General features: G+C 43.0%; 3 protein-coding genes, 1 long non-coding RNA gene and 1 pseudogene across 19 annotated transcripts in view; 2 read left to right on the top strand and 3 right to left on the bottom strand.

The window, feature by feature from the left end:
- Window positions 1–1,110: 1,110 nt before the first annotated feature.
- On the bottom strand, window positions 1,111–17,530 carry LOC139566298 (N-acetyllactosaminide beta-1,3-N-acetylglucosaminyltransferase 4-like). Its single transcript, XM_071387383.1, has 2 exons — window positions 17,250–17,530; window positions 1,111–9,828 (listed from the first exon to the last, which is right to left on the bottom strand). The coding sequence occupies exon 2, from the start codon at window positions 9,822–9,824 to the stop codon at window positions 8,745–8,747; it is 1,080 nt and encodes a 359-aa protein (XP_071243484.1). The 5' UTR covers window positions 9,825–9,828; window positions 17,250–17,530; the 3' UTR covers window positions 1,111–8,744.
- Window positions 17,531–28,902: 11,372 nt separating this feature from the next.
- Window positions 28,903–111,014, bottom strand: LOC139566467 (muscleblind-like protein 2a). Of its 15 annotated transcripts, none has more exons than XR_011673110.1 (11): window positions 110,737–111,014; window positions 94,252–95,134; window positions 50,889–51,056; window positions 50,563–50,769; window positions 49,268–49,516; window positions 45,525–45,578; window positions 44,865–45,024; window positions 42,798–42,833; window positions 41,797–41,891; window positions 34,684–34,760; window positions 28,903–33,206 (listed from the first exon to the last, which is right to left on the bottom strand). XR_011673110.1 is itself a non-coding variant. In XM_071387671.1 (10 exons), the coding sequence occupies exons 2-10, from the start codon at window positions 94,423–94,425 to the stop codon at window positions 33,192–33,194; spliced, it is 1,158 nt and encodes a 385-aa protein (XP_071243772.1). In that variant the 5' UTR covers window positions 94,426–95,134; window positions 110,737–111,009; the 3' UTR covers window positions 28,903–33,191. The 15 variants fall into 15 exon arrangements, 6 of the variants coding, with proteins under 6 accessions (XP_071243772.1, XP_071243771.1, XP_071243774.1 ...); XR_011673112.1 differs by having other exon boundaries at window positions 50,563–50,766; window positions 110,737–111,009; XR_011673111.1 differs by lacking the exon at window positions 110,737–111,014 and adding an exon at window positions 106,773–107,078.
- A 34,587-nt stretch (window positions 111,015–145,601) lies between these two features.
- Window positions 145,602–166,405, bottom strand: LOC139566236 (zona pellucida sperm-binding protein 3-like; annotated as a pseudogene).
- An 11,171-nt stretch (window positions 166,406–177,576) lies between these two features.
- LOC139566367 (uncharacterized) lies at window positions 177,577–179,878 on the top strand. Its single transcript, XR_011673092.1, has 3 exons — window positions 177,577–177,726; window positions 178,422–178,505; window positions 179,143–179,878. It is a non-coding gene; the product is annotated as an uncharacterized lncRNA (long non-coding RNA).
- Window positions 179,879–189,747: 9,869 nt separating this feature from the next.
- Window positions 189,748–243,793, top strand: part of LOC139566287 (partitioning defective 3 homolog B-like) — a 184,292-nt gene continuing 130,246 nt past the window's right edge. For both annotated transcript variants that reach the window (XM_071387365.1, XM_071387364.1), the window contains exons 1-3: window positions 189,748–190,188; window positions 207,284–207,388; window positions 228,717–228,903. In XM_071387365.1, the coding sequence (XP_071243466.1) occupies window positions 190,072–190,188; window positions 207,284–207,388; window positions 228,717–228,903 (409 nt within the window). In that variant the 5' untranslated portion in view covers window positions 189,748–190,071. The remainder of the gene's footprint in view (window positions 190,189–207,283; window positions 207,389–228,716; window positions 228,904–243,793) is intronic.

The raw sequence follows: 243,793 nt of genomic DNA, 5'->3' as shown, positions 1-243,793 counted from the left end.
GTAGCCGGCTAGTGATGGCTATTTAACAGTCTGATGGCCTTGAGATAGAAGCTGTTAGTCTCTTAGTCCCAGCTTTGATGCGCCTGTACTGACCTCGCCTTCCGGATGATAGCCGTGGCTCAGGTGGTTGATGTCCTTGATTATCTTTTTGGCCTTCCTGTGACATCGGGTGCTGTAGGTGTCCTGGAGGGCAGGCAGTGTTCCCCAGGTGATGCGTTGGGCAGACCACACCACCCTCTGAAGAGCTCAGCGGTTTCAGGCCGTGCAGCTGCCGTACCAGGTGGTGATACAGCCCAACAGGATGCTCTCAATTGTGCATCTGTAAAATTTTGTGAGGGTCTTAGGGGCCATGCCCAATTTCTTCAGCCTCCTGAGGTTGAAGAGACACTGTTGCACCTTCTTCATCACACTGTCTGTGTGGGTGGACCATTTCAGATTCTCAGTGATGTGTACACTGAGGAACTTGAAGCCTTTCACCTTCTCCACTGCGGTCCCGTTGATGTGGATAGGGGGGTGCTCCCTCTGCTGTTTCCTGTCTACGATCAGCTCCTTCATTTTGTTGACGTTGAGTGAAAGGTTATTTTCCTGGCACCACTCCGCCAGCTTTTTACTACGAAGCTATTTTTGTATATTTTTGATAATTTCAATTGAAAACAATCACAGTAAGGTACTTATTTTTTTACCCATAAATGGTTTGAGATAATTGTGATAGAAATGGTTGCGTTGGACCTTTAATGATATATCCCCATTGATTCTTGAAGAAAATAACTGCAGTTGGGATGAAACACAAATACCAGATTGTGGCTTTCCCAATCCTGTAGCCTTATGGTGGCTAAGCTAACATACAGTACTTATGTAACGGATGTGAAATGGCTAGCTAGTTAGCGGGTACGCGCTACTAGCATTTCAATCAGTTACGTCACTTGCTCTGAGACTTAAGTAGGGTTTCCCCTTGCTCTGCAAGGGCCGTGGCCTTTGTGGAGCGATGGGTAACGATGCTTCGTGGGCGACCGTTGTTGATGTGTGCAGAGGGTCCCTGGTTCGCGCCCGTGTCGGGGCGAGGGGACGGTTTAAAGTTATACTGTTACATTGATGCTGTTGACCCGGATCACTGGTTGCTGCGGAAAAGGAGGAGGTTGAAAGGGGGGTGAGTGTAACGGATGTGAAATGGCTAGCTAGTTAGCGGGTACGCGCTACTAGCATTTCAATCAGTTACGTCACTTGCTCTGAGACTTAAGTAGGGTTTCCCCTTGCTCTGCAAGGGCCGTGGCCTTTGTGGAGCGATGGGTAACGATGCTTCGTGGGCGACCGTTGTTGATGTGTGCAGAGGGTCCCTGGTTCGCGCCCGTGTCGGGGCGAGGGGACGTACTAAAGTTATACTGTTACACTTAGATAGATGTTCCTTTGGAGTACTGAGGGAGAACTAGGGAAAATAAGAACAAAATGGATGTGGAGTCCCAAGAGATGCCGTGATGACGGACTTCCCACACTGTGCTGCTGCTGGGCTGTGTGTGTGTCTGCACATGCGGGGTAGGGAGGTATTCTGGTTATAACTTATAAAAACTAAACACAACACAACAAAAGGCCACATATAGTTTTTGACAACAAAAATAAATAGGGAAAATCAGTGAATTCAACATGAACCATAACAGTAACTTGAACTAAATAATGTTCCTTCCTGGAACTTTAAAGCTCTATGGCAAACCGGGGAATGAGGCCTAAGAAATGGGTCTACATTGTCAAAAGCAGGCTATTCGTGATACTTTTCAAATTGAGTCCCAGTACTTCTAAAACATAGCTACAAGTATTGGTTTGTATTCCATTTCATAGCCTATGTTTATGTTCTCTAAATCATGGTGACCAATACCCATTTTTATGTCTTTTTAGAAAAATTTATCCAGATAGACTTACAGTATTGAGTGCATACATTTTCATACTGGTCCCCCATGGGAATCAAACCCACAACCCTGGTGTTGCAAGCTTCATGCTCTACCAACTGAGCCATGCAGGACTTGTGGGCACCAAACATTTTGCTACGGTATGCCTAATGGACACCACCACCACCACCACGTTGAGCCAGGACGTGGGTTAAACGTCAGAACTTCAGTCACACGTCCCTCCTTAGAAGTGTAGTTTGAGACCACACCCCATTGCACAAATGACTACACTTAACAGCACGTGATGTTGTCCCTCTCTTGCTATTAAACACAGCATCAGTGGAGCGTGAAACCCATCTGAAGTGCTTTGAAAACACAGCCTCTAGGTCGATCGACTCATTATCCTTCACATTCATGCGAGGAAACCGTCAAGATCAAGTTGGAGCACACCCAGGTTGGATTTCCGAAACAACAATATACACGATGCAGTCATTTATTTGGTTATTTTGTGGGGTGCTGTAGCAAGAGTTGAAGGTACTGTAACGGCTTTCGTCGGTGGAAGAAGGAGAGGACCAAAGCGCAGCGTGTTTAGTGTTCATCTTAATTTAATGATAATCAAAAAACTGAACACTACAAATGACAAAACAACAAAAGTGAAAACCGAAACAGTTCTATCTGGTGCAGACACACAAAGAATGAAAACAACCACCCCCAAAACCCAACCCAAAACAGGCTACCTAAATATGGTTCCCAATCAGAGACAACACAAAACACCTGCCTCTGATTGAGAACCATATCAGGCCAAATACAGAAATAGGAAAACATAGAAATACAAACATAGACTGCCCACCTCAACTCACGCCCTGACCATACTAAATAAAGACAAAACAAAGGAAATAAAGGTCAGAACGTGACAGGTACACACACACATATACTGTACATACATACACACACAGAGCCCAAATTACCTCACTCTTGGATCCCCCCTAGTTCCGAGGATTCCGCTGCTAGGAGTCAAACGTGGCTTTAGGTTATGTGCCTTCTCACTAATGGAGACCTGATGTTTCCTTGGCTTCCAAATCACACACAATCCCGAGTTGTGGTGAGTGAGGATATAGTGCACTTCTGCTCGCTGGCTCAGCGATAATGGGGTTTTTGAGGCAGTAAAAGTACTGTAAAGCCACTTTCTGGAGTTAGCTAATGGGAGTAGAGTGAAGTTTCCCCTAGACGCTGATCTTGGTTCAGTTTAGCATTTTCCCCACTAATGGTTAAGGTTAGGTCTGTGGGAGGGGAAGCTGATCCTAGATCTGTATCCAGGGGACATTTTACCATGGAGGAGTACTATGCATCTTAGTAATGACAGGCTGGAAAATAGAGGCTAAACCAAGCCGAGCTGTACTGGGATGGCCAGTAAAGTATGGTTCACTTTGGGTCGGCCCTATAGTGTGAATCAGGCATCTGATTTGCATTTGCCACTTCATCGTCTCACTTGTTCCAACTAACACTACTAACAGAGTGAAACTTTGAGTAGGGGACTTTCGTTTTTCTTGATCATGTGATCTGAGCAGGGCAAGTTATTGCCAATACCTAGGACCTGGAGTTTTTCCTGGGCTTTTCTCTAAACCATCGTGTCTAACATCTCTGGTTACAAATACAGTACTTCCTAAATTAGTTGCCAGGGAGGAGGGAAACTGCTATTCTGGACCAGGTCTACATTGGTATGGAGATGACCTACAGAGCCTTCAGAAAGTATTCACACCCTTTGACTTTTTCCACATTTTGTTGTGTTACAGGCTAAATTTAAAATTTAGATTTTGTGTCACTGTTCTACACAGACAATATCCCATAATGTCAAAGTGAAATTTAGTTTTTAGAATTCTTTACAAACTAATAAAAAATGAAAAGCTCAAATGTCTTGAGTCAATAAGTATTTAACCCCTTTGTTATGACAAGACCAAATAAGTTCAGATGTAAAGATAATACGTTTTCCAGATGCCTCGCAAAGAAGGACACCGATTGGTAGATGGGTTAAAAAAGGAATAAATACAGACACTGAATATCCCTTTGAGCATGGTGAAGTTATTAATTAGGCTTTGAATGGTGTATCAATACACCCAGTCACTACAAAGATACAGGGAAGGAAACCGCACAGAGATTTTACCATGAGGCCAATGATGATTTTAAAATGGTTACAGAGCTTAATGGCTGTGATAGTAGAAAACTGAGAATGGAACAACATCCTTGTAGTTACTCCATAATACTAACTGAAATGACAGAGTGAAAAGAAGGAAGCCTGTACAGAATAAACATTTTCAAAAACATGCATCCTGTTTGCAACCAGGCACTAAAGTAAAAAAATGTGGCAAAGAAATGTACTTTTTGTCCTTAATAAAAGCATTAAGTTTGGGGCAAATCCAAACACATCACTGAGTAACACACTTCATACTTTCGAGCATGGTGGTGGCTGCATCATAGTATGGGTATGCTTGTCATAGGCAAAATCCTAGAGGAAAACCTGGTTCAGTCTGCTTTCCAACAGATACTGGGAGTTGAATTCACCTTCCAGCAGGACAATAACCTAAAACATAAAGCCAAATCTAAACTGGAGTTGCTTACCAAGAGGAAATTGAATGTTCCCGAGTGGCCTAGTTACAGTTTTGTCTTAAAACTGCTTGAAAACCTCTGGCAAGACTTAAAAATGACTGTCTAGCAATGATCAACCAACAACTTCACAGAGCTTGAAGAATGTTAAAAGGAATAATGTGCAAATATTGTACAATCCAGGTGTGCAAAGCTCTTAGACTTACCCCAAAAGACTCACCGCTGTACCAAAGGTGATTCTAACATGTATTGACTACCCGTTTTGTTTTCACCCTTTCTTTCAGATCAGGTTCCCAGAATGTTAAGGCAGATGCACTGTCCCGGCTGTATGACAGAGGAGCGGCCCATCCTACCCCCATACTCCCTGCCTGGTGGCACCGGTAGTATGGGAGCTGGACGCGGACATTGAGCGGGCGTTACGTGCAGAGCCCGCTCCCCTCCAGTGTCCCGCTGGGCATCTGTACGTTCCGTCTGCTGTCCATGACCGGTTGATCTATTGGGCCCACACGTCACCCTCCTCTGGTCATCCAGGCATCGGTCAGATGGTGCGCTGTCTGAGTGGGAAGTACTGGTGGCCCACCTTAGCAAAGGACGTGAGGGTTTATGTTTCCTCCTGCTCGGTGTGCGCCCAGTTTAAGGCTCCTAGGCACCTGCCCAGAGGTAAGCTACACCCCTTACCCGTTCCACAATAGCCTTGGTCGCATCTGTTGGTCGATTTCCTCACCGTCTTCCTCCCTCACAGGGTAACACCACGATCCTGGTTGTTGTGGACCGTTTTTCCAAGTCCTGCCGTCTCCTCCCTCTGCCCGGTCTCCCTACGGCCCTACAGACTGCGGAGGCCTTGTTTACACATGTCTTCCGGCACTACGGGGTGCCTGAGGATATAGTGTCTGATCGAGGTCCCCAGTTCACTTCGAGGGTCTGGAAGGCGTTCATGGAACGTCTGGGGGTCTCGATCAGCCTAACCTCGGGTTTTCACCCCGAGAGTATGTATTCAAAGAGATGCTGGGTCCCGGTGGAGGACGTTTTGGACCCTTCTATGCTGCGGAAGTTCCACGGTCTTCGTCCGGATCGCCCTGCACCTCACCCTCCGGGTCGTCCCCGAGGCCAGTGTCGGTGCGCTGCTGGAGCCGCGTGTCAAGGGGGGGGTACTGTCATGACTTCCGCTGAAGTCGGTCCCTCTTCTTGTCTGGGCGGCGTTCGGCGGTCGACGTCACCAGTCTTCTAGCCATCGCCGCTCCACCTTTCATTTTCCATTTGTTTTGTCTTGTTTTCCCGCACACCTGGTTCACATTCCCTCATCAGACTAAATGTATATTACCCTCTGTTTCCCCCATGTCTGTGTGTGGAATTGTTCTTTGTGTAACGACCTGGGTGTCGGGGGGTGCGAAGTCAGACGCAGGAACAGCAGAGCTTCAATATGTTGAGTCTTTAATGCCCAACTGGCAAACAAAATGTCCAACACGGACGTACTGGGTGTCATACACAACGGTCCAACGACACGAGAAACAAACCCAGTCCACAATAATAATATACACTCCCGAAATCCAAAAGCTACAATAGAACAATCCCGCACAAAGAAGCGTACGGGCTGGCTGACTAATAAAGCCACACTAATTACCAACTAACTGAACACAGGTGATACAAATAAACACATAAGGAGGGGGAGGAAAAAGAGTCAGTGGCAGCTAGTAGGCCGGTGACAACGAGGGAAGGAGAGCCTGCCTCGGTTGAAGTCGTGACACTTTGTGTAGGGTGTTACGCTACAGGCTGGCTTGCGCTAGGTTTCTTTCAAACCTAGGTTTGTTTGTTTTGTTTAATCCGGTTCATGTTACCGTGGTTGTGCTTTGTGCTAACTCGCCTGTGCCTTTGGGCCAGGGTGTATATTAAAGTTCTCCTGTTATCACCCATCTCTGCTCTCCTGCGCCTGACTTCCCGGCAACCAGTCACTCACCCCGTTACACAAGCATGTCGTAAAGAAAGCAAGTTTGCATTCCTTCTAAGTAACTCTATCAAGAAAAATAAATGGATACATACTGTACATACACAGCTGACTATCAAAGCCATCTTATTAACAGGGAGATTCTGGGAGAAACAGGAAGATTCCACTGATGACGAGTGGAAGGTGTGGCTGGGAAGAGAAGAATCTGGGCTTTTGTGATGAGCTTCACTTCTCATGCACACACACCAACGGTATACTCACTTCTCCTCAATAGGGTCTTGCTCCAACAGATACACAAAATGGCATCGAACATCTCATTCCAAAATCATGGAACTGCTCGGCCTCCGACAGCAAGGCACTACAGAGGGTAGTGCATACGGCCCAGTACATTACTGGGACGAAGCTTCCTGCCATCCAGGACCTCAAATCAAATACAATTTATTGGTCACATACACGTGTTTAGCAGATGTTTCCGGAGACACCTGAAACCCCACCTCTTTAAGGAATACCTAGGATAGGATAAAGTAATCCTTCTAACCCCCCCCCCTTAAAAGAGTTAGATGCACTATTGTAAAGTGGTTGTTCCACTGGATATCATAAGGTGAATGCACCAATTTGTAAGTCGCTCTGGATAAGAGCGTCTGCTAAATGACTTAAATGTAAATGTAATGTTATTGCAGGTGACGCGAAATCTAGGTCAAAAAGGCTTCTTAACAGCTTGCACCCTCAAGCCATAAGACTCTTGAACAGCTAATCAAATGGCTACCCGGACTATTTGCATTGTCCCCACCCCCCATTTTTACGCTACTGCTACTCTCTGTTTATTATCCATGCATAGTCACTTTACCTCTACCTACATGTACATATTACCTCAACTAACCGGTGCCCCCCGCACATTGACTCTGTACCGGAACCCCATGTACACAGTTCTACATTTAAGCATGGATGCTTTCTTGCATCAATTGTCCCTTCATCATCGTGGCATGGGCTGCTTGTGCTCTGTCTTACATGCTCTGCTTGCTAGCGTTCTTTTTTTTTGTTGCCTTTCAACGTTTGCATCATTAAATGACCATATAAAATATTGGAAACAGAGGGTATGATGCTTATGAGTTTCTGTACATAACTTTTTGAATGTCAAATATCTGTAACAAAAATAGAAAATACATAAATTAAAAAATAAGGCATTTCTGGATTTCTTTTGTTGGTATTATTATGTGTTTCAAAACATGTGCAGGAGCTCATGTGAAATGAACCTTTTAAACACATTTCAAATTACAGTATGTGCACATGCTAGCAAATAAATTAGGTGGGTAGCTAGCTAAGTGTGTCATTGTAGCAAAGTAATTATAAGCAACAAATCAGAACTCTTAAATATTTTGTTCATTTTTGTTCTTTTATCTATACAATAGGCTATCATTGATTTTGGCCCAATAGGCCTGACATATTACCTCTTTCACGGAGTTTTCCGTTTTGATATGGTTATTTTGCCTAAAAACCTTTGGGCCTGCCAATAGAAAAAAACAAAAAAACAACTCTGCACCCCTGCCCAGCCTGGCCAGTGACCTGAAGGCATAGCTGCGGGAAGATGTTGAGAGGTCCTGCTTGGAGAGAAGAAAAAAAGTATCCCTGCGCAGCAGTCCTAATATAGGAGTAGTAAAGGTCCAGTGAACTACTTTTGTGAAAAAAAATGACAAAAAAATATTTTCTGTATTGTTATTTTTTTCACAAAGTAGTGCGCTGGGCCTTTACTACTCCTGTATTTGTTTTTTCAGGGGGCGCTGCAGTACCCTCAGCACCTCTATTTCCCGTGGCTATTCCCAAAGGGTGTTTAGCATCCCAGTGGCTCTAAAAGTGCATAGATAGACGTTATTCTCCACTGCTGGCCTGCACTCCAGGCACCATCTCATGATGCTGAAGCCACAGACTCTGGCCAAACCTGTATTTGTTCTCGAGTTCAGTCCTGCTTTAATGTTTCCCATCAATACCTCTGTAACCCACTATACCAGTTTTTAAAGTTTCTATCTCCTTTCCAACCTTACATAATCCTAGAAACATTCTACAAAGTCCTCATCAGAAGTATCAAATGGCACTATATGCATCTCAGTATTCTTAAATGGATCTTACACTGTCTGTGCTGATCTGAACTTACAGGATAAGGGAAGCCAAATGTCAGAATACTTTCAAATTCAAATATAAGTATGGGTAAAGGAAAGTATGCTATTTTAGACCATTCATAAGGATAATTTATCTATGAAAGGAATTCTCAATTTACAGTAGCGAGACAGATAAGCACAGCATGATATACACACACGATGCCTGATGTCTCACGTCCTTGATGTAAAGCATTGCAGCTTTGGGTCCCGCTGTAGAGACCACATTGTCCACATCTCTGTGGGATTCAGTTTGTGCACCACCATGAGCTCCCTGTAAATGCAGGGGTTGAAGTGTGTCACCCCCTGTTCGAGCCCAAAGGTCTTAAAGCCAGAGTGGTGCGTCAGCGTGATGTTCATCTTCTGTAGGCACAAGCCCACAAAGACATCATCAATGGGGAACAGGTCAATGCTGGACGCTGCCACTTCCAGACTCAGCACAGTCTGATTTGACATCAGGTAGCCCCCACCCCCAGCGTATAGAGGATACGGCTTGTCGGGGTACATCTCCACTGGTATGAAATATTTACTTTGTTTGTCCCGGACTGGATAGCCAGACATGATGTTCCCAGCATACAGTTGCTCAGAGGGCTTGTTGTCCATAACATATTCCACCAGATTGCTGGTGTGAACAAAAACATCATCGTCCCCTTTGAACACATAGTGTGCCCAGCGGCACTCCAGGCTGAACCATTTGAGGAAGTGGACCTCCTTTAGGGTCAGGTTGAAAAAACTGTCGTCAAAATCCCACTGCAGGATGTCCCCAAACTCTCTGCTCTCCCACTCCAGTACCTGCTGCAGCGGGTAACCCTGTATTGTGTCTGAAGACTTACCTACTAGGAACAATAGTTTCACCTTTTTACCCTGAACATATCCCTTCTTCCCCCATGTGTTCCGAAGTGCAGACCTGCGATCAACCTGGATGGCTGTGGACTTAACTGCCAGCAGGAGAAAGAGGTCTTTCTGACAGGGTATAGGAGACAGCAGGCGGGAGAATGTCCTGCAGTGTTTGTACATGAGGAAGTTACGGTGGGTAGGTGGGATAGAGGATGAAATGTTGTTCACGGTGTCATTCAGGGAGCACTTGAAAACATCCACAGTGGACTGTGACTGTGGTGGCGGGCCAGAGGGAGAAGTGTTCCAGTGCCTGTCTGTGTGGTTCATGCGCAATAGTCTGAGGACGCCAATCAACAACGCAGTCCCAATGACAAGGGACCATCTACAGCGGCGTTGGATTCTGAAGAGGATCCTCATTGTTCTGAAAAACAATTGCAAGCACACCACTTTTTAGCCACAAGGAGACAGAATTGGAACTGGTATATGAAGTAGGCCTAAAATAGGGTACAAGTGGCACAGTTTATTTAGTCTCATACCAAAAGTATGTATGTCACACATTGCTGTGCCTACGACAAGGAGAGGCATATACCTCAGAGGCTTTCTCAAGCACAGAATAATACACCTACAGTTGAAGTCGGAAGTTGACGTACACCTTAGCCAAATACATTTAAACTCCGTTTTTCACAATTCTTAACATTTAATCCTAGTAACAATTCCCTGTCTTAAAGTCAGTTAGAATCCCGGCTTTATTTTAAGAATGTGAAATGTCAGAATAATAGAATGATTTTGTTCAGTTTTTATTTCTTTCATCACATTCTCAGTGGGGCAGAAGTTTACATACACTCAATTAGTATTTGGTAGCATTGCCTTTGAACTGTTTAACTTGGGTCAAACGTTTCAGGTAGCCTTCCACAAGCTTCCCACAATAAGTTGGGTGAATTTTGGCCCATTCCTCCTGACAGAGCTGGTGTAACTGAGTCAGGTTTGTAGGCCTCCTTGCTCGCACACGCTTTTTCAGTTCTGCCCTAAAATTTTCTATGGGATTGAGGTCAGGGCTTTGTGATGTCCACACCAATACCTTGACTTTGTTGTCCTGAAGCTATTTTGCCAAAACTTTGGAAGTATTCTAGGGGTCATTGTCCATTTGGAAGATCCATTTGCGACCAAGCTTTAACTTCCTGACTGATGTCTTGAGATGTTGCTTCAATATATACACATAATTTTCCTACCTCATTATGCCATCTATTTTGTGAAGTGCACCAGTCCCTCCTGCAGCAAAGCAACCCCACAACATGATGCTGCCATCTTCACAGTTGGGATGGTGTTCTTCGGCATGCAAGCCTCCCCCTTTTTCCTCCAAACATAACGATGGTCATTATGGCCAAACAGTTCTATTTTTGTTTCATCAGACCAGAGGACATTTTTCCAAAAAGTACGATCTTTGTCCCCATGTGCATTTGCAAACCGTAGTCTGGCTTTTTTATGGCGGTTTTGGAGCAGTGGCTTCTTCCTTGCTGAGCAGCCTTTCAGGTTATGTCGATATAGGTCTCGTTTTACTGTGGATATAGATACTTTTGTACCTGTTTCCTCCAGCATCTTCACAAGGTCCTTTGCTGTTGTTCTGGGATTGATTTGCACTTTTCGCACCAAAGTACATTCATCTCTAGGGGACAGAACGCGTCTCCTTCCTGAGCGGTTTGACGGCTGCGTGATCCCATGGTGTTTATACTTGCATAGTATTGTTTGTACAGATAAACGTGGTACCTTCAGGTGTTTGGAAATTGCTCCCAAGTATGAACTTGTGGAGGTCTACAATTTTTTTTCTGAAGTCTTGGCTGATTTCTTTTGATTTCCCCATGATGTCAAGCAAAGAGGCACTGAGTTTGAAGGTAGGCCTTGAAATACATCCACAGGTACACCTCCAATTGACTCAAATTATGTAAATTAGCCTATCAGAAGCTTCTAAAGCCATGACATCATCTTTTTTAGAATTTTCCATGCTCTTTAAAAGGCACTGTCAATTTAGTGTATGTACATTTCTGACCCAGTGGAATTGTGATACACTGAATTATAAGTGAAATAATAGGTCTGTAAACAATTGTTGGAAAAAAGACTTGTGTCATGCACAAAGTAGATGTCCTAACCGACTTGCCAACACTATAGTTTGTTGACAAGAAATTTGTGGAGTTGTTGGAAAAACGAGTTTTAATGACACCAAATAAGTTTATGTAAACTTCCGACTTCAACTGTATATGTGGACAATATACAGGCCCTAGGGCAGCGAGGACATTTGTGTGACTTGACCTTCTCAAACAGTATTTGATTACCCCTGCCCTATGCATGCTTAACAACCCAGCTAACAATTCTAGGGAGAAATTTTGTAACGTTACGCATAACGTTCCCCTGATGTTTGAGTGTCCAGTTTTCTGCTAGTTTTGGGAACATTCTGTTATTTATCAAAAACCTCCTGAGAACCTATTTTGCATGTCCTGGGTAAGTTCTGTTTGACATTAAGAGAATGGTCTATTGGAAATAGTCCTTGCACGTCACAGAAACATTCCTTTGAAAATGATAGGTTATAACTTAGTGAGACTCTTAAGGGACCGTTCTCTAAAGTTGTGGGAATGTTTGTTTTTGGGGAGCTGGTTTCTACATGTCATCTAGGCCTAGTTATTTCTACTAGTCTGTCTTGATTCCTTATCAAACAACAAAATATAATGCATGATTTAATAAATTGATAACAATTAATCCTATGAGCTCGAGCAATTTGGTTTCTTCTCATTTGTATTATACAACGAGTGTGTCTAATCCTGGATGCCGATTGGTTAATACCGCATTCCGGGCAGTTGTCCATCCTGGTTGCAGTCTCCGTTCAGCAATCACATTCCACTCCTTGCCACTCCTGTCTTTGACAAATGACAGGAGTGGCAAGGAGTGGAATGTTAGCTAACCACCCAAGTGGGTGTGCCGCAGCCCTCACAGTTGCCACCCATGACTACACACCTGCCCAGTCATGTGAAATCCCTAAATTAGAGCCTAAGGAATTTATTTCAATTGACTGATTTCTTATATGAACTGGAATTCAGTAAAATCTTTAAAATTGTAGCATATTGCGTTTATATTTTTGTTCAGTATATTTCACGACTACCACCGGCTATGATGGCAAAATGCCTATTTGCTGTCCCATCTAAAAAGTCACTGCGTATCCCTATCCCTGTCCCATCCCCTTGCTTTTGGCTAGCATTTGGTTTGACCCACTGTCATCACAACCAATGTCACTGCTACACAGAAAATATACAAATAGTCAGTGACAATAATTTGGCCCAGGTGGTGACCTTCTTTCCCAATCGGGGTTCTGCTGAGGTCCTGCTCCTAGTCTGCTTTCTGACAGATACAGCATCACCTTTGTGTGTGTGTGTGTTCTCTGTGAAATGATTTGTCTTCACAAGGTCCTTTGCTGTTGTTCTGGGATTGATTTGTACTTTTCACACCAAAGTACATTCATCTCTAGGGGACAGAACGCGTCTCCTTCCTAAGCGGTTTGACGGCTGCGTGATCCCATGGTGTTTATACTTGCATACTATTGTTTGTACAGATAAACGTGGTACTTTCAGGTGTTTGGAAATTGCTCCCAAGGATGAACTTGTGGAGGTCTACAATTTTTTTCTGAAGTCTTGGCTGATTTCTTTTGATTTCCCCATGATGTCAAGCAAAGAGGCACTGAGTTTGAAGGTAGGCCTTGAAATACATCCACAGGTACACCTCCAATTGACTCAAATTATGTCAATTAGCCTATCAGAAGCTTCTAAAGCCATGACATCATTTTCTAGAATTTTCCAAGCTCTTTAAAGGCACTGTCAACTTAAGTGTATGTACATTTCTGACCCAGTAGACTTGTGATCGTGCATTATAAGTGAAATATGTCTGTAAACAATTGTTGGAAAAAAGACTTGTGTCATGCACAAAGTAGATGTCCTAACCGACTTGCCAAAACTATAGTTTGTTAACAAGAAAGTGTGGAGTGGTTGAAAAACACGTTTTAATGACTCCAACCTAAGTGTATGTAAACTTCCAACTTCAACTGTAAGTGATTATAAATGTATTAACTTGTGACCTACCTCTCACTTTGGGCCCACTTTGGGTCCCAACCCACAGTTTAAGAAACTCTGCTTTACCTCCCTAAGTGTGCACTAATAGCACACCTCATCATTGACTTTAAAGCATTGGATTGAGTTATATATTTTTTTCATTCTGGTTTGTATTTAAAACCCAGCAATAGCATATGATTTCAGATTTTCTGGTCAAAGAGCACTGAACACATTTTATCAGTCATACCTTTCTTTATAATAACATAAGTTGAATATCAATGCCCAATGCTAAATTTTTGGGAAAGATACAATGCCCGTAAGAACCCTGATAATAGTACTTATCTAATTAAGAACTCTTTGTTTGTTTTACAGGTTGTGGAGAGGGTTGCAGTGGAGGTTGTAGAGGAGTGAGCCTTTGACTCCCCTGTACCATAGATGGTGTCCAAACAATTGGGTAATCCGGTGTGTGTGTATGCCAATCAGATTGCAGATTTCTCTGAACCCGTTTGAAAAAATGAATTGTTGAAATTATAAATGTGTTAATTGTTTATATTTAATTGTGTAATCCTGTGTGTGTGTGTGTGTGTGCACATCTAAATAAAATGGTCAATATATTTTGTTTAATTCATGCATTTATGAGAAAGTTAAGAAAACCATCTATGGGAACATTTATTGAGTTCCTTACTTTGTAATCTTCAGAGAACATTCCCAGAATGTTCCAAAATCTGTAACCTTCAGAGAGCGTTCCTAACTTTGTAACATTCCACGAACGTTCCCTACTACCTTCAATACAGCCAAAGGAGAACGTTCAAAGAATGTTAAGAAAACCATCCATTTGAACCTTCAGGGAAGATTGGTGCAATGATCAGGGAACATTCCCACAACCTTAAGAACCAAAATATTACTGTATAGAGCAAGTTTTCAAGGTGTTTGTGGAGGCTGGGCGTTGTGGTAATTCGGCCATTCTATGGCTCTGGTGGAATTTTATATACAGCATGCCGAGTGCGGGCGCGATCACGGATCTGGTGGCATTTCAGAGAAGCACCAGATCCATGCTTTCTTTGGCGGGGTGGATTGTGGATTTTTCTCAATGGGAAAGTTACAACAAAAAATGCTTAGGATCACACCAAAACAGTCGTTAAGCGGGCACGACAAAACCTATTCCCACTCAGGAGACTGAAAAGATTTGGCATGGGTCCTCAGATCCTCAAAAGGTTCTACAGCTGCACCATCGAGAGCATCCTGACTGGTTGCATCACTGCCTGGTATGACAAATGCTTGGCTTCTGACCGCAAGGCACAACAGAGGGTAGTGCGAATGGCCCAGTACATCACTGGGGCCAAGCTTCCTGCCATCCAGGATCTCTATACCAGGCGGTGTCGGAGGAAGGCCCTAAAAATTGTCAAAGACTCCAGCCACCCTAGTCATAGACTGTTCTCTCTGCTACCGCACGGCAAGCGGTACCGGAGCGCCAAGTCTAGGTCCAAGAGGCTTCTAAACAACTTCTACCCCCAAACCATAAGACTCCTGAACATCTGGTCAAATGGCTACCCAGACTATTTGCATTGCTGCCCCCCCACATGTACATACTACCTCAACTGGCCACATTGACTGTACTGGCACCCCCCCGTATATATTGTTATTTTTTGCTGCCGCCCTTTAATTACTTGTTACTTTTAGCTCTTATCCATATATATTTTTTAACTGCACTGTTGGTTAGGGGCTTGTAAGTAAACATTTCACTGTAAGGTTGTATTCGGCGCATGTGACTAACATTTGATTTGATTTGATCAATGTTGTCACAGTTACTTCTTGTTGAAAGAGACTTGTCCCGAAGCCAATCCTGCATTGTCTTGGCTGTCTGCTTAGGGTCGTTGTCCTGTTGGAAGGTGAACCAACACCACATTCTGAGGTCCAGAGTGCTCTGGAGCAGGTTTTCATCAAGGATCTCTCTGTACTTTGCTCTGTTCATCTTTGCCTCGATCCTGACTAGTCTACCAGTCCCTGCCGCTGGGGGAAAAAAAGACAGCATGATGCTGCCATCACCATGCTTCACCGTAGGGATGGTGCCAGGTTTCCTCCAGATGTGACGCTTGGCATTCAGGCCAAAGAGTTCCAACCTTGGTTTCATCACTTAGCTTTTCTTTCTAAAACAAGGCCATTTCAATTTTTTTGTCCATTAAAATACCATCAAATTGATCAAAAATACAGTGTCGACATTGTTAATGTTGTAAATGACTATTGTAGCTGGAAACGTCAGATTTATGGAATATCTACATAGGCGTACAGAGGCCCATGATCATTAGAAAACTATTTTGCAATTATGTTAGCACAGCTGAAAACTGTTGTCCTGATTAAAGAACCAATTAAACTGGCCTTCTTTAGACTAGTTGAGTATCTGGAGCTTAAGCATTTGTGGGTTCGATTACATTCTCAAACAAAGCACTTTCTTCTGAAACTTGTCAGTCTATTCTTGTTCTGTGTAATTAAGGCTATTCCATGCGAGAAATTGCCAAGAAACTGAAGATCTCGTACAAAGCTGTGTACTACTCCCTTCACAGAACAGCACAAATTGTCCCTAACCAGAATAGAAAGAGGAGTGGGAGGCCCCGGTGCACAACTGAGCAAGAGGACAAGTACATTAGAGTGTCTAGTTTGAGAAACTGACGCCTCACAAGTCCTCAACTGGCAGCTTCATTAAATAGTACCCGCAAAACACCAGTCTCAACATCAATAGTGAAGAGGCGACTCTGGGATGCTGGCCTTCTAGGCAGAGTTGCAAAGAAAAAAACATATCTCAGACTGGCCAATAAAAATAAAAGATTAAGATGGGCAAAAGAACACAGACTCTGGACAGAGGAACTCTGCCTAGAAGGCCAGCATCCCAGATGATAAACAGGAGAGTTTGAGTGATGAAAGTTGAACAGAGGATCTCAATCTCTAAGCAAGAAACACTTAGGCAAACATTTAAAAAAAACTGTTACATGGAACCTAAACCGCCATCGTGCATTAATGTATTTTGTCCCCCCACAAACGCGATCACGACACGCAGGTTAAAATATCAAAACAAACTCTGAACCAATTACATTCATTTGGAGACTGGCCGTAAAGCATTAAACATTTATGGCAATTTAGCTAGCTAGCTTGCACTTGCTGTCACCTGTTCACACACATGTAAGTCATTATCACACACTATTTAGTTCACTTCTTTGCACCCCATCATTGTGAGGTATCGTTTGTTTTGTGACACGTCTATTCGGGGTTTCCCCGTAATTTACTCCTCCCGTGTATATTAGTTTTTGCCTGCCTCGCTAACGACGCCGTTTGCCTATTCCCTGCCTGTACTTTAGCCAATAGGATTTCCTGTTATCAACCTATCGCCTGATCTCCCGGAGGACGTTACTAGCCTTGTCCCTGCCTGTACTGTTGCTTTTTTGGACCCCTGTGTATGACCTTATGCCTGCCCCTGGACCCATCTACCGACCTCCTCCTGTGGTCCTTTCCAATAAACACCTGCTGCGCCCTGCGCTTGAAACCAGCTCTCTGTCTCCCATCGTGTTCATTACAGCATCGTGCATAAGAACAGCCCATGGCCAATATACTGTACAATGACTATATGCCACACCACCTCGTGCCTTATTGCTTAAATATACAGCACCAACTACATAAATATCTATTAGGGTCCATTATCTGCTAACTAACTATTCTTAACCATTTACATTTTTTTCTTCAAAACAACATGGTTTTCACTTACTTGTTATTAAAAGAAGAAGCAGTTGGACAATCAAAAACGTTTGTGCGAATTGAAGTGTGTGTCAAACATCCATAGCAAAGTCCAACAGGATGCGCAAGCAATGTTTGTACATCTGTCGCTAAAACGCTCAATTTATAATTTGCTTGATACCGTTATGTATGATAGGCCTAATATACCCGCGTTTTTAAGAAGTTATGCTATTCGTCTAGAGAATCGTTTGGAATTTACTTAACTATACTATATTCAATGGTTACCAAAGTTCCAGTTGCCTACAGTCCGGAAAGGGAAGTTGCCTTTATAGTCACGTTTAGCAGACCAGAAGGGCGTGCCTTGTACTTTGACATTAATAAGGCACTCTACCACCCTTACATAATCTTTTTAGTGTGCTTGCTGAAGACAAGACACTAGATGTCTTACATACTTTTTATTAGTGTGCTTGCAGAAGGAAAAAACTATAGATTTCTTACATACTGTACTCATTATTATTTATTTCCTTCAGCTCACTTTAAGATACTAACACAAAACCAACTTTCATTTATTTTTTGGGTTGTGTTTCAGATTATTTTGTGCCAAGTAGAAAATAATGGTTTGCTTTGCTTTATCATGGCCAGGTCGCAGTTGTAATTGAGAACTTGTTCTCAACTGGCCTACCTGGTTAAATAAATGTGAAAAAAAGGTATATAATGTAGTTTGTAAATAATCTAGTTTGAGAAACAGACGCCTCACAAGTCTCAACTGGCAGCTTCATTAAATTGTACCCGCAAAACACCAATCTCAACGTCAACAGTGAAGAGGTGACTCTTCAAAAAAATCTCCTCTGCAGTTAGTTTTGCATACTAAATTTTGCATAGTTCGTTCTATCGGTTCGGTTGCCAGAGACACAAGCAACCCAGTTGTTCAGTCTTTTTGTTCTGTATCTAAATGTTTCATTGACATACTGGCTGGCAACATTCGTATCACACATCCATAACAATGAGCTAATGAGGCACGATTTCGCGTGGTATAGAAAATTTGTTCTCTTTTCAGGACACTGTTGTTCAGAGGAGCTAGCCAACAACACAGCTAACACAACCACTTCAAACTGAAGCTGGAAAGACTGCAAACTAGCTGCACTTTGTTTCGTTGACATTTCTTTGTATATCCATAAAAATTATGCCAGCTGATTCATGATTTCAACTGGCTGAGAAACGCTGCCTGTCTGTCTCGTCCCGACACGTTCACCTGTCTGTCGCGTCCCGATTTACGACACGTTCATTACTATGGGACAGCTTGAGATCAAATGTGAATATTGAAACAATGTTGCAAATGTAGTAGAGACAGAGAGACAGGTTTATACAAATCTCCACTGTTGAAAACGAAATGGTAGTCTAAAAGAAATGTGAGATAATGTCGAGCTTTTTTTCGTGGAAATCAGGTTTATAAATTGCCTGGCTGGGCTGATGAGACAGTGGATTGTGCAGTCAGATGGAACAGAGTAAATGGGCATTTTAATGTCATAGATTTAGCAGGTGGTAACTTGTGGAATAGACACCAGCTGGAATGCGGTTTTAACCAATCAGCATTAGATCCACCCATTGTATAAGACTGATTATGCCACACAGCTCACTCAACCCACTGAAGTAACCATAACAACCCCACACACATTAAACATTTCAATAGCGGCCCCACTTATCCTAGCCAACTTCCTCGATTACCTGACTATAGGCCTACCTATCCAGTGGTGATTTTAGCATGTAAATCTTGGTGGGGCAAACTCAACATATATATTTTTTTAGATGCATGTCAGCAAAGCCACTTCACAACACCAAACAATACATTAATTGCACTCTAAAAGGTGACAAGCGGTGCCCACAAACTGTTAGAGCTTTCTTTCCTGCCTAGAAGGCCAGCACTGGCAGCTTCATTAAATAGTACCCGCAAAAACAGTCTCAACGTCAAAAGTGAAGAGGCAACTCCAACTATTTAATGAAGCTGCCAGTTGAGGACTTGTGAGGCGTCGGTTTCTCAAACTAGACACACTAATGTACTTGTCCTCTTGCTCAGTTGTGCACCGGGGCCTCCCACTCCTCTTTCTATTCTGGTTAGAGACAATTTGTGCTGTTCTGTGAAGGGAGTAGTACACAGCTTTGTACAAGATCTTCAGTTTCTTGGCAATTTCTCACATGGAATAGCCTTAATTTCTCAGAACAAGAATAGACTGACGAGTTTCAGAAGTGCTTTGTTTGAGCCTGTAATCAAACCCACAAATGCTGATGCTCCATATACTCAACTAGCCTAAAAAAGGCCAGTTTAATTGGTTCTTTAATCAGACCAACAGTTTTCAGTTGTGCTAACATAATTGCAAAATAGTTTTCTAATGATCAATTAGGCTTTTAAAATGATAAACATGGATTAGCTAACACAATGTGCCATTGGAACACAGGAGTGATGGTTGCTGATAATGGGCCTCTGTACGCCTATGTAGATATTCCATAAAAAGAATCAGCCATTTCCATCTACTTTGTGCATGACACAAGTAACTTTTCCAACAATTGTTTACAGATTATTTCACTGTATCACAATTCCAGTGCATCAGAAGTTTACATACACTAAGTTGACCGTGCCTTTAAACAGCTTGGAAAATTCCAGAAAATGATGTCATGGCTTTAGAAGCTTCTGATAGGCTAATTTACATCATTTGAGTCAATTGGAGGTGTACCTGTGGATGTATTTCAAGGCCTACCTTCAAACTCAGTGCCTCTTTGCTTGACATCATGGGAAAATCAAAAGAAATCAGCTAAGACCTCAGAAAAAAATTGTAGACCTCCACAAGTCTGGTTCATCCTTGGGAGAAATTTCCAAACGCCTGAAGGTACCACGTTTATCTGTACAGACAATAGTACGCAAGTATAAACACCATGGGACCACGCAGCCGTCATACCGCTCAGGAAGAGAAGACGCGTTCTGTCCCCTAGAGATGAACGTACTTTGGTGCGAAAAGTGAAAATCAATCCCTGAATAACAGCAAAGGACCTTGTGAAGATGGAGGAAACAGGTACAAAAGTATCTATATCCACAATAAAACGAGTCCTATATCAACATAACCCGAAAGGCCATTCAGCAAGGAAGAAGCCGCTGCTCCAAAACCGCCATAAAAAAAGCCAGACTACGGTTTGCAACTGCACATGGGGACAAAGACCGTACTTCTTGGATAAATGTCCTCTGGTCTGATTAATCAAAAATAGAACTGCTTGGCCATAATGACCATCGTTATGTTTGGAGGAAAAAGGGGGACGCTTGCAAGCCGAAGAACACCATCCCAACCGTGAAGCACGGGGGTGGCAGCATCATGTTGTGGGGGTGCTTTGCTGCAGGAGGGACTGGTGTATTTCACAAAATAGATGGCATCATGAGGTAGGAAAATTATGTGGATATATTGAAGCAACATCTCAAGACATCAGTCAGGAAGTTAAAGCTTGGTCACAAATGGGTCTTCCAAATGGACAATGACCCCAAGCATACTTCCAAAGTTGAGGCAAAATGGCTTCAGGACAACAAGGTCAAGGTATTGGAATGGACATCACAAAGCCCTGACTTCAATCCCATAGAAAGATTTGTGGGCAGAACTGAAAAAGCGTGTGCGAGCAAAGAGGCCTATAAACCTGACTCAGTTACACCAGCTCTGTCAGGAGGAATGGGTCAAAATTCACCCAACTTATTGTGGGAAGCTTGTGGAAGGCTACCCAAAATGTTTGACCCAAGTTAAACAATTTCAAGGCAATGCTACCAAATACTAATTGAGTGTATGTAAACTTCTGAACCACTGGAAATGTGATGAAAGAAATAAAAGCTGAAATAAATCATTTTTTATTCAGACATTTCACATTCTTAAAATAAAAAGTGGTGATCCTAACCCTAATTTCTACTAGGATGAAATGTCATTGAATTGTGAAAAACTGAGTTGAAATGTATTTGGCTAAGCTGTATGTACATTTCTTACTTCAACTGATATATATATATATATATACACATATTTTTACAAAAGATGTGGGGCCCAGTATGACGAGTCACCACTGAATCTATCTACTGTACAACAGTAACTTTTACTACTGCAGTGTAGGGGAGAACCTAGACGAAAGTAACATGGGCAAAAGTAACACGCCTATTTTCATCACGTTCCTAATGTGGAAGACAAACTCCCTGCAAAAGAAACCAGACCAGTCTGACCATGTTTCGCTGAATTATTAACCAAAAGGGATTCGGAGGAGTGTACAGTGCCGTGAAAAAGCCCCCTTTTCTGATATTCTCGACTTGTGCATATATCTTTTTATCAGATCTTCAACCAAAACCTAATATTAGATAAAGTAGTGAAGAAATAACACAACAATTACATATTTATTTCATAAGCAAAGTTATACAACACCCAATGCCCCTGTGTGAAAAAGTAGTTGCCCGCATACACTCAATAACTGGTCGTTGTAACGGCAGCCTTCCCTCTCTTCAAGAGAAGAGGAGGTGTAGCAGGGATCGGACCAAGACGCAGCGTAGTTGGTGCTCAACATATTTAATAATGATAAACAGTGAACACTTAACAATTACAAAAATAACAAAATGTGGCAAACCGATACAGTCCTAGCTGGTGCAGAGAAAACACAGAGACAGGAAACAACCACCCACAAAATCCCAACACAGAACAAGCCACCTATATATGATTCCCAATCAGAGACAACACACAACACCTGCCTCTGATTGGGAACCATATTAGGCCAAACATAGAAACAGACAAACTAGACACATAACATAGAATGCCCACCCAGCTCACGTCCTGACCAACACTAAAACAAGCAAAACACACAAGAACTATGGTCAGAACGTGACAGTACCCCCCTCCTGAGGTGCGGACTCCGAACGCACCCCCTAAAACTCTAGGGGAGGGTCTGGGTGGGCATCTGTCCGCGGTGGCGGCTCCGGCGCTGGACGAGGACACCACTCCACCATTGTCTTTGTCCCCCTCCTTAGTGTCCTTTGAGTGGCGGACCCTCGTCGCCGACCTTGTCCTAGGAACCCTCACAAAGGGCCCCATCAGACTGAGGAGACAGCTCCGAACCGAGAGGTAGCTTAGGACAGAGAGGTAGCTCAGGACAGAGAGGTAGCTCCGGACAGAGAGGTAGCTCCGGACTGAATGGCAGCTCCGGACTGAATGGCAGCTCCGGACTGGAGGGCAGCTCATGACTGGAGGGCAGCTCATGACTGGAGGGCAGCTCATGACTGGAGGGCAGCTCTGGCGGCTCCTGACTGGCTGGCGGCTCTGGCGGCTCCTGACTGGCTGGCGGCTCTGGCGGCTCCTGACTGGCTGGCGGCTCTGGCGGCTCCTGACTGGCTGGCGGCTCTGGCGGCTCCTGACTGGCTGGCGGCTCTGGCGGCTCCTGACTGGCTGGCGGCTCCTGACTGACGGACGGCTCTAGCGGCTCCTGACTGACGGACGGCTCTAATGGCTCGGGACAGACGGACGGCTCTAATGGCTCGGGACAGACGGGCGGCTCTAATGGCTCGGGACAGACGGCGGGCTCTAATAGCTCGGGACAGACGGGCGGCTCTAATGGCTCGGGACAGACGGGCGGCTCTGACGGCTCGGGACAGACGGGCGGCTCAGATGGCGCTGGGCAGACGGATGGCTCAGATGGCGCTGGGCAGACGGATGGCTCAGATGGCGCTGGGCAGACGGACGGCTCAGATGGCGCTGGGCAGACGGACGGCTCAGATGGCGCTGGGCAGACGGACGGCTCAGATGGCGCTGGGCAGGCAGGCAGCCCAGATGGCGCTGGGTAGGCAGGCAGCTCAGACGGCGCTGGGCAGGGAGGCAGCTCAGACGGCGCTGGGCAGGCAGGCAGCTCAGACGGCGCTGGGCAGGCAGGCAGTTCAGACCTGCTGAGGCGCACAGTAGGCCTGGTGCGTGTTGCCGGAACTGGTGGTACCGGTTTGTAGACATGCACCTCAAGGCTAGTGCGGGGAGCAGGAACAGGGCACACTGGACTCTTGAGGCGCACTATACACCTGGTGCGTGGTACCGGCACTGGTGGTACCGGGCTGAGGGCACGCACCTCAGGGCGAGTGCGGGGAGAAGGAACAGTGCGTACAGGGCTCTGGATACGCACAGTAAGCTTGGTGCGTGGTGCCGGAACTGGTGGTACCGGGCTGGAGACACGCACCACAGGGAGAGTGTGTGGAGGAGGAACAGAGTTCTGGAGACGCACAGGAAGCCTGGTGCGTGGTGTTGGCACCGATGGTACTGGGCTGAGGGCACGCACCTCAAGGCGAGTGCGGGGTGCTGGAACTGGAGGCCTGGTACGTGGCGCCGGCACCGGAGAGCTGGTGCATGGGGCTGCCACAGGAGAGCTGGTGCGCTGAGCTGGCACAGGACGTGCAGGGCTAGGAAGGCGCACAGGAGGCCTGGTGCGTGAGGCTGGCACAGTCTTCACCAGACGGCTAGCCCGCACCTCAGGACGAGTATGGAGAGCTGACTCAGGTGACATCAAATCCCCGACATGTTCCGTCGGGCGGATGTCGTGCCTCATGCACCAAACCAGCAAATCCCTCATTTCTCTCTCCTCCAATTTCCCCATTAGATCCTTCACAGTCTCTACTTCGCTCACCTCCAATACCGCCCTCACTGGCTCTGGTTCCATCCTTGGCTCCTTACGGTAAGCAGGGGGAGTTGGCTCAAGTCTCCTACTTGACCCAGCTACACACCCCTTTAGCCCCCCCCCCCCCCCCCCCCAATACATTTTTGGGGGAGCCTCTCGGGCTTCCAGCCGCTCTGCCTTGCTAGCGCCTCATAATGCCGCCTCTCTGCTTTTGCTGCCTCCAGCTCTGCTTTGGGGCGGCGACATTCCTCTGGCTGTGCCCAGGGTCCTTTACCGTCCAGCTCATCCTCCCATGTCCACTCCTGAACTCGCTGCTGCTGTCGCTGCTGCCCGTTGCTACGCTGCTTGGTCCGAGATTGGTGGGTGGTTCTGTAACGGCAGCCTTCCCTCTCTTCAAGAGAAGAGGAGGTGTAGCAGGGATCGGACCAAGACGCAGCGTAGTTGGTGCTCAACATATTTAATAATGATAAAAAGTGAACACTTAACAATTACAAAAATAACAAAATGTGGCAAACCGATACAGTCCTAGCTGGTGCAGAGAAAACACAGAGACAGGAAACAACCACCCACAAAATCCCAACACAAAACAAGCCACCTATATATGATTCCCAATCAGAGACAACACACAACACCTGCCTCTGATTGGGAACCATATTAGGCCAAACATAGAAACAGACAAACTAGACACACAACATAGAATGCCCATCCAGCTCACGTCCTGACCAACACTAAAACAAGCAAAACACACAAGAACTTTGGTCAGAACGTGACAGTCGTGCCACCTTTAGCTGCAATGACTGCAACCAAACACTTCCTGTAGTTGTTGATCAGTAACATTGCCGTGGGTGATTTTTGGCACACTCTTCAACGCTGAACTGCTTTAACTCTGAGACATTTGTGGGTTTTTGAGCATGAATTGTTCTCTTCAGGTATTCCCATAACATCTCAAAATCGGGTTTAGTCTGGACTTTGACTAGGCCATTCCAAAACGTTACATTTGTTGCTTTTCAGCCATTCTGATGTAGACTTGCTTGTGTGTTTTGGGTCATTGTCTTGCTGCATGAACCAGCTATGCTTCAGCTCACAGACGGATGGCCTGGAATTCTCCTGTAGAATTCTGTGCGAAAGTAAACTGATGACCTTGAATAAAATAAAATAAAATGTTTCAGCACAGGCCATTGTCTCCTCTAGTTCATATTGCTTTTATAATGTTAGCAAAATATCAACAAGTGACTGAATGTTTGAAAATTATATATGATATTAGAATTATGCATTAATCAATTGACTTGGAGGATCATCTTCTCACATAAGCTTTTATCAACACATTAGTGGTTAAAAATATAAATCTTTATGATTCTAGTGGTCAATTTCCTTATGTCAAAATATTGTGGTTGCGCAACATTGCAATGTTGACGCATGGTTCTTTCAGTAATTATTAATTATTCAAATAATAATATCAAATAATATCAATAAAATGAATAATCAATAATTATTCAAATTGACACACATGAAACTATGTCGAATAGTACATTTGTTTAAAGTAACGAGCATTACAAACCAGAAACATGAAGATAAGACAGATATTGTGCACTTCTCACCAGCTGTTACTTCAATCCCAAGGCTGTGTTACTCCCACCCCGCTGGCAGGTACAAAAGTAACATTACGGTTGTTCTGTTCTCGGTATATTTAATAGAAATTAAATTACAGTTGATAAATGGTAGAGGACATATGCAAGTTGTTTGCCATAACATATGGCGTCTCTAGCGATCTGAGTAATTCGTTAAAAAAAATAAAAAAAAATGTTACTTTCTGCCCGGTTAAATATAAATCTGCTTACACAAAATATATTTCTGTATACATGAGTTTTCATAGCACAATATATGTTATACTGTAACAGAGACAGAGTTTATTCATCAAAGAAAAAACAGTGTGCTTATGACGGTTGTTATAGACTGTTTGCAAAGACAAAGGATAAAAAGATATTGCGATATACCTTGCTCATCAAATGATATTGGTTCCTACTACTAGCTGCACAGTAATACAAACAAAAGTGTCAGATTACAGTACTGTTCTTACTTGATTATCACAACGTTTTACACCAGTATAATGGATATATAGTACACATTGTGAAATTGGTTATTCGATCTCTATACCTAGACTCGAATGTTCTCTTGCCTGGAGCTGTGAAACTGGTTATGTGACCTTTATACATGGTCTAGAATGTTCTTTTACCTGGAACTAGTCATATGCGATCTCCATACTTGTTATAGATATTTTTTTGAGACGAAAGTAACACACACCTATTTAGGTGAGGTGCTGGCTAGCGGAGTTGAACACTTGAAAAATTAAAGGAGCCGCACACTCTAGGAGCTCAGATGCAATAATTTAATAACATAATATCCAACGTTTCGACAGACACGCGGTCTTCATCAGGGTATAATGACAAACACTGCAGGGTGACTAGTTTATATAGTATCAAAGGACACACAGGTGTCTGTAATCATCAGTGTTGCCAACTAATTTTCAGGGTAAGTTGCTAGAGGCAGGTTGATTTGTTGCTAAAAGTTGCTAAATCACGTGCTGGCCTGCTGCTGCCTGTGCACGAGCTGAGCGCCTGATGCTGCTGACGTCACTCACAATGCACTTTGCAGCCAGGCAAGTGTGTTGTGACTTGAGTGTGACAGAGAAAATCGTGTGTGTCATTTTGAGGGAAAATGCGTGCATTTTAGCGTTTGGGTCACTTTTCAAAAGTTGCTAAAAGTTCCCTTTTTTTAAGTAGCTAAATTTGTTGCCAGGGTAGTCTGAAAAGTGTCTAAATCTAGCAACAAAATTGCTAAATTGGCATCACTGGTAATCATGGCCTGATATCATTGGTTAATTGTTAGATATAAAAATGATGTGGGTTTAACAAAGCACGAATTAAAAGTACGAATCTCGGAGCATCGTAGCACCATTAGGTACAAAAACTCGACTTATCCAGTTGCGGCCCACTTTTTGGAAGCAAACAACTCGATTTCGTCCCTACGTTATGTCGGCTTTGAACATGTCACCGGGTGACCTCGACAATTTATTGTTAAAACGAGAGGCTGCCTGGATCTTTAATTTAAAAGACCCTTGCTCCCTTCGGTCTCAACGTAGACTTTGATATGAAGCCATTATTGTGATTTTGCTATTGTAAATGTTTGTAGGCCTTTGTAGCCAAATTGTATCTGTGATCATATGCTATCCATTCATGTTTTTGGTATATTATTTTTTACATCTGAGAATTAACCAATGATATCAGGCCACACTCGGCCATGATTACAGACACCTGTGTGTGTCCCTTTGACACTATATAAACTAGTCACCCTGCAGTGTTTGTCATTATACCCTGATGAAGACAGCTTGTCTGTCAAAACGTTGGATATTAGGTTACTCAATTATTGCATCTGAGCTAGAGTGTGCGGCTCTCCTTACATTTTTTCTAGATGGTGTTCATACCTGGCGCAGGTAAGGTGAAATTGTAATGTCAGAACTATACCTATCATGTAGTGAGAAGGCACTACAAAATGTAAAAAGCAACATTTGTTTTTGTCCATACAATCTACCTCAGCTGCTCAAACAATTCTGTATCCACCTAAGTGTCATAGCATGAGTTTTGTTCTACCTCCAAAAGCTTCAAAACACACTAGCAAAGCTTTGCATTCCCACCAACAGACCCAAACCAACAATGCCCATACACACTTCCATGTTGGATCCTCCACTGTTCTTGAACCATTTATGCTACAAACCCCAAATCAATGTTGACATGTGCAGACGGACGTCCATTCATTTCAATGGCGGAAGAACTGCCACAGAACTGTCAGAAGGTTCAAACTAAAGCGATTAACACAAAACCAACTTCCAAATGTACAGACTGACCCAATTTAGATTGCCTAAGAAAATATTTTTGAAAGCATGTATACTTTTTGTATTACAACAATATTAAATGAGCTCCCAATGCATTAATGATAAAAAATAATTCTAAACCCATCTCCTCTTTCACTATTTAAGCTATCAACACCAAACCAACGTTGAGACGTTCAGACTGACCCAACTTAGATTGTCTACATTCCGATTTTGTATCATATTTATACTTTTTGAATTATAACAATTTTTTAAATTGGCATAAAATGAACATGGATTTGAACCACAAGGTTTGAATGAGAACCACAGGAATACAGTGGCAGTTATTTAAAATGGTCCTGCTCCTTGGTCAATTAAGCAACAAGACAAACTTTAGAACTTTAAACTATAAATGAACAATATATATATATATTAGGGAGTTTTTCCTGGCCACTGTGCTTTCGCTTCTGCTGCATTGGTTCCTCTTTGCGGTCTAGACCGTGTAACTGTAAAACTTTATGCAAACTGCTTATGTAAAAAGGGCTTCATGAAATGGACAAAAAAAATTGAATCTTGTCGTGCATTCTGAAATGTTTTTTTTCTTTGTTCCTCGTATCTATTGATCTGCAACATGCATGTTGTAGCACAGGGATCATCAACTACATTCAGCTGCGGGACAATTTTTTCCTGAGCGAATGGTCAGGGGGCTGGAACATAATTACAAATCATTTGTAGACTGCAAATTGACCGCAAGAAAACAAAACAGATATATTTGACTAAAACAGTAATTTCAAACCTTACATGTGTGGGGGATACTTTGGAAAAGATTTCCAAATTGTAAATCACTTGGAGCTGATTTGTGTAATTTTTATAGTCTTATGTCCAACAATAAAATATTAAAAATAAATAAAATGTTTTACTTAGAAAACGTTGGGCCACAATATCAGCCGCGGGCCAAATTCGGCCCATGGGCCGCCAGTTGGGGAACCCTGTTGTAGCATGTCTGTCATTCACCATGTCCATAAGAGCATTATTCATTTTTACATTTTGGCCATTAGCATACACTTGTCCAGAGCGACATACAGTTAGGGCATTCAACTAAGGTAGGTAAGACAAGCGCATATCGCAGTCATTATTCACATAAATAAGGTAATTTCAACAAACGTCCTTTCCATTTTTTCTTTATTTCAATAGATTTTACACTATCTTGCTGGAACCAAAACATTTGACTATAGTAACATAAAATAGCACAAACTATACGCACAAAGAAAACAGAAAAATGGTTACATCAAAACTAAAAATCCAATGAGGGTCTTGTCTTTTACTCTTTATATATATTTTTTTGCAAAGTAGATGGGATACTGCATTTCTGATGGCAAAGCAGTCTCAATTCATTACCTGGGTAATATTCAATAGTGCACACTGTAGCGAAACATTTTGCAATGTTAAACGAAAACAAGCGTTTCTTATTGGACAAGTTCAGTTAGTCCCTTCCGTTTCGGCACGTTTGCTTCCTAGTGAATACGACCCTGGCGGCAGTCCTTTTAGGGACCATTCAGCATCGCATGTTGGCCACAGCCCTCATCGTCAAGCTCTCTACAAGGACATAATAGGGCCCTGTTCCAATACTTTAACAAAAGCATCGTTCCTTCCCACTTCCTTGAAGAAATACCTAATCTGACATGGCCGGATTGGGGAAAGCTATGTGATAGAACTGTTGCTTACACCTACCAAATAGTGTTAGATCAGAAAGTAAGGAAGGGTGTGTTATTAAAGTATTCAAACGGGGCTTAGAACACAAGACTGCTTTCTGTACAGCAGTCAATCCTTTTGGCCTCACCTTTTAAAAATGCAAAAAAGTAAAAACTTCAAACAATTTAATTTATGTATATAAATAAAAATTGTTTTAAGTTTACATTTTAGCATTATATATATATATATATAAACAAAAAAGTCTGTTCAGCAGAGACCAGTTTACAGCCTTTAAAAGTTTATTTTTAATAGCTCTGGAACATAAAACCTTAAGCACGATGGACTAACGACAAGGCAAAGTGTTTGGATAAGCCGTGTCTGCTCAGCTGACCCAAGTGCTTATATCTTTTTCTCTTATCATCAGTCAGTCAATGTCAACACATTTCATTTAAATAAATTACATTTCTCAGCACAATTCCATTCTCTTGGGCACAACCATGACCCCATTTGAGGACAACTTGGAATTGTGTCTCATGTGCAGACTATTTTTTGTGTTTTTCGGTATAACTAGAAACATTCAGTAGGTTATCGTTTATTAATAAAAACTTATTTTTTTCATGCAAGATGTTCAAAGGTTATTTCTGTGATACGAACTGGTAGTGACTATTATACAGAATTACTGTATTACTGGTGTATAGTAACTTTGCCATACCTAATGACATTTTCATCGGTAATAATGAAATGTTTTATTTTACCGGAAGAAGTGCAATCCTTAACTGATGATAAACAATTTAACAAACTACATTCCTAAATACTTTTCCATTGGTGTGCATGAAACCAGTGGTCCTTTCTCAGGGGAAAAGTTGTACATCATAACTATTCAATTAATAGATCATTTGTTATAATTTCATCCTAAATATCATTGGTAACTTTGTCTATTACATGTTAAGTGTTAAAGTTACACCTTTACAGAGGCTGCTAAGGAAAATTGTCATAATCACGACAAATAAGAAATGTTGAAATCTGCTTTACAATCTAGTGATGTGTGCAGTGTTCTAGAAAAAAAAGTAAACTTAACGATTAGATAATTTACAAAAATACAGAACTTTAGTAATTGCAACTTTATGTTGCCACAGCAACAACTTAATATTGTTATGAAATACTAGTGAAAAGTACATATTTTTAAAATTATTTTTTGGGTAAAATGTCACCTATACAATTAACATTCTTATTTTCTTTTCTCTTTTTTTGTTGAACAATATAAGCAATTCTAAAGCCTTGCTCATTACTGTAATGTGATGAACTGTGTTGATGACAAGGCAAGGGAGATCCAGTAGCATTCTATTGGTGGCTTTTTAAGACTCCACCCCCTTGCTCCTGATCTGCATCTCATTGGCTGACTAGAGACCAGACCTTGTAGGGACGCACAGCTCAATAAATTACATTCATTTCAAAATAGAATAGGTTACATCATTCTGACTCTTTTGACAAAACAATAAAATACGATAAATTACCCAAAAAATATCTTCGATCACCTTCCACACCAAAAATTACATTAAAACTGTAACTTTTTAGAAGAAAATCTCAGTGAAAGTGAACAAAAAGAAAGAAAGAATAATTCTAAGACCAGTGCCATATTATTTTTTAACCAAAGGTGTCTCGTTGTGGATTGTCTGTGTCGATCAAGCGCCATGAAAATGTCATGATTCTGATCTTTTTTGTTGAACACACATATACACAAGGTAAATAATTGGTTGTGTAGTATCAAGAAATGTGATTGAGTCAAAATACATACGTCTCATAAAACATATTAGGTAATAACGTGGAGGTTGGTTTAAACAATGCTAGTACACTATTAACTATATCATGGCATACAATAACAGATTGTTCTGGTGACACACATACCATGATGCTTAACATCATAAAACAAATTGAAATAAACGTGAATACATTGCTGCTACAACCATGAATATAAATTCTCAAAGTATGAGACACGTTACATACATCACACACACGTCACAATTTCCTGTATTCTCAATCACTTTTTCCAATGTAAACTACTAAAAACCTATGGTAAGAACAAAATATTACATCATGAAATATTTATCAAACATTCTACCAAGCTATCTTGGTTAGTTTATATATTTTCTTTTCAGAAAGTTACTTTTTGTCGTGTTAAATATTTGTTTACAATAACACTAGGGTACTGCTTTAACCATGGCATCTGCATGAAAAGTGAATAGTCTTTTCTCTAAATAGGTCAACATACTTTTGGGAACTTTGCTTGAACCATCCTTTTGTATATTCTTGTTTTTTCTTTGACAAAGTATGTTTCTCCAGATGCTTGTTGTTTTAAAGTTAAAGGATTTTTAGGCACTTCTACAGTTTTTCTCAAATAGAAACAGGATTCTCGGTGATAGCAGGGTGACGACTGACAGTCACAGATAGCCCTCCAGTCAAAAACTTAAAGTCATCTCACGACAATGACTAGCATCTTCGAATGCACCTTTTTTTTGTTGAGTCGTAGCACTTGTTTCACCCCTAGCCGATCTCACCCTTATCCCTCCTTCTAGCCCCACCCCTAACTCCCCCAAAGGCCTTGTCCCTGTGGTCTTGACTTTGGGGCCGCTGGTGGACTTAGTCTGTCTGTTCCAGTCTGCTGGCAGATGTCCATGGCTTGGCCCATCAGGCTGAGGCTCCCTCCCGCCACATGCTTTCAGCCACCCGCAAGCTTTCGTTAAGCCCTTGGCACACAAACCGGAGCCATATAGGCTAGTAGCACTCCCTGATGCCAGTATAACTCTCCCCAACACCGACCCATCTGAGGCTCCCACCCAACCAACCACATACACAAATACACCCACAAGCCAATGTCAGCACCCATCCAAAAGTAAAACTGAAAATTTAACAAAGGAGAAGAAATTGAAATTCTAGGTTATTTTATCCCCCAGACGTGCATAAAAACGAGGCCCGACTGCACGTTTTGGCCACGAAGCTGTTCCACGTCTGTTTCCTTGCAGATCGCTTCTGTCCGTCAATCTGTCAGTCGCGATGACATTCGTTTGGCAAGCCGTTGGTTTTCCAGAGATTAAATGTTGGCAAGTGGTTCATATGGAGCGCATACCACACCGTTTTAAAGGGGTGATGGGGGGTGGGGGAGCACGTTCAAATCATCATTAAGAGGACAGTCATTGAGTAAACATAAGCATATAGTCTGCCCTAACATTTGTCTTTTTAAAAATAATTAAAACAAACAAAAAGTAAAACAATCCCTTCTAGCTTGGTCTGGAGCGCCAGTTGCAACCAGGGGCTTCTCTGTGACTCTCCTGTTTAAAACAATTAAGCACTTTTGACAATAAGCACTAGTTCTCTTATAGTGCAAATAAGGTGTTTTCAAAGGGTGAACATTTGTGCAGATCGAGGTTCCGTTTTGAAAACAAAATATAAAAGACCCATATTACTTTAACAGAGAAAACAATAGTTAAAATGAACTCATCACCATCTCTCCACTAAGTGTATGTAGTTCAGTACATATAATTTTTTTGTCATAATTTTCATGGCAATAGTTTCCTAGCAATACATATACATATTTTTGTTGTGTGTATCTTCTTACACCAGCACTCAAGTCTTATGGTTAATTGGTAGTATTACACTCTTAGCATGCAGGTTGCTGTAGTGGAAGGGGAAGGTAGTATGTACAGAAGAAGGGCTGTTTTGGGCTTTGTAGGGCAGCTTCTTGACACTCCATTTCCATCCTGACAGTTACTTCAGGATAATCTGCGGGAGAGGTGAAGAAAAAGAAAAATGGAAAACAAAAACATCAGTTCATTGTCTAAACCTTTTCAAATGATTGGCTCCATCTCATTTAATCTTTCCGTGATTCCTCACATCTGATCCCCTCACCTTCTTCTCAACCATATTGGAGGAGAAGATCCAAGTTCCCTCTGACCTTCTCCAATGCCTTTTGAGAAAGAGGCGAGAAGAGAGGATGCAAGGAATCCAGGAAAGATTGCACAAGAGCCAGATTGTCGTTGTAGGGTGGCTAAAAAAAACAATCCCTAACATACACTAGATGACAAAGTATGTGGACACCTGCTAGTCGAGCATCTCATTCCAAAACATGGGCATTAATATGGAGTTGGTCCCTCTCCCTTTGACGTCAGGTACGGCGTGCAGGCCAGTCAAGTTCTTCCACACCGATCTTGACAAATCATTTCTGTATGGACCTCACTTTGTGCACAGGGGCATTGTCATGCTGAAACAGGAAAGGGCCTTTCCCAAACTGTCACCACAAAGTTGGAAGCACAGAATCGTCTAGAATGTCATTGTATGCTGTAGCGTTAAGATCTCCCTTCACTAGAACTAAGGGGCCCGAACCATGAAAAACTGCCCCAGACCATTATTCCTCCTCCACCAAAACTTACAGTTGGCACTATGCATTCGGAAGGTAGCATTCTCCAGGCATCCACCAAACCCAGATTTTTCCGTCAGACTGGCAGATGGTGAAGCGTGATTCATTACTCCAGAGAACGCGTTTCCACTTCTCCACAGTCCAATGGCGGCGAGCGTTACACCACTCCAGCTGACACTTGGCATTGTGCATGGTGATCTTAGGCATGTGTGCGGCTGCTCGGCCATGGAAACCCATTTCATGAAGCTCCAGACTAACAGTTATTGTGCTGACATTGCTTCCAGAGGCAGTTTGGAACTTGGTAGTGACGGTTGCAACCGAGGAGAGACGATTTTTACAAGCTACACGCTTGAGCACTCGGCAATGCCGCTCTGTGAGCTTGTGAAGCCAACCACTTCACGGCGGAGCCGTTGCTGCTCCAAGACGTTCCACTTCACAATAACAGCACTTACAATTGATCGGGGCAACTCTAGCAGGGCAGAAATTTGACAAACTGACTTGTTGGAAAGGTGGCATCCTATGAAAGTCACTGAGCTCTTCAGTAAGGCCATTCTAATGCCAATGTTTGTCTGTGGAGATTACATTGCTATGTGCTCGATGTTATACAGTTGTCAGCAACGGGTGTGGCGGAAGTAGCCAAATCCACTAATTTGAAGTGGTGTGCACATACTTTTGTATATATAGTGTATGTGTATGCAATGTAGATCCTGCAAGCTCATAATAAGGCATTTGAATGACGAGTGGAGTCATTTGACTTATGAGCAAAAAAAATTATAAAACAAAACAAAAAGCTGAATGTTATATTGATGTTGTGTGATGTCCCGTTGGCTCCTAGTCGCTTACCGCTGGTTACCCAGACAGAGGCCCTCTCCAAACCCCTTGCCTCTACCCCCCTAGGCACTTCCGTAGATCCAAGAATACTAGATGGGTGTAAGTAATAGAGAAAAAGGTTGAGCTACAATCTATCCAATTCTTAAAAATATACAAAATAGATCAATTGTTTAGGTGGTAGGGTCTAGGGGTCGTTTTTGTACAGGACCACAGAGAGCAAATCATTGGCTTATCATGGCGGTGAAAGGCCTCAGTTAGAAAGCAGACAGACAGTAGATGAGCTGGCGGATGCATAGAGGACCACCATGATGCGCTGTACCAGCTACGGCATTGAAATAACGGCATTTCCCTTTTAGTCATGATGGACAGAAAAAAGGAAATGACAGGTCAGGGGTGGATGCCTGGCCCACCATAAAAGAAAAGCCAACACCAGATGATGTTGTGTGTGACACTTGATTGTTTTTTGTGCCTATGATGGCACTTTACAGAAATCCTTATTACAGACAGCAGCCCCAAAGGGGATATTGTACAATCATCCTGCAAATATGTGAACCAATGTCTACGCTAATTACTTTTTCTAACCAATGTGACAAAACCCACAACTGTATCTTGGTGGATTTCCCAATTCAGCCAGAAGAGGGAGCCCCCACATACGTGTCAGGGCAGTGAGAGGTTTGACCTGCAGGTACTTATGATCAAGACTACTGTCTGTGGGGCTAACGCCAATTAGTCGACATGTCGATTGTTTGGTAGTTAGGCTGTTGGTCGACCAAGATTGTTTTAGTCGAGCAGTAACAAATTATATATATATATATATATATATATATATATATATATATATATATATATATATATATATATATATATATATATACACACACACACATACACATTTGTGCCCCCTCTGAACTATTCCATTGTGGAGGCCTAGACTTTAAAACAATTTATGCTTGATCCAAAAATGTGGTCGGAGGCTTCATATGGAGGGTGTGACGCAACTGCGGAGCCTCCAGATGCATCCACAGGCCAAACTGAGCTCTGCGTCGCATCGCCATGCGCCTCCCAAATTTTGTAACAATGCGGAGGGCTCTGCATAGCTCCGCATTGACATGATTGGTTGATGGTAGGTGGGGGCGGTACATCCTGCAGAAAACAAAACTCACTTCCTTGACAACAGCTCTGCAATGCTCCGTGAAGTGCAAGAAGTATGAATGCCCTGACTTCTGCTGAGGCTGTATCAACGTAAATGCTGCATCAACGTAAATGCTGCATGGCCAAGGCCAATGCAGATGTCGGATTGACCATGCGCCCAGATGCACAATGCACTTCTCTCTCCAGAATGCGCACTCTCCCGCCAATTTGTGCACATTCATTATTTCATAACTTGATTGTGTGAATTGTTTCCATTTGATTATTAGTGTATAACAATTCTCCATTACATACAGTACCAGTCAAAAAGTTTGGATACACCTACTAATTCAAGGGCTAATACCTACTAATATTTTTTGTATTTTCTACATTGTAGAATAATAGTGAAGACAAACTATGAAATAACATATGGAATCATGTAGTAACGCAAAAAAGTGTTTAACAAACCAAAATATATTTTATATTTGAGATTCTTCAAAGTAGCCACCCTTGGGCTTTGATTACAGCTTTGCACACTATTGGCATTCTCTCAACCAGGTTCATGAGGTAGTCACCTGGAATGCATTTCAATTAGCAGGTGTGCCTTGTTAAGTCAATTTGTGGAATGTCTTTCCTTCTTAATGCGTTTGAGCCAATCAGTTGTTTTGTGACAAGGTAGGGGTGGGTATACAGAAGATATCTCTATTTGGTAAAAGACCAAGTCCATATTATGGCAAAAACAGCTCAAATAAGCAAAGAGAAACAACAGTCCATCATAGCGCTTGAAGGTCAATCAATGCGGAAAATTTCAAGATCTTTGAAAGTTTCTTCAAGCGCTATGATGAAACTGGCTCCCATGAGGACCGCCAAAGGAAAGGAAGACTCAGAGTTACCTCTGCTGCAGAGGACAAGTTCATTAAAAGTTACCAGCCTCAGAAATTGCAGCCCAAATAAATGCTTTACAGAATTCAAGTAACAGACACATCTCAACATCAACTGTTCAGAGGATACCGTGAATCAGGCCTTCATGGTGAAATTGCTGCAAAGAAACCACTACTAAAGGACACCAATAAGAAGAAATGACTTGCTTTGGCCAAGAAACTTGAGGAATGGACATTAGACTAGTAGAAATCTGTCCTTTGGTCTGATGAGTCCAAATTTGAGATTTTTGGTTCCAACCGCCGTGTCTTTGTGAAACGTAGAGTAGGTGAATGGATGATTTTTGCATGTATGGTTCCCACCGTGAAGCTCGGAGGAAGATGTGTGATGGTATGCAGGTGCTTTGCTGGTGACACTGACTGTGGTTTACTTCTGCATCGATACGCCATCCCATCTGGTTTGGGCTTAGTGGGACTATCATTTGTTTTTCAATAGGACAATGACCCAACACACCTCTAGGCTGTGTAAGGGCTATTCTACCAAGAAGGAGAGTGATGGAGTGCTGCATCAGATGACCTGGCCTCCACAATCACCTGACCTCAACCCAATTGAGCTGGTTTGAGATGAGTTGGCCCGCAGAGTGAAGGAAAAGCAGTCAACAAGTGCTCAGCATATGTGGGAACTCCTTCAAGACTGTTGGAAAAGCTTTCCAGGTGAAGCTGGTTGAGAGAATGCCAAGAGCGTGCAAAGCTTTGATATGTTTAACACTTTTTTTGGTTGCTACATGATTCCATATGTGTTATATAGTTTTGATAAATGTAGAAAATAGTACAAATAAAGAAAAGCCCTTGCATGAGTAGGTGTGTCCAAACTTTTGGCTGGTACTGTATATCACCAGTAGTACATTTACCGTTAATTCTTATCATTTCTTATCTACAAAGTTTGTTACTTTGGTTATGGTAATTTCTGTTAATGCATTCAATATCATTATTCCAGTCTTTCCGTTTTCATTGTCAGAGTGGACACAGAGTGCACAACCTATGCTACACTTGTAAGAAACATGTTTAGGTTTATTTGATTCCATTTACCAGTCTTTTTTTCAATCAAATTATTGTCTTTTGTTTGGACCGCTCCTGTCAACGTTGAGTAAGGACGCGCACACATAGAAGTAGGCCTATAGGACAACTGGCCTGCATGCAAATGTAGGCATATACATGTGCCCATTTGGGGATCTGATAGTATTTCTGATTGGCTTAACGCACCACCACTAATGACCTGTGGAGCTTCTCAAAGTAATGTGTTCTTCAGCTCAAACAGCAAGCAAACAAAGTCTGTTTTTACATCCATTGAGAATTACAATAGTTCCTCAATGCATTTGAAAAATCTTCCCTGCTCTCTCCCTTTCGATTATCACCCAGCGTGAAAGGGAAAAATTGCATGCTCTGATTCAGTGGAAACGTCATAAAATAGGTCTACCTGATTACTGCTTATCAGTGCTGGAGTTGGACGGAAATAAGTTCCAGGTACTCATTTTGTGTGCTGGTACTGTTTATATTTAGGAGCTCCACAATACCTTTTAGCTAATATTCTATAAGAGGAACAGGACCTCTAGCAGTAGAACATTAGAGGTGTCGGTACTCAGCTCCGGTGAGCTCCTGCCCAAGTCAAGCACTGCTTCTTATCCCTTGCGCAAATAGCCTACAGCTGTGTCTGTCCCGAGCTCACTGGCGTGGGAAACTGAGGGCCCAGAATATTTTATACAGTTAGCTAGCGCCAGCTTCAGCTGGACCCAAGTTAATAGTTGCTACAATGTTTCAAGTTAGTTGCAGTTAGGCCATGTGTAGCCAATGTGATTCATAGGATATTTATTTTGATCAGGATATTTTCTACCTGCAGGCTGCAATAGTTTTATTTGTTGGCTTTATGTAGGCTATTTTTACATAGTTGGAAATGGCAATATAAGTTACTTTTTAGGTTTGAATCATTTTCAATTAGATTGAATTTTGATTAACCACATGACTTTGACAGTGACTGTTTCACGAAAATGTGCATATGAATGATTTTCTTTTGTCGGGGACAGCCCTAATTGTCTGTATTTCAAGATGACCTTTAAAAGCTAAAAACAGACTACGTCAATGAACGGTTAAAAGCATCGGGTAGCATATTAAATCGCTACATGTTGAATCAGCACCGTTCGTCGACACCCAGCAGGCCAATATCAGTTACGGTGTGTTCTGTCCTTTAAAAGGTCCAATGCAGCCGTTTTAATCTCAATATCAAATCATTTCTGGGTAACAATTAAGTACCTTACTGTGATTGTTAATAAAATAAAATAAATAGCACAGAGCAGTCTTGGAGAGGTCTGAGTGGGGATGGGAAAACAAATTAGCTGTTAATGGCAGAGAGGTTTGGAACTCTCTTCCTTATTGGTCTATTAACATCTACTGCTAGGTGAGGTTACCTGGCAGGCCAAAACTCCATCCCACCAAAACATGCTGAAATTTCAGCTAAAAGAGCATTATCATCATCTTCGCAATTTCACAGTATTATTCCAACCTCATAGTGTGGAAATATATAGAAAACACAGGAAAATCACATTGACTGCACTGGGCCTTAAAAAGAGGGTCCACTTCACCTATGTCAAACACGCTACGCAGTTCCAAAACAAACTATTAAAAATCTTACTGTGAAAACACAATGTATATTATAGGGAATAGGGTGTCATTTGGAACGCCCTATGGAGATGGGTGTGTGTTTCTAAGGTACCGTAATCATTAAAAATCCTTAAGGGCAAAGTCATATTTCTCCCTGGTTATGGTCCAAAAACAGAACAATATCAAGGAAATTGCTAGTCATGAATGATAAATAGCAAGTAGGACTGCTTATTGAGTTTTGAGGAAAAGGGTGGAGAGACCTATCCGTAATAGTAGACCTACAATAATAAAACATCATAGGCAGCAATAATAAGTCATGTGCCAGTAATAATATTAGCGTGGTTGGTCATACAGACTAGATGCTGGGAGGAGAATCAGTATAGAGAGAATATTTTTTAGAATATCAATTGAAATTCTAGAGTCTTAATTAAAGGCATCTAACATGTTAAAGTTTCAGTGCCTTCAGAAAGTATTCACACCCCTGAACATTTTCCACATTTTGTTATCACAGCCTAAATTAAAAATGTATTAAATTGCGATTTTTGGTCACTGGCCTACACACAATACCCTCTGTCAATGTGGAATTGTGTTTTTCTGTATTTTTTTCAAATAAAAAATGAAAAGCTGAAATGTCTTGAGTCAATAAGTATTCAACCCCTTTGTTATGGCATGCCTACATAAGTTCAGGAGTAAAACATGTGTCTAACAAGTCACATAATAAGTTGCACTCTGTGTGCAATAATAGTGTTTAATAATGACTTCCTCATCTCTGCTTCAGTCCTTGAGTGGCCCGCCAAAGCCCAGACTTGAAGATTGCTGTTCAACGTCACTCCCCAACAAACTTAAGAGACCTTGAAAAAAATCTGCACAGAAGAATGGGAGAAAAACCCCAAATCCAGATGTGCATAATTGGTACATACCCAAAAGATGACTCAAAGCTGTAATCGCCGCCAAAGGTGCTTCTACAAAGTACTGACGCAGGGGTGTGAATACTTATGTAAAGGAGATATCTGTATTACATTTTCAAAAAGATTGCAAAAAAAAAAAAAAAAAAATCATCCATTTTGAATTCAGGCTGTAACAACAAAATGTGGAATAAGTCAAGGGGTATGAAAACTTTCTGAAGGCACTGTATGATGTGTAAGAGTACATTTCTGGTTCATTTTTCTGACCAAATAAAGCCTGGGATTGAATATATAATGATGTGAAACCAACAGAAAACCAACTATCACTTTCTACACTGAGAATCTCTCAATATAAACCAATTTGAGGGAACAGAGTGAAATAATGAAGATTCACCGGCAACCGGAAGTCTTGATGATCATGGATCGACGTCATCCGTCCAATACATTTCTGGGAAAGCTCACTGACCACTGAGATGTAAATCAAATCTCATCAAGCCTGTAACGTGGCCACCGCTCAAGGCCTTGCTAAGTGGGGTTAATGGGAGACTGATTGTTTGCTGCGGGCACTCCACCTGGCAGTGCACTGTAATTGTCAGGTTTAAACGGGGTTGTGTGTGTGTGTGCACGTCACCCGACTTACGCACCCAACTGCAACTTCCCGGCCCCTGCTGACACAGAGCCATGTGTCTAGCTAGTACCTGTGCTTATCTGGAGCCATTTTAGGCCTTTCCGGAGGCATCGTCCTGTCTCCTGTAACACTAATATAGCAGAGATGGCCACCCTGGATCGACAGTTTCCTCAAGGCTTTTGTCCTCACCCATCACCGCCAAGCCGTTGAGGTAGTCAGAGAGTGAAGCTGCGTTTGCTGACAGGAGCCAACATGGTGGATGGAGATGGAGTGGCTAGGCTTTTTTTTAGGTGGAAAAAAAGTGTATGTGCGTGCGTGTGTCATGAAACATACAGATGATGTTTCTAACGCAGGTGAAGAGGGAAACTTGACATCAAAGTAAAGTGGATGAAAAACAACATGCATGCAAAACAAAAACTAGGATCTAATGCAACACAAGACAACTATTACTTGCAAATGTGAGAGCTCTGAATAAGTGCTTCACTGGGTCATTGTGTGACACGCCCAATAAATGACTAAACATATACTTGTACAAAACAACAGTGCAGCAGTCCCCTGAAATAAAAGCCAACACATTCTGACACCTGTGGCAGACATTGAAATATACCACAGTAGCAGACTAGACTAGAGCATGAATGAGTTTCCCTGTTGGGACAATAAAGTTTAAATTTAATTGAAGGATGTTGAGGTTGGGCTCAGCCATAGAGTTAGATAGAGGGCACACTTGGACCAAAGCCGGTTTTAACATAGGCAGCACCATTGAGGGCTTTCGCCATTTTGAAGTAGTCAACTCTTCTGCAGTCATAGAAGTAAAATAAGAAATTGACTACTTTAATTGAAATGATAGTAGATCAGCTCTATGGACTACGGTCTTCAAGCACTTATTTAGAGCTCTGGGACTGTATGAAAGAAAGCTTTAAAATGAGCAAACCTGATTGGCTGGCGCTGCTGCTGCGTAGGGGACACTTGTGGCAGGAGTTGTTGTTGCAGAGATAGTAGCAGGCGTAGCACTGTACATCATGGGTACTTTTTCAGGAAGGGGGGGACCATGGAAGCAATGAACAGGTAGGCAGTGTGGTAACCATGGCAACGAGTGTTGATTGTTTGGTTGTTGTTGTTGTTTTTGGGCATGACGCATATTACAGAGAGGGGCGAGCCATCGTTAGGTTAGCCCAGCGGAAGGCGTGCACATCACAATGCAAAAGCGAGAGGAAGCATGGGGGAGAAAAAAATGAGAGAGAAAAACCTGAATTACAATCAAGGAAATTTGGCCCGACAATCAGTTGTTCCCAGAGGACTGAGTGAGATATGATGAGTGGTATTATAAGATTGAGATTAACTAGAAAACAATTAGAGCCCCATCAAGATCGAGAGCTTTTCTACCAATTGTGTTCACCCTCTTTCTATTTGTCTCTGGGATCAACACAGCACAGTAAACAATATCTACTTTTCAACAAACAATTCATTTGGAATGCATTTTTTTATATATACTAATAATGTTAAGAATAACACTTCACATTTCATAATTAGGTTATAAGACAGTAAGTAGCTAAGTAACAATCATCTCTTACCGGGGAGTTCAAATTGACATGTAGGACTTTGCAGCACTTTGTGGCGCTTTTCAGTAAAAACAATCAATCATGCACTTTAGCCCAATGTTCTACAACCGTGCCTCTCACTGTGTCACAACATCCATGAACTTTGTGTCACCTGTAAGCGCTTACATATCCCGACCTGTTCCCGCTCTCCCCCCAATTTAAAGAGGCTCCATGGTGAAGATTCCCCTAGGTACAGATCTAGGATCAGCTTCTCCTCCCCCAATCCTAACCTTAAACATTAGTGGGGACCCAAGATCAAAGTCTAGGGGTAAATTCACCCTAAACCTTTAAAAGAATATGTGAGAGAATTAAAAAGGGAAAGGAAGGAACCTACCAAGGCTGCTAGCAGGAGTCATGCACAAGACTGACCCTGTGTGATCATGCAGTGGAAGAGAGTGAACAGAGGGTTAATAAGGGAAGGAGAAAAACATGTTAGAGAAGAAAGACAGAGATTTTGGTGGTAGCCTGGTCCCAAATCGGTTTGTACTCTATGACATGCCATTGACCATAGGAGCCGGCAAGAGAGCACAAACAGATCTGGGACCAGGCTAAAGATTTTGGTAGCTAGCTATATAAACAACATGCCTTTTAAACAAATTTCACAAGCCTGCAATTGGTATAACTGGACTGTGCAGTTTGACTCCATTTGTAGTCTTATGCTACACATCTAGGCTGTATCACTGCCGGCCGTGATTGGGCGGCGCACAATTGGCCCAGCGTCGTACAGGTTTGGCCGTCATTGTAAATAAGAATTTGTTCTTAACTGACTTGCCTAGTTAAATAAAGGTCAAAAAAATATATATATGTCTGGTCTGTAAATAAATCAATCATGAAAAAATATGTTCTGGAGGGGGTGGGAAGGTAAGGTCACACATACTACAAATGAAACCTTTTCAGTGTCAGAGGTTAGCCTCAGATTGCAGATGTGTGTGCCATCTTGCCAACTCCTATGGTCTCTGTCACAGCAGACACATGGTGTGACAATGGCAATAGGAGCTGGCAAGACAGCACACACATTTCTGGGATCAGGCTAGTGAAGGTTAAGGGCTGGATGCTTGGACCATGCAGTGAGAACGAATCAGACCTGAGTTCAAATAGTATGTCTTCTTTCAAATGACTTTATGCGTTGGATCTGGAGTGCCAGATGGGCAGGGTTTGCACTTTTGGTTCAATAAAGCACAGCTAGAGTTTTCATAGAGAAACCGATATTAATTGAACTCATGTGTGGTGTGTACACAGCATTCTGAACAAGCTTCCTACACTAGGAAAGGAAGGGTGTAAAAGCCATGGAGGATAATAACACTTTAACCATATCTATATGTACATACTACCTCAATCAGCCTGAATAACCGGTGTCTGTATGTAGCCTCCCTACTTTTATAGCCTCGCTACTGTATATAGCCTCACTACTGTATATAGCCTCGCTACTGTTTTTCACTGTCTTTTTACTGTTGTTTTTATTTCTTTACTTACCTATTGTTCACTTAATACCTTTTTTGCACTATTGGTTAGAGCCTGTAAGTAAGCATTTCACTGTAAGGTCTACCTGTTGTATTCGGCGCACGTGACAAATAAACTTTGAACACTAAAGAAAGGAGTAGGTAGGGACGGATAGGGGGTTAGGGAAGGTAGTCTCATCCACAAGAGGCTTAAAGGGATTGTTTGGGATTTTGGCAATGAACACCTGTATCTACTTCTCCAGAGTCAGATGAACTCGTGGATGCCATGTGTATGTCTCTGCGTCCACTACGAAGGAAGTTAGAGGTAGTTTTGCGAGCCAATTGTAACTGGCATTAGCGCAAAGACTGGAAGTCTGCCGTTTTATAAGTAGGCCTTAAAATGCAAGGTGTACTTAATATAATCATACAGCAATATATCCCATCATCAGCCACAAAAGACCGCTTTTACCGCTGTGATCAAAGGATATCCATGCCTTTACCTTGTCCTGGCACCTGGCTGCAATTACACATTTATATGAGAAGCGAGCATACCGTGGCTGCATTCCGAATGGCATCCTATCACCTATATAGTGCACTGCACTATTTTGAACAGGGCCCATATCAACTTGATTTCCACTTGAGGAAAAGCGCTTGATCACTCTGTTCGTTTAAAGAGAGACTGGCCTCAAACTTTTGGAGAAGAAATGGGGAATATCTTATTTCCTCACAAGCTCACCTGGTGAAACCTTTTAAGGGTTATATACTTGAATTTTGCCCTTTGATGCTTTTATGGGGAAACGGAAAGTTGGGGAAGCTCTATCCAGTGTGTGTCTACATGCTACATGGGTGTGCATCTGTGTACAAGAGTGTGTACAAACGTGTGTGTGTGTACATAAATGTGTATAGGTGTGTGTGTGTGTGTGTGTGTCTGAACATGTGTTGCGGGCGGGTGTACCCCCTACCTGTGGGAAAGCCACAGAAAGCCGTCTGCTGCTGCAGCTGTGCGTTGGCCAAGGCCTGCTGGTAGTGCAACATACTGGGGTGAAAGAGCGAGCTGGCCCCGTTGCTCTTCTCAAGTGCTGGTCTCTTTGGTAGGGGCTGCAGGCAGCCGTGGGGGAAAGCCTGTACGGGAGGGACGAGGAGACGTTAGATACAACGAGGCGGAGGCCTCAAAAATGACTACATTCACATGACTATTCTCTATACTATAACACGAGAAACCACACTGCTGCTCGGGGTCTTTTGTGGCTACTAGCTACAAAACAGCACAAAGTTACGACAGAGAAGTCACAATGGCAACTTAGGTTTAAATAACCACATGGGGACAATGAAGGAACTACACACGATATCTAGCAAGGCAATTATAAAACAATGATTTACAGTACAGTAACAAACAAATTGATACTTGGGAATTAACATTCTCATTGTTGTTATACGATCAATCAATGTAAAGCATACTAAAAGAATAACTACAAGAATCATATTGGTGGATATTAATTGCATAATACAAATACAAATACTTGGGCATTTAAAACAGCAAAAAGCCAAATTAAAATTATTGTGAGTTGCTACAGTACATTAAAGAAGCTACATGCAAAGCAAAAGGTGAAAGGTCAAAGTACCAGTTCTACAGTTGCCTCGAGGGGTCGCTTCATTGCTTTGGCAGTCGACTGAGTCTTTAAATAGCAGGCAGCGAGCACATGATGGCAGTGGGCCAATGGGAGTCAAGCGTATTAACATACAGGTAACAGCAAGCAGAGGTGCGTCATGGGGGACAGCATTGCATTGTGGATAGGTGAGAAGGAAAAACAAAACAAAATAATCTGAATGCAGTATACCACGTACGAAACAATAGGCATGCACATAAACAAAAAATTGTTTGTTTGTTTAAAGAAACATATCGCTAAAGTTCTGAATTAGTACGAAAGCAAAAAAAGCATCTACTATACCTTTGGTTAAAAAGTTTAAGAAATACAAAGATTTTCAAATGAAGTAAACAAACTATTTGGATAGCAGTTATTAGTTCTGTAAAGCTAGCTACTTCTTTACAAGTAAATCAGCTATCTAATCAATCTATCAAAATATCTTGGGGTATTATTGATATAAACACAATCGACATTCAGTTGGACCAAATCCTAACTTGAGATCTGTGCGCATAAGTCAACATTTTTCATAAATCTCCCTTTGACATCGTGACTTACGTGAAAGTTTGAGTTATGTTCGCAGATCTAAAAAAGGTAGGATTCGGCCTCTTCTGTAAACACACGTGTACACTATCTGCTGTATGGAATATTGTTGGCTCTGTTTTTGGTGCTTTGGTGTGACTGGCCACCATGACAGAATAGGATGTGAGCGCAACATACATTTTTCACCAAAAAACCCTAGTCTTTGCTCTAGCCCTTACTATTGTGTTCATAGAGCTGAAAGGACTGGATAGGTGAAAGCAAACATATTAGAGGGCTAGGATGGAATCCATCACCGTCGCTTAAACCTACCCTGTCCTTTTAGATCTGGGAAAAGAAAAACAAGATAATGGGCTAAGGGAATGGGCTACTAGGGACTAGATGTTCTCAGCAAGTGAGAGTTTCTGCTCAATGGACAATGGGGAATCAAAAGTATTGTTGATTGGACAATGAAGGACCACATGTCTTGTTGATTGGAATTATTAGCTTTTACAACAAAAGCAGTGCAATTTGGAACCAATGCACATTTTATGGAGGCCATTATGACCAATGGTTTGATAGAAGATGCCCTATGGCAGACAGTGGTAGAAAGGACAATGTTTTGGCAGCTGGTCGGTCACATCCATTTCAGTCATCATCTGATTTAGGTGGTAAAAGCAAAACTACTATTTTTCTTCCCATAACTGCACTAATACATGAGTGAACCCTAACTTATTAGTTAGTGTGTGGTTCATGGGCAACGTTGGAGAGGTGAAAGTCAAAATGTGAATTGTAACTGTCTGTTTTTAGGAAAGTCATCACAGAATGTGGAGCTCTGTTTATTCTACATTCCTCTCGGTTTCTACAGTAAAAGAAAAATAGATATTTGCTCAACGCAATAACATTTAAAGAAGATTTTAAAAAATGACGTCTGTTTGTTTGCAAGCCTTCTGAATGAAACCAAATCGATGACATTGCACAAAGGAAACATCGATGGGACAACCAAGGCACTTATGATTACTAGACCATGCACAAGCCTTTCCTTTACGTGTAGGATAATACTAAGATTTTTCGGTAACACTTTACATTAAGGTACCTTTTATAAAGGTATTAGGTATTTTATAAAGTGTTACCATCATTCCAAATGAATACACCTCAGATTCGGTGTTAGATTCAGACTGAAATGTTATGGTTAATGGAAGCAAAGATGGCAGCATTCAACTTGGGACACGACAGGCTATGAAGACAAAATGGAGCAAAATGAAATCAAATGACACCTCAGTGTAACTGCATAGCGTAAAACTCAACCACCTCCACCTGTTGTTTATAATCTTATGTACTATAAACTTGGTTCTGTCTGGGGCATATTTCCAGATGACCAAATCTTTGGGGAATGTAAACTCATGATACATGTATTGTTGGTACAGTTCCGGGCACTAAAAAGTTACACAATGCATGAGCAACATGGCACTCTGACTACTTTTGATAGTTTGTCACAACAAACTGTACTATGGTACAACGTTTCAGTGCCTGTAACTGTATCTAACTTAGGACAAGAGTCTGGTCGAGAGGTTATTCCTCTCGGTTTCCGGAACCATATGCTTCCCCCTTCGGCAGGGATTCGGTTTTTGCTCCTGCTCCTATCCTGTCATAAAAATGATAAATATAGTTCTCCTTTATAAAAAACTAAAACAGTATCTAACTTACTGTACCTTGTGTCAATACATTGTAATGGCTTTATAGTGCATGATACATTTATTGAGAGAATTGCAGTGGGGAAATGCTCCCACAGAGCTGACTAAAAAGCTCTCTGTCCTCCGGTAAACCATAAACCCTGTCGCCCTGATATTTTATCTCAGGTCACACCAGCTTAAGGAAACAGAGCGCGAGTTGTCAAACTCATAATCATGGCTTCAGCACTGGATGACGTGTGTTTTCCTATTGTTTATGTCCTTTTTCTTTTAAACCACAACTGTGCTCGAGTCATCTTCTCACCTAGTATCAGTGGAGGTGCGGTTGGCTTTTTAGAGCAAGCAGCGATGGACGAGCAAGCTGATGAGACGAAAAGCATGCTGGACGATGCCATGGAATCAGACAGCAGCGTGAGAGCAGTGACAGCACAGTGTGAGTGACAGCGGGCAAGACAGAGCCAAGTTCACCCATTCAACAGCGACTGACTCGGACCAATGTGGACACGAAGTATAGAGAGAGGGAAGGGAGGGTCACAGCCAAGTGAAAGTCCTATTGCCAAAACCTGCTCCTGCCTGCCTGTCTCTCTGCCTGCCTTAGTGAAGGGTCCAATAATGAGGGAGTGGACCAATGGCCTCGCATTCTCATCCATCTCTCTTGATTCAATTTGTGCTAATCTGCAGAGATCTACATTTATCATTGAGAGGAGGGCGGGCATTGTCTTTGTATGTATGATCAAGGGTGAAAAAAAAAGCTCCTAGCCTGAAGCTAATAATAATCCGCGTCCCAAATGGCACTCTAATCCCTATATAGTGCACTACTTTTGAACAGAGGGCTCTGGTCAAAATTAGTGCACTATATAGGGAATAGAATCCATCTGGGATGGGCCCTGGTCAAAATTAGTGCACTCTATAGGGAATAGGGTACCATTTGGGACGCAGACATAGACTGTTGTGGTCGTGTTATACATTCGCTTTACCTTCTCCAAAGCCTGATAACTATAGAGCCTATACAATGACCTGAGTGTGGGTTGAGTGGGCACATTTCCGTGAATTGTATAGAAGCGTCCATAATAGTATTCTAGGAAGGTGGTATATCAACTGTATGGAAAAATAAAGCAGTGCTCCACATTTTATGTACTTGTGTTCTTTTGTAGATGTGTAAAGTAGAATTTTTAAGATTTAAGTTTGTGTACTTTACCAAACTAATCGTCTATAGTTGATTACATATTATAAACATTAGAAATGATATTTTTTGATCTGGCCCTGTGTCAAGTGTGCTGTCTGACCTTGCTGGGGCTACAAAAGTCTTGTAACTTTCCCCAAAAGTCCCAGGTTTTCCAGAAATTACGGTTCAAGGATTCCCTCCTGATTTCAGGAATATTTCAACCAGGATTTCAGAAAACCAGGGAATTTGGAAAAGTTAGCAGATTTTTGCCACCCTACTCTAGTGCGTGTGCTGTGAGGTGCTCACTACTCTACACTACAGGCTGTGAGGGGGGCGGAGGGTCTCACCATGGCGGCGGCTTGTGCGGCCACGGCTGTCTGGTTGGCCTGGTGCTGCGCAGCCTTGATCTTGGCCTGCAGGTGGGCCGGCGGGTGGAAGTACTTGCACTTCTCCCGGGAGCAGCGGGACTTGATGTAGTCCATGCACACGGTCACCGTGTTGTCGCTGGTGTCAATCATAGGGCTGTCGCTGGGGTGAGCGAAGCGGCAGTCCGTCTCGCCACGCGCGCAGTTGCCCCGCTGGAACTCCCGGCACACCTGGGAAGGACGGTGGGGTGCACACGGACAGACAGACAGACAGACAGACAGACAGACAGACAGACAGACACACACACAAATATTGGCTCAATATATCATACAATATAATACACATACCAATAACATAACAACAACTTATCATTGGGTTTATAACTATGGACTGAATGAACAGATTGAGGTGTTTATCTATTCAGAGCCTGGGCGTAGTCAATCACAGGGGGCTTCACTCACAGCCTGGGATGTAAAACAACACCGCACACTCACTAAGTGTGGGGAGAACACGCACGCACATGTGCACGCAAACACACACTCAAACACACACACACACACACGCAAAGACACACAAAGCACGGAGAGAACACACACAGCCCCTCCACAAACACGCGCAGAAGGCGGTAAACAGTCTCACTTAGCGTGGGGAGTGTCCCCATTCCTCAGTGGAACACGGCCTCTCATTAGCAACCACATGGCTCTGTTGCTAAGTGACGGTACTTTGAGATAAACACACACAATACACCTACACTCCGAGGCCTGTCTGTGTTTGCCATCCTTCCAAGGCTATTCTTTGTTTTCATTACGACACAATGGCCTGGGTGCTTTGTTGTTGTATAAACAAAACCCCCATTGAAATAACCTCATCTATCTTAAGTAGATTTAAACAACGGTGAGGTCTAGAATTCTGTTGGCCAGCGCTCAAGTTCTTAAAGTCATCTATTCTTTCAAAGTCAAGGTGTGTGGAAAGGGAGTATGTAAAATATAAATTATCTCTCTCTGATGGGTGAGGTTAGGACTAGGTAAAATAAGATCTGTGTTAAAAGGGGTAACTTATACCTCAACCTAGGTGGGTAAGGATGATGTCGTGAGATAATAATTATGGAGAGGCTTTCCCAACACCTCGTAGGGCAAACTCTCTTGATTCCTTGTATCGTGACTGCCCAGAGGCCGGCTCTCCTAACTCCTGGTATTGTAATTGGTTAGTTGGTGATGTCTCCTAACTGCTAATATACTAGGACTTCTGGTAATGTTATTGGTTAGTGGTGGTGTACCTCCAGCTTGTCCGTGCGTAGCAGCTTCTGGTTGGAGGAGGAGCTCTGCATGGAGCAGGGAGGGCTGCCGGGAACGATGATACTCTGGGTGCTGGGCTGGAGCATCTCGGTGGGCATCATGCCCATGCTGTGGGTCATGTGGGTCAGGTAGGGTGCGTAGCTCAGACCCGGGCTGGAGCCCAGGCCCTGGCTAATAGGAAACGACTGCTACCGAGAAATAGGGGGTGAGGTGGGGGGGAAGAGGGGAGACAGAGAGGGATATAAATGTTAAAGAGGTGAGAGAGAGAGAGAGAGAGAGAGAAATAAACAAGTAGTCCATTACTCACCATGGTAGGCTGCATGGTCGTGCCAGGGAACATGAAAGGCATCTGTTGAGCCAACATGGCTGCTGCCGTCTTCTGTTGTATGAGGTTGTTGCGGCCGTTGATCTCCAGCTGAGTCTTGAGGTGGGCCGGGGGGTGGAGGTATTTGCAGTTCTCTCGCGTGCATCGGCCCTGAAAAAAAATACAAAAATACATTAACACAAGTTAAAGAAAGACCTTGTTAAAGACCTAGATTATGAATAAACCCTAAAGACAGGTCAGAGGTTAGGCATATGCAGACAGACTTCAACACATTGAATACTGAGGGGCAACATTGACATTCACAGCTGATGTTTTTGCAGCGGCTAAATGGGGATCCTCATATCAAACATATGGGGAGTTGTGTTTAGTGGGGTTGCGCGTAGCTAGCTCAGAGGTCTGAGCTCATTAGCTAGCTAACTAGCGGCTTCAATAAAGGATCTTTAAAACCTTACAATGTGTAGCTTTGGCTTCAACGTGTGTTAGCAAGATAATGACGCCAAAGATAGAACAAGGCACCAGATATTTCACTGGATGTAAAAAATCTGAAGCATCCGGTATCTATCTTCTGCTGTTGAAATGCCTCACCTCCACACCACCAGGCAGTAAGGGGAGAGCAGTGACCTAATTAGCCGAGCGCCAGCTCCCCGGTCATGGGTTCATGCTGAAATAGGACAACGTCCCTACCAGTCTACTGACAAACCAGCATACAGCCAGCCACTCTCCATGCACACACTGCCTAGCTAGCTCTGACCTAGAGCTGCGTTTACTACTGCAGCATGGCACGTGCTCCCTCAGATTTGTCCTGTTTTAACATTTTTCAGATGTTAAATGAATTACTAAACTTCATTTAAGCCCACATTGTATCATAATTTTGTATACAAATATCTATCAGCGGTATTTTGAGGAAGGTGCCCACTGACTGGACAAGGCAAAGAGTACCCCCCCACAACCCATTTTCCCTAGTACTGTAAGTGGTTACTTCCAAGGTGCACGGAGTAAAAGGATGCCTTGGGAGAACGCTAGACACTCAATGGAAAAAGAGATAGGGTGTAGTGACACACACACATACAGCATTTGTCCATTCATTCCTTTGTAAATAAAACATAAATGTTTTGTTGTAATACTAGCCACCAAGCAATTTTATGAAGTTGGCTTTAGCTAGCTAGATAAGTTCCCCAATCTCCCAACTTCATAACTAGCTACCAAGCCATTTCAGGCTATCAATCAAGTTAGAAAAGCTACTCTAACTATCTTAGCTGGCATGTCTGCTGGAAAAGTTGTGAGACCTTAGAAATGCAAGCAATTACTAAATGTACTGAAAAAGACAAACATTCCTTTTAATCTTTTACCCAAATTTTTGTTTCTAAATAACCACCAGTCAGGAGGATACAGACAGCTCAACAGGTATGCTTACATAACCTACACAGAAAAATATACATATTTTTTTTACATAGAATTAGGCATAATGATTATGGCTCTAGAATGAGCGAAAAAGCTATTCCAGGTGTTTGAAAAATTCAAAATTCTTCAACTTCACGAAAGGAGTACCACCCCCCTCCATCCTCGCATACTTTGTGCCCCTTCTAAAATAATGGGAACATGATGCCTCTGCTTTTAGCCAAGGCAACATGTCAGAAAAGATGAAGTGGACCGTATTTTTGATGACCAAATATTTTTCTTCACATCACATGTCCACTATATGTGTGAAGGTATGCCTTACTTATGTAAGACACTAGCTGTAGCTAGATATAATATGACTATAAGTACTAAATCCATCATACAATCATCTCTAAGACAAGTCTGGGGCAAAGTAGGCTACACTGTTAACAACAAACACTGATAGATAACTATCATCATGAGACTAATACAGAGTTATGTTTTGATTCGGTGGATAAAAAAGAATAGGCCTGATATAAAAGGAATGCAATCATGCACCATCCTTCAAACAACTCCTAAATTTCAGGATATGATCATCATTTTCCCTAGTGGAGGGGCAGAGGTCTTGGTTTAGTGTGGTGGAAGTCAAGTCGCCAGTCAGATGGGGTGCCACAGGGCTGCACTCTACGCCCCCTTCAGTTTCTCCACTGGCGCATAATAGTGCTATCGATATCCCTCCTCCGCTTTACTCCATCCACAGCCAAAGAGTAATGTTATTGCTGCGCCTCGCAGCCAAGAGCCTGAGAGGTGTGAAAACCAATCAAAGCCTCTTTCACTGACGCAGCTCTGGGCAGACCGACTCCATGGCGACTGCTGGGAGGGGAAGAGTGATGGGGGATGCGGTGCTGCGGTGCTGCTGAGGTTGAGCTTTGGATGCCTTCCCTGTGACTGTGAGGATGGCCTGAAGGGCATTAGATTGTCAGGGGTCAAAGCACTATCGCATGAGTAGGGCCGTGACCGCCTGTACCAAACCCCAGAACCTAGTTATAGCCTATTTTCTGTGGTCAGGAAAAACTCTGAAAATCCTGCTTGGTTAGAAATAAGCCACATGACAACAATGCTTTCTTTGTGCCATTTTTCTGCCAGTGTCGTGATTGATTCAATGCATTTGGTGCCAGTTTTGAGCATCATTACTCGCCATTTGAGCGAGGAGTTAAGCAGCCATAAAACACACTTTGGGAGAGCGTTTCATTTGACACATTAGGAACTTATCAAATGTAGGGGGTTATATTCATAAGTGTGGGGCACAGCTGTCCATATGCTCCTCCTACATGACTTTACTTCTGCTTAGCATTGAAGGAGCGGTGTAAATTTTAATAAGCGATATTAAATGATAATCACAGGGTCCTTTTCAGTCACGTACTAATTAACTTACAGCCCACCGGCTCTCGAAGTCACAGCGATGCTGGCTAGAACACTTATGCAGTAGGTACACGTGAGATGACGCAAGCAGGGTCGGTCTGTTCAGAGGGAGTCGCGCCACTGACTCTGCAGATAAGAGACGACTAGAGGAGCGTTTCTGGCTGGCTCCCTTCCCTGAGCAGAGCTGCCGGAAAGCGCCCCGGAGCATTCCTCATGTAACAATGACAGTGCTAAAAAGCTGCCCGTCTCAGATGATAAAACACTGAGCGAGAGACCGTCATTAGAGCTCGAGTCAGATGTTATCTTGCCCGGGGGGGTGGGGGAATAGAGAGAGGCCCAGTTGTCTTAACCACCCACATCCACGGAGCAAGAATCTATTCATCCTCACCATCGCCTCGGAGCACGCATTTATGAAAAGGGGCTTTTGAAACCTGAGGCACATGATTACCCCATTAAATAAGCCCATTTCAGACGCTACATCGTTCAGCTGTAATGACACAGTGGAACCCTTCTGCTAGCTGGGTCTGTTTCAAAATGTCAGCACAAAGTCAAGGATCTAATCATCTAGCTAACTTGTGATACTAGGCCTAATAATATAAGAGGGTTACGAAGATAATTATCTCTTAGGGGTTTGAAAAGCGATGACAATGAGGCAGGGAGTATAATAATACTAAATGCTTTATTTGGGTGAGTTTTTTTTCCCCTCGCCTGAGATGCCTCGTTTAACTGCCAAAAATAAAATGAAACCATCTAGTGTTCAGAGAAATAACAACACAATGTCAAATACAAGTAGCCTAGTCAAATAATTAACATCCAATCACATTAACCATTACTCTCTCGCGGGAATTCCACTAACGGTCCGTATGTAGCCAAACATAACTGCAGCTCATTCCGTTTGCTCGAAAATTGATAAATGCTTAAAAAAAAGTAAGGCCCGCATCCATAGATACACATACCAGCTCTACTGGTAGTATTGCTACTACCAGCAGTACTACACCTGCACCTGTCGACGACACAAGCTGTTCTGCTTCCACGAGCACATCCAATACTAGCATCAGTAATTCTACATTTGTTGTTAGCCCAGCTAGCATGGACACTGACAGTTGTGAATCTGATGCAGCTGAAGAGCTACTGCCCCCTTACCCGGGAAAGCACCGAACCGCAGACAGGGACGTTGGACCATCGAAGAGGAGCAAATATGATGAGAACTACATTGATTTGGGTTCACTTATACTGGGCGTGCAAAAGTACTCACACACAACTCGATGAAACAACATTTGAGAGTGCGCTGACCCTGGTGCTAGAGGAGGTACGCAGCTGGAGGTTGAATGTGAAGGGGTACGGGACTATAAAAAGTTTGGGAACAACTGCTCTAGAGAGACTAAACCATCCTTTTTCTACCCAGTTAGAGGTCGCCCTTCCCTACCCAACAAAGTTTCTATGAACAGTCCATGTACATTATCAGTGGTTCCCAAACTTTTTATAGTCCGGTACCCCCAAGCATTCAACCTCCAGCTGCGTACTCTCTCTAGCACCAGGGTCAGCACACTCTCAAAATGTTGTTTTTTACCATCATTATAAGCCTGCCACACACACACTTTACAATAAATTTACTAAACATAAGAATGGGAGTGAGTTGTCGTCACAACCCGGCTCGTGGGAAGTCACAAAAAGCTCTTATAGAACCAGGGCACAAATAATAATATAATAATAAATCATTTTGGTCTCTATTTAACCATCTTACATCTAAAACCTTATTTGTTCATTGAAAAATGTGAATAATTCACCCCAGGTTAATGAGAAGGGTGTGCTTGAAAGGATGCACATAACTCTGCAACGTTGGGTTGTATTGGAGAGTCTCAGTCTTAAATAATTTCCCCACACAGTCTGTGGCTATATTTCGTTTTCATGCTCGTGACGGCCTAGAATCCACTCTCACATAGGTACGTGGTTGCAAAGGGCATCAGTGTCTTGACTAGAGGTCGACCGATTAATCGGAATGGCCGATTAATTAGGGCCGATTTCAAGTTTTCATAACAATCGGAAATTGTATTTTTGGACACCGATTTGGCAAAAGAATCTTCTTCTTTTTTTTTTACACCTTTATTTAACTAGGCAAGTCAGTTAAGAACACATTCTTATTTTCAATGACGGCATAGGTACGGTGGGTTAACTGCCTTGTTCAGGGACACGACGACAGATTTTTACCTTGTCAGCTCAGGGATTCAATCTTGCAACCTTACGGTTAAACTAGTCCAACGCTCTAACCACCTGCTTTACATTGCACTCCACGAGGATCCTGCCTGTTACGCGAATGCAGTAAGAAGCCAAGGTAAGTTGCTAGCTAACATTAAACTTATCTTATAAAAAACAATCAATCAATCATAATCACTAGTTAACTACACATGGTTGATGATATTACTAGTTTATCGAGCGTGTCCTGCGTTGCATATAATCGATGCAGTGCGCATTCGCGAAAAAGGACCATCGTTGCTCCAACGTGTACCTTTCTTAAAATCAATACACAAGTATATACACTGCTCAAAAAAATAAAGGGAACACTTAAACAACACAATGTAACTCCAAGTCAATCACACTTCTGTGAAATCAAACTGTCCACTTAGGAAGCAACACTGATTGACAATAAATTTCACATGCTGTTGTGCAAATGGAATAGACAAAAGGTGGAAATTATAGGCAATTAGCAAGACACCCCCAATAAAGGAGTGCTTCTGCAGGTGGTGACCACAGACCACTTCTCAGTTCCTATGCTTCCTGGCTGATGTTTTGGTCACTTTTGAATGCTGGCGGTGCTTTCACTCTAGTGGTAGCATGAGACGAAGTCTACAACCCACACAAGTGGCTCAGGTAGTGCAGCTCATCCAGGATGGCACATCAATGCGAGCTGTGGCAAGAAAGTTTGCTGTGTCTGTCAGCGTAGTGTCCAGAGCATGGAGGCGCTACCAGGAGACAGGCCAGTACATCAGGAGACGTGGAGGAGGCCGTAGGAGGGCAACAACCCAGCAGCAGGACCGCTACCTCCGCCTTTGTGCAAGGAGGAGCAGGTGGAGCACTGCCAGAGCCCTGCAAAATGACCTCCAGCAGGCCACAAATGTGCATGTGTCTGCTCAAACGGTCAGAAACAGACTCCATGAGGGTGGTATGAGGGCCCGACGTCCACAGGTGGGGGTTGTGCTTACAGCCCAACACCGTGCAGGACGTTTGGCATTTGCCAGAGAACACCAAGATTGGCAAATTTGCCACTGGCGCCCTGTGCTCTTCACAGATGAAAGCAGGTTCACACACACATGTGACAGACGTGACAGAGTCTGGAGACGCCGTGGAGAACGTTCTGCTGCCTGCAACATCCTCCAGCATGACCGGTTTGGCAGTGGGTCAGTCATGGTGTGGGGTGGCATTTCTTTGGGGGGCCGCACAGCCCTCCATGTGCTCGCCAGAGGTAGCCTGACTGCCATTAGGTACCGAGATGAGATCCTCAGACCCCTTGTGAGACCATATGCTGGTGCGGTTGGCCCTGGGTTCCTCCTAATGCAAGACAATGCTAGACCTCATGTGGCTGGAGTGTGTCAGCAGTTCCTGCAAGAGGAAGGCATTGATGCTATGGACTGGCCCGCCCGTTCCCCAGACCTGAATCCAATTGAGCACATCTGGGACATCATGTCTCGCTCCATCCACCAACGCCACGTTGCACCACAGACTGTCCAGGAGTTGGCGGATGCTTTAGTCCAGGTCTGGGAGGAGATCCCTCAGGAGACCATCCGCCACCTCATCAGGAGCATGCCCAGGCGTTGTAGGGAGGTCATACAGGCACGTGGAGGCCACACACACTACTGAGCCTCATTTTGACTTGTTTTAAGGACATTACATCAAAGTTGGATCAGCCTGTAGTGTGGTTTTCCACTTTAATTTTGAGTGTGACTCCAAATCCAGACCTCCATGGGTTGATAAATTTGATTTCCATTGATCATTTTTGTGTGATTTTGTTGACAGCACATTCAACTATGTAAAGAAAAAAGTATTTAATAAGAATATTTCATTCATTCAGATCTAGGATGTGTTCTTTTATTGTTCCCTTTATTTTTTTGAGCAGTGTATTTTGAAACCTGCATATTTAGTTAATATTGCCTGCTAACATGAATTTCTTTGTGTCACTTCTCTTGCAACAGAGTCAGGGTATATGCAGCAGTTTGGGACGCCTGGCTCTTTGAGAACTGTGTGAAGACTATTTCTTCCTAACAAAGACAGCCAACTTCACCAAACGGGGGATGATTTAACAAAAGTGCATTTGCGAAAAAAGCACAATCGTTGCACGACTGTAGCTAACCATAAACATCAATGCCTTTCTTAAAATCAATACACAGAAGTATATATTTTTAAACCTGCATATTTAGCTAAAAGAAATCCAGGTTAGCAGGCAATATCAACCAGGTGAAATTGTGTCACTTCTCTTACTTACATTGCACGCAGAGTCAGTGTATATGCAACAGTTTGGGCCGCCTAATTTGCCAGAATTTTACGTAATTATGACATAACATTGAAGGTTGTGCAATGTAACAGGAATATTTAGACTTATGGATGCCACCATTTAGATAAAATACTGAACGGTTGCGTATTTCACTGAAAAAATAAACGTTTTGTTTTCGAGATGATAGTTTCCAGATTCGACCATATTAATGACCTATTTCTGTGTGTTATTATGTTATAATTAAGTCTATGATTTGATAGAGCAGTCTGACTGAGCAATGGTAGGCACCAGCAGGCTCATAAGCATTCATTCAAACAGCACTTGCCAGCAGCTCTTCGTTTCTGACTTCAAGCCTATCAACTCCCGAGATTAGGCTGGTGTAATCGATGTGAAATGGCTAGCTAGTTAGCGGGGTGTGCGCTAATAGCGTTTCAAATGTCACTCGCTCTGAGTCTTGGAGTAGTTGTTCCCCTTGCTCTGCAAGGGCCGTGGCTTTTGTGGAGCGATGGGTAACGCTGCTTCGAGGGTGGCTGTTGGCGATGTGTTCCTGGTTCGAGCCCAGGTAGGGGCGAGGAGAGGGATGGAAGCTATACTGTTACACTGGCAATACTAAAGTGCCTATAAGAACATCCAATAGTCAAAGGTATATGAAATACAAATCGTATAGAGATAAATAGTCCTATAATTCCTATAATAACTACAACCTAAAACTTCTTACTAGGGAATATTGAAGACTCATGTTAAAAGGAACCACCAGCTTTCATATGTTCTCATGTTCTGAGCAAGGAACTTAAACGTTAGCTTTCTTACATGGCACATATTGTACTTTTACTTTCTTCTCCAACACTTTGTTTTTGCATTATTTAAACCAAATTGAACATGTTTCATTATTTATTTGAGGCTAAATTGATTTTATTGTTGTGTTAAAATAAGTGTTCATTCATTATTGTTGTAATTGTCATTATTACAAATACCTATTTTTTTTATTTATTTTTTTTATTTAAAAATCGTCCGATTCATTGGTATTGGCTTTTTTTTGGTCCTCCAATAATTGGTATCGGCGTTGAAAAATCATAATCGGTCGACCTCGATTTGTTGCAATTTCGATGAGGATCTCTTGTTCAGATATCGGTAAGTGGACTGGAGGCAGGGCATGAAAGGGATAACGAATCTAGTTGTTTGTGTCAAACGTTTCGTGAAAGTACCTGCGTAATTGCGCACCCAACTCACTCAGGAACTTCGCTATAAGACATTTGACATTGTCCGTAAGCTTAAATTCATTTGCACACAAAAAAATCATACAATGATGGAAAGACCTGTGTTGTCCTTGTTAGTGCAGATAGAGAAGAGCTCCAACTTCTTAACCTTTTCTCAATCTAGGGGGTGCTGTTTCCACTTTGGAAAATATCGTCTCCAAATTAAACTGCCTCATACTCAATTCTTGCTCGTACAATATGCATATTATTATTACTATTGGATAGAAAACAATCTCTAGTTTCGAAAACCGTTTGAATTATGTCTGTGGGTGAACCAGAACTCTTTCTGCAGCGAAATCCATGACAGGAACTGCGAAGGTCTGAAAACGAGGCTCTGTTCTCAGATCAGTTTAAAGCTCTGTATGTATCCTATGGGTCGACATGAACTGCACCCGCCTTCCCCTGGATGTCAGTAACCAATGAGAAGTGGAATGGAGTGTCTACGTAGTTCTCAGAGCTTATAAAAGGCCAAGGAACGAAGTGAGCTCTCTTTTCGTCGTTCGTCATTGCGCAAAGCAAGACCTCAAGATGGCATTTTGAAACGCTCAGTTATCGGCCTTAGCTATATCCGTCTGTAATTTAATTCGATATAGGTGTTAGAAACATCATAACAAAGTTATTTTAAACCGAGTTATATCAGTTTATGCGAGTATATTGCTATTTTCGGAATTTCCTTAGTATTGCGTTTTGGGGATTTGGGCATGTTGTGGCCACATAGCTATTTTTAGCTGCTAATTCCGAAGTTGAAGACAACGTTTTACAACCAAGCAACGATTCTTTTGGACAAAGGACACCTTGCCCAAGATTCTGATGGAAGCTCGTCCAAAAGTAAGAGCTATTTATGATGTTATTCCGTATTTATGTGGAAAAATGTAAACGCATTTGTCCGCCATTATTGCGGCACTAGTCTGGCTGTAACGCACACTGTATGTCTAGTAACGTTAATTTTAAAAATCTAACTCAGCGGTTGCATTAATAACTAATGCATCTTTCATTTGCTGTCCAACCTTTTTAGTCAATCTAATCGATAAATAATCGTAAACTTAGGTGCCTTTCCAAGATGGCGCCGGCCAGAATGCATGACCTGTTGCCACTGATCACATTGTATAGCCACGATTTGTGCTGCTAAATATGCACATTTTCGAAAAAAAACTATATTCATTGTGTAATATGATGTTACAGGACTGTCATCTGACGAAGTATATCAAGGTTAGTCAAAAATTATATATCTTTTGCTGTATTGTTACGATCGCTAACCTGTGCTGCTGGTAAATTGCTTGTGTTTCTGGCTATTGTGCTAAGCTAATATAATGCTATATTGTGTTTTCGCTGTAAAACACTTAAAAAATCAGACATATTGGCTGGATTCACAAGATGTTGGGCTTTCATTTGCTGTACGCTGTGTATTTTTCAGAAATGTTTTAAGATGAGTAATTAGGTATTTGACGTTGGTCTCTGTAATTATTCTGGCAGCTTCGGCACTATTTCAGATTGCAGCTGCAATGTAGAACTGTGATTTATACCTGAAATATGCACATTTTTCTAAAAAAACATATGCTATACAATAAATATGTTATCAGACTGTCATCTTATGAAGTTGTTTCTTGGTTAGTGGCTATTTATATCTTTATTTGGTCGAATTAGTGATGGCTACTGATGGAGTAAAAAACTGGTGGAGTAAAAAAAGTGGTGTCTTTTGCTAACGTGGTTAGCTAATAGATTTACATATTGTGTCTTCCCTGTAAAACATTTTAAAAATCAGAAATGATGGCTGGATTCACAAGATGTGTATCTTTCATCTGGTGTCTCGGACTTGTGATTTAATTATATTTAGATGCTAGTATTTACTTGTGACGCTATGCTAGGCTATGCTAGTCAGCTTTTTTACTGTGGGGGGTGCTCCCGGATCCGGGTTTGGGAGGAATTAGAGGTTAATCATAGCCTCAATTTTGTCCCGCACTTTGAATATAGTTGAGGAGAGTCCCTGTAATCCTAGATGCAGATCATTCAGGCGAGAAAAAACATCACCCAGATAGGCCAGTCGTGTGAGAAACTCATCATGCAAGCAGTCAGACAAGTGAAAATTATGGTCAGTAAAGAAAACTTTAAGCTAGTCTCTCAATTCAAAAAAACGTGTCAATACTTTGCCCCTTGATAACCAGCGCACTTATGTATGTTGTAAAAGCGTTACATGGTCGCTGCCCATATCATTGCATAGTGCAGAAAATACACGAGAGTTCAGGGGCCTTGCTTTAACAAAGTTAACCATTTTCACTGTAGTGTCCAAAACATCTTTCAAGCTGTCAGGCATTCCCTTGGCAGAAGGAGCCTCTCGGTGGATGCTGCAGTGTACCCAAGTGGCGTCGGGAGCAACTGCTTGCACGCGCGTTACCACTCCATTGTCTCTTCATGTCATGGCTTTTGCACCATCAGTACAGGTACCAGCACACCTTGACCACCGAAATCCATTTGATGTCACAAAGCTGTCCAGTACTTTAAAAATATCCTCTCCTGTTGTCCTGGTTTCCAGAAGAGGATGTCTTCCTTAATTGACCTCCCATAAACGTAACGGACATATACCAGGAGCTGTGCCAGGCCCGCCACGTCTGTTGACTCGTCCAGCTGTAACGCATAGAATTCCCTGGCTTGTATGCGAAGCAGTAATTGTTTCAAAACATCTCCTGCCATGTCACTGATGCGTCGTGAAACAGTGTTGTTTGATGAAGACATAGTCTGTATAGTTTTTTTGGCCTTTTCCCCCAGCATTGTCCCAGCCATATCCACGGCAGCAGGAAGAATTAAGTCCTCCACAATAGTATGGGGCTTGCCTGTCCTAGCCACTCGGTAGCTCACCATACAGTGGGGAGAACAAGTATTTGATACACTGCCAATTTTGCAGGTTTTCCTACTTACAAAGCATGTAGAGGTCTGTAATTTTTATCATAGGTACACTTCAACTGTGAGAAACGGAATCTAAAACAAAAATCCAGAAAATCACATTGTATGATTTTTAAGTAAATAATTTGCATTTTATTGCATGACATAAGTATTTGATCACCTACCAACCAGTAAGAATTCCGGCTCTCACAGACCTGTTAGTTTTTCTTTAACAAGCCCTCCTGTTCTCCACTCATTACCTGTATTAACTGCACCTGTTTGAACTCGTTACCTGTATAAAAGACACCTGTCCACACACTCAATCAAACAGACTCCAACCTCTCCACAATGGCCAAGACCAGAGAGCTGTGTAAGGACATCAGGGATAAATTGTAGACCTGCACAAGGCTGGGATGGGCTACAAGACAATAGGCAAGCAGCTTGGTGAGAAGGCAACAACTGTTGGCGCAATTATTAGAAAATGGAAGAAGTTCAAGATGACGGTCAATCACCCTCTGTCTGGGGCTCCATGCAAGATCTCACCTCATGGGGCATCAATGATCATGAGGAAGGTGAGGGATCAGTCCAGAACTACACGGCAGGACCTGGTCAATGACCTGAAGAGAGCTGGGACCACAGTCTCAAAGAAAACCATTAGTAACACACTACGCCGTCATGGATTAAAATCCTGCAGCGCACGCAAGGTCCCCCTGCTCAAGCCAGCGCATGTCCAGGCCCGTCTGAAGTTTGCCATTGACCATCTGGATGATCCAGAGGAGGAATGGCAGAAGGTCATGTGGTCTGATGAGACATAAATAGAGCTTTTTGGTCTAAACTCCACTCGCCGTGTTTGGAGGAAGAAGAAGGGTGAGTACAACCCCAAGAACACCATCCCAACCGTGAAGCATGGAGGTGGAAACATCATTCTTTGGGAATGCTTTTCTGCAAAGGGGACAGGACGACTGCACCGTATTGAGGGGAGGATGGATGGGGCCATGTATAGCGAGATCTTGGCCAACAACCTCCTTCTCTCAGTAAGAGCATTGAAGATGCGTCGTGGCTGGGTCTTCCAGCATGACAACGACCCGAAACACACAGCCAGGGCAACTAAGGAGTGGCTCCGTAAGAAGCATCTCAAGGTCCTGGTGTGGCCTAGCCAGTCTCCAGACCTGAACCCAATAGAAAATCTTTGGAGGGAGCTGAAAGTCCGTATTGCCCAGCGACAGCCCCGAAACCTGAAGGATCTGGAGAAGGTCTGTATGGAGGAGTGAGCCAAAATCCTTGCTGCAGTGTGTGCAAACCTGGTCAAGAACTACAGGAAACGTATGATCTCTGTAATTGCAAACAAAGGTTTCTGTACCAAATATTAAGTTCTGCTTTTCTGATGTATCAAATACTTATGTCATGCAATAAAATGCAAATTATTTACTTAAAAATCATACAATGTGATTTTCTGGATTTTTGTTTTAGATTCCGTCTCTCACAGTTGAAATGTACCTATGATTCAAATTACAGACCTCTACATGCTTTGTAAGTAGGAAAACCTGCAAAATCGTTAGTGTATCAAATACTTGTTCTCCCCACTGTATAAGGCGCTTCTAGCCCCTTCTTATTAATAGTATCTGTTGCTTTTATACATGTCTTACTACTCGAAAGTCGTCTTAATTCTCGCTCCAAAAATTTCCGTGGCTTATTTTTCAAATTGGCATGTTCTGTTTCTAAATGTCTGCGCAAGAGTGAACGTTTCATCGAGTTGTGAGATAGTACTTTTGCACATATAACACACTGTGGCTGAGACGACTACTCCCAATACAAGTGAACCACAAATCATCCTATTTGCGCCTCTTCGACGGTCCAACGTCCCTGTCTGTTGTTCGGTGCTTTCCTGGGTAAGGGGGCAGTAGCTCTTCGGTTGCATCAGATTCACAACTGTCAGTGTCCATGCTAGCTGGGCTAACAACAAATGTAGAATTAGTGATGCTAGCAGAAGGAATTCCTGCGAGAGTGTACTGGTTAACGTGATTGGATGTTAATTATTTGACTAGGCTACCTGTATTTGACATTGTGTTATTATTTCGCTGAACACTATATGGTTCCATTTTATTTTTGGCAGTGAAACGAGGCTACTCAGGCGAGAGAGAAAACCTCACGCAAATGTATAGCCAGATTTATCCCAGGGGGACAGAGATGAACGCCTGTTATTTCATGAACAGATTAGGATTATGCTCACTTAACCAATTTAGGCATGTCCCCTTGGAGGCTAACTAATTACACCTAATAATTGCCCATGCATACCACCTTGCATCCCACTGCTGGCTTGCTTCTGAAGCTAAGCAGGGTTGGTCCTGGTCGGTCCCTAGATGGGAGACCAGATGCTGCTGGAAGTGGTGTTGGAGGGCCAGTAGGAACCACTCTTTCCTCAGGTCAAAAAAAATATCCCAATGCCACAGGGCAGTGATTGGGGACGCTGCCCTGTGTAGGGTGCTGTCTTTCGGATGGGACATTAAACGGGTGTCCTGACTCTCTGTGGTCACTAAAGATCCCATGGCACTTATCGTAAGAGTAGGGGTATTAACCCCGGGTGTCCTGGCTAAATTCCCAAGCTGTCCCTCATACCATCACGGTCACCTAATCATCCCCAGCTTACAATTGGCTCATTCATCCCCTTCCTCTCCCCTGTAACTATTCCCCAGGTCATTGCTGTAAATGAGAATGTGTTCCCAGTCAACTTACGTGGTAAAATAACGATAAAATAAATGTGAATCCAAAGTCTTTAACACTGAGAAATTATGGTTTTGCATGTTGTGATCGAATCATGGCACTTTTCCCTTCTCGTCATATTGGGGTAGTCAAATGGAGCCAGAGTTGTTTCCCTCAAGAATCTCAATAATAAGCTAGCCTAGTTAGTCTCTTCCCACAGCTGCTGTGAGTTTGGGGCAAGCAAGACTACTACTATACTGCTGTTGCTTTAGCATTGTGCTACATTACCAGAAACAGAATGACACTGCTGTCCTCGACAAGGCCTTGGTGAGGAAGGAAAAACATGTACCTAAAGGCAACACTGTGGCTGCCTGCTGCTGTATTGGCATGCCCCCCCCCCAGCCCCCATCCCTGCCTAGAAAAAAACCTCAGACCCTCCCACCTTCTCAATCAGCTGTGCCCTGAATCGAGACAGAGATGACTGCGTGTCTGTGGGTGGCACAGCACAGAGGGCCACTTTACCAGCGGCAGCAGAATGGCGCTTCAGTTGAGGCCTCCGCCAACGACTGGCCATTTGCATTTTCCTTTCAATGGGGCTCTATTCTGCCTCGCCCGAGACAGAGGTTCACCGTCTCTCCAGCCGACAGAGGTGCAAAAAAAAAAAAAAAAAAGAAAGAAAAGCAAAACCCTAATTCAGGGAAGGCTGGGTGGCCTTCCTTGTATCACTATATGTTTTATTACATTTTGTATCTTATATTTAACTCGGCATTGTTGGAAAATGACCTATAAGTAAGCATTTCACTTTTAGTCTACCCTTGTTGTCTTAGAAGCATGTGACAAATTAAATTAAATGACATTACATCTATATGGCTTCGGGGGAGACAGGCGATGTTAGTGAATGAGAGGGGGCTTTAGTTATGGAGGGAAGTGGTGGGGTTCTGTCGCTCTCTCTGTGCGACTAGGGTCAGATACAAGCTACTCATTTACCCTCAGGAGAAAGGTGCTGTACAGGGTTCGCATAGCTGAAACCCACATTATGACATTATCACCATCCTGACAGCCGGGATCGATGGCCATTGGGAGAAGAGTGACAGACGAGAAGGCCATTAAGACCTAATGCCATTTCAATCAAGGAAGAAGAGTGACAGAGAAAAAAGAAAATGAGGCACTGGTGAGACATAGTGGAACGCCACGGGCTAGGAATCTCGCTGTACGTTAGTTAATGTGCTAAACATTATTTATTCACGACTTTGCGTTTCCAGACATTTACATTTAAGTCATTTAGCAGACGCTCTTATCCAGAGCGACTTACAAATTGGTGCATTCACCTTATGATATCCAGTGGAACAACCACTTTACAATAGTGCATCTAACTCTTTTAAGGGGGGGGGGGTTAGAAGGATTACTTTATCCTATCCTAGGTATTCCTTAAAGAGGTGGGGTTTCAGGTGTCTCCGGAAGGTGGTGATTGACTCCGCTGACCTGGCGTCGTGAGGGAGTTTGTTCCACCATTGGGGTGCCAGAGCAGCGAACAGTTTTGACTGGGCTGAGCGGGAACTGTACTTCCTCAGAGGTAGGGAGGCGAGCAGGCCAGAGGTGGATGAACGCAGTGCCCTTGTTTGGGTGTAGGGCCTGATCAGAGCCTGAAGGTACGGAGGTGCCGTTCCCCTCACAGCTCCGTAGGCAAGCACCATGGTCTTGTAGCGGATGCGAGCTTCAACTGGAAGCCAGTGGAGAGAGCGGAGGAGCGGGGTTACGTGAGAGAACTTGGGAAAGTTGAACACCAGACGGGCTGCGGCGTTCTGGATGAGTTGTAGGGGTTTAATGGCACAGGCAGGGAGCCCAGCCAACAGCGAGTTGCAGTAATCCAGACGGGAGATGACAAGTGCCTGGATTAGGACCTGCGCCGCTTCCTGCGTGAGGCAGGGTCGTACTCTGCGAATGTTGTAGAGCATGAACCTACAGGAACGGGTCACCGCCTTGATGTTAGTTGAGAACGACAGGGTGTTGTCCAGGATCACGCCAAGGTTCTTAGCACTCTGGGAGGAGGACACAATGGAGTTGTCAACCGTGATGGCGAGATCATGGAACGGGCAGTCCTTCCCCGGGAGGAAGAGCAGCTCCGTCTTGCCGAGGTTCAGCTTGAGGTGGTGATCCGTCATCCACACTGATATGTCTGCCAGACATGCAGAGATGCGATTCACCACCTGGTTATCAGAGGGGGGAAAGGAGAAGATTAATTGTGTGTCGTCTGCATAGCAATGATAGGAGAGACCATGTGAGGATATGACAGAGCCAAGTGACTTGGTGTATAGCGAGAATAGGAGAGGGCCTAGAACAGAGCCCTGGGGGACACCAGTGGTGAGAGCACGTGGTGCGGAGACAGATTCTCGCCACGCCACCTGGTAGGAGCGACCTGTCAGGTAGGACGCAATCCAAGCGTGGACCTTGCCGGAGATGCCCAGCTCGGAGAGGGTGGAGAGGAGGATCTGATGGTTCACAGTATCAAAGGCAGCCGATAGGTCTAGAAGGATGAGAGCAGAGGAGAGAGAGTTAGCTTTAGCAGTGCGGAGCGCCTCCGTGACACAGAGAAGAGCAGTCTCAGTTGAATGACTAGTCTTGAAACCTGACTGATTTGGATCAAGAAGGTCATTCTGAGAGAGATAGCAGGAGAGCTGGCCAAGGACGGCACGTTCAAGAGTTTTGGAGAGAAAAGAAAGAAGGGATACTGGTCTGTAGTTATTGACATCGGAGGGATCGAGTGTAGGTTTTTTCAGAAGGGGTGCAACTCTCGCTCTCTTGAAGACGGAAGGGACGTAGCCAGCGGTCAAGGATGAGTTGATGAGCGAGGTGAGGTAAGGGAGAAGGTCTCCGGAAATGGTCTGGAGAAGAGAGGAGGGGATAGGGTCAAGCGGGCAGGTTGTTGGGCGGCCGGCCGTCACAAGACGCGAGATTTCATCTGGAGAGAGAGGGGAGAAAGAGGTCAAAGCACAGGGTAGGGCAGTGTGAGCAGAACCAGCGGTGTCGTTTGACTTAGCAAACGAGGATCGGATGTCGTCGACCTTCTTTTCAAAATGGTTGACGAAGTCATCCGCAGAGAGGGAGGAGGGACATCCAGAGACATCCACCACAACACCTGAGATGACTGCACCTCCGGAGAAGCTCTGACAACACAAAGTCCTTTCTCTTTATCCTTTAGTTCTTCTCCCCGGCGACGAGGGGAGGGCTTTGATCGCTGTGAGAATTGACACTAATTTCTATGACAAGAAGCCAGGAATATCTGTAATCCCCTTACACCATATCAGAGGGGCTCGTGTCTCCACTGCCCTGACCGGGTGGCCTCTTCTCTTCGTCAGTCTCTCTCTCTGCGCCTCTCCCTCTGTCCGTCTTCCTCTCCCTAGGTCTCGCTTTCCATCTCTCGTTCTCTCTCTGGGTATTAATGGCTGCTGGCATGTCAACCTTATTCCCAGTCAAGTGTGACATTTTAGCGAAACCTTCTGCAATGAGAGAGAACCCAACAGGATGGGCACTTACAGAACAAGTTAAGGCCCAGAAAAAGCAGGTCCCGACACCGCTCTGGAAGAAAGCGGAATGGTTCTCGTTGCTGGATGCACACAGACAGGAGGTCCCTTCATCCTCCTTATGGGTAGTAGTGTCCCTTTCCGGTGCCCTATTCCACTTAGGCCCACTGTAACAGGTTCACCTTAGCCATGAATACTACTCGAGGTGCCATGACATCCGTAAGCAGTGCTGGCCACCCTAGCTCAAGTTGAGGCATTCGACTCCATGCACACAGGTCTTCTAAAAGGAAATAAGCACTAATTGAAATGCTGTACTTCCATACTGAAATTATATCCTATGGCTTTTAATCTTGACATTTGAGAAGATGAACTATACCCATTAGCGTTTCCTTTAACTTAAGAGTTTCTTACACCATAGAAATAGTCAAAAGTACAATCGAAGAAAGAACGGTAGATATATCTGTAACAAACCTTGCCCATTTTGTGTCGGCCTACATGTCTGGCGAGTCTCATCATAAGGCTATTATCAACACAAATGAGAGTCACCATTAACAAAAATTAATTAGGGAACAAAGGACTTTGTTTTTGCTTTTTGTCTCACACACACACGTCTCCCGATGCATTTACCCGCTACCTACTAAATTCCAGTGTTGGCTCGACGGTAATTACATATGCCTTTGTTTCAACACCCGTAATCCTAGAGATGCGCAAGTGGTGCTACCGCTGACACGCCTGAGATTACCACAGGAGTGTGGCAAAGACCCTCCTAAGCCTCCTGGCTTTCCACTGCAGAAGAGAGAAGAGCGAGAAGGAAGGAGGGAGAGTGAGTGAGAAAGATAGGTGGTGATAATTCCCCCCCTCCTGTTTTCTCAGACGCAGACACACACACTGTCATCTGTGTAGGGACGATCCTCAGCAGGGGTCCCTCTACCACAGGCCCACACACAAAACACACACACACACTCCCAAAAACACATCTCCATCTGGGGAGAGAGCGTTGTAGAAAAACGTGGCAGGCAGTACTGTGTGTGCATCAGAAATAGAACACTAACTCATTCAAATTCTTTGACTGTAACATCAATGAGAGTGTATTCAGAGTGAGGTGCTGCCTGGAACATTGAGCACGCACACGGTTTTTGTGAAAGACGGGGAAAGAAAACAGCTTGAAAATAGCAGGGTGGCTCTTAATACAATGAGGAACCTTGAGATACAGCAGAAATATACACACTTAGTCTTTCTGACTAAAAGCAAGTCTAACTTCTGCGCTTGTTGACAGAGGACTGTCTGACAATATATTGTTGTGGACCAGTTATGAGGGAGCGTCCTGACCTAAGAGCGAGGGCAAGTTGTGTGCATGTATGTTACAGAGTTCTGTGTGTGTTCTGCTTGCCAGTCAACATAGAGAGTTAGGGTGTGTGTGTGTGGTGTGTGGTGTGGTGGTGTGTGGTGTGTGGTGTGTGTGTGTGTGTGTGTGTGTGTGTGTGTGTGTCTTCACTGCTCTTACTGCAGGTGCCTCCCAGGTCTATGCTGTAGCCCAGTAGGCTGGGCTGGTAATCCAGTGAGCCGTGCCTGCTCCAGTTAATCTGATCATCTGTGACCTGCTGAGACATGAAACCCACCCTGTTGAGCTGCACTAATCTGACGACACACATACACACAGGCGTGCATACACGTACCATCCCAATCTCTGTGTTGACAGGCCGAGGTACAGGACCGAGGCAATATGTCTTACAACTAAGCCTAACTGTCATGAACACTCAGTCCATTTCAGACACTTGCATACCAGTTGTAGATTGGCCTATTCGTCACTGACACCTTCTAGGAGGAAAAGGATTGTAGAATAAGTACTGGCCAACGTCAAGCTGCAATTAGAGCAAAATAGCCATTTCATGAGAGAAAATATACAACAATTGCTAGCCAATCTAAAAATTAATCTACAGTGCAGTCGGAAAGTATTTAGACCCCTTGACTTATTCCACATTTTCTTACTTTACAGCCTTATTCTAAAATCACTCCACACACAATACCCCATAATGTCAAATCAAAAACACATTTGACATTTTTGCAAATGTATAAAATAAAATAAAATCTAATAAATGAAATCTTACATTTACATAAGTATTCAGACCCTTTACTCAGTACTTTGTTGAAGCACCTTTAGCAGCGATTACAAGCCTCGAGTCTTCTTTGGTATGACGCTACAAGCTTGGCACACCTGTATTTGGGGAGTTCCTCCCATTCTTCTTTGCAGTTCCTCTCAAGCTCTGCCAGGTTGGATGGGGAGCGTCGCTGCACAGCTATTTTCAGGTCTCTACAGAGATGTTAGATCGGGTTCAAGTCCGGGCTCAGGCTGGGTCACTCAAGGACATTCAGAGACTTGTCCCGAAGCCACTCCTGCGTTGTCTTGGCTGTGTGCTTAGGGTCTTTGTCCTGTTGGAAGGTGAACAAACCTGCACCACAGTCTGAGGTCCTGAGCGCCCTGGAGCAGGTTATCAAGGATGTCTGTGCTTTGCTCCGTTCATCTTTCCCTCGATCCTGACTAGTCCACCAATGCCCACACAGGGGAACTCTGGAGCTCTGTCAGAGTGACTATCGGGTTCTTGGTCACCTCCCTGACCAAGGCCTTTCTCCCCCGATTGCTCAGTTTTGCCGGGTGGCCAGCTCTAGGAAGAACGTTGGTGGTTCCAAACTTCTTTCATTTAAAAATGGAGGACACTGTGTTCTTGGTGACCTTCAATGCTGCAGACATTTTCCCAGATCTGTGCCCCGACACAATCCTGTCTCGGAGCTCTACGGACAATTGCTACGACACCATGGCTTGGTTTTTGCTCTGACATTCACTGTCAACTGTGGGACCTTAAAAAGACAGGTGTGTGCCTTTCCAAATCATGTTCAATCAATTGAATTTACCACAGGTGGACTCCAATCAAGTTGTAGAAACATCTCAAGGATGATCAATGGAAACATGATACACCTGAGCTCAATTTCAAGTCTCATAGCAAAGGGTTTGAATACATATACCTTATTAACATAACTGATTATTTTTAATAAATGTGCAAACATTTCTAAAAACCGCTTTGTCATTATGGGGTATTGTGTGTAGATTGATTAAATACATGTTTTGCTCATCAATTTTAGAATAAGGCTGTAACTTAAAATGTGGGAAAAGTCAAGGGATCTGAATACTTTCTGAATGCACTGTATACTGTTGTTTAGAAACACAAACACCCCGCTCCCCATGGGATTCAGTTCCACTTGCCGATGACAAGCATACCCATAACATGATGCAGCAACCACCATTCTTGAAAATATGAAGAGTGGTACTCCGTGATGTGTTGTCTTGGATTTGCCCAAAACATAACGCTTTGTATTCAGGACATAAAGTTAATTTCTTTGCCACATTTTTTGCAATTTTACTTTAGTGCCTTATTACAAACAGGGTGCATGTTTTGGAATATTTGTATTCTGTACAGGCTAACTTCTATTCACTCATTTAGGTTAGTATTGTGGAGTATCTACAATGTTGATCCATCCTCAGTTTCCTCCCATCACAGCCATTAAACTCTAACTGTTTTAAAGTCACCATTGGCCTCATGGTGAAATCCCTGAGGGGTTTTCTTCCTCTTCGGGCACTGAGTTAGGAAGGACTCCTGTATCTTTGTAGTGACTGGGTGTATTGATAAGTGTAATTAATAACTGCACCATGCTCAAAGGGATATTCAATGTCTGCTTTAAAAAAGTTTACCAATCTACCAATGGGTGCTCTTCTTTGCGAGGCATTGGTCTTTGTGGTTGAATTTGAAATTCACTGCTCAACAGTGGGACCTGACAGATAATTGTGTGTGTGTGGGGTACAGAGATGAGGTAGTCATTCAAAAAGCATGTTAAAAACTATTATTATAGTCCATGGAATTTATGTGACTTGTTAAGCAAATTCTCTCCTGAACTTATTTAAGCTTGCAATAACAAAGGGGTTGAATACTTATAGAATCAAGATATTTGCGCTTTTTAATTAATTTGTAAAAAAAAAAAAAGAAGAAAAAAAAGGTTTTAACCTAATTCCACTTTGACATTATGGGGAATTGTGTGTGGGCCAGTGACATAAAATCTCAATTTAATCAATTCAGGCTTTAACACAAAATGTGGAAAAAGTCAAGTGGTATGAATACTTTCTGAAGGCACTGCAACTATCACGTTAGATGCCTTTAATCAAGACTCTAGAATTTCAATTGATATTCTAGAAAACACCAGTTACACAAGGGAGCCTCAGCAGGTACTCCTCACACTCAAACCATAAAAACCACTAACTTTGCACTGACACTTTTTTAAATTCTTTCGAATATGGAATTTGTTTAAAAAAATGTTTATGTTTTGAGTACATGCTTAACTCCATAGCCAGGTTATTTTTTTCTCTTACGCACCAGCCACCATTCACCCAAGCCTGAGCCCTCACACTCCTTTTCAAGATTCATACATAAAACGGTACATCTTCTTTTCTCCAATCCTCATACATAAAACGGTACATCTTCTTTTCTCCAATCCTCTGAGGCTATTGATAGTTTGTCGGGTGTCGAGTGTTTCACAGTGATGTAAATCCATAGCCCAGACCAAGGGGGATAATGAGATGGAGGGGGTAGAGGGAGGGATGAGGTGGAGGGAGAGCAGGAGCCGATCAAGTCATCAAAGCCCCTTTCCAACACACTCAGCAAATGGATGAGCAGATGCGTCCCAAATGGCATATCATTCCCTATTTAGTGTACTACTTACCCATAGGGCTCCGGTCAATAGCAGTGCCATAGGGTGCCATTTGGGACAGAGACCAGGACATCTGTAATATGGGAGACATGGCTGACACAGGCCAGTGTGTCCAAGGTTACAGTGTTGGGTTGTGTTATGGGCCTTTTCTATTCATTCACAATTCATTGAAGGAGAATGCTGTATTAGTGAATCACTCTCAGACTACGAAATGGCGCTTATAAACAAGACATCAGTCATCCGTATGCGTTGAAATGGAACCATATTCCAGCCTCAGGTCAAAAGTAGTGCAGGTAGGGTACCATTTGGACACAGACACCCTGATGAAGGATGTCATCCGGTAATGTAAAGAAAGAAGCATTTTTCCCCCATCAATGTCAACTGCCCTTCAAGAGTGGCTTAGTATATTCTCGCATAACCTTAATTCATGCACGTTGGTTAGGCACCTTCTCCTCTACTGTGCATTTCCGTCATCTTTCTATAATATGCCACTTTTTACCCAAAGCGACTTGCATTACAGTGAGTGCATCTTTATTAAGTTTATGTGGTCCCTAAGGAAACTGAACACACAACCTTGGCATTGCTAGCATCACACTTTTCACCAACTGAGCCACACAGGAGTAAGAGAGCGATTGGGGAGACACCTTGTGCGAGCATGACAACCAAGCGAGGACAGAATGCATACAAAATGTTTTCTGGTTGGGATAGCGTTTCCCCTGGTGACAGATTTCCCCCTGTAGGGCTGAACTCAAGAGCCTCTGAGGGCTTAGAGACGCAGTGGCAGCTCCTCGCCAGGGCCGTGTTCATAAGGCAGCAAAAAAACATGACAGACTGAAACAGGGAGGGACTACCTGGACTTGTACAATGAGAAATTCTCATTTTTGTTCTCCTTTGCAAAGCGTTTTAAAATGATGCATGCCCTAATGAACATGACCCAGAGGTAGGTAGCTTGCTAGGTAGGTACTGTATGTAGGCTCTCTGGTGATGTGGGCCTTCTGGCTCTAAATATAAGCCTAAGGTTGCCCTGCGCTACAGGAAGTGAAGTAGAGCCCAAGAGTGATGACTCACACAAGCCACTCAAGCTAGCACACCTTTTATTTCTACCTTCAGCGTACACACACGCCAGAATCACCAAGCAAAACACCCCTGTATCGGGAATAGAGGGAGAGTGGGGCAGAGCGAGAGAGAGCACCACACCCTCTGTAGAACAACATAGGGGTGAATAGAGGAGGCATGGGGCAGACAGAGAGAGTTTGTGTTTCTATGAGTATTCATAAAGTGGATGGCTGCAAACTTTCTACTTTTAAACTCGGACAAAACAGAGATGCTTGTTCTAGGTCCCAAGAAACAAAGAGATCTTCTGTTGTATCTGACAATTAATCTTGATGGTTGTAAAGTCGTCACAAATAAAACTGAAGGACCTCGGCGTTACTCTGGACCCTGATCTCTCTTTTGACGAACATATCAAGACTGTTTCAATGACAGCTTTTTTCCATCTACGTAACATTGCAAAAATCAGAAACTTTCTGTCCAAAAATGATGCAGAAAAATTTATCCATGCTTTGTTACTTCTAGGTTAGACTACTGCAATGCTCTACTTTCCGGCTACCCGGATAAAGCACTAAATAAACTTCAGTTAGTGCTAAATACGGCTGCTAGAATCCTGACTAGAACCCAAAAAATGTATCATATTACTCCAGTGCTAGCCTCCCTACACTGGCTTCCTGTTAAGGCAAGGGCGGATTTCAAGGTTTTACTGCTAACCTACAAAGCATTACATGGGCTTGCTCCTACCTATCTTTCCGATTTGGTCCTGCCGTACATACCTACACTTACGCTACGGCCACAAGACGCAGGCCTTATAATTGTCTCTAGAATTTCTAAGCAAACAGCTGGAGGCAGGGCTTTCTCCTATAGAGCTCCATTTTTATGGAATGGTCTACCTACCCATGTGAGAGACACAGACTCGGTCTCAACCTTTAAGTCTTTACTGAAGACTCATCTCTTCAGTGGGTCATATGATTGAGTGTAGTCTGGCCCAGGAGTGTGAAGGTGAACGGAAAGGCTCTGGAGCAACGAACCGCCCTTGCTGTCTCTGCCTGGCCGGTTCCCCTCTCTCCAATGGGATTCTCTGCCTCTAACCCTATTACAGGGGCTGAGTCACTGGCTTACTGGTGCTCTTTCATGCCGTCCCTAGGAGGGGTGCGTCACTTGAGTGGGTTGAGTCACTGACGTGATCTTCCTGTCTGGGTTGGCGCCCCCCCCTGGGTTGTGCCGTGGCGGAGATCTTTGTGGGCTATACTCGGCCTTGTCTCAGGATGGTAAGTTGGTGGTTGAAGATATCCCTCTAGTGGTGTGGGTGCTGTGCTTTGGCAAAGTGAGTGGGGTTATATCCTTCCTGTTTGGCCCTGTCCGGGGGTATCATCGGATGGGGCCACAGTGTCTCCTGACCCCTCCTGTCTCAGCCTCCAGTATTTATACTGCAGTAGTTTGTCGGGGGGCTAGGGTCAGTTTGTTATATCTTGAGTACTTCTCATGTCTTATCCGGTGTCCTGTGTGAATTTAAGTATGCTCTCTCTAATTCTCTCTTTCTTTCGGAGGACCTGAGTCCTAGGACCATGCCTCAGGACTACCTGGCATGATGACTCCTTGCAGTCCCCAGTCCACCTGGCCGTGCTGCTGCTCCAGTTTCAACTGTTCTGCCTGCGGCTATGGAACCCTGACCTGTTCACCGGACGTGCTACCTGTCCCAGACCTGCTGTTTTCAACTCTCTAGAGACAGCAGGAGCGGTAGAGATACTCTTAGTGATCGGCTATGAAAAGCCAACTGACATTTACTCTTGAGGTGCTGACTTGCTGCACCCTCAACAACTACTGTGATTATTATTATTTGACCATGCTGGTCATTTATGAACATTTGAACATCTTGGCCATGTTCTGTTATAATCTCCACCCGGCACAGCCAGAAGAGGACTGGCCACCCCTCATAGCCTGGTTCCTCTCTAGGTTTCTTCCTAGGTTTTGGCCTTTCTAGTGAGTTTTTCCTAGCCACCGTGCTTCTACACCTGCATTGCTTGCTGTTTGGGGTTTTAGGCTGGGTTTCTGTACAGCACTTTGAGATATCAGCTGATGTAAGAAGGGCTATATAAATACATTTGATTTGATGAAGCCTGTCAAACAACAGAGACAATACATTTGTCTCATCTCATAATTTGTTAATGAATGTAAACGTTGAATTGCATTGGTCTTTATTAAACAATGACAAATGGAAGTACTTTAGAATCCCTGCGTCACCGGAAGAACACATTCTCACTCCTTCCGCTCCATCCCTCCACCCTCTCACTCCTACCTCTCCCCCACCTATTTTTTTCCTCCCGCCCTTGATCCCGCATACCTCTCCCTGACTTCCTCCCTCACTCCTTAAATCTACCTCTCCCTCCCTCCTAGGATAGTTATAATAGACTAGGATAGTTATAATGGACTATAATGGACTGCAACAATATATGCGCTGCCAATTTGTGTGTCCCCCACAACCACCAGTACTCCCATCCATCTTTCCCTCCCTCTGTACACCCTTCTCTCCCTCCATGGGGTCATCTGAGTCTGGGGAAGTGTGTAGGCGTCCCAAATGGTACCCTATTCCCTATATAGAGCACTACTTTTGACTAGAACCCATGGTGCTCTGGTCAAAAGTAGTGCACTATAAAAGGAATAGGGTGCCTTTGGGATACAGTCAGTTTGTAGGCCCTGGCCCTGTGTGCGCTGCCAATTAGTGTCCCCCACCTGTCGCCACGGGTCAGTGGCACAGGCATCTGCTGGGTGTGAAATTGCCCATCTCAATTTCATCCCTGAACTCTGCATTATCCCCCCCCCCACCCGTGCCCCTACCACCAGCAGGATCTCTAGACCTTTACCACATGACCATACACTGGAGGGGGGAGGGGGGCATACTGCTGGAGTATATGGTGCACTGGGTCATATCATTAGTACAAACCAGTGCAACATTTTGCAATGAAAACAAGTGTTTCTTATTGGACAAGTTCAGGTAGTCCCTCCCCATTTTAGTCTGTTTGGTTTTCTAGTAAATACAACCCTGGAGTGTGTAGAGCACTGGAGAACATGGAAAACACTGCCGTTGACTGAAAGGCTTCTCAACCTCACATGTTGAACCAAATCACTATAATAACGACTGGTCTAATCTAGTATTTGTACTTGGCAGTTATGTAATTACGAGGTACTTTGTTCATGTCAAATCATTAGGCACCCTTTCTGCAGTTGGAATGGTAATCAATCTGGCCTCTGTAATCATTGGATCATTTTCCACAATTGAAACGCATGTGCACAGTGCAGACATTGAGAGATGAACTTTATGTGACAGGATAGCAAGGCAACAGTAAACATGTCATTCCCCACGAATGATGCAGCCCGCCCCCCCCCCCCGGGCCAATTGAGATAGCGTGTGACCAACACATTTCCGTTAATTACTATAGCTCCCGCCTTGGGCCAATCAGTGTAATTTGCAAGACGCATCATTCACCCAAGTTTCGTCAAAATTGGGCCAGAGCCGTTTGAGATATCGCGTGTGACGAACGTACGGATGAGGACAGATCCCCTCCCCGATTTCATCGTGGGGGATTATTATGAAATGTGACCTAACGGTTTACATGTTCAGTGATTGGAACCGTTGTAAAGCATTCCCTGACGGCTACATTTGTGTCCCCCAAATGGCACCCTATTCCCTAAATATTGTGCACTACTTCCTATTGCCCACCACTGCAACCCACGGTCAGTACTATAACAGTAAGCTGGGGTATATTCATTAGCTCTGCAACGTAAAACATGTTTCTTATTGGACAAATTTGGGTAGGTCCCATCCCATTTGCTTCCAAGTGAATACACCCTGGTCAGTCATCTTAAGGGGAAATTTCATATCTATGCATTCGGATAGGATATAGGCTCTGAATTGCATTCCAATGAATTTAAAAGTATAGTCAAGTTAAGCCTACAGGCAGTATATGGACCTTAGAAATGGCTCCGTTGGACCTTTCAATCTCAAAATCCTTTTAGGCTAACAATTAAGTATCTCACTGTGATTGTTTTCAATTAAAATGGTCAAAAATAATTTCTGTAGCATCTTAGCAAAGAGCAATTTCTCAAGAAATACATTTGCTAGGACTGTCGGAGAGGAAATCTGGAAAATAGCCATTATTAGCAAAGAGGTTTGGAACTCTTTCTTATTGGTCTATTGACTAATTTAGCGCTTGGTAATGTCACTGGGCTATGGAACGCTGTTTGGGTCTTTGCGTGTCAAAAAATATACATGTCAAATAACAGATTATTTGTAGAATGTTGTGTTTGACCGCAACATGGGGTAGCTAGCTAGCTTTAGCTTGGTAACGTTACCTAGCTAGCACCAATACAACCAGCCTGAAAACAATGACCAGTAGAAACTGCAGTCATTTTCATTATTCTTAGCAATGATTTAGGAATCCTTGTGAGTAAGTATTAGCTAGGTAGCCACTTGTTGTTCACCTATTGAAATTGAACTTCAGTTCATGAAAATAAATAGCTAGCCAGCTACTAAACCCTATTGCCCAAAGCTAACGTTATAACCAGCCAGCTAGCTTCATGAGGCTTGACAGGACCGGGTTGTGTTGTGAAGCTAGCCACAATAAGGATTAGGCACAATATTTTTTAGAACATTCGGTTGGCCTTTAAAATAAAAGTACCACTTTGAAAATGATGCAGAAGGTTACAATTGGTGGAATGATGCCATATTTAGGCTAGATAATGTTAAACAAGGTTGGAATGTGAAGCAATGAAATGGGGTATCCATCTACTCAATACCAAAGATATTTTACGCAAATATTAGCATTGTAGCTCTTATCGCGGGACTGTGACTGTGAAATCACATCCCCAGTCAGCCTATTATTGTGTGTATTGACATTCATATTACACTGTACAGCTTTACCTAAGGATTGGGGATCAATGAAATGGGATATCAGTCTACTCAATACCAAAGATATTTTTTCCCAACGTCCTCCTCAGAGTTATCAGACTCCAAAACATCTACGCAGTATTGTTTCTCCTCTGGAATAGTATTCAATACACACAGGTTGACAACAAATGTGGCTCAATTCACAGTTGTTTCAGAGTCCCACAATAAAAGCTACGACGCTTATGTTCTCTGGGTGTCACTGAGTAGACTGATACCCCATGTCATTGATCCACAATCCATAGGTAAGGCTGTACAGTGAAATAAGCCCCCAATGCAATTCTAAAGTCCAATACATCAAGTGTGATTTCAACAGATTTTTGTCAAATTAACAAATGATTGCCTTTTGTTGATTTTATATAAACATGCCAACCTCGTTTAGCATGATCTATACAATTATGGCATAATTCTACTATTTGTATTCATTTGCATCACTGTCAATGACAGACTTGTATTTTGAAGGTAAACTACAAAGTCCACTATTGTGGGTAATCCTTATTGTGGCTAACTTCACATAGATGGGTTATTTTAGATATTGACACCTAGCTAGCTACTGAAACAAATGTCGTTTTTCTATGTTTTTGGGGAAGAACATTGTCGGCATCCATGAGCTAGCTAGTTTTTTTTATGACCAGCACAGTAGGTGGGCAAGACAAGTTTACTAGCACCATAGCATACGTATCGATGAATCGTTGTGCCATATGAAATACGAGTGATAGTGTAATCAATGTGTAATAACTACGTAAAACATGTAACAGGTTATCTTATAATGTGACGTGCAGTCATATTCAGGTCCTGATTGGTAAACAAGCTTATTTGACACAACAAAGTGTTATTTGACGTGTATATATTTTGACACGCAAAGACCCAAACGGCGTTCCAAACAGGTCAGGCCAAAACTCCATCCCACCAAAACAGGCTGAAATTTCAGGTGGTCTTTTCAATTAGCTCTTACACTAAAAGGGCATTATAATAATTTGCACAGTATTATTCCAAACTCATAGTGTGGAAATACAGTATATAAAACACAGGGAAATCAATTTATTGACTGCACTGGAACTTTAAGGCTACTTCACCTGACTAAAACAAAAGAGTGCTTCACTTCAAGGCTTAAATCACTCCAAGATGGCCGCCACTTTTCCCCCAGATTCCCAGAAAGTGAAAGAAGAAATCAGAGTCTCTTATCCATACAGACAAGTCATTCACTGCGCTAGAGATAAGTAATCTACTTAGGTCTCTTCCCAGTCTATCATATCAGGCTGTCTGTCAGCACAGCTTTAGACTGCATTCCAAATAGCTGGGTTTTTCAACTCCACTATATGTACAGTTCCTTCAGAAAGTATTCACACCCCTTGACTTTTTATACATTTTGTTGTGTTACAAGGTGGGATTAAAATGGAATTGTAAATTTTTTGTCAACGATCTACACAAAATACTATGTAATGTCAAAGTGGAAGAAAAATTGACATATGTAAAAAAAAATATATATAAAATATAAAACACTAATATATATTCATTACGTAAGTACTCAACCGCCTGAGTAAATACATGTTACAATCCCTTTTGGCAGTGATTACAGCTGTGAGTCTCTAGCTAAGTCTCTAAGAGCTTTCCACACCTGGATTGTAAAATATTTCTCACTTTTTTTTCTTCAAGCTCTGTCAAGTTGGTTGTTGATCATTGCTAGACAGCCATTTTCAAGGATTGCCATAGATTTTCAAGATGCTTTAAGTCAAAACTGTAACTAGGCCACTCAGGAACATTCCATGTCGTCTTGGTAAGCAACTCCAGTGTATATTTGGCCTTGTGTTTTAGGTTATTATCCTACTGAATTGGTGAATTTGTCTCCCAGTGTCTGTTGGAAAGCACACTGAACCAGGATTTCCTCTAGGATTTTGCCTGTGCTTAGCTCTATTCGTTTAAAAAAAAATCCTAAACATCCTAGTCCTTGTTGATGACAAGCGTACCCATAACATGATGCAGCCACCACTATGCTTGAAAATATGGAGAGTGGTACTCAGTGATGTGTTGTGTTGGATTTGCCCCAAACATAATGCATTGTATTCAGGACAAAGTGAAATTCTTTGCCAAATATTTTGTTGTTTTACTTTAGTGCCTTATTGCAAACAGGATGCATATTTTGGAATATTTATATTCTATACAGGAGTCATTCTTTTCACTCTCTTATTTAGGTTAGGTTACTTCACCATTCCCAAAGGGATATTCAACGTCTGCTTTTACATACCTAGCAATAGGTGCCCTTATTTGTGAGGCATTGGAAAAACTCCCTGGTCTCTGCGGTTGAATCGGTGTTTGAAATTCCCTGCTCAACTGAGGGACCTTACAGATAATTGTATGTGTGGGGTACGGAGAAGAGAGTCATTCAAAAATCATTTTAAAAACACTAGTATTGCACAGAGAGTCCACGCAACTTGTGACTTGTTAAGCAAACATTTTTAATAAAATTTGTAAAACACTCTAAAAACATAATTCCACTTTGACATTATGGGGTATTGTGTGTAGGCCAGTGATACAAAAATCTAAACGTAATCCATTTTAAATTCAGTCTGTAAAACAACATTTGGAAAAAGTCAAGGGGTGTGAATGGGCGGAAAGACTGGGCGGAATGTACCTCCGACTACATCAAGTCCCTGTCAGTCGATACGAGGAAACAGTCAGTGGTTGTATTTGACGAAAGTTTAATTTAAAGTATGTATTTCAGCAAACAATGAAAGGCACGCAGCAACAGAGGACAAACAGGTACAGAGTAAGGGTTTAAGAATTTACATTTTTACTCGTGTCGACAGACAGCGACTCGATGTAGTCGGTGGTTCAATCTGCCCACAGTCGTCTCCGCTCAACTCCATTGCTGTGATGTACATCGTAGAGTTGAGAACTTGGCTACTTCCCAAATGGTCAAAAGTAATGCACAAAATAGAGAATAGGGTGCCAATTGGGATGGAGCCCTAGTCTCCTCTGGTAAACCTCAAAGACCTCATAGCAGCTCTTACATCACATGGCTTTCAGTTGATAGCTTGTCTCCTAAAGATGAGTCATACTGGTATGTCCACTAAGTCTACATTCGTACACTAAGTCTCTCAAGGACTCTTGGGATATAGGCCTACTATATAAAGCCATGATTGAACATAGTGTTTTGTCAAAATCAAAAAGAGGCTTAGGTGGTGGGCGTGGCAGGGGGTGAGGCAATGGGCGCGGTCGACTTGTTAGTGTGGCTGAATTGTCAAGAAAATTCTACACATGAAAGAACATGTTGCCGTTTCAAAGAAATTCCTGCAATTCTATGTATTTTGCCATGGCTAATGCTGTGTTATTTTCCTCAAACATAACTCCATAGTGCTAAATTCATTGTTTTTGGAATTTTCTATTCTCCCTGACTGAATAATATATAGGTCCATTATCTTTTCTACATACTTTGTGTTTTTAGTTTACACTAAAAGCGTTTCTCCCGCCGGGAAAGTTGCTTTTTTTAAACAGAAAAAGGTGGTGGAAAATTGTGTTCTATTAGGACAGTACACATATTTTCCATTTTTGGGGGGTGACCATTAGTTAAGCACTGCTAGTTAAGCAGGAAAATGAGGCTTTTGCAGCCTAAATGTAGGATACTTTACGTATGAGCCGGGCTACGGGACACACAAGTGTTTTACATCAATCCTAGACAATAGTGCAGATCTAGCGGCCACTATTGGCTGCCTAGGCTAGCTCCATCCCAAATGGCACCCATTCTGCATTGCCCTAAAGCTTACCAGTCAAATTAGTTGGTGGTGGTTGTGCCTCACATTACATTTTTTTAAGGCCAATTAAAAGGAGGCCTGTGGCTCATTAAAGGGGCTCCGTCCTCTCTGAAAACAGCTGTGGCTGCCTGTCTCCTAGCTGCTCCCAGAGTGGTTACATTCTGTATCACCAGATCCCAAGGCTCACAAAACACAACGAGGAAAAACAAAGTACCTAGGTGGAGTGTAGGTCATTGTACAAATAGAAGTAATTTAGACCCCCCCAAAAAAAATTATACTATTTATTTAGCCTAATTTTAAAGATGTGTAATAAAGAGCACATATTCAACTTCATAACTAATACATTTTCCCAACAAGAGGTTAAATAAATAAAATACTATAAAAAGAGACAGGGTTGACTAACTGGGTTGACGATTATCTTAAAATCAGCCATTACTCCCCTTGTGACAGGGGGATGGAAGCTTGTTGTGTGCAACATCAAGGGGAAATTGAATGCAAGCTTAAAGATGCACTCTCAAACTTTTGTATAATTTCAGCCAGTATTTTTGAAAGTGGTGCTTACAAGCCAAGTGGTCCACGTTTGTTTGTGTACAAAAAAAAAAGTTCCTTGGTCGCATACAAAGATTTACAGATGATCTCACAGGTGCAGCGAAAAGCTTGTTTCTATCCCGAAGCCACTCCCTGCGTTGTCTTGGCCGTGTGCTAAGGGTTGTTGTCCTGTTGGAAGGTGAACCTTTGCCCCAGTCTGAGGTCCTGAGCGTTCTGGAGCAGGTTTTCATCAAGGATCTCTCTGTACTTTGCTCCATTCCTCTTTCCTGCAATCCTGACAAGTCTCCCAGTCCATGCATCTAAAAAAGATGCTGCCACCACCACCTTCACCGTAGGGATGGTGCTAGGTTTCCTCCAGACGTGACGCTTGGCATTCAGGCCAGAGTTCAATCTTGATTTCATCAGACCAGAGAATCTTCCAAGCGGACTGTCATGTGCCCTTTACTGAGGAGTGGCTTCCGTCTGCCCACTCTACCATAAAGGCCTGATTGGTGGAGTGCTGCAGAGTTGGGCGAATCTTCCAGAAGGACAACCATCTCCACAGAGGAACTCTGTGACTATCGGGTTCTTGGTCACCTCCCTAACCAAAGCCCTTCTCTCCGATTGCTCAGTTTGGCCGGGGGGCCAGCTCTAGGAGGTTCCAAACTTCTTCCATTTAAGAATGATGGAGGCCACTGTGTTCTTGGGGACCTTCAACACTGCAGACATTCTTTGGTACCCTTCCCCAGATCTGTGCCTCGACAATTCTGTCTCAGCGCTTCGACCTCATGGCTTGATTTTACTCTGACATCCACTGTCAACTGTGGGACCTTATATAGACAGGTGTGTGCCTTTCCAAATCATGTCCAATCATGATTTGACCGGTCCTGGGAGCCATCATTACGCACACCTGACATCAATCATTACGTGCACCCGCACATCATTATGATAGTCACCTGGACTCCATTACCTTCCTGATTACTTCCCTTATAAAATCGGTCACTCCCTTTGGTTCTTTCCTCAGTCAGTATTGTTCCTGTGTTTATCCGTAGACACCACTGTTAAGTCTTGTTTCATGTTTGTTGTTTTATTAAACATTGCACCTGCTTCTCGACTCTGTCTCCATTACATATAGCTTGGAAAACAAATAAATGTGACTGGATGACAACAGATTACAACATTGTGTTTTGTTTCCTTGTCGTCCCAGCCATAACAAAAAAGGCACAATTCAAATGTGCATTAGGCTCCATTTCAGACCAATAAGTAATGACAATGGCTACGTCCCAAATGGCACCCTGTTACCTACATAGTGCTTTACTTTAGACCAGAACCCAATGAGCCCTGGTCAAAAGTAGTTTACTCCATAGGGAATATGGTGCCACGTAGGAAGCAGACAATGGCACAAAGGCCATGCGTGTAGTGAGCTTCCGGCCTGCCTGCCTTGCACTCACTAGATCTCCCCTTGGTCTGCTGCAGTGCCTGCTTACCACAGCCCACAGTGGATGGATGGTGCAATTAACAAGTGTGAGGGATACATTCTGCAGAAGAAATTATTCAAGGAGAAAGCATTTCTCAGAGAGCATCTTGTTTTAACAAAGGAGAGAGAGAGAGAATGATTTAGAGCCAGTGAGGTAGGACTTGGTGAAGCCTCTGTCCTACAGACAGATTTTTTAATGCTCTCAGTCTCCCATTATTGGCTTGCTTGTAATACTGGGTCACTAACACCCTATGCTGAATCTTTGGATGAGATCATGTGGGGGAAGAAATCAATAGAAAATGGCTACGCTTTAGTTCCCAATAACAGACTAAAGCAGCCAATGCTTCAACGGCCTAGACCAGTTTTGCAGAGGTCAGAGCTGGGGCTGTGCCAGTGGTCTGACCTATTCTCACAGTGTAATTTATGTTTAGGAAGTTCATTCCAGGACTGTGGTTTCCAGCCCACAGAGACCGTCACTGGTCCCGCACTGCGCTATACTGCACTGTGGAGACTAGCAGGCCATAGCAGGCAGGCGCGCACACACACGTGGGTCAGAGCAGTGGCCCATTTAAGAGGGAAACACTGGCCTCATATCCGCTGCAGCAACCGTCTGCGACAGCTAGACCTTCGCCTCGTCCTATCAACTGTCTGACTGTCGGTCTGGGGTCACAAGACGGTAGCAGGGAAGAGTGACGTCACAGGGACCAAATGAAGTCTGGAGTGTTTACGGTGTGGAGGGGGTGCCGAGAGGCCGCTTTTAAGAGGGGGCTGCTGCCTGCTGGGATCATCAAAGCCTCGTCTCCACCGGTAGCACTAGTCGTACCGTTAAAGCTCAGGTCAGCAGCTAGCGCTTTTTTGTTGCTGTGAATGACCCCGGGGGATCACTAGCTTCACTATGCTTTGCTGCCTGCTGCGCGGCATACATTCCCCCGTCCATGCATGTTTGCTCTGGCGAGGGTGTGGCCCAGTCTAGGGGATTAGTCTAGGGGAAGTCCCCCCAACCCCCCACTCCCTAAAAAGTTTGCTAACTTATATCCACCTGAGAAGTCAAGGCGAAGTGAAGCATTCCTTCCTCGAACACAAACGTAGCAAATAGGCGAGGTAGGATTTTGATCTAAATTCTAAAACAAGATTTTAAAAGTGTGTTAAGCTCTATCCATGTTTCCTCTGCACAGATTATGTACTGAAGCATGAGGGAGCGGCTGCTGCACAGAGCTCAAAGATGTCAGGGGAAGTTTTTGGTTGAATTTTTGTCAAAATCTTTGACAATTGGTTTAAATCCAGCACCAGGCTTCCTGCCTGACTATACACGCTGTGTGCACCGTAGGCCTTCCAGCCAGTGCACTCTCATACCTCCTCTTCCCCGCAAATCCATTTGTTTACAAACACTACCATTTTCACATTTCATAAGGATTAAGATGTCCTTACAAAAGGAGAGAAAACAAGGGCATGTTCACACCGAGGGGCTATGTCTGTGTCCGAAATGGCACCCTATATAGTGCACTATGTAGTCAATAGGGTGCCATTTGAGACTCAACCAATGTTTATTTGACAAGAGGAAAACACAAAAAATGAAACAATTACTACTAGTGTAGCTAACCGCTTCTGTTTGAAAACTCTGAAATCTGATAGGCTGAGGCAGCGTTGGAAAACAGGTTGGTTGTAAACACTCAAGTCGGGCGTGGTGATCCCCGAGAAGTAGCGCTGATGCTGAAGATAACAGGCATGGAGGCGAGGGAGGAATAATCCAACACCTCACAACAGCATTCTGCTGGCGCTGTAAGAATCAAGCGCAGTTTTGACTGTTAAATCCCAATGAATAAGATTATATGGATAGGGGGGGACCTGATCCTAGATCAGTCAGCATCCATACTGTGAGACACTTATTCAATTTGTCCCCTCATTTTCATTCTTGACTTCTCCACATTTTGTTGTGTTACATTCAAAATGGATTAAACCCCAAAATTCTCATCCATCTATACGCAATACCCCACAACGACAAGGTGAAAACATGGTTTTTAGAAATGTTAGCAAATGTATTCAAAATGACATACAGAAATCTAATTTACATAAGTTCACACCACTGAGTCAATACTTTGTAGAAGCATCTTTGGCAGCAAGTCTTTCTGGGTAAGCCTTGAAGAGCTTTCCAAACCTGGATTGTACAACATTTGCCCATTATTCTATTCAAAATTCTTCAAGCACTGTGAAAGTTGTTGTTGATCACTGCTAGAGAACCATTTTCAGGTCTTGCCATATAGTTTCATGGAGATTTAAGTGAAAACTGTAACTTGGCCACTCAGGAACATTCACTATATTCTTGGTAAGCAACTCCAGTGTAGATTTGGCCTTGTGTTTAAGGTTATTGTCTTGCTGAATTCACCTCCCAGTGTCTGGTGGGAAGCAGACTAAACCAGGTTTTCCTCTAGGGTTTTGCCTGTGCTTGGCTCCATTCCATTTATTTTTTATCCTGAAAATCTCCCCAGTCCTTAATGATTACAAGCATAACCATAACATGATGTAGCCACCACTATACTTGAAAATATGGAGAGTGGTACTCTAATCTGTTGTAGATTAGAGTACCACCATTAGAGTACCAGTACCAGAACAAAGTGTTAGAACACCAAACACGTTGTATTCAGGACAAAAAGTGAATTGCTTTGCCACATTTTTTTGCAGTATTGCATACAGGATGCAGGTTTTGGAATATTTTTTTTTCTGTCCAGGCTTCCTTCTTTTCACTCTGTCAATTCAGTTAGTATTGTGAACTACAGTAACTGTTGTTGATCCATCCTCAGTTTCCTCCTATCACAGCCATTAAATTCTAACTGCTTTTAAGTCACCATTGGTCATATGGTGAAATCCCTGAGCGGTTTCCTTCCTCTCCGGCAACTGAGTTAGGAAGGACGTCTGTATCTTTGTAGTGACTGGGTGTATTGACACACCATCCAAAGTGTAATTAATTACTTCACCATGCTTAAACCTCCCTGGTCTTTGTGGTTGAATCTGTGAAATTCACTGCTCGATTGAGGGGTACAGAGGTAGTCATTCCAAAAAAAAAATATATATGTTAAACACCATTATTGCACAGAGAGTGAGTCCATGCAACTTATGTGACTTGCCATAACAAAAGGGATTGAATACCTATAGACTCAAGACATTTCAGCTATTACATTTTTTATTAAAATTAGCAAAAATGTCTAAAAACATAATTCCACTTTGACATTATGGGCTATTGTGAGTAGGCAAAAAAAAATCAATTTAATCTATTTTAAATTCAGGCCGTCACACAACAAAGTGTGGAAAAAGTCAAGGGGTGGGAATACTTTCTGAAGGCACTATGTCAACGAAGACTTCCAATCTTCCAATGAAACAATTGAGTCTAGTCATAGGCAGTTGATTGAAGAACAAACATTCATTTCCATAATGAGTGAGAAGAGCCCTGGAATCCATGTCTATGCCCAAAACTTTCACTGCAGACGTGTCTAGGGGTGTAACAGTACACGTATTCGTACCAAATCGTTCGGAACGGGGAACGCGGTTCGGTCCGCACCGTGAACCCGAATTAATACATTAAAAACAATATATACACAAAATAAAAACACTTGGCATATAGGCTATGCCTACGCTGTGTTGTGTGCCTTGAGTAAATCTGAGCTGAAAAAACCATTTCTGCCTATCCCATTAACACAACTAGAGCCGTTGTAATCAAAATTCTTATCTTAAATTGCCGCATTTCAAACTGTCCTTTTTTTATGCGCAGCTGGGAACTAGTTCTGTATGATGGCGAGTGGTGGGGTCGATAAACCAGGAGGATTCCATCAATGTTTGAATCTCCAGTTTGGGAAAATTTTGGCACCCCAGTAGATTACAACGGCGAGGGACAAAAATAGTATATTGCTACTGCTCAACAAGAATGGCCTACGCAGCTGCCAAAACCTCAAACATGTTGACACATTTACACTGAAATCACCCCAGTATTCCTACCACCGGAGCAAGACAAACTCCCAAAAAAACACCACAACTGCATCTCCCCACTGCATTCAAGCAGTGGATTCTGACCGGGACAAAGAAGTTATGAGTGTTAGGTATGTTTATAGCCACGGATAAGCACCCATTCTCGGTGGTTGAGAATAGGGAATTTCAGCACCTCGTAAATGTGCTCAAGCCACCTTACAAACTTCGCCCTCTCACATCCATTTCAGTAAAAAGGTAGTAGCCTACCCACCTCTATAAGGAAGCTAAAGCCGAAGTTCAATGAATTGGCCAATGCACCCTGTATTGCGCTTACCACAGATGGATGGACCTCCGGGTCTTAACAGTGAAAGTCCATCACATTACCCCAGAGTGGGAAATTTAAATTACTGAGCTACAGACACAACCCCTTTATGAGTCACAAGAGCGCATATTATAGCATAGGCCTATACAATGTCTGAGCCACATATTGATTTCACACACATATTGCACTTTATATTCATGTTGTTGAGTAATCGTGCGTTTTCATTTAAGAATATCCAAAATGTTGCTATTCCTGACGGTGCTCCCATCAGGCATTATCTGACTCATGATCATATATGGAATCAGGAATACCAACACTTTGTATTTCCTTAAATAAACTCAAATTAACTACAGTAACGGTTGGCATTTCATTTTCCCGCTGTACCGAAACATGACCCCAAAACCAAAACTGCAATATTTACCGAAAAGGTGGGTTTGGTAAACTGTTATACCCCTAGACGTGTCAGTAACAGGTGGCACTCAACAACAGGCTATTCACTCACAGCCATTACGACACAATCACATGACTCATATTTACTCACAACTCACATGACTGGTATTTATGTTGTTTTCATAGAGATACCTTCTGTCCTTTGTTGCTGTCCCCCAACCCCTCCTCCTTCACGGTCATGGTTCCCTTGGTTAGCATCTTGGACAGAAGTCTAACTGTTGTCAGGTTAGTTCAAAGCAAACCAGTAGCCTGTCACAAAGCGTGATAAAGGAGTAAGTGAGCCAGCTTAGGCCAATTCTGAAATCAAAACCGGATAACCGTTGTCACGAAGGTGGCTCACCTTTTAGCCAGGTAAATTGCTATGGCAACACATGCTTCAGCTCTAACCTTCTCTGGGGCAGGCTCACTCCAATTTATCCTGAATGTGTCTGTTAGCTCAAACCAAAACCTAGTTTTAAAACCCCAAAATATTTGAAGGGATAGTTTTGCCTACAGTAATGATAACATATTGCGCTGGACACACAAAGTGTCTATGCGACACAGAACTTCTGTCCAACGGGAGAGAAAAGCACCAGAAAGGACGCACGCAATCCACGAGACAGTACGAAATGCTGAGACCAGCAAGACAAATTCACGGCGGAACGGTGAATGTAACAAACGATGCCCGTGACAGAATTAATTTATCTTGCACTTCTTGTTAATGCAAAGCACACAGAGGGAGAATGCAAAGCCTGCTGTTCAACCTGCCTCTGCAGGTCAAACCTGCCAGTGTTTATCTGGGCTCTGCTGCCAGTGGCCTGACTGGCCTCTCTCACTGCTCTGTCCCCGCCCCATGGACCCTCTTGGTCGGGTGACTGCTGTGCCTCCGGCGGATCTGCGAGGAGGCCTGGCTGTTCTGTTATGCAGCAGAGTGCCTCTACCTCACCTCTCTCTGAGGTTGCGCCTTTGAATGGATACCTTCAGATCTCCCCGTGTCACGCCTCGCACTACAGACAGGCTAGATAAACTTGTCACAGATGGGGTGGCTGAGGAGGATCCAAGCAGGCATATATTCCAGATATAATAGGAGAGAGCTCGGACTCTGACATTGGCCTGGCGGTGATGTCTCAACTGGCTCCCGAGGCACGTGAGGATATGCCTCGGAGGGACAGGTCAACAGAACAGGTCTCCCAAGATAACCACCAGAATAACACTGAGCCTACGAGGGTTAGGAGGACACACCGTTTCAACATAGAGCGTAGCCTTGCAGTTTGTTCCTTCATATCTGACTCTGTGGCATCTCAGTATCTGTTTTACACTTCACATGAACAATAACACCGCATTTAAAATGTCAGTGACAAATCAAACGTTTCGATGCAGTTTGCATCTCGAACAGAACGTAGGCGAACACCCGGAGAACGGACGTCAGGTCCTTACGCCGCACGATTACAAATCGATCCCAATTGTAGTCAGCTGTAAACCCATTAAGCTGTTGCGGGGGTTTGACGGAGCCGGGCAGCTGTAATAGACCGCCAGTCAATTGGCCGATTGCTCTGCAGTAACTCAAAGGGGCTTTACAAATAACAAGGGGGTTGCCAAGAAAACAGCTGATGGCCCCATAAACGCAACGCCATTTTCAACAGCGAGTTGCCTCTAAATGACGTAGAGCTGCCAAGACTCATGTAGTTATAGAGTGGTTACTGGGTTAAGTTCTGAACTGAAGCATCCAGAATTCCACACATGCCAAGGAGGTGGTGATCATTACAGATGATGACATTCACAATTTGCAAATGAAACGTATATAGTATTTTGGCCCTAAATCTTGCTGGACAGAGATGTATCATGTAGAATGCGCATTGATCGTAATTCACACTTTTACAGGGTCAGCGACAGTGGGAACAGCACCAGAAAAATAGCAGACCCCCAGTGAGTTCTCAGTATTGGTATCATGTAAAAAGCGCATCTCACTCGTGTGTGAAAGTCAATCCTCTGCCTTTGACCCAAAGCATGACCTTGAAGACCGTGCTATAAACACTGCGTAACCTTCTGGTTGGTGTCCCTTTAAAATTGCTGCAATAGCTCACACGTTCATCTAAAAAGCAAAGGCATTGTGACGTATGACTATTGTTCGGCAAGATACCTGCTCCAGTTTCTCTGGTCATTCATCATTGTCACTGGGTAGGTTTCCAAGGTTTAATCGCAGCTACTGCTAGTACCGTCTTAAATATAAGGGAGCCTGCACTCCCCCATCCACACTGCAGTAGTTCACTGTGTAATGTTACGTAAGGGGACCTGCTTTTAATACGAGGTTCTTAGCAGGTTTTTGTCCGGTTCTTTCATCTTGAAAGTTCAGGATTTTATCTGCATTTTATTTTTTATTGATTCACTGTTGAATTATTGGACTACGAGGCAGCATGATTCCAGTATCGGCCTAGGTCTTTTCAATGTCTGAAACAAAAATGTTTACACAGTGCAGAAAAAATAAATAATGGATAAATAAATATAAAGCATAAATCCTTGAATGTGCCAGGTAACACTATCTGGATAGTCACAAGTAGATGGTTAGCAGTTTTTCAATAAGTGTCAACAACATTTCAACTAACTATCCACCAACCCTAACCCTAAACTTAACCCTTAAGCTAGACCTAACCCTTACTCGAAACCAAACCCTAACCCTTAAGTAACCGTTGCAAGCATTTGCTTATCTACAGATAGTGTGTTGATCGTATGACTATCTGTACATCATCTATATGGGACTATCCAAATAAAGTGTGACCATGCACCATACTCTTGTAGTTTTATGCTATTACAACAACTGCTTGCATAAGCTAAATAAAGAAAAACATTCACCTTATTCAACATGTCGTTTTATGTGTAACAGCTGACACAGTCTAGAAATAGAACCATCGGACACCTCTACACCGATCAGACGTTGGTCACTAGTATAAAGGATGGACGTGGAATGGTAACATAGCTAAAAGTATTAAAAACCCACCCACAACTGGCGGCAGAGATCACGACACAAGACCTCGGACACGTCGCTCTATAGGTCAAGCTTGTCTGACTCTCGCGTTGCGTGGAGAACTGACACACACACACTCTCTAATTCGTGTGCCTCCTACCATCGGAACAGCAAAATGTTTTTTTAAACAAATCAGGTGTACTTACATGATACTGTGGTATGAATGATCTATAGCGCATGCAGTTTACACATTACCTGCTTGAGTCCCCTCATATCACAAAATTGTTACGTAATAGGCCAAGCTAATTTGCTTCGATTGAATAGATATGCTACCTTAACTGGCTGAGCCTTCTTCAACAGGCTCTTTTAAACTTACTATAACTAGGGAGTTGTTTAACAATGATTAGGCCTACAGCAAGACATATCTACTCAAACCAGGGCAAAAGCGAAGCCATTATGAAACAAAACCTGGTTGTAGTGAACTTAAAGGGTCTTCACTCTGTAGTGCCCAATTTAAATATACAGTAAATCTGTCCCAATTTAATGAGCAAAGGATTTGGAGAGCAATACCACAGAAGCCCTTAGAATAGTGGAGTCAAACGCCATCACCATAAGGGCCATATTGAAAAAACCACAAATTCGTAGGCCAGACAGCCCGTTTGTATTTAGATTGTTTTTTGCATATAACTGCGACCCAAACTGGCCATTCTTTTACTTGAAAAAGTATGCCCCTTTATATAATGTCCATTAAAAACGTACATAGGATGCTGTATTGAGCGTTTTAACATTAAACAAAAGATACATCATATTTGTCCAGCCTCTGCTGCTATGCTTGCAGAGGTGCATAATATGCTACAACCCTAAAAGTATTGCAAAACTGCAAATAACAGAAACGTACCTAGGTTGTCAATTTTTCGCGCTGCATGGATCACAGGTAGTTGAAAACAGCTGTATGTTACTGTAATAGGCCTACATGTTTATCCTTTGCATGGTGTTTTCTTGCAGATTTAGTTTTTTGTTTATTCTTTGTCAAGCTTTAAAAACTGAAGCCAGACTGCAACATTTTAGTAGCCTAGGACTGTGGCATGTGTCCATGCACTTTCCCTCCCCTGCCCACTTTGAGAGCATATCAAACAGTTGACTCATCATACTCACATGTGAATCCTTTATCTAATAACTTTTTGACAACCAATATGACATTGTCTGTAGTACAACAATGACCCGGTTCCTACAACATGCTTAAAATCGGTCAGTACCCTTAAGGAGAACAGTTGGGGATGCTGCAAATGTTTAGTGATGATATGATACAGCACACTGGCGGGCTCATGGTTGGGTGTGTGTGTGTGGGTCTCTGGGAGGAGGTGTGTGTGTGGGTCTGGGAAGAGGAGTGTGTGGCAATGTACTGCCTTTGGTGCACAGAATGGGCCAGATAGAAATGTGTCACGGGCCGGATCCTGCCGGCAGGCCTTGTTTGACACATGTGCCTTAGAATAAATACTTCCCCTTTATCTCTGCTCTGCACTCCTTACCTTTAGTGAGTCAAAGCAGGCAATCACCCTTCCGTTCTCCACCTGGCAGCTTTTGGGTGGGTGCGCAAATTTGCATTCCTCATCACTCCGCGAACATGTCCCCCTCTGGAACTGCCGGCACACCTCCAGCGTCAGCCATTTTGTGTCTCGCATCGAAGCAATATTTAAAGCCATAGCAATGCCGGGGTGGGGTAAAGCTAGCCACTTGTTTAAGGAGAGGCTATACTCTAATGGCTCTTCAGTGTGCTAGAAAAACAACTAAAAGTGTAGCAAAAAAAAGTGTGGGGATCAGTGAAAGTCGTTTGCCCTTGCGGACTTCAGAGCAGCAGAGTTGATGGATTTGCAACCCGGATGTGGTCGCTGCTTGGGAGATGGCGGCTATCAGAGAAGCTGTCAATCAAAAGACGTTGCTCGTCAATCAGTTAGTCCCAGGTGCAGGCCACTGACAGGGCAACGGGGGCATGCTCAGAGGCAGGCTGGACTGACGGACCGTCTGAATGTGGTGGTAGTGGGAAGGAAGGGGTGGCGGGGGAAGAGAATTGAAACTGGTGCTATTTCGAGGGCGATGGCACTGCTTGGGCGAGAATATTAAGTGGGTGTAGATGTTGGGCTGGGTATTGACTAAACTTGCCCGAATGAGTCAGTCAGCACTCTGTGTTTTGGCAGAGTGGCCAGACAGTTCCCCCAACCTCTGCAGTTAAATCTTTCTTCTTGGGTTTCTCTAGTGCAGCGACGGAGCCTGAAAAAGATGAGTTGGTAGGGCAGGGGCTGAGGTTGAGCTATCTTCTGTCACAGCGAGGGAGGGAATGTTGCCAGCTCGGTGGAGGAGACGTGCAGGCAGGCAGCTCAAGTAAGAATGTCGAAGGCACTTTCTGTCAACGATCTGTGGTGTGAGAGAGAGAGAGAGGTTATTTTCAGAGGAGTAGCTAAACAACTGCCTGAAGCATTAATGCAACGGTCTGTTTTTTTATTTAAAGCTAAAACGCTTCATAAAATAAACTGGAAACGTATTGCTGGGGACAGCATTATTTCCCCAAAACTCCTTTCAAGAAGAGTGAACAATCAATTAGAAAACTCTAGAAGAATAAATAAAATAGCAATAAATCCACTGTTCACAAGATGAAGCTGTGAATGTGCTTTAACAATACAGACCCATTGGCAAAAAAATTCTGAGATTATCTGCCATTGTAATACTTGGGTGGGCCGCTAAAAATGTTTTTATTTCATTACATTTTTGGGATGGAAAAACGCTGTCAGTGTAAACTTGAACGACTAAACCATACAAAGTAGGCTATGTAGAAATTATAAAAAAATGCAATAAATTTAGCAATATTATACATTTTGTTATTAGACACAAGCAAAATAACACAGCATTAGCCATGGCAAAATGCATAGAATTGCAGGAAACTAGCTTTAAAATCACCCAAAAATATATTTCAACTCGATGGAGAAATTTGTAGAACTGCAGAAAATTTCCTTAAAAAAGCCAAAAAAACAACATTTCTATACACCGCCAAGATGAGGAACTCAAAGATCTCAAAATAATTTTGTGCTCAGACTGGCCGATCACACTCATTGCCATGACATGCCCACCACCTAAGCCCATTTTTGATCTATAAAAAAAACCCTGGTATTGATGCAATAACAAGATTATAATTAAGTTTGTTTCGGTGGAAACAATATCATTCTAATCCATTATCAGGAATTGCGTCAAACCCTCCAAATCGAAACCAGCTTAAGCTATAAGAAAAATGTTATTATCTCAATTTCATGGCCTATTCTGTCCTGTTCTAACTTTAACACCAGTTGTTAGTGCTCTAGCAGACTTTACCAGCGGTGGAAAAAGTACCCAATTGTGATACTTGATTAAAAGTTACCTTGTAGAAAATGACTCAAGTAAAAGTCACCCAGAAAAATACTGCTTGAGTAAAAGTCTAAAAGTATTTGGTTTTAAATATACTTAAGTATCGAAAGTAAAGCTAATTGCAAAAATATCCCTAAGTATCAAAAGTTAAAGTATAAATAACTTCAAATTGCTTATAGTAAGAAAATCAGAATTTTATTGTTTTTTTTTTAAATTACGGATAGCTGGGGGCACACTATAACACGCAGACATAATTTACAAATTTAGCATTTGTGTTTAGTGAGTGAATTGGAAACCCTTTCCTGTCCTGCTAAGCATTGAAAATGTAACCAGTACTTTTGGGTGTCAGGGAAAATGTTTTCTTTAGAAATGTAGTGAAGATAAAGAAAAAGTAGTCAAAAATATATATAGTAAAGTAAAGCACAGATACCTAAAAAAAAAAAAAACGACTTAAGTAGTACTTTTTACATAAGTACTTTACACCACTGGACTTGACCCCCAAAACTGAAGTTTGTGCTCTAGAAATGTAGGGCCTAAGCAAAACATTGAGAAATGGTATAGCAGTGTTTAGCCACATAATAACCAGGAGAATAATATGACTGTCAAAAACGCATCGATATAGAGACGTCTGGCACCCTGTTTTTAGTGGCATGTGTGTGTGTGTGTGTGTGTGTGTGTGTGTGTGTGTGTGTGTGTGTGTGTGAGTGTGTGTGTGCGCGCGCCCTTGTTTGTGTGTGGGGCTAGGTAGGAGGAGGCTGGCTTGAAGTGTCGTGTAAGCCAACAGAGGGCGGTTGCGAGGTTATTCAGCTGCCACTTGGTCTGAGTTCCCAATCATTACTTTATGTCATTGTGCGCCAACTCGCCCGGCGCAGCCCTCAGGCGTGTTGAATACAAAGCAGAGCAGAGAATGGCAACGACCCCTGTGCAATGAGACAGCAAGAGTGCAGTAAGCCAAGCCAGTGCGGGACAGGAGGGATAAAGCCCCCGGGGTCCACCCACCCTGTCGAGTAATGCCGTGACGAGAGCCGCCAGCTAATAGAAAACATGCAGCGCTGCATTATTCCGGGAAGCCATCCAACAGGCAAAGCGAGAGAGACCAAGACAGATGCATGTGCCAGACACGATTACGCCACTGCCCGGGTACCTAGAGCGCCTCAACACCCACCAGGCAGGGCCAGTCAAATTAGACGGCGGATCATTGATGTGGCCAGTGGATTTTCAATTCAGAGAGAGAATATAGGTCTCGCGGCTCTCGCTCTGCATCTGTTTTCAGGCACTGTCCTCCGTCTACTGGGGTTGTGTGTGTGTGTGGGCGGGGGGGGGTGACTCGCTTGATCAACAAAAAAAAAGGGGACATAGCCTAGCCTTTAGCTTGCTTTTTGAACCCATTACAAACCGACTACCGCGCAGGGAGCCTGTTACCCTTGGAACATCTGGTTATATTTTCTGGTGATAACTGGGAGAAGGAAGTGGGGGTGGGGCAGGCGAACGAGGGAGGGTTGTAAAAACCTGCAGCTGCTGTTTAGAATTCCCTTCACTGTTTCATATCCCACAGATCCCTCCATTCAAAAGGCATGGGGCAAAATAAGTACAACAACCCTAGCATAGTGAGCATACTGCACTCCACAATGAACAAGAGACATTGGTCAGACTCCATACAAACAAATAGACCTATGTGCAAATCATAGTCAAAACTTTGAGGGAGTAGCTTTAGTGGTCATGAAAGAAAGCGAGTCCAGACAGTAAAAGCCATGGCAGCAGCCTACTGTAAGATAGACCACCCATCTTTGATGATCGCTTGGTTCGATATCATGGGCAGTTGTCACATTCAGGTCTGCTTCAATATAAAGTTAGAATAAAAACAAATCAAGAAAAAACATCACATTTCCATATCTATGACTTTCTATGACTATAACCATGCAACAAGCTGCTGGTGCCAAGTTAAAGTGGGCCTAACCATCATCAGCCATGATGCTCCATTTCTGGACCTGGAAACCAACATATAGGCATACTTCACGGGCTAATTTACAATATTATAGTCACATTCTCATGAAATAATGTTTAGAAATGAATGGTAAATAATGTAGTGTGTCATTTTGGGGTCACTTTTATAAAATAGAATGTTTCTAAACACTTCTACATTAATGTGGATGCTACCATGATTACAGATAATCATTATTCACGATTCAGTCAGGATTAAGTCAGACACACAAATATCGCACCCCCACAAAAAATGCTAACCTCGCCTGTTATTCTAATGGCGAGAGGTTAGCATATCTTGGGGTATGATATTTGTGCATCTGTTACTTTCTCATCTAGTTTAGAAACATATTCTATTCTTATTTACACTAAAGGTGACTACAAAATCACTCCAATATTTACCATTCATTTCTATTAGACACAAAATAAATCTATAACAACCAAAACAAACAGCAAACGCATCCAACCAATTGGTAGAGTCACAAGCTTGATGTAGTCATTGCGTGCTAGGAACATGGGACCAAATACTACAATTTTACTACTTTAATACACACAGATTAATTTCTCCCAATACTTTTGGTCCCCTTAAAAAAAAAAAAAAAATTTAAATCGGGAGATAATGTGCAAGAAGTGCTGTATTTACTAAACTTTTCACTCGATATGGATGAAAATTACATGCTGACCACACAAGCATTGCAAAATAAATTGACACATACAGTACATGTTATTCAATCATTGCACCCGCCAACCGGCGTCTGCGCTTCCAATCACTAAAATAGAAGTCAGTTCTATTTGTGACACTGAACGGGTTCAAGTCCTGCCTCTCCCATCTCATTGGTTTATAGAAGCAGATACCCACGTGCCAACTCATTGGTCATACCCACATGGGTGATTGAAAGATGAACTAAGGTCGGTTGTGGTAATTCACCTTATTTTGAAAGTTAGTTGCCAATCGCTATATAAAGACCAAAGAAGAAAAAGCCTGGAAGGAGGAGAGAAGACTAGAAACTATTTTGTGTATGGATTAATTGTCAGAGTAGAGGACCTTGTGCATTTCAGGTAAAATAACAACGTGTACAGCTCCATTTTAATGGAATGGTCTGCCTACCCATGTGAAAGACACAGACTCGGTCTCAACCTTTAAGTCTTTATTGAAGATCTCTTCAGTAGGTCCTATGACTGAGTGTAGTCTGGCCCAGGAGTGTGAAGGTGAACGGAAAGGCACTGGAGCAACGAACCGCCCTTGCTGTCTCTGCCTGGCCGGTTCCCCTTTCTCCACTGGGACTCTCTGTCTCTAACCCTATTACAGGGGCTAAGTCACTGGCTTACTGGTGCTCTTCCATGCCGTCCCTAGGAGGGGTGCGTCACTTGAGTGGGTTGAGTCACTGACATGATCTTCCTGTCTGGGTTGGCGCCCCCCCCTTGGGTTGTGCCGTGGCGGAGATCTTTGTGGGCTATACTCTGCCTTGTCTCAGGATGATAAGTTGGTGATTGAAGATATCCCTCTAGTGGTCTGGGGGCTGTGCTTTGGCAAAGTGGGTGGGGTTATATCCTGCCTGTTTGGCCCTGTCCGGGGGTATCGTCGGATGGGGCATTGGTGTCTCCCGACCCCTCCCGTCTCAGCCTCCAGTATTTATGCTGCAGTAGTTTGTGTCAGGGGGCTAGGGTCAGTTTGTTATATCTGGAGTATTTCTCCTGTCTTATCCGGTGTCCTGTGTAAATTTAAGTATGCTCTCTCTAATTCTCTCTCTTGGAGGACCTGAGCCCTAGGACCATGCCTCAGGACTACCTGGCCTGATGACTTCTTACTGTCCCCAGTCCACCTGGCCGTGCTGCTGCTCCAGTTTCAACTGTTCTGCCTGCGGCTATGGAACCCTGACCTGTTCACCGGACGTGCTACCTGTCCCAGACCTGCTGTTTTCAAGTCTCTAGAGACAGCAGGAGCGGTAGAGATACTCTTAATGATCGGCTATGAAAAGCCAACTGACATTTACTCCTGAGGTGCTGACCTGTTGCACACTCGACAACCACTGTGATTATTATTTGACCCTGCTGGTCATCTATGATCATCTTGGCCACGTTCTGTTATAATCTCCACCTGGCACAGCCAGTAGAGGACTGGCCACCCCTCATAGCCTGGTTCCTCTCTAGGTTTCTTCCTAGGTTCTGGCCTTTCTAGGGAGTTTTTCCTAGCCACCGTGCTTCTACACCTGCATTGCTTGCTGTTTGGGGTTTTAGGCTGGGTTTCTATACAGCACTTTGTGACATCAGCTGATGTAAGAAGGGCTTTATAAATACATTTGATTGATTGATTGATTATATCCCAGGACAAATTAGCTAGAAACTGCAAGCTAGCTAAATTTCCATAAATGTTTAATGCTTTGACCGGTCTCCAAATTATATAATTGGTTCAGAGTTTGTTTTGATATTTCAACCTGATAAATTCAGGGCAGCAATATTACAGAGAGCAGTAGCAACATATTTGCAGTTCTACATGATTAAAGTTATATCTTTAGAAAAATCTGTCTCATTTTATAGGCAAGACGCTACACCGCAGAACAATCTGAAACTCATCTATAGGCTCACTCATTAGCTCAGTCAATCATGGCTAGTGGGAAGGTTCCTGACTTTTTCTTTGGCTAAACCAACTAGGCTCTTAATTTAAAAACTTTTTTCGTATTTATAGATGGCATAAAAGTTTGTTATTAAAGGCACATGAAAGTTCACATGTTCGGGGAAGACATTCCTGCCAAAAAACGTGTTTTGATTAAAAAATATATTTTTTACGTTCAAACGGCTCTCCTGTGAAGTCGTGACTTGAGACATACGCCTAGTTTCCGGAATCGGGTTACATATCGGCCCAACCCTAGTGTGTGTGATAAAACACCATCATGTCATCTCTGAAATTGGCCCACTTTAGAACCATACTGCAAATATGAAATGAGATGCATTCTCTCTCTGACACCAAGCCTGCAGTCTCAAAGGCAGGATTTAATTCCACAGCATCTCTCCGGGGACAAGTGAGTCGCTATGAAAGAACCAGGTAAGAACCATGTCAGATGTGACCTTTCACTATTAATACCTTTTTATTTTTAGAATCATCTGCCCGAAAAAAGAAAAACAGATGGTCTCATTTTATTAGGGGTGCAAGACGGTTAAAGGATACTGTTCCTGGCAGCTAAATGACTTAGGCTCACTTGGGTTTGTTTTACTGGTTGGTAAAGAGCCAAATATATGTGTTACATTGTAATATACTATACCACTGTATAATTCAAAATTAAATAGGCCTTAAGGGAAAATTCTGGATTTTGGCAACAAAGCCCTTTATCTACTTCCCAAGAGTAAGATGTACTTGCGGATACCATTTGTATGTCTCTGCATGCAGTTTGAAGGACGTTGCTAACTAGCATTAGCGCAATTGCTAACTAGTCTATGGTATCTGCTAGAATGCTAGTAGATACAGTACCATACATAGACTTTGAGTCATTATGTTAACACTAGTTAGCATTGGCTCGTGAAATTACCTTTAAATTCCTTCCTACTGGATGTAGAGACATTTTCTTGTGTTTTTAATTCACGGATAGCCATGGGCACACTCAGATATCATTTACAAAACGAAGCATCTGTGTTTAGTGAGTCAGCTACATCAGAGGCAGTAGGGATGACCAGGGATGTTCTCTTGATAAGTGGATGAAATTGACAATTTCCTGTCCTGCTAAGGAGCATTCAAAATGTAACGAGTACTTTTGGTCGTCAGGGAAAATGTATGGCGTAAAAAGTACATTATTTTCTTTAGGAATGGAGTGAAGTAAAAGTTGTCAAAAATATAAATAGTAAAGTGCAGATACCCACATGTAATACGGCGCAGGGTGAATTGATGATGCTGATCTTGGGTCAGTTTAGCATTTTCCCAACGCATGCTTAAAGTTAGGATTGTGTAATGCAGTACTGCATTTTATATTTTTTTTCTACGTTTAATTGGCTCAGAAAACATTTTTTGCTCCTAAATCATGACACAGGCTGAATCATCATCATCGTTTAGAAGCCAAGTATTTCTCAGTTTCCCGGCATCAGCAATTCCCACAAAACGATGTGTTATTTGAATAACTGTCTGGGTTACAGTGTAAGCTGGGGCAAAGTTGCAAAATGCTCTAAAGCTTTTATTGTAATGGAATTTTGCTAAAAGATTAAAACAAAATTGCAACACAGTGTCTTCTTCCAATTGTGTTATGACCCCATATCAGGGTGAGATAGATAAGAAAAGCAGAAAGGCATTTATAATATCAGATTACCAGTGTAACATCTTATTGGCCTACTCTAACGCTCTTCCTTCCTGGTTCAGAAAATACAAAGAACACAGCTAAGATACCTGGTAGCCTACATATCATGAAGAATGGCCTGAAAAATCAGGTTACTTGCGCGAGAGAGAGCTCATACAGCCATATGATATAGCTTAGCCCTAGCATATTACTGAGCCCCGTGTTTGTACTGTATACTGTACATTGGCTACATATACAGTGCCTTAAGAAATCTCACAGCCCTTGACTTTTTCAGCCTGAATTTAAAATAGATGAAAATGTTAATTTTTAGTCACTATGCCTACACACACACACACACACCCCATAATGTCAAAGTGGGACTTGGTTTTTCAAAATGTATACAAATTAATTAAAATGAAAAGTTTAAATGTCTTGAGTCAATAAGTATACTACCCCTTTGTTATGGAAAGCCTAAATAAGTTCAGGTGGAAGAATTAGCTTAACATTGCATGGACTCACTGTCTGCAATAATAGAGTTTACAATAATTTTTTAATGAATACCTCATCTCTGTACTCCACACATACAGATAATTGTAAGGTCACTCAGTTGAGCAGTGCATTTCAAACAGATTCAACCACAAAGACCAAGGAGGTTTTCGAATGCCTTGCAAATGTAACCTTCATTTAACTTGGCAAGTCAGTTAAGACCAAATTCTTATTTACAGTAACGGCCTACCCCAGCCAAACCATGACGACGCTGGGCCAATTGTGCGCCGCCCTATGGGACTCCCAATCCCGGCTGGATGTGATTAAGCCTGCAAAGAAGAACACCCATTGGCAGATGTGTAAAGAATAAAAAAATGTAAAAGCAGACATTGAGTATCCCTTTGAGCATGGTGAAGTTATAAATTACACTTTGGATGGTGTATCAATACACCCAGTCACTACAAAGATAGAGGCGTCCTTCCTAACTCAGTGGCCAGAGAGAAAGGAAACCGCTCAGGATTTAATCATGAGGCTAATGGTGACTTTAAAACAGTTAGAGTTTAATAGCTGTGATAGGAGAAAAATGAGGATGGAGCAACATTTTAGCTACTCCACAAAACTAACCTAAATGGCAGGGTGAAAAGAAGGAAACCTGGACAGAATAATAACCTGTTTGCAACAAGGCACTAAAGTAATGCTGTAATTAGATATTTATTTATTTAATTTTCAATAAATGTGCAAACATTTCTAAAAACATGTTTTTACTGTCATTATGGGGTAAAAGACAACAATTTTGAATTCAGGCTAACACAACAAAAAGTGGAATAATTCAAGGGGTATGAATACTTTGAGGCAAGCCTAGCAGACACACCTCCAGGAAAGAGTGCTGATGAGGACAGATGGTGCGCAGATAGGTAGGGCCATGCGACACCCTTGTTGTGACCTGCACAGATTAGTCCTATATGCCCCCGCCCAGCTCTCTCTTGGTGCTTCCAGGACAGATTGATGTGTGCAGTGCTCAACAGTCAAGCTTTTTTGGGCTTTCTACTACAAAATAAAAAAGGACATATGCAACAAAACCAAAAAATATCCCACTTGGTACACTGAAATGACAGGCAACCTTTAAAAACTGTAGTTAATCAATATGTCGCTTGAAAAGAGGCAGGCAAAAGCCATGCCATCCAGTAAAAATGCAATGTTTTACCAAAGAGCAGCTAGCCTAACCAGCCAGGAAAGGAGACCTAAGAGCAGGCCAAAGATTTGTGGGGACTGGGGAACGGTCCATGTACGACAAGACCTTGATGGATTACAGTTACTAAGGCCAGCTGGCCAAGCATTATCTTGGTCATCTCCAAATTTGAATGAGAGCAGGCCAGTGCAGGGTTCTCTCAAGTGAAAGTCATTAGCTTGACCTCTGAATACCACCCATGTATCCTATCAGCTGTGTTAGTCTCTCCTGGATGTTGTCAACCTGAGAGAAAGGCCAAGTCTACACTTTACATAGTTTTCCAGACTACAAACGATCTTATTAAAGCACCAGCTAGGTGTTAAACAGCAGGTCTATAACAACCAAGCAAATGAATACCTGCTCTTTTGAATTTATTACAATGCAGACATGGCAATCCACCATACATTTGCATATGGCCAAGAGGAACACAAGTAGGCCACATTTTCCATGGCAGCAAAGAGTGCGAGTGTGCTTCAGTGTAATGAAAGTGAAAATGTCCATCGATTGGTTGTGGAAAAACAAGAGTAATAGTGTTAGTGTTTTATGACCAGGCTAGTTAAAAAAAAGATTTCTCTCGTGTTTACCATCCTAATAATAATGGTTCTAAAGAGCATATTTGATGACGGTATTTTGTTCTGAATATTCCATTTGGTCAACTGCCGTATCGTGCAATCCATTTGCTGAAAATTCCACCATAAAAATATCGCCAAGGCTACTTATTTGATCTACAGATTTCTCGTTAAACTCACAAATTAAAAGTGCATTCACATCACAAGGGAACGTATTTAAATAAGCTTAACTTGTATATCACAATTTCCTGCAAGTCTACACAAATGTCTTAACAATGCATATTTTCGAAGCCCAACTCATAGGCCTGCTATTCAAGTATTAGGCTAGGATAAAATGGGTGGAAATTAAAGTATGCCATCCTGCAAATTGATATTGGCATTAGCTCCTGGAGCTTCAAATTATCAAATGTCATTAGCGTAAGGAGAAATGAGTGACACTAGCTAAGCAGAGGTTAGTGGACTAAGCTAAGCAGGGCAACTGGGAAGAGGCAAAGCAGAGAACATTTAACAAAGTCAGCAGAAATATGTGCCTCATATCCTAATTGCCTTAACTAAAACTCGGTGACCGCAATGGTCATCTCATGCCACTGACACAGGGAACTGGCCTATAGGATATTTAACCAATCCCCTGCCCCGATTAGGCCATCTACAGCTCAATATAGATCTGATAGCCAACGAGAGGGCTGTATGTGAAGTGTATGTAGCCTGTAACAGACAGGAGACCCATTTGCTGTGAGCGTCATGGACTTTCCTGACTCAAGTACATAAAGATGTAGGTGCAACTGTACATTCACACAAAAGTTACTCAGGAAGAAATGTTGGGAAACTATTATATCAGCCAACTTCAGATAATCCTCTCATAACCCGTCTGTCTTTTAAAAATGGAGCATTTAGCTAGCATTTAGACTTTTCAGTAGTTCTGGAAGAGAAAACAACTCGACTGTCAAGCTATGACTCATGACCAACTGGCAGGCGAATTCTCAAATTACTTCCAATGTGGCCTGTTCATTTTAAAGCAGATGTGTCCTTTCACTGAAAAGCCATGCTAACATGAGGACCACATGATTCAGCTTTCTTTTCACAGCACACACACAAAATCAGTGCTTGGCCATTAAGAGATCATTTTCAAGGTAACGTCCCTAAAAGCTCCCAAACCTTTAAAAAGGCATGGCTAATTACCTTTCTGTGTCAGCAGTGACAACTCACGTGTGAATCAATTTAGGGAGGGAGTTGCTTGGGCTTGCAGCCCTGGCCTTGCAGGCCTTGCTAATAAAGAGCCATTGCATGTCTGTGACGTTACTGTTTTTTGTTGTTTATTTTTCTAACAGGAAGGGCTGAACGGTCTTCCATTTCAGAAAACACCCACTTCCTCCTCCACTTCCCCCCGTGACTGCCAACTGTTAGACAGATGCCGTTCTAGTGTTTTCCTGCTTGTTTCCAGGCCACACCGGTCAACATGTACAGCTCCCTCCCATACTAGCACACTACAGAGCAGTGGATAAAGAGCTTACTGTGGAGTGTGGCTGTGGACCTCCTATGTGATAATAAAATACGTGGGACCTCCTTAAAATAGTAAGAAGCCCAAGCAAGTCTAATTAGGGAGCCAGCCCTCGACTCTGTGTTTAATGTCCACCTCCAGAACAATAGAAAAATATTTTAGCTACGCCTATGAATTAACTGCATTGAAAGTGAAACTCTTTTTATATGGCAAACAATATCCTGGCATAAAAGTAACGTTTGAAACAGCCTATGGAGCAGACTACAAATAAATCTGACAATTCTTTCCACGTGCTCTGAACTTCATGGAGAGAGAAGTCTGCATAATTTTTCTGCATCATGAAGGGAAGGGAGAGACACTGTCTGTCTGTGGTAGTTCCCCTCGTCATCAACAAGTCCCAATACAAGCATGAGAAACTCAAGCGGCTGTAACCCGCAAAGTGCTTGTCAGACCATATCAGCGGGCTCCCCTCACTCTCACGCATTTGTGCTCCCCCTCTTTCCCTCTCTGTAGCTCCCTCTCCCACACAGACACACTCTCTCTTTCTTTCCTCCCTACCCACCCACCCAGGATGGTATGCACCATACTGCAGCAAACTACTTTTTAAAAAAATAGATCAGAGAGACGTTCTTCCCACCTCGTTTTTTGCTGAGTCCCGAATAGCTCTGTCGTGCCTCTCTCTTTAGGCCACAGCATAGATAGAGACACCAGGTGCAGCTGCTATGCCTCGGAGTAGTTCCCCTGCTTCAGCGTCTGGAGCTAATGACCACGTGAACTGTTGTCATTCCCTGCGAGGAGCTGCCGAGTGCTGCAGCAGCCAGAGTCCCATGCCTAGACAGGGATTTTTTTTCTCTTTCTCTCTCAGCCACGGAGGGGAGCGGAGCAGGCAGACAGGAAGCAGAGCAGTGTCTGCTCAACTATCTGGCTGAAACACTTCCAGCCATCCCCCACAGCCAGCCCCTTCCTGCCTGCCTGCCCAACCGCCTCCAGCCAGGTCCGCCCACTCACGGCTCGGCCCAATAGGAAAAGGGATATCAGGTCATAGCGCTTTTCTGGTTGGCTCGCAGGGTACTGACTGGCAGGCAGGACAACCCAATGACACAGACACTGCTGGATCTTAAAGGTATTTCCCCAATTTCATGACCAGCTCAACTGTTAAAAGCCACCCATCCCCCTTTTGGGCATTCCACGAAGGACACAACATCTAGGCTACTAGGCAACCAACATGAAAACTGCACATCCTCCTCTGTATCACTATAGGCAAAACAAAAACAGAGTTTATATAATAAAGCTAAATACCTGTATGTAACCTACTTATAAAGTAGTTGTCTATTTTAAAGAGAGACGGGGCGTATTGTTTTTTTTTGTTTGTTTTTTTACACCTGTCTGATGTGAAAGGATCTGATGTAGAGCATAAGCTCTCCCCACCTGCACTGTGACATGACATAAGCTTTGCAGCATCCCCTCAGGAAAGAGAACATTGTCTCTCCTCTTCTCCCCACCCCACCCTGGTGACGACACACACAGCAGCCTATTTAGTATCACGTGAGACCTGGTGGATGGAGCGGCGGCAGCACAGAACTGATGAGTCAGAGCCCCGGCTTCATGATTGTTCGATTCCAATACAACAGCTGTATTCTCTCCCTTTCTCTATCCAACTCTCCCTCTTTGTATCTCACTCACCCTCTCCCTATCTGCGTTGAGCTCCCACTCCCATACATGGACTGAAGATTATGTGGTAGCCTGAGTGCTTTATCAACAACATCAATGAGGCTAGACATGCTCTTTCCAGTCCACTGCCAAATAAACCTGATAACCCTCAAGGCTAGCTCGGACAATAACACATAGTGCTCTAAAAAAAAGAGGAACAGATGTTTTTTTCCCACCACCCAAATCGGTGGTGTGGTGTTAATCTATCCTCTTAAACAAAGTGAATTGTGTATCCTACCTCAGCAGTTGACAGACTAAAACAATTATGTTAGCGTCATCCACCAACGTCATCTTTGCATGCGACCCACCCATAGACCGTAATAGGGGACCCAACTTACAGGGTCGTATTCATTAGTGCGCATCGTAGCAAAAGGTTTTGAAAATGTAAAGAAGCGTTTCTTATTGGACAAATTCAGGTAGGTTCCTCCCGTTTCAGCCTGTTTGTTTCCGTTTGGTTTTAGTGAATAGTGATATAGAATCAGTTGGTGCACCACTCTCATCCCTATGCTGAGAGAAGATGGGGGGGGGGGGGGGGGCTGGAAGTGACAGTTTGCAAACTGTCACGATACAGCTATGCTTGACAACACTAGAAGGTGCTTCAGACAGAGGTGGAGAGGAGATGACTGCAGGAAAACATAGCCTAGGAGCCTACTGGGGAGCAAGTGTTCCTAAACGAAGTCCAATATTCTACCTAATTCAAATCACGTTGTAACAATGGGATACTAGCCATAAAGAAGGTAATGTTGCAGGAATAGATTTCCAACAGAAAAACAAAGGCCTTGCGGACAAACAAGTCAGGTTACTTCCTTCTCACCATGGTATCCACTCCCTAACCCCTGTCCTGGTTCACCCTTGTGCCCAACTGTGATATTAAATAACAGGCCATTAACTCCACAAGTGACTTTCCAATGAGTAGGCTAAAGAAACAAAAACAACCAACACAGAGATATACAAAGGTATTTTTTGATAAAACAGGTTTAAAATTTGGGGGAACATTTTTTGCCCTTGTTTTAAAGTAATTTATAAGAGAATTTCATGAACTTTATAGTGCATTTTAGCACGAAAACATTGTTAGGCTAAATTCTTACCCCGTTTTCATATAGTAATATTATTATTTTTAAATTGCACTGTTGAGGAAGCTTGCAAGCATTTAATTGCACCATTTACACTGCATCCTGTGCATATGACAAACATTGATTTGAATTTGAATTGTATAGCCTATGGCTAAAAGAGGCAAGCACACCAATCGTCCACATAAAATAAAGGGTGTGGTATCTCTCCATTTCCAAGATTTGAATAAAGAAAATTATGGAAACCAGTGGAAGCTCAATGATGGGATGCTGCCTTCCTGTTGTTGGCTGTAATTAAATAGCAAGAGGCAGAGTTGTGTTTCACTTTGAAACCCCTGGATGAAGGACTTTCTGCGGACCAATGAATACATGACTGAGTAAAATGTACAGAACACTATACAATAGAGTGAAATGAGATAGCTGCATTCGAATGTAGGGTAAACCTAAGTAACATCGTTCAGATGACTGACAATACAAAGAGGCTCCATCTTGTTGAATTGTTCATTTGCCCCTGCTATGTTGCAGAGCTTCAAGTCTCAATCAGCAGTGGGTTTCCATGGCTACCTAAGATGGACAAAACAGATACACGGATAGACCTATATATCCTCTGTGAATCTCATCAACAGTTCTTTGCAATGCATATTCATTTCAGGATCTCTTTTTGTAAGACACACAATAACCTGCTATTTGAAGGCTAGGCTATACCATTAACTACAGATTTCTAAAGTCCATTGCCTAGCAATTCTCCAGGACACTGAGCAAAATAACATTTGTTAACCCGATTTTTTTATTTTATAACAAAATATCGGGCCTCGGCTATTGCATTATTTTGAAATCTGAAATCTAGTCTGAAATCTGTATTCTGCTCTGCAAACATGAACATCAGAACAAGGAATAAAACAATTATGAGTCACACATGCATACCCTAACTGTTTATTGAGCCTTACTAAATAAATCATCCTAGATCAGCATCAATCAATCAATCAAGCATAGCCTATTGAACTTCACTCACACTGTACAAGAAAACTGGGTGAGTGAGTGAGTTTTTGTATATCTAAGTCATAAAATATATATGTCAAAGTTATATAACCTACATTATGTTTACTTAACCTACAAAATGATGCATGTACTGTTACTGAGGCTGATTATGTCTGCAACACACTGTCATTTTGCACCTGAAAGAGCCATCTAGGAGATGTTCAACCTATCCTAGTAATGAATAGATTACATTTCTCTCCCGCTTTAAATTGGACCAAGATGTGGCCATGGAATTTAATTGATGTAACTAGCTCGTTTGCATCGGCTTTGGTATGGCAACATTGGCTAGCCTAAACCAACTATAGTTAGCTAGGTACAACGACTATCTAGTCAATAACAACATAAATAACATTAGTGACACTGACAGCCACCTGAAGCTTTGACAGCTCAATAACATGTTCGCGTGCCGTGAAAACAGTTCTAGCCAATAGTTGGAAGCTATCTCGTAGGGGCAATTTAGTGCTAGGTGACAACATTGGCTAACTGAAGCAATATTTTCAACAAAATCTGTCAACTCACTTTGAAAGCCTACGAGATGCTAGCTAGCTAACGTTAGCTAGCATTCTTGTTGGGAGTAGCTGCGGCAAAACGAACTAACGTTAGCTCGCGCCAGTAATAACAGAGCTAGTAATCTATCTATGTTGGCAACCACATTCACAAAGCCAAGCACAAGGTGGCGAGGTAAACAAACAGGCTAGTTAACAGGTAACTAAACAAAATCGTAACAACCCAAGTAAGAATTTAGCTAGCTAGCTATTCTATGCTAGCTGGCTACCTGCTCACCTGTCGCATCCAGCTGTACTGGCCACCGCGCGCAGTCAAGAGACGTTCATCGGACCACGCGGAACTACTCCCAGGAAAGGTAAAATAATATTGAATATCAAGTTGCAAACATTCTAGTCGGAAAATAAAAACAGAAACTCGGTAAAGGCAGAAATTACTTTTTCTCACCACTAACTACTTTACAGTAAGGCTATCGTGTTGCACAAGCAACAAGCTCTTTTGCAGTTCTGTCACAGACAGAAGGGGTAACCCAGACACGTCACGGGGGCTATAAAGATGAAGCATCCGTTTAGAACGTTTTCTTTCCACCCCCAATATGGTAGTGAGAGGAAGTCTAGTGGCAGTAGGAGAGGATGGAACTCGGTGAAATTGGTCTGACGTTCTTCTAATTTTCTCATCGATTAAATGTCTGATCTCAATGTATTTTTCTGTTTCCAAAACTATAATCTGTTACGAACACAGTGCACTAAGTTTTATAGACTTGACGCTTTTCCAACGTGTTAAATTGCGTTGTTTGTAAGGAGTGCAAGGTCGAATTGAGTTTCTGCACACGCGCACTTTACAGAGGAGGCGTTCCCTAACGGAAATATGCAAATATATGCTACAACGCGCGAATGGGATCTCGCTAGCTCGTGCTTGTTCTGCCCCCTATGCTTCATTTGCTCCCGCTGTAAACGACACAGATGAAGTATCTTATATTAGTTATAAATATCTTTGGTTCAGGGATGGTAAAGAAGGATGCACTTGACTACAGAGGGGTAGTGGTATTATTATGCATTGCACGTATTAGCACTCAATTTAGTTTGCAGTAATTCTAAATTTCACAATTATTAATGTCAATTGAATTTGTTGTCCAACAAATTGAAATAGATTATGTTTAGATAAATATCACCATCATCCTACCAATAGCTGTACTTGGTATGGTCCAAAATGAACGTCAGCAGCACAGGGAAGGGCAAGGGGTCCGCTTGTTGCCTAGGAAACAACTGTGAATCTCCCGGGACAAAATATGTAGCTAGCGACTGTGGCTACAGATTTTAATAAACAGGAAGCTCTTCCAGTGCCACTGGTATTGATATTCAGGATTTTTGCAAGTCATTTAATATTCATCATTTCGTAATGTAGTGTGGTTAATCGACACTGAGCTCAACATTGATAAATCAAAAAATGAAAATCACAGCCCATCTTCTTTGCAAAACTATAGGTGTTGATTAGTTATTAAAAAGATATTGGTTATCATAGAACTTTTATTTTTTCATAATTGTTTTAATTTCTGTACAGTTTATTGACTGAGATTTTATTTCTCTGCATTGAGTATTTTATATTACACACACAGCCTACACACAAACACACACAATCACAAACACACACAAGTTAAAGTCCTTTACTTGCCATTTGCTGGTATTAAGTAATGCATACATTGGAATTTTTTGTTGGTGCTCTCTTGCATATAGGACAGTATGTACTAATTCAGTAAAAATATCATAAAAAGAACATCCATTTAAAAAGTGCTAAGTGGTAAGATCATTAAAAACTGTCCAGTCATGTGCTAAAGTGCTACAAATAGGATGAAACAGCTCAGGTTGTTTGGTTTAACCACATAATTAGGAATTAGAATACTAGAATGGAAAGAACCATGTTATGATGGTAATAAAGGTCAGCCATTTTTGTCAGGGGGTTGGTCAACCATGGTTTGCCAGTGCTGTGATATTGTGCAAAATAATGAATTTGAAGGATTTATCTGCATTGTATGGTTGTTAGCTAGCCAGACAGTTTAAGAGGAATTACTTCATAAATGTTTCAAATTAACTTCCAATATGGCAACATTCCATACAAACAATGCAATCAATCCACAGCCAAACACTGGCTGAACTCAGTTGATGATAGGATTTAAACGCAGGTTGTAAATGCAACAAGAAAACAAAAATGTAGACATTTATGGTCTGTTTACATATATTTTAGACGCTATTTATACAGAAAATATGTATTAAACCCGTCTAAACTGTATTTATAATTATATTACAATATTTTAGGTTGACAAATATTCTATTACACAATTTCTGATCTATCACATACCTTACTTTTATTTTCCTGCTAAGTAAAATCGGGATTATGCCTATACTGTCATTCATTCAGACTGGTCTGGATTTCTCCCTGACCAATATTGCTGCCATTTTAACTGCATTCTGGTACTGCGTTCTGGGGTTTATGACATAGCCCTTAAGATCTCTATGGGTTTAACACAAACACACACACACACACATCTATGTGTCACAGTAAGGTTTTGACCCGTAAGGCCTCATTAAAAATGGACACCTCTGTCACCTTCATAGAGTAGCTCCTCTTCCCTCAGTCAGCGTATTCCTCATGCTCAAATGCTCTGCAGAAGCACCCACTTGTTATGATATTTTGCAATATTGCCAAAGCTGGATTTAGCATCCATCTGCTACACAAACACTTCTGCCCTCAGCAAGTAGCACAAGTCAGGGAGGACCATGTCAAAAATATTAATGGAATGAGCAGGGCATGGATTTGGCTCCTCTGAGTCCTGCCCATGCTATGCCTAGCCTATTGAGTGAATGAACAATGAGCCAGCTAGCGCTAGCATGCACTGTGCTCAAGGCCAAAGGGCCAGCATAGTGAAATGTGTGTGAATGCTAACCTAGCACAGATGAAGGGGGAACATTGACTCATCTTTAGGGATTGTCAAGGGCATGCTGTACAACTGTATAGTAAAGGCATGCTTTTTATGGTTAAGTAAATAGAATGAATTATATGGGCAAAACACTGAATATTCGTAAATTTAAGAAGGTTTTGAGAAAGAGTCATAAGCTGCTTATCAGGCCTGCGCTATTGCTTGGCAGACATCTTGTATTGTCCTGAACATCTTGTCAAAGTTATCTTTGTTATGTTGTTGTCAGTTTGGATTAATTGGCGATACATCGCTATTCGGTTATCAAGCATATCTTAGATAATTAGGCACCACAGCAAGTGACCATAGCAAGTGACCGTCTCTACCATTTAAGTAAGCCTAATTCACAAATGGTACCTCGTTATTTATCAGTTTGTCATTGAAATTTCCTTAGCAAACAGAGCAAGTCAGTGACTGTGTCCCAAATGGCACCATATTGCCTATAGTGCAATACTTTTGCATGGCACCCTATGGGCCCTGGTCAAACGTAGTGCACAAAGGGAAAAGGGTGCCATTTGGGACATACACAGTACACGTACACAAAGTCTTTTACAGTAGTGCTAGCGTTTGAGGGTACTAGAGTAAGATGTAGTTTGATTTTGCTGACCTCTCCCTTTTAGGAAAAAGGGTGCTCACTTAGGATAACCCTTTTTTGTTCCAGTTAGAACCCTTTTGGGTTCTTTGTAGAGCCCGATATGGAAAGGGTTCTACCTTTAACCAAAAGGGTTCATCTACCTGGAACCAAAAAGGGATATTCAAAGGGTTCTCCTATGGGGACAGCCAAATAACCCTTTTAGGTTCTAGATAACGCCTTTCTTTCTAAGAAAGGTGTGTATTCAGTGTGTGTGCGTACGTACCTGTGTGTGTACGTGTGTGCGTACGTGTGTGCGTACGTGTGTGCGCACGTATGTGCGCGTGTGTGCGTACCTGTATGTCACAAGTTAAAAGGTTTCACAAATAATGTGCACAGAAACCTTGTCAGTTAAGGATTTCATGGCAGTGGAAAAATTACTCTTTATTTTGACACAGTGCTGAATTCGCCTCTGAAAACTCAAAATGGGGCTCATGTGCTTTTACTTAAGTGGATAGTGAAGAATGTCCGACAATGGAAACTAACAAATACAATCCTGACCTTTAACCCCAGAGATTGATGTTAGCACTTAAATGGTTGAATATTTGATATATATGTTATTGCATGTCAGGTATGCAACTGCAAAGTATCAGCCTATGAGCATGGATAACAACACAACAAAATCATACGTTTGTGTTCATGAATCCCATCTATACTGTACTTTTCTATTGTGTGTTACAAGAAACAAGTATATGAATGGCCTCATGGTATTATAACAGGGAGCTATTGTAAATACTTTGTTAAATGAATGTGAAGGTTTAAGGGTATCCTCTTCACCTCAGAAAGCCCACTAGTGACAACTAGAGCACCTATAGGCTACCAGCTAGTGAGAGGAATCCTTTATCCTGGAAGATTTAGATTAATCAAAAAACCTTCAATATCCAAATGTTTGACATTTAAATTAAAGTTTGATCTTCAAATATTATAATGAACAAAAATATAAACACAACATGTAAAGTGTTGGTCCCATGTTTCATGAGCTGAAATAAAAGATCCCAGAAATGTTCCATATGCACAAAAAGCTTTTTTCTTTCAAATGTTGTGCACAAATGTATTTACATCCCTGTTGGGGAGCATTTCTCCTTTGCCAAGATAATCCATCCACTTGACAGGTGTGGCATATCAAGAAGCTGATTAAACAGCATGATCGTGACACAGGTGCACTTTGTACTGGGGACAATAAAAGGCCACTCTAAAATGTGCAGTTTTGTCACACAACACAATGCCACAGATGTCTCAAGTTTTAAGGGAGCGTGCAATTGGCATGCTGACTACAGAAATGTCCACCAGAGCTGTTGCAAGAAAATGGAATGTTAATTTCTCTACCAACGTCGTTTTAGAGAATTTGGCAGTACGTCCAACCGGCCTCACAACCACAGACCATGTGTAACCACGCCAACCCAGGACCTCCACATCCGGCTTCTTCACCTGCGGGATCGTCTGAGACCAGCCACCAAGACAGCTGATGAAACTGAGGAGTATTTCTATCTGTAATAAATCATTTTTTGGGGGGAGAAACTCATTCTGATTGGCTGGGCCTGGCACCCCCATTGGGTGGGCCTAAGCCCTCCCAGACCCACCCATGGCTGTGCCACTGCCTAGTTATGTGAAATCCATAGATTAGGGCATCATTTATTTATTTAAATTGAATGATTTCCTTATATTATGAACTTTAACTCAGTAAACTCATTGAAATTGTAGCATGTTGCGCTAATATTTTTGTTCAGTATATATTCTACTACAGTACACTCCAAAAATGTTATTTGATTGTCCCCATATGAGAACTCTTTTTGGTTCCAGGTAGAACCATTTTTTATTCCATGTAGAACCTTCTGTGGAAAGGCTTCTATGTGGAAACCAAATAGGTTCTACCTGGAATCAAAAAGGGTTTTTCAAAGGGGGACAGCCGAATAACCCCTTTAGGTTCTAGATAGCACCTTTCTTTCTAAGAATGTACTACACAGCATATGAGAATGTATGAGAATGTAAAAAACACTCAAAACACATCGATGAGAGACAAAAACATCAGGAGTAGTTATATACTGACAGTGGCAAGACTGTAATAATGATGAAGAAAAACTGCCGATGTCTGAGTCACGCTCATCCCCAAGGGTCTCCCGATCAATTTCACTGCAGAGGAGACTTTACCCTGGTTTGGCATATACCCCTCTGTGCAGCTATATGTTTTCAGGTGATGAATTGTAATTGTATGGGTATGGATAGACCATATAATTAAAAAGAACACAGAACAGGAACATAGACCATATAATGAAAAAGAACACAAAACAGGAACATAGACCATATAATTAAAAAGAACACAGAACAGGAACATAGTGTACAGTATCTCAATATCTAAATATCAAAATGAACATCGTATGGTTCCCCATAACTGAAATACAGCACCCGTGAATGATGGGTAGCACCTCTCCCATATGACATCCTGACATACAAGCCTGGACTACACCGGCTCCGACGCTCGTCGGGTGTGGCAGGGCTTGCAAACTATTACAGACCCACTCCAATTTGCATACCGCCCCAACAGATCCACAAATGATGCAATCTCTATTGCACTCAACACTGCTCTTTCACACCTGGTCAAAAGGAACACCTATGTAAGAATGCTATTCATTGATTACAGCTCGGCGTTCAACACCATAGTGCCCTCAAAGCTCATCACTAAACTAAGGACCCTGGGACTAAACACCACCCTCTGCAACTGGATCCTGGACTTCCTGACGGGCTGCCCTCAGGTGGTAAGGGTAGGTAACAACACATCTGCCACGCTGATCCTCAAAATGGGGACCCTCAGGGGTGTGTGCTCAGTCCCCTCAGGCACGACTCCAACACCATCATCAAGTTTGTCGATGACACAACAGTGGTAGGCCTGAGCACCGACAACGACGAGACAGCCTATAGGGAGGAGGTCAGAGATCTGACGTGTGGTGCCAGGACAACAACCTCTCCCCCAACGTGATCAAGACAAAGGAGATGATTGTGGACTACAGGAAAAGGAGGACCGAGCACACCTCCATTCTCATCGACGAGGCTGTAGTGGAACAGGTTGAAAGCTTCAAGTTCCTTGGTGTCCACATCACCAACAAACTAACATGGTCCAAGCACACCAAGACAGTCGTGCAGAGGGCATGACAAAACCTATTCCCCCTCAGGAGACTGAAAAGATTTGGCATGGGTCCTCAGATCCTCAAAAGGTTCAACAGCTGCACCATCGAGAGCATCCTGATGGGTTGCATCACTGCCTGGTATGGCAACTGCTCCTTCTCCGACCGCAAGGGACTACAGAGGGTAATGCGTCCGGCCCAGTACATCACTGGGGCCAAGCTTCCTGCCATCCAGGACCTCTATACCAGGCGGTGTCAGAGGAAGGCCCTAAAAAAGACTCCAGCCACCCGAGTCATAGGCTGTTCTCTCTGCTATCGCACGGCAAGTGGTACTGGAGCGCCAAGTCTAGCTCCAAAAGGCTTCTGAACAGCTTCTACCCCCAAGCCATAAGACTCCTGAACAGCTAGCCAAATGGCTACCCAGACTATTTGCTTTGTTCCCCCCACCCCCATTTTTACGCTGTTGCTACTCTCTGTTTATTATCCATGCATAGTCACTTTACCTCTACCTACATATTACCTTAATTACCTCAACTAACCGGTGCTCCCACACATTGACTCTGTTCCGGTACCCCCTGTATATAGCCTCGATATTGTTATTTTACTGCTGCTCTTTAATTATTTGTTACTTTTATTTCTTATTTTTTAGATATTTTTAATAAAACTGCATTGTTGGTTAAGGGCTTGTAAGTAAGCATTTCACAGTAAGTGTCATGACTTTCACAGAAGTCGGTTCCTCTCCTTGTTCAGGCAGCGTTCGGCGGTCGGCGTCACCGGTCTTCTAGCCATCGTCGATCCACTTTTCATTTTCCATTTGTTTTGTCTTGTTTTCCTACACACCTGGTTTTCATTTCCCTCATTTATTGTTGTGTATTTAACCCTCTGTTCCCCCCCATTTCTTTGTGTGGTATTGTTTGTTGTAAGTGCTTGTGCACATTGTGCGCGTCGGGTTTTGTACCCATGTTGGTTATTTCTGTATGCCGTTGGTTTTGTAATTAAACTGCTCCGGCTATTACCTAGTTCTGCTCTCCTGCGTCTGACTTCACTGCCACCAGTTACGCACCCCTTACAGTAAGGTCTACACTTGTTGTATTCGGCGCATGTGACAAATAAAATTAGATTTGATTTTGATTTGATTTGGAGCCGTCTTGATCAGTTAACTCAGACCCACCTACATCACCATTTTTCTGCCCCTCAATAGAATGTTTCCTGTGTAAATTGTAGGCCCTAATCGAAAACGTCCTTGTTTCCATGAGGTAAGCAATGACGTGGCAACAACGCTGAGTCAACCAGTGCGCGCCCAGTGGGTAGGAAGGAAGGTTGCATTTCTGAACTATTCAAACAGGGCCTAACATCAGACAGGAGTATACAGCATTCTATTCTCAATCTCTAGAACCATAATCCAATCTCTAGAACCATAATTCAATCTCTAGAACCATAATCCAATCTCTAGAACCATAATCCAATCTCTAGAACCATAAAAAGAAGACCCAAAGCTAAAGAAGCTGCAAACAAAACAACAAGCTACAGATCTCTTATGGCAGGCAACTCAATACAGTATGCATTGTGCTTTACATGTGATGCATGCTGTCAAGGGAGGGTTATTGAGGTCATTTGAGGAGGTGTTGAGCAGGATCTAGAACTGCACTCCATCCCCATTATAAAACAGTGGGCATAAAGTAGATTGGGTCTCTAGTATAGGGTGGTAGTCATTGGAAAAGGAAAACAAGTGTTTATTACACATTGACTCTGTACCGGTACACCCTGTGTATAGCCTCGCTACTGTTGTTTTACTGCTGCTCTTTAATTATTTGGTATTTCAATTATTTACTGAACATTTGTTTTTCTTGAAACGGCATTGTTGGTTAAGGGATTGTAAGTAAGCATTGTCACTGTCACCATATTCGACGCATGTGACAAATACTATTTGATTTGATTAGGTTTGGTGAAACGGTTCATGTGTGATTTTGTGTGTTGTACTTAGTCAACTGAAAATGACCTCAAAGTTTTGAAAAAACTGCCTTTTTGATGATCTTAGTTTTGTAATTAAGAGTTGTGAAATTTGAACACAAACTTGTGAAAATAGTACCAAAGCGATATTTACCGGAAAGAGGGGGCCATACAGGGCAGAAGTGAGAGGTGTGTGTGTGTGAGTGTGTTTGCATGTGTTATGTGCATTTGTGTTTGTGTGCATGCGTTTGTGTGCATGCGTATATGCGTTTGTGTGTATATGTGTGTGTGTGTGTGTGTGTGTGTGTATGTGTGTGTGTGTGTGTGTGTTGTGGGCATCTATCCTCTGTCAGTCACTTTGATTGATTGAGCCTAGCTCAACTGGGTATTCCCCATTCTAGTTTTGCTATTCATGTGCATTCCACTAATCACTATGTCTAAGTAATGATGGATTTGCGGTTTCCCCATAGTCATTCCTTATGCTCCAACGATAGCTGATGTGCTGAGTGTTGAATTCTTGTCAAATGGGGGCATTTGAGCATTTCTTATTGGACATTTCTAGGTTGTCCTTCCCTGTTTCAACACATTTTCTTCCGTTTACTGTGTGCTGAACACGCAGTAACAGCAGATGAGTTTCAAGTATGGCTGCCTTCCTCCAGTGTCACGAACGTTAGAATGATTGTCGGACCAAGGTGCAGCGTGGTTTGGGTTCATCATCTTTATTTAACATGAACCGGCAAAAAACAAGAAAGAAGAAAGAAACGAACGTGAAGCTATGCAGTGCTAACCAGCAACTATACACAAAACACGATCCCACAAAAACCCAGTGTGAAAAGGCTGCCTAAATATGATCCCAATCAGAGACAACGATAAACAGCTGCCTCTGATTGGGAACCATACCAGGCCAACATAGAAAAAAACACCTAGATAGGAACACCCACCCTAGTCACACCCCGACCTAACCAACATAGAGAATAAAAAAGGCTCTCTATGGTTAGGGCGTGACATCCAGGCTGTTCTTCATACTTTTTTCTAAGACCTCCTCTTCTATGCAGTGTGTGTGTGTGTGTGTGTGTGTGTGTGTGTGTGTGTGTGTGTGTGTGTGTGTGTGTGTGTGTGTGTGTGTGTGTGTGTGTGTGTGTGTGTACGTACGCTTTAACTCCGTATGTGTGTGAGTGTGTGTATGTGTGCGCGCATGCTTTAACTCAGTGTGTGTGTGTGTGTGTGTGTGTGTGTGTGTGTGTGTGTGTGTGTGTGTGTGTGTGTGTGTGTGTGTGTGTGTGTGTGTGTGTGTGTGTGTGTGTGTGTGTGTGTGTGTGTCTATGCATTCGTGCCTGTGTGTGTGTGTGTAATGAGTACTGACATTTACAAGATGCTAGCTGGGCAATTAGACTGGTGTAATTGGAGGAAGACACTCTCCCTCCCCCAAAATGTTAGTGAAAAATGCTGCATGCTAATGTCAATAAAGTGAAGTCTGTGTTGTTTTTGTCGCAGGGTCGTTAGTGGAGCGAAGTGTCTGGTCTCAGTATGGCACCCTGATGCTGCATGGCCACCAAGAAATGGCACAACACACAGCTCAGAATCAGGGCCTACATTATATTACCGTGAATGAATTTGATTGGGTAAGCACTTTGAGCTCAGGAAAAACAACTTTTAAATCCAAGAAACAGGCAATATGTGTACTTGTCACCATTATCAGTGCCCACTTCTGATATAGCTTACTATTGAGTTTTACAAGACACAAAATAATCTATGGCCATTGTTGAGTTCACCTCTCTTTCCCAAAGAGGTTCCATCCACAATGTACAGTAAACCTCTTTATATTATGAATGTATCAAGGTTGCATTAATAGTTGAGAGCCTGGAAGTGACTGTGCTCCAAAACCCCACTTCTTCTGTTCCTCTAAGTGTCCTAGATGGCACCCTATTCCCTATCTCGCGCATTGTTTTTGACCAGAGCCCTATGCATATCAAGGCTGTGAATGTTGCGCTGGGTGGAGCAGGTGAACCCAAGTGCAGACTCAGACGAGGAGACAGGGATAAGGTAACCAAGGTATTTATTGAAAAGCAGGGGGAAATGGGGTGCAGGCCAGGGGGAGCTTGGGCGGGTAGCAGGGAACTAGGCATTGAGGCTGCGGCTGTGGCAAGGGGAGCAGGGGCAAGGTAAGCAGGTCCGAAGCGGAATCCAAGGAAGCAGTAGAGCGGGGGTCCAGGGCAGGGAAGCAGGACTGACAAGACTAGGGATTGGCGACAGGGACCAGAGTCAGAGAAGACGGAATGAGCAGAGGCTACGATCCGGCAGCGTGGAAGTGGCAGGACTGGGTATTTGTAGAGGTCTTGATTATGGAACAGGTTGCAGCTGGTAGGTATCTGCTCTGACTCCAGCACACCTGTCTCTACTCACACAATCACATACACACACACAGAGAGAGAGGGAGAGAGCACTGGGGGGGTGACCGTAGGTAAAGGAGACACAGGATGAGAAGTAGAGGGCATGGCAGGGGCAGATGTAACAGTGAACCCTGCTTAGCAGTCTCCACTTGGCTCTCAGGATTTAGCTTATTTTGAAATACTCAATAAAGCATTAGGATCGGAGAGAATTCGGCTAATTACAATCTGTCGACGTCACGCTCACTCATGCTCACTCTGCTCAGCCAAAGCAGACTATGATGTAGTTAGACAGCAAATGCTGACTGGCGACATGGGTTTTTGTGAATGAAAAATTAATGGATGAGTGGCTGAGGTTATGCATAACGAGTGAGAGAGTGTGTGTGTGTGTGTGTGTGTGTGTGTGTGTGTGTGTGTGTGTGTGTGTGTGTGTGTGTGTGTGTGTGTGTGTGTGTGTGTGTGTGTGAGCACGCTTGGATGTGTGTGTTTGAGTGCATGTGTGTGCGTCTGTGTGTGTGTGCTTGAGTAGATAACTACTTACATGCCATGCACAGTCTGAGAGACAATAATATACAGTTGATGTCGGATGTTTACATACACTTAGGTTGGAGTCATTAAAACTCATTTTTCAACCACTCCACAAACTTCTTGTTACCAAACTATAGTTTTGGCAAGTCGGTTAGGACATCTCATTTGTGCATGACACAAGTAATTTTTCCAACCATTGTTTACAGACAGATTATTTCACTGTATCACAATTCCAGTGGGTCAGAAGTTTACATACTCTAAGTTGACTGTGCCTTTAAACAGCTTTGAAAATTACAGAAAATGATGTCATGGCTTTAGAAGCTTCTGATAGGCTAATGGACAACATTTTAGTAAATTGGAGGTCTACATGTGGATATTTCAAGGCCTACCATCAAACTTGCTTGACATCATGGGAAAATCAAAAAAAAAATCGCCAAGACCTCAGAAAAAAAATTGTAGACCTCCACAATTCTGGTTCATCCTTGGGAGCAATTTCCAAATGACTGAAGGCACCACGTTCATCTGTACAAACAATAGTATGCAAGTGTAAACACCATGGGATCACGCAGCCATCATACCGCTCAGGAAGGAGACGCGATCTGTCTCGTTGAGATGAACGTATTTTGGTGCGAAAAGTGCAAATCAATCCCAGAACAACAGCAAAGGACCTTGTGAAGATGCTGGAGGAAACAGGTACAAAATGATCTATATCCACAGTAAAACGAGTCCTATATCAACATAACCTGAAAGGCCGCTCAGCAAGGAGGAAGCCACTGCTCCAAAACCGCCATAAAAAGCCTGACTACAGTTTACAACTGCACATGGAGACAAAGATCGTACTTTTGGAGAAATGTCCTCTGGTCTGATGAAACAAAAATAAACTGTTTGGCCAATGACCATCGTTATGTTTGGAGGAAAAAGGGGGAGGCTTGCAATCCGAAGAACACAATCCCAACCGTGAAGCACGGGGGTGGCAGCATCATGTTGTGGGGGTGCTTTGCTGCAGGAGGGACTGGTGCACTTCACAAAATAAATGGCATCACGAGGAAGGAAAATTATGTGGATATATTGAAGCAATTGGAGGGGCCATCACAAAGCCCTGACCTCAATCCTATAGAAAATGTGTGGGCAGAACTGAAAAAGCATGTGAGAGCAAGGACACCTACAAACCTGACTCAGTTACACCAGCTCTGTCAGGAGGAATGGGCAAAATTCACCCAACTTATTGTGGGAAGCTTGTGGAAGGCTACCCGAAACGTTTGCCCCAAGTTAAACAATTTAAAGGCAATGCTACCATATACTAATTGAGTGTATGTAAACTTCTGACCCACTGGGAATGTGATGAAAGAAATTAAAGCTGAAATAAATCCTTCTCTACTATTATTCTGACATTTCACATTCTTAAAATAAAGTGGTGATCCTAACTGACCTAAGACAGGGAATTGTTACTCGGATTAAATGTCAGGAACTCGGAAAAACTGAGTTTAAATGTACTTGGCTAAGGTGTGTGTAAACTTCCGACTTCAACTGTACCTGTCTCAAGGCGCTCTATCAGTTTGAAATATTGATGGTGTTGGGGCTGCAAAGCTGCTGCAATAGGTTACATGGACAGTTACTATGACTAAGGGAATGAGAGAGGCAGAACCAAAGACTGTGGGATGGACGATGTGCAAGAAATAGACTAGTGACATGAAATATTACAGTAGAGTGACCTTCATCCCTTTAAGAATAGAATAATAAAAATGTAATGAGAATAGCTCAGTGAATAGAACAAACACAATTTTTTTTGTGGCTTTAATTAAGTATGTTCTCGCAATCTAGCTCTCTATCCACATTACTGTAATGATTGATGTGGCTGTGCATTCCATTGCTCAGTGAATACAATAAACATGAATGAAATTAAAATAAGGTATGTTCTCTCACATAACTGCATTGACGTAGCTGCGCATACAAAAAGGTCAGTGAATGGAAAAATATTAACATTTTCACAGTCATTAGTGTGTATTAGTCATCCATCAAGACATCATTAAAGTCCAGCAACTACTGTAGTGTATTACTGTTACTCTGGTAATATGCAACAGGTGATGTGGACCAATAAAATGGCTATATTTGATTTGAAGCTAAATGTACACCCTTGCCGCCACATAATTCTCTAGTTGTTCAATATACATAATATAGATACAGTATACAGAAGCTAATGGATACAGTATGTATGCAATGGATATAGTAGCAAATACTTGCAGTAGCTAATGATGCATACAGTACTGTAACGGGTGTCTAGATCTTCCTCCTCCTCGGACGAGGAGAGGAGAGAAGGATCGGAGGACCAAAATGCAGCGGGTTGTGAATACATAATGATTTATTAAAGCAAACGACGAAACACGAAAACAAACATTTGGAAGGATTACAAAATAACAAAAACGAACGTAGACTGACCTAAACCATGAGAACTTACATATAACACGAAGAACGTAGGAACAGGTACAGACTATAACAAACGAACGAACAAACGCTACAGTCCCGTGTGGTGCGCAGACACAGACACGGAAGACAATCACCCACAAACAAACAGTGTGAACAGCCAACCTATATATGGTTCTCAATCAGAGGAAAACGTCAAACACCTGTCCCTGATTGAGAACCATATAAGGCTAATTACAAGTGACCTAAACATAGAAACACAAAACATAGAATGCCCACCCCAACTCACGCCCTGACCAACTAAACACATACAAAAATAACATAAAACAGGTCAGGAACGTGACAAGTACCTTCAGAAAGTATTCACACCCCTTGACTTTTTCCACATTTTGTTGTGTTAATTAAATTCAGATTTTGTGTCATTGGCCTACACTTGCCACATAATGTCAAAGTGGAATTATATTTTTTGATATGTTTACAAATTAATTAAACATTTTAAGCTGAAATGTCTACAAAACACGCATCCCGTTTGCAATAAGGCACTAAAGCAAAACAGAAAAAAATGTGGCAAAGAAATTGACTTTATGTCCTGAATACAAAGCGTTATGTTGGGGCAAATCCATCACAACACATCAATGAGTACCAGTCTTCATATTTCCAAGCGTGGTGGCTGCTGCTGCATCATGTTATGGATATGCTTGTCATTGGCAAGGAGTAGGGATATTTTTAGGATTTAAAAAAATGGAATAGAGCCAAGCACAGGCAAAATCCTAAAGGAAAACCTGGTTCAGTCTGCTTTCCAACAGACACTGGGAGATGAATTCACCTTTCAGCAGGACAATAACCTAATACACAAGGCCAAAACATACACTGGTGTAGCTTACCAAGACGTCATTGAAAGTTCCTGGTGAGGCCTAGTTACAGTTTTGACGTAAATCGCATCAAAAGATATGGTAAGACTCAAAAATGGCTGTCTAGCAATGATCAACAACCAGAGTTTGAAGAACTAAAATAATAATAATGTGCAAATATTAAAAATATACTACAAACAAAAATCCAGAAAATCACATTGTATGATTTTTAAGTAAATAATTAGCATTTTATTGCATGACATAAGTATTTGATCACCTACCAACCAGTAAGAATTCCGTCTCTCACAGACCTGTTAGTTTTTCTTTAAGAAGCTCTCCTGTTCTCCACTCATTACCTGTATTAACTGCACCTGTTTGAACTCGTTACCTGTATAAAAGACACCTGTCCACACACTCAATCAAACAGACTCCAACCTCTCCACAATGGCCAAGACCAGAGAGCTGTGTAAGGACATCAGGGATCAAATTGTAGACCTGCATAAGGCTGGGATGGGCTACAGGACAATAGGCAAGCAGCTTGGTGAGAAGGCAACAACTGTTGGCGCAATTATTCGAAAATGGAAGAAGTTCAAGATGACGGTCAATCACCCTCGGTCTGGGGCTCCATGCAAGATCTCACCTCGTGGGGCATCAATGATCATGAGGAAGGTGAGGGATCAGCCCAGAACTACACGGCAGGACCTGGTCAATGACCTGAAGAGAGCTGGGACCACAGTCTCAAAGAAAACCATTAGTAACACACTATGGCGTCATGGATTAAAATCCTGCAGCGCACGCAAGGTCCCCCTGCTCAAGCCAGCGCATGTCCAGGCCCGTCTGAAGTTTGCCAATGACCATCTGGATGATCCAGAGAAGGAATGGGAGAAGTTCATGTGGTCTGATGAGACAAAAATAGAGCTTTTTGGTCTAAACTCCACTCGCTGTGTTTGGAGGAAGAAGAAGGATGAGTACAACCCCAAGAACACCATCCCAACCGTGAAGCATGGAGGTGGAAACATCATTCTTTGGGGATGCTTTTCTGCAAAGGGGACAGGACGACTGCACCGTATTGAGGGGAGGATGGATGGGGCCGTGTATCGCGAGATCTTGGCCAACAACCTCCTTCCCTCAGTAAGAGTATTGAAGATGGGTCGTGGCTGGGTCTTCCAGCATGACATCGACCCAAAACACACAGCCAGGGCAACTAAGGAGTGGCTCCGTAAGAAGCATCTCAAGGTCCTGGAGTGGCCTAGCCAGTCTCCAGACCTGAACCCAATAGAAAATCTTTGGAGGGAGCTGAAAGTCCGTATTGCCCAGCGACAGCCTCGAAACCTGAAGGATCTGGAGAAGGTCTGTATGGAGGAGTGGACCAAAATCCCTGCTGCAGTGTGTGCAAACCTGGTCAAGAACTACAGGAAACGTATGATCTCTGTAATTGCAAACAAAGGTTTCTGTACCAAATATTAAGTTCTGCTTTTCTGATGTATCAAATACTTATGTCATGCAATAAAATGCAAATTAATTACTTAAAAATCATACAATGTGATTTTCTGGATTTTTGTTTTAGATTCCGTCTCTCATAGTTGAAGTGTACCTATGATACAAATTACAGACCTCTACATGCTTTGTAAGTAGGAAAACCTGCAAAATCGGCAGTGTATCAAATACTTGTTCTCCCCACTGTATATACAGTATATATATTGAATTCAGACTGTAACTCAACAAAATGTGGAATAAGTCAAGGGGTATGAATACTTTCTGAATGCACTGTATATACATTTAATGGATTGATGTGAAAAATAGAGCATATGTTGATGTTGTTGTTGTGTTTTCCATCTCTCTCTCTGGCCAGGCACAACACCAGTGAGGACGGGGTGGTGGGTGGCAGGTCAGTGTGAGAGAGAAGCCAGGAGCGAAACCGCCCACACACCTCCCACAAGCCCTGCCAGACCTATCAGTCACACACACACATCAACACACGCACGCACACACCTACACACGTTGAACTTATATGGTGCCAATTTTTCTGTTGATTTTCTTCTAGTATTAATGCTATAGGAGCGTCATAAAATCTACATGCAAAATTACCATTTTAGCCTGTGGTACCCTGTACATGAATGACAATGTGTTACTTGTGATATGTAGACCTATCACCACTTAAATGAGGCGTATCCACCTAGTGTTCTTCAAGTTAAGTGTTGTGGAATCAAATATTGAATAGTATCTTAAAAGTCCAATAGTCAAATGTTGCTGTTTAATTTTCCTAATTAGAGTCTAATTAAATTTACTGTTTCAGATACACACAATAGTTTAAATTCTACTATTGAAAGATGTTTGCAAAACGATATCAGGCTGCAGAAAGCTTCAGTGAACACTTCCATGTTGACTGCTCCCCACCTTGTGGGCAATTCTGGTACTTCTTGTATCATATAGTAAGCTCTCGTTCAGGTGTTCCCAACTACATTCAGACTTGTGACGATTTTTCCTTGAGGGGATGGTCAGGGGGCCTGAACAGAGTGCAAATTGTACAGTGCAAATTGACTGCCTCTCTATTTATGCGTGGGATTACTTGGGAACCACAGGAGGCTGCTGAGGGGAGGACGGCTCATAATAATGGCCGGAACGGAGCGTGTGGAATGGCATCAAACCCATGGAAACCAGGTGTTTGATGTATTTGATACCATTCCACTTACTGTCTCCAGCCTATTCCAAGAGCCCGTCCTCCCAAATTAAGGTGCCACCAACCTCCTGTGTTGGGAACAGATTTCCTCAATTAAAATCAATTTGAGCTAATTTCCTGGTGATTTTACAGTCTTCTAGTCCAAGAACAAAATTACTCCAAGAACGAACATTTTATTTATATATTAAAAAATGGCACCGGAAGAGATGGCTGCCATTTTACAGGCTCCTAACCAATTGTGCTATTTTATGTGTTTTTTCACTTTGTAACTTATTGTGTACATAATGTTTCTGCCACCATCTCTTATGACCGAAAAGAGCTTCTGGATATCAGAACAGTGATTATTCACCTTGAACTGGACGAAGATTTTTTCTTTAACAAGTCGGACACGAAAGATTTACTCCAGATACCGGACCAGGCCCAAATCCCTGTCATTCACATGAAGAAAAGACGCCGATACAGGGGATGCAAGTCCGGGTGCCTTGTGAGAATTTGTTGGCGAGTGGGTAACGCGCCTCTACCATCCGTCCTATTAGCCAACTTGCAATCAGTGGAGAATAAACTGGATCAATTTAAGACTATGCTACCAACGGGACATTAAAAACGGTAATATCTTATGTTTCATCGAGTCGTGACTGAACGACGACATGGATAACATACAGTTGGCTAGTTTTTCCATGCATCGGCAAGACAGAACAGCTGCCTCCGGTAAGACAAGGGGTGGCAGTCTGTGTCTATTTGTCAATAACAACTGGTGTGTGAAAACAAATATTAAGGAAGTCTTAAGGTTTTGCTCACCTGAGGTAGAATATCTCATAACCAGATGTAGGCTACACTATTTGCCAAAATAATTTTCATCTATATTTTTTGTAGCTAGACCATAATTATATTCTCCTGAATCCTGCTTAAAAGCAACAACAAAAGCAGGAAGTGGTCAGATGACGCAGACGTTAAGCTACTGGCCTGTTTTGCTTGCACAGACTGGAATATGTTCCGGGACTCATCCGATGGCATTGAGGAGTATATCACATCAGTCACCGGCTTCATCAATAAGTGCTTAATGGTTCATCGGAGGGTATTGCAGAATTTCTTATAAGCTTCCGTGTTAGAGTCCAGCTCCTTGAAAGCCTCAGCTCCACCCTTTAGCTCAGTGCGGATATTGCCTGTAATACATGGCTTCTGGTTGGGGTGTGTACGTACGGTCACTGTAGGGACGACGTCGTCGATGCACTTATTGATGAAGCCAGTGACTGATGTGGTGTACTCCACAATGCCATCGGAGGAATCCCGGAACATATTCCAGTTTGTGCTAGCAAAACAGTCCTGTAGCTTAGCATCTGCTTCATCTGATCACTTTCTTATTGACAAAGTCACTGGTTATTCCTGCTTTAGTTTTTTCTTGTAAGCAGGAATCAGGAGGATAGAATTATGGTCAGATTTGCCAAATGGAGGGCGAGGGAGAGCTTTGTATGCTTCTGTGTGTGGCGTAAAGGTCTCCATTTTTTCCCCTCTGGTTGCACATTTAAGATGCTGATAGAAATGAGGTAAAACGGATTTAAGTTTTCATGCATTAAAGTCCCCGGCCACTAGGAGCGCCGCCTCTGGATGAGCATTTTCCTGTTTGCTTATAGCCATGGTCTTAGTACCAGCATCGGTTTGTGGTGGTAAATAGACAACTACGAAGAATATAGTTGAAAACTCTCTTGGTAAATAGTGTGGTCTACAGCTTATCATGAGATACTCTACCTCAGGCAAGCAAAACCTTCCTTAGATTTCCTTAGATTTCGTGCACCAGCTGTTATTTACAGATATACATAGACCGCCACCCATTGTCTTACCAGATGCAGCTGTTCTGTCCTGACGAAAAAGCGTAAAACCCCCCATCTGTATGTTATTCATGTTGTCGTTCAGCCATGACTCGGGGAAACATAAGATATTACAGGTTTTAATGTCCCGTTGGTAGGATCATCTTGATCGTAGGTCATCGATTTTATTTTCAAATGATTGCACGTTGGCCAATAGAACGGATGGCAGTGGGGATCTACTCGCTCGCCTATGAATTCTCAGAAGGCAGCCCGACCCCTTTTTCTCCGTCTTTTCTTCACGCAAATGACGGGGATTTGGGCCTGTTCCCGAGAAAGCAGTATATCCTTCGAGTAGGACTCGTCAGACTCGTTAAAGGAAAAACCTTCTTCCAGTTCGAGGTGAGTAATTGCTGTTCTGATGTCCAGAAGGGTTTTTTTGGTCATAAGAGATGGTAGCAGAAACATTATATACAAAATACGTTTAAAAAAAAGTTACAATCAACGTAAAAAAAATATAAAAATAGCACAGTTGGTTAGGAACACGTAAAACATCAGCCATCCTCTCCGGCGCCATTAATATTTGTTATGCCTGAATTCGACCCAAAATCAACAAGGAAGTCTACTGCAGTGTTGATTGAAAGCAGCTTTATGAAATCAATCCGTAGGCTATGTCAAGCAAAGCTCTTAACCGTGCTAACCCGCTCTTAATTTCTATACAGTTCAACTAGCCATAAATTTGGCATCTGAAATGTGTGTAAGATTTCCTTTTTTATATCCATTCCCATGTATAGATATTTCACCTCATGATTGCTGTTTTTGTCTAAATTAACAAAGCAACATCAACTGAAATAAACATTAAAATTAAACAATTTAAAATGAAAAGAGGTTAACAAAATGCAAGTGCAGAGAACGCAGGAACAGTGGTTGAATGACAAGCATGTGCCACATCTTTGGGTTTACTAGAAGACTACAATGAATCTCCGTGTCTTTTTCCCCATCACCTGTCCATCTACAGTATCTATACCAACTCTATCTCCTTGATGAGACATATGACATAGGATGCATCTCCTTGTTTTCTGTTCTTCATCTTTACTAAGGGGAGAATCATATCTTCCACTTTGGTAACATGTTCACTTCGTCTCCCATTGACATCAATGCATGACTAAGTGAAAATTCAACTAAAAGTTAGGATTTGCCCCTAATAATTTTTTTTTATTAAACAGGACAGGTGAAAGCAATATGGAGGATTCCTACCTGGAATGTGTCCAATTTCTTTCCCATTACTGCAGATTAAGGAAAGTAGTGGAGGAGATGAAGCCATATGGGGATACACTCACGGTATGAATTTTGTTTTTAACACATAGTGCTTGAGCTGCAGGGGGCAATATTGCTCTTGCCTACAGATTTCACTGCACTATCATCCCACACAGTTCTTGAGCTGTGAGGGAACAGTCGAGGTAAATCTGCCTTCACTGTATGGGAGTGATACGTTTCTTGTAGGCTATACCTGGAACTGGAAAAAAGACTGATAACCACTCAAATACAAAAAAATACTCATTCAAATATAGTTGACCTTACTCACTCACTCACTTAAAACAGAGAAACACACTTGAGAGGTAGTCAATTGTGTAAACTAAACACTGAGTGTACAAAACATTAAGAACACGTGCTCTTTCCATGACATAGACTGACCAGGTGAATACAGGTGAAAGCTATGATCCATTATTGATGTAATTTGTTAAATCCACTTCAATCAGTGTAGATGAAGGGGAGGACAATTGAAACAATTGAGGCATGGATTGTGTATGTGTGCCCTTCAGAGGGTGAATGGGCAAGACAAAAAAATGTAAGTGCTGTCAAACAGCTGGGTTTTTCCACACTCAACAGTTTCTCGTGTGTATTAAGAATGGTCCACCACCCAAAGGACATCCAGCCAACTTGACAAAACTGTGGGAAGCATTGTCTACATAGGCCAGGGGGTGGGGGTGCAACTCAGTGTAGACCGTTGGAGTGAAAACTGATTATTTAATTTGAATTACAGCAGAGATTGAGGGTGTTACAGAATCCCCCTACCGAGGGTGCTACAGGACAGTATATCACTGTGTTGTGTGCACATTTGTTTATTTTCTCTCTGGAGCAGCGCTGTCTGGCTCTCACTCATCTTCACCGTTTCTCCCCCTCACCTGAGAGATTGATATGTTCTCCAGCTCGTGTCTTCAGCCAATCGGACAATAGCCAAGCTCTGTCAAATAGGTTGTTGATCATTGTTAGACAACCATTTTCAGGGCTTGCCATAGATTTTCAAGTACATTTCAGTTCAAGCTGTAACTTGGCCACTCAGGACATTCACTGTCTTCAAAGTAAGCAACTCCAGTGTAGATTTGGCCTTGTGTTTTAGGTTTTTGTCCTGCTGAAAGGTGAATTCATCTCTGTGTCTGGTAGAAAGCAGACTGAACAAGGTTTTTCTCTAGGATTTTGCCTTATCCTGAAAATCTCCCCAGTCCTTCACGATTACAAGCATACCCATAACATGATGCAGCCACCACTATGCTTGAAAATATGGAAAGTGGTACTCAGTAAGATGTTGTATTGGATTTGCTTCAAACACAACACGGGAAATTCTTGATGCAATTAAAGCCGTTAAGTTCTGGAAAACTCCAGGGCTGGATGGCATACCAGTTGAGGTATACCAAACGTTTTTTAATGTACTCAGAGGACCGTTATTAGTATGTTTTAACCACTCCTATAAAAATGGTAGATTATCAGATACTCAACAAGAAAGTATGATTTCATAATTACTCGAACAGGACCCAGGTGGTAGATATAAAGATCCAGTCCAGGGGCAGAACGACAGATTTTTACCTTGTCAGCTTGTGGATCTGATATAGCAACCTGTTGGTTACTGGCACAACGCTCTAACCACTAGGCTACCTGCCGCCCCATAGTAACCCTAGGTGTAAAATACTTAATAATGACTACTTCTCAGAAAGTATTAAACTGTCAAGAGGAGTAAAACAAGGTTGTCCACTATCGGTATATCAATTTATTATGACTATTGAAATGTTAGCTATTAAAATCAGATCCATCAATAATATCAAGGGGTTAGAAACCCAGGGGTTAAAAATAAAGGTGTCATTGTAAGCTAATGATTCATGTTTTCTTTAAAACCATCATTTGGATCCCTCCACAGTCCCTCCACAGTCTCATAGAGGATCTAGATAATTTTTCAAATTTTTCAAACATTTTTCAAATGATTAAATATTAAAGCATTAGACCTCTCACGAAGGCTTTAGTCATACAAAAGTTATACTTAAATCCAAACTGGTTCTCTAGCAGATTAGTAAAAATGGCTCACCCCATGTTCAAGAACGGCATTCTTCACAAAACTATGAAACAAAAAAAAGTGTTAAACAAGTCAAAATATATTTTATATTTGAGATTATTCAAAGAAGCTACCCTTTGCCTTGATGACAGCTTTGATCACTCTTGGTATTCTCTCAACCAGCTTCATGAGGTACAGTAGTCACCTGGAATGCCTTTCAATTAACAGGTGTGCCTTGTTAAAAGTTAATTTGTGGAATTTCTTTCCTTCTTAATGCGTTTGAGCCAATCAATTGAGTTGTGACAAGGTAGGGGTGGTATACAGAATATATCCCTATTTGGTATAAGACCAAGTCCATATTATGGCAAGAACAGCTCAAATAAGCAAAGAGAAATGACATCATTATTTTAAGACATGAAGGTCAGTCAATTTGGGAAAAAAAGTTTATTCAAGTGCAGTCGCCAAAACCATCAAGCGCTATGATGAAACTGTCTCTCATGAGGACCGCCACAGGAAAGGAAGACCCAGAGTTACCTCTGCTGCAGAGGATAAGTTCATTGGAGTTAACTGCATTTCACATTGCAGCCCAAATAAATTCTTCACAGAGTTCAAGTAACAGACACATCTCAACATCACTGTTCAGAGACTGCGAATCAGGCCTTCAAGGTCGAATTGCTACAAAGAAACCACTACAAAAGGACACCAATAATAAGAAGAGACTTGCTTGGGCCAAGAAACATGAGCAATCGGCATAAGACGGGTGGAAATCTGTCCTTTGATCTTAGTCCAAATTTGAGATTTTTGGTTCCAACCACCATGTATTTGTGAGACACAGAGTAGGTGAACGGATGATCTCCACATGTGTGGGTCCCACCGAGAAGCATGGAGGAGGAGGTGTGATGGTGCTTTGCTGGTGACAGTGATTTATTTAGAATTCAAGGCACACTTAACCAGCATGGCTTCCACAGCATTCTGCAGCGATACACCATCCCATCTGGTACTATCATTTGGTACTATCATCTGTTTTAATACAGGACAATGACCCAAAACACACCTCCAGGCTGTGTAAGGGCTATTTGACCAAGAAGGAGAGTGATGGAGTGCTGCATCAGATGACCTGGCCTCCACAATCACCCGACCTCAACCCAATTGAGATGGTTTAGGATGAGTTGGACCACAGAGTGAAGGAAAAGCAGCCAACAAGTGCTCAGCATATGTGGGAACTCATTCAAGACTGTTGGAAAAACATTATGAAGCTGGTTGAGAGACTGCCAAGAGTTTGCAAAGCTGTCATCAAGGCAAAGGGTGGTTACTTTGAAGAATCTCAAATATAAAATATATTTTGACTTGTTTAACACTTTTTTTTTTACTACATGATTCCATATGTGTTATTTCATAGTTTTGATGTCTTCACTATTATTCTACAATGTAGAAAATAGTAAAAATAAAGAAAAACCCTTGAATGAGTAGGTGTGTCCAAACGTTTGACTGGTGCTGTATATTTACCCAACAAATATATGTGGAGTGGAAATGATGCAGACAATTACATTGATTGAAGCCACAATCTCTCTGTAATATTAAAGCTGCTCTACCCCCTACAAAAAACATTCAGGCTGTAACACAACAAATTGTGCGAAAAGTCAAGGGGTGGGAATACTTTCTGAAGGTACTGTATGTGCTACAAGTAGAAATGAGCTCTTTTTGCCATTGATGTTGCCTATTTGGGTGTAGCTTCACTGTGTTCATTGAATGTCATTAGGTAACCTGTGTATTGTTAGCATGAGTGCCGTTTGTGAATTTTGTTGCTATGTAATACATGGTTATTAGATACAGTCCTTTGCTCAAGTTGTTATATTCATTATCATTCCTTCATGCATAACTTATCCCATTCTATTGCACTCATATCGATGCAGTGTATTTATATCCTGTGTAGCAGATTCATAATCTCTGTCTCTGTACGTTTACAGAACAATTCCCATGTTCATCTTCCTCAGTGTACTTAAATAAAGTTCCTGTGTGTGTTAACTCTTGAGCTACTTAAATCCCCTCTAACGGGGGGGGGCGGTGTCAGTGGGTCACAAACCAGTAACATACATAGAGCCAGGACGCTCTCTTTGGGTCCAGGTCGGGTTACTGTAAAGCGATTTGTGACAACTGCTGTAAAAATGATTTTATTACACATTGTATTGATTGATTGACCGATGGAAGTTGTGGTTGGGGATTATGAGGAACAGACTGTTTTAGAAGGTGTAACCAAGGAAAATCCTGTTTTCATAACTGGGTCTTTCAGCAAGGCCGTAGATTTATCAACTGCTGAAAGATATACCAGAAAAGCAGGAATGGACATTTCGCTAAAAGCTGACTTCTCTAACCTGTGATTAGACACACACACACACACACACACACACACACACACACACACACACACACACACACACACACACACACACACACACACACACACACACACACACACACACACACACACACACACACACACACACACGCACACACGCACACACACACACAACTCCCTTGGGGCAGTGAACCAGGAGGATATAGAAAAACAGGATTCCATTTCTCTGTGTAGCAAAGGAAAACCAAAACAGAAGTGCTGACGGCTCCCTTCACTCAAACCCGATGGGAGCGTTTATCACATTGGTGCCGGAAGATAGAAATCTGCTTTATTTATTCAGATTGAGGGTTCATCCTCATTTAAATGATAAGGAATGCATTGTTATGCTGGTTTGATGCCGTTTCCTATACGCCAATCAGGATTTAAGGTCACACTCTATTAGACATAGAACAATATTGGTATATTAGGATTCATAAACGTTGAGCAATTGCACATTTCTTGCTACTCCATGGAGGAACACTCTTTAGCTCCCATCTCAAAACGGGGCTCAGAGATAGGTTTCCTATAATCTGCCTTCCATCTCCTCAACACACACTCGGTGTATTACTGCACACACAGAAATACAGTGCACATTTTGTATACGTACACAGAAGCGCACACACACACTACCGTTCAAAAGTTTGAGGTCACTTAAAAATGTCCTTGTTTTTGAAAGAAAAAAGAAAAGAAGAAAAAAAGAAAACATTTTTGTCCATTAAAATAACATACAATTTATCAGAAATACAGTGTTGTCGCGCCCTGACCGTAGAGAGCTTTTTATGTCGCTATTTTGCTTTGGTCAGGGTGTGATTTGGGTGGGCATTCTATGTTCATTTTCTATGTTTTGTATTTCTTTGTGTTTGGCCGGGTGTGGTTCTCATTCAGAGGAAGCTGTCTATCGTTGTCTCTGATTGAGAATCATACTTAGGCAGCTTTTTCCTACCTGTGTTTTGTGGGTAGTTGTTTTCTGTTTAGTGTTTTGCACCTGACAGGACTGTTTCGGTTTCGGTTATTCACTTTGTTGTTTTTGTTTAGTGTTCAGTTTAAATAAAAAGTCATGAACACTTACCACGCTGTGCTTTGGTCTGATGATTCCTCTTCATCCGACGACGACACCCTTTACAAGTGTAGACATTGTTAATGTTGTAATTGACTATTGTAGCTGGAAATGGCAGATTTTTTTATGGAATATCTCCATAGGCGTACAGAGGTCCATTATCATCAACCACCACTACTGTGTTCCAATGGCACATTGTGTTAGCTAACCCAAGTTTATCATTTTAAAAGGCTAATTGATCATTAAAAAACCTGTTTGCAATTATGTTAGCACAGCTGAAAACTGTTGTTCTGATTAAAGAACCAATAAAACTGACCTTCTTTAGACTAGTTGAGTATCTGGAGCATCAGCATTTGTGGGTTTGATTACAGGCTCAAATTGGCCAGAAACAAAGAACTTTCTTCTGAAAGTTACAATAGTCATTTACAACATTAACAATGTCTACACTGTATTTCTGATCAATTTGATGTTATTTTAAATGGACAAAAAAATGTGCTTTTCTTTCAAAAAACAAGGACATTTCTAAGTGACCCCAAACCTTTGAGCGGTAGTCTACATACATGCACACACACACACACCTGGAATCAAAGGAACATTTGCTACACTTTAATCCACCAAAGGAAAAACAATTGCAGACTTTATTGCCCAGTGTTTAATACCACAGAAAACAACATTAAAAGTAAGACAAACAGTGCTTTTGGTAAATATTCTACTCAAAGCGGATGGAGGCATGGTGCCATGTTTGCTTTGGGATTGGATTTCTGCTTTGTCAGAGGAGAAAAACATCTGCTCCACAGTAAGAGATATCGGTGTTAAGTTCCCTGTTGCAAACAGTTCCATGGGCCGACCATCTATTTGTATCGTAGCGCTGGCTTCGAGGTGAGCGAGAGGCCTCCACCTCGTGTTAGCACAGCTGATATGGGAAAATAGGGCACCATAGGAAAATAGTCTGTCAAGAAATAGGTTCTTCTGTCTTCAGCTGAAGTCTGTGATGATAGATCTACTGTCCAATTGAAATGCAAGGAACATATGCATGGCATGTCATCGATAGTCAGAGTAAATGGATAGGCTATTACTTTAACACTTCTCCAGGCATCGGGGGATCTGATCATATGTGCAGCCCAACTGCAATAAAGATGACCTGGAACATACCCAATAACAAAGATATAAGAAAACTAGCAAGGCTGTAAGCTATAATACTGAGGTTATATGCTACTGGTGTAGGTTTTATTAACTAAGAGAGTACACTGTGACACGTTGCTCTGGGTTAGAGACTAGAGAGAGAGCAACCTCTGTCAAACAATCTCTTCCGACGATCTCCATCACGGCCCATAATGAACCCCGTTAATTAAGATCCTGGTCAAGGAAGAAAAAGAAAACGGGGTTGATAATGGAGGAAGATTATTTAATTAGCCTCCTCCGATCCAGACTCACAGGACATAATTAAGGATCTCTTATCCTGCCTTAATGGGCTTCAGGGAACCAGAGCCCCTCATTCATTCTCTTATTTAGTCTTTTGCTAACATGCTGATTACATGCTACCACTAACCTCTTTTAGAGCAACACAAACGGATCGAAATGTGTGTCAGAAGTTGTGGCTAAGTCTTTCGGTAGAAAAAAGAAAAGGTAAGAAAGAACGGCTTTAAATACATTGAAAATAGTTCTTCATGGAGATCATTATGCAAACAGAGGTGCCCCTCAATCTGTCTTTACTGTCATTTACATATTTTATTCATAATCGTGGGTTGTTTTCATTTCTTCGTCTGGAGGAAATTGATATTATTGTCTCCAGAATGGAGGGTTTTGTGTGGAGTAAATAGAGGGATGGCGAGCTCTCCTGTCTCTGTGTCTTCCAGTAAATCTGTCTGTCTGTCTGATAACCAGTCTCCTGATGTTCTAGTCCCTTTCATCCATCCATCTGTGTGTGTGTGCGTTCATGTGTATTTGCGTGGTGTGTACGTATGTGTGTGCTAGGAAGAGGGAAAGGCTGCGGGACAACCTTCGCCTGCTACAAGGTCACTGTCCCTCCCAATGGAAGAAAGAGGGATGACTGCCCTAAAGAACCACACCTCAACGCCTCCCCCCCCCACCCCCACCACCACTCACTCCAAAACATCCCCAGAGGGAGCTGCAAGAATTCATGTGATCTTTTTTGTTTTGTACCCTAGTGTCAATTGATGCTATCGTGAGATTTATTTCCCCATTCATGTTCAAAGCCATCCATGACCACTTGGCGTTAACTATCCTTTGTTTGGAAGAAATCCTTCCTACTGACAGCAACTTGCAGATCCACTTCCTATGTCTCAACCACACTACGCCTCAGGACGACAACTAGGGCTAAAGTGTGGCGAGTTAACATCTCAGGAATCACATTGATATGATGTGCAGCATGACTGCAGTCAGAAGAAGCCCTGTAATACAACCGGTTATTTGGTTAATGTAATTGATTGGCTGGTGAGCACATTTATTTAATTTATATGAATAGGTTCGATTTTAGAGAAAAGACCAGCAGACAATGTGCTTCCCTGTGATTGGAGCTAAATCAAAAGAGCCAATGAGCTTGGTTGCAGTACCACTGCTCCCCGGTAACATTTACAAGTCGACACTTAAAACGTAATATGGGGCTGTACTCAATCTGTATTGCTGAAGTATTACTGATTGCGCAATATACATTTTAAAGTCAGCGGTTTACCGTGAATACAGTCTCCACTAAGGCGGTAACATTGCCTTTACGTTTCAATCATGCTAGACTTCCACTATAGGGGTTGAATACAGCCCATACACTTTTTCTTCACAACAGCACTTTCTACAGAACCATATTTTCAAATTTGCCATGACCATTACCACACTAACATTGTCACAGGGTTAGCCGAGGCTAGCCTGGCTAATCTTAAAATGGACTGACATGAAGATTCATTCCATTGTTTTTATTAGTGTATGACAATTTAGAGCTAAAATTCCTTAAAACAAAAAAACGATAGTCCAACAAGATGGGTCTTCCTTCTCGCGGTGGCCTTCTTACAGTACCAGCGGCGGTGAATTCATGAAACATGGTGCTTATCATGGACTGTTGCTTACCAGCCTTGGAAGACGAATAGACATGATTAAAAAGGCCATACAAGCAATACTGTGAGCCTTTATTACAGTAATATTAACGCCCCACTTTAATACGGTGTTTGTTCCCATGTGCAGGCCTGGCGGCTGTGTGTGTGTATATGTGTTGTGTGCGCTACACACATGCTTGGGCCTGCCGGCTGGGTATTGGATTGGTGGGGTCGGGCCCTACAGAGGGCGCTATGGGGTAATGAAAGACGTGTCTAATAGAGCATCGGCAGGCCTCATGACAGCAGTTTCCTGAATGTCTCTCACCCCGGGAAGTTTCACTGGAACGGGACAAAAGCAGGGTCCGAGTGAGACTTTAGACGGTGCGTGTCATACAACTTTCACCTTTCCAGTCGTTTCATACGTGTGAACACAGAAGGTGTAGGAGGGTCTTAAGCTAAGGAGGGGGGAGGCTAGGACCAGGCCAGAGAGAACAAATTCAGTGCATCATTCTACTGTTATTGCCCGAATGTGTTCACAGATGTCTAACTGTTATTGTTTTGTGGGGGTGCAAATTGACAAGTTAAATAGTGAGAGTATAAGAGCGCGTGTGCGTCTCAATTTGAATGCGTGTGTAATCAGCCATTTTGCCAGACAGGATACATGACCCGGAGGGTAGCCACACATCAAACTTAACGGCTGTGTCCCTAGCTACGCAGAGAGGCCTGTCTAGCACACAGATCGAGTGGGATGTCGAATATATATTGCTCCATGACATTGGTATGCAACAGCCATATACACACACTTGAATACCACAGCCGTGTTTGATGACAGCGCCGAGCATGAAACACCAGACGGCATGTAATTGTGATGACTGGGATCATGGCTGGCCTTAGCCTGCTTAAACCAGACTGAACGTCGTTCTCACCGTGAGTGAGTCTGGTTCAGTCGGTTTTAACCACGCTAGCCTACAGTAGGCAATCCTTGGTTCAGAATGTAACTGTTTTGAAATGGTCGTGGCAACTTTGAATACAGTTTATGTAAGTGATTTGGTGAAGTAAATGTTATATTGCGTTCAGGGTTGGGTAGTTACTTTCTAAAAGTAATCAGTGAGTTACTAGTTACCGGTCAAATTGTAAAATCAGTGACGTACCTTTTGGATAACCCAAACACAGTAGCATATTCTGATTACTTTTAGATTACTTTCCCCTTAATAGGCATTAGAAAACTAAAAGGATCCATCAAACGCAATTAGTGTGTCAGTGGTCACAGGCTTACGGTCAGACTCGCTCAGATGGAACAAACTTAAACTCAATGCTGAATTGAATGTCATTGAGAAAACAGAACAATGTCATAATGTATTTATTTTTGTTAACATCCTTTCTGAATTTAAAAGTAATCCATTAAGTAATCTAGTTTTCAAAATGATCTAATTACAATATTTTAGCTGGTAATGTAGTTACATGTAATCAGTTGCTCCCCAACCCTGATTGCATTTCAAGTTAATAGATTTTTTTTATTTTTTTTTATTTACGGTTAAACGTGTTACCAAGGAGCTGTTACTTCTCACTGGCTCGTTGATTTAGCTTCAGTCACAGAGGACTGCAGTATATGCTGATTATTGCTTTCAAATCTCGCCTATTAATGAGAAACCGAGCGGACACCACAGCCTCAATTACATGAATTAACCAGATAAATTGGTATTCCAGGTCATCTTCCTAGCGGTCGGGCTGCACATCTTGCTGCATCATAATAATGGACTTCGTGGGATCTGATCATTTGCCTCAGCGCAGCTACGATAACGACCTGGAACCTACCCTATTCCAAAGATGTAAATAAGACCGCAGAGAACTGGAGTCAGTTCAGAACAGGTTTATTGTCATCTACATGGTTGCTGCCTGTGGGGTTTGCGTAGCCTCAAATACAGCAATGTTGCCAGTGCAGTGAGTGGGACCACTCCCACAGCAGCCAGCAGTATCCCCATGAGAGACACGCCTGACGAAGGAAGTTCAATTATTTAACTCAGAATACAATACAACGTTATCATAAACTGAGTAAAACAACATTTCTGTCCAAATGCTTACCATGCTTATAGCATGGGGTTTTAGCAGTTTCTCAAAGCTTCAGTTAGTGGAAAACATTTTGAAATAGGGAGGTATCTTAACTTGTCCAATAAGAACACAGATTTCTACTTACCATTGCTAAATGTTTCCTTAAGGTGTGCCCTCGTGAACAACTACAGCTAATGCAAAAGTCCTTCACCTGCTGTGCTCTGGTAGTTGATCTCTAGTTGAGACGCCTGCTCCTCAGGGAACTCATTCATCTGTACCGAGAGCAGCCTCCGCCTCCCATCTATCTGTTGTGAAACGGTAATCAGTCAGTGTACAGAATCGGATGGGGAAGAGATGCAAGCTAGACACCCCTTGACAGAAAAGCACCACCAGCATTGATCAAATCATACACTTCAAAGCTTACTCTGGTGAAATACACCGGCGCCGAAAAGAGATGGCCGCCTCGCTTCGCGTTCCTTGGAAAATATGCAGTATTTTGTTTTTTTTATGTGTTATTTCTTACATCGGTACCCCAGGTAATCTTAGGTTTCATTACATACAGTCGGGAGGAACTACTGAATATACGATTAACGTCAACTCATCATCGTTCCTACCAGGAATATGACTTTCCCGAAACGGATCCAGTGTTTTGCCTTCCACCCAATACAATGGATCTGATCCCAGCCGGCGACCCTGTGCGACGCCGTAAAAGGGGCAAACGAGGCGGTCTCGTGGTCAGGCTTCGGAGACGGGCACATCGCGCTCCACTCCCTAGCATACTACTCGCCAATGTCCAGTCTCTTGACAATAAGGTTGATGAAATCCGAGCACGGGTAGCATTCCAGAGTGACATCAGGGATTGCAACGTGCTCTGCTTCACGGAAACATGGCTAACTCAAGAGACGCTAACGGAGTCGGTGCAGCCAGCTGGTTTCTTCATGCATCGCGCCGACAGAAACAAACATCTTTCCGGTAAGAAGAGGGGCGGGGGGGTATGCCTTATGATTAACGAGACGTGGTGTGATCATCATAACAACACACAGGAACTCAAGTCATTCTGTTCACCTGATCTAGAACTCCTCACAATCAAATGTCGACCGCATTATCTACCAAGGGAATTCTCTTCGATCATAATCACAGCCGTATATATTCCCCCCCAAGCAGACACATCGATGGCCCTGAACGAACTTTATCTGACTCTTTGTAAACTGGAAACCACACACCCTGAGGCTGCATTCATCGTAGCTGGGGATTTTAACAAGGCTAATCTAAAAACAAAACTCCCTAAATTCTATCAGCATATCGATTGTGCTACCAGGGCTGGAAAAACCCTAGATCATTGTTATACTAATTTCCGCGACGCATATAAGGCCCTCCCCCGCCCCCCTTTCGGAAAAGCTGACCACGACTCCATTTTGTTGATTCCAGCCTACAAACAGAAACTAAAACAACAAGCTCCCGCGCTCAGGTCTGTTCAACGCTGGTCCGACCAATCTGAATCCACGCTTCAAGACTGCTTCGATCACGCGGATTGGAATATGTTCCGCATTGCGTCCAACAACAATATTGACGAATATGCTGATTCGGTGAGCGAGTTCATTAGGAAGTGCATTGACGATGTCGTACCCACAGCAACGATTAAAACATTCCCAAACCAGAAACCGTGGATTGACGGCAGCATTCGCGTGAAACTGAAAGCGCGAACCACTGCTTTTAACCAGGGCAAGGTGACCGGAAGCATGACCGAATACAAACAGTGTAGCTATTCTCTCCGCAAGGCAATCAAACAGGCTAAGTCCCAGTACAGAGACAAAATCGAGTCGCAATTCAACAGCTCAGACACAAGAGGTATGTGGCAGGGTCTACAGTCAATCACGGATTACAAAAAGAAAACCAGCCCCGTCGCGGACCAGGATGTCTTGCTCCCAGACAGGCTAAACAACTTTTTTGCCCGCTTTGAGGACAATACAGTGCCACTGACACGGCCCCCTACCAAAACCTGCGGGCTCTCCTTCACTGCAGCCGAGGTGAGTAAAACATTTAAACGTGTTAACCCTCGCAAGGCTGCAGGCCCAGACGGCATTCCCAGCCGCGTCCTCAGAGCATGCGCAGACCAGCTGGCTGGTGTGTTTACGGACATATTCAATCAATCCTTATCCCAGTCTGCTGTTCCCACATGCTTCAAGAGGGCCACCATTGTTCCTGTTCCCAAGAAAGCTAAGGTAACTGAGCTAAACGACTACCGCCCCGTAGCACTCACTTCCGTCATCATGAAGTGCTTTGAGAGACTAGTCAAGGACCATATCACCTCCACCCTACCGGACACCCTAGACCCACTCCAATTTGCTTACCGACCCAATAGGTCCACAGACGACGCAATCGCAACCACACTGCACACTGCCCTAACCCATCTGGACAAGAGGAATACCCATGTGAGAATGCTGTTCATCGATTACAGCTCAGCATTTAACACCATAGTACCCTCCAAACTCGTCATCAAGCTCGAGACCCTGGGTCTCGACCCCGCCCTGTGCAACTGGGTCCTGGACTTCCTGACGGGCCGCCCCCAGGTGGTGAGGGTAGGTAACAACATCTCCACCCCGCTGATCCTCAACACTGGGGCCCCACAAGGGTGCGTTCTGAGCCCTCTCCTGTACTCCCTGTTCACCCACGACTGCGTGGCCATGCACGCCTCCAACTCAATCATCAAGTTTGCGGATGACACTACAGTGGTAGGCTTGATTACCAACAACGACGAGACGGCCTACAGGGAGGAGGTGAGGGCCCTCGGAGTGTGGTGTCAGGAAAATAACCTCACACTCAACGTCAACAAAACAAAGGAGATGATTGTGGACTTCAGGAAACAGCAGAGGGAGCACCCCCCTATCCACATCGACGGGTCAGTAGTGGAGAAGGTGGAAAGTTTTAAGTTCCTCGGTGTACACATCACGGACAAACTGAATTGGTCCACCCACACAGACAGCGTTGTGAAGAAGGCGCAGCAGCGCCTCTTCAACCTCAGGAGGCTGAAGAAATTCGGCTTGTCACCAAAAGCACTCACAAACTTCTACAGATGCACAATCGAGAGCATCCTGTCGGGCTGTATCACCGCCTGGTACGGCAACTGCTCCGCCCACAACCGTAAGGCTCTCCAGAGGGTAGTGAGGTCTGCAGAACGCATCACCGGGGGCAAACTACCTGCCCTCCAGGACACCTACACCACCCGATGTCACAGGAAGGCCATAAAGATCATCAAGGACAACAACCACCCAAGCCACTGCCTGTTCACCCCGCTATCATCCAGAAGGCGAGGTCAGTACAGGTGCATCAAAGCAGGGACCGAGAGACTGAAAAACAGCTTCTATCTCAAGGCCATCAGACTGTTAAACAGCCACCACTAACATTTAGCGGCCGCTGCCAACATACTGACTCAACTCCAGCCACTTTAAAAATGGGAATTGATGGAAATTATGTAAAAATGTACCACTAGCCACTTTAAACAATGCCACTTAATATAATGTTTACATACCCTACATTACCCATCTCATATGTATATACTGTACTCTATATCATCTACTGCATCTTGCCATCTTTATGTAATACATGTACCACTAGCCACTTTAAACTATGCCACTTTATGTTTACATACCCTACAGTACTCATCTCATATGTATATACCGTACTCTATACCATCTACTGCATCTTGCCATGCCGTTCTGTACCACCACTCATTCATATATCTTTATGTACATATTCTTTATCCCTTTACACTTGTGTGTGTGTATAAGGTAGTAGTTGTGGAATTGTTAGGTTAGATTACTTGTTGGTTATTACTGCATTGTCGGAACTAGAAGCACAAGCATTTCGCTACACTCGCATTAACATCTGCTAACCATGTGTATGTGACTAATAAAATTTGATTTGATTTGATTTGTCAGTCGGGTGCCACACAGCAGCCACACAACAGGTCATCCCCACCTGCTGAAACCCACCTTAGAGGAAAGAAAACAGGACCCCAGTTCAGAAAATGCAAACAAATTAAAACCATGTATAGCTTTGGGTCCTAGCTCTATACAAATCCAATAAAGAAACATCCGTGTCTGCAGAATTATAGTTTTGTGCAGTATAAACTCAATCCCCATAGACAAACCGGTTTGCCTCTGTAGTAAAGGAGCAAGCCTCGTGTTCTGAGTCAATGGAAGCAGAGGCCGATGTCTCAGATGACATGTGATGCACATCTATAGGAAGGTGGGTGAGATATTACTTGTACGGTGTTGTGTTCATTCGAGTAAACAACAGAAAATCAAAGTCAGTGTTTCTTATTGGAAAAGTCCAGGTATTCCCTGTTTGTTTTCTTCCATTTAGTGCCTAATGAACAAGACAGGTGAGTACAGTACATACAGACAAAAAAATAAAATGGCCTTCAGGTGAATGTATCGTTACTCACAGAGCTCCTCTCATCTTGGTGGAACCTGAAGGCCTCAAGCTGAAACTGGAGTTTGTCATCCTGGGTTTCCTGCAGGAAGTGGGACTTGGAGCCTGTCTGTCTAGCATCAGTCAGACACCTGATGGGATGAAATAAAAACAAAGTTGAATTTACATTCACAATATACAGAAGTATAGTAAGCTGGAAGGAGAACGCACGGTTTAGAGGCCATTTCAGGGGCCAGCGTAGCCACACAGCTGTCCACGTAGACACGGAGAGTTGTGTGGTGGGCTTGGATAATGGAGGCTTCAATCATCATGACATGCCCCAGAAAGTAGACACTGGAGGGCCTCTGAAATTGCCAGTCATCTGAAAGAGAAGAAAAGCTAAAGCAGCAATAGAGCCCTACAGTGGAGGTGTCATAATACCCATAAAACCTAGCGGTCAAACAGGGAAATGGTTCCAGTTGTTTTTCCACTATTCATTTTTCCCATAGGGGATTTTGGAAACTCTTAAAACCAGGGCTGTGTGATGTTTTGATGTCCAAGAGAGATTTGCATGGCTAAGGTGACTTTAACCAATATATTCCGCTCTCTTTACTTTCAGATTCTAAAATGCTAATTAGCATCAATGTAGACATCATGCAGGACTCCAAATCCCTGCAAGGTCCTGTATGTCATCTCTAGCTGATACCTTTGCTAGCAGGTATTGTGTGAATTTCAAACTTGCACAAAACAGTACAGAGAATTGTCAATTTAAAGAGACTTTGCCAATGTATTCATTACTACATTTAGCCATCATTAGATAGTTAATCCAGAGATTTTTACCTTTGCCTTGATTCGGCAGTCTCGTCCAGATCATCATGGCATTTGTAGTGCTTTATGATAGCCACATTAGCAGTTCATGAGGGGGGGGGGGGGGGATACAGGAGAATACATTAATAAAAATGACTGTCCTAGAGAGAATTACACGGTTATCAAAACATCATGGCAGAGTAAGCCTACATAAAAATGCCCTATGGGGAAAATGAGTGGAACCATTTCCCTGTTTGACCGCTAGGTTATGGGTATGATGACGGATACGGTGGTTCTCTATAACCCAAAATGGCAGAGGTCACTTGTTTTCAAAGTTTGAGGGTGGGCCTTGGCGATTAAGAATTTGCTTTAGCTTCTTGGCCAAATGTGTTCACAGTATCTCAAGTTTCTACTGGAGTGATGAAAGTTACAGATTGCACCTTTAAACCCTATGTTCTATACCCACCTGTCATGAGCCTGAGAGAAAAGACCAGCTGCTGCTCTGCGACCTTGGTGGAGGCAAAGGGAACCCAGGTAGGCTTCAGAGCATTACTGGTCACATTGTTGCTTCCTGATGGATACAAACGTTTTAGAGCCAGAGCCAGGGTTGTGTTCATTAGAGCATGACACTGAAAACATTTGAAAAGTGAGAATGAAATAAAAGTCAACTCCAACCTCATTTGTTCTTACAATGGGAGGGCCTTTCCCAAGGAAATCCTGCTTGACCTCCACCCGAACCACGTCCTCCCTGCACTGGACCGCTACACTGGTGGCAGACACTGGATTCTTCAGCTCAAACTTCACTGGCTCTTTTGCTTCCTCCTTCACCGTGTGGTTCAGGACTCGGCCACGCACAGGCGGTTTCCCTGGTCGAAACGCCTGTTGCTTTCTGGCAGGCTGTTGAGGTTAATATTTTACAGGCACCTGAGTTGGTTACTGAACAGGGTTTCTATGTTCAAACTGTACAGGAGATGGTGCAGGTCTCCCGTGCTCAGTTTGCACAGGGATTTGAACAGGTATCCTTTGTTCAAATGGCATAGCGGTCTGAATAGGTCTTGGGTGGATATCCTTGAGTCTGTGCTCACACGCTCTTCTGCTTTCTGCTGTGGACCATAGCTGGCAAAGTTAGATGTTTCTTGACTACGTGATGGCATTGGAAAAAGCAAACTCTGAGCATAACTGAATGACCTGAATGAGACAAGCACAACAAACCCAACCAAATCTACTCACAACCCCATTCTGATTTTAGACATGGTGTCCATTGTGGATTCAATTACATTTCATTTGAAAGCATAATCTGTGAGCTTGCTCCTGACTCCTCCCACTTGACGTAAGTGAAATTGCTGCCCGGAGAGTTGCACAAGATTATGGGTGTCTCAATACTCTTTCATGATTTTCTATCCTTGTCTCCTGTCACTCATAGAGGGTAGGGCATGAAAGGACTCTTTACTTTTGAGATGCACCCTCAGTATAACTGACTTTTGCTTATAAGCTTTGTTCGAATACTCGTACTAACCGTACTATTTGTGACGTAAATTGAGTATATTATTATTAGTATGCCAAAAGTTCCCGGATGTCGTACTAAATTCGCCAAAATACGAAGTAAACGTGTACTTTTTGGGCCCATAATGCAATTTTTCTGAAAATGGGCGTGGCCTCACAACGTTATCATATTCGATGAAAATGGTGGAAAATATGCAGCCGAAGTCCGACAATGCATTGGAGATTGGGGCGGCAGGTTGTCTAGTGGTTAGTGTTGAACTAGTAACCGGAACGTTGCAAGATCAAATCCCCAAGCTGACAAGGTAAAAATCTGTCATTCTGCCCCTGAACAAGGCAGTTATGAGGAAAAGCCATCACACCCTAGGGGTTTGAAGCTTGGCCTCTATACGGGGATCTTAGACGTCCACGTCAGATGATCAAGTGGCTCCAGTGGCTTGAAGAATGTGTGTGTGTGTGTGTGTGTGTGTGTGTGTGTGTGTGTGTGTGTGTGTGTGTGTGTGTGTGTGTGTGTGTGTGTGTGTGTGTGTGTGTGTGTGTGTGTGTGTGTGTGTTAGGTGATTTATCATCGTTCCCAGTGGAGGGACAGTGAGCAGGCCTCATCTGGAGCCTATATGAGCTGTCAACAGGCCTGTCAATCACACCTAAGGGGCGGGGAGACAGAGGGGCAGGAAGTACATGGCCTTCCAAAATGAAAACGTTCGCACTTACTGACCTCTACCCTTGTTGATTTGCTTTCAAAGAAATAGAAAAATGCTTGGATGTGTATCAAGAATGTGGCAATGTAGTATAAATGCTGTCTAGGCTTCAGTTCAACAGGCTAACCCCCGATGACTCGGGTTTAAACACACACAGCCATCCACACGCAAACACACACCACCTCGTCTGTGGAAATTCTGAAAAGAAACATCACATATTAATCTGCAAGGACTATTCTTGGAAGAATCAGCAAACCTATCTCCCATAACTCATAATACAATACCGTAGCTACCGTTGCGCTGAAATACTGGAATACATTAACTATCTTTCCTCAGCCGTTTTTTTCCAAAATACATCCCACCTGAAAAGCCTCCATTGTCAGGAACTGGCTGTTATCTCCCGATCAGCAGGCAAACAAAAGACAGAGGGGAGAATAGAGACTATAGCCCTGAGATGAGTCTGAGGTCGCCCCAAACGGCACCCTGATCCAGTCTGGCAGTGCACTATATAGGGAATAGGGTGCCATTTAGGATGCAGTCCGAGCCCCGGTCTGTCAGTCAGCTCCCTTGGTCCATTTCTCCATCTAACTTAGTTAACAGGCTCTAATGTGGCCTATTGGGAGCCCTAATTTGGCCCCCGAGGGCCTCCAGATAGGGTCTGGCAACCTCTACGACTCTGTTTCCAATAAGCCTGGCCCATCTGGAGCTGAAGGGGAGCGCAGGAAGAAAGGTAGCCATGACAACAACCCCCCTCACACACACAAAGTCACACACACACACACTTGACACACGCAAACACCCACACTCTGCTGCACCAGCAAACCAGCTGCTCATGTGTTTATTAAATGAGAGAGCAGGGATTGGGGAAAGCTGTTGACTATAGGAGGGCACTGTGCTCTTCACTTGACCCACCTTGTCTGACTTTGCACTCCAAGGGACAGTCACCGATATGAAGTTTCAAGTTAAAGTTTTTTATTAGTTGTATGGCATACACCGTCTAACAAAACGCTTACTTGCAGGTTCCTTCTCAACAGTAAGAAATAATAAAAGACAAGAATAAGTTGTGTCTTTGATTGAGATCCTAAAATTCACCTACGGTATATGGGTTCTATACTTAATTCTATGTTACACCTACTCAGATTTCACGTGGACACAGATTAGCAGTAGCATTGGCACTGTCCACTGAGCCTCATCAACAAAGTGTTGTCTGTGTGTGGACGATGTAAACGGGATGGGGGCCAGCACAGATGTTCTGTCACACCAACACACTGCTATAGACCAACACTAATACACACGTATAATACAACCTCGCAAAGTCAGAAATGAGGTGATTTTGCCACTGCTCCACGGTGGAACATATGGGTAACGGTTATGAGGCTCAATTAGGATGTGTAGGAGAAACAGAGGGAGTTATAGCCTTCTGCTTTGGGGAGATAGAAGTGTTCAAGATTAGCAGGTTTGTTGCTTGTTCATCGTCATTCCGCAACGGTGATTGCAAAATGTGGAGGCTGTGTTGGGACATGGTTGGATTTTGTGAGGATTTTATCACACCATCCTCTCCCAGTGACTTCCGTTGCAGTCTTGGCATCTGTGATTATGTTATTTTACAATCATTAGCATGATTCACATAGCTGCTTGCTTCATGGCCACTGATGCAATGTACAAATGTCTTGTATTATGTTCCATTGGGGGCCATTTTGAATTTTGGTTAGAATCTGGTGGAGAATGAGAATAGGTAGAGGCTAAAAGGTAGAGGAAGAAAACTATAGAAGAGAGGGGCGGAGATAAAGAGAGAGAAGGGAGAGACGAAGAGAGAGAGAGAGCCAGACAGACAGAGGGAAGAAAGAGAAAGAGAAAAAGTGAACGAGAGAAAGAAAGAGAAAAGGGAGAGACTGCACAAACAATGGAGATGCAGGAGGGGCAGAGGGGTGATGTTTTACTCTGGGTGCAGAGAGAAACATCAGAACCCCCCACACACACACACACAAACATATCCCACCCCTGGTGATATCATATGGAACTATCCATAGAATGATCCACTGTACACTGAGTGTACAAAACAGTGGGAACACCTTCCTAATATTGAACTGCACCCCTTTATGCCCTCAGAACAGCCTCATTTTGACGCAGACATACAATCACAACAGCAAGGCTCTCTGATTCACGAGCCATCAGACTCAATTTCCAGCAGCTTAGCAGAGAAGATGGTCTGTCTGTTCCATCACAGCTCTAATGTACTGTTATTAAAGATATGCATCTCACCACATCCCCGCAGACCTCACCAGACCACACACACACGGCCTCAGACAGGCGCACACACACACGCACGCACACACGCACGCACGCACGCAAGCACACACACACACACGTCACACACATACACCCTAAAATAACACTGTCAGTCTCAGGCATAGCTGCTGTATCACTTAGCAAAACGGTGCAATGACGTAACATGGTGCTGACAGAGGCAGGTTGATAGTTTAGACTTGGTCTGTGTCCCAAATAGCACCATATTCCCTATGTAGTCAAAAGTACTGTAGTGCACTGTATAGCGAATCGGGTGTCATTTGGTTTGCGCCCTTGGTCTACTGTTACACATCTCAGATTCCTAAATGGTAGCCTATGTACAGTACATTTGAAAAGTATTCAGACCCCTTCCCTTTTTATACATTTTGTTACATTATAGCCTTATTCTAAAATAGATTCAATAGTTTTTCCCCCCTTATCAATCTACACACAATACCCCATAATGACAAAGCAAAAACAGGTTTTTAGATATTTTTGCAAATGTTGTAAAATAAATAAACTGGAATATCACATTTACATAAGTATTCAGACCCTTTACGCAGTGCTTTGTTGAAGAACCTTTGGCAGTGATTACAGCCTCGAGTCTTCTTGGGTATGACGCTACAAGCTTGGCTCCCCTGTATTTGGTGAGTTTCTCCCATTCTTCTCTACAGATCCTCTCAAGCTCTGTCAGGATAAATGGGGAGCGTCGCTGCACAGCTATTTTCAGGTCTCTCCAGAGATGTTAGATTGGGTTCAAGTCCGGGCTCTGGCTGGGCCACTCAAGGACATTCAGAGACTTGTCCCGAAGCCACTCCTGCATTGTCTTGGCTGTGTTCTTAGGGTCAATGTCCTGTTGGAAGGTCAACCTTCGCCCCAGTCTGAGGTCCTTGGCTCTCTGGAGCAGGTTTTCATCAAGGATCTCTCTGTACTTTGCTCCGTTCATCTTTCCCTCAATCCTGACTAGTCTCAGAGTCCCTGCCACTGAAAAATGTCGCCACAGCATGATGCTGCCACCACCATGCTTCACCGTAGGGATGGTATTGGCCAGGTGATGAGCGGTGCCTGGTTTCCTCCAGATGTGACACTTGGCATTCAGGCCAAGAGTTCAATCTTGGTTTCATCAGACAAGAGAATCTTGTTTCTCATGGTCTTTGAGTTCTTTCGGTGCCTTTTGGCAAACTCCAAGCGGGCTGTCGTGTGCCTTTTACTAAGGAGTGTCTTCCGTCTGGGCACTCTTCCATAAAGGCCTGATTGGTGGAGCACTGCAGAGATGGTTGTCCTTCTGGAATCAACCAAATGAAACGTGAAGCTATACAACTAGCGCTGACAGGCAACTAAACATAGACAAGATCCCACAAACACAAATGAGGAAATGGCTACCTAAATATGATCCCCAATCAGAGACAACGATAAACAGCTGTCTCTGATTAGGAACCATATCAGGCCAACATAGACATACAAAAAACCTAGATGACCCACCCTAGTCACTATCACGCCCCAACCAACACAGAGAATAAACAGCTTACTATGGTCAGGGCGTGACACCCGAGTGGGGCAGCGGTCTAAGGCACTGCATCGCAGTGTCACGACAAACCTGGGTTCGATCCAAGGCCTGGTCGTGATCGGGAGTCCCATAGAGCAGCACACAATTGGCCCAGCATCGTCCGGGTTAGGGGAGGGTTTGGCCGGGGGGGCTTTACTTGGCTCATCACGCTCTAGCGACTCCTTGTGGCGGGCCGGGCGCCTGCAGGCTGACTTCCGTAGTCAATTGAACATTGTTTCCTCCAACACGTTGGTGCGGCTGGCTTTTGGGTTAAGCGGGCGGGTGTGAAGAAGCCCGGTTTGGCGGGTTATGTTTTGGAGGACGCATGACTTGACCTTCACCTCCTGAGCCCGTTGGGAAGTTGCAGCGATGAGACAAGAATGAAATTGGGAGAAAAAGGGGTAAAATACCCAAAAATCGAAAAATGAATAAATACAAAAATCCCTTGCACTCACACACACACGTGCACGCACGCATGCACACACATACACACACACACACACATCAGAGCAAGGTTTATGCCTCCTGCTCCCCACTGAATCGCTGTCATTTGTCCAGCAACCGAACCCTTTTGTTTAATAAACAATTTGTCAGTGATGTATCGAAGGCCAACTCTAATTTGATTACCCATGAAACGGGGCAGTCGGCGGATGTGCATGGGACATTTTACTTTCTTTGTGAGGGTAAACATAAATGTTATAGCCAGTGAGTGAGTGCAATGCAATATGCTGTGTGTGTCTGTGTGTGTGTGTGTGTGTGTGTGTGTGTGTGTGTGTGTGTGTGTGTGTGTGTGTGTGTGTGTGTGTGTGTGTGTGTGTGTGTGTGTGTGTGTGTGTGTGTGTGTGTGTGTGTGTGTGTGTGTGTGTGTGTGTGTGTGTGCACACTGCCTGCATATGTGGAGAAGCGATCCTTAGGGGCTTGAAATTACATCTCAATGACATAATCAGTCAAGATGGATGACTGCCTCCCGTCCAGAGTGTTTTGAACTCTCAGCCGATCCAACTCAATCACGTCTGGAGGGAAATGATGGAATGTCTAATGGTTTCCCTCTGTGTTGCTCTTATTCCCTCCCCTTTTCACATTGACTGACTCTGCTTACATATCTGAAGGAGACTGACGTAACTAAAGATGGAATGTGATTTTTGTCTATAGTCTAGGGCTGCGTCTCAAATGTCACCCTGTACCCCTTTATTGTACAGAACTTTTGACCAGGGCCCATAGGGCTCTGGTCAAAAGTAATGTATCCTTCTATATAGGGCAGGGATGGGCAACTTTGATGGGGGTGGGGGCCACAAAAAATACACATCCATACCCACACATCTAGTCAGAGCCAGCCCTAGCCTTTTGGGGGCCCTAAGTAAAATTTTGTTTCCCCAACCTTGCGAGTAAAACATTTTAGGGTCCCACCTCTTGACAGCGGAGAGAAAGAATTCAAGTTTTAGAGTTCATTTCCTGCAATTCTACACATTTTGCCATGGGGCGTAGAAAACATGTTGAAGTTTTAAGCAAGTTTGCTGCAAGTCTACATGGGGAGGAGTGACATTTTGAAATTGTATAACTCATTTCATGCAATTCTACTCATTTTGCCATAGGGTGGAGAGCAATGTTTGCAGTTTTTAATATGATATATGAGTGAGAGTAACTAACAAAATAATTGAGGGCCCCCTGATTGGTAATTCGCCCATGATTACAAGTTTAGATAGCTGGCCGCTAGACTAATTTAGCAATCGAAAAACAAATTACTGACAGAAGATCTCTTTCCCAAGAGTAATACTACATAGCTGTGGTGTCACGTATTTCTAGGAGTGGTGGGTGTAGAGTCAGGCGCAGAGAGCAAACTTCCAAAGAAATGCGTTTATTGCGCGTGGTCTAGCCAAAACAAACAGGCAATGACCATAGAACACGTATGTCTCCAAAACAGGGAAAGAACATACAACACAATACCCCGGCGAAAAAAACAACAGCACCACTGACAGTAAGGATAAATCCGCACAACAGCAAGCGAGCACTAGAAGTTTAAATAGACCAAATAATGAACCAAAATGAGCAACAGGTGAAAACAATCAAGACAAAACAAACAGAAAGGAAAAAAGGGATCGGTGGCAGCTAGTAGACGGTGACGACGACCGCAGAGCACCGCCTGAACAGAGAGAGGAGCCACCTTCGGTGGAAGTCATGACATGTGGAGTGAACAGTTAATTAAGAGCTGTAGTCTGAATCTGAAGGGAGCATACAGTAATAATCAACACGGTGCTTCATTTGCAACCATTGCAGAGACGTCAAGAAAAAATAAATAATCAAGGTGTCTCTGTCATATTCTTTTCAAATCATAAAATGATCGGTTGAGAAACCTTGCAAAGGCTATAACCATGGTTGCCTTGTTTTGTGGCTTCCGTCAAAACAAACCTTTCAAGCGTGAATTGTTTGTGTCCTCTCCCGACGCTGTGACATCATCAGAACCGCTGGTACAGTGCCACATCCCCTTCTCCCATAGGAGCCTCATCATTACCCACAATTCCAGGTTTGGCGAAGAGGAGACGCTCTGCCTGGCGAAGAGGAGACGCTCTGCCTGGCGAAGCCGCCGCTGCTGCTGCCTTCCTCGCTCTGTGCCACGCTGTCTGTCACACGGGAGACCAAGACAGATGTTTCGGTTACAAAAAACAAACAAACCACAAACAACTGAAAAATAGACATCTGTGGTAGGAAAAACAAATCTACGTGTCAATGGGTGATATTTGAGATGATATTGAGTGTGATTGGCACATTTCCTCTGATCTTTTGATTACCCAGGAAACGGGATGAAACACTAACGCAAGGCGGAGCTACTTTCCCAGTCGATTTTTGTAAATATTTTTTGTTTCCTTATGATCCAGGCTTACCTACCTGGGCTAGTCCAATACCCTTTTCACACTACTGTGACGACCCAAACCATTTTATCCCCATATTGTCATTTCCAGAACTTTCCAGCTTCTATGGTGGATATGTAACCAGGCCACCCCAGCTCGGCTTGATTTGATGGTATAACATACTGTATATGACCGGCTTTGAGCTGTATGCGTAGCTTTCCTAGTCTCACAAGGCCAGACACAAGTTCAAGTTTAACTCTAGTTCCATGTAAGTACAAGCACATACATCAGGGAATGAATTCAAGACTATAACCTAATCCAGGCTTGTCGACCTACCCTATCCCACCTGCCTTACACCAACATATGGCCTATAGGATGTGTAATAACCACGAGTTACCTTAGGTATTGCCTATTTTCCGTCCACTGTCTGTGATCTCCACTGCCACATAGTGTTTGTGTGTATTTCAAAGCCTTCTCAAAGCCTCCACAAGCATAACAGCCCTCTCTTGCCCTCCTCTCCTGCAACACAACAGCCATTAGAATGCAAACACCCACGCCACAACGATCAGTGAAAACACGACAGAAACGAATGACTCTGAGAGAAGCACCCATGGCAGGAAAATCATTCATTCCTTAATGTCAGCCCCGATCTTGACAATGACAGACAGAGAAAGGACTCAGAGGAGGAAAATAATTTCGGAAACCCTCCAGGTGACATTTGAGAGATATTTACCTTGTAAAGATCTTGACATTTCACTGTGGCTGTCTAATAATATCCTGTATATGAATAACAGTTTGTGTGGAGTGTCTCGGGGTCTGAGGTAGCTGTTGTTGGAAGATATTGATTGCTCCTGCAAGAGTGAAAACCACCACCAGCATATAGACACCTCAAAGGGTGTGTGTGTGTGTGTGTGTGTGTGTGTGTGTGTGTGTGTGTGTGTGTGTGTGTGTGTGTGTGTGTGTGTGTGTGTGTGTGTGTGTGTGTGTGTGTGTGTGTGTGTGTGTGTGTGCGCCTACCTACGGTCAGACTCAATGGACTAAGCTATTGACATGATGATTTAAAAGGCTTCTCTCTTAAGTCAGTAACAAAGAATTATACTGTCATATTTTATGATGAATATGGCATAATGCTCATTAAATCAATGTGTGTCTTTACCTACTTTAGTTAACTTTATTCTACTTTCAGAGATGTAATGAAATTGTTTAGATAGATTAAAAAAAAGTTACTTTACTGCAGTCAATGAAGGTTGCACGGTTTTCTAAAATTGCCGCTATTGATCACTGGTTGTCATTCATTTTAACTCAATTTTAATAGATTTTTTAAAAGAGGACGGAGGAGACCACTGCCAGGGTTTCTTTGTTGGAGAAGATGTCTTATTGTTCATTGACTGTACTGCTGGGGGTAAAATGAAGAGGCTTGTCGGGAAAAAAAGGCTTGCAGAAAACCCAGATCAATCATCCAAAAAAACTATTAAATATGTGTTTGCATCGATTCCCTAAGTGGATCCGACTGAGACAGAGATGTTGTGAGTTTGAGTGAAAAGTTCAGCGTCTTCAGTGAGTTTTCTGTGTAAGTGGTGATGCATTCAAAGGTTTTCAAATGTAGTCTGCCAACCAGGCTGTGGAAGAAAAATAAAGGAATATTGCTAGTGTTTTTAGGCACCAGCAGTGCACTTTCCACCGATATAGAAACAGAATGTTATTCTATTTTTATGCTTTCACCATCTTCGAACAGCTCTATTTCCTTCTCCTTATTTGCTCACATACAGTACAGGCTCACCAACACTCCAGTCTTAGGCTGCATCCCAAATGGCACCATATTCCCTTCCCATAGGGCTCTGGTCAAAAGTATAAGTATAGTGCACTATATAGGGCATTGCATTTGGGATCCAGAATTAGCCTCTAGGAATGGAATGAGGGAGGTGTATTATGGTCTGGCTGTTGTCGTGGCAGCCAGGTGATGCACAGGTTATTGATGTGTTGTAATGGAGGCCACACTTCCTCAGCCCTCCTCTCCCTCCTTCCTCACACACAAATCCCCTTTTATGGAGGATAATCCAATGACAGACAATTTAGCCAGAGGGATTTACATTGTTTTATTCTTTATTTATACATCGCTTTTGTTTTTACAAGGCAATTCTTTGGGTGGCAGATAGAGAGTGTGGGGGAAGTAGTAACCTATCTTTCCATTACTTTTCCCTTCTCTTCTTCTCCTCCCTTCATCCCCCACCAACCACCACCCCCTTATCCTTTCTACATCAAGCGGACCAAGGGGGAAAAAAAAGTGTCACATTTCAGCTGTGGAGGAAAGAGGGTGAGGTGGGCTTCGGTCTCTCTCTCTCTCTCTCTCTCTCTCTCTCTCTCTCTCTCTCTCTCTCTCTCTCTCTCTCTCTCTCTCTCTCTCTCTCTCTCTCTCTCTCTCTCTCTCTCTCTCTCTCTCTCTCTCTCTCTCTCTCTCTCTCTCTCTCTCTCTCTCTCTCTCTCTCTCTCTCTCTCTCTCTCTCTCTCTCTCTCTCTCTCTCTCTCTCTCTCTCTCTCTCTCTCTCTCTCTCTCTCTCTCTCTCTCTCTCTCTCTCTCTCTCTCTCTCTCTCTCTCTCTCTCGATTAGTCTTGGCGGAGGAATAATCAGAGACGGCAGTAATGTATACAGTTATCAGAGATGACGGTAATGTATACCGTAATCAGTGAAGACAGTAATGTATACAGTAATCAGAGACGGCAGTAATGCATACAGTAATCAGTGAAGACAGTAATGTATACAGTAAAGACAGTAATGTATACAGTAATCAGTGAAGGCAGTAATGTATACAGTAATCAGTGAAAACAGTAATGTATACAGTAATCAGTGAAGACAGTAATGTATACAGTAATCAGTGAAGGCAGTAATGTATACAGTAATCAGTGAAGACAGTAAAGTATACAGTAATCAGAGACGGCAGTAATGCATACAGTAATCAGTGAAGACAGTAATGTATACAGTAATCAGTGAAGACAGTAATGCATACAGTAATCAGAGACGGCAGTAATGTATACACTAATCAGTGAAAACAGTAATGTATACAGTAATCAGTGAAGACAGTAATGTATACAGTAATCAGAGACGGCAGTAATGCATACAGTAATCAGAGACGGCAGTAATGTATACACTAATCAGTGAAAACAGTAATGTAGACAGTAATCAGTGACGGCAATAATGTATACAGTAATCAGAGACGGCAGTAATGTATACAGTAATCAGAGACGGCGGTAATATATACAGTAATCAGAGACGGCAGTAATGTATACACTAATCAGTGAAAACAGTAATGTAGACAGTAATCAGTGACGGCAATAATGTATACAGTAATCAGTGAAGCCAGTAATGTATACAGTAATCAGTGAAGCCAGTAATGTATACAGTAATCAGTGAAGACAATAATGTATACAGTAATCAGAGATGACGGTAATGTATACCGTAATCAGTGAAGACAGTAATGTATACAGTAATCAGAGACGGCAGTAATGCATACAGTAATCAGTGAAGACAGTAATGTATACAGTAATCAGTGAAGACAGTAATGTATACAGTAATCAGTGAAGGCAGTAATGTATACAGTAATCAGTGAAAACAGTAATGTATACAGTAATCAGTGAAGACAGTAATGTATACAGTAATCAGTGAAGGCAGTAATGTATACAGTAATCAGTGAAGACAGTAAAGTATACAGTAATCAGAGACGGCAGTAATGCATACAGTAATCAGTGAAGACAGTAATGTATACAGTAATCAGTGAAGACAGTAATGCATACAGTAATCAGAGACGGCAGTAATGTATACACTAATCAGTGAAAACAGTAATGTATACAGTAATCAGTGAAGACAGTAATGTATACAGTAATCAGAGACGGCAGTAATGCATACAGTAATCAGAGACGGCAGTAATGTATACACTAATCAGTGAAAACAGTAATGTAGACAGTAATCAGTGACGGCAATAATGTATACAGTAATCAGAGACGGCAGTAATGTATACAGTAATCAGAGACGGCGGTAATATATACAGTAATCAGAGACGGCAGTAATGTATACACTAATCAGTGAAAACAGTAATGTAGACAGTAATCAGTGACGGCAATAATGTATACAGTAATCAGAGACGGCAGTAATGTATACAGGAGTCAGTGAAGCCAGTAATGTATACAGTAATCAGTGAAGCCAGTAATGTATACAGTAATCAGTGAAGACAATAATGTATACAGTAATCAGAGATGACGGTAATGTATACCGTAATCAGTGAAGACGGTAATGTATACAGTAATCAGAGACGGCAGTAATGCATACAGTAATCAGTGAAGACAGTAATGTATACAGTAATCAGTGAAGACAGTAATGTATACAGTAATCAGTGAAGGCAGTAATGTATACAGTAATCAGTGAAAACAGTAATGTATACAGTAATCAGAGACGGCAGTAATGCATACAGTAATCAGTGAAGACAGTAATGCATACAGTAATCAGAGACGGCAGTAATGTATACACTAATCAGTGAAAACAGTAATGTATACAGTAATCAGTGAAGACAGTAATGTATACAGTAATCAGAGACGGCAGTAATGCATACAGTAATCAGAGACGGCAGTAATGTATACACTAATCAGTGAAAACAGTAATGTAGACAGTAATCAGTGACGGCAATAATGTATACAGTAATCAGAGACGGCAGTAATGTATACAGGAATCAGTGAAGCCAGTAATGTATACAGTAATCAGTGAAGCCAGTAATGTATACAGTAATCAGAGACAGCAGTAATGTATACAGTAATCAGTGAAGACAATAATGTATACAGTAATCAGAGATGATGGTAATGTATACCGTAATCAGTGAAGACGGTAATGTATACAGTAATAAGAGACGGCAGTAATGTATACAGTAATCAGTGAAGACAGTAATGCATACAGTAATCAGAGACTGCAGTAATGCATACAGTAATCAGTGAAGACAGTAATGTATACAGTAATCAGTGAAGACAGTAATGTATACAGTAATCAGTGAAGACAGTAATGTATACAGTAATCAGAGATGATGGTAATGTATACCGTAATCAGTGAAGACAGTAATGTATACAGTAATCAGAGACGGCAGTAATGTATACAGGAATCAGTGAAGCCAGTAATGTATACAGTAATCAGTGAAGCCAGTAATGTATACAGTAATCAGAGACAGCAGTAATGTATACAGTAATCAGTGAAGACAATAATGTATACAGTAATCAGAGATGATGGTAATGTATACCGTAATCAGTGAAGACAGTAATGTATACAGTAATAAGAGACGGCAGTAATGTATACAGTAATCAGTGAAGACAGTAATGTATACAGTAATCAGAGACGGCAGTAATGCATACAGTAATCAGTGAAGACAGTAATGTATACAGTAATCAGTGAAGACAGTAATGTATACAGTAATCAGTGAAGACAGTAATGTATACAGTAATCAGTGAAGACAGTAAAGTATACAGTAATCAGTGAAAACAGTAATGTATACAGTAATCAGTGAAGATAGTAATGCATACAGTAATGAGAGACGGCAGTAATGCATACAGTAATCAGTGAAGACAGTAATGTATACAGTAATCAGTGAAGACAGTAATGCATACAGTAATCAGAGACGGCAGTAATGTATACACTAATCAGTGAAAACAGTAATGTATACAGTAATCAGTGAAGACAGTAATGTATACCGTAATCAGAGACGGCAGTAATGCATACAGTAATCAGAGACGGCAGTAATGTATACACTAATCAGTGAAAACAGTAATGTAGACAGTAATCAGTGACGGCAATAATGTATACAGTAATCAGAGACGGCAGTAATGTATACAGTAATCAGTGAAGACAGTAATGTATACAGTAATCAGTGAAGACAGTAATGTATACAGTAATCAGTGAAGACAGTAAAGTATACAGTAATCATTGACGGCAGTACTGTATACCTGACCAGTTTGTGGCCAATTACCCAGTCAGAGCCACGGACGCTCACCTCCGCTGTGACTGGCAGGATTAGTGGCCAAGTCCCTTTATCTGTCAATCCAACATCAAAAACCCTTTTGCTTCATGACTTCTTCATGAGTCAATACAGAAATACACTACGGAAAAAGAAGGAACAACATGTCAGAAATCAGCTCAATATAATTGAAGACTCTATCCACTTCTGGGAAAATTGGAAAACACTAAACAAACAACAACACACAGAGTTATCTATCCAAAACGGAGATGTATGGGTAAACCACTTCTTCAATCTTTATGGCCCTATAACAAAGAACAAACAGCAAAAACATAAACATGATCAAATACAAATCTTAGAATCAACTATTAATAACTAGCAGAACCCACTCAATTACATTGAATAAACTAGAGGACAAAATACAAACCCTCCAACCCAAAAAGGCCTGTGGTGTCGATGGTATCCTCAATTAAATGATAAAATATACAGACCACAAATTCCAATTGGTTATACTTAAACACTTTAACATCATCCTTAGCTCTGGCATCTTCCCCAATATTTGGAACCAAGGACTCATCACCCAATCCACAAAAGTGGAGACATTTTTGACCCCAATAACTACTGTGGGACATGCGTCAACAGCAACCTTGGGAAAATCCTTTGCATTATCATTAACAGCAGACTTGTTCATTTCCTCAGTGAAAACAATGTAGTGAGCAACTGTTAAATTGGCTTTTTACAAATGACCGTACAACAGACCACATATTCACCCGGCACACCCTAACTGACCAACTGGCAGGTGTCTTCACTGACATTTTCAATATGTCCCTGATTGAGTCTGTAATACCAACATGTTTCAAGCAGACCATCATAGTCCCTGTGCCCAAGACCACAAAGGCAACCTGCCTAAATGACTACAGACCCGTAGCACTCACGTCCATAGCCATGAAGTGCTTTGAAAGGTTGGTAATGGCTGGTAACACCATTATCCCAGAAACCCTAGACCCACTCCAATTTGCATACCGCCCAAACAGATCAACAGATGATGCAATCTCTATTGCACTCCACACTGCCCTTTCCCACCTGGACAAAAGGAACTCTTATGTGAGAATGCTATTCATTGACTACAGCTACTACAGCGTTCAACACCATTGTACCATCAAAGCTCATCACTAAGCTAAGGATCCTGGGACTAAACACCTCCCTCTGCAACTGGATCCTGGACTTCCTGACCGGCCGCCCCAGGTGGTAAGGGTAGGTAACAACACATCCGCCACGCTGATCCTCAACACTGGCGCTCCCCAGGGGTGCATGCTCAGTCCCCTCCTGTACTCCCTGTTCAATCACGACTGCATGGCCAGGCACGACTCCAACACCATCATTAAGTTTGCAGACGACACAACAGTGGTAGGCCTGATCACCGACAACGACGAGACAGCCTATAGGGAGGAGGTCAGAGACCTGGCCGGGTGGTGCCAGAATAACAACCTATCCCTCAGCGTAACCAAGACTAAGGAGAAGATTGTGGACTACAGGAAAAGGAGAACCGAGCACGCCTGTAACGGTGCTCCTCTTCATCCGAAGAGGAGGAGCATGGATTGAACCAAGACGCAGCGTGATACTTAGACATGATATTTATTTAGACACGACAAAACAACGAAGACAAAAAACGAACTATACTTGAATTAACTAACAAAATAACAAAACGAATGTAGACAAACCTGGACGTAAGAATTTACATGTAACACGAAGAACGCACGAACAGGGAAATGACTACATAAAAACCGAACAAACAAAATGAACAAACAAACAGAAACAGTCCCGTATGGTGCAACATAGACAGACACTAACACAGGAGACAACCACCCACAAACAAACAATGTGACCCCACCTACCTTAATATGATTCTCAATCAGAGGAGATGAAAACCACCTGCCTCTAATTGAGAACCATATTAGGTACCCAAACCAACATAGAAACAGAAAACATAGACTGCCCACCCAAACTCACGTCCTGACCAGCTAACACATACAAAAACTAACAGAAAACAGGTCAGGAACGTGACAACGCCACCATTCTCATCGACGGGGCTGTAGTGGAACAGGTTGAGAGCTTCAAGTTCCTTGGTGTCCACATCAACAACAAACTAACATGGTCCAAACACACCAAGACAGTCGTGAAGAGGGCACAACAAAGCCTATTCCCCCTCAGGAAACTAAAAAGATTTGGCATGGGTCCTGAGATTCTCAAAAGGTTCCACAGCTGCAACATCGAGAGCATCCTGACTGGTTGCATCACTGCCTGGTACGGCAATTGCTCGGCCTCCGACCGCAAGGCACTACAGAGGTTAGTGCGTACGGCCCAGTACATCACTGGGGCTAAGCTGCCTGCCATCCAGGACTTCTACACCAGGCGGTGTCAGAGGAAGGCCCTAAAAATTGTCAAAGACCCCAGCCACCCCAGTCATAGACTGTTCTCTCTACTACCGCATGGCAAGCGGTACCGGAGTGCCAAATCTAGGACAAAAAGGCTTCTCAACAGTTTTTACCCCCAAGCCATAAGACTCCTGAACAGGTAATTAAATGGCTACCCGGACTATTTGCATTGTGTGCCCCTCCCCAAACCCTCTTTATACACTGCTGTTACTCTCCGTTTATCATATATGCATAGTCACTTTAACTATACATCCATGTACATACTACCTCCATTGGGCCGACCAACCAGTGCTCCCGCACATTGGGTAACCGGGCTATCTGCATTTTGTTCCACCCACCACCCGCTAATCCCCTGTTTTACGCTACTGCTACTCTCTGTTCATCATATATGCATAATCACTTTAATCATATCTACATGTACATACTACCTCAATCAGCCTGACTAACCGGTGTCTGTATGTAGGCTCGCTACTTTTATAGCCTCGCTACTGTATATAGCCTGTCTTTTTACTGTTGTTTTATTTCTTTACCTACCTATTGTTCACCTAATACCTTTTTTGCACTATTGGTTAGACCCTGTAAGTAAGCATTTCACTGTAAGGTCTACACCTGTTGTGTTCGGCGCATGTGACAAATAAACTTTGATTTGATTAACTGACAAACAAAGGCAAAGTCTTCTCATGCTTTGTTGATTTCAAACAAGCTTTTGACTCAATCTGGCATGAGGGTCTTCTATACAAATTAATGGAAAGTGGTGTTGGGGAAAAAACATACGACATTATAAAATCCATGTACACAAACAACAAGTGTCCGGTTAAAATTGGCAAAAACACACATTTATTTCCACAGGGCCATGGGGTGAGACAGGGATGCAGCTTAAGCCCCACCCTCCTCAACATATATATCAACGAATTGGCGAGGGCACTAGAACCGTCTGCATGCAGCACATAATATGACAATTGAAATGTCTTTATTCTTTTGGAACTTTTGTGAGCGTAATGTTTACTATGTAATGTTTACTGTTAATTTTTATTGTTTATTTCACTTTTGTTTATTATCTATTTCACTTGCTTTGGCGATGTAAACATATGTTTCCCATGCCAATAAAGCACTTAAATTGAAATTGAAATTGAGAGAGAACGAGAGCGAGAGACCGTCTTTAGGTTGAGGAGGGGGGATGAAGAGAGAAAAGGACAACTAGTGAAGAACAAACACAACTGTAAATACAACCCATATTTATGTTTATTTATTTTCCTTTTTGTATTTTAACTATTTGCACATCGTTATAACACTGTATATAGCCATATAATGACGTTTGAAATGTCTCTATTGCTTTGGAACATTTTTGAGTGTAATGTTTATTCATTTTATATTGTTTATTTCACTTTTATTATCTATTTCACTTTCTTTTTTCAATGTAGACATATGTTTCCCATGCCAATAAAGCCTTTTGAATTGAATTGAGAGAGAGAGAGGTCAGTGGCTACTCTCTGTGGCTACTCTCCAAAGACAGACAGAAAAAAATCATCCCTCCATCTCACAAAAAACTACAAATGTTAAACACAAGACCGAGGATCTGCCTCTCACAACAGATTGGCTCAAAGAGCTTAAATTGCTCTTGGTTTAAATCCCTTGTGTACCTCTCTTTCTCATTTCAAATGGCCTTTATTGGCATGGGAAACATGTGTTTACATTGCCAAAGCAAGTGAAATAAAAACAAGCAAAGGTGAGAAGACAAAACAACATAAACAAGAAACTATTCGAATTTAACAGTAAATATTGCACTCGAAAAGGTTTCAAAACTCTCTCTCTTTCTCTCCTTTTGAATTGTTCTCTGAAGTTGAGGGAGGGAGAGTATTGGCTTGAAAGGAAAAGCAGGCAGTCTCTGCTCAAAAGTAGCGCACTATAAAAAGGAAAAGGGTGCCATTTGGGACACACAGAGGAAAAGCAGACAGTCCCTGCTCAAAAGTAGTGCACCAGAAAGGGAATAGGGTGCCATTTTGGACGCAATGAGAATACGTCCTCTGCATTAAGAGGTCGAGTTGGTTGGAGACGCCCAGTCTAGGCCTTTGAACTTTGTGACACGTCCAAGCTGAGGAGAGCTTATCCCTATCACTTCAAAGCGGAGGAGAGCTTATCCCTATCACTTCAAAGCCTCGACAGGTGAGGCAATGTTACGTCGGTGTCAGTGTATCCGTGGTCTCGTTGAGAGCACGGCTGCATGCTCTCGGACCAAAAACCGAAAGCTAAGAGAAGTGTCAGGCTTTTAATCTTCGTTTACAAAGAGCCTTTCATGTGTGCTAGTGTGCGTCTCAAATGACACCCTATTCCCTATAAATTGCACTACTAGTGACTTTCTAGGGAGATTTTCCTAGTCACTGTGCTTCTACATCTGCATTGCTTGCTCTTTGGGGTTTTAGGCTGGGTTTCTGTATAGCACTTTGTGACAACTGCTGTTGTAAAATGGGCTTTATAAAATACATTTAATTGATTGACTAGGGAATAGGGTTCCATTTGGGATGCAACCCTAGAGCTGTAAAAGCTTTGGGTCACCTCAGTGTGGGAAGTTTGGGTCATAGAAATCAAATATATTAAATTCATTCTATTTCTAAACTTTGGGTTTTGTTTGCAATCTGAGTGCTACTGTGACTGTTCATAATCCTATGGTCTCATACTGTGTAAGTGGGGATTTTCTCCAGAAATTGCAATACATTTTTTGGGGGTGTGTAAGACAATGCATTTCTTTTTACCACTGAAATGTCAGGCATCTCAGTCTCTCAAGGCAAAGTTAAGTTTTCCCTTTGTTGGCATCTTTAACCCACGAGCCCAATAGCCTGTTTAAAGGTCCAATATAGCCGTGTTTATCTCAATAGCAAATAATTTCTGGGTAACAATTAAGTACCTTCGTTTTCAATTAAAACTGTAAAAAAAAAAAGAAGAAAAAAAGCAAAGAGCAATTTCTCAAGCAAGAATTTTACTAGGACTGTCTAGGAGTGGTCTGAGTGGGAAGTGGAAAACAGACAACTAACTGTTATTGGCAGAGGGGTTTGGAACTCTCTTTCTTATTGGTCTATTAACTCATATACTGCCTGTTGATGTCACAAGGCAGGCCAAAGCTCCATCCCACCAAAACAGGCTGAAATTTCAGGCAGTCTTTTCAAACAGCACTTACACTAAAAGGGCATTATCAGTATTTTCCCAATTTCACAGTATTATTCCAACCTCATAGTGTGGAAATATAATAAAACACAGGAAGTCACATTTTTGACTGCACCGATCCTTTAAACCAGACTGAATGTTCCACTCACTATTGCAACCACCACCCCAAACACCTTGTCTGTGTTCTCACATCATTTATTCATGATCCTAAAACTAGAGAGGACCGCCACAATACCCTTGGCTGCTCCTGATCACTGCCCAGACACCATTTTTATTTTTTTTTACACACCCCTACTCAGTTTCCACATTGAGAAAGATAGACAAGGAGATAGAGCGCAGTAGATCCAAAATGGCCTCCACTGGCAGTGAACATGACTCACAGGAACAAGCCCCCAATCTGCAGGTTTCCCTTCACACAGAATAAAATAGAGAGAAAGATAGAAAGATAGGAAGAGAGGATGGAAACGTGGGTTCAGGAACACCCCCCACCCATTGTTTCTCCTAGGCCGATCCCTAGCGTGCCATCTCGGGGCAGAGTGTGCCACCGTTCCTTTGCTCCTCCCCCTCTCCTTTCCCCCAGGTTTCCATGGCCCCCCCTGTCCTCTCACCCCCTGGCCCAGAATGAAAGTGCTGGGGTCGGGGAGGAAACGACTACCCCGACTCCTCTGGTTCTCTCAGAGGAAAGACACAGGCAGGCTTGCTAGAATAGGAGACTACAGGAAGTCAAAATTAAAGAATAGGAAAGGGAATAAAATGAGTAAAAATGTCACCAAAAAAAGTATTGTTTTTATTTAACTAGGCAAGTCAATTAAGAACACATTCTTATTTACAATGACAGCCTAAACTATGTCTCTGTCATCTAGATAATCAGCATGTTTGTCAGTGAAAGGTAGTCTTCATTCCTTCCCAGACTAGCTATTTTTGGGCAATTTCCTTTACCATAATTTTGTAAGAATAAAGCAATATCTTTATCCTACTCCTCCTCCTTTCTTTTGCTGAGGAAAAAACACTAGTATCGATTGAATCACGACAACTGCAGTTTCTCCAAGTGATTAAGTAAATTACAGCCCCAGCATGCTGTGAAGGTTGGGAGGCTATGGATTCATCCACTGCCCAAATTACAGAGGAGCTGCACACAGAAATAGCTTCAGCTTTCATCTAAACCTGGAGTTAGAATGCATCCCAAATGGCCCTCTATTACCTATATAGTGCACTACTTTTGACCAGAGCCCTATGAGCTGGTCTTATGGACAGTGGTGTACGGGAGGGTAAATGCATGGAAACGCCGTTTGTGCACTTTTCCTTTTTATTTTGGCCGAGTGTTCACCCACCTTTTGAGGAAAAGTGCATTGAAAGTATAGGGAGTGTTACTTCTCTAATCCCAATCAGCATTTACCCATGTATATTTCTACCACTACATCACTGCCTAAGGGCCCTTGTAACGGCTGTCGTCGGAAAAGAAGGTGAAGACCAAAACGCAGCGTGGTAAGTGTTCGTCATGTTTAATAGAAACTGAACACTAAAAAGCAAAAACCACAAAGTGACAACCGAAACAGCTCCGTCAGGTGCAACACACACTAAACAGAAATTAATCACCCACAACACAAAATGGGAAAACAGGCTACCTAAGTATGGCTCCCAATCAGAGACAACGATCGACAGCTGCCTCTGATTGGGAACCACACCAGGCCAAACACATAGAAAACCAACAACATAGAAAAAAGAACATAGACTGCCCACCCTAGTCACACCCTGGCCTAACCAAAATAGAGAATAAAAAACCTCTCTATAGCCAGGGCGTGACAGCCCTAGTCAAAAGTAGTGCACTATGAAAGTAATATGGAGCCTTTTGGGGTTTAAGCAAGCTGTGTAGACATGGGTTCAGCTCTGTAATCAACACTATCAACACAACTATCAGGTACGAAGGTAAGACCCAAGTGCAGACGGTGTGAAGTAACATAGTTTATTGTAACACCGGGACAGGCAAACGACAGGTCAAGGCAGGCAGGGGTCGATTATCCAGAGTAGGAGCAAAGTACAGGCAGGGTCAGGCAGAGTTCAGAAAATCCAGAGGTGGCGCAAAGGTACAGGACAGCGGTCAGGGACAGGGAGAGAGGTCAGGCAGGCGTGTACAGGGTCAGGACAGGCAAAGGTCAAAAACCAGAAGGACGAGAAAGAGAGAGGGTAGGAAAAGACAGGAGCTGACAGGACAAATGATGGTAAGCTTGAACAAACAAGACGAACTGGCACAGACAGACAGAAAACACAGGTATAAATACACAAGGGATAATGGGGAAGATGAGTGACACCTGGAGGGGGGTGGAGACAAGATCTGTGAAACAGATCAGGGCATGACAACGGTAAGTAGACAATACTATTGCATGGTTATAGTCTACATATCAGTTGTCTTGAGAAGGGAAAATGCACACCTACAAGAAACACTTAAAGATTTTTTTAAAATAAGGTAGCCACAAATTACATAATTGGTTAGAGTAGACAATAAAATCAAAGTTTTGTAGGATTGTATTCCCTAGCACCAAACGGAAGAAATCAGACTGAAACAGGCAGCGACTACCTAAACTTGTCCAAATTCAGATAGAATTTTTTGTTGCGAAACACTTTGCTACTGTGTGCACTAATGAATACCTAGTTGAATGGATCAATGAGAAAAAGGACCACTTGAGAATGAGAAGTCATGTACTGCGTGTAATGAAGAACACACCTTTGGGGGGCAGTGTTCATCCTCTATGAGAAACGAGAGACTGTTTCCATGATGTGATAACAGAGCTATGCAGCCAAGGAAACAGGTCAAAAGAAAACAGATACATTGTCTTATGTCTGCCCTTTACATCAGTCCGAACTGTTCTTAAAGGCTCTGAGAAAAGTAGCAATCAATTGGGAACCATGTGGCGAGGCAGCGTCTGAATAGGGTTAGGAAACAGTTCGACAGACACCTACCTACTTACCACCTCCACAGACACAGGGGATGTCCGCTCTGCTCCAGTGAACAGTCAGCCTTACCGGTTATTTGTGTGAAATCCTTTTTATTTTATTTAACTAGGCAAGTCAGTTAAGAATGATGGCCTAAGAACATTGGGTTAACTGCTTTGTTCAGGTGCAGAACGACAGATTTGTACCTTGTCAGCTCGGGGATTCGATCATGCAACCTTTCAGTTACTGGCCCAACGCTCTAACCACTAGGCTACCTGCCGCCCCATTTAACTGAGAAGACAGAGGGCTTGAAGCTCAATAGTGGATGGATGAGACACACTTTACCCCAAGTCATGTTTCTATGAAAAGCTGCCGTGTTCATTACTGCACAACATAGCTAAACGCCCTGCAACGGATAATGAAAACAAGCGTTTACTTATTGGACAAGTTTGGGTAGTCCCTCCCTGTGTCAGTTTGTTGTCTTGAGTTTGGTGCCTAGTGAATACGACCCTGGTCCTCGTACAAGGCCTTGTGACAGACTAGCGTCCTGTCCAGGGGATGTACTTGTACATCAAGTCACCTCAGGCACGCTACAGAAACAGGAGATAGGCTCCTGCTCTATGGGCCATTCTGGCTTGGACAAGGCTTACCCTCGTTCAAGTCCAAAACAAATCCATTGACACATTTTTACTAGTCGATGTTTTTGCTGCTGTCTCATCAATTTCAGTGGAAACATCGTTCTCTGACCATCCAGTGTTTGGATCCAACATACAAGTCAAAGTCAGGTGAATCCGAGTTGGTCTGACGAACCAATTATACAGTAATTGTTCTGGTCTAGTTGAGCGATTCATTATGTGAAAAGGTTGCATTGTGCCCGTCTTCTACAGATTTGGAATGATTATTGTTTTTTGAATGGCAGTAGGGCCATATTGATCTCTGTTATTCTCTTTTTTATTACTATTTTTGCTGTCTCCAACCCCCCATCCTTCTCTCCATTCTCTCTCTATTGAATATGGCCATCAATGTGTGTGTGTGTGGGGGGGGGGGGGGGTAATACAGACAGGGAACCAACCGTACTCTTATGCACTATAAGCTCAGCGTATAATACCTTTTGGAGGGGGCTATTGAGGTTAAATGATGACGTGTGATGTGTGTGGATTTGTATTTAGTGCATATTTACATGACTTATTTGACTGTGTTTGGTTGATGGAACATCATTAGTTCTGGTACCGCCGTTGACACGCGTTAATGGGGTGTGATGTGATGACGAGTACCACACACACACACACGAATGCGCTCACGCACACACCAACAAGCTCATCTTGACAGAGAAAACTGCCTTAACCTACAGGGCCTGAAATGAGTTAACACATTTATGTTTACACTCTACTGAAGAACTTGACAGACGTTCGTTTGAATGGAGCTTGAGCAGTCCATCCAAACTAAACCATCCATTATGCTAATAAGAGGGCCTTCTATAAAGGTTACACATAATTAGTTAGTTGTCGTTGAAGTCACTCTGATCAGGAGTGTCTTTAAATCAGCTTTAATCAGGAAAGTCTCCTATCACCCTTAAAGAGATTCTCTGGTACTTTTGTATGCTTTTTAGCTCGTAGTTTTGAAAGTAGTGCTCATGAGCCAAAAGTGGCCCCCGAAAATTGCGTATTACAATACACTGAGTGTCCAAAACATTATGAACACCTGCAACCAGGTGGACTGGGGACGGGGACAGCCAGGAGTCATCAGGCAAGGTAGTCCTGAGGCATGGTCCTTTGGGCTCAGGTGCTTCGGGAGGGAAGAGAGAGGGAGAGAGAGATGGGGGGATTAGAGGGAGTATAAGTATGTTTACACAGGACACCAGATAAGACAGTAGAATTACAGCGGATAGGAAAGACTGACTCTAGCCCCCCGACACATAGACTATGGGTATGGTAGTAGGTGCCAGGCTTACCATTTTGTGTCAAGAACTGCAATGCTGCTGGGTTTTTCACGCTCAACAGTTTCCCGTGTGTATCAAGAATGGTCCACCACCCAAAGGACATCCAGCCAATTTGACACAACTGTGAAAAGAATTGGAGTTAACATGGGCCAGCATCCCTGTGGAATGCTTTCGACAACTCAATATTAGGAAGGTGTCCTTAATATTTTGTACACTCAGTGTATACATACTGTATTCTTGACATAGCTCATCCTATACAACTACTGCTGTACATATCTTTTTCCTACTTATAATTTGTCCAAACTGTCTATATACACACCACATATTTGTATTCTGCGCCAGGGAAAATGGCGCAGAACATCTTCCAGAAAACAAAGGTTTTCAAAACACAGGAGGTTAGTCCTCACCTTCATTGGGGAGGACGGGCTCATGGTAGTGGCTGGAGTGGAATCAGTGGAATGATATCAAACACATCAAACATGGTTTGATGCCATTCTATTCACCATCCTCCCCTCAGCAGCCTCCACTGCTTTAAAACTAGGGGTTTCATGACAGTAATTCTGCTCGAAGGTTATACATTGACACGTCCAGCTCAAAACGTTCACATAATACTCAGTAGTCACACGTCACAGTGTGACAGGCTCCATCTCAATTCATTTCCTGGGATTCCTTGCATCCTATTTCTCGCCTTCTTCCCAACTGTATTGGCCTTCTTCTCCAATGGGGTTTGAGAAGGAGGCGAGTAAATAAGTTGCAAGGAAATACTGAGAGAGCCACTGTATGGCATCAATCTCTTCACTCGAGGAAACTATATCTAAGCAAATCTTTGTAGCTACTGTAACAGAACAGCTCAAGTCTGAATGATATCACCAAACGTATCCCTCCGCCCCTTCATAAACCGGACGCATATCAAGATGAAATAGAGAAACCACTTGAATATGTGAACGTATAGTATGACTCTCAAGCTATAGAGGTTTATCTCGACTGTGCAGACAAGCAGGATATTTCGAATGACAAGGAAAAAGGTGCCATTTAGGCTCATTAAAAGTGTGAGATTCACGGCAGCGGCAAGCCAGTTTCCCTCTGTTCCCTCGCTCTTTTATGTCCACCTCGTTTGCTTTTGTTGTAAACACAGCACATACTTGCCCAAATCAAATGTTAGACGTCGCTCTCGCCATGATTAGGCAGAAAATGTGGTTATGCTGCAGTCGCCATGGACAATTATATTTTTTCGTAAGATCTCCCGCAAAGAGAGTGCATGGTGGTGAGGGTAGGCAGCAACACATCTGCCACGCTGATCTTCAACAATGGAGCTCCCCAGGGGTGCGTGCTCAGTCCCCTCCTGTACTCCCTTGTTCACCCACGACTGCATGGCCAGGCACGACTCCAACACCATCATTAAGTTTGCAGACGACACAACAGTGGTAGGCCTGATCACCGACAACGACGAGACAGCCTATAGGGAGGAGGTCAGAGACCTGGCCGGGTGGTGCCAGAATAACAACCTATCCCTCAACGTAACCAAGAGTAAGGAGATGATTGTGGACTACAGGAAAAGGAAGACCAAGCATGCCCCCATTCTCATCGACGGGGCTGTAGTGGAACAGGTTGAGAGCTTCAAGTTCCTTGGTGTCCACATCAACAACAAACTAGAATGGTCCAAACACACCAAGACAGTCGTGAAGAGGGCACAACAAACTAAAAAGATTTGTCATGGGTCCTGAGATCCTCAAAAGGTTCTACAGCTGCAACATCGAGAGCATCCTGACTGGTTGCATCACTGCCTGGTACGGCAATTGCTCGGCCTCCGACCGCAAGGCACTACAGAGGTTAGTGCGTACGGCCCAGTACATCACTGGGGCTAAGCTGCCTGCCATCCAGGACCTCTACATCAGGCGGTGTCAGAGGAAGGCCCTAAAAATTGTCAAAGACCCCAGCCACCCCAGTCGTAGACTGTTCTCTCTACTACCGCATGGCAAGCGGTACCGGAGTGCCAAATCTAGGACAAAAAGGCTTCTCAACAGTTTTTACACCCAAGCCATAAGACTCCTGAACAGGTAATCAAATGGCTACCCGGACTATTTGCATTGTGTGCCCCCCCCAACCCCTCTTTATACACTGCTGCTACTCTCTGTTTATCATATATGCATAGTCACTTTAACTATACATTCATGTACATACTACCTCCATTGGGGCCGACCAACCAGTGCTCCCACACATTGGCTAACCGGGCTATCTGCATTGTGTCCTGCCACCCATCACCCGCCAACCCCTCTTTGACGCTAGTGCTACTCTCTGTTGATCATATATGCATAGTCACTTTAACCATATCTACATGTACATAGTACCTCAATCAGCCTGACTAACTTACCTATTGTTCACCTAATACCTTTTATGCACTATTGGTTAGAGCCTGTAAGTAAGCATTTCACTGTAAGGTCTACACCTGTTGCGTTCAGCGCACGTGACAAATAAACTTCTATTTGGTATAAATAACTTAAATTAAAGCAACTCTCATCAATGTAACTTTACTATTACCCACTTACTCTTTCCGGCGGCAGCTAGGGCGAGGTGTAAAAAACAAAAAAGAGGAAAAGAAAGAAAGGAGAAAAAAAACGACAGGATGAGAGGAGTAAGAAACACGTCTGTGTGACAGCAAACTAATTTGATCCATTAGAGAATGTGTGCATGTGTGTGTGGGCGTCTGGCACCTATCTGCTTTTTACAGCTTCCCATTTACCCATTGAGGTGAATAGAGAATAGGAAACAGGGTGAGAAACTCAGACTTCACTTGTTAATCTCTTCTATTCACCACCGTTGCATGGAGATACGAGTCTTATTGTGGTAGACATGTATAGAGTGCTTCTTGACCATGTTACTGACAAGGAATATATCCGGGCCCTAAAGCCTCATGAAAACCTGATCAGGTCACATGGTAAAGAAAATCTCCTGACCATATAATCACACATACACCTATTTCCTTTTATAGTTTCCCCTTAGGAAACATTGAGGAAACGTAATTACATCCTTGTAATTAAGAGACACACACACACACACACAGGCACAGACACGCATACACACACACACACGATAACACATGCACTCTACACACGTACACATTGATTTTGTGTTGTAGATATGTGGTAGTAGAGTAGTGGCCTGAGGGAACACAATGTGTTGTGAAATGTAATGTAATGTTTTTAATTGTATACTCTACCGTTCAAAAGTTTAGGGTCACTTAGAAATGTCCTTGTTTTTGAAAGAAAAGCACATCTTTTGTCCATTAAAATAACATCACATTGATCAGAAATACAGTGTAGACATTGTTAATGTTGTAAATGACTATTGTAGCTGGAAACGGCTGATTATTAATGGAATATCTACATAGGCGTACAGAGGCCCATTATCAGCAACCATAACTCCTGTGTTCCAAATGGCACGTTGTGCTAGCTAATCCAAGTTTATCATTTTAAAAAGGCTAATTGATTATTAGAAAACCCTTTTGCAATTATGTTAGCACAGCTGAAAACTGTTGTTCTGATTAAAGAAGCAATAAAACTGGCCTTCTTTGGACTAGTTGAGTATCTGGAGTATCAGCATCTGTGGGTTTGATTACAGGCTCAAAATGGCCAGAAACAAAGAACTTTCTTCTGAAACTCAGTCTATTCTTGTCCTAAGAAATGAAGGCTATTCCATGCGAGGAATTGCCAAGAAACTGAAGATCTCGTAACCCACAAAACAGCCTTCCTTCAGGATATGGAGGATGAGAATGGTTACATGTTTTTTTTCATTGTGGAGGTTTTGGGCCTGGAGAGAATAGTTGAGTGGAGAGAGAATACTGTACTCAACATTACTCAAGCCATCTACCCACGAACCCGCCTCTTGATACATGATCACCATGGTGCCCTGACAGAAAAGACGCACTCACATGCACACGCGCACGGATAGACACACACGTGCATGCAAGCACCTATACACACACTCTTTAGATCCCAGACAGTGTAAAGCGGCTGACATTAAGGGTAGGTAGACCTTAACCATTGGTCTGGGTTGACATATTCTCCTACCCTTCTATTGGTTAAGGCTAAGATTGGGGACTGGTTAATATATAGATTAAAGGTCCTGCATTTGCAGTTAGGGGCAACTTTGGGCCATTATGGACTATACTTAAAACTTACATTAACACATTAATGAATTATCAATGACATAAGCACATGAAATGTGCAGTTACATTACCCTGTTTCTATCTACCTTGTCTCCACCACAACATTGGGAGTTCAAGAGATGGCCCGAGGCGGTTCTGACACATAACCACGCCGTTGTTTGGTTACGAGGTGAAATTGAATTGGGGTTGTTAAAACATTGATAGCTGCCCGCCGAATCCTCGGCTGAAAATGAAAACAGAAGACCTGGCGCTCCCTCTGTTTGCACAGCTCTCCGTGTGTTTGCGTGTGTGTGCAACTCTCTCACTGTGAGTGTGTGTGTGTGTGTGTTACATCCTGATTCCCGCGGCCTTATCTCCCATAACATTTATGGAGAGAGAATATCCCTGGAAAAACAATACATCCAAGGCAAAGGCATCCTTTGATTTTTCGGCACACATACTGTATGCTTAACCTCTAATAACAGTGACGACAGATCAAATGGATTGGATCTAAATCTTCCAGGTGTTGAAAGGAGGATGACGAAACCCTTGAGAAAGAAGGACGTGGATATGTTTCACACACACACACACACACACACACACACACACACACACACACACACACACACACACACACACACACACACACACACACACACACACACACACACACACACACACACACACACACACACACACACACACGACAGTCCCTCTGTGGGGCTCTTGAGTAATCCGTGTTACTGTTTTAGCCTGTTATTGTAAGCAGGAGGACGGCTATTGACAAAACCTGATCCCACACTGAGCTAAAACACAGAGGTGGTGGCACGACTGCTGAGAACCAGTCGATTCTGCTCTTTAAAAACCTGCCACTGACCGAAATCTGAAAGCAAATCAACAACATTATTGACCGTGACAACTACCCTCAAAACTGCACTCCCAGAAAGTTAGACACAAAAACATCCTGCGATTTTTACTGTGTAATATAGCAGAAGTTAATCAAATCCCAAATTCACGCGCGCACACACACACACATACACACAACCCCTCTTTCGCATTCTCTGTAGGGATGGATGACAGTGGGAACTATTTTGTGCTGAGCATATTGCCCAACACATACGGTAATGTTTTACCTCAACCTACCAGACCAGTGGGACAGGTGGATCAGCAAACAGCTACACTGGCTGATCAAAAGGGAAGTGACATCAGAGAACAAAGAGTCAACAGGACGAAGGACCTTATGAATGTGCTTTCTATTGTTCTTCCCCTTCTAAAAGGTAGGTATTGTGTGGAAAAAGGATCCATATTGAAAAAAAGGAACTATGGGTGGAGGACGTGACACTTTTTTGCAAGAGGAACAGTAGAAAGGAGGTATGTTATACTTTGTTCAGCGTTTCAATCAGGATGTATAGACTCCCTCTTACCTCTGGTAGCATCTATGACGTCAACTTGCTCCTACTTATCTTTTCGATTTGGTACTGCCGTACATACCTACACATACTCTACGGTCACAAGACACTGGCCTCCTTATTGTTCCTAGAATTTCTAAGCATACAGCTGGAGGGCAGGGCTTTCTCCCATAGAGCTCCATTTTTATGGAATGGTCTGCCGGTCCATGTGAGAGACGCAGACACGATGGTGTGAGTCATCCCATCTAAAATGAAATACATCAAAAACAAAGGACATGGTGATTGACTTTCGAAGGAACACTGCCATGCACACACCATCACTGATAAAAGGTGAGTCCATTGAAATAGTGGAGTACAAACACCTTCGGCTAGTCGTTGACAACAAGCTGTCCTGGGATCAGTGTACTGACGCTATTTTTAAGAAAAACCAACAGAGACTGTATTTCCTATGGAAACTGCACTGTTTTTAAATGTTGATCTAACCATCATGGTTCTCTTTTATAAATCATTCATTGAGAGAATTCTGTCCTACTGCTTAACCTGCTTGTTTGGGAATATCAAGGTTGCACAGAAAAATTGGTTGGGCAAGATAGTCAGAACTTGTGGAGAAATCATGGGGCAGCAACATCAAGAACTGTCCTCTCTCTACCTGGGCAGAACCCGCCATATGGAGAATAAAATAGCGGTTGACTCTTCCCATCCACTCCACCCTGAATTCCAGCTCCTTCCCTCTGGCCACAGGTACAGACTACCTAAGGTTAAAAAAATAGGGCCAAGTACTCTTTTATTCCGAATGCAATTCTGCAACTTAACAAAATGTTAGACTACTTGCACTTAGCCCTTGCATTATGAAACTGCACTTATCCTGTCTATTTACTTGCAAATATCCTTAGCTATTTAAAAAAATATATGTGATATGTTTTATGACTGCTACAAGATGAATTGCTTCTCTGAGGACATTAAAGTTTTCTGAATCTGAATCTCAACCTAAGACTCATCTCTTTAGAGGTCCTATGATTGAGGCTTGTGTGGTGGGGAGATCTTCGTGGGCTATACTCAATCTGGTCTCAGAGTAGTAAATTAGTGGACTGTTGATATCCCTTTTGTGGTGTGGGGGCTGTGCTTTGGCAAAGTGGGTGGGATTATATCCTACCTAACTTTGGAGGGGGCCACAGTGTCCCTCGACCCCCTCTGTTTCAGTCCCCAGAATCTATGCTGCAATAGTCTATGTGCCGAGGAGTTAGAGCCATTCTGTCCTATCTGGTGTAATTCAATTCAATGGGTTTTATTGGCATGGGAAACATATGTTTACATTGCCAAAGCAAGTGAAATAGATAATAAACAAAAGTGAAATCTCTCTCTCTGTCTCCCCTCCCAGTGGACCTGAGCCATAGGACCATGACTCAGGACTACCTGGCTTGACGACTCCTGGCTGTTCCTGTCCCCAGTCCACCTGGTCGTGCTGCTGATCCAGTTTCTGCTGTTCTGCCTGCGGCTATGGAACCCTGACCTGTTCACCGGATGTGCTACCTTGTCTAGGACATACTGTTTCAAGCCTCCCCACTTGGTCTAAGGTTCGAGTCCAGGCTCTGTCGCGACTGGGAGACCCATGGGGTGGCGCACAATTGGCCCAGCGTCGTCCAGGTTAGGGGAGGGTTTGGCTGGCAGGGACCTTCTTGTCCCATCACACTCTAGCGACTCCTGTTGCAGGCCGGGTATAATATATGCTGACACGGTCACCAGGTGTACGGTGTTTCCTCCGACACATTGGTGCGGCTGGCTTCTTGGTTAAGCGGCATTGTGTCAAGAAGCAGTGCGGCTCGGCTGGGTTGTGTTTCGGAGGACACGCGGCTCTCGACCTTCGCCTCTCCCAAGTCCATACGGGAGTTGCAGCGATGGGACAAGACTGTAACTACCAATTGGATAACACGAAATTGGTGAGAATAAAGGGAGAAAAAAAATGTATATACAAAATAAAAACTTGTAGGGAACACAATATAGGGTCTATACTTGGCATGTAGGATTCTCACTTATGTGTGACACAAATTGGGATATGGGGAGGGTAATGAGCAGGGTATCTGCAAATTAAATACTGTAGTATTTACTATAATAAAAAAAAGTGGTGTTTCTGCAGACTGTAGTGTTTTTGTGGACATTACTGTAGTATTTAATACAGTTTTCTTTCTGGATAATACTGTAATATTTACTATAGAAGATATGGGCAACTTTGATTGGCATGGGGGTCACAGAAAATCTGAACTCATCATGAGGGGCCGCAGTGGATCATAGATCTGTGTACCCACATCCAGTCAAAGCCTCCCTCTTGAGAGTGGAGAGAAAAATATGAAGATTTAGAGCTAATTTCCTGGAATTCTATACATTTTGCCACAGGGTGGAGAGAAATGTTTGCAGTGAGAGTGACTAACACAATCAATTGGGGCCCCCGGTCAGTAATTCAACCATGATTACTACAAGTTTAGATAGCTGGCTAGACAAATTGACCAATCTACAAAATGTTAGCTGACTAATTTAGTGACAGTCAGTGACTGACATAACAAGAGAAAAACTGCTACTACACAACCAAATTTCGAAATTGCACCTTATGTATTCTATTATTCTAACTCTCAACAGTAAGTGGAGACCCTGACTGAGTTCCAAAAATGTATCTGTTTGCCTACAAAAGGGGAGTTGCCCATCCCTGTACCTGTACTATACTACAAAATGCTATAGTAAGTACTACAAATAATTGAGGGATACTATACAGCGCCTGGTTCCTCTCTAGGATTCTTCCTCGGTTCCTGCCTTTCTAGTAGGTTTTTCCTAGCCACTGTGCTTCTACATCTGCATTGCTTGCTCTTGGGGTTTTAGGCTTGCCATCTGTATAAGCACTTTGTGACAACTGCTGATGTAAAATACATGTGATTGATTGATAGAGATAAAAGAAAGAACAGCAAGATTAGTGTGTGTGTGTGTGTGTGTGTGTGTGTGTGTGTGTGTGTGTGTGTGTGTGTGTGTGTGTGTGTGTGTGTGTGTGTGTGTGTGTGTGTGTGTGTGTGTGTGCCATAGTTGGCTGAACCGCTCTCACTGAGACAATAATGTAGCTCTTTCTTTTGTGTTGAGTCTTAATGCATGACCACACTGAAACACCAATGTCTGTGTAATGGCTTTCATCCTTCACCTGCCACTGCTCCAGTATGGACATTGACAATACCGCAGCACAATAATGCCCCTACAATGACACTCATTTCATGTAAATTGAATGGGTTTGACCACTGCCAAGTCCGTGCACAAAAACCGAAGTCCCACAGTACTATACAGTTAGTCCGCCTCCTACTACAATCACATTGTGGGGGAAAACATCAATTGAATCATATTTCTCCTCAATGGCGATGCAAATGCTAGGTGTAACACTGTGTAATCCAACATACATTTTTTATTCTGAGTGTGTGTGGGACAAACAGTCCACCAGAGAGGAGGACAGGACACAATGCAGGATTGGCTAGCTTGGCCTGGGCTACCTACACAGATGGCTTTTTCTCTCTCTCTCTCTCTCTCTCTCTACTGATGAGATGAGCAGAGGGAAGGAGGCATTGTTCAGTTCATAGTAGGGATATCTAGAGGGGGATTACAATGCCAGAAAAAAGTAATTGATTGTTGTGATTATGACTGCGTTCCAAATGGCACCCTATTCCCTGAATAGGGTGCCATTTGGGACGCGTCCTATATGAATCCATCAGTTTGCGCTTTTGAGGTAGATGTGGCCAAAGAAACTCCCTTAAGAAAAAGGAAACAGACAGAATAAGAGGGGGAGTCTGTCTATATGCATTAATGTGCTATTTAAAATGTAAAAGCAATTTACCAGCTGTTTACAGTAGTAATGAGATGACAGAATAATTCTATGATTATTTTGAGGATAGAAGAGAGACAGGTGGGATATTTATGGGATCTTGTCAGGAATGGGAGGAGGGGATGAGTTGAGTGGATGTGATAGGAGAGACGAGGGTTGTGGTTGCGCTGTAAATGGGGTGAGGGAGTGGACTAATTCTGAATTTCAAATCGACTGAAAACCAGGGAATTGGATAGGTGGAAGCCATTTTTTTATTTCACATTTATTTAACCAGTTAGGCCAGTTGAGAACAAGTTCTCATTTACAACTGCGACCTGGCCAAGATAAAGCAAAGCAGTGCGACACAAACAACACAGTTACACATGGGATAAACAAACGTACAATCAATAACACAACTGAAAAATCTATATACAGTGTGTGCAAATGTAGTAAGATTAGGGAGGTAAGGCAATAAATAGGCCATAGTGGCAAAATAATTACAATTTAGCAATTAAACAGTGGAGTGATGGATAGTGCAGAAGATGAATATGCAAGCAGAGATACTGGGGAGCAAAGGAGCAAAAAAAAAAATAACAATATGGGGATGAGGTAGTTGGGTGGGCTATTTACAGATGGGCTATGTATAGGTGCAATGATCGGTAAGCTGCTCTGACAGCTGATGCTTAAAGTTAGTGAGGGATATATAAGTCTCCAGCTTCAGTGATTTTTGCAATTCGTTCCAGTCATTGGCAGCAGAAAACTGGAGGGAAAGGCAGCCAAAGGTCGACTTGGCTTTGGGGATGACCAGTGAAATATACCTGCTGTAGCGCGTGCTACGGGCAGGTGCTGCTATGGTGACCAGTGAGTTCAGATAAGGCGGGGCTTTACCTAGCAGAGACATACAGATGACCTGGAGCCAGTGGGTTTGGCGATGAATATGTAGTGAGGGCCAGCCAACGAGAGCATACAGGTCGCAGTGGTGGGTAGTATATGGGGCTTTGGTGACAAAACGGATGGCACTGTGATATACTTGTCGTGTCTTTACTGTCATTAAATTGAAGACTTAATTTTTATCAAAGATTCTCTGTAATTAGTTATTACGCGATCAACTAAATAATAACGTAACTAATTAACTAGGAAGTTGGGGCACCAGGGAAAGTATTCAGATTACAAAGTTATAATTTCCCAATATAACCTTTCAGATATTTTCATATCTGATCAATAGTCTTCTGATTAATGATTTATTTATTTTACCTCACGTTAGTCTAATTCCAAAAGTCGTAAATTGTTGGTTATCTGCACGAACCCAGTCTTCACTATGAGTCATCCATACATCAATTGTCTTAAATCATTTATTTATTACTAACTAAGTAATTCACAGAAATGCATAAACAAACAAACAAACTTAAAATGGTTATATGAAATTTTAAGTCATTTACATTTAAGTCATTTAGCAGACGCTCTTATCCAGAGCGACTTACAAATTGGTGCATTCACCTTAATGATGATAGGAAATGATAGGAGAATATGCCCTATTGGTCTAAACCGGCATAGCGGCTTGTTAAACAAAGGCAAAATGGGGGGGTCGACCAAGAAGTCACTACAGAGTTCATAATTATAACAATTGACATGCTAATCCTTTACACATGAACGCTCACTCATTCGGGAACAATTGCAATCAATATATATATATATATTTACGCTCAGTGTGTCGTCTTGATCGCTGGAGAAAAGTTAGTTTCTGTTGGAGAGTTTCGTCCGTCTCTGTCTTGGTTATTGTGGATAGTTCAGAGTGACATTTGTTATAGAATGGATGTTTCGGCGGTTGTCGTTCTTTGCGTTCAATGATACCGAATTCCTAGCTGCAGACTAGTAATCAATATCAAAGACTTGTTATTATTCTGTCGGTATAGTCTAAGAGTTTAACCACGTGGTATGGTTAAAAGATTCAGCAATGGTACACAACCTTCGTTCCCCTCCTAATGGAGAAAAACATGGTCTAGTGATAATTTCTCAGAGTTGGGTTTTATTCGGAAATGCAGAAAAGGGCTGTCCCAGGATGTCTGACCCTAACTGGGCTCAGGGCGGTCCTCGGATTTAGTTCAAATCAAAAGGGAATTGTATTTCTCTTCATTAAACAGTCCAAAATCATATTACACAATTATACAAACAGTATCATACTCACTCATTCATCTTATACAACAATTAGATGTAAACCTCATATCTGAGGCTATTATATAAGCAGCGCTATGGTAATGTAGCCACACAGTCTCCCATGAGTTTCCCAAGTTGTGACAAACAGACCAGTTAATAGCTGGAATCTTAACCGATCTTTTATACTTTTTCAGGAACATGAAATCTGTTCGTACCTCAAGTTCTGTGAGGTGGAAGAAATCCCTTTGTTCTCTATGAAAGTTTACCCTCTCTCTAATACTGTGTGTCCATGAGGAGATTCTCAGGAATTTACGACGTCTCTCTGTGACCACAGCAGCCTAGTTGTAGGGGGCAGGGAGAGGCAGGGAGAGGCAGGGAGAGGCAGGGAGAGGCAGGGAGAGGGGGATGGGGCTTTCTATACCCAAACAGGCAACGTCATGACATACTGCATCCAATTTGCTGAGTAGAGTGTTGGAGGCTATTTTGTAAATGACAGCGCTGAAGTCAAGGATCGGTAGGATAGTCAGTTTACGAGGGTGTTTGGCAGCATGAGTGAAGGATGCTTTGTTGCGGAATGTGAAGCCGATTCTAGATTTAATTTTGGATTGGAAATGCTTAATGTGTGTCTGGAAGGAGCGTTTACAGTCTAGCCAGACACCTAGGTATTTGTAGTTTTACTTGCATTTAAGAGCAGTTGGAGGCCACGGAAGGAGAGTTGTATGGCATTGAAACTCGTCTGGAGTAGAGGTCGACCGATTAATCGGAATGGCCGATTAATTAGGGCCGGTTTCAAGTTTTCATAACAATGGGAAATCGGTATTTTTGGACACCGATTTTGCCGAATGTTTTTTTGCCCTCTAAATACACCTCTGCTGTTTTCAACCAAGATCTCAGCGATCACTGCCTCATTGCCTGCATCCGTAATGGGTCAGCGGTCAAACGACCTCCACTTATCACTGTCAAACGCTCCCTGAAACACTACAGTGAGCAGGCCTTTCTAATCGACCTTGCCGGGGTATCCTGGAAGGATATTGATCTCATCCCGTCAGTAGAGGATGCCTTGTTATTTTTTTTAAATGCCTTCCTCACCATCTTAAATAAGCATGCCCCATTCAAGAAATTTAGAACCAGGAACAGATATAGCCCTTGGTTCTCTCCAGACCCGACTGCCCTTAACCAACACAAAAACATCCTATGGCGTTCTGCATTAGCATCGAACAGCCCCCGTGATATGCAACTTTTCAGGGAAGCTAGAAACCAATACACAGGCAGTTAGAAAAGCCAAGGCTAGCTTTTTAAAGCAGAAATTTGCTCCCTGCAACACAAACTCAAAAAAGTTCTGGGACACTGTAAAGTCCATGGAGAATAAGAACATCTCCTCCCAGCTGCCCACTGCACTGAAGATAGGAAACACTGTCACCACCGACAAATCCACTATAATTGAGAATTTCAATAAGCATTTTTCTACGGCTGGCCATGCTTTCCACCTGGCTACCCCTACCCCGGTCAACAGCACTGCACCCCCCACAGCTACTCGCCCAAGCCTTCCCCATTTCTCCTTCTCCCAAATCCAGTCAGCTGATGTTCTGAAAGAGCTGCAAAATTGGGACCCCTACAAATCAGCCGGGCTAGATAATCTGGACCCTTTCTTTCTAAAATTATCTGCTGAAATTGTTGCCACCCCTATTACTGGCCTGTTCAACCTCTCTTTCGTGTCGTCTGAGATTCCCAAAGATTGGAAAGCAGCTGCGGTCATCCCCCTCTTCAAAGGTGGGGACACTCTTGACCCAAACTGCTACAGACCATATATCTTTCCTACCCTACCTTTCTAAGGTCTTCGAAAGCCAAGTCAAGAAACAGATTACCGACCATTTCGAATCCCACCATACCTTCTCCACTATGCAATCAAAGCAAAGCAAATCAAATAAAATTGTATTTGTCACATACACATGGTTAGCAGATGTTAATGCGAGTGTAGCGAAATGCTTGTGCTTCTAGTTCCGACAATGCAGTAATAACCAACAAGTAATCTAACCTAACAATTCCACAACTACTACCTTATACACACAAGTGTAAAGGGATAAAGAATATGTACATAAAGATATATGAATGAGTGATGGTACAGAACGCCATAGGCAAGATGCAGTAGATGGTATAGAGTACAGTATATACATATACATATGAGATGAGTAATGTAGGGTATATAAACATAAAGTGGCATAGTTTAAAGTGGCTAGTGATACATGTATTACATAAAGATGGCAAGATGCAGTAGATGATATAGAGTACAGTATATACATATACATATGAGATGAGTAGTGTAGGGTATGTAAACATTATATTAAGTGGCATTGTTTAAAGTGGCTAGTGATACATTTTTACATAATTTCCATCAATTCCCATTATTAAAGTGGCTGGAGTTGAGTCAGTATGTTGGCAGCGGCCACTAAATGTTAGTGGTGGCTGTTTAACAGTCTGATGGCCTTGAGATAGAAGCTGCTTTTCAGTCTCTCGGTCCCTGCTTTGATGCACCTGTACTGACCTCGCCTTCTGGATGATAGCGGGGTGAACAGGCAGTGGCTCGGGTGGTTGTTGTCCTTGATGATCTTTATGGCCTTCCTGTGACATCGGGTGGTGTAGGTGTCCTGGAGGGCAGGTAGTTTGCCCCCGGTGATGCATTGTGCAGACCTCACTACCCTCTGGAGAGCCTTACGGTTGTGGGCGGAGCAGTTGCCGTACCAGGCGGTGATACAGCCCGACAGGATGCTCTCGATTGTGCATCTGTAGAAGTTTGTGAGTGCTTTTGGTGACAAGCCAAATTTCTTCAGCCTCCTGAGGTTGAAGAGGCGCTGCTGCGCCTTCTTCACAACGCTGTCTGTGTGGGTGGACCAATTCAGTTTGTCCGTGATGTGTACACCGAGGAACTTAAAACTTTCCACCTTCTCCACTACTGTCCCGTCGATGTGGATAGGGGGGTGCTCCCTCTGCTGTTTCCTGAAGTCCACAATCATCTCCTTTGTTTTGTTGACGTTGAGTGTGAGGTTATTTTCCTGACACCACACTCCGAGGGCCCTCACCTCCTCCCTGTAGGCCGTCTCGTCGTTGTTGGTAATCAAGCCTACCACTGTAGTGTCGTCCGCAAACTTGATGATTGAGTTGGAGGCGTGCATGGCCACGCATATGTGGTTGAACAGGGAGTACAGGAGAGGGCTCAGAACGCACCCTTGTGGGGCCCCAGTGTTGAGGATCAGCGGGGTGGAGATGTTGTTACCTACCCTCACCACCTGGGGGCGGCCCGTCAGGAAGTCCAGGACGCAGTTGCACAGGGCAGGGTTGAGACCCAGGGTCTCGAGCTTGATGACGAGTTTGGAGGGTACTATGGTGTTAAATCTGGTTTCAGAGCTGGTCATGGGTGCACCTCAGCCACGCTCAAGGTCCTAAACGATATCTTAACCGCCATCGATAAGAAACAATACTGTGCAGCCGTATTCATTGACCTGGCCAAGGCTTTCGACTCTGTCAATCACCACATCTTCATCGGCAGACTCGACAGCCTTGGTTTCTCAAATGATTTCCTCGCCTGGTTCACCAACTACTTCTCTGATAGAGTTCAGTGTGTCAAATCGGAGGGTCTGTTGTCCGGGCCTCTGGCAGTCTCTATGGGGGTGCCACAGGGTTCAATTCTTGGACCGACTCTCTTCTCTGTATAGATCAATGATGTTGCTCTTGCTGCTGGTGAGTCTCTGATCCACCCCTACGCAGACAACACCATTCTGTATACTTCTGGCCCTTCTTTGGACACTGTGTTAACAATCCTCCAGGCGAGCTTCAATGCCATACAACTCTCCTTCCGTGGACTCCAATTGCTCTTAAATACAAGTAAAACTAAATGCATGCCCTTCAACCGATCGCTGCCTGCACCTGCCCGCCTGTCCAACATCACTACTCTGGACGGCTCTGACTTAGAATATGTGGACAACTACAAATACCTAGGTGTCTGGTTAGACTGTAAACTCTCGTTCCAGAGTCACATCAAACATCTCCAATCCAAAGTTAAATCTAGAATTGGCTTCCTATTCCGCAACAAAGCATCCTTCACTCATGCTGCCAAACATACCCTTGTAAAACTGACCATCCTACAAATCCTCGACTTCGGTGATGTCATTTACAACATAGCCTCCAATACCCTACTCAATAAATTGGATGCAGTCTATCACAGTGCCATCCGTTTTGTCACCAAAGCCCCATATACTACCCACCACTGCGACATGTACACTCTCGTTGGCTGGCCCTCGCTTCATACTCGTCGCCAAACCCACTGGCTCCAGGTCATCTACAAGACCCTGCTAGTGTAACAGTATAACTTTATGGCGTCCCCTCGCCCCGACCCGGGCGCGAACCAGGGACCCTCTGCACACATCAACAACGGTCGCCCACGAAGCATCGTTACCCATCGCTCCACAAAGGCCGCGGCCCTTGCAGAGCAAGGTGCAACACTACTTCTAGGTTTCAGAGCAAGTGACGTAACTGATTGAAACGCTACTAGCGCGTACCCGCTAACTAGCTAGCCATTTCACATCCGTTACACTCACCCCCCTTTCAACCTCCTCCTTTTCCGCAGCAACCAGTGATCCGGGTCAACAGCATCAATTTAACAGTATAACTTTAAACCGTCCCCTCGCCCCGACACGGGCGCGAACCAGGGACCTTCTGCACACATCAACAACGGTCGCCCACGAAGCATCGTTACCCATCGCTCCACAAAGGCCACGGCCCTTGCAGAGCAAGGTGCAACACTACTTCTAGGTTTCAGAGCAAGTGACGTAACTGATTGAAACGCTACTAGCGCGTACCCGCTAACTAGCTAGCCATTTCACATCCGTTACACTAGGTAAAGTCCCCCCTTATCTCAGCTCGCTGGTCACCATAGCAGCACCCACCTGTAGCATGCGCTCCAGCAGGTATATCTCTCTGGTCACCCCCAAAACCAATTCTTCCTTTGGCCACTTCTCCTTCCAGTTCTCTGCTGCCAATGACTGGAACGAACTACAAAAATCTCTGAAACTGGAAACAATTATCTCCCTTACTAGCTTTAAGCACCAGCTGTCAGAGCAGCTCATAGATTACTGCACCTGTACATAGCCCATCTATAATTTAGCCCAAACAACTACCTCTTTCCCTACTGTATTTATTTATTTATTTTGCTCCTTTGCACCCCATTATTTCTATCTCTACTTTGCACATTATTCCACTGCAAATCAACCATTCTAGTGTTTTACTTGCTATATTGTATTTACTTCGCCACCATGGCCTTTTTTTCCCCCTTCACCTCCCTTATCTCACCTCACTTGCTCACATTGTATATAGACCTATTTTTCTACTGTATTATTGACTGTATGTTTGTTTTACTCCATGTGTAACTCTGTGTTGTTGTATGTGTAGAACTGCTTTGCTTTATCTTGGCCAGGTCGCAATTGTAAATGAGAACGTGTTCTCAACTTGCCTACCTGGTTAAATAAAGGTGGGAGAAAAAAAAAGTTTAGGCAGTGATTTGCTCGTGGTTGTTTGGTAAGCATGTTGTCGCTTTGAACTTGTATTTTTTTCTCTCCTTACCTTAGGGTATAAAATCAAAGCAGGGTTTATGGTAAACTGGCTCTACATAGTTTACAATCATTGTCATGTTAAAAAGAAAATGGCTTAAAGTCGGAAAGACGAGGAAGTTGAATCTTTTAGAAGATAAATATTCGAAGCAATCCGTTTATCAACAGCCTAACATTGAGACGTCACTATTTACCACAGCTACAGTCATAAACCATGCCAATTTAAAAAATGTATCTTCTTAAAATCTGATTTTAGACCTAACCACACTGGTAACCTTTTCCCTAACCTTAAATTCATTTTTATTTTGATACATTTTTACGATAGGACTATAGCCAATTTTGACTTTGTGTTTGTGGTAACTAGTGGAAACCTACCATGACGTGATTTATGTTGATCAACTTCCGGATGTCAGTGCAATGACCAACAGGTATATTTCAGCCGACAAAACAATGAAGGCTACTCCGTTTATTAATTTTACCGATAATTGAGAAAAGCAAATCTTTTTTATTATCGTAAATTGTAGTTTTGAGTAGTACTATTTAATGCGCGCGTGTAATTTTGTCATTGTAAATTTGTCCAGTGACACTTTTGCTCCGGTTTCGGTTGAGGCTTGTGCGGTATCAAGCGCTTCGCAGCCTCTCGCATGTGAAGGAATCACAGAGGAATATACAGATCATCAAAGAAGGCTGTTCTTCAAATAACTTTTTTTCGGATTACAAGGACAACATGAAAGTCACTGTAACTTTTGGAGCAACTGCAGTGGTCGTTCCGTGTAAAGGAGAATGGACAGTTCGGGAGTTGATAGACCAAGCCAACCAGAGGTATCGAAAGATTCTGGAACAGGTAAGCAAAATTGGCTCTTTTGGAATATATTGACGTATCTTACTTTGGCTGACGCTTGTTTTTATACCCTCCCTTTTAATCCGGTTTGTTTGCCATTTAAATGATTATTTATTTAATTTTTAAACAATAGTCTTCTACATATTTTCCTACATTAGGCTATATCCATTAACTCTTGAAACGGAAACCGTTTACCATTAACCAAGCGGAAGCAAATGGTACGCAACGGGGAGGGACTTACTTGCATTTGTCCAATAGAAACGGGTTATCATTCCAAAATAATTTCCAAGCCATATATACACAGATACTTGAAACCCCCATTTTATTCTTCTGGACAGAGTGTATATGCCAGGCTACAAATCCACGGGACACATTGTAAATAACTTTTAATCACTTTCTTTGTAAGCACCAGAAAGCCAGGTGTTAGTGGTCTATATGAGTATCATGTGCCCCAGCTAGCATGCAGCTGTCTAGAGATGTTCTATGTGGCTCTGTTGAAACGGTCAGTATCTCCCTGTGCAGGTGGGACTCTGTTTGATATGCTCTGCATCGTTTCGCCTAGCCTGTGTGGCGGACAACAGCCTTTGTCCTCTGATTGATGGGGGATTAGGGTGGCTGACAACTCAGTGTTATCAGCTGGTTTTCCCTGGCGTGGTGGCGGGAGGCCGGTGATGGACAGGGTTATGCCAGGCAGGCAATGGGGATGGATGGCTTCCCATTAGAGCTTCCACCCAGGCACCCACCTGCGTTGGTAGGCTCTCATCTGCCAGGTCTCCCCAGGCCCTGGGCTGACTGGTTCTGCGTCCCAAATGGCATCCTATTCCCTATAAAGTGCACTACTTTTGACAAGGCCCTAAGTTGAAAAAGTAGTGAACTATATAGGAAATAGGGTGCCATTTGGGACGCACACTGGATTTCAGTTGCAACCCAACACACAGGCAAGTTTTCCCCCTGCCATTGGTTATAGGACCCTGAGTTTGTCCTGATCAGGTCACATGGAAAACAACTCAGGGACTTACAATATGTGGCTGCCTAGCTACCCTTGTCTAAATTATGTTTGGCTTCAATTGGTCGAATTAGTAGAAGCCTCTTTGTGGCCAATTATGTGTGAAACACATCTCACTGACCTAGATATCCCTCGGACATAATCAAAACAAACCCAGGGTCCCACAAAGTAAAATTCCCTGCGTCTAGTGAGATTCATCCTAGGAACAATCAAGGGTTTGGCTGGCGAGGATCCACCCTATCGTAAACCATGAACTTTACTGCTCTCTAATTGCCTGCCACTGGTGTGACAGAATTCATAGACAGTGTCCTTGGCTTAAACAGAGATATCCTGGGTCTGTGTGGAGAATGCACACAGAGGAATGTCAGTCACCCTCTCTCAGTGAAAGGGAAGGTAGTGTACCTGCATGGTTTGTCCCTGCCACTCAGGTTACAGCCATAGCCTGTGCCAATATGGTAAGACTCAGACAGCCATGAGTTCTCTGTAGCTATGTGTCCATCAATATTATATATTTTTTGACCAGTGGAAGCTCCTCAGAGAAGGAAGGGGAGGACCATCTTCCTCAGTGAACTTCATGAAAATATAAATTGTGAAACATTAAAAAGAATATAATAAATATATTCACTTGTCACCAATTAATTGAACACACTGTTCTACAATGAAGGTCAATAGTAGCCTCAGCAGCACACACAGCTAGCTTCTGTCCTCCACTGGGTACATTGACTTCAATACAACACCTAGGAGGCTCATGGTTCTTAACCCGTTCCATAGACTTGCACAGTAATTATGACAACTTCTGGAGGACGTCCTCCTGTCAGAACTCTTGCAGCATGAACTGACATGTTTTCCACCCAATCAAAGGATCCGAGAATGAATCTAGTACTGAAAGCATAAGCTACAGCTAGCTAGCACTGCAGTGCATAAAATGTGGTAAGTAGTTGACTCAAAGAGAGAGAAAGACAATAGTTGAACAGTTTTTAACAAATAAATTTCTTCCAAAATTAAGGGGAAGCAAGCAAGAGACAGCGAGCTATATATATTCACTTTGCTAGCAAATGCAGCTAGCTAGTTTAGCCTACTCAAACACCCGGCACAAACAGATAGGGACTCTCTGTTAGCTAGCTTGCTATGGCTATCCATGACTGGAAGAGTTCCAGTGAAGGTAAGCTTTTGGTTTTATTAATTTATTGCCACCGGGGCCCGCCGGTGTAACTGCTAAACTGCTTTCTGACTGTACACTGTACTGCATGATTGTAGCGGTTTTCTAACGCGTTAGTTCAAGTTGACTATGACATGACAACAATGTAGGCTCTGTGTAGTGGTTTGCTGTCATGATATGAAGGTTTGGCTCGGAAAGGTTTTTTCACCTGTTCACAGACAGCTGATGTGTTGTGCACTGAAGGTAAAAGGTGGGAGGAGGAGAGTGCGTAGACGGCTCGATTTGGTCTTATGTAGCAACATTTGCACTAGAAAATGGTATATCATACACGACAGTTGAGGAACAATGGGAAAGTAATTCTGCATTGAAAGTTGATAAACTTGTAACCTCACTGTTTGAGGAAATGGCCTTTGAATGTTTTGGTACACCTACTAGAGAGCTCTTCTTTGTCTACACCCATTCAGCATCGTTCACACCAGAGGTCGACCGATTAATCGGAATGGCCGATTTAATTAGGGCCGATTTCAAGTTTTCATAACAATCGGAAATCGGTATTTTTGGACACCGATTTGGCCAAATTATATATATATATTTTTTTACACCTTTATTTAACTAGGCAAGTCAGTTAAGAACACATTCTTATTTTCAATGACGGCCTAGGTTCGGTGGGTTAACTGCCTTGTTCAGGGGCAGAACGACAGATTTTTACCTTGTCAGCTCGGGGATTCAATCTTGCAACCTTACGGTTAACGAGTCCAACGCTCTAACCACCTGATTACATTGCACTCCACGAGGAGCCTGCCTGTTACGCGAATGCAGAAAGAAGCCAAGGTAAGTTGCTAGCTAGCATTAAACTTATCTTATAAAAAACAATCAATCAATCATAATCACTAGTTAACTACACATGGTTGATGATATTACTAGTTTATCTAGCGTGTCCTGCGTTGCATATAATTGATGCAGTGCGCATTCGCGAAAAAGGACTGTCGTTGCTCCAACGTGTACCTAACCATAAAAGTCAATGCCTTTCTTAAAATCAATACACAAGTATATATTTTTAAACCTGCATATTTAGTTAATATTGCCTGCTAACATGAATTTCCTTTAACTAGGAAAAATGGTGTCACTTCTCTTGCAACAGATTCAGGGTATATGCAGCAGTTTGGGCCACCTAGCTCATTGCATAGACTTAATTATAACTTAATTGTGTGACGACTATTTCTTCCTAACAAAGACAGCCAACTTCACCAAAGGGGGATGATTTAACAAAAGCGCATTTGCGAAAAAAGCACAATCGTTGCATGACTGTACCTAACCATAAACATCAATGCCTTTCTTAAAATCAATACACAGAAGTATATATTTTTAAACCTGCATATTTAGCTAAAAGAAATCCAGGTTAGCAGGCAATATTAACCAGGTGAAATTGTGTCACTTCTCTTGCGTTCATTGCACGCAGAGTCAGGGTTTATGCAACAGTTTGGGCCGCCTGGCTCGTTGCGAACTAATTTGCCAGAATTTTACGTAATTATGACATAACATTGAAGGCAATATTTAGACTTAGGGATGCCACCCGTTAGATGAAATACGTAACGGTTCCGTATTTCACTGAAAGAATAAACATTTTGTTTTCGAAATGATGGTTTCCGGATTTAACCATATTAATGACCAAAGGCTCGTATTTCTGTGTGTTATGTTATAATTAAGTCTTTGATTTGATATTTGATAGAGCAGTCTGACTGAGCGATGGTAGGCAGCAGCAGGCTCGTACGCATTCATTCAAACAGCACTTTCGTGCATTTTGCCAGCAGCCCTTCGCAATGCTCCAAGCATTGAGCTGTTTATGACTTCAAGCCTATCAACTCCCGAGATTAGGCTGGTGTAACCGATGTGAAATGGCTAGCTAGTTAGCGGGGGTGCGCGCTAATAGCGTTTCAATCGGTGACGTCACTCGCTCTGAGACTTGGAGTAGTTTTTCCCCATGCTCTGCAAGGGCCACGGCTTTTGTGGAGCGATGGGTAACGCTGCTTCGAGGGTGGCTGTTGGCGATGTGTTCCTGGTTCGAGCCCAGGTAGGGGCGAGGAGAGGGACGGAAGCTATACTGTTACACTGGCAATACTAAAGTGCCTATAAGAACATCCAATAGTCAAAGGTATATGAAATACAAATGGTATAGAGAGAAATAGTCCTATAATTCCTGTAATAACTACAACCTAAAACTTCTTACCTGGGAATATTGAAGTCTCATGTTAAAAGGAACCACCAGCTTTCATATGTTATCATGTTCTGAGCAAGGAACTTAAACATTAGCTTTTTTACATTGCACATATTGCACTTTTACTTTCTTCTCCAACACTTTGTTTTTGCATTATTTAAACCAAATTGAACATGTTTCATTATTTATTTGGGGCTAAATTGATTTTATTGATGTATTATATTAAGTTAAAATAAGTGTTAATTCAGTATTGTTGTAATTGTCATTATTACAAAAAAAGATAAAAATCGTCCGATTAATCGGTATCGTTTTTTTTTGTCCTCCAATAATCGGTATCGGCGTTGAAAAATCATAATCGGTCGACCTCTAGTTCACACCCTCTTAAGCCTTAGCCCCACCCATCTCTTTAAGGATTCAGATGTGAGGCCATGTACTAAACAACCAAAGATGTCAAGAGTGAAGGCGGGTTTATACTACGGGTGTGTTGTAAGATCAAATTTATTTTATATAGCCCTTCGTACATCAGCTAATATCTCGAAGTGCTGTACAGAAACCCAGTCTAAAACCCCAAACAGCAAGCAATGCAGGTGTAGAAGCACGGTGGCTAGGAAAAACTCCCTAGAAAGGCCAAAACCTAGGAAGAAACCTAGAGAGGAACCAGGCTATGAGTGGTGGCCAGTCCTCTTCTGGCTGTGCCGGGTGGAGATTATAACAGAACATGGCCAAGATGTTCAAATGTTCATAAATGACCAGCATGGTCAAATAATAATAATCACAGAAGTTATCGAGGGTGTAGCAAGTCAGCACCTCAGGAGTAAATGTCAGTTGGCTTTTCATAGCCGATCATTAAGAGTATCTCTACCGCTCCTGCGGTCTCGAGTTGAAAACAGCAGGTCTGGGACAGGTAGCACGTCCGGTGGACAGGTCAGGGTTCCATAGCCGCAGGCAGAACAGTTGAAACTGGAACAGCAGCAAGGCCAGGTGGACTGGGGACAGCAAGGAGTCATCATTACTGGTAGTCCTGATGCATGGTCCTAGGGCTCAGGTCCTCCGAGAGAGAGAGAAGGAGAGGAGAGAATTAGAGAGAGCATACTTAAATTCACACAGGACACCGGATAAGACAGGAGAAGTACTCCAGATATAACAAACTGACCCTAGCCCCCCGACACAAACTACTGCAGCATAAATACTGGAGGCTGAGACAGGAGGGGTCAGGAGACACTGTGGCCCCATCCGATGATACCCCCGGACAGGGCCAAACAGGAAGGATATAACCCCACCCACTTTGCCAAAGCACAGCCCCCGCACCACTAGAGGGATATCTTCAACCACCAACTTACAATCCGGAGACAAGGCCGAGTATAGCCCACAAAGATCTCCGCCACAGCACAAACCAAGGGGGGGCTCCAACCCAGACAGGAAGATCACGTCAGTGACTCACCCCTCCTAGGGACGGCATGAAAGAGCACCAGTAAGCCAGTGACTCAGCCCCTGTAATAGGGTTCGAGGCAGAGAATCCCCGTGGAGAGAGGGGAGTTCAATCAGGTTCAATCAGGAGTGCCAGAGTACGCTCTGGACGTTGTCAGATCGTCTGTTTGTAAATTCTGAGCTTTCATAGGGCACACTGGACACTCTGGCCGAGAAGTATGGTTGATCCGAGTGTTCTGACCTCACAACAGCAGTCAAGCACCCAAGCTAACTGGCTAGCTTGCTAGCTACTTCCCAGACACATGCGGGAACAGCTCACTTTGACCATTTTACTCACCCTAGCAGAGTTGGTTAGGCTGTTTTTATGTTATCCAGAGCGTTGGTGACTGTACCTGTGCTTCTGGCAACAATTTTATTACGCTTATTTGCCGACGTTTACTGACCACGGCCATATTCAACTTGTGTTGAGCATTCGTAAATTCATCAGTTATTCTGCGATCTGGCACACTCAGACGTGAGTGCTCTGACATCGGAGTAGATAGTCAGAGCAAATTTACCAGCTACATCTATCGACAGTTGTAACATTGACATCATGAACATTCTATTGAAATGGTTACTTGCATAGTGGTGTATTTTGTTTAGACATCTAGCTAGCTAAACACTGAACCATAATCCCAACTCATAACGTTACTACCCTGCATGAATCTTTAGGTAGCTAACCAACCAGGTTCAATGTTAGCTAGTTAGCTAACATTAGGCTATAACTAGCAATGCAAATGGCTCTGCGATACGAATAATATTACCAAACAGATCATACACGTAACGTTAGCTAGCGAGTCAGCCAACTAATGTTAGCTAGTTAGCTAACAGTACGCTTGAACTTGAAATGAAAAGTTGCAGTGTACTGTGGCACAGCTTGCATGGTGCCGCAGAATTCTATGGCACGTTATTTAACTGCCAACCACTGGTACCATTAATGCTAGTTAGTGCTAGAATGACCACCAGAGGGCATTTGATAGCCTTCAATAGTGTCTGTACTAGAGAATTGAAAACCTTTTTTAAAAGAACATAGTACATGGTACTGATTTTAAGAAATTTTGCAAAATTTGATTAATATTATGGTGTTTCTATTCCAAGGGAAACGAAAAACCCTCTGGGTTTCCGTTAGGGTGGAATGGAAAAATTGGCGCTGTACAACGTGACGGTCGGGAGTAGGCTACAGTACTTGGTTATTTAGCTTAAGAATCCCTGTGTCGTGCGGACACGCGGGAGACCGCGGTTCAATTCCCTGACGGGGAGGAAGGAGTAGGCTGTCCTTGTAAATAAGAATTTGTTCTTAACTGACTTGACTAGTTAAATACAGGTTACACTAAGCGCATAACGTTTCTACACCCTAATTGTATAATTGTAGTCTAACCAATACCCAAATGGAGATTCAGTGGAAATAAAAATCTAATTGATTTATCAAGACCAGTCCCCATGCTTGTCTCAGAGCAGCGTGAAACGGTGCTAAAATAGTTGTAGGCTATTAAATAAATAAGACCTAGACCACTTTTAACAGCACATTACTCAACACTAGTGAGACTCATGTCGCCTACGATAGGCCTACAGAATATCAAAAAATATGACCTGACTCTCCACAAATAATTACATATAGAGGATTGGAGGATTCTAAATTAAAACCAAAAGCCTCCTCATGGGTCTCCCGGTGGCGGCCGGCACAGGTATCGAACCTGCATCTGTAGCAACGCATTTTGCGCTGCGGGAGCCCCGATCCACTCCGGAGCCCCCATCCACAAGGTATCAAAATACAGAGGGGTGTTGGTAAAGGTATATTGGTGTCCAGGCATGTCATATTTTTTGATAATACTGTACATGGTGTCCAGGTCAGGATAACCAAAGCATTTCTTTATTAAAGACTATCAGAAAGCATGTTGGTACTTATTTATTTTGATACAAATGTAGGTGCCGGGCTATATGACTGTGCCATCAACTTGATAATATATAATGATATTTTGGAGGTTATTTCATTTTCAAAAAAACGAAAGTGAGCGATCGTAATCTGAATAATGGCCAAAACATTTATTTCTGTTTTTAGAGGGAGAGAAACGCTGGGCCAATTGTGCGCCGCCCTATGGGACTCCCAACCACAATCGGATGTGATACATAATAATAATACTTTTTGTTCTATTATTTGTTTTGTCTGTTCTGGTGGATTAAACTGAAATTTTAACCAATCACGGCCGGTTGTGATACAGCCAACCTAACTAAGAAATACATTTGATGATACAATTCTCCCCCTACCCTCCTAGGCAAGTATTTTGTCCAGTTACCTGCTAATAACCTTAATGGTGCTGTACAACGTGACCGTGTGTGTTTGAAAGAGTATTTTCCAGTAAGCAACAATTTAGTTTACCTTCATTAGACAAGTTTGTTCCAATATTTCTGTTATTCAGTGATGTTTATTCCCATAGTAATTCGTTATGTATCCATAACTAAATAAACATTGGCATTTTGAAAGAGTATTTTTATCATTATTTTATTAACGAAAGCATAAAGATGCCATTATTAGTTACATTGTTTTGGTTTGAACGTGCAGACTGGCACTAAGAACAGCGGGAACATTTCCCTAGTCAGCAGCATTATTAGTGCAATGCCCCTTAGTGTTGCTCTGTGCTACCCAGTGTGGCGGGGTGGGGGTCCACCCCCCCTCCCCATGGTCTAGGTCCGTCTTCTCTGCGGCCCATCCCGTGCCCCCCTGCCCTCGTGCCTTGAACCTTACGCGCTTTCAGTGGATACAGCTGGAGAACTGCAAGGCAATCCCATTGCGCGCCACTCGGGAGCCATGACCAATATCACCAATATATATTGTCCTGCTAATAACAGGGTTAATAATATATTTGTGAGAATATCCAAGGGACTTTTATATAATTCTAAATTAATAATAATAGCTTTGTTTAAAAAATAACAATACTTTGGAGATTTTGTTTTCAAATAACGTAAAATGAGCGCGGAAAAAGGCCATTCTTGAACATGGGGTGAGACATTGTTACTAATTTGTTATTTAGAATTTTTTATTTCTGTTTTTAGAGAGAGAGAAACAAAAAAACCTACAGTCAACTCATGGGTCTTCCAGTCGAGGCTGGCATGGGTATTGAACCAGCATCTGTAGCAACACAGCTTGCTGTGTCTTAGACCGTTGCGCCACTCAGGTGCTGTACAACGTGACCGGTCGGGAGTGGGTTCCAGTACTACAGTAAGAGCAAAATAATCCTAATAAAATAATGAAAACCTTAGTGTAACAACAGTTAGTAATACTGAAGTTGTGCACAATTATCAGTTTCTATTTAGATTTATGTCGCCCATTCATTGTCAGTTAGAGACACAGTAGGACCCAGAATCACAATCAGTGCTCTAACTCCCCCGCTGGTTTGGAGCAATGAAGTTGTGACGCAGGGTACCGTACTTAACGACAAATTACCTCTAAGTCTCGCAGCATAATCGCAAAACTTTTAGTGGAGCAACCACTGTAGCACACAGCCAGGACAAAGCAAGTGTGGCTTCAGGACAAGTCTCTGAATGTCCTTGAGTGGCCCAGCCAGAGCCCGGACTTGAACCCGATCTAACATCTCTGGAGAAACCTGAAAACGGTTGTGCAGCAACGCTCCCCATCCAACCTGACAGAGCTTGAAAGGATCTGCAGAGAAGAATGGGATAAACTCTCCAAATACAGGTGTGCCAATCTTGTAGCGTCATACCCAAGAAGATTCGAGGCTGTAATCGCTGCCAAAGGTGCTTCAATAAAGTACTGAGTAAAGGGTCTGAATACTTATTGAAATGTGATATTTAATTTTGTATTTTTTTTTATACATTTGCATAAATGTATAAACTTGTTTTTGCTTTGTTATTATGGGCTATTGTGTTTTAGATTGATGAAGAAAATCAACAATTTACTACATTTTAGAATAAGGCTGGATGTAACAAAATCTGGAAAAAGTCATAGTCTGAAAACTTTCCGAATGCACTTTATGTATTGTCTGGAAAAGTCTCTTCATAAATTCTTCTGTCCTAGTTAAAAACAAGTTATCATCCAATAGGTTTTGGTTAAATTTCCAATCCTCGCCCACGTGGAAATTCTGTAAGGGTAATATATATCCAAATCCAAGTTGATTTGTCACATGTGCCGAATACAACAGGTAACCTGGTAACCTTACCGTGAAATGCTTACGAGCCCCTTAACCAACGATGCAATTCAAGAAAGAGTTAATAAAATAGTTTCTAAATAAACTAAAAAAATTCTAATCAATTAAAAAGTAACACAATAAATGTACATAACAATAACAATGATATATAGAGGGGGTACCGGTACTGAGTCAATGTGTGGGGGTACAGGTTAGTGGAGGTAATTTGTAAAATGACTATGCATAAATAATAAACAGCCAGTAGCAGCAGTGTAAAAACAAAGGGGGGAGAGACAGTGTGGAATGCGATTTGAGATTGCTTCATCTGTGGATCTGTTGGAGTGGGTCTAGGGTTTCTGGCATGATGGTGTTGATGTGAGCCATGACCAGCCTTTCAAATCACTTCATGGCTACTGATGTGAGTGCAACGGGGAGGTAATCATTTAGGCATGTTACCTTCTCTTTCTTGGGCACAGGGACTATGGTGGTCTCTTTGAAACATGTAGGTATTACAGAGTCGGCCAGAGAGAGGTTGAAAATGTCAGTGAAGACACTTGCCAGTTGGTCCGCTCATGCTTTGAGTACACGTCCTGGTAATCAGTCTGTCCAGGTCTCACGTGGAGAATCTTTCATTCTGTCCACAATCATGTTGTTCTGCTGTGATTGTCCCTTGAGATAATCTGATTTCTCTGTCATTGTTATCATGGATTCTACAGAACTGATGCCCCTTCTCAATGACTTACAGATTGCTTTCATCTTGCCGTTCTCTTGTTTAAACTCATCGAGCTGACCCTGGGGGAACTGCAAACTGTTCTTCAGGTCCTGGACCTCTCTGGTCAGGTCGTCCATTCTTTTATTAGTTGACTGCACCAGTATTTGGACAAAACGCTATTTTCTTGTTGCTTTTTTCTTGTTGCTTTTTTCTTGTTGTAACAACTGCATGTGTAACACTTTATTTTTTTAAAGATCCTTCACCTTATGATACCACTGTCCTCAACGGTACTCCCGCCGTATTTGTCGTGGTAACAATGTAGGTTACACTCAGACTCCTCGCAGTTCCAAACAGGGCAGGTTGCAGCAGGGGTCTAGACAACCACAAGCCTGGGACAATACGCAGTTCCATCCACAATGGCTAACAGCTTCACGGGCTGTGATAAAGCCCTCAACAAATCCATGCTAGCTTGATGGGTAGCTAGCTAGCAGCTAGGCTGCCTCCCCAGACCCTGCCTTGGTTGGCAGGATCACTGGACAGATGGTAGCGGTCCCAGCAACTGACCCCAAACGCGTTACAGGATCCAAACTCATAAGGTAGCTAGCTAGAAATTAACTTTCAAAACTTTACAAAACAACAAACTGAGCTATTCCGCATTCAACAGGAAGTGACGACAGGAAGTGATGTTTGTGTCACGGTCTGTCACCTTGATTACTGAAAATTCTCTTGACCTGTGCGCCTATGTTGTAAACGTTCATTCATAGGCTAGGTTGTAGCAACCTCACGATGGGTACAAGGAAAATTTGAGTATCATGTAGTAGCCTAAACCTGTAGCCTGTTACCGATGTTACATTGAGCTGGGTGAATGGAATATGCTATAACAGAAATAAGGCCATGCTCATAAAAAAATTGTCCGCCCTCATCTTAAACGGCACCGACCGCCACTGTTGTCTACATTTATGAAGTTTGCATAGGAAATAGATTTGACAATTGCTTGCTATGGTGCATTTCCATTTAACAATCTTGTGTCTATAAAAACAGCTGGAAGTAATGACGTCACACCTATAAAAAAAACGAGTCTAGAAAAAAGTGGTTGAAGTGTTAACATTACCCATTTAGGCATATTGTGCATTATTAAATTGGCAACAGCTTGTATGCCCTCCCACCTATCTGTTTCATGTCTCAGGTCGCCCACAAAAGCCAATTTAGTAATATTTGCTATTATTCTAATAATTCTCATGCCATGGTGAATCTTGCACTCCTGTAGATCTGTAATAATTGGATGGTGACCAGAAACCAGAAATCCAAGGCGATGCAATTGATCATTTCTTGAAAGTCAGTTCAAGGATCCTGCAAAGAAACATTCTATTTATAGTTGAAACATTGATTTAGCGGAATGAAATGTGACGTGGAGCTTCATAGTTAATTTTTTATGCGGGGCACGTTTTGTCAAAACATATTTCGCGATCATCGTTTATTCGAGAAACACAGTTTCCATCATTTGTCGCAATAAATCAAATTTTAACAAAATAGCTGCAACTCCTGTCGAACGGATCCCCAAAAAGTTGGGGAGAAATTGCTTTTGTCAAATAAACCAGTGTCAATTGTAACCTGCCTTGTGTTGACATTTGACAGCTTGGCATTTTCCTCTCTCATAAACTAGTTGCTGTTCAAAAAGTGGGAATCCAAAGTCTTATACGGGTTTCTCACTAACTCACGCTTTCTCCAGTACCCTTTTTACATTATCGTGCCAACATTTCTATAACCAGTTTTACTGTCTGTACTGTAGCAAGAGCAAAGCACTACTTCCTATGTACAGTAGCTACAGTAGGTAGAGCAAAGCACTACTTCCTCTGCTGCTGTTCCTCTCCCTTCTAAAAATACATTTAAAGTGCTATGTTCATTACAGTTCCCTTTCACTTGTACTTCCTCTGAGGTACTCCGTAGCTTTCTATTGGCTTGTTCATGAATGCTTTTTCTTCTCTTACGCTAATCCAACACATTTCCCTTCAGCTGTGTAATTGTGTTGGGAGGATTAAAGTGTGAAAAACCGGCGCCCCAAATTTAGCGACGAAGCGCTTCACTAATCGTTATGCGCTTCAACACTCTCGAGCTATCGCTTCAAATGGGCGACTTACAGGGTACATTTCGGCAAATTACACCGCTGACTGTCACTGTTAGTCCTAATTCTATTGTGTTGACTGATCCACCGTTGCCACATGTCCCGTTGGTTTGAAGGGGACCCAAGAAATGTGAATGTCCATGATACATGGGGATTTATGGAGTTTGACAACAAGAACTTAAGACAGATTTTTTCTGTCCTGATTTTATTTTTCAATGTACTCCCTTGAAGTGTCACGTAATGAGACAGGATTAAGGAAGAGTGGTAGAAACTAGGCAAGATATTAATTCAATTTTTTTTAAGTGTCTTGAGATGTATGGCAAAATAATCTACATACTAACCAGATGGGAGTATGCATATATCAAGAGAGCTAGCTGAAATACTGCCAATTAGGCTAAATCCTGATGCGTAGTAATATGCACAGAGTGATTTGAATAAGCAGTCAGGTGCAGTGTCTCTCTCTCTAGTGTTATGGGTGTTTCCTTTTAATTCCTCTGTCACTGGGAGAGAGCCAGTCGGCAGTCTCCATTCCTGAAGGTTGCCAGGTGAGGTTGCCCTGATATGCTGATCCTGGGTCACTTTAGTATTTTACTCACTAATGGTTACGGTTTGGATTGGGGGAGGGGAAGGTGATCCTATATCTGTACCTAAGGGAAACTTCACCCTCCTACAACTGTGCCATGCACCTGCTCAGGGAGACAAATGTGCAGGTCTTCCCACAGGCGAAACCTGTTTTTCAAGGGAGGTATTCGTGCTATGCCTGGAGATTAGATGTCCTACAGTTGGGTTCTTGTTTTGATATGTGAGAGGATCTGTGTAAGCCTAAGTCCGTTTCTCTGCTCCCACAAGGTAACACTGACTACTAGGCTTGTACATTTGAATATCTCTTTTTCTCAATTGTTCTATTTTATTTCACTATCAAGTGTGGTTGTATCATTCTAGTACCCATACAGTACCACTCAAGGAAAATAGAGGCTGGCCCTGTGTCTGGCATTGAGATTACAGCTTGACTATTTGTTTTAAGAGAATTAACCTTTTTTTTTTCTCTGTCATGGGCCATTTTTAAAGCCAGACCCCTATTGGTAGTGTAAGCCTGACTTGGATGCAGCAGAGCAAGATGCCCATTTGTAACATGATGATGCTCCACTGACACCGGGTTACCAGTCTGGTACCCAGGCTAGCTCCACTAATGATCCACTAAAACACTGAGACTATTGGCCTAGTAGTTGCCTACACACTTGCTATTGTAAATATCATTGCGCTGTTAGCAGGTGAATCTGAGCAGGGTCAATCTGATTTTGATTTGTGTTGTATGAAGCTTGACACTTCTTCTCTGCGTAACATTAGGGACTCTATTTGAACAAACCTAACACAATGGTAACTCTAAGCGTAGGTGGTAGCGCTATAGGTTCAGGGGCGTGTCAAATATTTTTGCTATTTTCACTATCACAGTTATTGGCGCACTTGCTGACGTTGGCGCGAAAGGGATGGGTTTTGATAAATGAACAAGTTGTGGGTGTGAGCCTCACTGGGCAATCAGGATGTGATCCATGGCAAATATGTGGCTGTTTCAAGTTGTGTATTTATGGTCTTTTTATGTATTGCCTTGGAATCAAATCTAATTCCAATGTTAGTCCATTATAGTTTAAATGGCTTACAGAAACGAAATAACAAAATGTAGGCCTAACTTGAACCCATTTGCAGTCCACATTGTTAAGTAATTGTATGTCTTCAACAGCATTCACACTGATATAGGGGCTAGGCCTACTGTAAATTGCATTACGGCTGAGCATGGACATGCCAAACATTGTCAAACAAGATTAAATTAGTTTTTGATAAGGCCAAACAAATTCTAAACAAAACGAAACCACTTGCTTTAAATAGGCTATGTCACACTTACATGCACCATAATTTTCCGCCATGGGCGTATAATATTAAAACAATGCAGACTATGGAGGGTTTTACGCACATCCAAAATGGGGCCTGCTTGGCTAAAATAACGTGCCCCTGCCTACAATGCATAGCTAAAAAGGGAACGTCGGCTCACTGTTTTACTCCTCTCAAACTTGATATTTTAATAAAGCTTTGGTGATTTAACATTTATTTCCAAGCGGTCTCAAGAGCCAATCCCTTTATCGACAGTCTTGACTACTTTGCGATTGCATTGGGCAGACACAATAATAGCCTTAATTGAGAGGAGGTTATCCTAGGGAAAAAACATTTGTTTATGTTTCTAAATTTGAAGAATACAGGCACCAAAAGCACATTAGGCTACTCTTGTTCCATGTGTATATGGGCAGTGTGGATAGACTGCGTTTCCGCTGTCAACATTCATGCCATAACCAACTTCGTTTCTGCTAAAACTTTTGTTTGGACATAAATCTACCTATCAGCACTGCCTGAAATTAGCAACACCTCAAATATTTACACCCCGCCCATCTGAGCGCAAGCGGGCTAATATAAGACCGGTAAATTGCCGAACCCAGCATTAGGGCTGGAAAATGCCAATGGGATTGAGATCTGGGCTCTTCACTGGCCATGGCAGAACACTGACATTTCTGGGTTGCATGAAACCACACACAGAACGAGCAGTATGGCTGGTGGTGTCACGTTCGTCGTAACGAGGAGACCAAGGCGCAGCGTGATTTGAATACATTCTTCTTTAATTGATGAAGAATACTGAACAAACTATACAAAACAACAAAATGACGTGAAGCTAATATAACGAGTGCTGACATGCAACTACACATAGACAATAACACACAAAACCAAAATGGAAAATGGCAACCTAAATAGGATCCCCAATCAGAGACAACGATAAACAGCTGCCTCTGATTGTGAACCAATTCAGGCCACCATAGACCTACAATAACCTAGACTTACAAAAACCCCATAGATCTACAAAAAACCCTAGACAACACAAAACACGCATACCCACCCACGTCACACCCTGACCTGACCAAAATAATACAGAAAACATATATAACTAAGGTCAGGGCTTGACAGGTGGCATTGTCATGCTGGAGGGTCATGTCAAGTTGAGCCTGCAGGAAGGGTACCATATGAGGGAGGAGGATGTCTTCCCTGTAACGCACAGCGTTGAGATTGCCTGCAATGACACACCGCCCCAGACCCTGACGGACCCTCCACCTCAAACGATCCCGCTCCAGAGTACAGGCCTCACCAGACATCACCGGCAAACAACGTCTATGGGCACAAACCCACCGTCGCTGGACCAGACAGGACTTGCGAGTCGCGGTTTTGTCTCACCAGGGGTGATGGTCGGATTTGCATTTATCGTCGAAGGAGTACAACTCAAATAAAACATGTAATAAACACAACTGAAATATTTTAGTAAATTTATATGAATAAATTATGGTTAAGTGATAAGCAGTAATGGACAGTCAGTACCATCATGGGACTTTTATTAATAGCTTTATTCTGTGTTACAGCATTCAACCCACATAAATGCCTAGTGCATTTAATGTAAAAAAATATTATCGAAACCGTAATCGAACTGAAGCCGAACCTTAAAAAAGCACTAATCGCTCAGCACTACTGTTTAGTAAAATGGCACAGATTTCAGATTGTGTCCTGAACAAAAGATACCAGGAATATAGTTGATATCGGTTCTCAGACCTGTGTTGCCATAGTGACGCTTCAGGAATGTGCCCACCACTCTCACGGAGTGGGGGGGGGGAACTAGAAATGCGTTCCTCCTCCCCCCACACACACGCCCCCAACACCACTTACACAAACACAACTGCTGCAATTGGCTATTGTCATACATTTTGATCACCTGTTGTTACGAAATAATAACGAGATAAGTAAACAAAAACAAGACATACACAAAAACAAGACATACACAATGTTATCCTCTTCCCAACCATATTTCTGAATCTGTAAAGATGAAACCGTGTGCAGCCATTTGGCGCTTCAAAACCTAGTTTTGTCTCATGAAGGTTTGAGGAAATGACACGCAGTTTACCGTTTTCATATTAGCAGGTTGCAAGAGGTACCATTTCAACAATAACTGCTTTTCAGAAGTGTAAATGTATACCATTTAGCGGCTGCTTTTATCCAAAGCGACTCAGTCAGGCGTGCATACATTTTATGCATGGGTGGCCCCGGTAATCGAACCCACAAACCTGTCGTTGCAAGCACCATGATCTACCATCTGAGCCATACAGGACGATAAAGTGTGTTTTTACCCAATAACCACTCGATCAGTTTCTTATCAGGCTAATGTCTCCATGTTTTCTGTGTGCCTACTAGAATGGGGAGGACTTCCTGGTTCGGACCCACCGCATGGAGTACTGTGACGGGGGCATCTTGGACCTGGATGACCTGCTTACTGACCTGGTGGAGGACCGAGACAAGGTAAGGCCCAATGATCTCAACAGTAGTAGATATTTTCATGATGTATATGTCTCGGTGGATAGGGGGCAGGGTGAACTTGCCCCTAGACCTAGACCTCTGGTCAGTAATGCGTTTTCCCCACTAATAGTTAAGGTTTTGAGTGTGGAAGTGAAAGTTGATCCTAGATCTGTACCTAGGGTGCACTTCTACCCCGGAGCAGGTGAACAGAGTAGTACAACTCAGTGCCTGGTATTAACACAACACGCATGTAACCTCTCACAGACAGGGTTGGAGGAAGTGGTCTTATCTCTCATTGCCTAAACACCTTTATCACGATTACCTCCCCCTCTCAGTGTATGTGTCATGAAGGGATGACAGCAAGATGCAGAAATTAATTACTGGCTTTCAATCAGAGACAAACAACCCATACCATGTACTTACATACAGTAATTTGTGAACTATGACTGTAGTGTGTAATGACGACTCTGTGGACTTGCTTATCTGGTTTGGCCGGTCTGATAATGGTTGGTTGGTTCATGATGGATTGCATCATACATCTCACTGAGAGGCACGGTTTAGTTCTAAACACTTAGTGTTTTGCAGTTAATCTTGTTCATGTTTTTTATTTTTCACTCTGAAACAACTGAACCATGAGGGAAGGGAGATCCTCAGTGGTTCGGTGTGAGAGTCAGCGGATGGGCAACCGTTGTTAGTGTGTATCATGCCTTACCTGTGTGGTCTCCTTCACCTGCTGTGCACGCACGAACCCTCTCAACGCACCCACCCACACAAACTGCTCCACTTTCAAGGAAGAAAAGAAGATTTGGCATTATACATTCCTAAAATGTGCTAATAGCTGCTTGTAATTCATTTGCATAAAGCGGGAAGCAGAATAGAATGATAAATTACCAAGACTTACTCAGCAAGAATGGAATACAGAATGGAAATTGAATATTCATATTAATTCGGTGGCTGTGCTGTGTTCTGCAACAACAATTTATATTTAAACTTACTGGGCGAGTGTAACGCGCACTGTGCTTGTCCTGTGCCTCCAGGACTGAAACTTAAAGTATAGTTCGTTCTGAATATTAAAGGGATAAATAATAGATGCTTGAACTCGGTCGCTAACTTTAAAAAAAAAAAAAACTTTCTTCTTTCTTTTGTGATATGCTCTGTGGTAATTTTTATCGAGATGTTAAAGTTTCAAGTTTTATTAGTTGTATGTAGGGAATGCACATGGTGTACACCGTCCAAGGAAATGCTTACTTGCAGGTTCCTTCTCGACAACGCAACAACAATAAGAAATAATAAAAAATGTAAAAGGTAAAAGGTTGCATCATTGTTTTACAAGGCGTTGTTTATGAGCGAGAGGAGGGTTGGGCGATTTTTACCGAATGTCGGTAAAAGCTTGCATAGCCTACTATAACATTCTCACGAGGACGATATTTTAAAACAAAATGTAAAACTCTAAACATACTGTTACTGTTGGTGTTACATGTGCTTTTACTATTAGTACTAGAGGTTATCCATGTGTAAGCCATGGTTAGCCGCCTAGGTGAGGACTTGAAAGCTTTCTGTGTGCCCTAACCTATTGACTCCTCATCACAACATTTGTCATTGAGGGATGTTTGTTATATTGTTTAGCACATTGCAAGCGGGATACCATAGCAAACATGCACTTGCTTTTCTGTTAAAAAAAACTAAAAATCCTACTCTGAGACACCTTATGTAATTAAGAATATGAAATTAAGCTTGATTACATTATTTATTTCTGTGACTATGGATTTGTCCCAAATTGCACCCTATTTCCTATATAGTGCACTACTATCTACAAGCCATCAGACTGCTGAACACCTGAACTGACCACCTGTCTGATTCTCTGCTCCTTAGCATACATGCAGTCACTCGTACTAACAAGCGCACAGTCATACGCACACATGTACACTGAGTGGACAAAATATTATGAACATATTTCTAATATTGAGTTACACCCCCTTTTGCCCCCCGATTTTGTCGGGGCATGAACTCAAGATGTTGGAAGCGTTCCACAGGGATGCTGGCCCATGTTGACTCCAATGCTTCCCACCGTTGTCGTGTCAAGTTGGCTGGATGTCCTTTGGTTGGTGGACCATTCCTGATACACACGGGAAACTGTTGAGCATGAAAAACCCAGCAGTGTTGCAGTTCTTTGACAGTCTCAAACCGGTGCGCCTGGCACCAACTACCATGCTGCGTTCAAAGACACTTAAATATTTTGTCTTGCCCATTCATTCACTCTCTGAATAGCACACATACACAATCCATGTCTCAATTGTCTCAATGCTTAACAATCCTTTTTTAACCTCTCTCTACACTGATTTGAAGTGGATTTAACAAGGGACATCAATAAGGGATCATAGCTTTCACCTGGGGCAATCTAAGTCATGGGAATTGCAGGTGTTCCTGATGTTCAGTAGCAGTACATTCATGCAACACACACATCCCAACTGCTGCAACCACACTCTTATTATACGGCTCAATTTATACACTTGCCCCCGCCCCCGCCCCCTACCCAATACACGTGTAAATATTGAACTATATTCTACTGCCATTTACTTTGTTTGTATTCTTATCTTGTATTATTTCTTATTGCTGTTACGTTGTCGAGAAGGAACCTGCAAGTAAGCATATCGTTGGACGATGTATACCATCCATATCCCGCACATATGACTAATAAAACTGGGCCCTGGTCAAAAGTAATGCTCTATAAAGGAAATGGAGTGCAATTTGGAATGCAGCCCATGTCAATGGTTTATTATTACTCCTCTCTGTGATGGAAAAAAAAAGTTGTATCTTTATTGCTTTTGTCCTCTCATTCCCAGCAGCACTCCTCTCTCCATCAATGATCTATGAGGCGTCCATTGTGAGATCGTCCACTGCACAGTATGTGTGCCGCGTTAGCCACGGATGTTAATGGTAGATAATGGCCATCTATTTGTCTGCTAGCGTAGCGACTAGCGAGCCCTTTGAATCCGAGGCTCTCCTACCTGTGGAGCCGTGGGCAAGCAGGTTAGCATAGCGCTGTATGTGTGTAGCGTAGCTCCCGCTCCACTGGTGGGAGATGAGGGGCAGGAGTGATTTGATTACAGTACACACACACACATGCCAGAGGCTCCATTAACCCCCCAGTCAGGAACACAGGCCAGAAGTCTCCTCGTGAATATTCAGGCCTGCCTGATGAATGATGAGGGGAATGCAGAAAGATGGAGGGAGGAGGGTGGCTGTATCTGTATACGTGGCCCCCCTGGAGCAACAAGGGGCTGGGGCCACACCACAGAGGAGAGGGAGCTACCTGCTCAGTCGTTTAAATACTTACATGTTTACCACCTATCCAACAATGTCCCACAGTTTATCTCTGTGTCTATAGTAACAGAAGCAGGGCCCAGGAGGCAGCTGGTGGTATCCATAAAGAATGACATTCTACATTCATTCTATTTCTATGGTGGTATCAAATTAGATTTGTCACATGCACCGAATACAACCGGTGTAGACCTTACAGTGAAATGCTTACTTACAAGCCCTTAACCAACAATGCAGTTTTAAGAAAAATATGTGTTTAGTGAAAAATAAGAAATAAAAATTAAGAAATAACTAAAGAGCAGCAGTAAAATAACAATATCGAAGCTATATACAGGGGGTACAGGTACAGAGTCAATGTGCGGGGTCACCGGTTGAGGTAATTAAGGTAATATGTAGGTAGAGGTAAAGTGACTATGCATGGATAATAAACAGAGATTACCAGCAGCGTAAAAATGGGGGTGGGGGGGGCCAATGCAAATAGTTGTTCAGGAGTCTTATGGCTGTTAAGTAGCCTTTTGGAGCTAGACTTGGTGCTCGGTACCGCTTGACATGCGGTAGCAGAGAGAACAGTCTATGACTAGGGTGGCTGGAGTCTTTGACAATTTTTAGGGCCTTCCGCTGACACCGCCTGGTATAGAGGTCCTGGATGGCAGGAAACTTGGCGGCCCAGTACACACTACCCTCTGTACTGCCTTGCGGTCAGATACGGAGTAGTTGCCATACCAGGTGGTGATGCAACCGGTCAGGATGCCCTCGATGGTGCAGCTGTTTTGAGGTTCTGAGGACCCACGCCAAGTCTTTTCAGTCTCCTGGGGGGGAATAGGTTTTCCCCTGCCCTCTTTACGACTGTCTTGGTGTGCTTGGACCATGATAGTTTGTTGGTGTTGTGGACACCAAGGAACTTGAAGCTTTCAACCTGCTCCACTACAGCCACATCGATGAGAATGGGGGCGTGCTTGGTCCTCCTTTTCCTGTAGTCCACAATCATCTCCGTTTGTCTTGATAACGTTGAGGGAGAGGTTATTGTCCTGGCACCACACGGACAGATCTCTGACCTCCCTATATGCTGGCTCGTTGTTGTTGTTGATCAGGCCTACCGCTGTTGTGTCATCGGCAAACTTAATGATGGTGTTGGAGTCGTGCCTGGCCATGAAGTCATGAGTGAACAGGAGGGGACTGAGCATGCACCCCTGAGGGGCCCCCGTGTTGAGGATCAGTGTGACAGATGTGTTGTTACCTACCCTTACCACCTGGGGGCAGCCTGTCAGGAAGTCCAGTGTCCAGTTGCAGAGGGAGGTGTTTAGTCCCAGGGTCCTTAGCTTAGTGATGAGCTTTGTGGGCACTACGGTGTTGAATGCTGAGCTGTAGTAAATGAATAGCATTCTCACATAGGTGTTCCTTTTGTCCAGGTGGGAAAGGGCAGTGTGGAGTGCAATAGAGAGTGCTTCTTCTGTGGATCTGTTTGGGTGGAATGCAAAGTGGAGTGGGTCTAGGGTTTCTGGGATAATGATGTCGATGTGGGCCAAGACCAGCCTTTCAAAGCACTTCATGGCTACCGACGTGAGTGCTACGGGTCAGTAGTCATTTAGGCAGGTTACCTTAGTGTTCTTGGGCACAGGGACTATGGTGGTCTGCTTGAAACATGTTGGTTTTACAGACACCAACAGGGAGAGGTTGAAAATGTCAGTGAAGACACTTGCCAGTTGGTCAGCGCTTGCTCGGAGTACACGTCCTGGTAATCTGCCTGGCCCTGCGGCCTTGTGAATGTTGACCTGTTTAAAGATCTTACTCACATCAGCTACGTAGAGCGTGATCACACAGTCACCAGGGAACAGCTGATGCTCTCATGCATGTTTCTGTGTTACTTGCCTCGAAGTGATCATAGAAGTAATTTAGCCCATCTGGTAGGCTCGTGTCACTGGGCAGCTTGTAGCTGTGCTTACCTTTTTGTAGTCTTTAATTGTCAGCAAGCCCTGCCACATCCGACGAGCGTCGGAGCCGGTGTAGTACGATTCGATCTTAGTCCTGTATTGATGCTTTGCCTGTTTGATGGTTTGTCGGAGGTTATAGCGGGATTTCTTATACGCTCCCGGGCTCTTTGAAAGAGTCAGCTCTACCCTTTAGCTCAGTGAGGATGTTGCCTGTAATCCATGGCTTCTGGTTGGGGTATGCACGTACAGTCACTGTAGGGATGATGTCAACGATGCACTTATAGATGAAGCCAGTGACTGATGTGGTGTACTCCTCAATGCCATCGGAGGAATCCCGGAACATATTCCAGTCTGTGCAACAAAACAGTCCTGTAGCTTAGCATCTGCTTCATCTAACCATTTTTTTAATAGACCGAGTCACTGGTGCTTCCTGCTTTAGTTTTTGCTTTGAAGCAGGAATCATTAGGATAGAGTTATGGTCAGATTTGCCAAATGGAGGGTGAGGGAGAGATGTTAATGCGGTTCTGTTTGTTGTATAAAGGTGGTGTAGAGTTATTTTTTTTACTCTGGTTGCACATTTAATATTCTGGTAGAATTAGGGAAAATGGATTTAAGTTTCCCTGCAGTGAAGTCCCCAGCCACTAGGAGTGCCGCCTCTGGATGAGCGTTTTCCTGTTTGCTTATGGCCACATACAGCTCATTGAGTGCGGTCTTAGTGCCAGCATCGGTTTGTGGTGGTAAATAGACAGCTACGAAGAATATAGGTGAAAACTCTCTTGGTAAAAAATGTGGTCTGTAGCTTATCATGAGGTACTCTACCTCAGGGTAGCAAAACCTTGAGACTTCCTTAGATATCGTGCACCAGCTGTTGTTTTTACAAATATACATAGTGTTACCCCTTGACTTACCAGAGGCAACTGATCTATCCTGCCGAAAAAGCTTAAAATCCGCCAGCTCTATGTTATTCATGTCGTCGTTCAGCCACGACTTGGTGAAACACAAGATGTTACCGTTTTTAATGTCCCGTTGGTAGGATATACGTTCTTGTAGTTAGTATTTTTATCATCCAGTGATTGAAGAGGACCGATGGTAAAGTCAAATTACCCACTCGCCGCCGGATCCTTACAAGGCACACCGACCTTCGTTCTCGATATCTCTTTCTCCTGCAAATGACGGGGATGAGTGCCTTGTCGAGTGTCTGGAGTTATTCCCTCTCGTCCGACTCGTTTAAGAAAAAATTGTATTTCAATACGAGGTGAGTATTCACTGTCCTGATTTCTAGAAGCTCTTATCGGTCATAAGAGACGGTGGCAGAAACATTATGTACAAAATAAGTTACAAATAATGCAAAAAAACACACACAATAGCACAAATGGTTAGGAGAGTGTAAAACTCTCCGGTGCCATCTGATCAATCATGACCGGACTTGATAGTAGGGGGCAGCCAGGTTAGTATGACGTGGTCACTGCCACTATGGTTAGTCATTTGAAAATATGGTCTTGTGTTGCTCACTGTATCTTATAGTTAGGGCTGGGCGATATGGCCTAAAAGTCATGTCGATTATTATTATATATTTTTTTCCTTATGTGCTGTTCACTATTAAAAAAAATAAATAATTTTTCTCTAAATAAGCGTTTAAAGGTTACAATTTTACAATTTAAAGGTCACTGTCACGTTCCTGACCTGTTTTCCGTTGTTTTTGTGTTTGTTTAGTATGGTCAGGGCGTGAGTTGGGGTGGGCAGTCTATGTTATTTGTTTCTTGTTTAGGTTCATGGTTAATTAGCCTTATATGGTTCTCAATCAGGGGCAGGTGTTTGACGTTTCCTCTGAGAACCATATTAAGGTAGGCTGTTCTCACTGTTTGTTTGTGGGTGATTGTATTTCGTGTCAGTGTTCGTGCCACACGGGACTGTCTTTCGGTTTGATTCGCTTTTGTTATTTTGTTTCGTGTAGTGTTCAGTTTATTGTTAATAAATCATGGACACTTTCCACTCTGCGTCTTGGTCCGATCCCTACAAAGGAGGAAATCAGCCGTCACAGTCACACACTGCATTTCAAACCATCAGCAATAATCTAATGAATTGAGGGCTTGTGAGGTTTAAAATGTTTTATCAAATGTAACCTTTATTTAACTAGGCAAGTCAGTTTAGAACTAATTCTTATTTACAATGACGGCCTAGGAACATTGGGTTAACTGCCTTGTTCATGGGCAGAATGACAGATTTTTACCTTGTCAGCTCGGGGATTCGATCTTGGTGGGGCTTGGTGGTGTGTGTGTCAAACATAGCGGAAGAGTCTAAGCATTGCTCTCGCTAAAACCGGTCCAAAACAAGGCCAATGCATTTCTTTGGGCCTATTTTGGATCTAAGCTTGTCGCCTGCCTTCCCGCCTTTGGGACAATGACTCCCATTGTTAGGACGGAGACGTACATCTCGTCATTATGTACACATCTCTGGTGTAAATGGGAAGGTGCACAGAGGAGCGGAGACGACGAGACCAAAAACACAACATGAGAACAAGTGGACAAGGCATTTGGAATATCGTGCAAAAACATACATTCAAATTTATCGTCCAGCACTACTTATAGCCTTACTTTTTTTGTAGCACACACATTTTGCAGGTTTTCCTACTTACAAAGCATGTAGAGGTCTGTAATTTTTATCATAGGTACACTTCAACTGTGAGAGACGGAATCTAAAACAAAAATCCAGAAAATCACATTGTATGATTTTTAAGTAATTGTTGATTAGCCAGGGACGTTGGCTACATTGGGCTTTGTGAGAGTCCTTCAATCCATTCAGTGTGCACAGATGGCAGTATTTGACTGGCATCTGATGAGGAATATTCTTCTACACATGTAAAAATAAGTAGTGATGAATCGGGTTGCACATTTTGGTGGAATATTCAGAGGTGGAAACTTTCCGTGGAATTAACTGGAATATATGGGAATATATGCAAATTAATATTAATACCATTTAAATGTGGATGTTTTTTTGCATTGGATATATTTACCATATCATAAACAGAAACAGAAACCTTTTTTTACCTTATCATATATTTACCTTATCATAAGTAGACATAATTGCAAATGATTTAAATCCTTCCAATGGAAATAAAAAAAACAATTTAGTTACGAATTGAACTTTAATTAAATGAGTTGACTCGTCACATGGGATGATTTCACTGAACAGCAAAAGAAAGGGAATATTGAATGATCCCCAATGATCTATCGCATCTCCCAAAAATGTTTTCAACATACATCTGTAAAATGATAGTCTAGAAACGAAAGCTTTGGTTGTTTTCCTCTCGGGCTTCCACGTCTTCTCCCTGGACCTCCTCAATGTCCTCCTCTTGAACATCAGACTCTGAGGCCTCATCTTCACTGTCACTTTCCAACCTTGTTGAGGATGGCTCATTTGTCAGGCTCAAAAAGCCTCAAATTTGCCCAGATGGCCACCAGTTTTTCAACCCTTGTATTGGTCAGCCTGTTGCGTGCTTTTGTGTGTGTTCCCAAACAAGGACCAGTTGCGCTCTGAGGCGGCTGATGTTGGTGGGATTTGGAGGATGATGGAGGCAACGGGAAAGAGCCTCAGATCCACAAAGTCCATTCCACCAGGTGGCCGATGAGATATGTTGGCACGACTGCCAGATTGATAGAGTACAGACTTACTAGGTACCCTGTAGTTAACTGTTTAGCTATTATTTACATGTAGGCTATTAATGTTTTCTTCATGTCATGTCCCAAAAAAACGTATCACCGACACTTGCGAATAAGGCCATACAAAGTCAATTTACTATTTTTGATCTAATTCAAAATAAGAATTAGTGAATCGTGAATATTTAATTTTAGAAAAAAAGATTAGATGTAGCCTTTCTTTTGAATTATGTGGCGTCAAAAATGTTGTAGATTGATTAGGGCATCCAACGTATGCGACATTGCAGGCTGACTAACATCTATTGAGTTGCAAAATAAACACTTAAGGTAGCTAAGACAAATTTGAGTAAACTAGAAAATGTACATGGGCATGCTTCAGCTGAATAAAAAGATTTGTATCCTGCCATACTATTTGATCTTTGATATATTGAATGAGTGAATGAGTGAATTATTTCAAAAGGCATTAAACGTATTTGGTTGGAATGTTGCAGGGTTTTACATCAAGGGTGGTCCACCATCCTCCCAGGAGAGCAAATGCATGTGCAGGATTTTATCCCTGTCCCCCTCTATCAACCAACATTTTAGAAATGAGCTGCTCAACCAGACCTTGATCAACTGGTTTTATCAGACCAGAGAATCTTGTTTCTCATGGTCTGCGAGTCCTTCAGGTGCCTTTTGGCAAACTCCAAGCAGGCTGTCATGTGCCTTTTTACTAAGGAGTGGCTTCTGTCTGGACATTCTACCATAAACGCCTGATTGGTGGAGTTCTGAAGAGGTGGTTTTCCTTCTGAAAGGTTATCCCATCTCCACACAGGAACTCTGGAGCTCTGTCAGAGTGACCATCGGTTTCTTGGTCACCTCCCTGACCAAGGCCCTTCTTCCCTGATTGCTCAGTTTGGCTGGGCGGCCAGCTCTAGGAAGAGTCTTGGTGGTTCCTAACTTCTTCCATTTAAGAATGATGGAGGCCACTGTCTTCTTGGCGACCTTCAATGCTGCAGACATTTTTTTGTTACCCTTCCCCAGATCTGTGCCTCGACACAATCCTGTCTCTGAGCTCTATGGACAATTCCTTCGACCTCTGACATGCACTGTCAACTGTGGGACCTTAAATAAAGAGGAGTGTGCCTTTCCAAATCATGTCCAATCAATTGAATTTACCACAGTTGGACTCCAATCCAGGATGATCAATGCACCTGATCTCAATTTCTCATAGCAAAGGGTCTGAATACTTATGTAAATAAGGTATTTCTGTTATTTATTTTTAATGAATGTGCAAATGTAGTTTTTGCTTTGTCATTATGCGGTATTGTGTGCAGATTCAGAATAAACATGTATTTAATCCATTTTAGAATAAAGCTGTAACGTAACAACATTTGGAAAAAGTCAAGGGGTCTGAATACTTTCCGAATACATTGTAATGTACCCTTCTGTGTGTTCCCGTCCCATCCAGCCTCCCAGCTAATTGCTGCAATTAACTTTAAGTCAAACATCTCTGTGAGACCGGTGAGTGTGAAGGTGTGTGCGTGCTCTGGTGCAGGACGTGGACCCGAGCCAGGGGTTGTGGGGTTAACCGAAGGAGGGAGCAAAAAGCACGGGGCGAAATGCTTTACCGTGTTCCCGCCGCAATTAAACGTCTGAAACTGCACCTGCGTCCTCTCTGACAGGTCATTGACACCGTCATCGTTATTTTTTTATCATCCGTCACAATCAATTTACACCAGGCGCCACCCGCCCGTACAAATTAATTGATTGTCTTAATGAATGGACATCTCTTGATTAGACGGTAATGCATCTGAATAGCCCACTTGAGTTGTTATTGTGACTTTCCATAAGCCTGACATGTAAGTGACAGGTAATACCATAGACCTCACAAAATGTAGGAAATTAATGGATTTACATGAAAACCTTGCCAAGGCCTGTCACTACTCTTTAACAGCTGAATAAATAACCATATCTCACCATTTCTAACAGAGTGATTGTTCTATATGCTCTTCTGTCTTTAAAACCCCCCCAACATTATCTTTTTATCATAAAAAAAGAAAAAGTTATATTTTCATGTTTTTGAAGTCTAAACATTACCAACCACCATCCAGGGTACAACATGACACTCTATTCCATATAGTGCACTACCTTTGCACAGAAAGTAATTAATTAATTAATTTCAGATTTAACCACAGTCTTAGCCATTCATAATTCCGTTCAACATTCATAATTCTGTCTTGGAGATTCTAGAAGGCTCTAAAAGATTTGAAATTCCTAGCCATAGCTGCGAGGGTTAGCTCACCATGGCAACAGTAAGTATGGTGAAGCCAGTAGGCTAAATGTACTGCACATGACTGTATTATGATATGAATGGACAGAGTGCTTTCTGAGCCTTGGGTCAACACTGTAAGGAATGATGATATTAGCACGGTTGATGACCAGAGGCTACAGGGAATATAGTGACTCAACTGTAAGCCTTTATCACATCTGCAATTTGTGACACTTATGAGTGGTGGCAGAAACAGACTGGCCAAAGGGCAGTTTAGGCAAATGCCAGATGGGCTGGTCCATCTTTAGCCCAGTGGGCCAGTCTAAAAAAATGTGGGCTAAAAATGGGGTCTTGTGGAAAATAATGGACCAGTATGGGGAATGCATGTTAGAAATGCCCGGGCCGATTTCGATTCCCTGTCCGTCCTTGAGTCGTGGCATGGAAAAATACCTGTTGAAAACCTAATTGCCAGAACAGCTGACTTTTTCTTTGCTGTTACTGTTAGTAATAAGCAACATTCTGTGGAGCATCAGTCTGATAAAATAAAAAAAATAAAACATGTTTTACTCAACTATATTTGTATTCAAGGTGTTTCCAACACCCACTAGTATTATACTGCTGTGAGCTTGAGAGAGCAGACACCCACTCACTACTGCAGAGGTTGGTTTCACCAAGACACTGTAATTGTTCTCATTGCTTACTTGCAAGGTGAAGTTGGAACAAACATTATATGAAGCTGAGCCTGCTTCTCTTCCTTTCTCCCCATCTTTCCCTTTTCTGCTCTCTCCTCCCTCCTATTTCTCTCTTCCTTTCTCCCCATCTTTCCCCTTTCTGCTCTCTCCTCCCTCCTATTTCTCTCTTCCTTTCTCCCCATCTTTCCCTTTTCTGCTCTCTCTCCTCCCTCCTATTTCTCTCTTCCTTTCTCCCCATCTTTCCCTTTTCTGCTCTCTCTACTCCCTCCTATTTCTCTCTTCCTTTCTCCCCATCTTTCCCTTTTCTGCTCTCTCTCCTCCCTCCTATTTCTCTCTTCCTTTCTCCCCATCTTTCCCTTTTCTGCTCTCTCTCCTCCCTCCTATTTCTCTCTCTTCCTTTCTCCCCATCTTTCCCTTTTCTGCTCTCTCTCCTCCCTCCTATTTCTCTCTCTTCCTTCCTTCTCTTTCCCTCTGTTCCTCTCATCCAGTCAGCACACATCAGTAACGTAGTTGGCTAGTCCAAGGCTTTGTTAAATGAGGAGTATAGGAGGAGGTGTCTGTTATTAAGTGCCTATTAAGAGGTGGTTTAGTGTCTATTAAAAAACTAAGCATGTGCCGGTGGTAATTAATTAAGGAAAGGAAACTTCCTTAATTAAAGAAGAACAATTAGGAGATGATTAACAGAATTGGACTTGATTGACAGCAAACAATGAAGTGATGGGGAAATATAAAAACAGAGATGGCGTTATGAAGAGAGAACAAGTGAGTGTGTGAATGGAAGAGAGAGCAGCAGATCTCCACAGGTTGCTCCAGCCTGCCAGCTTCCAAGTTAATCACTCCTTCCATTTCTCTCCCTGACCCTCGGGGGGTGAATGTGGAAAAGGAGGGTTGAGGAGGGGAGGGGTGGTTGCGGGGAGCAGCTGGCCTTGCGTTCGCCACAGGGTAAAAAGAACCCGATTTATTAGCTTTTCACAAGGACTTTTGGGAGGAAGTGGATGGTGGAAAAGAGTAGGAGAGAAAACAGTCCGTGTGACCGTTAGTGATGTGTTTGCGCTGTTGGGGTGATAAATTCATTTTATTTTTTTATTTTTTTTTGTCTGACTTTGTGTTGTCACGTCTGAGAAATATATGAAGCCTCAGCCCCCCCCTTCCTCCCTCCCATCATAAATTGACAAAGATACACACACACATACACACTACCCTCCTGTTCCCCTGGGAACCACGTGATTTATGAAGAGTTTACCCTCCGAGTGTGCATAACTAAATAATAAGGCCTGTCAGAAAGCACAGCTAGCAAACAGTACCTCAGCTGATTGTGTGTGTTTGCGTGTGGGTGTGTTTGTGAATTAGAATCATCAGTCAGAAATGGAATGTGTGGGTGGAGTGGGCACACACCAGAGAGAGCACTCCGTCATCACAGTGGTTGATGGAAGAGATCAGGCATGGGAGAGGGAGACAGCTTTTACACCTGGAGAGATGGAGAGAATGAGACATCCAGCTTTCTGGGCAGAGTAACCCTTCAAATCCACGTTTTATATGTCGCGTACACAGATTAGCAGATGTTAAAGCAGGTGCAGTGAAATGCTTGTGTTTCTAGCTCCAGCAATGCAGTAAAATGTCTAACAGTACAATACTAATAAACAAATAATCCCCCAAAAAAGCAAGAAAAAAAGAAGAAACAAGACATTAAGAAATATCAGAGTGTGATGTCGGAGTCCGGAATATACATGTGTGTATAAGACAGTATGGACAATATATACTGTAAATATGGAAAATCTATGTACAACAGTAGTTGTGTAAGATGAGTTACTGTATGTTGAATACAGTATGTACACTGGGTGTACAAAAAATGAAGGACACCTTCCTAATATTATTTTTTTGTCCTCAGAACAGCCTCCATTCATTGGGGCATGGACTCTACAAAGTGTCGAAAGCGTTCCACAGGGATGCTGGCCCATGTTGACTCCAATACTTCCCACAGTTGTCAAGTTGGCTGGATGTCCTTTGGGTGGTGGACCATTCTCGATGCACACAGGAAACTGTGGAGCATTGCAGCTCTTGACACAAACCGGTGCGCCTGGCACCTACTACCATACGCCGTTCAAAGGCACTTATATTTTTTGTCTGTCTCAAGGCTTAAAAATCCTTCTTTAACATGTCCTCTTCATCTACACTGATTTGAAGTGGATTTAACAAGTGACATCAATAAGGGATCATAGCTGTTTTTCAGTATCTCGGTCCCAGCTTTGATGCACCTGTACGGTCTCTGCCTTCTAGATGGTAGCAGAGTGAATAGGCCAGGGCATAACATTTTATTTTTGGTCCTCCAGCCACAGTGGTAGGTAGATTTTTTTTTTAATCTACCAGCCACTCTGATTTTGTACCAGCAAAAATATTTTTGCCCACTAAAATTACAACATCAAAACAAAAAAAAGATGAACGTCCTTTATAATGTTTCTAAAACAAATGTATTACTAGTAAGAAGTAATGTGGTATATTGTTTAATAAATTTTTTTGTGGCCTGAATCTTTTAACCTAAATATCAAAGATGAGACAAACATTTTCACCTGCCCCTTTAAGAGCTCCAGACATGTTTGTGCCTGTTGTGAGATTGAGTATGAATAGTAGGAGCATTGTCTTCTCTTCCTTAGCAGTTGAAACTCAAACATGGGAAAACAACTTAGCATGTGAATAAAACAATGTAACTAGCCAAGAAACACAAGGACAAAGTCTCACTTCAGTAGACTTTCGTTTCAAGTAAATTAGACAGACTTTTATGCCCGTGCGCGCCGCTTCTAAAAATGAATCTTTCCCTCAGCTCTTCTTCACGTGTGCACCACCCCCAGCCAGGCAGTGTTGCTGCACGAGGTGAAATAGCCTATATGTGATTCTTAGTTCTTTGACTTTGTACGATTCATTTACCAGCTATGAAACGAAAAGGCAGAAATACTTTGAAAACACCTTCTGCAGCAATTATTTCACTATAAATGTGATCATATTTGACACTTTTTGTATTCACAAATGCGATTGAAATGCTCCTGTTGAGCCCTGGTGAATAGACATCTTTCCCGCCAATGCCAAAATCTACCAGCGTTTGGCAGGTGGTGGGTGTTCATTTTAGGCCCTGGAACTGGACTTGGCTCGGGTGGCTGAGGTTGTTGATGATCTTCTTGGCCTTCCTGTGACACTGGTTGCCACTGGGTGCTGTAGATGTCCTGGATGGCAGGCAGTGTTGCCCCGGGGATATGTTGGGCTGACCGCACCACCCTCTGGAGAGGGTCCAACAGAATGCTTTCTGGTGCATCTGTAGAAGTTCGTGAGGGTCTTAGGGGCCTTGACAAATTTCTTCAGCCTCCCACCACGGTGTCGGTGTGGAGGGACCATGTCAGGGTCTCCTGTAGTCCACGATCAGTTCTTCATTTTGTTGACGTTCAGGGAGAGGTTATTCTCCTGTAAACCACTCCGCCAGGCTCTCAACACCTCCCTATAGGCTGTCTTGTCGCTGTTGGTAATCAGGCCTCGCCAAGGCCCATGTAATAGGGGTGTGTGTGTGGTTATTCATGGAGGGCGAGAGTTGGATTGGATGATGCTCACAGCCATGTCTGTGTGTTAGGAGTGTCTGTGTGTGCGTTTTGTACTATGTATGCATGCATTTGTGTGAGATTGGGGTATGCTGAAACCCAGGTGTGTGTTCTAAGGAGGGCCCCCGAGTAGCACAGCGGTATAAGGCGCTGCATCGCGGTGCTAGTAGGCGTCACGGCAGACCCGGGTTCGATCCTGGGCTGTATCACAACCTGCCGTGATCGGGAGGCGGCGCACAATTGGCCAAGCGTCGTCCGGGTTAGGGGAGGGTTTGGCCGGGGAGCTTTACAAGTAGGCCATCATTGTAAATAAGACTTAATTTACCAAGTTAAATTGATAAAACATCTGGATGTATGTTACAGATACACAGGGAAGTAGACATAGTATTAGAGGAGTCTGGATGGTAATCGGTCCAATTTCCTACTTGTTTTAACCGCGTTGTGTGTTAGACTGACCATGTGTGTGCACAGATGCATAAAGCGTTGCATCATTGGAGTACATTTGGGTATGCATGTACTTCTAGCATTGCACCGCATGAAATGATAACCTGCCTACTGATGTCATGAGTCTTCTTCCATTCATCACATCCTCAGCACCAGAGTCACCTGACACTGGAATACCAAATGCCAATCAGGCTACGCTCAAATACATTCTTTCTTCCTCCCTTCCTTGATGACTTGATTAGTGTAGGGTTAGGAGCGGTTCTATCATATACAGTAAGTAGCCTTTCACCAATCTAGCAAGGTCTGATCAGTGATTGCTTCAAGGAAAGGAGGAAGGAAGGATGCATTTTAAGGGCCCGGCACTTTTCCATTCGTACTATTTTTCACTATTTTGACACGTGATTCCACCGGCATTTCAGTATCTGATTGACATCTGATTCAACCTATGACTAAGGCTGTGTACCAAATGGCACCCTATTCCGTATGGGTCCTGGTCAAATGTAGTGTACTACCTAGGAAATATGGTACCATTTGGGAAGCAGACTGTGTGCTGACAGAGGTGTAAGGTATTCTACTTCTTTCAGAGGTTTAGGGTAGACCCTATATTTAAGAGAAGGCCCCCCACGCTTTAAGCTGAACAGTTCCCTGGCAGTTTGTGCGTGGGGGGGGGGTAGAGGGAGACAGAGATGATTGGATAACTGTATTACCATCAGGATGCAGCCCGCGCCTCGCTTCCGCATTATGCATGCTAGGAGTTTGAAAGGAGAGAGGGGGGAAAATAGAGAGAGAGAGAGGTAGACTCTTAAGATACATGACAGGCAGACAAAAGCACAGCAGCCCCATAGATATGTGGCACACACCAACGGAGGGGATGGAGAGAAGAGAGGAGAAGAGAAGGAATGGTTGGAGAGAGATTAACTATGTATGTGGGGAAGGGGCATGTGCAGGGTATTGTGGTGCAGTGGTTGTTACTGTGTGGGGATGGAAGTGTGTGTGTGTCTGTGTGATTTGTTTGAAAGATGCTGTAGTTGCTGTTGCTTCGAGCTAGGTGGCACTGTTAATCTGTTTCCATGTAGGGGGTGTGCGCAAGCATGTATTCCAGCAGCTCCTATATGTGAACCTCGAGACTGAATTTAACAATGGTGGAAACTCCTTCCAGCTAATGATACACCAATCCTATGGTTTTAAATACATGATGGGAAGTGTGCCTGTCCACACTTTGGGTAAAGGGTGGAGAATCGGGATAGTGCGACCGTGTCCCCATCCACCCATCGGGCCAAATAGGACCCCACTGATTCAGAGAATGTTATATAATTAGGTTAAGATGGCATGGTATGGTTGACACCGCGTGTCACCTGTCAGTAGGGTTGGGCGGTATACCGTATATACTGTATCCCGGGGTATTTGGAAATGCACACTGGATACCGTTGAAACTATTTTGTTCAAAAACATTAACACATTTTAATATTTGTAGCTACTTTTTAAGTAAATACCTCGTCAACTTGTCCAATGCGTTAGGAGATAAAGCAGACCTCGTTCTTCATTTTGCCTGTCACATCATTTTCCATGATGAAGCTTGCCGTAGTTCCCCAGAACAGCAGCCAGTCAAGTGGTTGGTTGTAAAGAGCACAACGGGAGAACGCGGGAGCTGCTGAGTCCCACTGCGTTCTGTATCTATCGCTGAGTCTCTCTCTGCAGTGCGTCGCACACGAGGTGATGAAGTTACCCGTGTATGCAATTCACTACTAAATGTTTGCGATCAGATATCTTCTACCTGTCTAAGATGTGCTATGCTCTCCAGCTGGGTTTTCGTTATTTAACTATAAGTAAGTGGCTGAATTAATAAGGCGATGGGGTGTTAGCTTTCTGCTGTGTTTGAGAAGTCAGAGTTCTGGATGAGTTATCTGTACAGCTGCCATTTTTCCCCCTGTGCTTCCCACTAGTGTTTTTTTCCCTCTCCGTTCTTCTCCTTTCTGCTCCGTGTACACATCAAATCAAACTTTATTTGTCACATGTACCGAAAACAACAAGTGTAGACCTTGAAATGAAAGTAAGCATGTCATGTTAAGAAGAGTTAAGAAAATATTTACCAAATAAATAATAGAAAGTAACACAATAAAATAACAATAACGAGGCTATATACAGGGGGTACCAGTACCGAGTCAGTGTGAGGGGGTACAGGTTAGTTGAGGTAATATGTACGTGTAGGTAGGGGTGAAGTGACTATGCATAGATAATAAACAGAGAGTAGCAGCAGTGTACAAAACAAATGGAGTGGGGGGTCAATGTAAATAGTCTGGGTGGCCATTTGATTAATTGTTCAGCAGTCTTATGGCTTGGGGGTTGAAGCTGTTAAGGAGCCTTTTGGTCCTAGACTTGGCGTTCCGATACCACTTACCGTGCAGTAGCAGAGAGAACAGTCTATGACTTGGGTGGCTGGAGTCTCTGACAATTTTATGGGCTTTCCTCTGACACCGCCTATTAAATAGGTCCTGGATGGCAGAAAGCTTGGCCCCAGTGATGTACTGGGCTGTACGCACTACCCTCTGCAGCACCGTGTGGTCAGATGGCGAGCAGTTGCCATACCAGGCGGTGATGCAACCGGTCAGGATGCTCTCGATGGTGCAGCTGTATAACCTTTTGAGGATCTGTGGACCCATGACAAATCTTTTCCGTCTCTTGATTGGGAATAGGTTTTGTTGTGCCCTCTTCACGACTGTCTTGGTGTGTTTGGACAATGATAGTTCGTTGGTGATGTGGACACCAAGGAACTTGAAACTCTCGACCCGCTCCACTTCAGCCCCGTCGATGTTAATGTTCTTCCATCAGACATGCATCAGAATTTTGTAATCTTTCACTTTCGCGTGTAAATGTCCACGCTCTAGCTATAGCTATACTTGTGTAACTTCATGAGCTGGATTTGCCCATCTTTGCAATTAGTGCACTCGTTAGCATTTTAGTTAAACGCTTCCATGAAAATGTGCACTGACTGCCTGCACGTTTGACTCATCAGCTGAGCTGAGCGTTAGGGTTAGATAAACAGTAAGCTTGCACGCACGCACGCACGCACGTACGCACACACACACAGGAAGGAGAGTGTGTGTGTGTGACACTGAGGTTGTGTGTATCAAGGAGTAGAGATGGCTCTCGCTCTCTACAGGTGCTTGTTTTTGAGCTGTCCGTGACACTGTGGGGTTTGTCTGAATCTCTCACCTCATCACATCCACATGAGTCAACTCTCTCACCCTCTCTGAGGGACAAAGTCATCTGATTTAGAAAGTGGTAGAGGAGGAAAAGAGCAGGGAAGAGAGAAGGAGAACGGAAGGGATAGAGGCATCCATCAATCACATAGTGGATATGTTTTTCTCTGATGGCCCCTCCCTCCCTCCAGCTGATGCTCTGATGCGGCCAATTTCCTCTGGTTTGTGGCGTGGAGGTGTCAGGATATTGAATCATGGCAGAAAGGGAGAGTGAGAAGCGTGACATTCACATGGTGATGTATGATTTATTTCTACCCACCGTGTTATTGCTTATTGTTTTCTCGCCCCCCCCTCAGTTATGGGTGCAGATGATTTTGAAAAACACCCCCTCTCCCTCTCTCTCTTTCTCTGATTCTCTTCCTCTTTCTCACTCATTTTTTCTCACTCACTCACTCCCTCTCGCTCTCAGTCTCTCTCTGTCTGTCTTTCTCGTACGTGTGCGTGCGTGTACACACACACACACACACACACACACACACACACACACACACACCTCCCTCCTATTCATCTCTGGCTCTCTCTTTCTTCATGCATTTGTGTCCCAGTGTTCTTCCTCTCTGTCTTTCTTGTTTTCTTCATCCCCCTGTTCTGATTGTCATTCTCTTTCATTAAGTGGTCATTTCCTGTGCTAGCACTGTTTAATGAGAGCGTCACGCCACAGTGCTAATTTGTCAAATGACAAATTCACGGCAGCGTATCGGAGGAGTGCTACCCTCTAATCTCTCTCTCTGTCTCTCTCTGTCTGTCTGTCTGTCTGTCTGTCTGTCTGTCTCATTTTCTCTCTTCACCCTCTGTTCTCCATCCCTGTCTCCATCCAGCTCGTGGAGGCAACTGTGTCATTGTGTTTGACAGGTTCTGATTCTCCTGTCAGATTTAATTTGACTATTTATTTCCGATGTGTACACACATCAAATCTTACTACTGCTGGACTGTGTTTGTTTGTTTTGTTTGTTTGTTTTAGTGAACACAGTTAACCAATAGCGATTAACACATGGGAACACACACAGACAAACAGACACACACTGTGCATATGTATGTTTCTGATTTTGTATGGCTAACTGGCTTTTCTAACTGGCTTTTCTAACTGGCTTTTCTAACTGGCTTTTCTAACTGGCTTTTCTGAACTGGCTTTTCTGAACTGGCTTCACGGAATGCATTTTGCTTCCACGATAAGACAAATGAGTCCTAACTTCAATGTAGTATTATTATTTTGGAACGCACAGATCACATTCGTATGCTGCTCTTGTTGGTATGCACTCACGCACCGGCTTGGGTTGACAGAGAGCGATAGAGCCATTTTGATCCCTATAAATCACATTATGTGGGAGGGGAGTAACAGTAGAGTTTGGCTGGCATTCACACACATTCTCTTTCTCTCTCTCTCTCTCTCTCTCTCTCTCTCTCTCTCTCTCTCTCTCTCCGCTCGCTCGCCATCCCTCACGCTGTTGATTGATGGTATTTGTGGAGCACCACACACTCCTCCTGGCCTAGAGAATGCACAGCCCTCTCCCTACTGTTTGGTAGATAAGTCTGTTTTGTGCGTTTTGCGTATGCGTACGTGTGTGAGGAAGCGGGCGACGGTGTGTGTCTGTCAGGCTTATGCTAATGTTAAATGCATTTCCCACCCGTTTGCTTCCCACAGAGATGAATTGCAGCTGTATGTGCAAAGAGCATGAACATAAACATTTACTGTTGTGACACCACTACATCCATAAAAGGGTCTAACTAGGCCAGGTTGTCCCTCTCTCTGTTGATAAGCACTCTGTGTCTGTTGACGGTCTGAACGCTTTCACACATTCTGACAGCCACCCACTCAGGTTTGACTTGCCACCCATTTGGAAATGGCCCATTTGACTCTGTGTCTCTGGTTGGTGTACAGTATGACTCTATTACAGCATGATAATATTGTATTTGAATGAAGAAAATACATGTTTTCTTGTCACATACAAGGTCTTGGTGCAGTGAGATGTGTTGTTTTACACGGTCAGCCATAGTAATACCCCTGGAGCAAATTAGGATTAAGGGCACATCAACAGATTTTTTTTCATTTTTTTTTAGCTTGTCGGCTCAGTTATTCGAACCAGCGACCTTTCAGTTACTGGCCCAGCACTCGAACCGCTAAGCTACCATACCGCCCTATTGTTTCTCCTCCTGTATGATTCCAGTCCTGTTGTGCGTCTGTGCTTGTATTTCAGCTGGTGGCAGTGTTCGAAGCACAGGAGCTCCAGAGGGGGGCGACAGTGAGCCCAGCGGGCAGCGGCGGAGGCTCCACGGGACACTCCAGCCCGTACTCCGATCCTGACCCCTACGAACGCCAGCCCCCCTACTTTCAGCCACCAAGAGGAGGAGAGATAGAGGTCAACGCCTACACCCTCAAGGCCAGTACGTACCACAGTACAGCACCACTATCTGATTTAAAGTTCAGGGGTATGGCATGAACAGTAAAATAACACTCATGATTTGGTGTTACATGTTGGTGTCGGACAGTGTTTGAATTGGGCCAGTACACAACTCAAATGTTCAACTGCTTGAGTACCGGCTGCTCTTATGGAATATTGTCTTTAAAAATATGTTGAGTACCGGCACCTAAATATAAAGATAACTGCAGTCAAAATGTGTACTGGCACATACAGTATCTCAGTCCACTTCAACTATTGGTATAGGATTTTTTATTTTTTTTTATTTATTTAACCTTTATTTAACCAGGTAGGCAAATTGAGAACACGTTCTCATTTACAATTGCGACCTGGCCAAGATAAAGCAAAGCAGTTCGACACATACAACAACACATAGTTACACATGGAGTAAAACAAACATATAGTCAATGATACAGTGAAAAAAAAAATAAGTCTATATACAATGTGAGCAAGTGAGGTGAGATAAGGGAGGTGAAGGCAAACAAATATATGTATAAATAAATAAAAATATAAAAAGGCCATGGTGGCGAAGTAAATACAACACAGCAAGTAAAATAAAAACTAAAAACACTGGAATGGTTGGTTTGCAGTGGAAGAAAGCGCAGAGTAGAGACAGAAATAATGGGGTGCAAAGGAGCAAAATAAATAAATAAATACAGTAGGTAAAGAGGTAGTTGTTTGGGCTAAATTATAGATGGGCTATGTACAGGTGCAGTAATCTATGAGCTGCTCTGACAGCTGGTGCTTAAAGCTAGTGAGGGAGATAAGTGTTTCCAGTTTCAGAGATTTTTGTAGTTCGTTCCAGTCATTGGCAGCAGAGAACTGGAAGGAGAGGCGGCCAAAGGAAGAATTGGTTTTGGGGGTGACCAGAGAGATAAACCTGCTGGAGCGCGTGCTACAGGTAGGTGTTGCTATGGTGACCAGCGAGCTGAGATAAGGGGGGACTTTACCTAGCAGGGTCTTGTAGATGACCTGGAACCAGTGGGTTTGGCGACGAGTATGAAGCGAGGGCCAGCCAACAAGAGTGTACAGGTCGCAGTGGTGGGTAGTATATGGGGCTTTGGTGACAAAACGGATGGCACTGTGATAGACTGCATCCAATTTATTGAGTAGGGTTTTGGAGGCTATTTTGTAAATGACATCACCGAAGTCGAGGATTGGTAGGATGGTCAGTTTTACAAGGGTATGTTTGGCAGCATGAGTGAAGGATGCTTTGTTGTGGAATAGGAAGCCAATTCTAGATTTAACTTTGGATTGGAGATGTTTGATGTGAGTCTGGAAGGAGAGTTTACAGTCTAACCAGACACCTAGGTATTTGTAGTTGTCCACATATTCTAAGTCAGAGCCGTCCAGAGTAGTGATGTTGGACAGGCGGGCAGGTGCAGGCAGCGATCGGTTGAAGAGCATGCATTTAGTTTTACTTGTATTTAAGAGCAATTGGAGGCCACGGAAGGAGAGTTGTATGGCATTGAAGCTCGCCTGGAGGGTTGTTAACACAGTGTCAAAAGAAGGGCCAGAAGTATACAGAATAGTGTCGTCTGCGTAGAGGTGGATCAGAGAATCACCAGCAGCAAGAGCGACATCATTGATGTATACAGAGAAGAGAGTCGGTCCAAGAATTGAACCCTGTGGCACCCCCATGGAGACTGCCAGAGGCCCGGACAACAGACCCTCCGATTTGACACACTGAACTCGATCAGAGAAGTAGTTGGTGAACCAGGCGAGGCAATCATTAGAGAAACCAAGGCTGTCGAGTCTGCCGATGAGGATGTGGTGATTGACAGAGTCAAAAGCCTTGGCCAGGTCAATGAATACGGCTGCACAGTATTGTTTCCTATCGATGGCGGTTAAGATATCGTTTATGACCTTGAGCGTGGCTGAGGTGCACCCATGACCAGCTCTGAAACCAGATTGCATAGCGGAGAAGGTATGGTGGGATTCGAAATGGTCGGTAATCTGTTTGTTGACTTGGCTTTCGAAGACCTTAGAAAGGCAGGGTAGGATAGATATAGGTCTGTAGCTGTTAGGGTCAAGAGTGTCCCCCCCTTTGAAGAGGGGGATAACCGCAGCTGCTTTCCAATCTTTGGGAATCTCAGACGACACGAAAGAGAGGTTGAAAAGGCTAGTAATAGGGGTGGCAACAATTTCAGCAGATAGTTTTAGAAAGAAAGGGTCCAGATTATCTAGCCCGGCTGATTTGTAAGGGTCCAGATTTTGCAGCTCTTTTAGAACATCAGCTGACTGTATTTGGGAGAAAGAGAAATGGGGAAGGCTTGGGCGAGTAGCAGAGGGGAGGGCAGTGCTGTTGTCCGGGGTAGGGGTAGCCAGGTGGAAAGCATGGCCAGCCGTAGAAAAATGCTTATTGAAATTCTCAATTATAGTGGATTTGTCGGTGGTGACAGTGTTTCCTATCTTCAGAGCGGTTGGAAGCTGGGAGGAGGTGTTCTTATTCTCCATGGACTTTACAGTGTCCCAGAACTTTTTTGAATTTGTGTTGCAGGAAGCAAATTTCTGCTTGAAAAAGCTAGCCTTGGCTTTTCTAACTGCCTGTGTATACTGGTTTCTAGCTTCCCTGAAAAGTTGCATATCACGGGGGCTGTTCGATGCTAATGCAGAACGCCATAGGATGTTTTTCTGTTGGTTAAGGGCAGTCAGGTCAGGAGAGAACCAAGGGCTATATCTGTTCCTGGTTCTAAATTTCTTGAATGGGGCATGCTTATTCAAGATGGTGAGGAAGGCATTTTTAAAAAATGTCCAGGCATCCTCTACTGACGGGATGAGATCAATATCCTTCCAGGATACCTCGGCCAGGTCGATTAGAAAGGCCTGCTCGCTGAAGTGTTTCAGGGAGCGTTTGACAGTGATGAGTGGAGGTCGTTTGACCGCTGACCCATTACGGATGCAGGCAATGAGGCAGTGATCGCTGAGATCTTGGTTGAAAACAGCAGAGGTGTATTTGGAGGGCAAGTTTGTTAGGATGATATCTATGAGGGTACCCGTGTTTACGGAATTGGGGTGGTACCTGGTAGGTTCATTGATAATTTGTGTGAGATTGAGGGCATCAAGCTTAGATTGTAGGGTGGCTGGGGTGTTAAGCATGTTAAAATTTAGGTCGCCTAGCAGCACGAGCTCTGAAGATAGATGGGGGGCAATCAGTTCACACATAGTGTCCAGAGCACAGCTGGGGGCAGAGGGTGGTCTATAGCAGGCGGCAACGGTGAGAGACTTGTTTTTAGAGAGGTGGATTTTTAAAAGTAGAAGTTCAAATTGTTTGGGAACAGACCTGGATAGTAAAACAGAACTCTGCAGGCAATCTTTGCAATAGATTGCAACACCGCCCCCTTTGGCCGTTCTATCTTGTCTGAAAATCTTGTAGTTGGGGATGAAAATGTCCGAATTTTTGGTGGTCTTTCTAAGCCAGGATTCAGACACGGCTAAAACATCCGGGTTGGCAGAGTGTGCTAAAGCAGTGAACAAAACAAACTTAGGGAGGAGGCTTCTAATGTTAACATGCATGAAGCCAAGGCTATTACGGTTACAGAAGTCATCAAAAGAGAGCGCCTGGGGAATAGGAGTGGAGCTAGGTACTGCAGGGCCTGGATTCACCTCTACATCACCAGAGGAACAGAGGAGGAGTAGGATAAGGGTACGGCTAAAAGCTATGAGAATTGGTCGTCTAGAACTTCTAGAGCAGAGAGTAAAAGGAAGTTTCTGGGGGCGATAAAATAGCTTAAAGGAATAATGTACAGACAAAGGTATGGTAGGATGTGAATACAGTGGAGGTAAACCTAGGTATTGAGTGATGATGAGAGAGATATTGTCTCTAGAAACATCATTGAAACCAGGTGATGTCATCGCATATGTGGGTGGTGGAACTGTGAGGTTGGATATGGTATAGTGAGCAGGGCTAGAGGCTCTACAGTGAAATAAGCCAATAAACACTAACCAGAACAGCAATGGACAAGGCATATTTACATTAAGGAGAGGCATGCTTAATCGAGTGATCAATAAGGGTCCAGTGAGTAGAGGTTGGTTGGGGTCACGGCGATCCAGACAGCTGGCCGGGTAGATGGCTATCGGTAGCAAAATAGCATAGTATGGAAGTCTATTTGTAGACTAGGATAGTAACACTGTTGGGTGGTAACATAGTAATTCATTAAAAAAATATATTATCGTTTTACGTAGGGGTGCAACTTTCACTGGAGATGGGGGGGATGCCCCCCCCCCCCCCCACATTCTAAAATGGTTTTTTTGTCCCCCTCCCCCGAGTTGTATCATTGGAATGCGATACAAAACAAGGCAACGATGTGCTTTAGGACCATGCGGATGCATCCGAGCGGTCTGGTAGTCTGTTTGGAGTGTTTATATGTATAAGAATATATGTATAAGAATTATGTTCCCCCACTTCTAAAACCAAAGTTGCTCCCATGGGTTTTACGTGTTCCTTTTATTAGTTAGTAGTGTTGCTCGGCCCGAGCCTATTGGTCGGGGAAACACCACGGCCGTGTCCAGAATTTGTCTTGCCTACTCCTTACTAAAACTAAATACTATTAAGAGCGTACTGTTTAGTAAAAATGTATGCTGTAAGTAACAAATATCAACATTGTAGGCTCACACACTGAGTATGTCATCTTTTGCAGTGGATTCGTACTAAATGAATGAATGAGTGTAACATTCTGGCATTTATAGCAGACTCAATTTCACATATTATACATTTCACATACCCCAGCGGCCTACTATTTAGGATGCAACTATGGGTATCTGGACACTGCCCACATCTCATGTTTTGTCATATGTTGTTTCACTGTCTGTGTGACAAATATGAGCATCCGACAGCGAAGTATGGCTGTTGAGCCAGAGGCTCTCCCTGTATATCCCAGCTTGGGGCCCTCCTAGACAGCTGAGCCCTTTTTGGAGGCTCTCCAAGGTTAAACAAACACTACGTTTCCCAGGGCTCCCCGGGTGGGTTTCACTTTAGCTGACTGCCAAGGCCAGGCTGAATGCAGGCGCACGCACACACACACTCACTAGATGGGAAAAACATCAGGTCTCTGTGTTTGTGTGTGTGGGAGAATGTGAACGAGTGTGAGTGTGTATGAGATGTACGTTTGTGAGTATACGTGTGCAGTTGTGGTTGCATGACTACGCATACTTGCTAGCATGTTCATTTAACAACCTCACAGAATTTGAAACTGCTATGTAAAGAGAAGCTCAGCTTTTAATTCACTGCCTGTGAAAGAGGATTTAAGTGCGGCTCTGGCATTCTTTGGGATAAGTCATGTCCTTTAATGTAAACATCTAGGCCAAGGTGTACCGTTACAGAAAAAACGTAACCTTTTTCCCTACTCTACTTTTCCTTGCCTCCCCTACTTCTCTCTTCTCCTTTCCCTATCCCCCCTTTCTCCTCATATTCTATGCTTTCCTTAGTCCCCTTTTCCCTCTTCCTACTCCCCCTTTCTTTCAGTCTCTCCTCCTCTCCCACCATCCTTTAGATGTTCCATGACCCAGAGCAGAGTGCCAGCCCCTCTCTGACCCCCCCCCCCCCCCCTCCATGGCCATCCTCTTTCTGCCACCCCCTACCACACCATTCACCACCTGCAAGTCACTCACCCAACCACCCAGCTCCCACCCCCCCGGCCCATACCCCCCCACCCCTCTCACCGCGTCCCCCCTAACCCCTGCCCCCTGCTGTTCTGGGGCACAGCTCCTCGCTAACTCCTCCAGCACTCTGGGATGGGGCTCGGCCACTAACTGGATTAGCACTGTAGCCTGTTAGCTTGCCCAGGGTCCAGCCGAGCATGAACACTTTTTTCAATGCCTCTCTTTTTAACCCTTTTTTAAACCTTTTAGGACCCCTTCCTGCCACCCCTCAACCCCTTATTAACCAAGTTAGGACCTGACCCTGTGGAGCTCCCCCACATAGACTGAGACTAATTCAATAAGGCTGCTTTTGTCATCTCCACCTACTAACAAAAGCCTGGGTGGAGAATTCACTTAAACAGGCTCAGCCTAAACCCGATCATCCAGCCACTGCTATGACTGTCTGGCGGGGACCACTCTGTATGTGTGCACAGGGGCTTTTTTTGTTTTCTTTATCACTTAAGTTAAGCAGATTGGCTGTTAGCTGCATATCGTATCACATGCAGCTGGTGGCCGGCGTGGGGGGAGAGAGATGCGGGGAGAGAAAGAGTGAGAGAGAGGGGCAGAACACACAGAAATCTGGACTGAAGTCAGTAGTTCTACCAGTAGCCATTCTCCTAGCTCTGTGCATTATAAGTATGTCCCACTCGTTATATATTCATGTGTTAGGCTACTTTGCCTACACAGTGCTACACTCAGCAAAAATATCAATTCAACATGCAATATACCATAACCCCACCGCCACCATGAGGCACTCTGTTCACAACGTTGACATCAGCGAACCACTCGCCCACACGACGCCGTACACGCTGTTTGCCATCTGCCAGGTACAGTTGAAACCGGCATTCATCCGTGAAGAGAACACTTCTCGAGTGTGCCAGTGGCCATCGAAGGTGAGTATTTGCCCACTGAAGACGATTACGATGCTGAACTGCAGTCAGGTCAAGACCCTGGCGAGGGCCACGAGCACGCAGATGAGCTTCCCTTTGTGCAGAAATGTTTAGTTTGTGCAAACACACAGTTTCATCAGTTGTCCGGGTGGCTGGTCTCAGACGGTCCCGCAGGTGAAGAAGCCGGATGTGGAGGCCCTGGGCTGGCGTGGTTACACGTGATCTGCGGTTGGACGTACTGGGAAATTCTCTAAAACGACGTCGGAGGCGGCTTACGATGGTGAAATTAATATTAAATTCTCTGGCAACCGCTCTGGTGGATATTCCTGCAGTCAGCATGCTAATTAAAATAAAATCTGATTGTATTTGTCACATGTGCCGAATACCACAGGTTTGGACCTTACCGTGAAATGCTTACTTTCAAGCCCTTAACCAACAATGCAGTTAAATAAATAGAGTTAATAAAATATTTACTACATTTAGAAAAATCTAAGGTAACACAAATGTTCATAACAATAACGAGGCTATGTACAAGGGGTACCGGTATCGAGTCAATGTGTGGGGGTACAGGTTAGTCGAGGTAATTTGTAAAGTGAGTGTGCATAGATAATAAACAGCGAGTAGCAGCAGTGGAAAAACAAAGGGGTGGGGATGGTCAATGTAAATAGTCCAGGTGGCCATGGTGGCCATCTTATGGCTTGGGGGTAGAAGCTGTTAAGGAGCCTTTTGGTCCTAGACTTGGCGCTCCGGTACCTCCTTGCCGTGCGGTAGCAGAGATGAAACTCTGACTTGGGTGACTGGAGTCTTGGACAATTTTTGGGGTCTTTCTCTGACACTGCCTAGTGTATAGGTCCTGGATGTCAGGAAGCTTGGCCCCAGTGATGTACGGGGCCATATGCACTACCCTCTGTAGCTCCTTAGTCAGATGCTGAGCAGTTGCCATACCAGGCAGTGATGGAACCGGTCAGGATGCTCTCGGTGGTGCAGCTGTAGAACTTTTTGAGGATCTGGGGACCCATGCCAAATCTTTTCAGTCTCCTGAGGGGAAAGGGTTTTGTTGTGCCCTCTTCACGACTGTCTTGGTGTGTTTGGACAACAATAGTTTGTTGGTGATGTGGACACCAAGGAACTTGAAGCTCTCAACCTGCTCCACTTCAGTCCCGTCGATGTTAATGAGGGGCCTGTTCGGCCCTCCTTTTCCTATAGTCTACGATCAGCTCCTTTGTCTTGCTCACATTGAGCAAGAGGTTGTTGTCCTGGCACCACACCGCTGAGTCTCTCACCTCCTCCCTCAGGCCTACCGCTATTGTGTCCTCAGCAAACTTAATGATGGAGTCGTGCTTGGCCACGCAGTCGTGGGTGAACAGGGAACACAGGAGGGGAATAAGCACGCACCCTTGAGGGGCCCCAGTGTTGAGGATAAGCGTGGAAGATGTGTTGTTACCTACCCTTACCACCTGGGGGTGGCCCGTCAGGAAGTATAGGATCCAGTTGCAGAGGGAGGTGTTTAGTCCCAGGGTCCTTAGCTTAGTGATGAGCTTTGTGGGCACTATGGTGTTGAACGCTGAGCTGTAGTCAGTGAATAGCATTCTCACATAGGTGTCTCTCTTGTCCAGGTGGGAAAGGGCAGTGTGGGGTGCAGTAGAGATCGCATCGTCTGTGGATCTGTTGGGGCGGTGTGCAAATTGGAATGGGTCTAGGGTTTCCGGCATGATGGTGTTGTGAGCCATGACCAGCCTTTCAAAACAACTGGGATTCCCTTTGTAGTCTGTAATAGTTTTCAAGCTCTGCCACATCCGATGAGTGTCAGAGCCGGTGTAGTAGTATTCAATCTTAGTCCTGTATTGATGCTTTTCCTGTTTGATGGTGTTCTTATAAGCGGACGGATTAATGTCTCGCACCTTGAAAGCGGCAGCTCTAGCCTTTTAGCTCGGTGCGGATGTTGCTTGTAATCCATGGCTTCTTTTTTGGGAAATGTACGTATGATTAATGTTCTGACGACATCGTCGATGCACTTATTGATGAAGCCGATGACTGAGGTGGTATACTCCTCAATGGAACATATTCCAGTCTGTGATAGCAAAACAGTCCTGTAGCATAGCATCCGCGTCATCTGACCACTTCCGTATTGAATGAGTCACTGGTACTTCCTGCTTAAATCTTTGCTTGTAAACAGGAATCAGGAGAATAGAATTATGGTCGTATTTGCCAAATGGAGGGTGGGGGAGATATTTCTCTCTGTGTGTGGAGTAAAGGTGGTCTAGAGTTTATTTATTTTATTATACAGTGAGGGAAAAAAGTATTTGATCCCCTGCTGATTTTGTACGTTTGCCCATTGACAAAGAAATGATCAGTCTATAATTTTAATGGTAGGTTTATTTGAACAGTGAGAGACAGAATAACAACAAAAAAATCCAGAAAAACGCTTGTCAAAAATGTTATAAATTGATTTGCATTTTAATGAGGGAAATAAGTATTTGACCCCCGCTCAATCAGAAAGATTTCTGGCTCCCAGGTGTCTTTTATACAGATGACGAGCTGAGATTAGGAGCACACTCTTAAAGGGAGTGCTCCTAATCTCAGTTTGTTACCTGTATAAAAGACACCTGTCCACAGAAGCAATCAATCAATCAGATTCCAAACTCTCCACCATGGCCAAGACCAAAGAGCTCTCCAAGGATGTCAGGGACAAGATTGTAGACCTACACAAGGCTGGAATGGGCTACAAGACCATCGCCAAGCAGCTTGGTAAGAAGGTGACAACAGTTGGTGCGATTATTCGCAAATGGAAGAAACACAAAAGAACTGTCAATCTCCCTCGACCTGGGGCTCCATGCAAGATCTCACCTGGTGGAGTTGCAATGATCATGAGAACAGTGAGGAATCAGCCCAGAACTACACGGGAGGATCTTGTCAATGATCTCAAGGCAGCTGGGACCATAGTCACCAAGAAAACAATTGGTAACACACTACGCCGTGAAGGACTGAAATCCTGCAGCGCCCGCAAGGTCCCCCTGCTCAAGAAAGCACATATACATGCCCGTCTGAAGTTTGCTAATGAACATCTGAATGATTCAGAGGACAACTGGGTGAAAGTGTTGTGGTCAAATGAGACCAAAATGGAGCTCTTTGGCATCAACTCAACTCGCCATGTTTGGAGGAGGAGGAATGCTGCCTATGACCCCAAGAACACCATCTCCACCATCAAACATGGAGGTGGAAACATTATGCTTTGGGGGTGTTTTTCTGCTAAGGGGACAGGACAACTTCACCGCATCAAAGGGACGCTGGACGGGGCCATGTACCGTCAAATCTTGGGTGAGAACCTCCTTCCCTCAGCCAGGGCATTGAAAATGGGTCGTGGATGGGTATTCCAGCATGACAATGACCCAAAACACACGGCCAAGGCAACAAAAGGGGTGGCTCAAGAAGAAGCACATTAAGGTCCTGGAGTGGCCTAGCCAGTCTCCAGACCTTAATCCCATAGAAAATCTGTGGAGGGAGCTGAAGGTTCGAGTTGCCAAACGTCAGCCTCGAAACCTTAACGACTTGGAGAAGATCTGCAAAGAGGAGTGGGACAAAATCCCTCCTGAGATGTGTGCAAACCTGGTGGCCAACTACAAGAAACGTCTGACCTCTGTGATTGCCAACAAGGGTTTTGCCACCAAGTCCTAAGTCATGTTTTGCAGAGGGGTCAAATACTTATTTCCCTCATTAAAATGCAAATCAATTTATAACATTTTTGACATGCGTTTTTCTGGATTTTTTTGTTGTTATTCTGTCTCTCACTGTTCAAATAAATCTACCATTAAAATTATAGACTGATCATTTCTTTGTCAGTGGGCAAACGTACAAAATCAGTAGGGGATCAAATACTTTTTCCCCTCACTGTATATATATTTTTTCTCCTCTGGTTGCACATGTGACATGCTGGTAGATTAAGGTAAAACGGTTTTAAGTTTGCCTGCATTAAAGGCCCCGGCCGCTTCTGGGTGAGCATTTTCTTGTTTGCTTACGGCCTTGTGCAGGTCGTTGAGTACGGTCTTAGTGCCGGCATCGGTTTGTGGTGGTAAATAGACGGCTACGAATGATATAGATGAGAACTCTCTTGGTGGATATTGTGATCTACAGCTAATCATGAGGTATTCTACCTCAGGTGAGCAATACCTTGAGACTTGTTTAATATTAGACATTGCGCACCAGCAGTTGTTGACAAATAGACACACACCCCCGCCCCTCGTCTTACCAGACAGTCGTTTAGCCAAGTCTCGGTGAAACATAAGATATTACATTTTACAATCTCCCGTTGGTAGGGTAGTCTTGATTTGTAGATTCTCCAGTTTGTTTTCCAATAATTGCACGTTGGCCAGTAATACCGAGGGTATTCTTAGTCTTTTCTTCACGCTGATGACGGGTTTGGGCCTTGTCTTGACAAAGCAATATGTCTTTTGCGTCGAATTCATTAAAGAAAAATCGTCCAGTTGGAGGTGAATAATCGCTGTTCTGATGTCCAGAAGCTCTTTTCGGTCATAAGAGTCGGTAGCAGCAACACTATGTACAAAATGAGTTACAAACAATGCTAAAAGTTGATTAGGAGCTCGTAGAACGACAGCCCTCCCTTCCGGTGTCACGCTTCCTCAAAACATGAGACATCTGTGGTGTTGTGTGACAAATTTGCACATTTTAGAGTGGCCTTTTATTGTCCCCAGTTCAAGGTGCCCCTGTGTAATGATCGTGCTGTTTACTCAGCTTCTTGATATGCCACACCTGTCAGGTGGATGGATTATCTTGGCAATGGAGAAATGCTCACTAACAGGGATGTAAACACATTTGTGCCCAGAACTTGAGAAAAATAAGCTTTTCGTGCTTAGGAAACATTTCTGGGATCTTTTATTTCAGCTCATGAAACATGGGATCAACACTTTACATGTTGCATTTATGTTTTTGTTCAGCGTCCGTGGTCTTGTTTTATGATCGGTCATGATGTCCTACTTATGTGCCGTAACCAGGGCACGGAGTTTTTTTCTGGTTGTAGTTTTTTCCTGTGGTGAGTACATTTTTCACTTCAGTTTGCTCCTCAATTCATGTACCTTGATTGGAAAGCGAGACGGCGGCAGACAGCAGTAGTTCCTTCGCTCGGCTCTTTGGTGAGGAAATACTTCTGGCCCCAGTCATAACACTGGGTGTTGTTTAGTGGTACAATTTGACAGCTGTGTGCGGATGTGCTCTAGCAGTGTCGAGCAGGTAGAGGACCGGATGGGAACTTGGTTGTTTTAACAGTGTGATTGAGCCCCACCAGAGTCCCAGTCGGATGATTAGACCTGCATCGATCGCTGTACTGCACTGAGCACACGCTGGTGTCAGCGTACTCCCGTCGACACACACACACACTCCTGTCGGCGAGAGGGGAAGACAGTCCTTATCACTGCGTCCCACGAGCACCCTGGGCAGGAGGGTTCTATTGATCTGACGAGACAAGATCACTCTGGGCACACACGCAGACGTGCCACACACAGACACGCGCACACACACATAGGACTGCATGCAGACAAATGGGAATGGTTATTTAATTTGTGGCTATCCCTTTGTTTAGCCATTTTGAAGAGTGAGTTTTTTTTCGAGATTATTTTTCTATTACAGATTACAAACTGAATTAGCAGTCCATTAGGATACGTACTCCTCAATGGATTATCATTAAGCTAAACATTGTGACAAAGACAGAGAAGACTAAACAATCTACTGCCCTCCTCTTCTGGGCCATGATCTCCCATGAACGTCTGCTCTCGGGTCAGAGGTCGAAGACGTTTATCTGTATGGGGCGGGACCTCTGAAAATTCGACTTAAAAGTGTGTGTTAGGATTTGCTTCTTAAAGTGGGAGCGTTGAAGAGAGACATTTAACCGATCTGTAGTTAACCTTGGTGATCAGAGTTTTTCCTGGTCAAGTCAGGTGAGGAAGAACTCGGCCCTAATTATGTGTACTCAGCCTCTTCACATAACCAAAGCATTGGTACTTTTCATGACTGGGCTGGTATTTGGTAAGGCTGGGAATTGCCAGGGACCTCTCGATACGATATTATCATGATACTTAGGTGCCGATACGATACTGTGCCTTCAGAAAGAATTCATACCCCTTGACTTATTTCACATTTTGTTGTGTTATAGCCTGAATTCAGAATGGATTAAACTGTTGTTGTTTTTTACTCACCCATCTACACAGTATACCCCATAATGACAATGTGAAACATGTTTTTTGCCAATTTATTGAAAATGAAAAACAGAAATAACTCCGTTAGTCAATACTTTGTAGAAGCACCTTTGGCGGCGATCTCAGCTGTTTGTCTTTATGGATAAGTCTCTTAAGAGCTTTGCCTGGATTGTACAAAATGTACGCATTATTCTTTTTAATATTCATCAAACTCTGTCAAGTTGATTGTTGATCTTTGCAAGACAGCCATTTTCAAGTCTTGCCATAGATTTTCAAGCAAATATAAGTCAAACTGTAACTAGGCCACTCATGAACATTCAATGTCGTCTTGGTAAGCAACTCCAGTTTTGACCTTGTGTATTAGGTTAATGTCCTGCTGAAATTAGAATAGATTAATTCTAATTTCAGCAGGACATTAACCTAATACACAAGGTCAAAACTTCCCAGTATCTGTTGGAAGATGTATTCCGTTTCTTTTTATCCCCCCAAAAACCTCTAGCTCTTGCCGATGACAAGCATACCCATAACATGATGCAGCCACCACATGCTTGAAAATATGAAGAGTGGTACTCAGTGATGTGTTGTGTTGGATTTGCCACAAACAACCTTTTTTCCAGTATTACTTAAGTGACTTGTTACAAACAGGATGCATGGTTTGGAATATTTGTATTCTGAACAGGCTTCCTTCTTTTCACTCTGTCATTGAAGTTACTCCATTATGTTAACCTAAATGTTGTTGATCCATCCTCCGTTTTCTCTTCTCACAACCATTAACTCTAACTGTTTTAAAATCACCATTGGCCTCATTGTACCACAGAAGAACCAAGAAATGAAGAGCGACACCATGTCTTTTTGAGATTTTATGTAGATCTGCAATGGTATTATGAAAAGTCCGTTTAGGAATACATCAGTATTCAATGCACCATCTGACAAGTTGTTCTTTCTGTTGTCACGGACCTGCACAATCACATTTATAGATAAAGCAATAATGTATCGAATAAAATAATGAGCAAACTTCAATACAAAGACTGTATAATAGTAATTCTTAGACAATATAACCATACCTGCAATGGTATTATGAAAAGTCAGGACAGGAATACATTATTCTTCAATGCACCATCTGACAAGTTGTTTTATAGAGGAGCATGAAGAAAAGTAAAACGCATTTCCTGTCTCACATCTCCATGTATTTGTGTGCTTAATTTAACATGATGGACTTCTACACAGGAGTAATCAGCGACACATACATTTCTCTTTGTGTTTTCACGGACTGAGGAGAACGGGAGCTACGGGTAGTACCAGGGTGTTAGTAGGTGATGTAAGCACCCAGAGGAAATAAAATATTTTTTATAAAATAATAACCGAATATGTTAAAATCATCCAGCTATTATAGCTAGCACCTTAACATCAACAGGCAGTACTAGTTGTGCAACAAATGAAAATATAATTCAAAAGTAAGACTCCTAGCGATCTGATTCCCACTTCTGTCTGAACTTGGAACATTCTTGTTCGCGAGCTTGGGCCTCTGAACCTTAACCTGGATGTTCTGTGTTGTGTACTATCTCCGTGCTAGAGGCGTCACTACAGACCCTGGTTCGATTCCAGGCTGTATTGCAACCGGCCGTGATTGGGAGTCCCATAGGGCGGCACACAATTGGCCTAGTGTTGTCCGGGTTAGCATTTGGCCAGGGTAGGCTGTCATTGTAAATAAGAATTTGTTCTTAACTGACTTGCCTGGTTAAATTAAATAATAATAAAAAATATCCAGCTGTGTGTGTGTGAACGTAAAGTGTTCATGCATATGTGTTTGTGTTTAAATCATATTGAGATGTCATGCAGGTAGGTCCACCAGTAAGAGAGACTGGGCCAATATTGGTTGTACAGCCGTCCATTAAGGTTTTACTCGGATACTGCTTCTATATACAGAACCCTTTTTAAATCTACCCTATGTGTACAAATGGAAATGTCAATGGGAAAAATCTGGGTTTGGGGTGTAACTAGAGTTGTTGCCTGGTCTCTGCGCCTAGATGTCATGAGCCACTTTTAGACGTTCTGAAGTATTTAAAAGAAAAATAATAATCATGTTTAGTTAATTTAAGCATCAGTCAGAGAACCTAGA

The sequence above is a fragment of the Salvelinus alpinus genome, chromosome 38 (assembly GCF_045679555.1).
Source record: "Salvelinus alpinus chromosome 38, SLU_Salpinus.1, whole genome shotgun sequence".
In the NCBI taxonomy this organism is placed as follows: Eukaryota; Metazoa; Chordata; class Actinopteri; order Salmoniformes; family Salmonidae; genus Salvelinus; species Salvelinus alpinus.
The sequence above is the reverse complement of the archived record's forward strand: the minus strand, read 5'-3'. Positions and strand labels throughout refer to the sequence as shown.

Excerpts from the sequence above, each read along its gene's own strand:
- LOC139566467 (XM_071387670.1), bottom strand. The coding sequence starts at position 94,425 with ATGGCTTTAAATATTGCTTCGATGCGAGACACAAAATGGCTGACGCTG. Across the intron at positions 51,057-94,251 it reads CCTGCTTTGACTCACTAAAG|GGCCGATGCACGCGAGAGAA; the intron begins GTAAGGAGTGCA and ends ATTTTTTTTCAG. Across the intron at positions 33,207-42,797 it reads GACTCCTGCTAGCAGCCTTG|ATTATCCTGAAGTAACTGTC; the intron begins GTAGGTTCCTTC and ends CCTCTCCCGCAG.
- LOC139566298 (XM_071387383.1), bottom strand. The coding sequence starts at position 9,824 with ATGAGGATCCTCTTCAGAATCCAACGCCGCTGTAGATGGTCCCTTGTC.